The 234,812-nt window shown below is 37.2% G+C and overlaps 2 protein-coding genes, 1 long non-coding RNA gene and 1 pseudogene across 9 annotated transcripts; 1 reads left to right on the top strand and 3 right to left on the bottom strand.

Annotated features, from left to right (window-relative positions):
* Nucleotides 1-8,668: 8,668 nt before the first annotated feature.
* MLNR (motilin receptor) lies at nt 8,669-11,942 on the bottom strand. 2 transcript variants are annotated; one of them, XR_004279292.1, is made up of 4 exons: nt 10,883-11,942; nt 9,718-10,107; nt 9,386-9,585; nt 8,669-8,939 (listed from the first exon to the last, which is right to left on the bottom strand). XR_004279292.1 is itself a non-coding variant. In XM_032315184.1 (3 exons), exons 1-3 carry the CDS (start codon nt 11,742-11,744, stop codon nt 9,542-9,544), a joined length of 1,296 nt encoding a protein of 431 aa, XP_032171075.1. In that variant the 5' UTR covers nt 11,745-11,942; the 3' UTR covers nt 8,669-9,541. The 2 variants fall into 2 exon arrangements, 1 of the variants encoding a protein (XP_032171075.1); XM_032315184.1 differs by having other exon boundaries at nt 8,669-9,585.
* Nucleotides 11,943-25,243: 13,301 nt separating this feature from the next.
* FNDC3A (fibronectin type III domain containing 3A) lies at nt 25,244-205,902 on the bottom strand. 6 transcript variants are annotated; one of them, XM_032314193.1, is made up of 26 exons: nt 205,842-205,902; nt 173,095-173,232; nt 147,962-148,037; nt 107,216-107,292; nt 95,109-95,346; nt 90,735-91,004; nt 89,114-89,172; nt 80,169-80,326; nt 71,686-71,745; nt 70,212-70,350; nt 60,073-60,126; nt 56,777-56,901; nt 56,230-56,404; nt 54,430-54,516; nt 47,563-47,701; nt 46,792-46,860; nt 45,655-45,773; nt 44,011-44,116; nt 43,748-43,923; nt 41,759-41,872; nt 40,863-41,012; nt 40,477-40,760; nt 40,165-40,377; nt 37,298-37,464; nt 35,989-36,116; nt 25,244-27,771 (listed from the first exon to the last, which is right to left on the bottom strand). In XM_032314193.1, the coding sequence occupies exons 2-26, from the start codon at nt 173,191-173,193 to the stop codon at nt 27,457-27,459; spliced, it is 3,597 nt and encodes a 1,198-aa protein (XP_032170084.1). In that variant the 5' UTR covers nt 173,194-173,232; nt 205,842-205,902; the 3' UTR covers nt 25,244-27,456. The 6 variants fall into 6 exon arrangements, with proteins under 6 accessions (XP_032170084.1, XP_032170081.1, XP_032170083.1 ...); XM_032314190.1 differs by lacking the exon at nt 205,842-205,902 and adding an exon at nt 205,248-205,560; XM_032314192.1 differs by lacking the exon at nt 205,842-205,902 and adding an exon at nt 204,562-205,229.
* Nucleotides 46,946-47,053, bottom strand: LOC116574678 (annotated as a pseudogene).
* Nucleotides 102,235-111,707, top strand: LOC116573867. The gene is made up of 3 exons (XR_004279043.1): nt 102,235-102,295; nt 105,673-105,916; nt 111,620-111,707. It is a non-coding gene; the product is annotated as an uncharacterized LOC116573867 (long non-coding RNA).
* Nucleotides 205,903-234,812: the final 28,910 nt, after the last annotated feature.

Here is a 234,812-nt window from a genome sequence, read left to right as displayed (position 1 = left end):
TTTTTGTTTTTCAAACAAAATTCACATTTTATTAGATTGAAATAAACTGTGGAAAATGTCTGTATTATTCCTAGATAAACCACAAAACTTATTTTTGCAATAAGACCTGTTTTCCTGGCTATGCATATAAATCAAGATGACACGATAGATGTTGGTCATGAGAAAAAAAAAAGAAAATGGGGAAAACCAGACAAATCAATTATCAGTGTCTGTGGACTTGGGTTCTGTTGTGCCTGGAAATTAGTGTTTACTGTACATCTGCTAAAAAGCTGATGGCCCAGTTAGAGTGTGGGCTCGAGAAAGGGACACACGCAGCAGCAACACATGGGGGGCTGCAATGGCCCGTTCTTCCATTTGCAGTAAAAGTAACTTACTTATTTACATCCCGTTGATGAAGACAAAATCTACACCAAAATCCTTTTTAGGTGAGGGCACGGTTTCCTACATTATATAAACCACCATTACGGATTTTTAACAATATATTTAAAACACACGGTGCTTCCATTGAATCAGACACTTCATTGCATTTTATAAATTATTTTCCTCCCCTCTTGCCCTCTACGTCCTCAACATTTTTTTCTTCCAAGAACTGATAACTCAAAACCTGGTCATTAGATCAACGGTAGCAAATCTCATGCCCCAAATGACTCTAACCCCCCTATAATCCCTCCTGTAAGAGTCATGTAGAAAGGAAATTGTGTTTTTAATACTGTCTTCCTGGAGAACACAAGACCCGTGTGAGTTCTGATCGTGGCCACTTACAGGTGAGTGCTCAGTGACTAACAGGTTAGTGGGAGGCCCATAGGCAAATTTACCTTCAACGACTAAGTGACCTGGATGTATCTTAAAGCTTTACCTACTAAGAATGGACAAAAGGCATCCCCAAACATTCTATTAGATATTTTCAGTGATTTCTGAATGAGGTTTAGGAAGCTCTGACACATTTATATATGTGTCTCTCATGAACTCCAGGTCATGTTCTCTGTTGGGTTAGAGCCACAAGGCCACAAGACTTGACCTCTGTTGAGTCCGTGTTTGGGCCATGTCTTGTGATGCTCCCACCCATGCTCCTCAGTCTTCATCCTGGAAGAATCCACAGGACCTTAAGCAGAACAGAAACACTGGGGAAAAATACATAAGAGGTAGATCTAGAACATTGTAAATTGTGGACAGAAGCTCTTTATCTTTACCTCTGTTTGCACTTGAACCTCTGACAGTGAAGCGCCACAGAAAGTAACTTTCCATATGCTGGCATGGTGTTTCTCTGACACGTTGTGGTGGAGATCCCATGTCTTCATGTGAAAGCTTTGAGATGCTGACCTGGGAACTCTCTTGAAGTTTTAGAATAATGTCTTCCACCATGAGAACACTGAGCGTTTAGAATAAACTCAAAGGTTAGTTAAGATTCTAGGTTAACTTAGCAAGTCCTGTAGAGTTTCCCAGAAAGCTTCCCTTGAATTTCTTGTTTCATGGCCAAATTTGTGGCACCCTCAAACCATAAATCATAATAAAATTCACTATTTTCCATCAGTTCACTGGTGAATGTCACACCATAGTCAGGCTGTTGGCTGCTGTGAAGATGTCAGACGTTTGCTGCTGGGGTTTCCCCCCTCCAAGAGCTCTTGTTAAAGTGGGACATTTAAAAAATGACAAATGAAGGGCGCCTGGGTGGCGCAGTGGGTTAAGCCTCTGCCTTCAGCTCAGGTCATGATCTCAAGATTCTGGGATCGAGCCCCACATTGGGCTCTCTGCTCAGCAGGGATCCTGGTTTTCCCTCTCTCTCTGCCTGCCATCTGCCTACTTGTGAACTCTTTCTCTCTGTCAAATAAATAAATAAAATCTTTGAAAAAAAAATGGGACATCTGGGCGGCTTAGTTGGTTAAGCTGCTGTCTTCGGCTCAGGTCATGATCCCAGGGTCCTGGGATCTAGTCCCACATTGGGCTCCTTGCTCAACGCGGAGCCTGCTTCTCTCTCTCTGCCTCTGTCTGCCACTCTGTCTGCTTGTGCTCTCTCTCTTTCTCTCTGACAAATAAATAAATAAAATCTTTTAAAAAAATGACAAATGAAACCAATGCAATAGAAATGTGTTAATGTTTCAGAGAGCCAACTGCTTGACCTGCCGTAAAGCTGCTCCATCCAGCAGGTGTGTCATTCTTCATACTGTCTCTACATAAAACAAACGCTTGCAAGAGCTCTATTTAAATTTCAAAAGCATCTTATCTGCCTGCGTATTGAGGAAGGCCCATTTCCTTCTGTTACTCTACCTTTCTTCACTTCTTTGAGAATAGGCAGACACTACCTTGTCAAATCCAAAAAGCAGTTGCAGTGACTGTTGGAGAAAAAAAGAACAATCTTCCCCAGTTGTTCTCAATGCAACAAACAATAAGCCCTGACTTCCCAAGAAAATCCCAGTGTGTTGATACCTTGGGAATATTCTCTAATAAACCCTGCACATGGCTTTGATTTTGGAAGGAAACTCACCATACCTGACCACATCACTTCTCCTGCCGTGTGTGTGTGCATGGAGGACACCACACAATTTGGACAGAAAGACTGATTCCAACAAGTGAAAGTCAGATATGAACTGAGGACAATAATGCTAGTTTACACTGACCAAGGATTACCCCATGCCTGACAGTGTGAACCAAGTATGTTGTATTATATATTACATATATGTTACAGTAAGTATATAGTGTATTAATATTATTGTAATTATTACTATCGTAACACTGCAATGCACTAAGTTTTTAAGAAATCAGCCTCTAGGAATGCCTGGGTGGCTCAGTTGGTTAAGCAGCTGCCTTTGGCTCAGGTCCTGATCCCAGCATCCTGGGATCGAGTCCCACATTGGGCTCCTTGCTCAGCGGGAAGCCTGCTTCTCCCTCTGCCACTCTGTCTGCCTGTGGTCACTCACTCTCTCTCTCTCCCTCTCTCTGACAAATAAATAAAATCTTTAAAAAAAAAAAAAGAAAGAAATCAGCCTCTCTCCTAGCCCAAAATGTATAGTATCCTCTATACACACATAGAAACTTTGATCAATTCCCAGGACACGGCAGGCACTGTGTAGGCGCTTTGCATACATTAAAATCCTGCTTCATTATCCTCCATGGTCTCAGATGTCATAAAGAGTTAGAGTTTTTCAAGAGAATCCCCCTCATTGTGACTTAATTGGTCACTTGACTATTTTATTTCATTCAATCCCTTTTAGAAAAGAAAAATCGATAAAACCTTACAAAATTGTCTATGTCCATATAAACACCCAGGAGCAGGTTATATATAAATCAGCTTATTTGGTTCAACACATTTTTATTACACACCATGTTCCAGGCAGTTTGGAATCAGATGCTTATTTCTTCCCTTGTGATTTAAAAAACATTGGTGTTGGTTACAATACCCAACAGTTAGGTGGCAGCTGCTTTCCCACCACAGGGAAGTTGTAGACAAGACACAGCAGGACAAAGCTGGCTTCTAGACACCCTGCACGCAGTGGCCCCAAGACTGGACCCGCCTAAACCCTGTTGCTCAGCAACTGTTTCCTACGTAACTTACATGGTCCGGATCCTGCCCCAACGCTCTGTTGAAAGGCTCTCCAGGTTCTCTCCTTTTGCTATATCCAGTGGCCTTTCCAGTGCCCTCGTTCTAGGGTTACCAGATTTAACAAACCCAAAATACAGTGCCCAGTTAAATTTGAATTTCAGATAAATAATGAATGACATTTTTAGTATAAGTGCATCATACTTATACTTATTAAACTTATACTAAAGAAAATCATTGTTTTTTATCTGAAATTCCAGTTGAGCTGGGAGTCCTATATCTCAACGGACAACCCTACTTTATTCTCTTTGTGTCCTCTGTGGTGTGTGACCTCATGGCCTCCGACCCACCTCGAAACTCTCTTCTTTTGGGTTGTCTCACATTTGTCGCTTTTCTTTTTTCTGCCCCTTCTGCCTGGTTAGGTGACTTCTGGAGCCTGTGCTGGGGCCATAGTAGTATCCCTAGGCCTCTCCTGTGATATCTGTAAGCTTTCTCTTTGGTGAGGGCATCTAGTCCTATCACTTAGAACAGTGGTTCCCAAAGTGTGGTGCCAGACATGAGGCACCAGCTCCTGGAAACTGGACAGAAATGCACATTCTCAGGCTCCAACCCAGATCCGCAGAAGCAGGTCTTCTGGAGCTGGGCCCAGTAGTTCATACTGTAAGAAGCCCTTCAGTTGTTTCTGATGCAAGCTAAGGTTTGAGAACCATTGGTGTAAGTGAGGGCTTCTATGCTCTGGACTCCTGAGTCTTTATGATTGGCCTCGATTTTGCATCCAAACTTCCCTCTAGCATTTCACATTGGAGTGTTCTGTGGAATGTTAATATATGAAAGAAAAGGGAAAAATAAGCTGTCTGGTCACATGGGGTTTACCTGGTATTTCAGCATTATCTTAAGAGTATTTGACTATTGGGACTATTTCCAGGAGGTTATGGAAAACACGACAGAGGGATAGCTTCAGGGGAAACAGAGCAATCAAAATGGTTTCATTATCATCCCCCACTAAATCCCCTCTACCTCTGACAGCCTGTTTCTTTCACACAGCCCAAGTGTTCTCCTAGTTAAGAAGGCTTAAATTATTAGAGTTATGGCTCCTCTTGTACCCAATCAGCCTCTGAGTTTTAGGGACTCAGTCATGATAGTATTGGAAGATAGGAGACCGGGGTGATCTCTGAGAGTCAAATAAGCTGTTGGGGCTTCTCAGAGTCAAGGCTTAGGAGGTACCGCTTCACTGGGACTTGGAGAACAGCCCATTCACCCCAAAAGGCAATTCTGGCTGATCTCAGCACCAGGCACCAAGCAGAGGTCCAAGGTGACAGGTAGACAGCTCCAGGCCTATCTAGAAAGCCACAGTGACATGAGGTCAAGGAATTAGGGAGAGAACCCAAAACCCCAGGGGCACCTGGGTGGCTCTGTCAGTTAAGTGTCTGCCTTTGGCTCGGATCATGATCCTAGCGTGCTGAGATCAAACCCTATGTTGGACTCCCTGCTCAGCGAGGAGTCTGCTTCTCCCTCTTCCTCTGAGGCTCACCGCCCCCCCAAAATCTTAAAAGAAAAAAGGAAGAAGAATCCAAGACCCCAAGATGCCCATGAAGAGCTGGGTAGGCCTGTCCAGGAGGAACCGAGGAAGAGGGCAAGGAACCAAAACAGGCATTGAGGGCAAAGAAAAACAGAAGATGCTTTGAAGAGCTGAAGACCTGGTGGAGGCTGGGTTACTGACAGGAGTAGTCATGGAGAGACTGGGGCCAGCCCTGCCTTCAGGGAGAGGGATCTCAGCATTGGGGGTGGCTGGACCACACCCACAGGGAGATGTTCCGGGGACTGAAGGGCTCAGGTACCAGGGAGTCGCTACAGGATACCATCATGAGTTTCTGCCAGGACATAAATCACTTCCATTAAAGCCGCTTGAATTTTAATATGTGTTGGAATCACCTGCGGATCTTATTAGAATGGAGATTCTGATTCAGAAGGTTTGGCGGGGGTGGGAGTGGGGCTGAAAAATCTGCATTTTAACAAGATCCCAAGTGATGCTAATACCACCGGTCTGTGGATCGCATTTTCTGTAGCACAGTCTGTAGCAGAGGTGCTCAGAGGATGGTCCCTAGACCCCCAGAGTCAGTATCACTTGTGAACTTGAGAGAAATTCAGATTCTCAAGCCCCAACCCAGATCCCCTGGATCCGAAACTCTGGGGGTGGAGCCTGAACCCACCCTCTCGTGATGCCGACTCAGACTGAAGTTTGAGAACCACTCTAGTAGAGAATCTGAGTGGGGGTGGGTGAAAAGCCAGAGGGATGGGAGCTGATATTCGCTCTGAGGACCAAGTAATGAATTCCTGCGCAAGTAAGACAGAAACAAAGATCAGGTTTTAGTCTATTTACCTTACAGTTATGAACAAGTATAACCATTATAATAAAATTAAGACATAATTCTGAAAACTGCCCATATTCACTTTTTAAAATAATCCTTTTTTTTTTTTTTTTTTAATCCCCATGTCATCACAAGTAGTAGAAATTCTTAGGAACATTTTCGAGATGCACACCCTCCCTGCAAAGACGGGAGAGAGAGGACATGTCAAATCGTGGCCCCCTCTGCCGCTGGGGGCATGTAACCGGTACAGGCTCGGGGAGGGAAGGGGCAGTGCACTGTGCTGGGGATTGAGAATGGCTCCCCGAAGCCCCTTCACTGCTGTTTTGTGTCTTCCCTTGTCTTGTCTGGTAGCTCAGATCACACATCCCAGCCATCTGTTCCCTCGGCCTCCATCCCTGCCCCTTACTGTGGTGCGGATCCCTGTGCCCCGCCTTGTGAGTGGAGTTCCACACACACTGTCTACCTGGGTAAGAGACGTCAAGGGGACTAAAACACGGCTTGTCCTCCAACCCTGGGAACCAGTCACCGGTGAGGGAACATGCTAAATGCTGCGAAATAGATTCACACAAAACATCACCCGACTGCCGTGCACACTCGGATCTCTGGGTCTGGCTGGCTCTTTTTAACCCTTATTTTCACAGGTGTCTGTTATTCTTTAAAATGTGTGGGCTGTTTTCCTAAGAAGGGGACAAGTAGGGTCTGTCTCTGTCACTTCCTTATAGCTTATGCAAAGCAGGGGACACGCTGAGTGCCAGGCCACAAAGCACGCCCTTGCTCAAGAACAGATGCCTGTGGGCTCCCAGGACAGGGTGCTGCCTTCTGAAGGCTGCTCAGAGCAGATCCCTTTCTATGTAATAGGTAAGAATTCAGAGCCTTTAGAAAGTTGGCTCACAATGAAAAGCTGCGTCATGTCTATGTTTAAGAAAAGTCTTTTCAAATCTCCATTTAAAACACTCGATCTGTACAACCATGAACACTTATATCCCAGAAGTTTCCACGAGCTGGTGAGGATTACTATTAGAGGAGTAGAAATGGTCAGGAGGGGCAGTGTTCAAACATTGAACATGTTACCCTACCATGTCCCCTTGAGGGCTTGTGCAGGAGACTCTAGGTTCCCAGGAGGTGTTGTGCCATAGCTTGTTTGAACATTTCCTCAGTGGAAAAAGTGGAAATGTCTCATATAGAAAAGGGAGAGATGTCTCTGTGAGTACCACCACCATGATACTCTGCAGGCCCATCTGATGTAAATGATTTTATTACCCTGTGAGCTAAATCTGGGTTAGTCTGGATGACACAACTACACATTTTAAACAAGAAAATGCCATTAAAAAGGAGATTGATTTGGACGCTCTTTGCTAGGAGGACAATTTTAGATCTTAGACCAATTTTACAAATATTCTTGACCATGACCCACAGTAAGAACACATTTTATTTTGTGAACCAGGAAAGACACAGATTAATATATAATTGAAACAAGTTTTACAACATAACAGTTCCCCTTACCACACGTGGTAGGCTGGTTTCTCTATTTTTGCCCCACCCCTTCCTGTTAAAAGAAAAAAAAAAGTGACACAGTCCACTGACTTCATAGTCCATGAATAGGTGAGACTAGCATTTCAAAAACAAGCACACCGTGATCCGCAGGAAAGATGGGCTTCAGACCCTCCATCTCAGGTACCCTGTGGTGAAGGAAGGAGGATCATCCCCACTCCCACACCTGGGAACACACTTAGGTCACAAGAAAGTGTGATATAAATCCCTCTCTTCTAGAGTCTGACTGAAAAAGCTCAAAGGAGCAGTCTTTGCTTCCCTATCTATATTACACTTAAGATATCAGTAAGGTTCTTAACCATGACCTTCCATAGGGAAGAGGCCTCATCGGACTGGCCCACAGACGAACTCCCATGAGCAGAGACTGTGTGCGGCAGTAGGTCTGGCACAGCCCTACCAAGGGCCATCAAGCAAAGGAGTGGCCAGGGCACGAGGCTGGCACGTCCACTGTGAGAATCCTGCTGGCTGCAACAGTGTTCCTCAGCCCATGAGGTTTCAAAGAATTCTTGAGGCGGGAGGATGGGGAGATGGTTCTGGGACAAGAGAAGTCAAGGAAATGCTGGGTGAAACAACCTGGGGCCTCGGATGTGGTAAGTGCTGTGGTGACTCTCAAGGAGGTGGGGTGCAGTGTGCAGTGCCTTCCTGCCACAGTTAACCACAGAGTCCTTTTTTGCAAAGACTCACCAAATACATGCTGTGTACAGTTTAGGGACTGCCGCCCCAAGGCGCCCCTACCTGCTTCTCTCTCCCCCTGGAAGAGACACAATGCAGACAAGACTTCTCTGCTGTTCCAGGAGGACCAGGTTTTAGGACCCTCCACGGGGACCTGAAGGCATCACTGTATTTGGTTAGTCAGTATAAAATGACAGACCTTTGTCAGCACTTTGAGTGGACTTGTTTATAGCTTCACTATTTGTGGTTTGCAATGGAGAACTCTATGTCCTGCCCACATCCAGGGGGCGCCATTCACACAGACTGTGGAGCGAACAAGGCCCCTTGGAATCAGGGAGGCAGCAGCAGCCCTGTGAAAACAGGTCTGTGTTTTAAACTGTAAAACACAGTTTACAGTGTGTTACAGGTGGCTCAGTGGGTTAAAGCCTCTGCCTTTGGCTCACGTCATGATCCCAGGGTCCTGGGATGGAGCCCTGCATCAGGTTCTCTGCTCGGCAGGGAGCCTGCTTCCCTTCCTCTCTATCTGCCTGTCTCTCTGCCTGCTTGTGATCTCTGTCAAATAAATAAATAAAATCTTAAAAAAAAATAATAAACTGTAAAACACAAAACAGTAACAGAGCTGTTGGTTGGAATGTCCGACACATTCTCTTTCACCCTGACTCCTTTCATCCACTGACTCTTGCATCTTTGCACAGATGCTGTGAGTACCACGTCTCTGGATGGGAGGAGGTTGAAAATCTTAAAGACTGGCGGGTGTTCAGCTTCAGGCCCACCAGTCGCTGTCTAGGACATCTAAGACTCGATTCCATCACCTGTAAACCAGGAATGATAACAACAGGTATCCCACTGAGTTGAGGAAAATAAGGGATAATAGCCATCTTTATAAATGTCATGAGTAGTCACTTTGTACGGAAGCCGAGTCCTGCTGCTGCTCCCTGCCCTCAGGCTTCCATGCTGGTGTCCGCCACCAGGCAGCCGTGGCACTGGGAGATCCCGGGGGGCAGACTCAGGGACAACTGGGCTGCAACACGCTTATGCACTGAAGTTCTGAAAGATGGTACTGTCCCTCATTCTATGATTTGTTCTCAGCCAGGAGTGAGGTGGGACCCCTGGAAGCTGGCCTTTACCCAGAATTCCTTTCACTGGCTTCTAAAAAATTTTGCCTTAAATAATTTCTGGAATAAAAGCTCTAATTATCCTGGGTTCCTTGTATATGCACCCATACATGTATATCCAGAACATGAAAATACAAACACACCCCTGATCTCAGAAGTGAAAATTTTCACAGCAGCATCTCTCTGTACGACTTATTAACCAGAAAAAGAGGAATCATGTTTCCCAAGTCTTAGGAGAACGAAGGCTTAGAAAACCTCCCCAGAGACAGTTTGTGATGTGGCATTTCCCAAGGCTGAAATCAACATCCTCGAGGGGTACATCCACAGAAGGTGGTTAAATTACCTGCATTGGTTTAATAAAAAAAAAAAAATATCATGCTGATGAAGTTGCTGATCAAGTTGCAAAATCCTTACCACTCTTCCCAGTTCTTCCTAATGGCATCAGTTCCCCACTTCCAGTCCTTTCCCTACAGACCTGTTTTCCCTGAAGTCCCAGCCTTGTGAGAGGAAGCGACTTGTTTGGCCATGCCAGTGGACGATGTCTGCACATTGGCGCTTGTCTCTGTGTAGCCAGTGGTGTCTCCTCCTGTGTCCCCCTCCGTGTCCCCGCTTCTGCACACACTTCTCTGTCTGGACTGTCTAGACTGTCTGGCCAGCAGCAGGTTCCGGGCTGCTGCTCTGTACTTCTTTGAAATGAGGTTGTAGAGGATCGGGTTGATGGAGGCACTCAGATAGAAAAGTTGCAAAGCAACAATGTTAAAGTACTGAGAGAAGTTCATCATCCAAGAATCTTCTGTATTTATGTAAATGATTCTGCCGACGTGGAAAGGCAACCAGCAAACTATAAATGCCAGAACCACCACCACTGCAAAACAACACACAGGCACCACAATGAGCTAAAGCATCTGAAAACAAATAAGGGCCCCCGAGAACCATCCGAAATAATAAACAAATTAAATAAAACAAATTAAATAAAACTTTTACCTAGCTAAATCCCGCCCCAGAACAACTTCCAGGGTGCAAACAGCACCCATATTTGCTTTAAGACTGCATATATGCGTTATCAAGGCTGGACATAAACCCAAAGGAGGTATTTCTACTAACAAGCTGTTCTGGCAGGCTTCCTTCCACAAACCTACTTCAGAGACCTGTTCTCTGTATACCGCTGAAAAGAATTATGCAACAAGTCTGCACAATCTTTTGGTTTGCTTTGTCTGTGGGATAACTTAACGTTAAGGTTTTTGTTTTGTTTTGTTTTGTTTTTTGGGTTTTTGTTTGTTTGTTTGTTTGTTTTTAAATTTAGCTTAATGTGCTTTACCCCATCTCCTCACGGGTACTATGAGTAATTCTCATCTAACAGAGATGGGCGGTTGGTTTACCCATCCCGGATCAGCCCAGCTCACGGATCCAGAGGCTTAGCGGACCCAGGCATCCCACCCTCCGGGGCGCCCTGGGGTTACCCAGAGCTAGCAGAGGACTGGAGACGCTTTTCTCTGGAGACAGGCAGGACCGACAGTTGGAGGCTGGAGCAAAATGGCACAAGGAATGTAGCTAGAAGTGGCGCTGGGAGACGGGGGGGAAGGGGACGCTGCCTGCACCGCGCGGGTAGGTGTGTTTGGAACACAGGTGGTGCCACTTACGCAGGACGCGGACGGTCTGCCGGTGGCCCCTCTCGCGCCCGGAGGCGGCCCGGCCTCGCAGCGGCCCCCGACTCCTCCACAGCTCCCGCCCGATGAGCCCGTAGAGGACGCTGAGGCACAGAAAGGGCAGGAAGAAGTAGGCGGTGGTGACCCACAGCATGACGCGCAGTGCGCCCAGCTGAGATGGGCTGGGCCGGCACTCGCGGCTGAACAGCGCCGCGGCCGCCGCCGCCTCATGCCCCGACGGCGGGGACGGCGGTGGGGCCCGTGAGGCCCCGAGGGGCGACGGCGTGAGCGGCGCGCTTCCGTTAGGGTCCCGGACCACGCGGACGCCAGGGTCCTGCTCGACGCCCACCAGAAAGAAGAAGGGCCCCGCGGAGAGCAGCGCCACGGCCCAGAGCGCCGCGATGAGCGCGCGGACGCGGCGCCGGGTGACGAGGACGCGGGCGCGGAGCGGGCGGCAGATGGCGAGGTAGCGCTCGACGCTGAGCGCCGTCATGTGCAGCAGCGTGGCGTAGGTGCAGCCCTCGCCCACGTAGAGCGAGAGGCGGCAGAGCAGCTGCCCGAACACCCAGGGCCGCGAGCGCCAGAGGCGGTATAGGTCGAACGGGAGCCCGAGCAGGATGAGCAGATCAGACACAGCCATGCTGCCCAGGTACAGGTTGGTGGTGGTCCGCATGTCCGGGTTGCGCCCGATCAGCAGCACCGTCACCACATTGCCGCTCACCCCGACGGCGAAGAGGCCCAGGCACACGGCGGTCACCGGCACCAGGGCCCCCAGGGGGAAGGGCGAGCAGAGGTGCTCGTCGCAGGGCAGCAGCACTCCGTCCGCGCCGTCGCTGCTGTTCCAGGGGCCACCCATGGACGCGCCGCGCCGGGCGGACGCGAGGACTCGCTCGGCGCCCCTCCGCTCCGCCGCACCCCCGGCTGGCACTGGGGGCCGAGTGCGGACCCTGCCGGCAAGGGCTTCCTCCGGCGTCCAGGGCGCGCAGCGGCTCACGCGCCCCTGTCCGCACTGCGGGAGCTCTGCAGCGCGGCGCGCGGGGATGTGACTCTGCAGGGTCCGCTTTGAGGCCCTCCAGAGCGGGCTGCGCGCAGTCTCCGCCCCCGGCCACCGCCCGCCCCATTCCCGCCCCGCTCCCGCCTCACTCTCGTCTCACTCCCTTGCCCTCTCGTCTGCGGGTCGCGTGCCAGGGAGCTTCCCTCCCCGCTAACTGGAACGCGGGAGGCGGCCGTGGCGCACGGGTCCTGCCCCGTCCAGGGAAGCGGCTGCTCATCCCCGGTGAGGTGGGTTACTGACCCCAGCGGAGCGCGGGCGCTTTGGCCCCTGGAGTACAGAGGGGGACCTTCTAGCGGACCTCGGCTGGTGGCTCTGTCCAGGCGCTTCGGAAAGGCTGCCTCCGTACTAACCGTAGAGGAGTCTAAACTCCGGAATCTGGGATAAACTCCCGGGTTCTAGTTCTGTCTCTACAACCGAGTGATCTTAGACCGGTCCCAGCCTCGCCCAGCCCAGGTCTCCTCTTCTGTTAAGTCTGCGAGTAGGAGTGGAGGGAGTTGAGCGGATAATTTCAACCATCCCTTAAAACCCTGGAATGGGTGGTCAGGACCACGACTACTTGTTTTAAAGAACAAGAGTTAAGTATTAACGTGTATGTATTTGAGGGCTTACATGTGTTGTATTGTTCCTATGCACAAAATATATTTTACAAACTAAAAAGCTGAGTATTTGCCAACACTAGGAAGAACTAAAATTCTGGGGAAAAGATGAAAACTGATTTGAGTCAGTTCATTGCCGTCTTTGACAATAGTTGACCCTTATTGAGTGCTTAGGGTGTGTTTGGCCCTTTGTTTTCCATTCAATCCTCATGTCTTTGGGAGCTTGCTCATTTTACCCCTGAACACAGTGGGACTTGCTTGTGATTTTATCTCCTGATAAAGTACACCCTTCGCTCCCCCCACCCTACCCAGGAGTCTTGAAATGCTCCAGTTTCCCTGTGGATGAGCTGATCCTCCCGTGCTTCCCAGGCAGGGGGGCTCCTGTGGACATCCCTCACACCCTCTCATTACCAGGACGTGGGAGCCCTCTTGCATCTCAGCCTCCATCACCCCCTTTTGACCTCCATCCCTGGCTTTCTAGCTTACTTTCTCTAATACCTCAACTCCTGCAATCCTCCACCTACCCCGGAACCCCAGATAAATTGCTGGTCCTACCTTATCATTGTTCCTCACCTGCCTCAAGTCCTTGCTTCCCTACCTGATGTAGTTTAAACTCCTGATTAGCAATCCCGATCACTCCCAGGCAAACACCTTCAACTCCTGTGCTCTTTTCTCTACTGTCATACGGACAGGGCCACGTTGACGAGAACACAACCACGCCCCTGGTTAAGTCCAATCTTCTGCCTACTTCAGGCACCCTCCCAAATAGCTTGATTGTGCTTCAAATTCACCACCTCTGGCGCGGCTCTCCATTTTCCCTTGGCTATCCTCAGACTTACCTGTTCCATCCACTTTTCCACCCTCTAGACCACTCTTCGGTACATCCTCCTCTGTCCTTAATTCCCAGAACCTCTTCCTTCACCCTCGTTCTCACCTGCTGACCTTAATTCTAGGAAAGAATAGAAGCAACGGAAGAGAAATTCTCCATGTTCCCACCCCACCCCCACACGCCTCCGCTCATTTCCCGCCATGTGCAGATGAATGAGTAGGTGGGACTTGACCTTGAAGTCTGCTCTGCCCCTTTCTTCTTCGCCTCCTCAAGGACCTCACTCTAGCAATTCCCTCTCTTGCATCTTCAGAATTTCTCCCTCTTCTGGATCATTTTTATGTGTCCAGCACAAGTATCGATATTCAGTGTCTCCATTTTTTCTCTCTCCCTCCGTCCACCCCCAGACAAAGAGAAAATGCAATTTTTTCGTCTACTGTTGATCTGATTTTCCTTTCGAGCATTCACTGACTGGGGAGCAAGAGAGTTCATTGTCTAGCCTGAGTAAAAGCCTGGTGCCGTTGGAAGAATGGGACGGTCCCTCTGTGTGGTGTTCGGTTCTGGATAGCATGCTTCTCTCCGAGCCTCCTCTTCCTCCCCTGCCTTTCTCAGGGGAGCCCAGGTGTTTGGGGGTGGACAAGGGGCTTGAAGTTCCTTATGAAATAAAAGGGACAGGGACACCCTACTTTGTGTGGGTTTTTGGGGTGCCCAGGGCTGGCATTTGCCACATTCCAGTTCAGTGCCCCCTTCTTGCCGGCCATCAGGTTCTCTGCTAATGCCAGAAGAGAGGGCTGTGGTAGTGAATTTGTGGTCCATTTAAAAAAATATATTTTGTTTATTTATTTGACAGAGATGATAAGTAAGGAGGCAGAGAGAGAGAAGGGGAAGCAGGCTCCCCACTGAGCAGAGAGCCCCATGTGGGGCTTGATCCCAGGACCCTGAGATCATGACCTGAGCCTAAGGCAGAGGCTTAACCCACTGAGCCACCCAGGCGCCCCATGTGGTCCATTTTTTTTACTCAAGGGATGCTCCCTGGTGTGCCTGACATCTTCACTTAGCTCTCCCGTGTGCAGTCCCTGAGGTTCTTCCCTTTTCTCCATTCTGCCCCAGAGCCTGATCAACCCAACCTCTGCTGAAAGCTCCTTGCTCCTTTCCCCACCCTCCACGGCGGCCGGCGCCCGGCAGTCTCACGAGTGTGACCTGTGCGGTCTCCCACTATTCTGTATACTCACCCTCCCTTCAGACACTCCTCTTCTTTGTCGTAGTCTCTCTAATTATCACCACCTGCCCTACTATTTAATGTACTTAACTCTTTGTTTGTTATCTGCCGTGCCCCTTCCCCTCCCAACATCCTATGGTCCAGAAGGCAGGGCTGTGCTCTGTTGTGTTCTGTACTCTTCCCCTAGTGTCTGGATCGGTACCTGGTACAAAGTGAGAATTTAATAAATATTTGTTAACTCAGGGCATGAATAAGCTTCTGCAGAACCAGGTACCATTATCTTCTTTACAATTCCCAGTGATTGAGAATAGTACTTTGATTAGAGTGGGCGTTCAGTGTTTGTTGATGTTCTAGTCCCAGATAGGACACCGAGATGCAGAGGTGGGTTTGCAGCAGGTTTTTTCTACGCTCCAAGGCTGCAACTCAAGCAGGACTTGGTCGGTGGGGCAGAGCCAAATCCTTATCATTAAATGGTTTGGTGTTCTGTGTTTTGGGAAGAAACGAGAGGAGCCATCTGGAGAACGACTAAATCTGCTTTCTACTTTGTATCTCTAAGGTTATCTACCAGCATACTGACTTCATACATCTGACGGGAAGACGAGGACGTCCTCAGGCGTGTGGGCACCTTTCCCCTCTCCCTTGTGAGTGTGTCTGCCCCTGGTACTTTTGTGGGGTGAGAGTGAGGCCAGGTCTGCCCCGCTATGGCTCTGTGTCCCTGGAAGCAAGAAATTGGTATCATTGATCGGACCTTGGCCCCTGGCTGGAGGTCTCACAGTTTGGCTTTTTGGCAGGCTGGGATGTCCTGACTAAAAATAAAGCTAACGCTGGCAGTGGGCAAGGTGTTGTTCCAAGTATTTGCATATTTTAACTCATTTAATCCTCAATAACAGCATTATGAGGTGGGTCATTTTAGGACACCCACTTTATTTTTCCAAGATTCTATTTTTAAGTAATCTCTACACCCAACATAGTGTACTTACAACCCCAAGATCGAGAGTCTCCTGCTCCACCAACTGAGCCAGCCAGCCAGGCACCCCGCAGGATGTCCATTTTACAGACGGGGAAAACCAAGCACAGAGACTTGATCTCACGAAGTGGAATTCCTGGCTGCTTCTCAGGTGGCCATAACCACTGTGCCATGTGGTCTCCGGCTGTATATGGCACCAGCAACCTTAGGGGTGGGTGGCATGTTCTGGATTTGGCTAAGAACACGTCTTTTAGCTCATATTCCAGATGCAAGCTGGACAAATGGAAGGACACAGAAAGTTTTGAGGAGCAGTAGGTTACACCCATAACTTGCAATTTACCCGTTGACATCTGTAAAAACTTCACGGGTTTAATTCTCGGTTCCGCACAGAAGAGCAGGATGGGAGGCAGAAAGTGGAAGGCACACAGCAGCGGACCCACATTTTGTAGCATTTTGAGCCAACATCATATAGCTGGGAAGTTGCATGAGATGTTCCAGCTTTTCAGCTTGCCTTGCAACATGGTAAGATCTGGCAGCTCTGGGCCCACATTCCCCGAAGGTGGTGGCCCTCCAGGCTGAGCAGGGGCATCTGTGTTTGGACAAACCCCCACTCAGCGGGCACGCCACAGCCTTCATCCTTCACACGGTGGCTGCGTGGGCTGCACACCCAGCCTCTTCTTCACTTAAAGACCTGCTGGCTTCTGTTGGCCCCTTTATTTAACAAAGTACGGAGATGGCAGATCTTCTGCCATCTTTGCCCTGGAAGGGGTAGGAACCCCTGGCAGAAAAGGCCGAGGGCCGGGTCTGGCTGAACCTCTTCTCCAGAACCTGACCGCCACCTTGACCGCGGGCCTCAGGCTCTCCCAGGTTTCTCTGTGCACGGCAGGGACCTGGCAGGGCACATTCAGGCGAGACTCCTTATAGGCTGTGATTGTTGCTGTAGCAATTTTCTCGTGGTCCTAGTTTCCCCTGAGAGAGACAGGCTCCCCACGTGCGATGATTATCAAGGGTGCTGGTGGAGAGGGAGCAAGTCCCTGTGAAGCGTGATCAGAAAGAGGGTGTAGGACTTGGGAAAAACCCTCCCAGAGATTCCAGGACCCCTTTCCCAGCCCCAGCTGATAGTCCCTGGTCAAGAATGACCGTCCAGCTCCCGTGCTGTGGCCGCTCATCCTGGGCCCAGTTGGGCCCCCCTTGCTGTGCTCTCTCTGCCATGCTGCGGTCGGTGGCATCTTTTGCACCATCACCTTGAAGCTGCACCACCCTCGAAGCTCAGGAGATCCTGAGATATAAGTCACGCTTCTCCAGGCTCCTGTGATAGCAAAAATCTCAGCATGTTCATGAAGATGAAAACAAAGAGGAAAAACTATGAACATTGTTTATGATGCAGCCGATCTGAATTGCAACATCTGGGAAGACCTGCGAGTGCTTCCTGAGATGACTCTGTTCCTCCTGCCTTCTCTTCTTCCAAGTTTTTCAGCACACCGTCTGTCCAGTCAGAATGCTGCACGATGGCCATGTCCACACAGTGAGGAAGACGTGTCTAAAGTAACAAGGAAAAACTTCTGGGCACCCTCATCCTTATAGTCATTTTCTGGGGGACAGAGTTATTATTGTTGGCTGTTTCCACTTCTAAAGAGGGATAGGTATAACTTTGTCTTAGGAATTAGGAATATGAAGGTTCTTATTCTGTTTCTGGGGAGCGGGATGGAGGTAGAAGGATGTCTGTCTTTGGGGAATGCCTCTGTCTTTCGTGAGGGGGTCAGAGTGGGCGCTTTCCTGGGGAACCCTGCACAGAGTGACGAAGAGTATGGGGGCAGAGTCACCACTTAGTATATGGACTTGGGCAGGTGTCTTGATGTCTCAGAGCCCCAGGCTCCTCACCTGCATATAGGGCCCACCTCACCGGGTTCTTGCGAAGAGTAAACATGAAGTCCTCAGCTCGGTGCCTGGCACGCAGTCAGCCCTCTGTAACTGTAACTTCTTAATCACGATAATAACATAAAAAAGATGTTGTCCTTGGGGCCAAAGAGCCCCCATCTACTTCTTCCCTTGGTCAATTCTAATTATGCCCTCTGTCCCCCATACCTGTGCCCCTGCCCTTAGCACTCCTTCCAGTGCTTTCTGTTGAAAGCCCAAGCCACGTGCCTTTCAGGAGTGCTCAACGTGTTACCATTTCTAGGCCAAGTTTCCCAAGCCCCTTGGTGTGATGCCAGTGTAGTCTCGATGCCCTCAGAGCTTTCGTTACCTTCCTGATACCCCTGATGTAACGGGGCATCGGTGAGCAGAATCCTGCCCATCACCTCCATCTCCCTGGAGAGCCGCCCCCGTTATAGCCTCTTGGCGCCTGTGCGGGCAGCTGGTGGTGGGCCATGGCGAGCTGGCCGGGTGTGCAGGTGGAGTGGGCGGTCAGCTCAGGGCAGGGTCTGCTGCCCGAATCAACAGCTCTGAGGACCAGTGCCCTAACACCTCACCCATTTGTTTCTTGTTCCCTAGAGCCTGCCTCGAGTGTGGGGGACAGTCTAGGGGTGTTATCTCCATTTGGTGGCTCACCGTTCTAGGTTGCTTTGGTCATAGGACATAGCCATTAAAGCAGATGCCCCCTTCATCTCTAAGGCGGGGGGGAGAGAAAATCAAACGCTTCTGCCTGAAAGTGACTGTGCCAGCTTCAAGCGGCAAGTCCATGGGCTCCAAAGCCACCCCACAGGGATTCCGCAAATATTCATCTTCTTGGCCCACCCACTCCCTGTTGGGCTTGTCAGCAGGGGTGCTGGAGGGCAGGGGAGTGAAGGAAGCCCTTGCTCCTTCCTGCTGGTGCTCCTTTCAGTGTCATCCTTGTCTCCTCCCAGCAGCACTGGCTTCGGTCTCCAGCTCCTTTAGACACAAAAGGAAGCCCCGCCAGCCTCAGGCAGGCAGCCGCTCCTCCTCAGAGGTCTGGTTCCCAGTTCCCGGGGCTCCTCTAACCTCCTGGGTTCTGATACCTTCAGCATCTTCCTTTTGCTTCCAGCCCAAAGAGTGGCAGCTTTTCCCCAGATATTTATTACCTGTGTATCACCTGTTTGTTTTTACAGGTAACACTTGTTGCACCTCTAACTCTTGTCACACCAAAGTCCAGTGTGAAAATGATTCTTATTAAGTATCTGGTGTGGAATCTGTTTTCCTGGCTGAATCCTAAGGAATGTTTTTTCTACTTACATTTCATTGGCCAGAAGTCACCCGGGCTCTTCCAACCTCAGGTAGGTGGGAGGTGCCCTGGAGGAGGAGAACCAGTATTTGGCCAAGGACCTTGTATTTTGGAATTCAAACCATGTGTTCTAGTAACTAGTGCCGGAGAGCAAAATTTCTGACCACTTGGCAGCTTAAGACAACCATTTTATTGTGCTAATTCTGTGGGCTAGGAATTCAGGGATGGCTTGTCTTTGCTTCCTGTTATCTGAGACCTGAGCTGTGAAGATCCAAAAGCTGGGAGTGACTTGACGGCTAGGGGCTGGCATCACATGATGTCTCATTCACTCACCTGTCTGGTGCCTGGACCCTGAAGACTAGAAGAGTGGGATACCTGACTGGAGTACTGGCATTATTCTGCACTTTGCTTTTTTTTTTTTTCCTTTTTAAAGATTTATTTGACAGATGGAGATCACAAGCAGGCAGAGAAACAGGCAGAGAGAGAGGAGGAAGCAGGCTCTCCGCTGAGCAGAAAGCCTGATGCTGGGGTAGATCCCAGGACCCTGAGATCATGACCTGAGCCGAAGGCAGAGGCTTTAACCCACTGAGCCACCCAGGCGCCCCTGCACTTTGCTTTTTAACTTTCATAATATGTCTTGGTGTTCTTTCCAGGTCAGTAAATAGAAGGCTACTGTATTCTTTTGGCTATAGGTGCACAGCATTCCGTTACATTGGAATTTCTATTTGTATTTTTTTTTAAGATTTTATTTATTTATTTGACAGACAGAGATCACAAGTAGGCAGAGAGGCAGGCAGAGAGAGGGAGAGAGGGAAGCAGGCTCCCTGCTGAACAGAGAGCCCAATGCGGGACTCGAAGAGTATACAGTTTCTTTAATCATTTTCTCATTGTTGCTTATTTCGGTATTACCCCAGTCTTTTGCTGTTACAAACGGGTCTGCAATGAATAGTGTCCAGTGTGTCACAAGTGGGTGATTAAATGTGTAGGTTAAATATTTATCAGTGGACCTGCCTTATTGGAGAGTATGTGCAATGTGTTATATCCCTTCATTGGAATTGTACAACTTAAATTCCACTAGCAATGTCTTGTTTTTCTGCCGTGTTCCTGACATAATGTGTAACCAAAATTTTGCCGTTTTGCCATTGATAGTGACAAATGGTTTTTGTTTTATCTTGAGTTTCTCTTGTTATGAATAAGAATGAGCATTTTGTCGTATGTTTTAGTTCTTTGTATTTCCTTTCTGTGAAATGCTTGAATCCTTTGCCTGTTTTTACATTGGGTTATTGTTTATTTCATCTTCATGTATTTAAGAATTTATGTTTTCCTATATTAGAGACATTAAATAGATGAGCCCTTTTCTAGAATATGAATTGCAACTATTTTTTCCCAGGTTTGCTATTTCCTTGGACTTAAGAAAAAAAAAACTGCTATGCATAAGCTTTTATTTATATGGCATTGAAATGATCAATCTTTCCTCTTGTGGTTTCTGTATTTTGAGGGTTCTGATAGGCCACTCCCATGCCAGGATTATAAAGGAGTTCTTTCACATCTTTTATTTAGTTTGTTTGTATTTAAATGTTTGATTCATTTGGAATTCATTCTGGTGTAAAGTGTGGGTGATATGGCTCCAACTTTTCATTTTTGGGTGGCTATCCAGTTGTCCCAATATCATCTATTGGACTGCTCATTTTTACTCCACTGACTTGAGCTGCCTGCTTTATCAAATACTAACTTCCTGCATGTTCTTGAGGCTGTGGACTTCCTGTTTTGTTCCTTTGGTTTTTTTCAGTGCTAATATCATTTTCGAGGCATTATAATTTAGTGGAGCTAGTCTCCTCTCATTGCTCTTTTTCAGTTTTTCTATTTTTATTTTTCTAAATGAATGGCGGTGCCATACTTTTATTTACAGTGGGTTTATAGTAAAACTTGGTGTCTCTTTAAAAAAATTCTTAATTATATTGTCATAAACTGTGTACACTCTGGCTGGAAATGTGTGTACTCCCAGGGCTCTTTGCACTTTTACCCTCTTCACCCTTTGGGGGTCATTCTGAACCAGAGTCACAGGGACTGGATACCAAGTGTCCCTCAGCATGACTGGACACTAGATTTCCTGCTGGTTTAGGTGGATCTGAATCAAAGTTAGAGACATAAATTAATTGTAAGTATTACTGGAGCACCGAATACATGAGTTCTTCTCAAATGTGATTTTCTAAGTTACTTTTCAGAACACAGGCTGTGAGAAACAAGGTCTTATACTACTATATATGGACATTCTTACAGCACAGCCGTTATCATTGGTGAACTGTTTAACTGCAAAATGTATTCTTTTCTCTAAGACCACTGAATCATCCTAGAACTATGACCAGTGTCAGAGCTGATAACTTCGGCCTGGGCAGGCCAAATCATTTGATAACTATCATGGACATTCATAAAAAATTCAGCCCACTCACTGAAGGGAATAGGGACATCCAAGGAAGTCTGGGAAGTTTGAAAATCAGAAAGTGAGAAGTTGGCCTGTGTCCTTAGCAAAAGGAACTTTATGATTAGGTTGGTTTATTTTAATGATTTGATGATGTCCAGGTTTCTCTAGTCCTGTGCTGTCTGTATACTAGTCTTTAGGTTCATCTTATAGTCCCTTTTCAAAAAATTGAGGTGAAATTTACATAACATATAATTAACCATTTTAAAGAGAACAGTGCAGTGGCATTTAGTATGTTCACAATGTGGTGCAACCACAACCTCCGTAGAGTTCCAAAACATCTCCAAGATAAAACTCCATACCCATTAAGCAATTATCTCCATTTCCTCCTCTCTCCAGCCCCTGGCAGCCACTAATACTTAGTCTTTGCGGATTTGCCTATTCCAGGTAATTTATATGAATAGAATCATACAACATGTGATGTTTTGTGTCTGGTTTCTTTCATTTAGCATGTTTCCCAGTTTCATCCACACATATTCCCTTTTTGAACATGTTAACTTGTCTCGTGGGTGGAAGGGGCAGTAAAGGTACTTTCATCCTTAGATGGATGAGTATTTAAAAGATGGTTACTTCTGGGGCTGATTGTAAGCTCCAAATGGGAGTCAAAGTATCAAAGGATGAAACTGTAAAGAAATTAGAGCTGCTCATTTTTTTGATCCTTGTATCAGATCATCCTTGTCTGATTTCTGTTCAATCCTTAGAGGGCTGTGGATTGTTTTGGATAGGGGGAAGTATTTAATACAATGCTCGGCATGCAGAAAGTACTCAATAAATACCATTATAAATGCAATATTATTGATTTCCTTATTGAATTTAGGGTTTGTGGGAGAGACAGCAGAGGACAGTGGTCAAGTGTGGGGGCACTACACCAGTCACCTGGATTCAAATCTCAGCTCCATCATTTGTTAGCCATGTGACTTTTGGCAGGTGCTTAACTCCTCTATGCTTCAGCTGATGTCCAATGCAGCAATTAAGAGGATTATATAACTAAGGTAAAGCACTGAACACTATGCCTAGCACACATTGTTTGAATAGATGCAAACCATTATGATTTGAGTAAGTCACGTGGCTTCAAAATCTTTTGGTTCCAAAGATCTTTTCCTTGGCAAATTTCCCATAGCAGGTATCCTTTTTATTATAGAAGATGAAAGACAGTCCTTATAGCATCTAAACATTTGAATGTGCCAGTCTGTTCATGGAAGATTTCATGACCATAACTATTAAAATCTTAGTTCTGTCAACTTTCTTTTTTATTTTCTCCCTTTTAAGGGTGTCAGGGAGAGAATAATGAATAATTAAAGGGATACTCTTGAGGGTATATATACTATCTTCAAAAGCATATATGAAAATAGAATATTTAAAAAGTTCTTTAAAAATTTGAGGCATTATCATCACCTATATTGATGGTATATGGCTAGGTTGCAGTGTCATGACTGGCTTTAGGTTTTGGAGAATCATTTTCTTTTGTCATCTATCTGCCTGATTAAGCCAGCACCCACATGGGATCCTTTCAGAGAGAATGTTCATGATGGTGAGGACCATCACGCAATCCACGGAGTTCAAACAGGACATACAAAATTTGTTTTCCAAACTACAGAAAAAGACAGTGACATGCAACACTGTGAGTCAGTATTCTGTTCTTCTCGAGGCTGGATTCATACTTCATTGCTTCCGTGAAGTAATGCCCCTATATTCAAAGTATCTCCTTTTCCCCAGCCAAACATTTTAAGCTTTATTGTGGTACTGGCAGTTGTGACACTTAGGGATGTACCCGGATTTTTAAAAAGCAAGGTATCCATGGTACTGGGGAAATGGGAGAGCAACATGCAAAAGAATGAAACTAGACCACTTTCTAACACACACAAAAATAAATTCAAAATGGATTAAAGACTTAAATGTGAGACCCCAAACCATAAAAATCCTAAGGAAGAACACAGGCAATAACTTCTCTGACACTGGCCATAGCAACTTCTTTCTAGAAATGTCTCCTGAGGCAAGGGAAACAAAAGCAAAAATAAACATTGAGACTACATAAAAATAAAAAGTTTCTGCACAGCAAAGGAAACAACAAAACTAAAGGCAGCTTACTGAGTGGGATAAGCTACTGGCAAATGACCTATCTGATAGTTAGCACTTAATATACACAAAGAACTTATAAAACACAACAGCCCAAAAGTTAATAATCCAAATAAAAAATGGGCAGAAGACATGAATAGACATTTTTCCAAAGGCAGCATATAGCATAGAGATGGCTAACAGAAACACGAGAAGATGCTCAGTATCACTGATCACCAAGGAAATGCAAACCAAAGCTACACTGAGATACCACTCCACACCTGTCAGAATGGCTACAATCAACAACACAAGCAACAAAATGTGTTGGTGAGTAAGTGGAGAAAAAGGAACCCTTTTGCACTGTTGGTGGGAATGCAAACTGGTGCAACCACTCCGAAAAATAGTATGGTGTTTCCTCACAATGTTAAAAATAGAACTGCCCTACACTTCAGCAATCAAACTGCCAGGTATTAACCTAAAGAATACAAAAGAAAAATATAAATATATATGATGGACTATTACTCTGCCATAAAAAAGAATGAAATCTTGCCATTAGAAACAACATGGATAGAACCAGAGATTATTATGCTGAGTAGAATCAGTCAGAAAAAGACAGATACCATATGATTTCAATCCTATGTTGAATTTAAGAAAAATAAGCAAAGGGTGGAAGGGGTGAACAGAGAAGCAAACCAAGAAAGAGACTCTCAACTATAGAGAACTGATGGTTACCAGAGGGGTGGTGGGTGGGAGGATGGGTTAAATAGGTGATAGGGATGAAAGAGTGCACTTGTGATGAGCAGCAGGTGATGCACTGAAGTGTTGAGTCACTATGTTGTACACCCAAAACTAGTATTATACTGTACATTAACTGGAATTTAAATAAAAACTTAAAAAAAGGGCGCCTGGGTGGTTCAGTTGGTTAAGCGACTGCCTTCAGCTCAGGTCAAGATCCTGGAGTCCCAGGATCCAGCCCCACATCCGGCTCTCTGCTCATTAGGGAGTCTGCTTCTCCCTCTGACCCTCCCCACTCTCATAGTCTTTCTCTCAAATAAATAAAATCTTTTTTTTTTTTTAAAGATTTATTTGACAGAGATCACAAGTAGGCAGAGAGGCAGGCAGAGAGAAGGGAGGGGAAGCAGGCTCCCTGCTGAGCAGAGAGCCTGATGTGGGGCTCGAACCCAGGACCCTGGGATCATGACCTGAGCCGAAGGCAGAGGCTTTAACCCACTGAACCACCCAGGCGCCCCTCAAATAAATAAATCTTAAAAAGGGCGCCTGGGTGGCTCAGTGGGTTAAAGCCTCTGCCTTCTGCTGTCATGACACCAGGATCCTGGGATCAAGCTCCACATCAGGCTCTCTGGCTGGCAGGGAGCCTGCTTCCTCCTCTCTCTCTGCCTACTTGTGATCTGTCAAATAAATAAATAAATCTTAAAAAGAAAAAGAAAAAAGGCAATGTATCCCCATTTGAGATCTATGGATGGAAATTTTAGCAAGGGGTGAGAGGGAACATTGAATTTTCTGGCACATGTGAGAATTTTCAGGCATAGGCTGAACTTTCTGGCATGATACTTTAGGTGGACAAGTTAAACCTCCTGGTGGAGGGCTGACCTGGGGTTAGATAGCAGGAAGTTTCTAGGTCCCTGAAGGAGAAGGAAGGTACTGGGAAACAGATGAATACAGGTATGGAGGTCAGATTTCCTTTCCAATGAAAACTTCACCTCAGAGCTATCCTTATTCTTCATATATGTGAAAGCAGCAAGATATCTAGAGAACTGCATAAAATCAAGTCACTAGGATAAAACTTATTTCATTCTTTAATCTACTGGATATTATCTTCTTGAAAATGGGTCCTCTCACACTGAAGATCTGAATACTGCTAAAAAGACCTGTTGTAAGCCCACTGCAAGAAGGGAGACCTTAACATTTCATTCTCTAAGAGGCAGCAAATAATGAGTGTATAGGAATACAATAAACATATCTCAAAAAAGAATGATACAACTTTTATTTTCCATGGATTTTAAAGATACTTTTGCTACATAGTTATGTATTTTTATGAGATTATATTTTTTTCATTTGTATGAAGTTCAGCCTTATACAATTTTAAGGTGATATGTTTGGTAGTGTATCTATAATCTTTAAAAAGTTTAGAGTTTTTGGAATGTACAGTATATGAGGTAAAATCAAGATTACATTAAAAATTTTCTCCTCTGCATTGATTTTGCAGTGAGGCTCAAATGGCAAGTACACTATTAAATGACATTTACTATCAAAAATAGGAGTTCATTTGAGTTACTATGAAAAACATAAGCCACTGTAACTCCCACAGCGGCAATATTTTACCATTTTAGACATTCAACTATATAGAAATCTCTGGGCTATTACACTCAAACTCATTTGTACTGCCAAATGTGGCACTTTTAAGTTTCTAGAAAATAATCGCAATCACTGTTGTTTTGGGGGAAAGTTAGCCTATACATAAGAGATTAAATTTAAATAAAATGTAAACATACAGTATATTATAGTGACAGATCATTCTTACCACTTGGAAAGGCCAAGTTTATCCGTTTCTTTTTTGAACAAAGGTTAATGTTTTTTCTACAGCACAGATCATTTGACATAAAACAATTACAATACATGCCCATTCTAATATAAGAGAAATTCTTCAGAGATCTTCAAAGCACAAAACATATGTCCTTTTTTCAAAGACTGACAGAAGTGCTTAGTAATCACTAAAATGCTAACTTCAGCAACTAAAAATTAGTGATTCACTATCCTAAAATTCAAATAATAAATTAAAAAGGCTAGTTACAAGTGTTTTACAGATAACAGATGTGATAAAACAAGAATTTTAGATAGTTTCATTACAAACTGTATTATTACTGGCAGTCATCGACATCTATGCAAGATGTACAATGTGATACTTGACAAAATTCAATCTGATCATCCAATAACTCACAAATGCAAGCTCACAAAACATTAATGAATTATGCAATTGCAAAGTGCTCTAATGCAACATTAACCACATGCAATCAACAATTTGGAACAGTATCCAGACAGACATTACATTAAACATTAGTTTTTCAAGAAAGAAAGCAGCTTGAAGTTTACTGGTGCAAATTAATTTTGTCTTCAGATTTGGTGTCCCAAACAAAAAGGTTAGGTTTGATTATGAATTCTGATGGTGATGGCAGTAGTTATGGGAGAAGCAGCAAAACTTATGGGAGTTCTTCAAAATCAGTCTATTCCAGATAGATGGAGTGAGTGTGTGTGTGTGTGTGTGTATATATTTCTACACTTGGTAGGTATAGTTTATATAGATGCCATATACGTATATGCATGTCCTTATACACATACATATAGTTCAGAGGCTCACAAAAACCAAATTAAATAGATTAGAAATTCAGAGTTTAATATGACTACTTTTAAAAAGTATAATCCCTCTGTTCTTTTCTTTTCTCAAGACCTGAAGAAGTGCTTTTTGAATAAACATTAAAATATTTTTAGGCCAAGTAAACTGTCTGTGCTTTCTTTAAGTGATTTATCTGTGAATTCATGAATATATACTTGTAATGAAGAACTCCACATTTATCAAACAAGAAGTTTCTTTTTTCATGCATATTCTTTCATCCAGTTTTTGACTGCTAAGCCCCTCCAGTTATTCATCATAATCCCACTTACCAAATAATTAAGACAAATGAGGAGGTAGAAATATAGCACTAGATTGCTTTCACAGCATCAGACTTTAACATTTTTTTAATAGCATGTTAGTGTAAATTTTAATCATTCTGACTTTTTCACTAGGTAATATCTTTAGAACAGATCAGGTTGTCACTGTTACACTCATGCTGACTGGTCAAAATATCAATTATATATTGTTGCCTCTTTGAAAGTTTGTTTTACAAGAAGGCATATTAAAAAAAAAAAGAAAAAAAAAGAAAAATAAGGGAAAAAAAGGAAAGAAAAAAGTCCCAACCAAACAAAAAACCAAAAATTTCTATTTCTGTGGCTTGCATTCTAATAAGGTGCCAGCCTCTACCTAATGATATAAGCATTGAAAATGGCAAAAATGATGTATTATAGTCTCAATGCCAGTGCTAAATGCCACTGTTTTTGTAAAAGCAATACAGAAATAATTTTAGTACATGACAAAATAAAATGTAATACAGTATTAAAAATAAAGTTATATTTTCACTTGATTACAAAGTACTGAATGATAAAGGCAATCAAAATGGAAAAGAAAGCAAACAGCACAAGGATGACGGCAGCACACTGCTCGTCACTTAGTGCGCGCCGGGTCCTTGTGTTTTCCACAGTGTCTCTGTTGGTGCTGGCTGGTGGGTCAGTCCTCTGAGAGATGAAGAGCACTGTTGTGCTATAGGGACCTACTAGGTCCTGATGCCCCACAGGGTCTTGGCACTGGCGAATGGCACACACACGGAAACGATATTCACAGTTCAGCTGAAGACTTGAATACCGGAATGAAGAGTCAGGACCTTTGTAAATCTATTAATAAGAGAGTGGAAAAAGAATTACATATGAAGGACAGGCAGAAAATACTTTACAACTGGCTAGTTTTAGAATTATTTTTGACATGGAAGCTAGTGAGTGCCACTGCTTTTATTATTAATTTTTAAAAAGATTTTATTTATTTATCTGACAGAGGGCGAGAGATCACAAGTAGGCAGAGAAGGAGGCAGAGATAGAAAGGGGGAAGCAGGCTCCCTGCTGAACAGAGAGCCTGATTCGGGGCTTGATCCCAGGACCCTGAGATCGTGACCTGAGCCAAAGGCAGAGCTTAACCCAGTGAGCCACCCTGGTGCCCCTGCTTTTATCTTTTCTTTAAAAATTAATTTTTTTAAAAAAAATTATTTTCAGCATAACAGTATTCATTATTTTTGCACCATACCCAGTGCTCCATGCAATCCGTGCCCTCTATAATACCCACCACCTGGTTCCCCCAACTTTCCACCTCCTCGCCACTTCAAACCCCTCAGATTGTTTTTCAGAGTCCATAGTCTCTCATGGTTCACCTCCCCTTCCAATTTCCCCCAACTCCCTTCTCCTCGCTAACTCCTCATGTCCTCCATGCTATTTGTTATGCTCCACAAATAAGTGAAACCATATGATAACTGACTCTCTCTGCTTGACTTATTTCACTCAGCATAATCTCTTCCAGTCCCGTCCATGTTGCTACGAAAGTTGGGTATTCATCCTTTCTGATGGAGGCATAATCTCCATCGTGTATACGGACCACTTCTTCCTTATCCATTCGTCCATTGAAGGGCATCTTGGTTCTTTCCACGGTTTGGCGACTGTGGCCATTGCTGCTATAAACGTTGGGGTACAGACGGCCCTTCTTTTCACTACATCTGTATCTTTGGGGTAAATACCCAGTAGTGCAATGGCAGGGTCATAGGGAAGCTCTATTTTTAATTTCTCACACTGTTCTCCAAAGAGGCTGCACCAACTTGCATTCCCACCAACAGTGGAAGAGGGCTCCCCTTTCTCCACATCCTCTCCAACACATGTTGTTTCCTGTCTTGCTAATTTTGGCCATTCTAACTGGTGTAAGGTGATATCTCAATGTGGTTTTAATTTGAATCTCCCTGATGGCTAGTGATGATGAACATTTTTTCATGTGTCTGATAGCCATTTGTATGTCTTCACTGGAGAAGTGTCTGTTCATATCTTCTGCTTTTATCTTTTAAATTACATTTAAAAATACCCATCTTTACATTAAAGAGCCTATCTGCTGTTATAAGGACAGGAGAAATTGGAAAAGTGAGGATGTGAGATATATGGTCACAGAGCAAGCAAAATCAGCCCAAAGGCATTTCCTTGGTTTTCTCAAATGTAAGAAGTCAAACTTCTGTGAAATCATTCCATGAAAAGAGAAACTACATCTAATTATGTTTCCACATTATATATAAATCTATGTAAAACTGGCTTCTGTACAATTTCAAACATCTGCTGAAACAATGAATGAATGAATAAGGGGAGCTTTCTACAGCTGTCTATGGCAAATTATTTTATAAACTTTAAAGAAATCACTTACAATCACAGAACTGGATTTTAAACCCAAGTCCTCTGCCCATCCCTTAGAAAGGAAATAACAAGAATGGAATTCCTTGAATTTTCAAGAGAGTGCTAGCAATTAAGAGGTTATGTATTGGGACTGGTCACTCCTGGGTCCAAGCACTACTCTGCCAGTTCACACTTCATTTGTCTTAGACCAATTACCTTAGTACAATGAAAATAATAGTTATGTTGTATGGTAATTATGAGACTGAAATAAATAAATACTCGTTGAAGGACTTAACACAGTCCCCAGCACATGGCAACTGTTCGGTATATGGAAGCCATAATTTCTGTTAATGAGCACCCCACCACCCTAATTCTATAAATAAGAAAATGAAGGCTTATAGTGACTGCTCAGTTGAGTTCTTCCAGCTTGTTGGTGGACTGTAAGTGAGATAACCCAAACCTGGGCTAGTCTTTTTTCAAGCAATTTTACCTGCTTTTACCTGTACAACTGTGTTGTACATCTGAATTTTTATATACTGGTTTGCTCCTGAAGGAGCAAGGTTAAGAGCTTTGTCTCATTTTTTGTCTTCAGAATCCAGCATATAATTGGTACTTAAAGCCACTAAATTAGTGAATTATGTCAAAATGTGTGTCAGTTGGTGCTGAGAATATATAAAAAAGCTTGTACTGAAGGAAGTAAAACATATAATGAAACAGAAAATGGTAAATACGCATTAGTTCTGAGAATGCAAATGAGCAATCCTGGGAGTGGGAATGTAGTAATGTTCACATCTGGAACATGGTAAAAGCAGTGATGTCAGTAAATCAGAAGGCTGTATTAGAAAGCAGTGTGAAAGAGTATACATACAATGAACCCAAAATAGAAAAATAAAAAAATCTGTCATATGGATGTAATAGGTGATATTTGTCTTTAAAATTTTCTTCACTTTCCGTTTACCTCCAAATGGGCATGGTAACATCAACAAATGGTATGAGGATGATAGGGTGAAGAGATCTGACAGAGGGGAAGAATATGTTCATAATACTGGTTGGAAATTTAGGTCTTACTCCACAGGAGCCTAGGTGTGTGATATTTACAACAGTGTTTAAGGAATCCTGATCATAAAGCTGAATGAGCGACTGAGGAAGTTGGGTACAATAGGGGTTCCTGCTGTATGAAAGCACAGGGATATGACGCTTTGGTATAGGTTTTATGGATCATTTTTACAAATAATTTTTATTCGAATAAGTGGGCAGGCAAAAAAAAAATCTTTCAAGAGTTCAAAGCTTGGGGACCAAAACAATGTTAGTATTTATGACACTGATGAAGAGTTTGGAGAGGAGAGATTGGGAGGGAAGATAATGAAGTCAAGTTTTCAGTTTTGTGTTTCAGATGTTGGAAGGTAAATAGGGAGACACCTTAGATAACTGTAGGTACAGGACTGAAAAAAACAGATAAACTTGCTAAAGCTAATTTATAAAAATGATCATACATCTAAGTGAAGTTATTCAAAACAAGCCTCAAGCTTGAGATAAGGTGGATTTGGTCTGAGACAGAAATAACACCATTTCCACTCTTTCATTTCATACTGACAAGATAAAATTGTTGCGATCTTAGTAAACAGAAAAGGGCAAATAAAATTCTAATAAATTCATAATTTTTTTAGCTCGTAGCTATTGCTCACAGATGACTTAAAATTACAGATAATTAAAACAAAACAAAAAATAAAACTGCTCTTTATATTTGCTACCAATCAACTATCCATTTATAGGCAGGGTATGGCAAATACCAAGTAAAGCAGATTTACAGTTAAGAAAATGGCAGATAAGAGATTACAATTTTCACTTTGCATTTTAGTAGAGAAATGCAGACTAAACTTAAGCTTGTCAAGTTTGTGCATGTTTAGCTAAGAACTCTGAAATAGTATGCCAACTGCAACAGAATTTTATAGGAAAACTTTTAAAGAAAGTTTAGATTTTTATACATTGGTATTTGTCCTTATTTTAGTTCTTTTTAAAAGACTGTATTTATTTGAGAGAGAGAAAGAGAGAGAGAGAGCACGAGCAGCGGGGGAGAGGCAGACGGAGAGGAAGAAGCAGACTCCTCACTGAGCAGAGAGCCCGACATGGGGCTCAATCTCAGGACCTTGGTATCATGACCTGAGCAGAAGGCAGACGCTTAACTGAGCCATGCAAGATCCTCATCCTTATTTTAACTGTGAATATGTCACAGCATGAAAAAAATAACAAGTGTAGAAGAGGGGCCAATAAAAAGGAAACCAGTAACTTACCTATTTCTCTCTCTTCATATCCACACATTCTAGAAACCTACCTGCTTGGCTAGATTAATTTACAAAGTACTCATACAAAAAACCAAAATAGTCCTTTGTTATCCTTTAAGGATAAGTGAACATGTTTACTATCAAGCACAATCACTTTGAAGTTGTCATTACAAAGGAAAAAATTCTGTTTAAATATTTCTACTTTCAGTGTATGTTTCACATCCACATCTAATTTTACAATGAGTAATATGCACCATATATATTATTTATAGTAGTTAGTGTAAGAATGATTTTAACAATTTGTTACTTTTAGACTAAGTGCAGACTTGTTTATACCTTAAGGTTTATTTTGCATTGATTACATTTAAAAGTAATGATTCATTATGATATATAATAAGGCATATCTTGTCACATAATATATATATATAATATGACACATATGGTCACATATATGTCTATGACATGGCACATATGGTCATATATCCTCCTTCTGTAATTTATGAATATATTATTGCAAATACTTATTTCGTAATGATCTATACATAAAAAACCCCCTCAAAACAATGGAATATAGAAAAATAGCCGCATGGCTCTTGTCTATACCGTTCTTTTTGACTACTGCTAAGGGAGTTATATATGAACTTTGAATTTTAGAGCAGTTCTTAGGTTTATTGTGCATAAGCAGCACTTAGAACTTGAAAAAAAAGAAACAATCATGGGCCCTCTTCTTAGACATTCTGGTTCATTAGGTCTGTAGGCCACTCAGAGAGGCAATGTTTTTGGAAATCGAAGTTCAGAAGTTTAAGAAAAAAAAAAAAAAAAGTAGAGAGTCCAACAAAGCCACTGTCCCAGTACCCATTCTCTGACACTGTCAACAGTACTGATTTTTGATGGAGTATCAAACTCTCCCTTACCCAATTCTTATATTTGGAAAAGCTTGCCTCATTATTATACTGCAGAAGAGGCCTCTGCTCTGGTTGGCTTAAATCCTGAAATAATCATTGGTTCAGGGATGGGTTTGCAATCTAAGTGCTTTCTCTTCTCTGAAAGTGAATGAGGTAGAGTTAAGTTCCTCCTGGCTAAGGGGTGTGACTGAAAACTGTTGAGAAAAACCAGGTCCCTGAAGACTTCACGGAGCTTCTGAATCAAGCAATCTCTGAAGCATGCTTACCTTCAGGCTTCTCCCTAAGAGGATTTACACTTAATTGTGCTAGTCTGAGTTGGTTTTTCTGGTACTTGCAACATATTGAACTGTGACACAGAAGTGCCTTAGGTACAGATTCCCAGATGGGGTGATCTGCTTTGATAACGGCTTTACTGTCCACCAGTATTTTTACTTCACCTTTCTGTACTACTTGAAATGCCATTTTGGAAAAAAGGACTTGCTTTTTAAAATGTATATACTTCCCTGAGGGGATTTTAGAGCCAGTAGATGCTTACCTTTGGTATGAATGTTCCCATGCAAATAGTCTTTCTCTTAATGCCAATAAGGTCAGCTATACTTTATATACGGGAGCTATGATGTGCCAGATAGGGAGGCAAGAGTCAAAGGGAGAGTGTGACTTTAGAAAATATGGGCAGTGAGGTTCTACAGAACAGTGCATGGGGCAGCGAGAAGGCAGCAAAGAATTTTCTCAAAGTGGATCAAAAAGGGACAAAGAAAGGACAAATGTAAAAAAATCAATTTGTTTCTATTTTTTCCTTCTATGTCCCTCCAACTTTGGCCCAGGGTCATGAGTCCTTGCTGCTGCCAGGGGAATCTGTTTCCAGATCCCTAATACCAGCAACATTATAGATTAAACAGGTTTTTACAGGCTAGTTTAGAAACTCAACCACCAACTTATAAGAACTAACCCTATCTTAAAAACACCAGCCATTCCTACTGCTATGGAATACAGACCACAGGACCTGGCTTCCTTAACTACACACTCCATCCGTGAGGCTTACTCAAGTCACACTTCAAAGTTCATGGCTCCTTCTAAGCTCCCTAGTGCCACCATGTTCCCCTCTGCCTGCCCTCACTTAAATGGCACTCCTTTTAGAAAACATTCCAAGGTCCAGCTGGAATAATTACTTCCTTTTCATAAAGTAGGTTTTATCTTTATTATGACATTTTGTTTGGCAATGTAAAGTGTCACACTTATAAAATTTCTGCTTGCTTGTAAAATTCTAAACAACTTTGAAATCAGAACAGTAATTTATTAATATTGTACCCTATAATTCTTTATATACGGTATTTAATAGATGTGTGCTGAGTATTAAATAAATTTTAAGTAAAATATTAAATTCCATGAATGAAACTGAACTCTTAAAAAGCAACCTTCAAACTTTTGGAGTATAGCTTGCCAATAAATTGTAAAATCTTATAAACATTTAAGAGATTTAGATGAGCAAATATACTATGAGGGTCTAAGGAAATCAGTATTTCCATTTTTTTTTTTAAAAGATTTTATTTATTTATTTGACAGACAGAGATCACAAGTAGGCAGAGAGGCAGGCAGAGAGAGAGGGGCAAGCAGGCTCCCCGCTAAGCAAAGAGCCAGATGTGGGACTCAATCCCAGGACCCTGGGATCATGACCCGAGCCGAAGGCAGAGGCTTTAACCCACTGAGCCACCCAGGTGCCCCAGTATTTCAAGTTTTATGGCATGCTTACAATCTTAAGTAAAAGTGATGACAGGGTTAATTTAGCTTTTAAGTTAAATTAGAATTAGCATTTGCTGTTTCATGTAGTGATACGTTTATTAAAATTCATACACTACTCAAATGTGGGGTCCCTATTTCCTTTAAGCATGTAATGCAATTACACTTTTTTAATATTAATTTTGCTTCCTCCTTGGAAGGAAACGTGCTTATCTGTAAATTATATTCAAATTTGATTATGTCAATTTGCAGATGGCTTAATAAAGAAAAACAACTACATGCCAACTTTAATCTGACTCTTTGGGGCTTTTTGTAATTTCACTTAGGAAATAACACTTCCAGGGATGACTGGGTGGCTCAGTCGGTTAAACGACTCCCTTCGGCTTGGGTCATGATCCCAGGGTCCTGGGATCCAGTCCCACACTGGCCTCCTTGCTCAGCTGGCAGCCTGCTTCTCCCTCTGCCGGCTGCTCCCCCTGCTTGTGCTCTCTCTGACAAATAAATGAAATCTTAAAAAAGAAAGGAAAGAGAAAAAAAGAAAAAATACTTTCATACTTAACAAAATGAAAGAAAAAATTATATTGAAAAATATTCTATTCTTAATAGCTGTAATAGCATGAGAGTACAATAAAACAGATGAATGACTGATTTCCTGGTGGGAAAAGAAAATACAAGATGCTCAAATGAAAACTACCCAGCTTAAAAGCACTCAAGATCAAGAAGGTTGACAGAAAAAAAGGGAGAATCAGATGAAATGTTTATAGAAAGTAGGTTTTTGAGTTGGATAAAAATGACTTCTTTACAAAAGATACAGTGAATACTGGCAACTTCCTGCTTCATCTCACTGCTGTTTACCCTCTACCAGAAAGCCTTCTCTGAAACTTTTTGGCCAGGTAGGTGAACTTCTGCTAAGCTTCCATAATGACTATTATCATATTTACAACACTACCTTGTAATTATGATCATTACTAGTATTGTGAAAGCCTCCTTCATGCTCTCTGCTTCTACCCGTGTCCCATTCTAGCCAAAATGACCTTGTGTCTGATCCTGTGACTACTCTGGTAAAAATCCTCTATTGGTTTCTCATTTTACATGGAATAAAAAAGTTACAGTGTGGCCTAGAATGCTCTATGTGACCTTCACACCATTCATAGATCTTCAAAATTAACTACTTGACTTCATCTACTATTTTCCCCATTGCTCACACAACCCCATACTGGCCTCCTTGTTCATTAAATTTAACAAGCATGTTCCTACCTCTGGGCCTTTGCACTCATTACATCTTAGAACACTCTTCTCATATTCATCTCCTTTGGGTCTCTGACTGTCACCTCACTGTCCTATATGAGATAGCACTAGCTTTCTCTACTCCCAAGAGTACTTATTCCTTTTACCCAGTTTTATTTATTCTCCACTGTACTTATCACTATTGTATGATATACTAATGTATTTATTTGCAGTATCTTTTTCTACTAAATATAAAAGCCAGAGGCAAGAACTTTTCATTCAGTGTTATATATCCTGAGTGCCTGGCACACAGTTTAATAAATTCTTGTCAAATGAATGAATCATCTGTTAAATATATAAAAAAAAGATACTTAAAAAAGATTTTGAATCCTGAGATACTGTGTAGTTACTAATCTTTGGAAAACAGTAAATACTGAATAAATGTTTTTGAGTTACGAAGATAAAGAGTCAAATCTTGCACTGCAAATACATAAAAATGAGGAAGATAAAAATAAGTATCCACAGAATTACATCTTTGCACATACCTGTTTAAATTCTGAATCTTTCCCCAACATAACTTGAAGACTGTAAATAACTGGATCACCTTTCATTGGCTGTAAACATTCCCATGTAATTTCACAAATGTGGTCATTTATTTTCTCTATTTTGGGGGCTGTAGAGAACAAATACAAATACTTGATTTTTAACTTGGCACATCACATAGACTCTTTCAACAAACCTTTAAAACTCAGTTAAATACCTGGATTTTTGAGATTTGCAGAGACATGATTAATGGTTCACTCTTCCTATCTACAGACCATATAATCTACATGTGCTACAATGGTCAGATTGACTAAAAGATCTGCCAAGATAAGCACTGTTTTCATTGAGTTAGAAAGCCAAAAGGAGTTATCTCAGTTCTAAAACAACATTAATGGTGTTTCTAAGAGTATACCTAATATACGAAATTTTGTAATTTAAGAAATCTCTTAAATTGAAAAAGAAGTTGAAAAATACCCCTCATTGCTTGATATAAAACTGCTTCGCTCAATAGTGGGGTACAAAGGGTTAAAATCAGTAATAATCATAAGGCTAAGAGACATAACTGGACGATAAAACAGAAAGAGGACTCAGTAAAACTCCATCAACATTATTAGAAAAGTATTCAAGAACAGTCCTGCTAACTGTGGATCTGCTTAACAAATGACACATTTTAAGTACACGATCCAGGACACTGTACTAAATAGAAGTCTCTTTGATTTTTCTTCAGTGTGAGGAATGTCAGTGATTTTGGCTAAATATACAAATTCCAATCCTTGCCAGGGTCATTTTAAAATAAGAACCCCTCAAAAATTAATTTTAAAGATATCTGTATATACAAATGTGTGAATGTGTGTGCAAATTTGATTTAAAAAATTCAAGTTAACTAAGAAAGTATTTATGTTTTCCTTAACAGGCGACCTGGCATTCTCCCTGAAATCTGAATGAATGAAATATTAACAACTCAAAACAATTCAAGTTTATGATTTTATTCTTTAAGTAACAATAGCAGAAACTGCAAGTGACCCTATTAGAAACCAGCATCATCTATTCAAATTAGTATTTTTATGTTAGATTAAAAAGATTAGTGAAAAAATCCAGTACTTGTCTGAGTATCAATGAGCTAGATAAAATAGCTTTTATTATTGAGTGAAACTCTCAGTAGATGGGTTTGTCTATATAATTTCTTTTTTATAATTTAAATGTACACATACTGGATGATAAATTACAATAACAGCACATAAAGCTATTTATGAAGATGCACTTAAAATTAATTTATTATTAAAGAACATAATTTAAGGATGTATAACTTACCTTTCAAGGCAGCTGGGACAGATTTTGGAGTAGTAAAAATATATTCTTGGGAGAGAGGACCTTCCCCTGCTTCATTACAAGCTTGAATACAGAATTTGTAGGATGTTGACTCATTAAGTCTTTGTACTTTGTATGTATGACATGGACCTCTGTATAAGGATACAAACCTAAAATGGAAATGACTCTTGTTAAAAAAAAACCCTTAACTATCTTATGAAAAATACTCAAAACTATTTAAAAAGTACAGGTTGGACATTATTTAGCAATATAAGTTATTCATAGAATTCAATGCCAGGAATGCTTTGTCACTCCAAATAAGTCTATTTTTTATGAGATGATGAAAATCACAGGACTGGTAAATTTCCTAATTTGTCATGGTTTTCTGAAAAATTACTGCTGAATTTTGTGTCCGATCATAGTAACTTTTCATGCTTTTGGTAAAGCTTTGTCTCGAATTGCTATCTTTTAATGTTCATACATTTTTAAAGATACTCAGAATACCACAATTTTCATTAGTCTTAAGCATACAATTTGTTATATTTAAAAAAAGAGAACCCTCAATTTCTAGGCATAATTGCAGCTGATTTGTTGATGTCTTCTCGAGATTTACACAACAGTATGAAAGAATGTATAATTTGCCATATATTATCCACCTGAACTGTTCAATGGAAAGTTTGACTTCATATATGTTACCTGTAAGTTCAATTGTTCCCCAATACTTTTGGTTGGCTATTTTAAAGTTTTTGGAAATTGGGGAATGAGTAATGGAATGAATGCTCACATAGTTCTAATAGTCTGAAAACTGTAGTCAGGTTAAAAATGAAAAAAATAGTTAATGACCTGCAGTAACAATATTTTCAAGAAGCAGTAATTAGATAAGCCTTGCATTTTTAATCTCCCCATTTTTTTTTTTTTAAAGGATAGGAGTAAAAAACAACCACTACTGAAAAAGCTAAATAATGACAAAACCTGTGGTCAAGAACAGCTGAAATAGTATTAAGATATTGGGGCACCTGGGTGGCTCAGTGGGTTAAAGCCTCTGCCTTTGGCTCAGGTCATGATCCCAGGGTCCTGGGATCGAGTCCTGCTTTGGGCTCTCTGCTCAGCAGGGAGCCTGCTTCCTCTCTCTCTCTCTGCCTACCTCTCAGTCTACTTGTGATCTCTGTCAAATAAATAAATAAAATCTTATTTATTTATTTATTTATTTTTAAAAAGATTTTATTTATTTATTTGACAGAGAGAGATGCAAAGAGGCAGGCAGAGAGAGAGAAGAGGAAGCAGGCTCCCTGCTGAGCAGAGAGCCTGATGTGGGACTCGATCCCAGGACCCTGGGATCATGACCTGAGCTGAAGGCAACGGCTTAACCCACTGAGCCACCCACGCGCCCAAATAAATAAAATCTTTAACAAAAATAGAATTAAGATACTATCCCACAGCAAACGTAAGTAGTTGTGAAAAATCAAAGGGAAAGAGATTAACTACAGGTATTATTACCTTGATTTATTAACTTTCGACAGCAAACATAATATCATAGGTTTTATTTTTCACAGCCAGTAACTTACCATTCTCTAGGTGACAGCTAAACACTAATTAAGCTTAATGTTCTAGCCTATTAATATAATCTATATTTAATGGAATCTTTATTCTATTACACTTCAATCAAACATGAACTAGACCCATTTTTAGTAAACCTTCTTGCAATACCCTAAACGTAAATGCTACAAAGGGAATGAAAATAATTTAAGAATTCATCACTCAATGATATTAACATGTATTAAAGATAAATGGCTATACCAAAAATCTGTAGCAAGGCAAAGAATCTCCTTCTAGAAATAAGACTTTACAAAGTGAACATAAAATTCTGCCAACGGCAAAGGCTAATATTCATGGAGGCACAGATTTCAGAAAATGATCAATATTGTTTGCTCTGCATAATGCTCTTACTGGTGATACAGTATGCTTAATTTCATATGTTATTTTAAATATGTAAGTACCTCTGAGAGTACTTATGTACAAGTACCATGAATATTTCCATTACTGAATATTTGGCTAACATGCAAACACAGCACAAAAAACAAAGTGGGAAAACTTAGGGAAGAACTGCTAATAGCATTCTGAATCCGTAAGATACACAAATTGTTTCTCATAAGCTGAATGAAAAGTAGAAAAGTAAAATTTGAATTCTTAAACTATTAGAAGAATAACACCTGTGGAGGGTATATGACATTGTTTACATGGGATATAATGTCAGTAAACGGCCTCAGATTTGCATCTGAATAACTTATATTACACATACTTTGATTTATAATAAAAAATGATTTAGTGGGATAATATATGGCATGGATGTAATGAAAATGTAAAAGATGGCAGCAAAGACAAGAACCCAAGTAGCAAGGGGACTGGCTAATAATCAGAGAGTAAATAAACAAGATGTGACAGTGAGGAACTGAACTGTATTTACTGTGTGCAGGCCCTGTGACAGGGTGTGGTGGAAACTGAGACATAATCCCTACCCTCAAGGATCTCAGAGGCCTTAAACCAATCAATCATTTACTAACAAAACTGCCTCTGCGGGAAATAAAGGATGAAGAGGTTTGAGATTATGTTTCTTTTACCTGCATGAATAGAGTAAATGGATTAGGGAAGAAAGCCAAAGAATAGCCCACTTAATTTTTCTCTTGGCATCCCACTCACAAGTTATGAACAGGAAATTGTCACTATATCTTCTGGTGTTTTGAAAACAGCACATTTAAAATTATTTCTTATCAGAACTCTAATCTTGTTTTTGAAAACTAATTTTATTTACTTCTACTGTTAAAACTGATATGCCTAAGAAACTATATAAAGAAGCAATTAAGAACACCTACCTTCCATTCTTATCCTCCATCTGAAGGTGGTACTGAACAGAATCTGTTGACAGTGTTTTTGAGGTTCCTTCTCCCCATTTCAGCTTAAGGTTCTGGTGGCTGAAGGCAACACACTCCAGACGAGGTGGATCAGGAGGGAGGGGCTTAGTTTTTAATTTTATCATGTGGCTGAAAGGACCAGCTCCAAGGCTATTCAAGGCTTGAATTCGTATTCTAAGTGCCACATTAAGAAAAAAAAAATCAATTTATGATTATTCTATTTAAAGTTTCTCTCTGGATTAGGCAAAAATTAACATAGTTTGTAGAGTATACCTGTATGTTGTATCTGGTTGCAAATTGTCTATAATATAGCTTGTAACCTTTCCAACTGCTAAGGGCTGTTTATCTCCCAAGTCTATGCTGTAGGCAAGGATTTCTGAACCATGGTCACAAGGCTTTTCCCAGCTTATTGCAAGGCATGTAGAAGGTGAATAATGGGGATTTTCTATATCATCATCATTTATTTCTTGAAGACAAGTCACAATAGCAGGAACTGACGGTGGAGTCACACAGGCTACTACATCACTGAAAGGCCCTGCACCCACAATACTCAGAGCCTACAAATAAACAGAGCCCATAAATTAACAAAAACATGACCAACCAAATGTTCACAGAACACAAAACTCCAGCTAGAGCAGAAAGGCCCTGACCACCTTTACCTGGACTCTGCAATAATAGGTAGTTGCTGGTGAAAGTCCTTTTAATTCATAACTAAGACCGGGCCCACAGTAACACATCTGCATACTTCCTTCCACGCCTCCCCACTCCAATCGATATTCAGTGACATCAGTTCCATTACTCAAAGGGACCTTTAAATTAAGAAAGGGAAAAGGTCTTAAGTCTTGACATTGATTAAATGGGTTTTGGGCAAAAATGTTCTTTGCCTGAGCATATAAAAAACCAAATTGCTTTTGAATTTCTTTAAAATGTTTAAGTAGAATTAAAACTGTTCAATATTACATTTTTATTCATTAAGGTAACCTGAATGTAAGATTGGCCAAAAAATATTAATATATATTGGCCAACAAAATAAAACTGTTTTCAATTAGAAGTCAAAATATGGCTGAATCACTTCAGAAAGAGAATTTTAAGTAAATATTCTTCAAAATAATCCTATCAAGTAATATAAATGTTAAATCATGTAAGGACATTTTCTTTGTTAAATTTCAAAGGAAACTGAAAATGTAATTATCATTACTGATAATTACTATATACAATAAACAAGTGGAGATGATAAATATAAGAGAAATAGTATTATACTGATACCTACAAATGTTTGTTCTTAACATTAAACTCACCAGTGGCTAAATACCTCAGTAATGAGACACAGCCTTTGAAAAAAATACGAAGCACATCATGAACACGAAACTATATACTTGTAACGCATATATACCTTACTTAAATGCTTTGAAGAGAAAAAAAAATCCACTTTTACCACATGAATTTTACAGGACTTAACCGTTTGCATAATTTAGGAAATTAAATGAAGAGGATCTCTATTCTTTTATATGAACTATTCTAATCATTTAAAGTAAGTCAATGGGAATTACAATACCTCCCAATTTACTTGGGCACAAGTTGCAGATCTGCATGTAACCTGAGGAGGCTTGCATTGATCTGGTGGTCCAGGGGCTGTAGTAATATCACACTTTTCTGAAAATGGTCCAAACTAGAAAAAAAAATATAGCCAGTGTTTTCATTTTTTACACACTGATTGCATAGCTCTCCATAAATATTCATAAAAATAAGTAAGTACATTATCCATCTTCTTTAAGACTAACTGGTCATAACTCCAAAAGCATTCACAGAAAAGAAAAAGATTTAATGATCATGGAAGTCACTGTGGGGTGTTTTAAAGTTTTGATATTTTGTGTTTTCTTCTGCTCTTTTTCCTTCATGAACTGCTTCTGTAAGAAGGGCAGGGAATCAGGGAATTAGGAATGTGGAATGAGTCAGAAGAAATTATATGAGTAAAGACAAGGATGACAATTAAAGGTATGGGAGGTGGTAGGCATAAATTATATCTTAAAATTTAGAATAGTTTTTTTTTTTTTTAAGATTTTATTTATTTGAGAGAGAGAGAGAGAGAGAACACATAGGAGGACAGCAGGAGGAAAGGCAGAGGGAGAGGAGGAGGCAGGCCCTCCACTAAGCACGGAGCTGGATGTATGGCTTGGTCCCAGGACCCTGGGATCATGACCTGAGCCAAAGGCAGATGCTTAACCAACTGAGCCACCCAGGTGCCCCAAAATTTAGAACAGTTTTAAAAAGAGTCTAAAATATATATTCTCTGGAAATGCAGAAAGCAAATATTAATTTGACAAATTATCAGAATCCTGAAAATACAGATTAAGTACACTAGTATTAAAGAGGCTATCCCAGTGTATTGCAGCCTTGTTGAGGTTGACAAGATGTTGACTTCAGACAGGAAACAATGACTTATGTTAGAACTGCCAACAAAGTATTGACATAAGAAATTTTAAAGTAAGTTTACAGATACAAATACTGAAATCAGTTGGAGAATGGGACTAAAATATAGTTCACTAAAATATGAAATAATGGGAGAGACTTGTCAGTTTAATTTTGTGGAACTGTAATTACAGAATAAGAAAACAGAATGTTACTTAATTGAGATAAACTACTGCTTTGTCCTTAGAGAACCTGCTTTAATGTAGAGGTATGTCCTGGTTGAGTGGAAAAGGCTTTGGCTCTGGAGTCTGACAGCCCCGAGTCTGTGGCTTATTTCTGTCACTACTTATTTGTGTGACTGTGGGCAAGGTATTTAGCTTTTCTGAGCCCTAACCTCCTTAGCTGTAAAATGTAGATATCACCTATTTTGTCCATTTTATGGAGTTGTACAAATACATAGCTAATACTTTTTAAAAAGCCCCACAAAACAAAAAATGCTTAAGTTTTTTTTTTCCTTAGGTAAAAATCACCTGAAAGTAAATGCTGATATAATCAGTCTTAAAAAACACAATTATTATTCTAAGTATTTCATCTTATGGTCTTGTTTCTACTCTTTAACTTACTAAAAGTAAAACCTCCTACTAGTACCACTGACTGGAAAGGCAAACTTCAGCCCAGCTGAAGTCCAGAGTGTCACGAATTATAAGTGGGGTTTGAAAATATGGAGATTCTAGAACAATTAAGTTACTGTATACACTGACCTTTCTCTTCCTTATCGATATAGGCTTATTAAAAACTGTAAAATTTGGGTGGCTCAGTTGGTAGAGTGGCCAACTCTTGATTTTGGCTCAGGTCATGAACTCAGGGTCCTGAGATCCAGCTCTGTGTTCAGCAGGCTCTGTTTGTCCTCCCTCTGCCTTCCCCTGCTTTCTATCTTCCTCTACCAATTCCCCCATGCCCTCTCTCTCTCTAAAATAGCTAAGTAAATCTTAAAAAAACAAAAACAAAACAAAACAAAAAACAACTGTAAACTTTGGAATCACATATTGAAAGCAAAATGGCTAACTAATGGGTGCAATCATATATGTCATATGAAATACCACTGTGATTATAATTCAATCAACAGTCTTCCTACCCCCATTTTGTTAGCTGCGTGCAATCTGAAGCTGTAAGTCTTTCCAGGAAGAAGGTTGCTCACTGTACATTCTACTTCAGAACCTTGGTAAACTTCTCTTGGTTCATCTTTTTCTACAGGAGACATTTCTACACCATAGCAGAAAATGGGTGATCCACCATCGACCAGAGGGGGTCCTAAAGGTGCAAAGATTTATGTAGTTTAACAAAAGGAGTATATTTAGTACTAACTTAATAAAAATTTATTACCAAAATGGAAATTACCCCATCGTAACTGTATTTCTTTTGCTTTGGGTCTACCCTGTAATCTGGGAGGGAGGCATGGGCCAGGAGGCACAGCTGGAGTCTGCACAAGTAAAGATTCAGATACCTGCCAAAACAAAAGCAATAACAAAACAAAAATGCCCCAACCAAATAATCAGACTGCTTTTGTTAAAGGAAAATAACGTGAACATAAAGACTGTGCCAATAATTTGAAATTCTACTTGACTTTCAACTGAAAAGAAATAAAGTTCTAAATAAAATAAAAACCCAATTAAATCATTAAAATTCTAACTTTATAGAGATAAAGACAAGTTCTATGTGACTATTATACACAAAGAAAGTTACCAGAACACCCCCCCAAAACTCTTCCTTTTCGTCTTTTCATAATTAAACAACAACAGCAAAACAACCTTCAACAATCCTAACGGACATTATTTTTGACTCTGTCCAAATGGATTCACAAATCTCTTCTAAAGAAGGATGTTTTAACATTCTGTAAATACTGTTTGCTATGTTTTCAGGAGATTTAGACTGTTTTGCTTACTTTACAGTATACTGTATTTTTAACCTACATACTAATATGTATATATAATCTTTCCTTTCCTCCTAAAAATAATTTAAAAATTAGGTAAGATTTTCCAAGTATTTGGTATCTCCAGGTATTTAGTATTATTTTAGTTTCTATACTATCTAAAAATATATATTTTTTTATTTTAAAAGACTTCTCTTAAAAATACTGACACACAGTGCCATATTCCTTATCTGCACTGTATTAGTTTTCTTTCTAAGCATAAAAAATATCTGATCATTACCTTATTCAGAAAGGTATCTTATATAGAATGCTATAATGCTGAATCAGAAAATTAGAGGCTCTTTTGGGGTACAGTGGATTTCCTTTTTTAAATCCAAGAAGATTTTATTAGATAAAATGAAGCAATTGGATCCCAGGGCCTGTGGGCAGGACCTGCACTCAGTTTCATAATATTCACATTTTCAACGCAATACTTATAAATTTATTTTTAAAAAACGTACCTTCAAAAAAAGAGGTACCTTTATTGCATCAAATTCCATTTGAAAAATATTAATATGTGTGCTCCATGAACACATGCTTGGTTAAATTCATTAAAAAAGAAAAATCACTCCTATTAAAAAACATACCTCTCCAGAACATTACAAATATTTCATATATAATCAATGGCACACTGAGTCCATTTTGGTTAGTGGATCTCTAATAATAACTAAGAACTTTTCTGCAACAAGTAAATATCAGAATCTGTGTTTAAACAGTAAATTCTATTTTATGGTTTGTCCTGATACACATAATTTATGAAGCAATCACTCTACAATTATTTCTATCTCTGTTAGGTATGGTTATTAAGCATCATCCTAAAATTTATCTTTATCAATTTTTCTGCAACATTTTTGTGTATTTGTTTTTCCAAAACTAAACACTAACCAGTCAATACATATTCACTGAATATGGATTATCAGCCAAGTACTATTTGTAGAAATCCTGGTCACTATAAAATTAATCACCTGGGTTACAGAAATTACTTTGGATACATTTCAAATTTTGAGGCAGCATCTGGTGATCCCATCTTATATGACCCAAACTTGAAAAAAAATCTACATGTAAGTTATTACCGCACTCTGTCCTCCATCGCTGATGCAGTAAACTCGTAAACGATAGAAACAACCTGGATTCAGTCGATCACAAAGATGTTCTCTAGTAGCTCCACTGTATATCATATCCCATTTGTTTCCTGTAAGGTGAAGAATTATGTTCAATCAGCCACAAGGTAATGTTTAATGTTCTGGTATCACAGACATAGCAGTTATCCTAGCTTCACTAAGTTAAGTGTTTATGTAATTTGTCAGAAACTATTTAAACTTGTTTCGAATTTCCTGGAGATGATCTAATTTTATTTTACAGCTTCCTAGACAAATCTGTAAGCCTTTGTTGAAATGAAATATCTCTGTAACTCTGTACAAACTTTGGTTTACATTCATAATTTGCTTTTAATTAAGCATTTTAAATGTGTTTAATGGTCCAGTAATGACATAACACACAAAGAATAGAAAGAACAAATAACATAGGAAGTTTAGCCTTAATTAAAAGACATTATTTTGCAGGAAACAGTTCATTGCATAGAAATAAAGACTGTTAAATGTGTAATTCAAAAACAAAGTTCACAAGGCACAAAAAATATTACTAAAACTAGAACAACGTAAGTTAAATTTTACAAGATAATTTTTCTCTGATATGTCTGGTTATAAATCTAACTGAATACACCTTCAGAAGACTTTTTAGTTCAGATATACTGGAACTGAGCAAAGCAAACAAATGAGAGAGGAAATAAAATATAAATGTAAATTTAATAATATAGGTGTTCAGCAGTCTTAGAGATTATAACTTAAAGTGGATCATAACAGGCAAAATACTAACTGCTATAAACAAAGGAAAAATAAAAAGTGAAAGAAAAGAGATCATATAAAATGCAAAGTCATGAAGAGCAGAGGCAGACTGGTATAAATAGAATAAGTCTATTAATTTTTTTTTTTTGAAGATTTTATTCATTTGTCAGAGAGAGAGAGCACGCACGTGCTGAGAGAGCAACAGGCAGAGGGAGAGGGAGAAGCAGGTTCCCTGCTGAGCAAGGAGTTCAATGCAGGACTCGATCCCAGGACCCTGGGATCATGACCTGAGCTGAAGGCAGATGCTTAACTGACTGAGCCACCCAGGTATCTCTAAATCTATGAATTTTTAATAGTTATTCTTACCATTAGAACCTTCTGCCATCTCCACTACATATTTATTGATGGCTGCACCTCCATTGTCTTTTGGTGGGTCTATCCAAAAAAGTAAAAAGTAGTATTAGGCAAAGTACATATAATTAAACAGTGACAGAAATCCTAATAAACAGAATACCAAACCTCAGACTGTTAAAAAAAGAGAATCACCTGTAATGCTTTTTTAATTAGTACCAGCATTTTAAGTGGTGTATAAACAAACTATAGAAATGATCCCTGAAAGTATAGTCTTGTATAAACAGATGTTCAATAAATGTTTTATTTTTTTTTTCAAGTTTTATTTATTTAACAATCTCCACACCCAATTGTGGGGCTCGTTTGGGGCTTGAATCAGGACTGTGTGAGATCAAGACTTGCATGCTCTTCTGACTGAGCCAGACAGGCACTCCAACAAATGTTTGTTCTAAGTGAATAAGTGATTTTCAATTTTCATGAGCGCTAGGATGACCCAAGTAACTTTTTAACCTATAATTTCAGTAATCATTCATTTCACATAGTGCTACCTCTGCTCGTAGTCTTACTGCAGGTTCCAAGTTCTTCCTATAACAAATATGAACTCTGTATTTGTGTGCGTGCAAAGTTTTCCACAAAAAAAGATATCCAAACAATGAATGAGTCTCACATTTCCTATTGAACTTGCTTGAGCTAACACATGTACCCAACTATCCTAAGAATTATCTTAATATTCAAATCATTTTAATCAAATAGAAAAGTAATGATGTACAAATATGCATATCTTACCCCAAGTTATTTTAAAACTGTGTGAATGTATCTTTCCTTTAACTGAAGGCTTCACAGGTACTCCTGGTTTATCAGGGCATGTAGTAAATTCTACTACTTCACTTGGATTACTTTTACCTTCTGAGTTGTAAGCAATAACCTGTGACATAAAAAAACCAAAGACTTAAAACAATATTTGATACCTAATGATAATGACTTAATGAACAAAGTGTTGAGAGATAAATAAGATCAATCAAATTATAAAGGCAAGTTTTCAGACTGTGATGGCTTGGTATGTGAGAACTGCTTGTCTTCAACAGGGACTCAGCATATATGAAGAATATTTAGGTATAATCCCCTGTTAGAGTCAGTTCTGGGAATATAAAGAAGTTTACATCTAAAGTTTTGATACTAATCAAGAATCATCATAGGAATAAGCTATAATCTGATGATACTTGATAGGCTTTGGGCTTGATTTACTTATTCTTTTACTATTCTTTGAGTTTTAAAAAGATGTCCACAAATTCTCTGAATTTCCTTTATTCATGTGAAGACAATCCTCTTACCTTTGAATTGTTCTTAATAACTTGCTTCTAATATAATGTAACAGAAAGGAGTATGTGTGGCTTCCCTCTACAAAAATCCATTTGCTGATGAACTAAAGCTTCTGACCAAAAGTCAGAGAGGAACTGAGGGCTAACAAGCAACTTGAGTGAACTTGGGAGCAAATCCTCCAGCCCCAGTCAAGCCTTCAGATGACTGCAGCCTAGCTGGCATCTTGACTATAACCTCACATAAAACCTTCATGAGACCCACTCAGCTAAGCTGGTCCTGAATTCCTGACCCGCAGACCCAATACTTGTTTTTTTTTCAAGTTATTAAGTGGCACAGCAATAAACACAATTCATATCTAAGTATTTTGATATCTGACTTTAGAAATTCAATATATATTTTTACCTTATCTTGTCTACTGAACTTAAAGCTCCTGAAATAAAATATCCAACTTGATATGATTTTCTCTTTTCTAAACCTGCTCCATCTTTGCTCTTTCTCATCAGCAAAAAGTCTACCTAGTTGCTCAAGTCATCTACCTACTTCTCAAGTCAAAAATCTAAGAAACATCCTTGATTCTTCCTTTTCTAAACCTACAACTTCATTCTATTAGCAAATCCTGTCAAGTCTACCTCTACTTTTCTGTTTTCTGCTACTACTACCACCTTAGTCAAGGCTTCTTTTATTCTATCTTTTCTGAATAACTACAATATATTACTAACTAGTTTTCTAGCTTCTATTCCTTCTCTCAATTCTATTTTTCTACACAACTGCCAAAGGGACTTACTTCTTAGCTTGGAACCTTCCAATAGCTTCTCATTTTACTCAAAATAAAATCTAAATTCCCTATGGCCTACAACACCCTATGTGATTTCACCCCTGCCTACCTCCACTTTACAGTCTTTTGCATTAGCAGTTATTTTCCCTGCCCCAAATGTTTTTTGTTCTTGACATGCTAACTTCTTCTGGTTATTCAGATTCAAGTTTCATTTCCAAAAGTACTTCCTTGACTACCCAATCATTCTGTTACCTCACCCTAATTTGATTAATCCACGTAGCACTTATCACCATCTACCATTTGCTTGTTTACTGTCTATTCCCCTAACTAGAGTATCAGTTATTTTGATTATTGTTATATTCTTAGTGTTTAGAACAGTGCTTTATTATAGAATAAATGCTCAATAATTACAGGATGAATGAATGACTCAAGACAAGCTCCATTATGATATGACATGATAATATACACATGGATGTAAATAAATCTACCCCTAAATAAATCATGCGGCTCATGAGAATGCAGTAAAATTCGGTTCAATTGTTCAATTTTGCTCAGGCTTCCTCAGTCCTCCCATGCACGACAATGCATTTTATTTGCTGCTTTATAAACTGGACCACAAAGAGAGTCAAAACACTTCTCAATATGGTACACAGTGTTTACTCAAACCTAGAACTAGAAGAAACTATTAAAGTAAGAAGAGACTCCCTAAAAACGAGAAAGATCCACTAATTGTATTTTTAAGAGTATATATTTTGGCACTGCCTCCTTTTACTTCAGTTAGCCATGAGGTATTAAAGGTTATAAAGCCATATACTTATCTCCCCATCCCCACAATTTTACAAATAATCAAAAACATTCATTCAGTTCCCACCATAGAGGGAGCACTGTGCTGGGAACTCTAGGTTTGGTGCACTCTGTATCTTCAACAAGTTTAGAATCTTTATGCAGAAGACAAGCAAGATGTATATGAAAAGATTCAGGCAATAGGAGAAAGATTACTAAGGCATAAAATGGTCCACAAACGCTTCTGAAGAGGTAAACAGAAGTGATATGAGGTCTTCATGGGCAAGAGCAGTAAAAGGGCAAACCTGGGTAAGAGAGAGAACAGAAAGCCCTGGGTATAGAGCAGAAATAATAGTAAATAGTGAGCTCTGATCAAGGAAGAATAAACAATCAATCTGGTCAGATAGCCAGTTCAAGTAAGGAGTGAAAGACAGTGCATTTTAAAAACTGAATGTGTCAGAATATAAAAAAATCTTATATGAAACTAAGGGATTTTTTTTTTTAAAGGGAAAGCTGTATTTTGGAAAGATTAATCTAGGTATAAAACGGTAATTAGAAAGTAAGAATAGCTTGATAAAAGCACAGAACAGGTTTGGAGATTTAGTATTCTTCAGAACAAAAAATGACAGCTGACAGAAAGCAAAGAGATGATGTATCCAAGGGAGAAAGGGGCATAATAAGTTAGGACTAAACTTGGGCACACTTTGGTTAGTGCAAAGGAGAAAGGAAGACCTCATAAAATGACACTGGACAAGATGAGGAGGAGGAAGGCAACATGTTTATGTACTGTCACTGATGCTGACATGTAAGTGTACAAGTGAATTTTTTTTTTAAGATTTTATTTATTTATTTGAGAGAGAGAGAGTGAGAGAGAGCATGAGCGAGGAGAAGGTCAGACGGAGAAGCAGACTCCCTGTGGAGCTGGGAGCCCTATGTGGGACTGAGCCGAAGGCAGTCGTCCAACCAACTGAGCCACCCAGGTGTCCCGTATAGACAGGAGAAGCTGATGGATCCCAGATACTAACTGACTGATCTCTCTCCATCTGAAAAAAAAAACACCTCAAAAAAAAGTAATAAGCTACAGTGTAGTATTTTAAGGGTTCTCAGCTCAAGGTACTCAGAACTTGATCTTTAGAAGGCTTGCTGCTTAAAAAACTATTTTTCAGGGAACTTTAAGAAGTAAGAAATCGGCCTTCTACTGGCCCAGAGTCATAGTGAGTGGCCACTAGCTTCTGAAGCCTTTAATAAGAAATATTATAATTATTAATAATTATTATCATTTTAAATTTGGACAACAGGTCTCAGCTAGCTTCTAATGAACCATTTGATAGAGTCAGCATTGTACACTTGTTAACCATTCTGAATTTTAACTGATTTTAAGAATTTTGGCTGCTTTCTTATGCTTTAAATTTTAATTTTAATTTTTCTTTTGTCCTTTAAATTTTTACATTGTTCCAATTTTGTTTAAGTATTTTGAGTGTCCTAGGATTGTCTGTAGTGTAGAAACTAGAACTCTTGGCATTTGGCAAACTTGGTCATATTACAATTTTATGTTAATTATATCATTATTTCTTTACAATCAGTAATATACTATCTAGTCATTGTTTTCTGGATTATAGTATTTTGGACTGGACTATAGGATTATAGATTTATAGTATTTTCTAAGCTTTTGCTTAGTAGTCTAAGATTTCTTTAGTGTTAACAGTTTATTTTGATATGTTTTGCTTGAAAGAGGAGTCTGCAATGTCAAAATAGAAAACAAAGTCTGAGACAGCAATAGGATTTAATGATTCAAAAGCCTGTCAGCTGGCACCCAGCACAAGCAGATTCAAAATGTCCAAGCTTCTAGAAGACCACATAGTCATCATTTTCTATTTTTTTCCCCCTTTAGATCAGTGGTTCTCAAATTTCAGTAAGCCTCAGAATCACTTGGACAGTGCTGAAACACAGACTGCTAAGTCTTATCCCAGAATTTTTGATTCAACAGAACTGAGGGGGCCAGAAAATTTACATTTCTAACAAGTTCCCAGGTGATGCTGATACAATGGTCTGGTGATCACACTTGGGGAGCTACTATTCTCGGTTATCACTCTTACGATTTATTATTTAATAAGCTTTTATATAATCCCTTCCTATAAGCCAGTGATTTGTTAAGAGTTTGTTTAGAGACATTGTTTTCCTATCCCCTCTCTAGTTACTTGGGGGTACTTTTTGTAAAAGCCTACTGTCTCCTTGGAGATTCTGACTGTATACCCTGCAATCTGAATGTGACTGCCACAGTGAAACAATTTTAAATAAAAATCTGTAATTTTTTAAAATAGTGGATCATAAGAAATTTACTCCCTTATATGTATACATAACATTTTTGTCTCTATTGTGGAAATAATACCATGGTGTTACAGGATAGTAGAATTCTAAGAATTTTAATAAACTTACCAAATTATAAAGATCTTAACATTTCCCCTTAGAAAATGTTAATCATTTTCTAATCATTACTGAATAATCATAACAATAATCATTACTGAAGCAAAATACAATCCAACATCATCCTAAGAGGAAAACTGAATGAATGTACTTACTTCTTAAGTATTTCATAAATCTTGTAAAAATATGAAAACTCTATTTGGAAAAAATTAAAATCACTCAGTGTTATCGTAAGTTTTAAAAATGAAGCTGATATATAAGACAAAGCATAATAAATATAATTATTATGCTCTTCGTAATCAAATCTCATGCTTAAAATTTTTTAATGTTCTCAAGGGATAAAATTTATCTTTGCTTTTTAATAGTGAAAACAATTTACAGTAGCTTCTATCATTTATTTGAAATGATTTGATTAAACAAGTACTGAGAAGAAAATTCGAATGTTGAATGTATTAACTAATAAGCATCTTGTATTTTTAGAAAAACCTGGGCACAAAAATGTAGGCTGGCTTATATTAATTGGTATATTGACTAATTCAAGCACTGTCTCTAAGAAATAGCAATGTATATCCCTGATCAAGTCAGAGTTAAAAAATACCCTGAGAATGGATGCTATACTATGAAAGAAAGAATTTCTGGAATCTCCACAGTAGATGAATTTTCAAAGCTTGCTAGCGCTTCAAGTGAGCAAGAATGATACATATAGTTTTCATGCCTCAAAGCAAGCAATAAATGACATGTAGAGTCTGTCTGCTTTACACTAGAAATAATTCAGTGTAAAGGCCAATAGGTGAGCTAAACAAGGCAAGTATCTCTGCTGGGGGATAGGTGGGTTGGTTGGAGGCAGCAGCATTTGCCTAGTAGGGACTCAAGCACCCCATATAGAACTTTATGGGAGGGGGAGGAATTTGTTCCACAAACTAAATATAATTGACATAACTGGGGCAAAGTTTCTTTCTGATGATGAAGGGAGCTAGAAATAAGAAATAAGAAATTAACCTGTAGTATTGGATTAAGATCGGAGGTACGTGTGTAAACTCATGGTTTAAAAAAATAGATATATATATGTAGAAATACAGATGTAAATGTGTTTGTGCATACAAATTTTGTATGTGCACGTACACACACATAGCTCATAGCTCAGTCCATTGAGAGGGTGTCCAGGAGTAGTAAAACTGTTATAGCAATAAGTATACTTACTTCCCAGATTTTGGCTTATAAATACCATTGTCTATTGAAAGGACCCAAGTGCTTTGAGAAACAAAACAATCTCAAGGCTAAAGAAGGGAAAGTACAAGATGAGACTGGAATAGCATGTGCCAGAAAGGAAAGGTTTCAAAGAATGATGGGGGGCACATTTCAAAAGGATCTGAAAGCCAGCCCCAAGGGCTCCTAAATCTGAAACAATCTGAGTCTCACAACTGACAATCATAATAACAAAAACAGCCCACTCAGTAAACAGGAATCCAGGAGTTCATATTTACATAAATGAGAAAAGAAAGCTTTTCTTTATAGTATAATGCCAAATAATAAATGTAGAAGGCATAATAAAATTGAAAAATTTTATTTTTATTTTATTTAATTTTATCTTAGTTGCTACTTGGCAACTATTGATCAGTAATAATGGACTCAGGCAGGTATTATCAATGGATGTTAAAACTAGTACGTGAAAGTCTGACAAAACCCAAGATGTTTACATAGTATTTAGAAAATGCTATTATTAGAAAGGGAAAAGGAAAACCTTACGGTGAAGAAACATGGTAAAAATAACCTTCATCAAGTGAATATCAGTAATGAGACAAAATGAAATTATGTACCACTTGATATAATGTACTTAGAAAATAAAAGCATTACTTTTTCAGATATTGCTAACAAAAAAGCACATTCTGAATGTGTTTAACAACATCCACATTTTAGAAGATGTTTGCTCACGTTATACAAATAAAAGTTCCATAAAACATCAAAACTGATTTGAATTTAAATATATATAGTTTGACAATGTTACACAGTAATACAGCAGTAATGCTCATTAGAAAAGTCAAAACTATTTTAACTTTTTATGTTTTTTTTGAGTGCAGTGACTGACCATGAGTGGGGAGAGGCAGAGGGAGAGTGAGAACCCTAAGTAGGCTCCACATCCAGTGCGAAGAGCCTGATGTGGGGCTTGATCTCACAATCCCGTTATCATGACCTGAGCCAAAATCAAGATTTGGATGCCCAACTGACTGAGCCATCCAGGCTCCCCAAGCCTGAAACTATTTTAGATTTAAAATCAAGGAGTGAGGTGTATACTTAGCTTTAAGACAACAGGAACAAGAATGACAAATTTTATATGGGCTTTCAAAGCTTACCTTAAATTTATACTTTGTACTACGTCTGAGATTCTTTACTGTGTAAGCAAGATCTTCTCCATCATATTTAGGCTTAAAACCATATCCCTGGAAAGTGAAAATAAGTCTTTCTTAGATGTTTAGCAGCAGAAATATGGGGAATAACAAACATGTAAAAACACCCAGGTTGTCTTCATCTTCTACTGTGTACCAGGTGATTAATGCTCTCTTAAGTGTAATACTCACCTTGATACTTCTATTTTGAATGGACAGATCCATAAATGCTAATGAATGTTTGTAGGGGGATGGAGAACTCCATAAATATAGTAACCAAGAGAAGATCTTTGTGGTGAAGGTAAAGTCAGTCAATGGTAACATCACCATCAGTAAGTGTATCTCTAAAACTAATAGACTTTCCTACACAGATGTTGTAAGAACTAAACAGAGTTATAACCATTTGACATACTTAACTTGCTCTGTGTTTAAGTAAACAGACAAATGGTTGGCGGTGCTGGCAGGAAGGCATGTCACTTAGGTACTGGATTGCTATTCATAGCTCCAGGGACAATGCTTCACTACTTTCCCATTGTTATTTTTAAAAGTTGATATATAATTCACATTCTGTAAAATTCCCATTCAAAGTATGAAATTCAATCATTTATAGTGTATTCATTATACAATTATCATTGAATCCTAATTCTACAATGAAGCCTGTACTTTACTTTTTGGTTAGCAGTCACTTCCCCTCTTTTCTCATTCACTAATATACTTTCTAATAAACTAATATACTTTCTGTGTATTCATGTTCATTCATGTCATGACTAATTCCGTTCCTTTATATGGTTCAATGATACTCCACTGTATGGATATATCACACTTTGTTTATCCATTCAACAATTAATGGACATCTGGGTTGTTTCCACTTTTTGGGTATTACGAATAATTCTATGAACATTCACATACAAATTTCTGTATAAACATGTGTTTTCAAGTTCTCTTGGGTATATAGCTGCGAGTGGACCAATGTATTTTTCACTCAAATTGCTTTAAAGCTGGGGGGAAAAAAAAAAAAGCTGGGGGAAATTGGAAGGGGAGGTGAATCATGAGAGACTATGGACTCTGAAAAACAATCTTAGGGGTTTGAAGTGGTGGGGGGGTGGGAGGTTGGGGTACCAGGTGGTGGGTATTATAGAGGGCACGGATTGCATGGAGCACTGGGTGTGGTGAAAAAATAATGAATACTGTTATGCTGAAAATAAATAAATTTGATTAAAAAAAATAAAGTAGCTCTGAAAAAGCTATGAAACTATGTAGAACTAATAGAAGAAACCCTAACTCACGTTAGTTACGTTTTAGCTCATAGAAGACAACCACTGGAAACCTGATTCTGGTGGCACTATATAATGTCATGTGATGCTCTTCCTATCTTCTGTGGTGCTTGAGAAAGCAGTGTATGAACACAGCTGGAAAAGGTGGACATATTATTTCCTTATTTTTTAGAGCTGCTTAGGCTGAAAGGCTGTGGTAATCTTCCCCCCCTTTATTTTCCCTAAAACATATATATTTAAGAATGCAGTCTATACTGTTCCTAGGCGCAAATATATACAAACAAACAAAAAAACAAAACTCCCTCCCACACATCAAGAAAAGACAAGACTGAGTTCTTCCTCATTCCCAGTTCCTCCTAAATAATAACCAACACCAAGGACTCAAGGATCTGGGAAAGGATCTAACTACTGTGGCACTATTTACTTATTTATAAGGATTGATGTTACCTGAAATAGGTTTTAAACACTACTTAAAATATATATTTATACTTACTGAAGTTTCTTCCTCCATCTCTAAAATGTAAGAAATTCCTTCATCTGATGGTGTTCCTGAGGGCTTACTCCATTGTAAGGATAACCAAGTAACACCAGCCTTAGTTAATACAGGACTTGCTGGCATGGAAGGGGCACAGCCTGAAGTGTAATATAAGACTTCTTCACTAAAACCACTGTTGAAACAAATCGTTTTTAAGAATGAATGAAAAAGAGCTGTTTTTATAGCTAAAGAATTCAATCTGATAAATGACATTTTCCGAAAGTGACAATTTTTGATAACTAATTATAATCCAAATAATGTCTTGGAGTTGATAATATTTTCATGGTTATCAGATCAGAACCTAAAAGTGTATTTACTAATACACTTTTAAAACTGTAGTTTATGTAACTAACATCTTCTCTTACAGCTTTTGCTATGATAGTTAATCCATCTTTACTATACCAACATAAACTAAAGCAGAATTTTTAGTGGATAATTTGGATTCTGCATAATTTATATTAAGTGAAGTGACTAAATAATATATTTGCATTAAAATGTATCTTACCTTGTGCCATACTCATTTTTGGCTGACAGTCTAAATTTACAACCCATTGCTGGTGACAGTTTAGTAATTTTAAATTGCTTCTGTAAGCCCATATAACACTGACAAAATTCTCCATTTCCTTTTCCCTAAAAAAAATTGGCTGATTATTATATATCATGTACATTACTGTAAAAAGATAAATCCACAAAGTTCCTGCTTGATGAATAACTACATATGAGCTGGTATATACATTAAAAGTCATTTTGTTACATGAATCATGGATCTCAAAAGAAAGTAGAAATAACCTACATCTTTTAAATGGTACTTACTGTTCATTAAATGCAGAATTTACAAACTAGAAAGTAGGTATCTCTGTATCTACCTTCTTGAACTAAGTACCCTGTTTTAACTGATGCTAAATGTCTGGGTTTAATAAAAGAAGTTCTTTCCATGTATAGACCCCACAATCTCTATGGGGGGACTAGTAATAGCAGAAATAGGGTGATCTTTGATATATACAACTAGCAGTGTTCTCAATCTATGAAAAGTTCTACACAGTTTTAAGGTCCCTAAGTGATTCCCAAACCTCCACCTTAATAGCTGCTAACATTCTATAAAATAAAGATTCTGGAAACACAACTGCCTAGATTTAACAGTAACAGAATATAAGCAGAGAGAAAAACCCGATTATAGGCAAAGAGAATGGGAGAGAGAAAAGTCTGCAGCTCAGGACAACTAAAGAATGTTAGAAGTTTAGGATGCTACATAAAATAGACACGTTTCTTATTCTCCATCCACTCTTCCCTACTGTGTTGGTAGAGGTAAACGGTGGTTTTAGGGTGACTTCTTCAAAGAAAACCTTCAATCTCTATCTGGCTGCTTTACTACACTTTCCTGATTTAACGGTGTTTACAGTTGATTCTATTAAGTTGTCTAAACAGAAAATTGTATCATCTCTATATAATAATAATTTTGCCCCCCAGCCCAGCCATTATTTGGCTGTACCTGTATGTTCCAAAACATACTTCATTAACATTAAGGTGGGAATGACTGACAACTTTGACTTGCTTCAGCCTTGACTAGAAATGCTTTTATTGTTTAGTGATGGTACTTCACTTAATACAAAAATAACTATCAGATAAGGAATTATCTTCCTTTCCTAATTTGAGTTTTAATTAAGTGCTAAATTTTATCAAATATCTTTTCATAATTTATCAACATATTTTTTTTTCTTCTAAATTACTATGATAGATTTCCTAATTCTAAATTCTCTTAAAACTTCTGGCATAAAATCTAATTGTTTGTGCCTCATTACTCTTTTAATATAGGCATACCTTGTTTTATTGCACTTCATTTTACTGTGCTTTGCTGATAGCGTTTTTTACAAAGTCTGGTTTGTGGCAACCCTGCATCAAACAGTTCTACTGGTGCCATTTCTTCAACAGCATTTGCTAACTTTGCGACTCTGTGTCATGTTTTGGTAGTTCTTGTAATATTTCAAATTTTTTCATATTATTGTATTTGTTATGGTGGTTCATGGAAGAGGCCAACATATCAACATTAACAGGAGTTCAGCAGAAGTGGATTCCAACCCTCATGGATATTTTGTGGGTTACAAGACTTCAACAGAGGAAATAACAGCAGATGTGGTGGAAACAGCAAGAGAACTAGAATTAGAAGTGAAGCCTGAAGATGTGACTGAATTGCTGCAATCTCATGATAAAACTTAAGTGGATGAAGAGCTGCTTCTTAAAAATGAGCAAGGAAAGTGGTTTCTTGAGAGGGAATCTACTCTTGGTGAAGGTGCTGTGAAGACTGTTGAAATGACAACAAAGGATTTAGAATTTTACATAAATTTAGTTGACAGAGTAGCAGCGGGGTTTCGGGGGACTGACTCCGGTTGTGAAAGAAGTTTTAGTGTTGGTAAAATGTTATCAGACAACATCACATGTTACAGAGAAATGGTTCATGAAAGAAGAGTCAACTGATGCAGCAAACTTCACCGTTGTCTTATTTTTTCAAAAAGCTGCTGAAGGCACCCCAACTTTCAGCAAGCACCATACCCTCAGCAGCCTGCAGCCATCAACATTGAGGTAAGACCCTCCACTAGCAAAAAGATTATGACTCACTGAAAGCTCAGATGATGGTTAGCATTTTTAGCAACAAAGTATTTTTTTAAATTTAATTTAATTTTTTCAGTGACAACAAAGTATTTTTAAAATAAGGTATGTACATTTTAAAAAAAAAAGACAAGGCCATTGTACCTTTAACAGACTACAAATACTGTGTGGTATATAACTTTTATATGCATTGGGAAACCAAAAAAATTCATGCGACTTGCTTTGAGATATTTGCTTTATTGTGGTTGGCTGGAACCACAATATCTTCAAGGTACGCCTACATACTGCTGAATTCCCAGATTATCAATGGAATTTCTTCTATACCCTCTGGCCACACCTCTTAGCTGTGGTATAAGCAGTAGGCAAAGAGAGAATGTAATAAATGATAGTAAAATGAAGTACTGCATAACAGAGCTCTGTGTGCTTGCTGTGGTAGGCTGAATAATGGCTCACAAAGATATCCAAGTCCTAAACCGTGGACCCTGTGAATGTTACTCTATTCAGGGACTGTACAGATGTTATTAAGTTAAAGCTCTTGAGATGGAGAGATTATCCTGCATTATCTAGGTGGACCTTAAATGGAATTACAAATGTCCTTTTTAGAGTGAAAAAGATGTGAAGACAGAAGAGGAAAAAGGCCATGTGATAACGGCAGGAAGGGCAGAAAAGGCTATCTGATGAGGCCATGTGTTCATGGTAATGAGAAAGTAATGAAGAGAGCCTCCAGAAGCTAGAAAAGTTAGGAGAATGGATTCTTTTCTAGAATTCCTAGAAGAAGCATGGTTAAAGTGACATCTTGATTTTGGCCCAGTGAGAGTCATACTGGATTTCTACCTTCCGGAAATATAGGAGAATGAGTGTGTTGTTTTGAACTATCAGGTTTGTAGAAATGTGTTAAAGTAGCCATAGTAAAAAATTATACTTGCTTTTAAGGCTGAAGTGAAAAAAAATATTTCCTTCATCAAGATAATTACCCAAGTGAGAACTTTGAGGGGTTTAAGTCAAAAACAAAAAATAAAACAAAATAGGGAGGTCTAGTCAGTAATGTTTTCTAGGAACATCATTAATTCGCTCATGTACCACTCTAAAAGCATTCATAATGTTTTTAAAGAGGAAAAAACTATTAAAACAAATTATTTCTGCTTGAGGATAAATACACATAAATTCCCCCTAATTTAAAAGATCCAATTTACTTACCTCATCCCATTCTAAAATAAAGCTTTGGATTTTAGAACCATTGTCACTAGGTGCCTAAAAGAAATTAAAAAAAAAAAAAAAAAAAGAGAGAGAGAGAGCGCGCACAAATTATTAGAACTTTTGTAAAAGATACTGTGAGAATCTAATCTGAGCAATCTATTGTGTTGTAGATGTTCTCTGTGGCTTAACTCTGGAAAAACTGCACAGGGAATACAGATATATATGTATTATATAACCCCACAATCCCTTTAAATGAAAGGTAAGAAAACAAAGCAGAGTTTATTCAAGTTTTTCTGAACACTGAACAACTTCCTGTAGCAAGAACCATCTTAACTTTTTAATCCATTTAAAAAATCACTTTGTCTTTTGTCAGAAGGTTTTTATCAGCTTTAAGTTCCTAGGATTGACCCTGTTATTTTCATTAAAACTCACTTTATAATCTATAAGTAGTACTGTGAGATACACCAGAGAAGGAAAGAATCAGGGAGCTTAGAATAATTTCAAGAGGTCACACTGTCTGGATCTTTGCTTCTAGATACAATATGCCCATTACCTAATATTGCTCATTCAACAATCTGTTAATCTTCAGTGGTGAAAATTTGTCTCCCTTAACATTTTATTCTAGTATTTAATCACTCTAGAACTCAAGAATTTCAACCTTATTTCTACTTGAATTTTCTACCATTTCAACTTGCTTCCTCTTTATTCTCACTTTAGACGCAGAACAATGGATCACTACTCTCCTTATAATAGCTTCATCCATTTGAAGACAACTGACTCTAAGACTCCTTTTATAAAAATTAAATGATCTTAACTTTTAAAATCGTTCTCCAGAGAATTCCTATAATTCTCTGGACTCTATTTGGTTTTTATATAGTATTGCCAACCATATATTTTAAAAAAGATTTTATTTATTTATTTGAGAGAGGGAGTGACAGAGAGTAAGCATGAGTGGGGAAGAAGGGCAGAGGAGAGGGGGAAGCAGACTCTCCACTGAGCAGGGATCCTGATGTGGGTCTCAGTCCCTGGACTCTAGGATCATGGCCTGAGATGGCAGGTCTGCCTTAAGTGAAGGCAGATGTTTAGCTGACTGAACCACCCAGGCACCCCCATTGCGAACCATGTTAAGAGCAATCAAGAATGCTCAACTTTTTAATAAAGAACTTTTTATAACACGGAGGTCCAAATTATTTGTTGACCATTAACAAAGATCTTGTGTTTAAAAATTTTTTTAAATTATAATTTTTAAGTGGGGTATTGCAGATGTGGCAATTCAAAGTAACTACAGTATGGATGGGGCAGAAAAAGAAACCTTGGGAAATTCAACTCTTACAGAGCAAAGGAAGAGAATCCCAAGGCAGAGAAGATTAAAAATCTCAGCAAGAAGTGTGTGGTATAAAAATATATTTCCCCATGATTAGTGCCTCCAGATTGCTCTGGTCTAGCTGCTAAGGTTGCACATTTATTTTCCTTAATTTTTTATACTTTATTTTGTGAGGCTTTCCAAGTCAAGGAAATGGATTCTCTTCAACTCCCTGGGAGAAGCATGGCTATGGTGACACCTTCAACAACCTGTGACCATTTCTCCAAGTTAGAGGGGAAACTATTAGGTGTAAAGTGTTTTTACCTTATCTCATTTGATCTTCAAACCAACTCTTTGTAGTATTATTATCCAAACTATACAAAAGAGGAAATGGAAGCTTTAAAGAATCCAAATAAGTTGCCCCAGATCACTCAATCATTAAGAGAACAGAGCTGAATTTAGTCAGACACAAAACCAGTGTTCCTACCCAGCAATATTCCAGAAACTGAGCAACAGGAGGTCTGGTAGGTATTAGTAATTATAAGAGAGTAGAAGACCAAGTTCAGTTAGCTTTTTATCATCACCATGCACTGGAAACTCTAAACAATGTCAGCTGATATATTTCTCTCAAGCTGCTACCTCACATTCCACCCATGCCATGATTTTGATGCCACGTTAACCCCCAAGTAATATTTTCAGATTATATGAGGCAACAGAGTCAAAAGATCTGATATTTAAGTCATAAACTACACTAAGCCAGTTTTCCTCAATTTTAACATTACATAGCAACAATAGGTACTATGTTTATTATGGTCCAGACACTATGCTATGGGCTATATAGGTATTATCTGATAATCCTCCCAACAACTCCAGATATACAATACTATCCCCAGTACCAGTACAAATGATTCTCTCTTTCCCCAATTGTGCTATTACTATGCACATACAAGTCTATTTCTTGAAGAGTATAAGCCTGGGTAACCTGAGTAGGCAATTGAGAGACCTAGGGCATAAGGGCACTTTTTACATCTTACGCAGACTGGCTGGACTATTGTTAAAGGCAAATTTCAAAATTCAATGTTATTTTATCTTCAGAATAAATAGCAGTACCCTACTGAAGACTGAACCTACATGAAAGGCACCAGGCTACTACCCTAACTGCCCTACCAATAAAATGCTACTCTAAGTGACATGAAATAAAATTAGTCATACTTATCACAAACAAAAATGTATGTATGTACATACTTGTCTGATTTACATGTGCTAACAGTACTTTTTAACTGCATAAAGCACCTAACAAGGGACTAGTAAGACCCAAACAAGTTTTCAGAAAGAAAGCTAGCCCTGAGTTTTGCTCTTGGGGTAAGAGTAGATAATTAAATCAAGACTGGTAGTTATTTTCTTACTATAAATCAACAGTTGCTAGGAGGGGTGGTACTCCCTTCTAGGGCATGTTTAGAAATTTTGTTGGGGGTGTTTCTGACTATCACAATAATGGCAGGGAGAGTAAAGGCTGCTTTTTACAAGTGGGGATCAAGGATGCTATCAATTCTGCACAGTGTGGGAAAATCAATACAATGAAGAATTTTTCTTTCTCTAGAACTTTTGAATGTCCTCTTTGACATCCATGTAGGTTGAAATATATGTTTAAAATTATCAGAGCCTAGAATCTAATTCCATTTTACAAGGTATTTTTTCTATAGTTTTAAGTTACAGGATTTTCCCAAAATGTAACTACTCTGCAATATGAGAAAGGCTGTATTTCATTTGTTCAGAAATTTACAAAGACCATATATCATTTCAGTAATTCATGTCTCCCAATGACAATGCTGTCTGTGCTATGTGAATTATCGATTCTATCTGTGGTGCCTGTCTATTTCATCATATCTTCTTGTGCAGCTGGGCACAAAAAATTTACATGTTAGCAAATCTATTATTCTATTCTATTATTCTATTAAAATAGAGAGTATTTAATAGAGAGTATTATAAAATTATATTATTATAAAATAGAGTATTTAATGGAATATTCCTTAAAATAATATATATATATATATATAAAATTAACATATAATGTATTATTAGCCCTAGGAGTACAGGTCTGTAAATCGCCGGTTTACATACTTCACAGCATTCACCATAGCACATACCCTCTCCAATGTCCATAACCCAACCACCCTCTTCCTACCCACCTCCCCCATGCAACCCTCAGTTTGTTTTGTGAGACTAAGAGTCTCCTATGGTTTGTCCTGATCCCATCTTGTTTCCTTTTTTCCTGACCCTCCAAATCCCCCACATTGCCTCTCAAATTCTTCATATCAGGGAGATCATATGATAATTGTCTTTCTCTGACTGACTTATTTCACTTAGCATAATACCCTCTAGTTCCATCCATGTCATCACAAATGGAAAGATTTCATTTCTTTTGATGGCTGCATCGTACTCCATTGTATACATGTATACCACCTCTTCTTTATCCATTCATCTGTTGATGGACATCTAGGTTCTCTCCATAGTTTGGCTATTGTGGACATATAAATTGCTATAAACATTCGGGTGCATGTGCCCCTTTGGATCACTACATTTGTATCTTTAGGGTAAATACCCAGCAGTGCAATTGCTGGGTCATAGGGTAGCTCTATTTTCAACTTTTTGAGGAACCTCCATGCTGTTTTCCAGAGTGGTTGCACCAGCTTGCATTCCCACCACTAGTGCAAGAGGGTTCCTCTTTCTCCGCATCCTCGCCAGCATCTGTCATTCCCTGACTTGTTCATTTTAGCCATTCTGACTTGTGTGAGATATCTCATTGTGGTTTTGATTTGTATTTCCCTGATGCCAAGTGGTATGGAGCACTTTTTCATGTGTCTGTTGGCCATCTGGATGTCTTTTTTGCAGAAATGTCTGTTTATGCCCTCTGACCATTCCTTGATTGGATTATTTGTTCTTTGGATGTTGAGTTTGATAAGTTCTTTATAGATTTTGGATACTAGTCCTAATAGTTCATTTTTGCCCTTGCTTCCCTTGCCTTTGGTGATGCTTCTAGGAAGAACTTGCTGCGGCTGAGGTTGAAGAGGTTGCTGTCTGTGTTCTCCTCAAGGATTTTGATGGATTCCTTTCTCACATTGAGGTTCTTCATCCATTTAGAGTCTATTTTTGTGTGTGGTGTAAGGGAATGATCCAGTTTCATTTTTCTTCATGTGGCTCTCCAATTTTCCCAACACCACTTGCTGAAGAGACTGTCTTTTTTCCATGGACATTCTTTCCTGCTTTGTCAAAAATTAGTTGACCACAGAGTTGAGGGTTTATTTCTGGGCTCTCTATTCTGTTCCACTAATCTATGTGTCTGTTTTTGTGCCAGGACCATACTGTCTTGATGATGACAGCTTTGTAACAGAGCCTGAAGTCTGGAATTGTGATGCCACCAACTTTGGCTTTTTCAATATTCCTCTGGCTATTTGAGGTCTCTTCTGCTTCCATATAAATTTTAGAATTATTTGTTCCATTTCTTTGGAAAAAAAAAAAAAGGATGGGATTTTGTAGGGATTGCATTAAATGTGTAGATTGCTTTAGGTAGCATAGACATTTTCACAAGATTTCTTCTTCCAATCCATGAGCATGGAACATTTTTCCATTTCTTTGTGTCTTCCTCAATTTCTTTAATGAGTACTTTATAGTTTTCTGAGTACAGATTCTTTGCCTCTTTGGCTGGGTTTATTCCTAGGTATTTTATGGTTTTGGGTACAACTATAAATGGGACTGATTCTTTAATTCTCTTTCTTCTGTCTTGTTGTTGGTGTATAAAAATGCAATGGATTTCTGTGCATGGATTTTATATCCTGACACTTTACTGAATTCCTGTACAAGTTCTAGCAGATTTGGAGTGGAGTCTTTTGCATTTTCCATGTAAAGTATCATATCATCTGCAGAGTGATAGTTTGACTTCTTCTTTGCTGATTTGGATGCCTTTAATTTCTTTTTGTTGTCTGACTGCTCAAGCTAGGACTTCTAGTACTATGTTGAATAGCAGTGGTGATAATGGACATCCCTGTCGTGTTCCTGACCTTAGCGGAAAAGCTCTCAGTTTTTCTCCACTGAGAATGATATTTGCTGTGGGTTTTTCACAGATGGCTCTGATGATATTGAAGTGTGTACCCGCTAAAACTACACTTTGAAGAGTTTTGATCAAGAAAGGATGCTGTACTTTGTCAAATGCTTTTTCAGCATCTATTGAGAGTATCATATGGTTCTTACTCTTTCTTTTATTAATGTATTGTACCCCGTTGATTCATTTGCAGATGTTGAACCAACCTTGCAGTCCAAGGATAAATCCCACTTGGTCATGGTGAATAATCCTTTTAAGGTACTGTTGGATCTGACTGGCTAGTATTTTGGTGAGAATTTTTGCATCTGTGTTCATCAAGGATATTGGTCTGTTAATTCTTTTTTGATGGGGTCTTTTGTTTTGGGATCAAGGTAATGCTGGCCTCATTAAATGAGTTTGGAAGTTTTCCTTCCATTTCTATTTTTGGAACAGTTTCACGAGAATAGGAGAACATTCTGGAGAATGTTCCATGTGCACTACAGAAGAATCTGTATTCTGTTGCTTTGGGATAGAATGTTCTGAATAGGTCTGTGATGTCCATCTGGTCCAGTGTGTCATTTAAGGCCTTTATTTCCTTGCTGATCTTTTGCTTGGATGATCTGTCCATTTCAGTGAGGGGAGTGTTAAAGTCCCCTATTATTGTATTATTGTTGATGTGTTTCTTTGATTTTGTTATTAATTGGTTTATATAGTTGGCTGCTCCCACATTAGGGGCATAGATATTTAAAATTGTTAGATCTTCTTGTTGGACAGATCCTTTGAGTATGATATAGTGTCCTTCCCCATCTCTTATTATAGTCTTTGGCTTAAAATCTAATTTATCTGATATAAGGATTACCACCCCAGCTTTCTTTTGGTGTCCATTAGCATGGTAAATTGTTTTCCACCCCCTCACTTTAAATCTGGAGGTGTCTTTGGGTCTAAAATTAGTTTCTTGTAGACAGCATATTGATGGGTTTTGTTTTTTTATCCATTCTGATACCCTGTGTCTTTTGACTGGGACATTTAGCTCATTTACATTCAGGGTAACTATTGAAAGATATGAATTTAGTGCCATTGTATTGCCCGTAAGGTGACTGTTACTACATATTGTCTCTGTTCCTTTCTGGTCTACTACTTTTAGGCTCTCTTTTTGCTTAGAGGACCCTTTTCAATATTTCCTGTAGACCTGATTTGACGTTTACAAATTCTTTTAGTTTTTGTTTGTTCCGGAAGCTTTTTATCTCTCCTATTTTCAATGCTAGCCTCGCTGGATAGGGTATTCTTGACTGCATGTTTTTCTCATTTAGTGCTCTGAATATACCATGCCAGTTCTTTCTGGCCTGGTAGGTCTCTGTGGATAAGTCTGCTGCCAATCTAGTATTTTTACCATTGTATATTACAGACTTCTTGTCCCGGGCTGCTTTCAGGATTTTCTCCTTGTCACTAAGACTTGCAAGTTTTACTTCTAGATGACAGAGTGTGGACCTATTCTTATTGATTTTTGAGGGGCATTCTCTGTGCCTCCTGGATTTTGATGCTTCTTCCCTTTGCCATATTACAGAAATCCCCTATTATAATTCGCTCCAATATACCTTCTGCCTCCCTCTTTCTTCTTCTTCTGGAATCCCAATTATTCTAGTATTGTTTCGTCTTATGGTATCACTTACCTCTCAATTTTTCCCCTCGTGGTCCAGTAGCTGTTTGTCTCTCTTCTGCTCAGCTTCTTTATCTCTGTCATTTGGTCTTTTATATCATTAATTCTCTCTTCTGCCTCATTTATCCTAGCAGTAAAAGCCTCCATTTTTGATTGTACCTCATTAATGGCTTTTTTGATTTCAGCTTGGTTAGATTTTATTTTCTTTTATTTCTCCAGAAAGGGTTTTTATTTCTCCAGACAGGGTTTTTCTAATATCTTCCATGACTTTTTTGAGCCCCGCTAGCACCTTGAGAATCATCATTCTGAACTCTAGATCTGACATATTACCAGTGTCCGTATTGATTAGGTCCCTAGTCTTTGGTACTGCCTCATGTCCTTTTTTTTGTGGTGAGTTTTTCCACCTTGCCATTTTATCCAGATAAGAATGTATGAACGAGAGAATAAAATACTAAAAGGGTCGACCACAAAGACCCCAGAAAAATGTGTGTTAACCAAATCAGAAGAGATGCCAAATCATGGGGAGAAGAAAGCGGGTAATAGAAGTAAAAAAAAATATATATATATATAAAAAAAACATATATATATATTTATATATATATTTTATATTTAATATATATATTGAGAGAGAGAGAGATTTTGGGAGGTAGTTTCATCTAAGAGACCAAAATACACCCAAAATAAAGTGGGTGGCTCTGTTCTATTCACCAGTCTAATATATATATATATATATATATATATATATATATATATATATTTAATTTTTTATATTTTATATAAAATATATATTTTATATTAAATATATTATGTTTATATATAAATATACTTATATTTATAACATAAATATAAATAATATTTATCTATTATATTTATATATTATATTATTTTTATATTTTTATATAAAATATATATTTTATATATAATATATAAAATATATATATATATTAGACTGGTGAATAGAACAGAGCCACCCACTTTATTTTGGGTGTATTTTGGTCTCTTAGATGAAACTACCTCCCAAAATCTCTCTCTCTCTCTACACACACACACACACACACACACACACACACAAATACAAATAAGGGTAAACATGATGAAGGGATGGAATATGGCTATAAAGATGAAAATTTAATAAAAATTCTACAAAATGAGTTGATAAGGTAAGTCGGTTGAGGAAAGAAAGAAAAAAAAGGTAGAGAGAATCTGCTCAGGCTGGGGACTAGACCAAAGCCCTGTGCTAGATTCAGGGTATATTTTGATTTATTATAAGAAGTTGCATCACAAAATTTTTTAGAAGAAAAAACCCTGTATGTATACAAAAGATGAAGTTAGATACAATGAAGGATAAAATATGCCTATAATAATAAAGGTTCCAGAAGATTTTCTTTAATGAAAGGTATTGTTAAGATAAACTAGTTAAAAAATGTTAAAAGAAGAAAGAGTAAAAGTTAGACAAATTAGGATAAGAAAAAAAAAATTTAAAAATTTAATTAACTATGCAAGACTAAAGAATCACAGGGAGAAAGCCATGAATTCCATGCTTTGCTTTTCCCTCCTCTGGAGTTCCGCTGTTCTTGATCAGTGAGCTTGGTCTCGGAAGGATGTTCTTACAGATTTTCTGGGGGAGGGGCCTGTTGTAGTGATTCTCAAGTGTCTGCCTGAGGCGGAATTGCTGCGCCCTTGCCAGAGGCTGGACTAAGTAATCTGCTCTGGTTTGCTCTCAGGAGCTTTTGTTCCCTGAACGGTTTCCGGTTTCCATAGAGCTTTGGAGGATGGGAATGAAAATGGCGACCTCCCAATCTAGGGCATGGAGGAGCCGAGAGCTTGGGGACCCCTCCTCAATGCACGCTTGGAGAAAAGTGCTCAATCACTCCTGTCTCCCTGGTCTCTGGCCGCGCTCCGAGCTCACCTGGCCCGTGATTGAGCGCTTCTGTCTCTGGCTCAAGGCCCTGTTTGGAGTCTCCAAACCCAGCAGATTCCTGCTGCTCTGCTCTTCCAGGGGTTTCTCCCTGGATCTGCCACTTGTGGGGTCCCTACTTAAAGAGCAGTGGCCTGACTGTGCCACAGATCATAGTTTAAGGTAGAGAGCTCACTCCTCAGAGCTCCCTTCTCTGTAGCCGGCTTCCCCGCTCTAATACCTGCGAGCTCCGCTACCCTCAGACACCCTGATCCTTCTGTGACCCCATGGGACCTGAGATCACGCTGCCCCCGTGAGGGCTCCAGACCCATTTAGCCTCTGGAGTGATGTCTCTCAGTGGAGCACTTTTAAAAGTTCTGATTTTGTGCTCCACTGCTGCACTGCTTGCTGGGAGCCGATCCCTCCCCTCTTGGTCTATCTTCTAGTCGGTTCGAATTCACTTCTCCACACGTCTTTCCTTTCAGAAAGTGGTTGATTTTCTGTATCTAGAATTGCTGCTCTTCTTCTCTTCGATCTCCTGTTTGATTTGTAGGTGTTCGGAATGGTTTGATAACTATATAACTGAATTCCTGCAACCTGATGTCATCTCAGCCTGCTATTCTTCTGCCATCTTGACTCCTTTCCCCCTATATTTTTATTTTTATTTTTTTAATTTTTTAAAAGATTTTATTTATTTGACAAAGATCAGAAGTAGACAGAGACGGGCAGAGAGAGAGGGGGGAAGCAGGCCCCTGCTGAGCAGAGAGCCCAATGCGGGGCTCGATTCCAGGACACTGAGATCATGACCTTAGCTGAAGGCAGAGGCTTAACCCACTGAGCCACCCAGGCGCCCCTCCCCGTATATTTTTAAAACTATGAGTCTAGTTACTATGAACTTCATTTTATGATAAAATTTAGGATATAAAGGCATTGTAATGAACTTTAGAAGCACTGCTGAGACTCTCAATGCCATCCATGTCCAGTATTGTAAGGACTGCTAATTATATACCAGTCTTTTCTGCTGTATTTACACATAGTAAGAAAAAACCATTAAGAGTATTATTTTAAGGTTTAGTGTATGTAAAGAACAAGAACAAGTTACCTTAAAGTTCTTTTTTGTCTCTAGACAAGAACAACTGAAATTGGGGAGGGGAGAGGAAGGAGTAAATGTCCAGTTGGAAAGTACTCTAAAGAATATTCTTACCTTCCATTGCAAAGTGAGTGAATTTTTGGTCCGATTGGCTATCCTGGGTGGATTAGGTATGTCAGGTTCACAGCTTAAGGTGGTAAAGCTTTCAGCTTCTGAAGGAGTTCCCTTCATAGAATTGTATTCTGCCTGGACTCTATGGCGATAAAAATAAATAGTTTTGAACAGTAGAATAATTGTATCCTACCTTCAATAGGCATCAGCTTTAAGTACTTGCAAATCAGTAAAGTGTCTTCCAAATGTTCTATCAAGAAAACAAGGGTGGAAAAAAAAAAAAAAAAAAAAAAGAAAACAAGGGTGGGCACCTGGGTAGCTCAGCTGGTAAGATATGTGACTCTTGATCTCCAGGCTGGGGTTTCAAGCTCCAAGTTGGGTGTAGAGATTACTTAAAAATAAAGTCTTTAAAAGAAAAAAAAAGTCCGTGTCAAAGTAAAAGATGGCTCTTAAAAAAAAATACAGGATAGACCAGAGGCTTCATCCTATTTCTTGACTGTGACACAAAGTAAGAAATACATCTTAAGTTGTGACAACATATCACAACTATATGATATGTACTTGCTCATACACACACACAAGAAAGAAAAGTATTCTGCAACTATCTCTAAGGGATATATACAGATTATTTAATTAAAAAATGCTGACTATAACACCCAAATTTCATCATTTAATAATGGTTGGAGCCTACAGTTTGAAAGTGCTAAGTTGGACAATACTTTGGCTTTATCCACAGAAAATATAATTGAAGACTTAATTTAATAGTTTAATAGGAATAACCCCAACCACAAATGGGGTGACTAACCAAATATAGATTAATGAGTCCTAGCTGGGGAGGCTTTAGTATGTAAAATGTTGGTAAATTATAATAGAACTATGCAGAATAAAACAGTATTTAAGTTACCTCTCAGTTAAATGTTGTGAATTTTCTAAGAAGATTTTATTTTTAAGTAATCTCTATACCCAATGTGGGGCTTGAACTCACAACCCCAAGATCAAGAGTTGCATGCTCCACTGATTGAGCCAGCCAGCCACCCCTCAGTGCTGTGAAATTTTAATTTAATATCCCAAACTCTTTCTAAAACATGATGTAGTAAAAATACATTAATTATAAATCAACAATTATTAATGCTTCTGTTCTGCAAAAATTTCAAAAGCGGGGAGTTTCCATTTGCATATAATATGCAGACATATTAAACTTATTATCTATATATTCATTCCAACCCCAAGGTCCTATAAACAGGATAACTAACACTTCAACATAACATTTCAGTTAAATGTTTTTGGTTTTTTTGGGAAACGTGTTAATAACTGTACCAAAAGAGAAACCAAAGTCCACAAATTCATGATTTTAATCCCCCAAATTTAATCCCCCAAATTAATAATTATATTATATTCCAGGCTTTTAATGAAATTATTTAAAAAACTACCTATGCTCTATCATATCATACTAAGACAACATGTAGACATTCCTTACTTTGCATGGTAATCTGTAGCTGGTTTGAGTTCATTTAAAGTGACACTTGTTTCTTCTCCTCTGGGGGAAGAAAAGGAACATTTAACAGTCTGATAAAGAAGAATTTCCAGAGGATTTACATTATATACGCTTCAGTTTGTGGCAGTTTATGAAATTACACTGTTTCTTACTTTACCAGTTGTAATCATATTCAGATTCCATCAATACAGAATTTGTGTAATAAGACTATATACCAAACTTAAGTTATATACCTCCATACCACTTTAAAACAGAAAGGTGTCCAAACAGTGGGTGCACAGAGGAGTTAAGATGGTGGAGGAGTAGGGGCTCCTACGGTTGCCTATTCCCTCCAATATGGTTAGATAAATATCAAATCATTCTAAACACACAAAAAAATCAAACTGAGGACCGAGAGAACAAAATGGCCACCTTGTGGAAGGTAAGAGCTGTGGAGAGTTCATCTGGGGAAAGAACAGCTGTAGGTGCTGTGGAGGGGCGGGAGCCCTGATCATGGAAAGAGGAGAGAGAGAGAGAGAGAGAGAGAGAAACAAAAAAGTGAAGCAGCAGGCAGGAGACTGCACAAGAAAAAAAATCTTCCCCCACACCAGTGACTAAGAAAAGAAGGGGGCTGACTATGGCAAATTTTTATAAGCAGCAGAGCTCAAAGTCTTAAGTTTGATAAGTCTGTGCCATTGGTGGGGTTGTGCCTGGCAGACTTAGCAGTGCTCTGGTGGGGAAGAAGGGCAGAGACCTGGGAGTGGGCAGTGTGGTCTGAGGATGCCCTGGGTCACACAGGGAAGAACAGTTCCCTTTTTTGGAATGCATTTGGGAATGGTGGATGGCCTCTCTGGGGGCAAAAGAACTGACAGCACCAATGTGCATCCCTGTTCACTAACATGGGAATACAGACACTGGCTGAGGGCAGCAAACCTTGGTGATGCTTTTTGCTGCACTTTACCATAAATTCGGAGCCACTGTGCAGTTGTGGGACTGCTTTACTGGGGCAAACTGGCACTGGCCACAGCATGGCAAGACCCTCCCCCAGAGGATCAGCATGAGTCCATAAAATTGGGAGTTTTGAAACCCAGCCCCGTGCCTGAGATAAAACATAGGAGGTGCTGTGCCACCTGAGAGAGACAGGGTGAAGGCAGGGATCTGACAGAAGCTGAAACACAAGAGGGGTGACTGCTTTTCTGAGAGGGGTTCCTGAAGAGTGGCAGACACAAACTCCCCAGTATGGGTCGGAAAGCAGGGCAACACCATTTCCCCCATACCCATCAGCACTAACCAACTTCAGTGAGCAACACAGTACCACCCAACGCCCTCCTAGTAGAGGCTGGAGCTACTTACACCAAGCACCGCCCCCCCACCCCAGGCCCCAGTACCCTCCAAGTACATCTCCACTAGGGCAAGCCCGCCTGAGAATCAGTGCAGCAGGACCATCTGCCAGAAGACTAGCACAAACCCCTCACACGTACCAAGTCTACTAATCATAGAGAGTGCTGCAAAGCTTCAGTTCTAGGGGAAATAGGATCTAGAATCTCATTTCTTTCTTTCTTTTTTTTTTTTTTTGGATGGATCTAGCTTCTTTCAACAAGCAGACCAAAACACACTAGTTAAAACCTGCCATTACCAAATACCACCTACTACAGGCAAAGAGAATTCTGTAGAGGACTGACATGTAGGAAGCAGCAGCCAAAACAAAACTGCAGAGTGCACACTCTGAAACACCTCCTGAATCACCAGGCCCAAGAGAGTATAAAACCTTATTTTTTTTCTTTTTCTTTCTTTTTTAACCTCTTCTTAATATAGCCAATTAACTCTCAGGAGCAGGAGAAAAAGAGGCTTTCCTAAGAATCATCCCCAAAATTGATAAAACAGAGGAATTCACCCTAAAAGAAAGAACAGGAAGAAGTAACAGTCAGGGACTTAATCAATACAGATATAAATAAGATGCCCGAATAAGAATTTAAAACAACAATTATAAGGATACTAGCTGGGCTTGAGAAAAGCACAGAAGATACTACAGAATCTCTTACTGCAAAGATAAAAGAACTAAAAACTTGTCAGGCCAAAATAAAAAATGGTATAACCAAAAGGCAAAATCCACTGGATGCAATGATAATAAGGATGGATGAAGCAGAGAATACAGATATAGAAGATAAAATTATGGAAAATAATGAAGCTGAAAAGGAGGAGGAAATAAAGGTATAGGATCATGAATGTCGAGTTAGGGTATTCAGTGACTCCTTAAAAACATAGTGACATTTGATCATAGAGGAGTCCCAGAAGAAGAAGAAAAAGGGCGGAAGGTTTTATTTGAGCAAATTATAGCTGAAAAGTTCCTTAATCTGGAGGAAGGAAACAGACATCGAAACCCAAGAAGCAGAGAGAACTCGCATTAAATTCAACAAAAGCCAGCCATGACTAAGACACATCATAGTCAAATTCACACACACACGAAAACACAGACAAGGAAAGAACCCTGAAAGCAGCAAGGGAAAAAAAAGTCCTTAACCTACAAGGGAATACAGGGTTGCAGCAGACCTGTCCACAGAAACTTAGCAGGCAGAAGAGAATGGCAGCATATATCTGACATGCTGAATGGGAAAAAAAAATGAAGCCAAGAATACTTTATCCAGCAAGGCTGTCTATCCACAATAGAACGATTTCCCAGACAAACAAAAACAAAAGGCGTTCGTGACAACTAAACCAGCCCTGCAAGAGGTATTAAACTCTTTGAATAGGGAGAAAAAGACCAAAAACAACAAAGTCTAGAAAGCAACAGAGGCCATCATCAGAAACATACCTTTACAAGTAACGCAACAGCACCTAAACTCCTTTCTATCAATAATTACTCTGAATGTAAATGGACTAAATGCTCCCAATGAAAAGACACAGTATCAGAATGGATAAAAAAGTAAGAGTCATCTATATGCTGCCTACAAGACACTCATTTTAAACCTAAAGAGAGCTGCAGATTCAAAGTGAGGGGATGGAGAATCATCTATCATGCTAATGGACACCAAAAGAAAGCTGGAGTACCCAAATTTATATCAAACTAGATTTTGAACCAAAGACTGTAATAAGAAATGAATAAGGGGTCTATTCATAATTAAGGGGTCTATTCATCAAGAAGATCTAACATTGTAAAGACTTATGCCCCCAACCTGGGAGCACCCAAATATATAAATCAATAACAAACTTAAAGAAACTCATTGATAATATAATAATAGTAGGAGACTTTAACACCCCACTTACAAATGAACAGATCATCTAAGCAGAAGATCAACAAGGAAACAAGGGCTTTAAATAACACACTGGATGAGATGGACTTAACAGACACATTCAGAGCATTTTATCCTAACGCAGCAGAATATGCATTCAAGTACACATGGAACTTTCTTCAGAAAAGATCACATACTGGGTCATAAATCAGGCCTCAACTGGTACAAAAAGACTAGGATCATACCATACGTATTTTCAGACCACCATGCTATGAAACTTGAAGTCAACCATAAGAAAATATTTTGAAAGAATACAGATACATGGAGGTTAAAGAACATCCAATGAAAGAATGAATGGGTTAACCAGGAAATCGAAGAAGAAATAAAAAAACTTCAATGAGATGAAGTAAAAATGAAAACATGACAGTCTAAAACAAGGTGATCCTAAGAGGACCTAAGAGGTCCTTGCAATACACGCCTACCTCAAAAAGCAAGAAAAGTCTCAGATACACAACCTAACCTTATACCTAAAAGGGCTAGAAAAGGAATAGCAGATAAAGCCTAAAGCCTACAGAAGAAGGAAAATAATAAATATTAGAGCAGAAATAAGCAATACAGAAAAAAGAACAAAAATCCCCAGTAGAACAGATCAACGAAACTAAGAGCTGGTTCTCTGAAATAATTAATAAAACTGATAAACTGCTAGGCCAGACTTATCAAAAAGAGAAAGGACTCAAGTAATAAAATCATGAATGAAATAGGAGTGATCACAACCAACAGCACAGACATACAAACAATTTTAAGAGAATATTATGAAAAATTCCATGCCATCAAGCTAGGCAAGTGAAGAAAGAGACAAATTCCTAGAAACATACAAACTACCAAAACTGAAAGAGGAAGAAATACAAGTTTGAATGGACCCATAACCAATAAGGACATTGAATCTATAGTTAAAAATCTTCCAACCATCAAAAGCCCAGGGCCAGATGGCTTTCCAAGGGAAATCTACCAGACATTTAAAGGAGTTAACACCTATACTTCTGACAAACTGTTCCAAAAAACATAAGTAGAAGGAAAACTTTCAAACTCATTCTATGAGGTTAGCATTACCTTGATTCCAAAACCAGACAAGGACCCCATCAAAAAGGAGAATTACAGGCCAATATCCGTCATGAACATGGATGCAAAAAATCTCAACAAGAGAAACCCAATAGTACAGTAAAAGAATTATTTGCCACAATCAAGTGGGATTTATTCCTGGGCTGCAGGGGTGGTTCAATATTTGCAAACCAATCAGGGTGATATACCACATGAATAAAAGAAAGGTTAAGAACCACATGATGCAGAAAAAGCATTTGACAAAATTTTATAGCATCCGCTCTTGATAAAAACCCTCAAAACAAAATAGGTATAGATGGAACATACCTCAACACCATAAAGGCCATACACAAAAGACCCACAGCTAATATCCTCAGTGGGAAAAAACTGAGAGCTTTTCCTCTACAGTCAGGAACAAGACAGAGATGTCCACTTTCATCATTATTATTTAAAATAGTACTGGAAGTCTTAGCTTCAGCAATCAGACAACAAAAAGAAAAAAAAGGTGCCCAAACTGGCAAGGAGGAAGTCAAACTTTCACTATTTGCATATGATGCAATACTCTTACGTAGAAAACCCAAAAGACTCCACCAAAATATTGAAAATGACTTCAGGAAAGTTGAAGAATATACAATCAAGGTACAGAAATTTTTTGCGCTTCTATTTACCCATAATGAATCAGCAGAAAAAGAAGTTAAGGAATTGATCCCATTTACAACTGCACCAAAAACTGTACGATACCTAGGAATAAACTTAACCAAAGAGGTAAAAGATCTGTACTCTGAAAACTTTGAAAGAAATTGATGGGGATGCAAAGAAATGGAAAAACATTCCACACTCATAGACTGGAGGAACAAACACTGTTAAAATGTCTATACTGTCCAAAGCAATCTATACATTTAATGCAATTCCTACCAAAGTACCTCCAGCATTTTTCACAGAACTAGAACAAACAACCCTAAAATTTGTATGGAATCACAAAAGACATCAAATAGCTAAAGCAATCCTGAAAAACAAAAGCAAAGCTGGGGGCATCACGATTCTGGGCTTGAAGCTCTACTACAAAGCTGCTGTCATTAAGATAGTATGGTACTAGTGGAAAAACAGACACATAGATCAATGGAACAGAAGAGAAAATCCAGAAATGGACCCACAACTATATGTTCAACTCATCTTTGACAAAACAGGAAAGAATATCCAATGGAAAAAAGATAATCTCGTCAACAAATGGTGTTGGGATAACTGGATAGCCACATGCATAAGAATGAAACTGGATCACTTTCTTATGCCACACACAAAATTAGAAATGGATGAAAGACCTAAACATGAGATAGGAATAGAGGAGAAAACAGGCAGCAACCTCTGACCTTAGCCACAGCAATTTCTTACTAGACATATCACTGAAGGCAAGGGAAATAAAAGCAAGCATGAACTACTGGGATTTCATCAAGATAAAAAGCTTCTGCATAGTGAAGGAAACAATCAACAGAACGAAAAGGTAGCCTATGGAATGGGAGAAGATTTTACAAATGACATATTTGATGAAGGATTATTATCCAAAATCTATAAAGAGCTTATCAAACTCAACATCCCCAAAACAAATAATCCAGTTAAGTAATGGGCAGATGTGAATATATACTTTTCCAACGAAGACATCTAGATGGCTAATGGACACTTTTCATGAAAAGATGCTTAATATTACTCATCATCAGGGAAACAAATCATAACCCCATCTCACACCTGTCAGAATGGCTAAAATTAACAACACAGGAAACAACAGATGTCGGTGAAGATGTGGAGAAAGGGAAACCCTCTATACTGTTGGTGGGAATGCAAACTGGTACAGCTACTCTGGAGAACACTATGGAGGTTCCTCAAAAAGTTAAAATAGAACTAACCCTATAACCCAGCAATTGCACAACTAGGTATTTAACCAAAGGATACAAAAATACTGATTTGAAGGGGTACATGCATCCCAATGTTTATGGCAGCAGTATCAACTAGAGCCAAATTATGGAAAAAGCCCAGATGTCCATACACTGATGGATGGATAAAGAAGATGTTAGACAGACAGACAGACAGACACACACACACACACACATACATACACGCTCAGGCATATTACTCAGCCATGAAACCTTACCATTTGCAATGACGTGGATGGAACTAGAGTGTATTATGCTAAGTGAAATAAATTAGAGAAAGATAAATACCATATGATTTCACTCATATGTAAATTTAAGAAACAGATGAACATTTGGGAAGGCAAAAAGAGAAAGAGAGAGAAGCAGTATTCTAAGAGACTTTTAAGGGTGGAGAACAAATTGAGGGTTGACGGAGGGAAGTGCAGGGATGGGCTAAATGGATGATCAGTATTAAGTATTAAGCTTTTATGTTCAGCACTGGGTGCTGTATGTAAGTGATGAATCACTAAATTAAAAAAAAAACCAACAACCCCCCCCCCAAAAAACAAAAGGTGTCCTAAGCAAATCAATGGTATAAGCCAGAATTATTTGTGTGTGTGTGTGTGTGTGTGTGTGTGTGTGTGTGTAGTCAGGGAAGGTATTTAGCTTATTAAAGAAATGAAACCAGTTTTAGTTATTTAAAAATTCATCTTTCACAATTAAAATGCTAAATAACCTGTATATTACTGAAATCAAAAGCACCAAGTTTTTACAAGGGGTGTGTCACTTCTGCATTTTGTTAGACTATAAAATGGAATCTTATGTAAAATATTAGTTTAATGAGCATATCATTAAAAAAGTGAATATTTTGATGTAAAGTATTTCACTCATGGGTACTACTACATTTTCACATTTTTAAATATAATAGCACATATTCTTAAAATAATCACTTGTTACAACTATTACTTATATATGTGGCCAAAAACCCAGTCCACTTTCTTCTTTTTTTTAAAAACCACTGTTCTCTGTTCCTTTTCCTTTAGCCAAGTTTCTTTCCTCTCCACTTTATGGACCTTCCCCCCCCCCCACCATTTCTCAAATCAAAACCAATAAATATAAGAAAACACATCCCACTGAGGAAAGAATTGGGCAGCTGTAGTAGCCTCCTCAGAGAGAGACCTGAATTGGTGTAAAGAAGGTGACTAATAACCCTCTTGTCTCTTTGATCAGGCTGCAAATGGAGGTAAATGCTTCCTCCTAGCAAGCAGCCATCTAACTAGAAACAGCCATTACCACAAAAAAAAACCTTCTGTTGATGATCCTTTATCCCCTATTTACCCTGTAGGTAGCTTTGTCTCTTTTAAGATACACGATAGAATAAATACAAGGAAATGTCAATATAGAGGAGGAGACAGGATATTTTTCTAACCTTATGTAACTAGATAGTAAATACTGGAGCAGTTTCACTTTCCTCTTTTCCTTATATTAGCTATTTTTTGAAAAGATATCAAGAAGGTTGATGTGTCCAGTGTTCTATGTTAATTATGATCATTCAAGTGACTAATCACTTCCTTTATAATATTCCCAGTGTTTAAATTATTATTAGTAATCAACTTCACTCTTTATTTTTTCATTAGATAAGCAACTTCTATATGAATAAGGACAAAAAATTATTTTACAAGTGTCAGTCATAAATGTCAAAGTTTTAGCCACTGACTCTTTCCAAGGCTTTTGGTGTATTTTGACACTTTTCAGCCAAGGAAAGAGAACTATGACAGGTTTTCAAAATATGATTATTAACATACCAACATACAAATGAGGAACAATGGTACTAAATTCATTTTACAATAGGGTATTAGCTTGACATATTAACAGCTGAATCCAACTCTTTAGAGAAGCATTATATTTCATGAGTTCACAATCTAATGGTTCCCTATTTCCATTCTGGGCTTCTACATACAGCAATTTATATTAATGTCTCAGGAATATGCGAATAGTGAAATATCTACAAGGGAGCCTACTGAAAAATACTAATGCTGAATGTAGCCAATGAAAGCATTATTTCAAGCGGTAGGAGACAGACGTTTATCAGCTGGTATTTGGACTATATACATTGAAATCAGTATCACTTGTCAATTTATAGATTCAAAATAAAAGCACTGAGAGGGAAAAACAGAACAAAATTAGTATTAAACTCTTTATGATAAATCACTAACTTACATAATGGGAGGAGTAAAACATAACAAGTACTTACGCATAAACACTTTTGTATTTCCCGTCTTTTCCAGTACTTGAGACCAGAATTTCGTAACTATAGAGCTCTGGTACAGTAGTGTCATCTGTTTCACCATTAATGAAACTGGAAGGAGGTGACCAGGTAAGTACTACTGTCCTTGCCTGGATGTCTGAGGCCTGCAAAAACATAATATTTAAAAGCTCTTTGAAACAACTGTAATGTGAATAATGAACAGTGAAAATTTAATGAGGTTTCAAGATTAAATATTTCTGTATCTACTTTCATAAAATGGCCCACAAATAGAAACCTGTCCATTTGTAGATGAGATATAATCTGTTACCAAAGGGCAGATGGGTTCAATAAAAATTTAAAGACCATTATGGGCCATTCAAAACTATTAGTGTAAACACCATGTACAGTTAAAAAAGAATAGAAAAAAGTCCACTTGTAATGTATTGAAAAGGTTCATTTCCTCAATGTAGAAAGTGTCTTACAGTAAGATAAAGAACAGAGAAAAATGAGCAAAGGTCATGGACCGATCAAAGAAATACAAATATAAGAAATGATGTGAAAAGCATTCATAAAAATAAATGGTAATCTAAAACAAGGTATCACTTTTCATCCAACAGATTAGAAGATTAAAAAGCTAGTAACATCTCCATTGTGTTAAGGTAAGGGTTTAGAGAAATGGGTTGAAGTATAATCAACATACAGTGTTATATTCCTTTCAGATGTGCAATATAGTAACTCAACAATCTGACACATTTCTAAGTGCTCACCATGATGTGCATTATTATTATTATTATTATTATTATTATTATTATTTTTTAGAGAGGGAGAGGGAAGGAAGGAGAGAGGGAGAAAGAGAGAGAGAGCAGAGGGGGGCCAGAGGGAGAGGGAGGGAAGGAGAGAGGGAGAGAGGGAGAAAGAGAGAAAGAAAGAAAGAGAGCAGAGAGGGAGGGCCAAGGGAGAGAGAAAGAATCTTAAGCAGACTTCATGCTCAAATCAAGAGCCACCCAGGTGCTCCCTTAAGTGTATTCTTAATCCCCTTTATTTACTTTATCATCCCCAAACTCGCACCCTCCCTGGCAACCACCAGTTTGTTCTCTGTATTTCAGAGTCTGTTATTTGGTCTCTTTACTTCTTTGTTTGCTCATTGGTTTTGTTTCTTAAACTCCACATATGAGTGAAATCATACAATGTCTGTCTTTCTCTGACTTATTTCACTTAGTATTATACCACCTAGGTCCATCCATGTTGCTGAAAATGGTGACGTTTCATTTTTTATGACTGAGTAATATTCTACTGTATATATGGTAATATACATACCACATCTTTACTCATTCATCTGTGGATGGCTACTAGGACTGCTTCCATATCTTAGCTATTATAAATAATGCTGTAACATAGGAGTGCATATATATTTTTGAATTAGTGTTTTTGTTTTCTTTGGATAAATGCCTAGTAATGGAATTACTGCATCATATGGTAGTTCTCTTGATTTTTTGAGGAACCTCCATATGGTTTTCCATAATGGCCATACCAATTTGCATTCCCACCGAAAAGTATACAAGGGCTCCCTTTTCTCCACACCCCAGCCAATGCCTGTTATTTCCTGTCTTTTTTAATTTTAGTCATTCTGAGAGGTGTAAATTTTCAGCTATGTCATATTGGTCTAGTCTCAACATTTTAATTTTGTTTTGCTGCCCTTGCCTAAGGAGACAGATGCAGAAAAATGTTCTACAAATAATGTCAAAGAAATTTCTGTCCATGTTTTCTTCTAGGAGTTTTAGGTTTTTAGGTTTCAAGTTTAGGTCTTTAATGGATTTTGAGTTTATTTTTGAGTAACTATATTCATAAATAAATGTAAATTAAAATAAGGTACAACCTTTCAACTAACACATTAGGAAGATTAAAGAGCTAGTAATAGCCACTGTATTTAACTGTTTGGAGAAATGGGCACTCTCTTAAATGTAGTTAAGAGTATATACTGGTAAGATCCCTGTGTAGAGCTACTTGGGAACCAATATAAAAATTTACAATGTGCTTATAGTTCAATAATTCCATTCCTGAACTTTTTTCAGGGAAATAGCCTATGAACTTACATACATAAATACATGTACTTAAGAATATTTATTGCAGCACTGTTACTAATGGCAAGAAATTGGAAGTATGAGCACAGTTTCTTAACACATTACTATGCAGGTGTTCAAAAAGGAATGAGGAAAATATTTATGTGCTGACATTTAAACATGTCCTTAATATACTGATGCTATGTAATAAGGGAAAAGGGAAGCTACAAAGCAGTATGCATGCTATGATCTCAGTTATGTTAAAAAAAATTTAAAAATGCACACCAGTATCTGGAAATATACTGTACAAATGTACTAATTCTCACCTTCGGGGATTTTGTGGATATGTGTGGTGGGATACAGGGAGAGTTGTGAGAAAAAAACAGAAGGTCTTTGTAGTATTTTGTACATTTTGGATTACTGGAATAATTTATGCATATGTATTCTTTTACAATAAAAATGTAATAAAGAGGAAAAAAAGCCTAAGGATTAAACTAAAGATTGGTAAGAAAAGTTATCAGATCACACCTAGACTCTAATGTAAAAGCTTGCTTTAAAATTATCTCTATTTACGGGTGCCTGGGTGACTCAGTCTGCCTTCAGCTCAGGTCATGAACCCAGGGTCCTGGGATTGAGCCCCTCATCAGGCTCTGCTCAGCAGAGCAGACCCTCTCCCACTGCCCCTGCTTATGTTCCCTCTCTCGCTCTGTCTCTCTCTGTCAAATAAATAAAATCTTAAAAAAATTATATTTAATGACTATCCCAGTGTTTCTAAATATAAAACCACCGACCACTAGGATGAGGACGACCCCTATCTTAATTGGGCAGTATAATCAGTCTCTACACAAGCATGGCATTTTCCCCTTCTCAAAGTTCTTAAAGCCTGAATAAATTTAAATTTTATTCCTGTATATATTCTGCTTCTGTTAAAGCACAGAAATATATTTTACTTACTGTCATACTACCTTATAAATGTCTTAGTACTATGTTTCATTTAAAATGTGCTTAAAATGATTCTTTGTTTTAACCATGTCTATCTGGCTATTAACCTTTAACTATAGGTTACTGTAGCTTTTTTTTTTTTTTTTAAAGAAACCTACTGTTAACATACATATATGTACAACCTTTCAAGTACACTGAATTTGTATGTACTTTCAAGTATACTGTACTTGGAATCTGATTTTATGACATTATCCTAACTGTTAAACTGTGAGAATAAGTAAGTGAATAATACTCTGAAGGTAGGTCAGCCAAAAGCATGAATTGGCGTCTACTTTTTGAAGTTGACTTAAAAGTATAGGTGGTAGAGAGGAACTTAAGGAGGAAGGCAAAAGACTTGCCACTAATTTGCTTGATGATACTGAACTCTCAAACCTTTAGGGTCCCAGGTCTCACATACAAAAGTGAGTGGCTGAGTGAGATGATTTATTTACCATAACTAATCAAATATAATATTTTTAAAAAGTCTTTCATTTTGGAGTAAATCTAAATTTACAGAAAAGTTGGGACGATAGTAAGTATACAGAGGGCTTGTATACCCGTTGCCCAGCTTCCTCTATTAGTATCTTACATAATAATGTAATTTTGTGAAAACTAAGAAATTAACATTGGTAGAATACTATCAGCAAAATTTCTAACTAATCTACACTTCTAACATTTAACTAAATAGACTTCCAGGATATACTGTTGAATTTAGAAAATATACTTAAAAAAATTCAGACACACTGCTAATTTCAACTTTTCTAGGAATCTGCTTTTACAGAAAAAGTTTTGATCTCAACTCAGTCTATTAAAATGGTATTTTATTACTTGCACATAAATGTTAAGGCGCAAAAAAGGAGTAATTACATTGGGGTTGCTGTGGAAAACTTCATGAGAAATGAACTTTAAATAAAATTTTAAAGGATTTGGTTTGGGATATAATTTGGTAGAAAAGAAATGGGTAATTATTATAGGAACGAGTAATTTGTTTCCCTAAGTTTATACTTATAACCTGGTGTCCAAAGAACATGTTTGAGTGTGTATTTTGAAAAGTACTCTAGTAATTTCACTCCCATGGGAACCACAGATTTAGGGGAAAAGAGAAACACAAAGGACCATTAAGAAGATCACAAAGGAAAGAGGAAGACAGTCAAGTCTTGAAAAACAAGAGTAATGGTTTTTTTCATGTTGCAATCTGAACAATGCGTAAAAATGCTGTTATCTAGTGCCGGTTTCAAAGGATTATTAAAGGGTTGTAAAGAAAAGGGAGGCGGACTTCAATAAAGCTACAGTGGAATTCCTGTGTAAAGATGTAGTACCAATGTGTGTATGTGGGAAGCTGGGAAAGAGTGGATCCTAGAAATCTGAAGTAAAAGAACTGATAAAGCTTGGATTTCAGTTTGGCATTAAAGATAAAGACGAAATCTAAGGTGATACTGATATTGTGATCAGGAAAACTTGGGGAGAGGTATGTGATAACTGATGGATATACTAAAAGGAAACAGAGAACAAAAGGGATCTATTTAATTCAATTCCTTTTTTGTTTTGAGAAACAATGAAGAAAATAACTTAGAAAAGATTAAGAAACAGATTTTCTATATAAAGTTCTAGTTGTTAGCAAGACCTACAAATTCGGGTACTTTTTTTTCCCCAATTTTTTTTTTTAAAGTAAGCTCTATGGCCAATGAATGTGGGCTTGAGCTCACGACCCCAAGATTGAGTTGCATGCTCTACCAATTGAACCATCCAGGCGACCGTGAACTTGGAACATTTTTTAGGATGCCTTAGGAGATGTGGTTCTAAATAAAGTGGTGAATAATGAGGGTAGAAAATACAGTTTGGAAATCATCTGAAATGAGTCTTTATTTGTATGCTTACTTCAGAAATAAAATTTGCCTTTTTTTTTTTTTTTTTGGTTCCTCAAATGTGTTATGTTCAGTACTTTTCAAATGTTGGTCTCTGCAATACTGTCCCCACACTAACCCTCACAGTCCACAATGCCCAACCACTACTTTTTCTTTAAATTTCAGTTCACTGGGGCACCTGGGTGGCTTAGTGTTAAGTGTCTGCCTTTGGCTCAGGTCATGTTCCCAGGGTTCTGGGATAGAGCCCCACATCACGCTCCCTGCTCTGCAGGAAGCCTGCTTCTCCCTCTCCCACTCTCCCTGCTTGTGTTCCCTTGTTTACTTTCGCTCTCTCTCTGTCAAATAAATAAATAATCTTATAAAAAATAAATTTCAGTTCATCATCCTTCCTTAGTGAAATTTCTTTTAACATCCTGTCAAGGCCTAGTCCCCCTATTATTATATATTCTTATAGCACTCTATCTCTGTTCTGGCACTCCACAGATATAATCTTACATTTATTGCATGACCTAATCTACTAAACAAAGTTCTGAAAGCAGGGGCCATGCCTATCTATTTCCAGCTTTCAGCACAGCATATGGCATTTTAATAGTGGTCAAATATTTACAGAGTAAGTGATACATTTAGTTTGGTGCTCTAATGAACAAGAGCATGCAAAAACAACTACATACACACACACACACACACACACACACACACACACACAAACACACACACAGATATACACACACACAAGTGCGTGCTTGCGCACACACACCCCTAACCTATACTTCACAGATCACAAGTAATTTAGTAAAGATAAAAACAAAATGAACAAAAAAAAAGCAAAACAAAACCAACAACATGACTTTTTACTATGACACAGGACTTATTTTACAAAATTACGTCTTCCTTATAATACTGGCCAAGAAATTCTTTCAAAGAACTGTTTTAAGATTCATGGCCTGAAAAATAATGCTTTTGATATTATAGAGTGTAACAAGTAAATGCTGCTAGTATTAACGATTATTTCATTCAAATACCAATTCTATTAAGGCTTGAAAATTCTTTTTATTAATCTAGTGATATACATTTGGATAGACATAGATTTTGGAAAGCTATTGACTGAATTTCTTATCAAACCTGCTCTTGGGGCGCCTGGGTGGCTCAGTGGGTTGGGCCTCTGCCTTCGGATCAGGTCATGATCCCAGGGTCCTGGGATCGAGCCCCACATAGGGCTCTCTGCTCGGTGGGGAGCCTGCTTCCTCCTCTCTTTCTGCCTGCCTCTCTGCCTACTTGTGATCTGTCTGTCAAGTGAATAATAAAATCTTAAAAAAAAAAACCGAAAAAAAAAAAAAAAAAAAAAAAAACCTGCACTTGCTTCAGTTTACTCATCTGTAAGATAGGGAAAAGAGTACACAAAAGGTTGTTCTAGAAATTAAATAATGCATGTTTTCAAAGTACCCTGAACAGTCTGACACTAAGTAAACTTGTATTAGCTATTATTATGAAATAATTCTGTGTAGGTTTACATTAATTTACATGTATAAGATTAATTTTTTCAGAGACCTCAGATTAGAACGGAAGAAAACTAAAGCATCCAAATCTATTTAGTGTTGTCCGAAAAAGTAGGACCATAATACTTATTAGATAAGTACTTATTAGGTAAGTGACTGGCTTATTTCAATTTCCTAACATGGTATAAAATTAAAAGATAAGCGTTTGCGGAGAGGGTAGTAAGAGAGTAACAACAACTTTTCTGTTTCCATACAAGAATAAAGCAAAGTATTTTTTTTTGTAACTTAGCACAAGATATTTTACCATGGTTGTTTTTTTTTTTTTTTTTTGGCAGGGAAGAGATAGAAGGTTTTGTTTTGTAAATCAAGAAATATTTTTATCAATGTTTAATAAATGGGCTTATCCTGCCCGAGAAAGCCCAGTCATCTGCTTCCACTGTATCTTGTACTTCTCCTTCCTCCACTGCACTATGTTCCAATAAACATAGTCTATTGGGTCTATCTGGCAAACTTGCCAGGATTATTCATGCTTTCCCTCTTCCATTCCTTCCAACGTTTTCAACTTTTCTAACTCTTCAGAGGCTCAGAGAAGGTTCTCCTGATTGCTATATTTAATGTAATTCCCCTCTCCTCAGTAATGCATCACATTACCCTATTTCTGTAAAAGCTCTTTTTACTATCACATCTGATTTGGTTTTATATTTGCTTTTTATTTATTGATATATAATAGGATCTCAATAAGTATTTTGATTGGTTGTCATTATGGCAATACTGTGACTGACTGAATGAACAACTATGCAGCTCTTGAAAGAGTAATATGATGACACAGATTGCTAAGGCACAGCACAAAGAAAAAAGCCTGCCACAGAACAAAAGGGTACAGTATGATCCCTTTTTCATAAAAAGACAATAGAAAAAATATATTCTGATGGACGAACACATACAAATAAAGTGAAACTGGAAACCCAAACTGTTAGGACTAACTCAGAGGAGTGGGTAACCGGAATTTATTTCTACTCCCTATATTTGTGTATTACTTACATATTTCACCATAAAGGAGTTCACACATAACTAATAAAATAAAAATTTAATCTTAATTACTGGCACATCTATTAGCTTACTTTTAAAATGGAATGAAGTTATAGCTCCTAAAGCAGAGAAAGAAAGATGACCCATCTGAGTAACTGCGACATTTTGGTTTTTCCTTCTAGTTTTTTTCCTTTTTCTAAAGTCTTTCCTTTATAAGACTGTAATCATGGTTATCTAAATAATTTGATCAATAGCACTGTTTCCTACAATAGCATCTTTGAATGTTTTTGGTCTTCAAAAATCACATTTTTTTTTTAAAGATTTTTATTTATTTATTTGAGAGAGAGGGACAGTGAGAGAGAGCATGAGAGGCGAGAAGGTCAGAGGGAGAAGCAGACTCTCCATGGAGCTGGGAGACTGATGCAGGACTCGATCACAAGACTCCGGGACTGTGACCTGAGCCGAAGGTGGTTGCTTAACCAACTGAGCCACCCAGGTGCCCCCAAAATCACATTTTTAAATGATTAAAATATTCTGTCTGTAAAAATATCCCAATTTATGAATTCTTTGTTTTATTTTTATTAATATTTGTGCTGCAAAAAACATTTTTGTTCATATGGGGACAGAGTTCATATGGCAGAAGTCACAGGTTAGGGGAAAGGTCCAGGGAAATAAGAAATTTTAAGAAAAAAGAACTTCTGACAAAAGCAATGAAGACATGAGACCTCATGGTTTCAGAGAAGTTTAATTTTGATTACTAGTAAAAAAACACTTTGGGGTCTTAATGGGTTTAAAAAAGTTCAATTTGTATGAGTTCTTGAAATTAATTTTTTGTCAAATCTGATGCAAGTATTTTTCCTATTAAGGAAATTAATTTTTTGTCAAATCTGATGCAAGTATTTTTCCTATTAAGATCTTAGCCTTTACTTAGGTTATTTAAAAAATAAGCAGAAAATTTTATGTAGCCAGGTTTGCTGCCTGCCTTCTGCTGATTTTATTTCTTCTATTACATGTACACTTACAAAGGGTTGGGAAATACAAACCTCTTCTATAGTAACTTTTTTTGCATCTGGAGTTAACTGAATATATTTTTTATGGAAATCGTGTAGATGATTTTTAAAAAACTGATAATTAGTTGTACCCACACTATTTATTACATCTTTGTTCCAATGATTTTCAAGGCCATTCAGCATACATTAAATCCTAGTTTAAAAAATGAACTGACTGAATATTTTGTTTCACTAACAATTCTTTCTTATGTCAGATCTACATTGATCCGTTATCAGTATCATATTTTTACAGTTTTTCTTTTCTTTTCTTTTTTTTATTTAAGTAATCTCTACACTCAGGTGGGGCTTGAATTTACGACCACAAGATTAAAAGTCATGTGTTCTTCCGACTGAGCCAGTCTGGTGCCCCTGATATAATTAAGTTTTAAGCAAGGCCTGAACTAGAATACACCAAAACCCTACGCGAATAATACTTAATATAAATGTTAAGAAAATACATGCAATACTTACCACTGGCTTGACAATGTTGGAAAGAAGTGCTTCAAAAGCTTTAGTTTCTTCATCTTTTTCTAAAAAAGAGAAAGAATAAAAAGATTATTTAAAAAATGAACTTAAATATAATCATCCCTCTCTTTCCACAATATGTCTTCTGAAACTATGTTGGTAAACTGAGATTTTTATTTCCTAATTTTTACTTTAGTTCATATTCAGCAGTTTGTAGTTCTTTAAGATTCTTCTGCTTTAGTTTCTATTTCCACTTTAACTGTGATCCCTAATTATAATGCCACTATATAAATCTGAACCAGTCACTAAATTTTTCTTATACAAAGTATATTTTTATTCATAGCTGTAAAAAATACTCTCCAGAATTCTCATTCCCCAATCTCCTACCTCTTAACAGTTAACAAGTTAAATGAGTATTTCTTTCTTCCCTCCCCCTACCTTTTTAAAAAAAAGATTTATTTATTTATTTGAGAGAGAGGGAGTGAACACATGGGGTAGGGTTTAAGAGGCAGATAGAGCGAATCTTCAGCAGACTCCTCGCTGAGTGTGGAGCCTGACATGGGGCTTGATCCCATGACCCCAAGGTCATGACTTGAGCTAAAACCAAGAGTTGGACGCTCAGCTGACTGAGCCACCCAAACACCCAAGTATTTGTGTCTTGGCAGGTCTTAACTGTGGTTCCCAAAATAAGAATGTAATTGACTTGACTATAGCTTATATTCAAACTGATAAATCTGTAACTTTATCTTAACTCCTGTAAAATATCAGTACTGAAAAAGATTCATCAGAAGGTCTCAAAAATATGGGAGAACATTTTTGTTAATATAAAGGTTAATGGGCGCCTGGGTGGCTCAGATGGTTAAGTGTCTGCCTTTGACTCAGGTAATGATCCCAGGGTCCTGCGATTGAGTCCCGCATCTAGCTCCCTGCTCAGCGGGGTGTCTGCTTCTCACTCCTCCTCTGCTCCCATTGCTTGTGCTCTCTCAAATTCTCTGTCAATAAAAATAAAATCTTTAATATAAATGTTAATGTACTAACCATGAAGCTATTAAAGCAAAAAAATATATTGGTGGGGAATGGAAATTATAAAGAAAAGGAAGTAGTGCTCAGAGTTCATATGGCAGAAGTCACAGGTTAGGGGAAAGGTCCAGGGAAATAAGGGGATTTTAAGAAAAAAGAACTTCTGACAAAAGCAATGAAGAATACTCATTCCTATAGAGTATATAGATCAATTAATGAATGACATAATGAGTTGCTCTCAGGGACTTTATAAATAAAGAAGTTAGCAGAAATAAAGAGTTTTGAAAAAAACCAGCAGAGCCATGTCAAAGGGACCAGAAAAAGAGGAAAATGAATCTGGATGAACTTTACCAGGGTTTTTCTTTGAACGAATTTCTCTTAGGTAGTAAAATTTGCCATTTAGGTGAAATTACTAATTGAGCTTTCACAAATTGTAAAAAGAAGTGCCCCAGTAACAATTTAGGTTCTAAAACTTCTCACATTTAGGAAGGGTTGTTAAAGATAGTTTATCTGGAGCCTGATGAAATAATTGAAAGAATATACTTTTAGTTGATTAAATAATGATGAAAAGTACCAACAGGAATAGATGAGTATTTTAAATAGTTACCTTCTACTTCTGTATCAATTTGTGCACCACCTTTCCCTTTTCCTGACTTATTCTTTGCTGATCCTACGTTTATACCACTAGCATTCTGCCCTTTTGTAAGCCCGTTATGTTCATTTATGGGAGAAGGGCATTTCTGGGGCGAAGATGGTGGACTGCTCATTTTATCTTTCTGTGTTCCTTGGCGATCCTTTAATTTTTTCTGCAAACGTTCATATGTTTTACTAGATCTTTCATCTCTAAAGTTGGATCTTCCATGTGTAGAGTGAGCATCTAGGAAGAAATAAAAACATTTTAAAACATTATTTACTCCAAATACATTTATGACAAAAGAAAGGAATGGGAAATAAATCTATTATATTGCATAAAACTATTATAAAATATTTCAAAGAATAATTCTGCAAAACAAAGCTATTTCTGTTTCTCCATCTACTGAGAGAACCAAATTTTTTGATTATAATTATATATATCAAATACATTTACAGAGACATTGCTTTTCTTCATCTTTTTCCAATTAACTCTTAACCTCCACAGAAGCAACTGATTACAACATCATTAAGTTATAATAATCATAATTGTGTTAAGAACTGAAATGAACTGTGCACAGTTCTTTTTCTCTTACTCTTTTGTAATCATCACTTTTAGTATCTCTTTCAACTTCAAACATAAAAAGGAGGCAAACAGAAAACCACCTCCTGCCTAAATTCTCTTATGACTCAACAAAACAAAACAAAACAAAACAGCCCACAAAAGCCAAACTGAATCATCACTGAAAAATAGTTATAGGAGTTAATAAAAAGAAATAAGTAGGATTGTTTACTAAGAACAGAGTCTAGGTACAAAACACTGCATCTCTGGATATCAAAAACTCAAGGTTGTGATTTAGAAGAATGTATTTATTATAGAAAGAGTCACACAGCACTATAATAAAATCAATATACTTCATAAATACCGTTACCTGTCCCAGAATTTATTTTTATTTTAAATTTAAAATTTGAAATGAGAAAAATATTTTTTAAAAAGGCTCAAAAATCTCAATAAAGTTTTAACTTATTAGTGTTTTAAGAAAACGAATACAGTATTTTTGAAATAGTACTAGAAGGATATGTACAATAATACTAGAATAAAAAACACAGGAATTTGAGTATCTACATACAGAAGAATGAGTCTGGACACCTACCTCACACCATATACAAAAATTAAGATAAATCAAAGACCTAAATGTAGGAGGTTAAGACTATTAAGTTCATAGAAGAAAACATAGGTGCCAATTTATATGGCTTTGGTTGAGGTAATAGTTTCTTAGGACCAAAAGCATAAGCTATCCCAGAAAAATCAGATTTCACCAAAATTTTTCTTTTCTGCATTAAAGGATACCATTGAGAAAGTAAAAAGACAATGTAAGAGAAAATATCTGTATATCAAATATCTGCTAAGGGACTTGAATCCATATTTTATCAAAACTCTTACAACTTAACAATAAAAAGGCAAATAACCCAACTAAAAAAATGGGTGCAGGATCTGAATAGACATCTCTCCAAAGAAGATACACAAATAGCTAATAAAGCTAATGAAAAGGTGTTCAACATCAGTAATGAGAAATAAGCAAATCAAAACCACAATGAGACACAAGTTCACATTCTCCAGAATGATTAGAATCCAAAGACAGTAACAAGTTTTAGCAAGGATATGGAGAATTTAGAACCCTCACATACTGCTTGTGGGAATGTAAAATGGTGCAGTCACTAGGGAAAACGGTTTTTATGCCTTTTCAATAAGTTAAACATAGAATTACTATACAAGCCAGCAATTCTACTTTTAGGAATCTCTCAGGAGAAGTGAAAACATATCTACATAAAAACTTGTATACAACTGTCAAAGCATCATTATTCATTTTTTCATAATGGATAAAAGGTAGAAACAACTCAAATGTCCATCAATTAATACATGGATAAACAAAATTATATCCCTATAACGTAATATTTTCAGCCATACAGAGGAATGGAGTACTGATTATGCTAAACTTTTGAACAAAGCCTTAAAAAAATAGCCCAAGAGAAAAAAAGCTAGATATAAAAGCCAACATATTGTATGAACATTTATATTAAATATATAAATATATTATAAAATATATAAATATATATATTGTGCATATATTTATATGAAAGAGCCAGAATCTCCTCTTCATGAAGGCTGCTACTAGTTATAAAACTATCATTATTAGGATCTAGTTGTAGACACTTTGGCTTATAAACTCACACACAGTAGGACTCCTGTCTTTCATCACTGGATAGCTAGTTTTTAGATTTGTACCCCTGTGGATTTGTATTTTTCACTTTCCTTCACAACACTGTGAATCATATCCAAGTATTCTAATATCTCCTTCTGAATAACAAGGATTTTAACAACATGAAATAGCAACAGTTATAACATCTAGCTTTTTAAAATAATTTTCTCAAATACCTTTTTAAAAATAAGTCATAATTAACAGTAAAGAAAATAGAAGGATGAGACTGTAATATAAACTCTTGCTACTCAAGTTTTCACTGGACCACTTCAATGAGCCTCACCTGGGAATGCGTCAGAGATGCAAAACCCAGACCTACAGAATCAGTGTGTTACTTGGACAAGAGAAGTTTGAAAAATATATATGATATATGACATAATATATATTTATTACTTATAGGCTGTGCTGTAGAATTAAAATTCTGTTTTAGAGTTATTCTGTAAGTTTACTAAACATTAATGATAGGTACTGCTAAGAGAGAGTGATGGGTAAGACATTTAGTTGTCAGGAGATGCATAGTCAAATAAGGGAGAAAGACATATGAATTAAAAAAAAAATCAAATTGTGTTAAGTTCTGTGAAAGAAACAGGTTTCAGTGTGAGAGACTGATAAGGTAAGGTCACAAAGGATCTCTCTGAAAGCTGAAATCAAAAGGGAAAAAAAAAGGAGCCTTCCACAGAAGAGGAAAAGAGTATTCCTGGCAGAGAGAACATCATGTGCAGGGCACTGAGGCAAAAAGAACTTGGAGGTTTTGAAAAACTGAAGGGGGTGGGGTGGGACAAGTGGGACAAAGCAGTCAGAGGCCACAGGGGATGGCTTTGTGAAGGCCAGTACATTGTAAGCAAGGTCAATTTTGGCCCCCATGGTCATTTGGCAATATCTGGAGATATTTTTAGTTGTCACAACTGGTTGAGGATGGGGGGGTAGGAGTTGTATGCTATTGGCATCTGGTAGGGCATGGCTTCTCCTGAATATCCTACAATGCACAGTTTTATACTGTGAAACACACACTTACCCATTCTCAAATATTAAGAGTATAGACATGGAAAAATCCTGGTCTAGTAGAAGGTTCAGGATTTTATTCTAAATGTAATGAGAAGTTACTGAAATATTTTAAATATGAGAATGGTTTGACTTATATTTAAAATAATTACTCAGGCTAAGCCTGGATGGCTGGGAGCAAGAATGACAGCAGAAAACCAACTGGAAGGCAGCTGCTGCTGCAGTTATCCTGACAAGAGCTAAGAGTGGACAAGATTTGAGTAGCAGTGGAAAAAAGTAGATAAAATTTGGAAACGTCTGAAAATAAAACTGATACCAGCTGATGTGGGGGTTAAAGAAGGAAGAATAAATTTGATCATGTGGTTTTCACTTGAGCAAACTGAGTAGACAGTTCTACCATGTATCAAGATGAAGATGACAGAAAAGCAGGCTACATAATTGAGATTTATGTTTTATAAACAATGTAACTGATACGCATGAGGCATTTCAGTGGTTATTAAGAAGTCAGAAACTTAAATCTGAGGCTCAGAGGTGAGGTTGTGGCTGGAGACACAAATGTGAGACCTGTCAGTATACAGATGGTATTTAAATACATAGGCAAGAATAAGATAATGATTTGGTGTATGTGTGGTTGTCTATTCTTCCCAGCAATTTATTAACTCCCTGGGGTCCTTGGTTAGGTCTTGTTTCCTCCCCCACATCTCTCCCCAGTCCTTTATAGAACCCAGCAACTTTGGTAAGTGGCATCACAACCTTAAATATTTAACAACAGTATGACTGTTCCTGGCTGAAAAGTTTCCTGAGTCTAGTTGGCAGAAGAGAGAAGAAAAGTTCTTGTCTGAACATGTCCCCACTAAATATTGCTGCACGATATAAGTTATTTTTCCTCTTTGATTTTGTTTACTTTTTTGCTTTGAGGGGTAATCATGAGGATGAAATACTTAACATAGTGCTTGGGTCAGAGAACATGATTGTGGTATTGTTACTGTTTGGTCTTTTCTTTTATATAATAGGAGGAAAGCATTTATTGTATATCCAAGTAAAGAGGAACTAACTCCACAAGACAGGAATATTTTTAGATGTCTTACCTACATCTCCATATACTTGTGAAGATTGATACTGTGGCAAATACTGTGTTGCCATGTCTCCAGCTCCAGTCACTGGTGAGTACATATGGCGTGGTGGAGGGGGCATCATGGTTGGGACAGGAATGAAACCAGGCAGAGGAGGATGTGGGGAACGGTGTATGACTGTGTGACTACCCGGATGAAACTCTGGTGCCTGAGGAACCACAACAACTCTTCGAACACCATTGTCTTCAATAACCTACAAATAAACATTAAACATTTCTTCCATAAGATGTAAGCAATCTTTTGATATAGGTTAGAGTAAGAATTTTTATACCATTAGAAGTTAAATTAAGAAATTTTACAGAATATGATTAAATACACTAAGTACATATACATAACATACATACTGAACATGAAGTAGTTTTTCTTATACAATGCAATATAAATCTTAAATCAATGATGAGATTAGCTAAATAATAATAAAAACAATGAGCTACGATATTAGATATTTACTTTTGTGTTATGTGCATTTACTGATGCATTAAAAACGAAGGGAGATTCAAAGGAATTTTTGGTTTTGACACAATGGGGGGGCGCCTGGGTGGCTCAGTCAGTTAAGCAGCTGCCTTGGGCTCAAGTCATATTCTCAAGAGTCCTGAGATTGAGCCCTGCAATATGTCTGGCTCCCTGCTCAGTGGGGAGTCTGCTTCTCCCCTCTCTCTGCCCCTTGCCCTGCTTCTGCACTCATGCTCTCGCTGTCTCTCAAATAAATAAATAAAATCTTATACACACACACACACACACACATACAATAGGGTCAGGAATTAATTTGCTTCCCCAACTATGGATGGGGGTTGGGGGATATAAGCTATAGAAAGAACACAAACTGTGAAGTAGAAATGGGGAAAAAACTGGATCCAGATTTCTAAGATCAACCATATACTGCATTTAGGAACAAAATTCTTGCAAACATTACCAGGACAATTTTAACAGCTAAAGATCTTTTCAAGGGAGACGAACACCTAATATATTAATTCCCAGTTAAGTATCTGTGGCTTTCAATTTTAGAAATTACACATTTTTAAAAAGTTTTTATTTTAATTCCAGTTGGTTAACATACAGTGTAATATTATATTCTGGTGTAAAATAATAGTGTTTCAACACTTCCATACAACATCCAATGCTCACTACAACACATGTACTCCTAACCCCACTGCTTGTTTAACCCATCCCCCTTACCCAGCTCCCCTATGGTAACCATCAGTGTGTTCTCCATAATGATCTGAGATAATTCTTGGTTGGCCTCTCTGTTCCTTTTTTCTATTAGCTCATTTGTTTAATTCCACGTATGAGTGAAGGCATATAGCATTTGTCTTTCCCTTATTTCACTCAGTATAATACTCCAGCTCCATCCACATCATTGCAAATGGCAAGATTTCATTCATTTTTATGGTTGAGTAATATTCCATTGTATACATATATAAAATCTTTTTGTCTCTCAGATCTAGGATTAGGGTTCAGTTTGAGACAGAATAATAGTTAGGGTTAGGGACCGTGTGAGGGTATGTGCTTAACCCTAACCCCTAACCCTAACCCTAAAATTAACCCTCTGGAGAGGTCTCTGAACTGCAGGGTAATAGGCACATACCCTCACACGGTCCCTAAACCTAACCGTTATTCTAGCCCTGAACTGAATCCTAGATATTATATATTTTTAAATAGGGGTTACACTGCAGAAAAGGATTTTTTTTTTAAGATTTTATTTTTATTTGTTTGTCAAAGAGAGAGCGAGAGAGTGTGCGCATAGGCAGGCAAAGTGGCAGGCAGAGGCAGAGGGAGAAGCAGGCTCCCTGCCAAGCAAGGAGTCCAATGTGGGACTTGATCCCACGACACTGGGATCATGACCTGAGCCAAAGGCAGCCACTTAACAGACTGAGCCACCTAGGCGTACCAAGAAAAGGAATTCTCAAAATGATAGATTTATACCCTTTCAATCTCACCGGAGCTGCCAGGACATACAGGAAAGCCCAATAGGATATAGGAGTTTATCTCAAAATTAGGAATCCCTCTATTAAAATAGGGCCCTTAAACTTTAAGACTTAAAAGATTACTCTCCAGGTATAATAAATGACTAATAATACCTTTCTCTTAAGGAAAAAGGAAAACTATTAAAATATAAAGTGCTAACTTAGAGGCAAATCCTGCTATATTCAGGAAGAACAAGTTTTACTATTCTTAAAAACAGCAAAATTTGGGGGTGCCCACCTGGCTCAGCTGGAAAAACATGCAACTCTTGATCTCGCAGTTGTGCGTTCAAGCCCCATATTGGGGATAGCGATTACATAAATAAATAAACTTAAAAAAATGGAATAGCAAGTTTTGTATATAAACATATACATGCTTGGTAGTTATATTAGAAAACACACTTATTTAGGAACGAATAAGCCTAAATTACAAATCAATGATTATTGCTTTAGAAAGACTATAATTACTATTAAACACCCCATTAAACTATCCTTACCTCTTGGGAGTATGAGACGAACTGTCTATACTAGAAGACCAAATGAATTCAGTTTTTTATATACTAGCTCTAGAGCTATAATGTATAATTCTTGCTTCCAGCAAAATAAATGCCTCATGTTCTGCCTTTCTTCCCATTTAATTCAGTTCTGAATTCAAGCCTCAGACAAATACATGTAATTGGCAGAAATGAAATATATGGAGCCCTAGCTGGAGAAAGTCTGGAAACTACAGATTTTCAGCCTTTAACCCACAGAGGGGACATTAGGAGGAGTCTGGAATGGATTTTTAGCAAGCCAAACTACAGTGTCTGACACAATATACTACTTTCGTCTATATCAACTCTCCAGCTCACTAATCTTAAATGACTCCCATTTCTGATAAGATTGTAGTCCATATTCTCTGACCTGGCCTTCAGTCTTGTTCCAACCTATCTTCTTAAATGTATTTTTTTCCTTTACCAAATTCTGAGCCCTTAACTCCAGCCAGGCTGGTATACTAAAGACCTGTCTTCATACAAACCTATACATTTCCATATCTTGGACTTCTGTTTATGACATCTTTCTTTTCATTTTGCCTCCCCTTAATATACAACTATGCAAATACCATCTATCCTTCCATATCTAGTTCTAACTTTACCTTCTCCGCTCATTTAAAAAAAGACAAAAACATTGGTAATCTAGGTGAGAAAAAATGTTAGTGATGTCTTTGTGGGGCACACTTACTATAGAGGCAGTGAATACAAAAAGAAGAGTCAATTATTTAGCATGTTGCCAGCAGATAAGTATGGGGAAAAAAAACAACAACAGGTGAGAGGGATCAGAAGCATTGTGGGAGTGTGACAGGTTGCAGTGTAAAACAGAGTGACCAGGATAGGCCTTATTGGCAAAATGAAATTTGAGCAGACTTAAGTAACTGAATGAATTATTCATGTAAAAATCTGGAAGAGTGTTCTGGGCAGAGAAAACAGAACAAAGTCCCTAACAAATAAAAGTAGTTTTAGAAGGAAGCCAATGTGCCTGGTTCAGCATAAGGAAGAAGGGTAGGTAGAAGCAGGTAAGGTCAAAGAGATAAAGGGAGTGGCAGATTAGGAAGGACCATATGAGCTATCAATAAGCACCTAAACTTCAGCATTTACATCAGTGAAAGTTAATAAGCACCTAAACTTCAGCATTTACATCAGTGAAAGGAGGAACCACCAAAGAGTTTTGGGCAGAAAAGTTATGTCACTGGTGCCCAGCCAGGGGCCTATCAGACATTTGGCAGTACCTAGGGACATTTTTGGTTGTCACAACTGGGAGTGGGTATTACCAACATCTACTGGGTAGAGAGGTCAGGGAAGCTGCTAGTTACCTACAACACAGAGGACAATTTCTTACAACAAAAATTACTGGGCCTAAAATGTCTGTAGTGCTGAGGTTGAGAAATCCTGACATAACCTTATACTTAATAGGATTACTTTGGTTGCTGAGTTGAGAACAGATTGTAGGACAAGGGAACAACAACAACAGAAAAACCAGAAAGTTACTGTAGTATCTCCGCAAGAAATAGTGGTGGCTTGGACCAGGGTGATAAAAAAAGGTTCACATTCTCCATATATTTAAAGGTAGAACAAGATTAGCTGATAATGCCCCTGGAGAAGTTAGAAGAAGTAGTTATGGAAGGATGGTGTTCTATCAACTGTGAAGGGGGAAGGCTGTGAAGGCTGTGAAGGCAGAATAAAGTTATTTCAGGGGGAAAGACCTGAAGTTTTAGGTTTTAGACATGTGAATTTAGTTAAGTCTGTAAGACATTTAAGTGGAAACGTTGAGTAGGCAGTTAGATATACTAGCCTGAAGTTCTGAAAAGATTGGAAAAGGACAACCAAGTAAAGTAGGAAGACTAAGAAGAGTGTGGAGTCTGGAAGTTCAGTAAAGTGTATCAAGGAAGAAGGATCACTTTTGTCAAATACTGCTGAAAGGTCAAATAAGATGAAGATGAAGAACTGACCACTGGATTTAGCAATGTGGAAGTTACTGTGACTTTGATGAGAACAGTTTTGGTGTAATCATAGGGGCAAACCCTAACTGAAGTGGGTTTAGAGAGGAAAGTGGGGAGCAGAAATAGAGAGCTAAAAGCCCAATTTAGGCAAGTATTCCTGCAGAGGGGAATATGGAACTAAGGTGGTGGCTGGTAGCAGTGGAGTAAAGAAACTAAAAAATGTGTTGTTTTTTTGTGAGAACAATGACAATGCTGATAGAATGAGAGCAACCCATCAGACAGTAAGAAATTGATGATGTAGAAGACAGAGAGAAAAATGCAGGCGAAAGGGAATGGGATCCAAGACTCTAGTCTACTGGGGTACTGGGTCTAGAGAGAAGCAGGAAAGTCTGTCTCCATTCTAGATGAAAAGTAAGAGTGGTGAGTTGACATGAGATGGCAAAGCACATAACCCCAGATGCTGGTAGAGATTCTGGGGCTAAGGGTCTGTGGAAGGTTTCTTTTGATTGCTTTCCATGAACCCTATCCTGGGCACCACAATCTTAATGACCTCTCCTTCCTATCACTTCTATTACATTTATTCTGTATCACTTGTTAGGTATTCATAACACTGTAGTAAAAATGCATAGGTCTTACCCTACAACTTAACTCTTAAGTTCCTAAAGGGACATGTATTAACTTTTTAATCCTCATAACAATATTACAAATAGGGAGCATTATTATCTCCATTTTTCAGATGGGGAAACTGAGGCATGCAGATGTTAAGTAACTTGCTAAGGTCACATAAGCAGTAAACGGAGAGCTAATATTTGAACTCTTGCACTTTGGCCTTAATTCCATGTCTATCCAGAGGTACCTGATTCTCTAGTGTCTTTAAAAAAAAATTAATTTTATTTTTTCAGTGTTCCAAGATTCATTGTTTAATGTACCATATCCAGTGCTCCATGCAATATGTGCTCTCCTTAATACCCACCACCAAGCTCATCACCAATCCCCCCCACCCCCATCCCTTCCCAAATCCTCAGTTTGTTTTCTCAGAGTCCACAGTCTCTCAGGGTTCAACTCCCCCTCCGATTTCCCCCAATTCATTTTTCCTTTCCTTCTCCTATGTCCTCCATGTTATTCCTATGTTCCACAAGTAAACGAAACTGTGTGATAACTGACTTTCTCTGCTTGACTTATTTTGCTTAGCATAGTCCTCTCCAGATTTTAGTGTCTTTTTAAATGTCACAACATAAGCAAGATCTCACTGGTTAAAAAGAAACAGCTAAATTATTTATGAAATTAAAACCACTTTTCTACTGAAAAAGAACATTTAAAATATAAAGATAAGCCAGGAGAAGGAAGAACGGGAAGTTATTTTTTATTAGGTACACAGTTTCAGTTTTGCAAAAAATAGAGTTCTGTAGATGGATGGTAGTGAAGGTAGTACAACAGTGAATACATTTAATGACATTAAACTGTACATTTAAAGTTACAGTGGTAAATTTTTTGTTATGTATATTTTATCACAATTTAAAAAAAGAAAGCTAGGAAACATAAGAAAGAAAAAAAGGGCCAGATCAGGACCAAGAATGTGGAGAACTGAACCACTTCAAGTAACCCTCTGAGAAGCCAGGAGTGAGGTTGGGGGCCTCAAAACTATCCGCTAAGTCCAGGTGCTGACAAATGGCTAAGCATGCAGGCAATGAATTTTATACTAACAGGGTACACCAATGGTGATGATTAAAATAGAATCAGTAAGTTGTGAAAAGAAAAGATAAAATTTAATCCAAATTAGTCTATGTTAAAAAAATTAAAACAAAGGAAAGACAGTAAAATAGAATTAAACAGGGCTATCAGCATCAATCTGACTACCTACCCACACATGGCACACAATTTCTAACTCGGCAAAGCCCTATTTTTTCCTTTACGAAACACAGACATAATTAAAAGGGGCTACAGAAAGAGGAATTTGTGTTTATATTTTCTATTGTGTGTCTGTTCTCCACCAGAATATACATTCCATGACAAATCTGTTCTGCTTTCTATTTTCTTCCCAACACCTGAAACAACTCCTAGCATAGGGCAGATGCTCAAAGAAAACTGCTGAATCAATGATACAACCAGTTATAAATGTATTCCATTAGTTCTACTAGAATGCCACATAATTTCCCCCCTTTTAACACCGTATTATTTGAATTCTGTGATTTCCTCAATTCTTACAACCTTTGCTTCTGCCTAACTTTTAGCAACCTACTTCTATGGCCTTACCCTAAACCCAAAACTATTCCCACTTTAAGCTACTAAATAATAATATAGGTATTTCTGGCCATTCATTCAACAGATATTTATTTTATATTTACAACTATACATACACACACAACAATGCCCATGTCTTTTGGCAGCATTACTGCAGCCGAAATTTTGACAGAAAAGACTGAGATCAGACTGGTATGTAGAATCTCTGAAAAACGTACTGACCTCATTGCTGTGTGCTGACATAAAGGCAAAGTGAAATACCAAGTCCAGCTCAAAGAAGTAATCTCAGACTTTTCCTGAAGTTGATCTAGCTCCCTTCCCCACATTATGAGATCTACAATCCCCTTCCTGTTAGGTACCCTCTCATCACCATAACAACCCACATTCCATAAAAAAACAGGGAGCCATTAAAGAGAGGCAGAAGGACAGAACTTTTGATGCTGCTTTTTAGGTGTCCCATTCAGGTAGTCTCTAATCTTTTCTTGTTAAGTCATTAATTTCATCACTAAAATATGAAGTGTTATTCTGTGCTGCAATGCTCTTAGAGACTGTAAGTTAGTATTATTTGCCAGTAAATTAAGTTCCTTCTACTCCTATCACCATTTGCTTTCTGTGTTTTACAGTTTTTGTTTTCCCATTTGGTAACTTAGTTCATTTGGTACATATTCCTGCTTCTCTTGAAGCAGGTCAATCTCTCACAAACCTCCCTTTCTTTTTAAACTACAAAAATACAAATCATTAAGGCTACATCTAAAATTATGTTTGTAATTTTGTAGTTAAAGGCTACAGGGATATTTATTATATGTTTACAGAGAGTACCTTTACGTTACAAACATTCAATGTAATTTTTTTCCTACCCTTTCCACGTTTTCTACATACTCATGATTAGAAAAATATACAACTATATTTAAAGTACACAAGTATATTTGTTCTTTACGAAAAAAATATTTTTTTCCACTGGCTTGTTTGCAAAATTAGTATTCCTTTATGTTTAAGCATCTAATGAACAAGTTTTTCTTTCTGCATATCATTTAAACTAGCTTTAAGTCTATCATACTGGACAGTAACTTTCAGAGTTTCATGGTTAATAAAAAAATTGCTTCTTAAAAAATAATGATTTCTAAAAATGATGATTCATTTTCTAATTCAACAATAAAAGTTATGTAACCAAAAAATTAAGTCTATTTTTTAAAAAGATTATTATTTATTTATTTGACAGAGAGAGAGACAGAGAGAGAGAGAGATCCCAAGCAGGCAGAGAAGGAGGCAAAGAAAGAGAGGAGGAAGCAGGCTCCCCTGCTGAGCAGAGAGCCCAATGCGGGGCAGGATCCCAGGACCCTGGGATCATGATCCAAGCTGAGGGCAGAGGCTTTAACCCACTGAGCCACCCAGGCACCCCAAATTAAGTCTATTTTAAGAGCTATATTTGTTCACTAGTGGTAAAGGGGGGAAACTGTCCTTAGGAACTCTACCCTTTCGATGGCAAGGGCATTTTACATCTTTATAAAGTAACCTTCTCTTCAAAACTTAAGGTCAACAGAATAAAATCATCCAGGTTCCCTCCCATTACTTTTGACAAGAATGCTAAAATACAGAGCAATAAAGTATAAATATTGTAAAATAAACAATATTGCAGAACTCTGAATAAATTCACAAAGGAAGTATAATACAATACTAGCAATTTCAATATTAACAGAGGATCTGGATTTTACAAATCTTAAATAAGAAAAACAATTATTCCTTTAAAGCTACTGATACCCTGTCCTTGTCTAATATTACTCTTAAAATGAAGTTAAGTATATGTACGAGTTAATGATGAGTTAGTATCTGAAGTGGTTCTAAAGTTAATAGGACATGCCATTGGTATAAACATTACAAATTTGAAGGTTGATATATCCTAGGTAAATCATGACTTTTTTCATATTTTTCTCCTAAAAGTACTTTCATTAAATCTCGATCTGAATCTTAAATTAAGATCTATCTTTGGGATCTTTCACTTTTCTGCCCCACTATTCTCTTAGGTACATATTACTATTTCCTCAGTGATAGAGCTAAACAGTCCCAAAACTGGATTTTTATTTCTGCCATATTTGCTTGCCTGATCTAACTTTTTAGGATGCATAAATTTGCTGAATCCACGGACTTATTATGTAATAATATGGCAAAAATATTATGTGACCTCCACCTATGCCCCTTAGATCACTGCTTTTCACAGTGATCTAAGATACACATTCATATACATGGCAAGAAAGAGAGGTGAGGAGCCACAAGGGGAGATAAGTACATTAAAGTCTAAAGGAAGACCATGGATGATAGGTATTCATGAGTTTAGTACTTGTGCTATGTATGCAGCGGTTGAACTCACGACCTTGAGCCAAGTCTTCTCTCTACTGAGAGAAATACCACCTGTACTTTATTATAGTCTCCTATATGTCTTAGCATTTGGCTCAACTCCCAGCTTCTAGATTTGCTAAGATAATTATGTTTCCTTATATGTCAAGTTTTGGACAATGATTAAGTGCTTAGCTGTGCCCAGAACCTGATTCTTAAGTATTTTCTAAATTAGAAATTGTGTATGCTAGAAATGGTGGGTTATTTCCACAATGATGTCAAAATGCTAGAATACCCACTTAGATAGTGGGTATTTAAATTATTTCAATGATGATGAGACTATACATTTTTGTTTACTGATTACTCCTGTGTACCTGAAAATGATACATCTCCTCCAGACAGTCTTAATCTTAAATTAAGGTAGGTAACAGTAGCCCACTAGCCTCACATAATCCTTCCAGTGAGATTACTATTAAAATTCATTCACTTATTTGACAAATATTTATGAAATATCTACTGTATTTGGGTTACCATAGAATGAAAAAAATTAAAAGGCAGCACCTATCCTCAAGGAACTTAAAATCCTGTAAAATTCCACAATTATGATACTAGGTGGCATTTAATTTATAACCAAGAGATGGTATAAATAACTTGATCTAGATCCTCAAGAATGGGTAGACTTCTAAAAGGCAGAAATGAGCAAATGAGTAACATTCCCCAGATAAGAGCATTAACAAAACCACGGAGAAAGGAAAACATCAAGGGAGCATATGAATACAGGCATACTTTATTTTACTGTGCTTTGCCTTACTGAACTTTGCAAATACTGCATTTTTAAAAAATTCAAAGTTTGTGGCAACCTTGTGTTGAGCAAGTCTACTGGTGCCATTTTTCAACAGCATTTGCTCATTTGGTGTTTCTGTGTCAAATTTTGGTAATCCTTACAATACTTCACAATAGTCCCTCCCTCGTTCCCTCCTTCTTTTTTTTTTAAAGCAGGCTCAATGTAGGGCTTGAACTCATGACCTTGAGACTGAATCCCAAGTTCTCCCAACTGAGCCAGCCAGGTGTCCCTCAAACATTTTCATTATTATTATATTTGTTAAGGTGACCTGTGGTATTATGACTGTATTGTTTTGGGTGCTATAAACTACACCCTTGTAAGATGGTAGACTTAACTAGTAAGTGTGTGTGTTCTGACTGCTCCATCAAATGGCTATTCCCCCATCTGTTTCCCATCTCCTCAGGTCTATTTCCCAAGACACAACAATACTGCAATTAAGCCATGTAGACTCCTACTTGACCTTCAAATGTCACTTTTCCAAAGAGGCCTATTTTGACTACCCTATTTTAAAATGTAACCAAGGTCTATTTTCTTTCCTTTTCCAACCCCACTGCTTACTACCTAACGTACTACATAATTTATCCATGTGTTATATGCTTATGGTTTTCTTCTCCCCACAAGAATGTTAACTACAGAGAGACAGATGTTTTTGCCTTTAATTTACAGATACATCACAATCATCTAGAAGACTGCCTGACATACATGAGCACTCAATACATATCTTTTGAACACTGCTGAGTACAGGAACTGTAAGAGTTCAAAATCTTCTCAGAAGAAAAAAAATTATTAAACTGTGAGAAATTCATTAAAAGGATATACATAGTGTGCCATGAGAACCCACAGGAGAGACACCTGGAAACATTCAAGGAAAGCTACTTCTTGAAGGTCATAACTGAATGAAATGAGAAGGGTAGGAATCTGCCATAAAAATAAAAGTACTGGTAGGTGTGAGAAAAGCTGGATACTCTTTAGTTGCACTGAAATAAATTGTCAGTAGCACCAAATACAGAGCTTAGCGGAGAAAGGTCTGAGAAGGAGCAACCACGTAAAGTAGAAAGAATCAGAACAGTGTTATGTCAAGGAAATTTGGGGTAAACTTGTATCAGTAGTGTCAAATGTTTAGGGGGTCACAAAAAGGGTAAGGCTGGAAAAAAGGCCTTTGAGTTTGGACCATATCAGAGAGCAGATATAGTAGGATAACACAGAACCGTCAATACGTCAAACAAAAGTAGAGATAGCTTCTGAAAAGCTTACACATACTTTGAAATGTTATATGTTATCATCCTATCTTCTGGTTAGGACATAGAAGACTTAAGGAAGTTGATTTGTCTAAGGCCACACAGCCAGCAAGCGCTTGAAATAAGAAATGGATCCAGCTTTTCTGACTCTAATTCTCATATGACTTCTATTCTCCTCACCAGCATGGTCTTCTTTTGCTGTCATTCACAGTGGTGGGCTTCATAGTATGGGCAGTTAATCTATCACAATATCCCACCAATATTCTGACATAATCATGAAGGAAGTAAGGGAGGACCTGAAGAAAATTTCAAGTATAACTTCAGTGCTTAAAAAAAAGAAACTGAATTATTTCTAAAAAGGATATGAGGCAATGAGTGCAGACTACACAGAATTTTAGTACCAGATGATACTCAGAATACCTGAGGCCTTACATTTAATTCAGTTTGCCTGTGCAAATAAGTTAGCTGTATTTTACTCTTTAAGTCAGGGCTTCCCAAGTGGTGCATAGGAAAGGACTGTAAATGTGTGATGATACTGATTCCCTTAGCCTTTAGGGCTGATGGTCTATAGGTCTAAATTTTCTTCTATGTACCACAATGTTCCATATAATTATTATGGGTGTTCATGAGATATTTTATGAATCCAGATGGTACACACTGTCTAGGGTCTTCCAAGCACCTTTAAACCTTAAGATATTACTTACATTATCACATATTCAGGGAAATAAAGCTCTAGAATTAATTTTCTATAATAATTCAACACCCAAAGCCAAGGCCAAATGATAATGCTGTCAATTTCATTTCTCCTCCTTTCCAAATACACTAAATGTACTAGAATGTGAAACAGATACCAAAAGACATATTGTACCAGGTAAGCTTTGGTACTGAAATGGTATTTTTTATCTAAATTAAACAGTAATATTTGTTCCCTACTATATAGATATATAAAGAAAAAAACCACAAACACATACCTGTGGGGCGTATCCAGGAGGCACATAAATAGGAGGCACAGAACCATTTGGGGACATCATTGGAACCTGAGCAGGACCTGAATGGATCACAGAAATGATGTGTTAATCCAGGATTACTTAGCAAGCTAACATTGAAAACAATTTGAATTCCACTTTGAATACTTCGTCTAAACTACATGCTTGGGGAGCCTGGGTGGCTCAGGCATTAAGCGCCTGCCTTTGGCTCAGGCTAGGATCCAGTCCCATGTCAGGCTCCCTGTTCAGTGGGAAGCTTGCTTCTCCCTCTCCCACTCTACCTGCTTTTGTTCCCTCTCTCGCGGTCTCTCTCTGTCAAATAAATAAAATCTTCTAAAAAAATAAAAATTAAAAAAAAATAAACCGAATGCTCAAGTTAACAGTAACTATATTACTGTGAAAAGAAATTCAGATGATTCAACTGCTATAAAATATAAGAATATATCTTGAAAAGTGTACTGATTATTTTTTACCTGCAGTTGTGTTTTTTTTTAACCTGTCTGGATCATCAAAAGAGTCACCTGGGGAGTTTTTTAAAACACAGATTTCAAGGCTCCTAGAGATTATTATACTTACAGAGAGGTCTTGAGTCACTATACATAGTTACAGATACATCTGGTGAATCTTATGATTATGCAAATTAAGAAACAGTGACCTAGAGGAGAATCAACCTAAACTTTGCACATAAAAATCAATGAAAGATACAAAAAAGCAAAATTCTAAAAAGCAATAGGAAAAAAAAAGTCAAGATGGATGAGCAATAAGAGGGAGAAGAGTTAGAAATTTGGGACTTCTCTATTAGTGCTCAAACCCTCTTGTGTAATATGTAAGTAGTATTTGTGGGGACTTGAGAACAAAATTAGAAAAATACTGTACATGCATATTTAGCCAAGGAACAATTTTTGTTTCTTAAACAAAAAGTTCCCCCCAAAAAGAGAAAGTTCAGCTTACCTTGTTCTACATTTTCTTTCACTTTTACTGTTATCCTTTCCAGCTAACTTTTATAAATATTATCTCATTTATCTTCTCTCAACATTTGTGGGATAAAATAGGCATTTTGGGAAGGTGTGTTTTATTTTTTCTAGTAACAAATCTTACTTGCTTTATGCAACTTTTTTTTTTTTTTAAAGAAGAATCTCACCTTCAGATCCTTTTTACTTTGTAACTTTAGACTGCACTGTCCCCTCACCCATTAGTTTTTAGTAGCTTGAAATTAAACCTTCTCAAGGAGCCTCACTCATTTTTTAGGAATAAATGTACCCAAGAGTCTAATGAAGAATGTAATGGAGGAAGAGTTCTTTTTATATGTGGAATTTCAACCTGCAGAGTACACATAATGGATATCAGTTATAAAAGAAAAGAAAGAAGAAAAGCTAAATCATAGAGCAGAAAAGAAATAAATTTCACTGGTAATATTACACATACTTCAGGAAAACAGAATGAAGAGCATGGAGGTTAGAGCAAAACCAGAATACAACTACTCTCCTCTTTTCAGGGAAGGAAAGGAGTGACAAGCAAGCAACAAAGTAGTTGGTGGCTGGGGCAGGGGAAAGATGGTGAGACACAGGGAAAGAAAGAGAAAAGAGCATGTACGAAAAGGTGGGTGCGGGAGGGTAAATGCTGAACAGCGGTGAGGGAAGAAGAAAAGGACAGAGGAGGAGAAAATACAGGCAAAAAAGGAGGGGAGGGGACAACGGAGGAGAGGTTACTGGAGAAAGGGAAGGGTGAAGAAGCCTGAGTGAGGAGGGCTGAAGCAGAGGAAGGGGGGGGAGAGAGAAAAGTGGAGGGAAAGAGGAATGAAAGGAGAGATAGGGAGAGGAAGAGAGAGAATAGGTTCAAGACTCAAATGGGCATGAGGAAGTAAGGAGCTTATGTGTGTGTGTCTGTGTAGGGGCAACTACCAAATTATGCTACATATGACTATAAAAAAGCTTTTCTTTTTTTAAAAAGATTTTATTTATTTAGCAGAGTGTGAGCATGAACAGGAGGCAGGGAAGTGGGCAGAGGAAGACACAGACTCCTCACTAAGCAGGAAGCCTGATGTGGGATTCAATTCCAGGACTCTGGGATCATGACCTGAGCTGAAGGCACAGCTGAGCCACCCAGGTGCCCCTAAAAATAACTTTTCAACAAAATATTCTTCCCATCCCAAACAGCCCACCAAATACGTTTAGTTGTTTGTAATATTTTCTTAAAATAGCTTATTATATATAGTTAATACTAACTTACTATATATGTTAGGCCTTTTGTGTTCTTTTTTCTCCTCATAATCATTCTACCAGCAGGTAAGTATTATTGTTATTACTCCCATTTTCTACATGTGGAAATTAAGGCAGAGAGGTTAAGCTTGCCCTAGTGGCAGAAAGAGGATTTAAAACCAGACAGTTTCATTTAAGGATACTATGCATTACTGGCAACTGATGTAATTTGAGGGTCCAAAGCTTCTAAGGAAAATTAAGGTCTTTGTTATCTTTAAAAAAAAAAAAAAAAAAAAAAAGAGAAAGGCAGAAAAAATTTTTCCTGCATTTAAGCCAACATTAACCTATTACCTTACAAAATAAAACTTGTGAGGTACTTTATACCTCTAGGCAAGAAAGGGTTTATCCAAAACTTACTTTTAACTTCTCTATGCTGGACTCAAGAGAAAATGAGAACAGTTTTAAGAAAATTCTAGTTTACATCTATTAGCTATTTTACATAAACCTACAGTAAACTAGCTTTATGAATCCTGCAACTGGCTTAAATATTATTCATAATATGTGAAATTTAGCTGGGAACCAGAAAGAGAATTCATCAAAATCCTATTTGTAATCTTAGTAAAGGAAATCAGTATTTTTGAGCTTCTACTAAACGTGCCACAGACTGTGCTTCCTTTCAAATGTTGTCAAATTTAATTCTTACAGCAAGTCATCAGAATAGGTTTTTGTTGTTTTTCAGCCTCCAGAATAAAAAATAAGTTACTACTGATAATATTTAAAATTGCAAAACTACACAGCTGCCTGGATTGCCTTTTTACTAAAAATATAAATACATAAATACTATATAATTACAATTCAAACCATATACTTTGAAAGCTGCTTTATAGTTTATATTTTAGTAGAACAAAATTCTACTCTATTCTTTAAATATATTTAAGTGTGATACTGAAAACAGAACAGAACAAACCCAACCTAAAATAAACCAGCAGTAAACACATTACTAGTTGCAGTCCAGGAATAACTATTAACTCATTTCCCTAAGAAGTAATCATTTCATTCTAGCAAGTAAATTTTCTTATCCTGAGGCAGAAATTGTACATGGCTCATTTTTTTAGAGACAATTCACGGATACTGTATTTAATTCCTAAAATACTGGCGTGAAATAACATCCAACACTGAACACACAAAACTCCCATTATGAAAACACAGTAAATACAATTTAGAACTACAATATTTACAGTACCACTTCAGTTGCTATTTCTACCTACAGCAGCAACCCCTAAAACCTTGCATGCTTAATGAAGCAAATGTTCATCTACCCGCTCAGCTTCACCAATACTTGTATTGTTGGCGTAATATACTGAAAATACTAAAAGATTAACTACAAACCCTGTAAATGCAGTGAAGCGGGGGGTGGGGGGAGAGGGAGTTATTCTGTCCTAGTAAAGAAGCCAAATCTGTTACAGATTGTACCATTAAATGCACATCTGGAACAAGAGTAGCTTTATCTGAACAACTGTAGATACACCAGGAGCTCCTTAATAATCTACATGATCTAAGCAAAATCTACCCCCAAACATAAAGCTATTAAAATCATTTTAAGGGCATTATTTCCTATTCTAAAACCTTGCAGAAGAGCAAACAATGCTTATTCACCAAATGTCTTAAGAAATTTGAGAAGCTCCTCACCTCCATTCCTTAAAAAGTGCCATCAATAACTTAATAAAGATGATATTTCATCTACTGTAAGTTAAATTATTTTTCATTAGCATACATTCACATTTAGAGAGGTTTTTTTGACGAAACTACAAATCTGAGTTTAAATTCTTAAAATGCAACGGGCTGCTGACGTGCTACACATTCTCTTTATAAGCAAGCTTTCACAATGGCTTCCAAATAATCTGGTGCCAATATTCATATTTTAGTGGTAAAAAGAAAAACCTAGTAAAATAAAAGCGCTGGTAAGGAATACTCCATGGAATATAAAATCATCCCATCTCCAAATAGAGTCTAATCTTTTTATAACTACATGGCTACAATTTAAAATATTTTTACTGCCACAGATTTGGCATCTATTGAAAAAACACACACGGCACGACTTTAGATTAATACAATGCTTTCTATGTTTTAAAATAGAAGAAGAATGTTCAAAAATAGTCAGCAAATCTTACCACTCATTTTGTTTTTACAGTAGCAGCAGAGAACAAAATCCAACAAGGAAACAGCGTAGTACACGTTAACAGCTTTAATTGGAGAACAGTTCCGCTGTTTTTTTTTTTTTTTTGCAAAGCAGCGAGAGGAAAAGATCCTTTGACCGAGTCACGTGATGCTTATCACGTGACTTGCAGCGACCCGCGGAAAGGGAAAGGGGAAAAAAGCAAACATTCCCGCTGTCAGCATTTGGGATATAGTAAATGATTAAATGGTCTCTACTGCTAATGCCTTGAATTTTGCCATCATTCAGACTTCCCCGTGAACTAACCCCAAAGCTCATCAAAATACATGTACAGAAATACGTTTCTGCTGTAAAACCATCCTTTTTGTTTTCACTTCCCTCCTATATGATAGGCATTATCTTCTAATTCAGTTTTTATTATCCAGTCTGCTACTTTCATTTATAAAATTTAAGTTATTTGTAACATTTATTAATTTAGAGGATTCGCTCTGAAATGTCCTGTAACTTGATCCACTCTCCATGCTTAACCATTAAAGAATGCCCACAGCACAATTGTCTATAGAATATTGGCTTGATCAATGTGTTCCTCAAACCCGGGTTTTATGTCTCAGGCTTGGCCTTTGCCTCTCAAGTTAATAAAAGCTACCACTTTAAGGGCTGTTTTTACTTTATTTCTAATTTTGTTTTGTTGCCATATGTTTATTTTAAGATTTAACATGGACATTAATACAGATACTTGATGGATGGCATTCTTGCTCACGTCCATAAAATCTTAAAAGACAGGCTACACACTTCAGGATCAAGGCACTCTACCAAAGCTCCCCTGGATATCAGGAAAGAGACTAAAGATGTTACAAGTGAGGGGAAGAAGACTGAGGTCTTTTCATTACTTTATGGTGCTATGTAAACTAAGGAAATTTATTAGTAGCTAATACAAATGTATAGGTAATGATAATGATTGTGATTTGTTTACAAGTTGCACAGTGGAAAGAAAATAAATTTTGGTGTCAAAAGATTTAAGTTTTATAAAAGCTTCAGTATTTTTTAGCAAGGCAATTTACTGCTCTTCTTTGAGACTGTTTCCTTCTGTAGAAAGGTTAAAATAATCAACCTCACAGCATTGTTGTGAGAATCAAATTACATATATTTAAAGTACTAAGTATACTGGTTGGTACCACTCAATAAATGATAGTTATTATTATAAATAAAAGCGTGATTGCTCTGTGTTTTCAAAAATAATTATATGTTGCAAAGTATGTCCCAGGCACCATTTGGAGTGATTTTCATGTGTTAACTCAGTCTTTACAATAACTGAAGGAGGTATCAATGATAGGTAGGGAAACTGAAGCAGAATGCATGCAGTTAAGTAACTTGCCAAGGGCACACAAAGAGACAAAGCCAGGATTATCTAATGATAGGGCTATAGTTAAAAAATGTGTGTGTGTGTGTGTGTTTGTGTGTGTGTGTGTAATGTTCAAAGCCCCACTCTCCCAAGAATGTGGAAAAGAGTTAGCAAGAGATACAACCTAGAGCAACAGGTTTCAGTAAATACATGTCAGACACCTAAAGGACCATTCTCAAAAGTGGCAAAGGGTAATTGTTAATTTCAAAGTCCTTATAGAAAAGCAAGGCTCCTGAAGAACAAGGCCTGAGAGTAAAGATTGTCCTGATCTCAACAGAATCTGCTTATAAATGCTGAATTCAGCCTCTCAGCAAATCTAACCATTCCTCTGATCTTCAGCCCTTAAACAAAAAGCAATCCCTGGCAGCCCACTTCCTCATTTTCACTCATGTTCTCACACAGCTATATTTCCATTTCTTGACTTTCTTTAATTGATGATAGCTTTCTCAATTCTTTCCACTGAGCTCACTAAAACCTTTTCCCCTATTATAAAAAAATTCCTTCACATCCTCAACATTTTCACGAAGACTTGTTGATATATTTCCTTTATATGAAATCTGGCTCCCCCCAGGACAATTTTTCTAGCCGCCCCTGGGAGCAGAAGCTTCCCATTCTCTCCCGAGGCAGTTTCCAGACACCCCAAGGCTGTTTCCCATTACCACTGTTGTTCCTGTTTCATGCTCAAGTTTCTTTTTCCTTGAGATCATGTCATATGAGTAGATCACCCTCTACCTCTTTTCACTGCTGTCATATGCAGTTCTCATTTACTAAAAGCTTGGGCACCATGTTCACAGTTTTTTTCCATAGCACAATGACTTCAATGCTCAAAAAACTTAGCATCAAACTTTCTGGAACTCTTCTATTCTAGTTTTTAGTATCTCATGTTTAAAGACACATCCTGGAACTTATAATTTAGAATTCTACTATCTCATCTTTGAAATCTTAGACTTTCATTCAGTCTCTGGCCACCATATCTATCTTTCATTTCTCCATTTTCTCTTTCTTCAACATGTGTTCTTTCTCATAATGATTTCCCTTTCCTTTTGATCGAACACTGCCTTCACTGCCTGATTTCCTTTCCCATGGATGTCTTCCTTTTATGTCCCCTCCCCACACAGTCCCCAATTTTAGCCAGATAATTAACTTTTCTTAGATCTGAACTGTAGAAATCAAATAGTACTCAGACTGTCATGTTTGAAAATTTAGTTATCTCCAACCTTAATTTAGCCATCAGCATCGTTTAGGAATCCTTTCAGAAATTTATCCTTGGTTAATAGCCTATCTTGTTTTCTAGAGTGATTATCAAAGATCTCCACCATCCTTTAAGGACCTGCCCAACATGACCTCAATCACATATGTCAAAATTTTCTCACCTCTTTCTTCTATCTTCAGAAGAACCACTATCTTCAGAAGAACCACTGTCTCTCTACTAGGTCAAAGCTATCTCCTCAGTTTATTCTTGACATTATTTCCACTTGGTCCTCGACTAGCTCTTTGCTCTATTGTTATTTCTGTCCCATTCTCTATTTTCAACCCTTCTAGTAAGATTTTAAGTTCTCCGCCCTCATTATCCTTACAGTTGCCATAGAGTTCTAATGATCAGGACTGGTGACATGGTCCACACCTTCAAAAATTATTCGGTTAGAATAAGGACAATGTAAAGTAGACATATTTCGTATTTCCTAAAGGCCCTGTTGATTCAACAATGTGCATCAAATAATTTTCCCAGAAGTAAGCAAAGAGAAAGGATGCATCAATGATGTTACAATTATAGGAATGCATTCTGCAGTGATGAGCATATTCTTCATTTTCCCTTTCTTACCTGATTATATGAGAATTCTAGCAAACTTAAAATGCACCTGGTTTTTATTTTTTATTTTTATTTTCACAATATTGTCTCAAAACATTTTGCAGAGGGTTCTCTAAACCAATAGCTGACATGTCACAGCAATTGTCTTGACTTTCTGATAACATTTTAACACATTAACTATTAGTATTCTTACACTGTTGATTTTCAGGTAGATTTGTCAATACAAGCACAAAGTGGCATTTGGGTGAGAATGCACCCAAGTGTTTATATGCACTTATTGGGTACCAGGCACTGGTGTAAGTGGGTATATAGATTATTTATAATCTATATATATATTATTTATAGATTATTAACTCATTTAAGCAGCATCATATCCCTCTGAAGTGGGATAACTATTACTTCCATTTTCTGTAAGGAAACTAAGATACAAAGAGATTAACTTTCAAGGTCTCACAGTTAGGAAGAATTGGGTGTTCTAGCTTTGAAATCTGTGTTTTTTCACCACTACATTATACTGCCTCTCTTGTTTGGATATAACTTGTATTACAAATTATAAAATGAATGAGAAAACTGCAGCATAATAATACCAAAATTTACTTGAAGATAAACTACAAATAGAAAAGCACCAAACATTTGGATAAAAGACCCCACACAATACACCTCAAATATGTGCTAGTTACACATAATGATAGCAAAGCAAAATGCACCTAAATATATCTCACTGAAACTCTTGTGAAGACTCTAAAAGCTTTTAGTTAAATGAGGGATATCTTACAGAAAACAGTGAATAAAATAACAGCCAAAACTGTTTCAAAAGTAACTTAAGGAGGGGCGCCTGGGTGGCTCAGTGGGTTAAACCGCTGCCTTCGGCTCAGGTCATGATCTCAGCGTCCTGGGATCGAGTCCCGCATCGGGCTCTCTGCTCGGCAGGGAGCCTGCTTCCCTCTCTCTCTCTCTGCTTGCCTCTCCATCTACTTGTGATTTCTCTCTGTCAAATAAATAAATAAAATCTTAAAAAAAAAAAAGTAACTTAAGGAGATTTAAGAGAAACATACAGCAACAAAAACAAAAGCTAAAAAACCCCCTAAAAATAACGTAACTGAACAAAACAAAACTCAAAACAAAAGAGCTGACAAACTAAAGAAAAGGGAACACTAATACAGAAAATATAAATGAGGACTAAGGCTAGTCTTACGCCCTCTAGAGGTGGGCCATAAAACCTCTCTGGTTCGTATGAATTGAAATAAAGTTAAAATTAAGACATCAAGGACCCACAAAGATACAGATGTAGTGAAAAGAAGGGCCGTCTGTACCCCAATGTTTATAGCAGCAATGGCCACGGTCGCCAAACTGTGGAAAGAACCAAGATGCCCTTCAACGGACGAATGGATAAGGAAGATGTGGTCCATATACACGATAGAGATTATGCCTCCATCAGAAAGGATGAATACCCAACTTTTGTAGCAACATGGACGGGACTGGAAGGTATTATGCTGAGTGAAATAAGTCAAGCAGAGAGAGTCAATTATCATATGGTTTCACTTATTTGTGGAGCATAACAAATAGCATGGAGGACATGGGGAGTTAGACAGGAGAAGGGAGTTGGGGGAAATTGGAAGGGGAGGTGAATCATGAGAGACTATGGAGTCTGAAAAACAATCTAAGGGGTTTGAAGTGGCAGGGGAGGGGTGGGAGGTTGGGGTACCAAGTGGTGGGTATTATAGAGGGCATGGACTGCGTGGAGCACTGGGTGTGATGCAAAAATAATGAATACTGTTATGCTGAAAAAAAAAAAAGGCATCAAGGACCACACTGTCAAGCTAGTCCTTGCCTTCTGCTGATCAAGTGTCTCAAACTGCCATAGAGCATAGCCCCAATTATTCAGCTTGAAAAAAACTAAAGCAGGTATAGCCCAATGCTGACTTCTGCCATATATAAAATCTAGTGATGCATCAATAAATGTCTTAACTTTTAGCAATGTATCCCAAAAAGCAGTTGCAAAATAAACAGCCAAGATAGCAAGAGAGCTGAATCAGCTGAATGCAGAAAGGGATTGTTAACTATGAGGCAAATTAAAGTTGGAAGAGTTAACTTTCATTTTATAAAAATCTTTCTGGCAATAAATAAACAAGATCAGTTGTTTATTAAGGCTGTTCTTAGATGGAAATCAGTCTGGGTCATTTGCATGTTAAAAAATTAAAGGTGCAGCCTCATTCAGCTCACTGGTTTCAAATCATTAAGACATTAATTAAAAAAAAAAGACATTAAGAGTGGGGATGTGAAATACATCTCATTCCACTCCTCTACAAATAAAAATCTAATTCTCCAAAAGATTATGATTGTGATCCTGACTCTTGAGGTAGTATTAGGCATACAGGTCCTGGATTAACATCTAAATAACATGTGTTAAGCTCATGCAGCTTAGATCATAACTGATGCATGTCCATGTAGTCAAGGGACCTAGGAAAGGTCAATGACATCTGCAACTAATCAAGTCCTCTATGGGAAGACTCCCTTGCTGGGGATTACCGGACAATGATAGATGCAAATAATCTCAGGAAGATAAGGGGAGCAAAGAGTCAGAACCTATAACTTTGTTTGCGGTAACAAGTCAAACTTTGTTTCTTTTAAATCTCTCTGATTTGCTTGCCTATGTTTTTCCTCTTTTCCATGTAGGGGCCTCAGTCACCTTGCGAATCTGGCCATGTCGTAGCATTTTCTTTTTCTATAATTGCATAATTTCCCACTTTAGTATATTAAACTAAGGTATCGACTTAATAAAAGTTTTACTTTATATGGTTCATGCCAATGGAAAACAAATGTGAGGATCATCCTAAAACAAGGTATGTCTTTGGACTGACTTGGGTTGAGGGCAGCTGGATGAAGAGGCTAGATATTGGCTAGAGACTGGTCAATAGAACAGAGTTATCTGTGTTCTGATGCAGTATTTCCCAGGTGTTTTGATTTATGTGGCAGTAGAATTTTAAAACAAATTCTGGGGACTCATTAAGGTAATCAGCTTTTTATAAGGCTAAATTATGACACTAAAGGGAAAGAAGAAATAAATTAAGAACAGAAGGACGTCTATTATATATTATTCCATCAATCATAAAGTACATTTATGTTCTTTATGAATGTGGAACTCGAGCCTGATGTGGAACTCGATCCTGGGACTCTGGGATCATGACCTGAGCCAAAGCAGTTGCTCAAACAACTGAGTCACCCAGGCACCCCATCATCATTCATAAAGAACATTTAACCTCAAAACAGAAGGGACTTAATTTAGAATAAAAAAAAGTCTTTAAATAAATTTAGTCCAGTGAAAAAGCACTTTTCATTTTTTTTTCCCATTTCTTTTTCCCTTTTTTCCCATTCCTTAGATTGGTGAAATGTCCCTAAATCTATGGACAAGGATTTGGGAATAACTCTTAGGAGTAGGAGAAATAGGATTTGTTTTTGAGTCCGGTTAAGCTCTGGAGATACAAGTGGGAGAAAAGATAGCAGAAGCAGGATAACCGTATCATCGTCATCCAACCTAGGACACTCCTGAAAGTGAAAGGACAGCCTAAAAATCATTAGAATTACATAATTTGGAATACTTTATTGATTGACAAACTGCTTTTATTACACTGAAGGACATGAAAAGCTCTACTGAAAATATTAAAAAATAAAATGCTTTATTAAAATGCAAATATATTAAGGAATATTTTATGGATTTCTTTATATTGAATATCTCGACATTAGAGTAGTGTTAATCACTTCTCTAGTAATCACAATCTTAGTACATATCCATGTATTTTAGTCAATCTGTTAGCTGTATCTGTCTCTTACTGCCATATCTCTGGTATATGACTGAAAATTTTCTTTTTTCAATAGTCTCATTTTAAATTTTTTCATAAAACTGCCTGAAACTTGTATTTTATGGTTAATAACTTTGAAATTATTGATACCATCAATTGACTCTTTTCTGTAATATTTTAAGACTACAATATTTATATTCAGAGAATACTCTGATTTTTAGGTGCCATCTGGTAAGCTGGGAGCCAATTCTGCTAAGTAGAGGATATTCACAATACTATTTTTTTCTTACTGAAATGTGTAAACATTTCACTCCAAATACTTTCACTGGAACTATAATACCTTCAAAATTTTAACAAACACAACTCACTGAATTGTCTCTATGCTTCTTTTGAATGTTTCAACAAGTTTAGTTTTTTTTTTTTTTTTTTTTAGCTCACTGTTGCTGGAAGGGTTTATTGCAAAATTAAAAAAGCACTGCCAATATTAAGCAGTTATAGAGTTATACAATAAATGACAAAATCGTTCAGAACTTTTTTCCCCCATATATTCTGTGGCAGGGATATTTAGATTTTATTTCCTGCATGTATTTTATATTCATCTAACCCATTCCAATTCCCATTGGTCACCTCCAACCAGTAAGTATTGTAATGCCAAGTGGCCAGCGAGGGCAGCAGCATCACATATTTCTTCAGTAGTGACACCACCAGGAGACTGGAAGATGTTAGCAGACCCTAGCCCTCTATATCCAAGAACATTTTACTTTACTTCTAACTACCTTAACTGCTATCCTTGACTTGTTTCTGGTAAGGGTCAGAAAAAAGAAACAGTTTACTCTGGTTGCCTTTAAGATTTAATCATAGGTTAAAGTGAAAACAAGAGATGGATACACTGCTTACCAGAGGAAATCATGGCAGAAGCTGGAAATACAAAATGGCAGACTAGATGCATCACAGCTTATTTTAATGGAACCACTAATTATATTCTGTTAAACAACGAAAAGTCTGGAACAAATGTTAAACTGCCTAGTCACCAAGATAAGAGGTATAAACTGGGACTGTCCTAGACAAACTGGGACCAATAGTCATCCTATTAATAGTGGATGCCTATTTGATAAATCTACAAAACACCTGGTAACATTTATTCACTTGAGGCAGACAGTTAGTACAGGCCTTGAGTCTAGTAATTTAACAAACTGGTGATCATGATTTGGGAACAGAATAAGGCAGACAGTTACAGAAGAAAGAGAAAAGATCAAGGTCATTATTCACTGCTTAGATGTTTAAGGGCTTTTTCCATGAAAATATATTATTCTTTTTTAAGGCTGGATAAAGTACACTGCTTAAATTAGGGGCCTAAGCAGGATTCAGAATTATGGATAATTTCATTTATCTGTGTACAGCTAATTGAAAATTTCTATAATTAGATATGCTAAGCATTTAGATTTATTAGTGATAACACACCAAGTAGAAAAAGTTCGAAGAATAACATACCATGGTTAGACTTTATCTTTAGCACTAAACGGAACTGTATACAGATAAAAAAAACTTGAAGAAGGAAATGTATTTATGAAGTACCTGTTTCTAAAGAAGTTATTTTTAGTGCTCTTCTTTAGAAAACTACAAAGGCTGTGGTATTAATGTGCATATATGCACGTTGTGAATACTACTTTTAGTATCAGTCTAATATGAACAACGATGAATCATTCTTTGTTATTCTAGTAGGAAATAGTGCTTGGATTTTATTGCAGCACATTAGATTAACTATCTCTCAATAACCGCACACCCACACGCTGACATCACACTGGCAGTGATATGGATCAATGACGCAAATCCTGTCAGGATGAAACATTAAGGCCACAGAGGTTGAAAAAAAAATGTCCACATGACAGAGCAGACCAGTCACCCAACATGCACAGACTGCATTAAATCAGAATTGCTGATGTTAAAAAGGGTTGTGATAGGTTCTTTTCACATAATAGCTAAGCTTCTTAATTTTAATTATAGACTTCCCACATTACTGACTCTATATTTATCTTTAAGTTTCCTCACAGTTTCTGTGATTTAAGATCTGGACCTTTTAAAACATGTCTTAAGGTTCTACCAGCCACATGAGTTTTCTGGAAAATGGCTTCTGTAGCCACTCTTTAGACCCATCTTCTGCAGAATATGCCACCATTTATTAAGCTTTTTATATAAAATGTCATGCTTGATAAATAAATTTACATTTAAATTTGGAGCTACACAAAATTACATTCTGTGCCCTCACAATTTACTGCTACAGAGTCTCTTACATTGTCATATTCTTTGGGCTTTCACAACTTTTAGTTTTATTGAAATCAAAATAATTGATTTTTTAAAACAGTTTTTTAAAAAAAGATGGATTGGAAAAGATGTTTATTATGAGTACAATATATGAGGTTTCAAAATATCTTTCCGCTGCATTAGCCCACCGAGAAACAGAGATCTCCTATTCCCTAACAGGAACAGAACTTAGTCTGGAGGCTTGCCATAGAATGTTCACATTGTCCTGCATGGTCTTCTAAGAAGAAATTAAGCCTCTAAACTTAATAACATTCTTTTCCCTCAAAGACAGGAGAACTAGAAAGCCAAAGGGAGATCAGAGCTGGGGAGGTAAGTTTAATACCTTTTGTTCTATCATCATTAATCTGACATAATCAGACTAATTTGAAAATATGCCAAGGATCCTTTCCCATGCTCTTAGGCACTTGCTTTTATGTTGTTTCCTATGAGATTTTTTTTTTTTTTTAAAGGAAAAGCATGGGCTCTCCCTTATTCTCAGGTTGGTTTGTTTTTTAAAAACTATTAATCATCTGAAAGAAATATCTGGAAGACATAAAAATTACAGAAATAGTTGTCTTTGTGATTCTTTTTGAAGAGTAGCCTTTAAATCTACATTTTTCATAACAGAAACCAAATGCCATTTTACAACTGAAGATACTGCTGTACTTTTTCACTATACACCAACTTTCAGCAGGAGAAGACCTGGACTATAAGGTCTTATTTTTCTGTCATTTTCTGTTGGCCACTATTTTACCCTACTCATTCCCACCTTCTCAGGGCAAGTCTCCACCAGCTAACATGATTTTAAATGGAAAAAATGAGAACAAAAAACTCACTATGTTGATGGCTTGTTAAAGACTATAAAGAGAGGAAAAAACTCGCACAAGAGCAAAGACAGAAATAGAGGCCTCATAACCCTTTCATTCTCTTCAGATTCAAGCATTACCAGACTGGGAAGTAAAAGAGACTGATTTATGCAGTTCATTTATGATGAGGTTTAAGGCGAGAAAGGGGAGACAGGGCTTTTCCTAGGCTCCTTGCTTATGGCCATAAAACATTTTGGATATTTAGATTGCAGGTTTGGGACCTTCCTTTTTGACCTTATCTCCCAGCTACACAGTTTCTCCCCCAAAGCAACCATTCTTTGCCTTCTTAAGGTTCTACCAGCCACATGAGGTTTCTGGAAAATGGCTTCTGTAGCCACTCTTTAGACCGATCTTCTGCAGAAAATGCCACCATTTATTAAGCTTTTTATATAAAATGTCATGCCTGATAAATAACATTTACATTTAAATTCGGAGCTACACAAAATTACATTCTGTGCCCTCACAATTTACTGCTACACAGAGTCTCTTTTTTTTTTTTTTTAAAGATTTTATTTACTTATTTGACAGAGATCACAAGTAAGCAGAGAGGCAGGCAGAGAGAGAGGAGGAAGCAGGCTCCCTGCTGAGCAGAGACCCCCCCACGCCCCGATGCGGGGCTTGATCCCAGGACCCTGGGATCATGACCTGAACCTAAGGCAGAGGCTTTAACCCACTGAGCCATCCAGGCGCCCCTACACAGTCTCTTACATTGTCATCTTCTTTGGGCTTTCACAACTTTAAGTTTTATTGAAATAAAAATAATGATTTTTAAAATAGTTTTTTATATTCTTTTTTTTTTTAAAGATATTATTTATTTCAATCTCAAGTAGGTGGAGAGGCAGGCAGAGAGAAAGAGAGGAGGAGGAAGCAGGCTCCCCACCAAGCAGAGAGCCCGATGCGGGGCTCGATCCCAGGACCCCGAGATCATGACCTGCGCCGAAAGCAGAGGTCCAACCCACTGAGCCATCCAGAGTGCTCCAATAGTTTTTTATATTCTATGCATATAAAAGCAACTCCATGTATATTTTTGTAAAAATACAAATGATAGGGATGCCTGGTGGCTCACTTGGTTAAGCACGTGCCTTTGGCTCAGGTCATGATCTCAGGGTCTAGGGATCTAGCCTTGTTATCAGGCTTCTTGCTCAGCGGGGAGTCTGCTTCTCCCTCTCCATTTAGCCCCTCTCCCCTGCTCAACGCCCTCCCTCTCTCTCAAATAAATGAAATCTTCATGAAAAAGAAATAGAAATGATGGTGTACTACATACACTGTTCTCCACCTTAATAATATAGCTTAGAGATCTTTCCATATTGGTATATGTAGGGCTGCTTCACTTTTTAAATTACTTATTTTAAATGAATATATAATATATTATTTGCCCCAGGGGTACAGGTCTGTGAATCATCAGGCTTACACATTTCACAGCACTCACCATAGCACATACCCTCCCCAGTGTCCATATCCCAGCTACCCTATCCTTCCCTCCACCCCCCAGCAACCCTCAGTTTGTTCAGTGAGATTAAGAGTCTCTTACGGTTTTTCTCCCTCCCGAGGGCTGTGTAATATTCCACTGTAACAACATAGTATAATTTACTGAACTATTCCCTTATTGATAGACATTCAAGTTATTTTCAACCTTTTGCTATTATAAACAATGCTGAATGAGTATCTTTGTATATCATTTCATAAATATGTCAGTGTATCTATAGGATAAATTATTAGAGGTAGAACTGTCCTATCAGAGAATTTACATTTTCACATTACCAAATCTGAGAGTTTGTACTGATATATGTTCTCAACACATCCTTACAAGTAGTTATCAAACTTTTGATATTTGCCAATGTGAAAGGTGAAAACAGCATCTCAATATAGTTTAGTTTGTATTTTTTTATGAGTTAGGTTGAATACCCACATTAAACATTTAAGAAAGAACAATTGATTTTTCCTTTTCTGTCATCTGGGACTACTATCAGTCCACTGATTCTCAGACCTTTGGATTTGAACTGAGTTTTACCACCAACTTTTCTGGTTCTCCAACTTGCAGAAGGCAGATCATGAGACTTCTTGGCCTTTATAAACACGTAAGCTAATTGCTATAAGAAATGTCTCCTTAAATATCCTAAGTATATCCTATTGTTTCTGTTTCTCTGGACAGTCCTGACTGGTATGCATTCTAAGTTTTCTTATAATCAAGAGCAATAAAACCAAAAGGCATTTTGAACCTTACATGCTCATCATTTCCATCTTCCTACCCACACCAATTCTTTTCTTCTTCTGTATTATTTAGCATAGTAAAGGATGCTCTCATTTATCTTTCTGTTCAACTGACTAGGAAAATTGTAAATCATCCTAGTCTCTTCTCATCCCCCGCACTGAATCCCCACATCTCATCATTATTACTACTCTTTTTGGTTACTTCTCTGTTTAAAATCCTCAGTGGCTCCCCATTCCTTTCAGGATAAAACCTAAAAAAATTTTTTTAAGGACGTTTTGTTTATTTGTCAGAGAGAGCGCGTGCACACAAGCAAGGAGAGTGGCAGGCAGAGGGAGAAACAGGTTCCTGTTGAGCAAGGAGCCCAATATGGGACTCAATCTCAAGACCCTGGGATCATGACCTGAGCTGAAGGCAGATGCTAAGCCAACTGAGCTAACCAGGCATCCTGAAATCTAAAATTTTTGGCATGACATATGAAAGCATTTGTAACATAGCTTATATTTCCATTTTTAGTCTCATTTCCAGACACCCCTCTCTGTATAATGTTCTCTAATCTCTCTTTCTCATCATACCTTTCAGTTTCCTCTAACGTCTGTGCACTATGCCTTTGCACAGGTGATTTCTTCTGCCTCTAAGTTATTTATGTTTTTTTTTTTCCTCATGGCTAAATCTTCTATTTCTTTAAGCATCAACTTTTCCTGGAAGCACTCAATGACTATTCCAAGCTGTGTTAGGTATTCCTTCTCTGGCCTCCCATATGTATTTGGGCATACTTAATTCCATTGTAGTATATATTTTGCTCTGTTTTAACTGTGGATTACTTGTCTGTTTTCCTTAGTCAGCTGTGAGGTAGGGTCTAAGTTTCTCAAATGGCTGTCAAGAGTTGAGCTGTCTTTCAGGGCAGCAAAAGAGATTTAGGGAAAATTCTCTTTCCAGGAAAAGAATATGCATTTAGTTCTTCTCTTTTGTGTTCTGGCAAGTGTCTAAGTATGGGAGACGGAGTACAAAAGGGTAAGGAATTCCAACATATTAAGATTCTTAAAAATGTAACAATATTGAAATGATCTTTCACTGTAATAAAGGGATTTCCCCCAAAATGGTGAAAGATTTATATGATAAAATGAAACAGAAGGGGATGGTGAATACAAACTTCGTTGATCCAAACTTCGTGGATAAAAATAGGGTTTGACTAAAACTTGATCTCTAAAAGTCAATCAACATTTTCAAATGTTGATGTACAAATTCTGGGATCATAATTCTACATTTAAATTATGACTCTGGCAAACCTCTGGAGTCTTAGAGCAATTAATACATACCTGCAAGAAAACAGTCTACCACCACAATTATGTTATTGCATGACTCTCATGGTTAATGGTGACATGTCTGGATGGGCCTTCATATAATACCATCGTCACAGTCAGGGCACAAGCCATACTTTTGTAGACATAGGAAGGGCTTTCTAAGAAATGAAACTGTATTGATTGCTATAAGAGAGGAAATGAGAATTGTGAGGATGAGTCCTAGATAAGTTGAAAGAAAGAACGATTTTTCCATCTCTCTGTATCTAGGTAAGTAGTAAAAATTACATTCAACATGTTGTTGCATAAGAAAAGGAACCAGGAAAGACCTTTTCTGTTTCCTGGGATACTCCCTGCAGTTGATAGTACAAGGGTTATGTAAATTCATGGTAATCTCTATAACTTTATATATAAATGTTCTCTGAACATCCTAGCCTTGCCTTATCCCAGCTGTGCTTTGGGCAAAATAAGAATGGTTTATGCCTTTGTTAGAATGCTTAATTAACACTTCTCTGAGTTCAAAATTGTGGCTGTAACTACTACAAGGTTAAATCAAGGTAAATCTCTGCATTTGTAATTCAGTTGCCTTTCTCATCAGGATATCTTCCTACTCAAGCTAACTTAGAAAGTCTGTTTTTTTTTTTAATAAGGAAGGTAATCTTTCTAAGATACTGTTTCATAGGGTTATAACGGAAAATGTATGCAGAACACAAAGTAGGTCTGAAGTAATACTGGTCTCTTTTTCTAGCATCCCCTCACAGAATGGTTTGGCTAATAAATAGATTCCAAGCAAATACATCTTCTTCCATAAATATGGTCTGGCTTATACTGACACATTTTGGGGGGTGAAAAAATCTTCAACATCTAAAGTTTTTTTGCCCTGGGTTTCTTATATGTCCTTCTGAAAGTCAGCTCTATATTATATTAAATTTATACATTTCTTCTTACTCCCTCTTAACTTTCAAAAATTGTCAAGACTATTATTATGTACTTATAAGCTTGGCATCCCATGTTTTAGTTTTTACTAATTAAAACAACCACTTATCTGCACTAAAATACATTATATGGTCCAACATTTTCCTTAATGAGCATAAGGCCGTAACTTTAAAGATTTTTTATTTACTTTTTTGACACAGAGAGAGAGATCACAAGTAGGTAGGCAGAGAGAGAGAGGAAAGCAGGCTCCCTGCTGAGCACAGAGCCCGATGTGGGGCTCGATCCCAGAACCCTGGGATCAGGACCTGAGCCGAAGGCAGAGGATTAACCCACTGAGCCACTCAGGCACCCCAAGGCCATAACTTTAAAGAAAACAATCTATGAATTTTTAAAACTGAAAGTTGGACTAAATAACTTAAAAGAGGTTAAAACATCATTTATATGATTATTTAAGCAATTAATATTATGATCAAAATTATAATTGATAATACTGATAATCAAAATTATTAAATTATACAGAAAGCATAAAGAAGAAAAACTTCTGTAATCCAACCATATAAGGAGACAGGCACTTGAAGGAAATGTGCCAAAATTTTTTTGGATGCATATATATATTCATTAAAAGTAATGTTTTTCCTAATTAGAAAAAAAAGATAATTCTGTTCGTATCTTTTTTTTTTTTTAAGATTTTTAAAATTTATTCACTTGATAGAGATCACAAGGAGGCAGAGAGAGAGAGGAAGGGAAGCAGGCTCTCCGCCAAGCAGAGAGCTTGATGTGGGGCTCGATCCCAGGACTCTGGGATCATGACCCGAGCTGAATGAAGGCAGAGCTTTAACCCACTGAGCCACCCAGGCACCCCTCTGTTCATATCCTTAATGTATAATCAAATAAACGGCCTTCAAGATTCAAGTCTTAATTAAATAAAGCCACTAATTAACAAGAATTTTTAATGTTCCATTTGGGGAGGTAAAAAGTAACGAAATATAGCCTTTGAGTGTTGGGTGCTTTTGCTATGAGTTTATATAGAACCCCTTCCTGTTCTTTTCCATCAGAGCACTTCTGTCATTTTATTGATTTCCTTAACTGTTTGTTTTCCCTAGAAGACTGTAAACTTTGCGAGGGGCAGGGATAAGGTCTATCTTACTCATCACTAAATCTTCAGTTTTGCAACAGTGACTGTACATACTAAGTTCATAATAATTTGCTAAATAAAAGAATGAGTTTAAAAAGATACTTCCAAACTATACTCCAACCTAGGGTAAGCAATTTATCAACTCAATTTTCTAAATAATCCACACTACAATACATATAATAAGTATTAATGTTTATGATGATTCTGAATTATTTTCTGCATCTGTTTACTAAGGTTAAATGTGTTTATTTTGTAAACATTTTCAGTAAAATGACTTGGAAAAAGGCTGCTTTTCAGTTAATCAGAAAGGTTTTTTTTAAAGAACACCCTGTGCTAGGTTCAAGTTTAAAACACACTTTTATGCCTACTGTTATTCACTCTAGTAATATCTTCAGGAAAAATATCTTAAAGCCAAGTGATGAAGATTTCTTCCCCAAAAGATGAGTAGATAGATATGTATGTACATGTCCTCATCTGCAGGTTGGAGTCCTCTTCCAAACTCACGTAATTGTGGCAGAATTAGATTCTTGTGGCTGTAGAAGTAAGACACTCATTTCATTGCATTGCTAGCTGTCACCTGGCAGCCACTCCCAGGTTGAGGCCACCGACATTCCTTGGTACATGGCCCTTTCCCAAATCTCTTACTTCTAGAAGGGCTCACCTGAATAGGTGGGGTTCAGCCTAGATCATCTCTCTTTTCTTGAAGGTCAACTGCACTCTATTATATAACCTAATTATGGAAGTAAAATTAATCATATTCATGGTCTCAGGGATTACATACAGTGTGTTTAACAGGGGGAAATGACCTGAAGGGTTGTTTTAGAATTCTGCCTACCACATCATTGAAACTCTGCCTTCAGGTATCTTCTTCTTCTTTTTTTTTTAAATTTTTAAATTAAAAAAAATTTTTTTTAAAGATTTTTATTTATTTATTTTTCAACAGAGATCACAAGTAGGCAGAGAGGCAGGCAGAGAGAGAGGAGGAAGCAGGCTCCCCGTTGAGCAGAGAGCCTGATGCGGGGCTCGATCCCAGGACCCCGGGACCATGACCAGAGCCGAAGGCAGAGGCTTTAACTCACTGAGCCACCCAGGCGCCCCCCAATTTTTTTTTTAAAATAAACATATAATGTATTTTTATCCCCAGGGGTACATGTCTGTGAATCACCAGGTTTACGCATTTTACAGCACTCATCATAGCACATTTCAGGTATCTTCTACAGCAAACTTTTTTTTTTTTTTGGTAAAAATGAAAATAAATTTTTAATATTTATTTTTTGAAATTTGTGGCTAAAATATAGATAAAATAAACTACGGTAACTGTTTTCAAATGTACAGCTGAGGGGCCTTAAGGACACTGTTGTGCAATAGTTAACTACCACTGGTGAAAAAAAATAATTACCATCACCCATCTCCAGAACCTTTGTTATCTTTCAAAACTGAAACTCTGTACCTATTAAACAGTAACTCCTCATTTGCCTCCCCCTCCACCCCCATCCCCTAGCAATCATCATTCTACTTTCTGTCTCCATGAATCTAAGAGGAATTATACAGTATTTATCTTCTTGTGACTGGCTAACTTATATGTTACATACTTTTGAACTCCTATCTTGATATATATCAAAAAAGATTGAGGAACAGTTGGCAGGGGAATAGGAGAAAAATCAGGAGAATATGTAAACTATAAAAGGAAAAGTCAGGAGAAAAGTGTCCCAAGAGGAAGGGAAGGGAATAATATACTTTCCTGAGGGAAAGGTTAAGCTTGAAGAGAACCAAGCCCACTCATATTGGTCAGAGGTCACTGGTGAACTTCACAAAAGTGTGACAGTAATTCTCTAGAGGTAGTAGTATTTTATAATCACCATGGTTACTACCTGTTGTGGATTATTTTCCCATGCTGTGATAATTCTGAAATGAAGCTAAGATGTACAAAGCTAAACAAAATCAAAGCCCAAACACAATTCAACTGGCCTCAGTTTTCAAGTTACTTCATGATGAAATAGGATTTTAAAAAAGTATTTCAGGGAAAAATATGGGTAGTACAAAAAAATATTACCTATATGTTGCACATAATTATCTACTGAGGTCATTTATTCAATTAATAAATATTTACTGAGTGCCTACATAGTGCCATGAATAGACTTCATTATAACTACACATTTCCTTAATTGTTTCAGATATTAAAGGTTAAAAAATGTTAAGATATTAAAGAGATTTGAATGTTCAGTAAAGAAAGTATGACTTTCAGCTAACCTTAACCTAAGCAAACAAGTAATGATGGTAATTCTAATCAAAGGCCAATGAAAATTTTTCTTATTATGTTATGGATGTAGTATTCCATGATTCATTGTTTGCATATAACACCTAGTGCTCCATGCAATATGTGCCCTCCTTAACACCCATCACCGGGCTAACCCATACTCCAGCTCCCCCTCTCCTCTAAATGAAAATTTGATTCTAATAAAAATCCAATCATATTATGATCTAGGGAGAAGCAAGTATTTGAGAAATTAAGACAGCAAAATTTCTCTTCTATAGAAAGCAGAGTATATCTAATTTTCTATTACCTAGATGGTCATTTAATTTTAAAAACCAACAACCTCTCCCTCATGAAAGCAGGTTACCATTTTCTTTTACTTAGACAGACTGACTTTACAACCATTTATATATTAAAAGGTAGATTTAAAAATCAAACTGTTTTTAAACAGAAACTGTTCTAGATATGTTGTTCTGAAGAATTTAAAATCCACTTGATCCTTTAGCTCTTCTACTTCTGACTCAAGCATTCATTTTTTGTTCTTGCCTTTAAAATTGTCTAATCTTTCTATCTATCTATCTATATACTTTCTATCTTTTTTTTTTTTAAATCATCTTCATTTTCCACCTCATAACCTACCTTTAATAAGTGGCTTCTTTCCTAAATGGAAAACCAGGGTCACCTGAAGAAGAGAACTACACCCAAAATGAACATTTTACATCCATATTTCTGTGTATTTAAAAAATACCATTTTGTGAGACCAGTTCAGAGAAGGCATAGATCCTGACAGGTCCACTTTAGTCACTAACCAATACAAAAAATACCGGAATGCAACAGGTTTATAAACACTTACCAAAAAGTTAATACAAGCTATTTTTATTTCTAGGTCTTAACTTCCTTTTGTCATTACTCATTAAAACATTTTTAATCAAGATTTTGTCACTTATTTTAACAGAACTCACTAATCTGGTTTAGATTTTCTACTTCCAGAAGAATAACTATAACAGTGATATTTTATTCATTAGGAACATAAACAACTGAGGACAACTGAATTTGCCTATATTTTCCTTTTTGACATAAATGTTGCAATTTTCTCTTAACTAAGTCATATATAATAAGGTTTCTCTCAAAAAATAGCACTTAATAGGTTTTAGGGACAACCTGGGACTATTACACAATGTATGCAGGATGAGTCATAGTCATTCACTTAACCTAAAATGGGCTGAATTTATGAATGGATGATCTGTCATGATTCATTTTCACAAACAAGACTCATTAATGTTTCAAAACTAGTATTTTAAGCCTCTCTACTAGAACTGATTTTTTTTCATCCTGGGGGAGGAATTATAAAGGGCAAAGTCTTTAACATAATAATATGATTTTCCACCAATATGAAAAATAGTCACCTATGCTTTAAAGCATTTTCTAAAGATGGTTAAGATATTTTTAAAAAAATTTTAAAAAAGATTTTATTTATTTATCTGACAGACAAGAGACCACAAGTAGGCAGAGAGGCAGGCAGAGAGAGAGAGGGAAGCAGGCTCCCCACTAAGCAAAGAGTCTGATGCGGAGCTTGATCCCAGGACTCTGGGATCAAGACCTGGGCGAAGGCAGAGGCTTAACCCACTGAGCCACCCAAGCACCCTGGTGGTTAAGATTTTCTAAGTAATACAGAAAAGACCTAACTTTTCCATGGTTTAGTCCGGTGTACTGTAAAATAATGCCTACTCATATAGGAACAAGAATCTACTACACATGGGGGGTCGCTTGGGTGGCTAAGGTCATGGTCTCAGGGACCTGGAATCTAGCCCCACATCGGGCTCCTGCTCATCAGGGAGTCTACTTCTCCTGTTCCCCTCCCTCTGTGAGATCTCTTTCATAAATAAATAAATAAAATCTTAAAATAGAAAGAATCTACTACATACGGTTTTTACTTGAGTTATTTATAATTTACATAGAACCTAAAGAACTTGGTTAAGTTCAGTCAGATCTGTAGTGATGCAAAGTCAGTGGGCCAAAGATAATCAGTGGTCTTATTAAAAAACAAAAAACCTCTTAGGCTACTGATCTCCCTATTATCAAAATATATTTAAAATATGGCATATTAGCAGAGTTAAAAATACCTAAAAACTTGAGAGCTGATGGAAATTTATTACATCAAATTTGCACTTGCCAAAAAAAAAAAAAATTTGCACTTGCCCACCCTTATTTCCCATATGTGCAAAATAATGATCAGAATTTAAGTGATCCATGCAAATCTACAGAATCATAAAATTTCAAACCTGGGAAGAACCTTAAAAGGCATCAACTCCATCCATTCAATAGAAATTAAACCTCCTCTCTAATAGCATCATCAAGTGAAGAGCCAGCATATGCATTACCAGCTACAAAGATGGATGGGAACTCATCACTCCTGAGCCTTTTTGATAGTTCTATTTATTACAAAGTTCTTCCTCATACTGAGCTAAATCTGTTTTCCTGTAACTCCCACCCCAATGTTCCTAGAACTCAGGTTCATTTACTCCCAGACCTCTGCCTTTTACAATGCACCATTAATTGATTCACATACCTTGTTATTTCTTTGAAGTTCTGTTATTGTGACTTGAGGACGAAAAGTTATAGGAATAGTATTTCATGATGCTAATTATAGTAACTGTACCACGATATCTAAAACAATAGACATTTAACTTCTAATAAACTGCAGAGTTATTTTTAAATATCATATGCCTGACATATCTAACGAGTCATGGGGGCTGAGATACAGTGTATACACATGTCTTGAGGATTCTAGGATTCACAGCAGATCAACTAGGACTCCCTATTTGCAGGACAACTCTATCTTTCTCTTTCCTCCCCCACAAAGCCCAAAGCCCATCCTGAGAGATGGTCTTTGGGCTTTGATTAGATCTTATGGACATAAGGGATTCAGACAAGAACATAAAGAACAAGGCCAGGCACTCCAACTTTTAGAGGGCAGAGAACTGACTCTTAGGTAACAGAGTTGGGATGAACAGGATACAGGGCTTATACGTATTTAATAAAATACTATATTTATTAAAGACCTCAAAAATCATCTGAATCAGTTCAGGAGACTTGCTAAAAAATGCTTTGTAAAGGAGACACAAATATGAAAGAGAAGACTAACTGCAAGGAAGATAGACACTTGGTTATGCTTACCATGATTCCAGAACACACAGAGGAGGACAAAGTGGTACTTACTGTTTCAGACTAACCTTACCTTAACTTCAAAAACCCCCATAATGGCAGGAAGAGTCAGAATGAGGGGCATAAGGAGACAGGGTGAAAACGGAAAAGCAGTGATGAACAGCAGCAACATGACGAGAAGATAAAAGGTAACAAAAGTGTCAATAATAACTGCCCCAGGGGTAACAGTGCTAATCACTTCTTGAATGAAGTGATAGTAAAAGAAACAAGAGTCAAGAGTTTCCCATGCAGAATGGAAAGCAACACCAGCAACAACATGGTGAGAAAACATCAGTAACTGCTGAGAAGCTCACAGCCACTTGGAAGCAAAAAGGAAAACAGGTGGACTTGGAGGAGGAGCCTGGTGTGATATACTAACTCTAGTTGGTGAAGGGGCTCAAAATCAACACACTCTGAGGCTGTTATGTTATTGGCTTCCCTATGTAAGGTGAGATACGAGAAAGTAAAGGTTAATACTTTTCAACAAAATTGAATTCACCTTGACACTTTTTCTACACATAGGAATCAGATCATGATAAGCAGAAATCCAGGATGGTAAAAATGATCAGATTCCCAGCATTATCTTTGATTCACTATTTACATATTTAAGTTAACATGTCTATGTTACCCTACAATCTTAACTGGTATTCATATTGAAGACCAGTTCAATATGAACTAGTAATCATACATACCTAAGTATTAAAGTATATTTTTAGTATATAGTAGGTTGGAAGGCAAACAAGTATACCAATATACTTAAAAATATTTTAACAGTTAATTTCAATAAATACTGACAGCATGCCTAATAACTTAAAGGCATTATTTTAGTACAGAGCATCAGAAATGAAAAAGAGACAATTTCTCTTATTAAGGAAACCAAATAGAAGAAAACTAGTAATTCCTGAACACTTGAGTTAAGTAAGGTTTTATGTACCGAGTCAAAGACAGCATCATTCTTCCTGTCCCTATAAAATTAAGGTTAGTTAAAGTATCTTTTTCAAGTGTTTATTTCATTAGGAATGAGGATTAATAAATTAACTAGTTGCGATCTTGTTCATAGGTCTGTTCTGAGCAATGACCATTCATCAGCTCAACCACTTTATGAAATATGCTCATGCACAGATATAATTGTTAAATTGAAGACTCTCCGCCAAGTGTACTCATTCCCAGAATTAACAAAAGCGATCTCAGTTTGATTAACAAGTAATTTTGGAATCAACGAATCTTTAGTTAGAATACATATTGGAGTTTACCTAATCAATCTTCTTTTCTGTGCAACACTTTCATAATGCCACTCAACCAGTGCATGAGCACATACAGTGATGGGACTCAGGTATAATAAAGTAATGATTCCATTTTTATAGAGCCATATTGTTCAACAGTTCCCTGTCAAAATTTGCTTCCCTGCAACTCTTACATGTTAGTCTAAATTTTGCCCTCTAAAGGTTCAGAGAACAATGTCTTCAAGTCGCAGCTCTCTTCTATGTTAAACGTTCTTCAAGTATTAATAGTCTTTTACAAGAATAATTTCTTGACTCTATGCTATCCTATTACCCTCCCAGGTTCAATCTCTGTCAATACTTCTTTCAAATATGTTAAAAGGATACCATATAACCAGAGTAATATGCCATCCAAAGATAATGCCGGGAATCTGATCATTTTACCATTTAGCATTTCTGCTTCTTATGATCTGATTCCTATGTGTAGAAAAAATGTCAAGGTGAATTCAATGCTATTTTGAACTTACATTTTTGTTTTTGCAGTCTAAGTCTTCTTGTACTTTCTCTGCCCCAGAACCAGAGTCAGGAATATCTGGTTTTTATGACTCCGTTGCCACGAGGAACTCTGACTAATACACATCTGCACGTTGCTGGTGCAGCCAAATTTCAAAAGAGTCCAAATGTAAAACTTTGTATTTATTCCTATTACATTTTATCCTATTGGTTTTGACCTATCATTTCAATATATTCTGATCTCTTGACCTTGATATTTATTGTTATTAGTTGTTCTTGGTAACTTTCTGACACCTGAAAATCTTATAAACATGCCATTTACTCTGTCAAAGCTATTGATTAAAGAAAGACAGGGTTACCTCAGTGGCTCAGTGAATTAAGCATCCATCTTTGGCCCAGGTCATGATCCCGGGGTCTCGGAGTGGAGCCCTGAGTCAGGCTCCCTGCTTGGTGGGGAGTCTGCTTCTTCCTCTCCCTCTGCCCCTCCCCCTGCTTGTTCTCTCTCTAATAAATAAAATCTTAAAAAAAGGACTTCTAAACAAAAGGAAGGAAGGTCAGTCAAAGAGAGCCCTAGACAATACAACATAAGACAAAGCTTTAGACTGGCAATGGGCCAGTAACCAAATTTCATCATAATGACAGATAAGATATAGAAGATATATAAGAAAGTCTGTCAAATAAGTTCTAGGAAATAGCCCCAGCTTACATACTTCTTTTACTGAATACTGAATGAATGAATGGATGAAGAACATAAGGTCTTCACTATTGTTGAAATGTAACTGTGAAAGCAATGTTGCAAAATATATCATTAAAATGTACATCTAGGTAATTCATGATCAGCATAATTAGGGGTTATATGTCTGATGCAGGTCTTGGGTTCTATCACTACACAGATATAAACTATGTCCAAAAAGGCATAACTTAATAATAATCTCTATGATTAATTATGTTCCAAATTCTACATGATGGATATACACACACACAAACACGCACCCACCCCATATTTACAACAAACAAGTGTAAGACAGGATGTAAAAATAATCACTAATTGCTTACTATAACCTGACTGATAGAAGAATACATGATAGAGCTAGAACTCAAATCCAAGTACCATGTGCTTAACTACTCTTCTATTAGGTTAATGAAATTAAAGAATCATCAATATCACTGCTTATCTTCCTAAAATATATAATTTGAAGAGGGTAAGGCATATAAAAACTATTTAGGCATAGCTGGCCGGTATACTCTTTTTGCTTTTTTTGTAACTTCTTTAGCATACAGTAGCATGGAATAACACCAAAGTAGAAGTTCCGTAACAGTGCAAAACCACTAGACATTTAATTAAAAAGTTCTTAATCTCTAGTCCTATTTAATCTCTAGTCTTATTTATTCTTTTTGAGGAATCATGAAAGAAAAAAAAAGTGAGCCATAACTGTCTTTCAGGAAGGCGTGTTTTTAGAGCAAAGTGTTTGTCAATATATATTCCATTTGCTTGACAGGTAGAAAATCGCCAAGAAACATTAGTTTTTTTCTCTTCCTCATTCCACTTAATTACTCTCTATGGGCAGAGTGCTATGCAAGGCACCAGAGCTACAAACATATGTAAAACATAATTTCTGTCCTCATTTATTTCTGTATTGGCATCCAGAAGTAGATGAGAGAAACTGGAAAAAAAAAAAAAACAAACAAAGGCCTTTTCTGCAAACAATTCATAGAATAGATGATGTCTGATGGATAGGTACCGTTTACCATCATTAAAAGCCAGCTATAAAATAGGGATCTTCAAAGAGTTTACTATATACTCTCTATGAAGTATGCTTCCCAGTAAACCAAATTCGGAAACCTTGCCTAATTCTCTATTCTTCATACTTCTCCACAAAAAAAAAAAAACTAAGAAGAGCAGTCTTTAGCACATATTACAAAGATTTATTAATACTAAACCTGAAAATTTAGTCATTCAATACATTTTTACTATCCAATATATAATTACCAGGCAAGGATGAATTAATTTTCATAATATCTATCATCATACAAAACAATCTGTTGAAATGCTATTAAAGCACTTCATGAAGAAAACATAAAAACATCAAATTGCTAAAACAGTGTCAAAATACCTTTCAAAAGAAAAAAGATTCAAGATTATACTCTGATTTCGAAAGAAATAATGTATTTGTACTGAAAGCAATAATGGCTAAGGATGGCAAAACTGACATATGGGTCAGAATCAAACAGTATAAACAAACCTAACCAATGAGGAGAATGGCAACTGGAAAGCTGTAAAAGGCAGGAAACTACACTTTTAGATATTTAAGAGTGGTGTAGGATCTAAAAGGACATGATATAACATAAAGAGTAAAAGAAAGACAAGACATTAGACCCTGGATAAGACTCAGAATAAATGTCAAGGAACAATAAAAAATGATCAAATCCAATGAACAAAGTATAATCTTTTCACTATACATATGAAACACATTTTGAAAAACAAATATTGAAGAGTCCTGTTTCTGGCTCCTGACCATTTATTTCCTTCTTTTTTCTTTTTTAGGGGTGAAAGGAAGAGAGAGAAGCTCAGTACTGCATTTAGAAGAATATTTGTTCCATTTTATTGGAAGGAAGACACTGCCAATCTTCTCATTTTTTAAATTTTTTTATTATGTTCAGTTAGTCAGCATATAGTACATCATAAAGACATCGCCAATCATTCCAAACTGTGAACTAGATGTTAACTCTCCAACATAATCTCCTTCGATGGCTCTTCCTCACCTTTGCAATAAAGTTAAAGTGCTTCATACGGCAGTCAAGCCATTTCAAGATATGTCTACATTTTCAGATTCATCTACATCTATATCCCTTTTATACAACTTTTTAAGAAATTCTGATCTCTTTGCAGTTATTCAAAAAAGTCAAGCTATTCTTTCCTTCTGTTGCTTTTGTATATGTTTCCTGTCTAAAATGCTTCCTTCAGATCCTTTTGATCATTTGCTATTGTCCTTAAAGCCAGGTCACAAATCAATTTCTCCTTGACAGATTTTCTTTCTATCACTCTGCATCACAGTAATCCTCCTATGCTTCCACAACACCCTGTGCATGCCTCTTGTTCTTTTTATACTGTAATACAATTGTTAATTTCCCTCCTTTCTTCCCTGCTACTTTGTGTTCTTGAACAGCAGGAATAGTATCTTAGTTTTCTTTGAATTTCCAACAGCTGGCAGAGTATACCTTAGGAGAAACTTAGTAAATTCAAGGAGAAAAGCATTTAACAATTTGTCTCTCCAGTACGTATGCTGTAGTAGAAAAAGTATTATATCGAGCTCTGCCCATAACTAGCTATAACTCACAAATTATGACTTCCAATAAAATAAGGGATTATCTAGATCTCTAAAGTTCCCTGTGATTTGTTAACCTAGTTGTTGTTTTATAAATTCTTTTTTTAAAGATTTTATTTATTTATCTGAGAGAGAGAGGGGAGAGAGCGAGCACAGGCAGACAGAATGGCAGGCAGAGGCAGAGGGAGAAGCAGGCTCCCCGCCGAGCAAGGATCCCGATGTGGGACTCGATCCCAGGACGCTGGGATCATGACCTGAGCCGAAGGCAGCTGCTTAACCAACTGAGCCACCCAGGCGTCCCTGTTTTATAAATTCTTGACAGATAATAAAACTACTTTAAAAAGAACAGTCTTTAATGCAAATGTTTACTAATTTACACTGGATTTATCTCAGTTTTCAGGTTTTACTACTGAGGTTTTCTTTATTGGTTTAGTGGCTGTGAAGAGAAAAGTTTTCCTAACTTGATAGCCTTAGAGCCAAGGATCCTATTTTACTCTGAGCTTCACTGGCATATGATTTTCCTCCCTTAAGACTTTCTCTTTGTTATCTGTTGTCTCTGCTTCTATTTCTCCTTAACTTTTACCTAGCTCTAGAACTAGTTCAGGAAGATGTCTGCCACATAACAGAAACTAGTGATAGCAAAGGGGAAGAAAAGAAGATGAACTCGAGAAGTCATTAGTCTTTTCTCATCCTGTCTTCTCTTGCTTGGAGTAAGGGCACACTGGTCTTAATAAAAACTTTACCCCAGTCCCTTGTTTACTACTACTCCTTCTTACCTTCATCCTGTCTTTTAATTAAAAACAAAAACAAAAACAAAAAACAAAAAGGAGAGGGCTTTTTACTTTTCTTCAGGTTCTCCTTATCCTATCCTGTGTTTTTAAAAACTCTGCCTAGTAATTTTAAAACGTCTCCACTCTTCTACTCTGTCATTCAGAAAGGAGTCTCCCTTTTCCTATAGAAGCAGAGAAATGTGTCCCTGCCTAAAAATATCTTCACATGGTAGTCAGTTCCTACTATTAAGAAATTGTTAGTACTACTGGCACATTATAAATTAAATAGTCTTTTTAAAAAATCCTGACTGAAGGGGTTATTACCACATAAAAATCAGATTACTCTATTTTATAAGGGAGGAGATTCACAAATTACAGTTACAAATTAACTTTTATTTATTTTTTCAGTGTTCTAAGATTCATTGTTTATGCACCATACCCATGCTCCATGCAATACGTGCCCTCCTTAATACCCACTACCAGGCTCACCTAACCCCCAGCCCTCCTTCCAAAACCCTGTTTGTTTCTCAAGAGTCCATAGTCTCTCACAAATTAACTTTTTAAAATAGAAATTATTTAAAATTCAAAGTCTGGTTATCCAACTGCAATTAATGTTTTTTATATTTTAAGTAACACTATAACAGTAATGAGGATCTTCATTTGCACATGTATTTGAGAAGACCAATTTTATACTAGTTAAAAGGCTTCTATCATAAACATTTTTTTAAAAACAATTTTAAGTAATATATAAATAAACCGAAGATGTGTGCTCTATTAGAAACGTACATTCTAAGCGTTATCCAATATGAAAATGGAATTAATTTATAAAAGCCTAATTGACAAGTAAAGACAGGCAAAGTTCACTACACTGATATAAATTCTACTACCTGGTTTCTTTTAAGCTCATAATATTTGTGTGTGAAGTTACCCTAACTGATACACAGATTTAAGTTGACTTAGAGAATAGAAGGCATGTAAGATTTGGGTAGCAGGCTAAAAATCTTAATTTTAATTACTGAGCCTATTACTTCTCTGGAAAGAGTAAAGTCTGTTTCTTCTTTGATAAAATAGATTAGATTGTGCCAGTAAGATGGAGGGGTACCATAAATTTTGGTTTACCTGGGACAATCTTGGCTGATAAGTTGTTTTGTAATAGTTGCCAGGGTCCTCCTACACTCTCAGAAGTATCAGTTTGGATGAGAAAGCACCTGGTCAACCTACTTATCATGCTCCTTTCAAATTAAAACAACAACTAGTTAGGCACCCAATATGTAGAAGGCCAAATACTGAAGGGAATACAAAGAAATGTAAGAAATGGTATTTGCCCTCAAAGTGCTTAGGACTTAGTTGGAGAAACTGAATAAATATTTCAAGTTAAACACACAAAATTTAAATGGCTTAAAAGATATAACTGGAACAGGTCAAGATGGCGGAGAAGCAGCAGGCTGAAACTGCTTCAGCTAGCCGGAGATCAGCTAGATAGCTTATCTAAAGATTGCAAACACCTGAAAATCCATCGGCAGATCGAAGAGAAGAAGAACAGCAATTCTGGAAACAGAAAAACAACCACTTTCTGAAAGGTAGGACCGGCGGAGAAGTGAATCCAAAGCGACGGGAAGATAGACCCCGGGGGGAGGGGCCGGCTCCCGGCAAGCGGCGGAGCAACGGTGCACAAAATCAGGACTTTTAAAAGTCTGTTCCGCTGAGGGACATCGCTCCAGAGGCTAAACCGGGGCGAAGCCCACGCGGGTTCAGCGTGGCCTCAGGTCCCGCAGGGTCACAGAAGGATCGGGGGTGTCTGAGTGTCGCAGACCTTGCGGGTATTGGAACGGGAAAGCCGGCTACAGGGACAGAGCCGACAGTAAGCTCACAGCTCGGTGTTACCTTGAACTGGTCGCAGGCTCGGTGAGCTCGGAGCGCGGCCGGAGGTCAGGCAGACGGGAGTAACTGGGCGCTGTTCTCTGAGGGCGCACTGAGGAGTGCGGCCCTGGGCTCTCGGCTCCTCCGGGCCGGAGACCAGGAGGCTGCCATTTGTATTCCCGTCCTCCGGAACTCTACGGAAAGCGCTCAGGGAACAAAAGCTCCTGAAAGCAAACCCGAGCGGATTACTCACCCCGGCCCCGGGTAAGGGCGGTGTCATTCCGCCTGGGGCAAAGACACTTGAGAATCACTACAACAGGCCCCTCCCCCAGAAGATCAACAAGAAATCCAGCGAGACCAAGTTCACCTACCAAGGATTGCGGTTTCAATACTAAGGAGAGCAGCAGAATTCCAGAGGAGGAGAAAGCCAAGCACGGAACTCATGACTTTTTCCCTGTGATTTTTTTTTTAGTCTTGCAGTTAATTTAATTTTTTTCTTTTTCATTTTTTGTTTTTTTTTTTTTCTCGCCTTCGGGAAAATTTTTTTTTTTTTAACTGTTACCTTTTTCTTTTTTAACGATTTTTTACTAGTTTATCTAATATATATATTTTTTCTTTTTTACATTTTTCTTAGGTGTTTTCCTTTTTTTTTTTTTTGTAATTCTTTTCTTTTCTTTTTTTTTTTTTTCTTTTTTCTTTTTTTTTCTTTCTTCCTTTTTGAACCTCTTTTTATCCCCTTTCTCCCCCCTCACGATTTTGGATCTCTTCTAATTTGGTTAAAGCATTTTTTCCTGGGGTTGTTGCCACCCTTTTAGTATTTTACTTGCCCCTTCATATACTCTTATCTGGACAAAATGACAAGACGGAAAAATTCAACACAAAAAAAAGAACAAGAGGCAGTACCAAAGGCTAGGGACCTAATCAATACAGACATTGGTAATATGTCAGATCTAGAGTTCAGAATGACAATTCTCAAGGTTCTAGCCGGGCTCGAAAAAGGCATGGAAGATATTAGAGAAACCCTCTCGAGAGATATAAAAGCCCTTTCTGGAGAAATAAAAGAACTAAAATCTAACCAAGTTGAAATAAAAAAAGCTATTAATGAAGTGCAATCAAAAATGGAGGCTCTCACTGCTAGGATAAATGAGGCAGAAGAAAGAATTAGTGATATAGAAGACCAAATGACAGAGAATAAAGAAGCTGAGCAAAAGAGGGACAAACAGCTACTGGACCACGAGGGGAGAATTCGAGAGATAAGTGACACCATAAGACGAAACAACATTAGAATAATTGGGATTCCAGAAGAAGAAGAAAGAGAGAGGGGAGCAGAAGGTATACTGGAGAGAATTATTGGGGAGAATTTCCCCAATATGGCAAAGGGAACAAGCACCAAAATTCAGGAGGTTCAGAGAACGCCCCTCAAAATCAATAGGAATAGGCCCACACCCCGTCACCTAATAGTAAAATTTACAAGTCTCAGTGACAAAGAGAAAATCCTAGCAGCCCGGGAAAAGAAGTCTGTAACATACAATGGTAAAAATATTAGATTGGCAGCTGACTTATCCACAGAGACCTGGCAGGCCAGAAAGAGCTGGCATGATATTTTCAGAGCACTAAACGAGAAAAACATGCAGCCAAGAATACTATATCCAGCTAGGCTATCATTGAAAATAGAAGGAGAGATTAAAAGCTTCCAGGACAAACAAAAACTGAAAGAATTTGCAAATACCAAACCAGCTCTACAGGAAATCTTGAAAGGGGTCCTCTAAGCAAAGAGAGAGCCTACAAGTGGTAGATCAGAAAGGAACAGAGACCATATACAGTAACAGTCAACTTACAAACAATACAATGGCACTAAATTCATATCTCTCAATAGTTACCCTGAATGTTAATGGGCTAAATGCCCCTGTCAAAAGACACAGGGTATCAGAATGGATAAAAAAACAAAACCCATCTATATGTTGCCTCCAAGAAACTCATTTTAAGCCCGAAGACACCTCCAGATTTAAAGTGAGGGGGTGGAAAAGAATTTACCATGCTAATGGACATCAGAAGAAAGCAGGAGTGGCAATCCTTATATCAGATCAATTAGATTTTAAGCCAAAGACTATAATAAGAGATGAGGAAGGACACTATATCATACTCAAAGGGTCTGTCCAACAAGAAGATTTAACAATTTTAAATATCTATGCCCCCAACGTGGGAGCAGCCAACTATATAAACCAATTAATAACAAAATCAAAGAAACACATCAACAATAATACAATAATAGTAGGGGACTTTAACACTCCCCTCACTTAAATGGACAGATCATCCAAGCAAAAGATCAGCAAGGAAATAAAGGCCTTAAACGACACACTGGACCAGATGGACATCACAGATATATTCAGAATATTTCATCCCAAAGCAACAGAATACACATTCTTCTCTAGTGCACATGGAACATTCTCCAGAATAGATCACATCCTCGGTCCTAAATCAGGACTCAACCGGTATCAAAAGATTGGGATCATTCCCTGCATATTTTCAGACCACAATGCTCTAAAGCTAGAACTCAACCACAAAAGGAAGTTTGGAAAGAACCCAAATACATGGAGACTAAACAGCATCCTTCTAAAGAATGAATGGGTCAACCGGGAAATTAAAGAAGAATTGAAAAAAATCATGGAAACAAATGATAATGAAAATACAACGGTTCAAAATCTGTGGGACACAACAAAGGCAGTCCTGAGAGGAAAATATATAGCGGTACAAGCCTTTCTCAAGAAACAAGAAAGGTCTCAGGTACACAACCTAACCCTACACCTAAAGGAGCTGGAGAAAGAACAAGAAAGAAACCCTAAGCCCAGCAGGAGAAGAGAAATCATAAAGATCAGAGCAGAAATCAATGAAATAGAAACCAAAAAAACAATAGAACAAATCAACGAAACTAGGAGCTGGTTCTTTGAAAGAATTAATAAAATTGATAAACCCCTGGCCCGACTTATCAAAAAGAAAAGAGAAAGGACCCAAATAAATAAAATCATGAATGAAAGAGGAGAGATCACAACTAACACCAAAGAAATACAAACTATTATAAGAACATACTATGAGCAACTCTACGCCAATAAATTTGACAATCTGGAAGAAATGGATGCATTCCTAGAAACATATAAACTACCACAACTGAACCAGGAAGAAATAGAAAGCCTGAACAGACCCATAACCAGTAAGGAGATTGAAACAGTCATTAAAAATCTCCAAACAAACAAAAGCCCAGGGCCAGACGGCTTCCCGGGGGAATTCTACCAAACATTTAAAGAAGAACTAATTCCTATTCTCCTGAAACTGTTCCAAAAAATAGAAATGGAAGGAAAACTTCCAAACTCATTTTATGAGGCCAGCATCACCTTGATCCCAAAACCAGACAAGGATCCCACCAAAAAAGAGAGCTATAGACCGATATCCTTGATGAACACAGATGCGAAAATACTCAACAAAATACTAGCCAATAGGATTCAACAGTACATTAAAAAGATTATTCACCACGACCAAGTGGGATTTATTCCAGGGCTGCAAGGTTGGTTCAACATCCGCAAATCAGTCAATGTGATACAACACATCAATAAAAGAAAGAACAAGAACCATATGATACTCTCAATAGATGCTGAAAAAGCATTTGACAAAGTACAGCATCCCTTCCTGATCAAAACTCTTCAAAGTGTAGGGATAGAGGGCACATACCTCAATATCATCAAAGCCATCTATGAAAAACCCACCGCAAATATCATTCTCAATGGAGAAAAACTGAAAGCTTTTCCGCTAAGATCAGGAACACGGCAGGGATGTCCATTATCACCACTGCTATTCAACATAGTACTAGAGGTCCTAGCCTCAGCAATCAGACAACAAAAGGAAATTAAAGGCATCCAAATCGGCAAAGAAGAAGTCAAATTATCACTCTTCGCAGATGATATGATACTATATTTGGAAAACCCAAAAGACTCCACTCCAAAACTGCTAGAACTTATACAGGAATTCAGTAAAGTGTCAGGATATAAAATCAATGCACAGAAATCAGTTGCATTTCTCTACACCAACAGCAAGACAGAAGAAAGAGAAATTAAGGAGTCCATCCCATTTACAATTGCACCCAAAACCATAAGATACCTAGGAATAAACCTAACCAAAGAGACACAGAATCTATACTCAGAAAACTATAAAGTACTCATGAAAGAAATTGAGGAAGACACAACGAAATGGAAAAATGTTCCATGCTCCTGGATTGGAAGAATAAATATTGTGAAAATGTCTATGCTACCTAAAGCAATCTACACATTTAATGCAATTCCTATCAAAGTACCATCCATCTTTTTCAAAGAAATGGAACAAATAATGCTAAAATTTATATGGAACCAGAAAAGACCTCGAATAGCCAAAGGGATATTGAAAAAGAAAGCCAACGTTGGTGGCATCACAATTCCGGACTTCAAGCTCTATTACAAAGCTGTCGTCATCAAGACAGCATGGTACTGGCACAAAAACAGACACATAGATCAATGGAACAGAATAGAGAGCCCAGAAATAGACCCTCAACTCTATGGTCAACTAATCTTCGACAAAGCAGGAAAGAATGTCCAATGGCAAAAAGACAGCCTCTTCAATAAATGGTGCTGGGAAAATTGGACAGCCACATGCAGAAAAATGAAATTGGACCATTTCCTTACACCACACACAAAAATAGACTCAAAATGGATGAAGGACCTCAATGTGCGAAAGGAATCCATCAAAATCCTTGAGGAGAACACAGGCAGCAACCTCTTTGACCTCAACCGCAGCAACATCTTCCTAGGAACAACGCAAAAGGCAAGGGAAGCAAGGGCAAAAATGAACTATTGGGATTTCATCAAGATCAAAAGCTTTTGCATAGCAAAGGAAACGGTTAACAAAATCAAAAGACAACTGACAGAATGGGAGAAGATATTTGCAAATGACATATCAGATAAAGGACTAGTGTCCAGAATCTATAAAGAACTTAGCAAACTCAACACCCAAAGAACAAATAATCCAATCAAGAAATGGGCAGAGGACATGAACAGACATTTCTGCAAAGAAGACATCCAGATGGCCAACAGACACATGAAAAAGTGCTCCATATCACTCGGCATCAGGGAAATACAAATCAAAACCACAATGAGATACAACCTCACACCAGTCAGAATGGCTAAAATAAACAAGTCAGGAAATGACAGATGCTGGCGAGGATGCGGAGAAAGGGGAACCCTCCTACACTGTTGGTGGGAATGCAAGCTGGTGCAGCCACTCTGGAAAACAGCATGGAGGTTCCTCAAAATGTTGAAAATAGAACTGCCCTATGACCCAGCAATTGCACTATTGGGTATTTACCCTAAGGATACAAACGTAGTGATCCAAAGGGGCACGTGCACCCGAATGTTTATAGCAGCAATGTCCACAATAGCCAAACTATGGAAAGAACCTAGATGTCCATCAACAGATGAATGGATCAAGAAGATGTGGTATATATACACAATGGAATACTATGCAGCCATCAAAAGAAATGAAATCTTGCCATTTGCGACAACATGGATTGAACTAGAGCGTATCATGCTTAGCGAAATAAGTCAAGCAGAGAAAGACAACTATCATATGATCTCCTTGATATGAGGAAGTGGTGATGCAACATGGGGGCTTAAGTGGGTAGGAGAAGAATAAAGGAAACAAGATGGGATTGGGAGGGAGACAAACCATAAGTGACTTTTAATCTCACAAAACAAACTGAGGGTTGCTGGGGGGAGGGGGTTTGGGAGAAGGGGGTGGGATTATGGACATTGGGGAGGGTATGTGCTTTGGTGAGTGCTGTGAAGTGTGTAAACCTGGTGATTCACAGACCTGTACCCCTGGGGATAGAGTATTATGCCTCCATCAGAAAGGATGAATACCCAACTTTTGTAGCAACATGGACGGGACTGGAAGAGATTATGCTGAGTGAAATAAGTCAAGCAGAGAGAGTCAATTATCATATGGTTTCACTTATTTGTGGAGCATAACAAATAGCATGGAGGACATGGGGACTTAGAGTGGAGAAGGGAGTTGGGGGAAATTGGAAGGGGAGGTGAACCATGAGAGACTATGGACTCTGAAAAACAATCTGAGGGTTTTGAAGGGACGGGGGGTGGGAGGTTGGGGTACCAGGTGGTGGGTATTATAGAGGGCACGGATTGCATGGAGCACGGGGTGTGGTGCAAAAATAATGAATACTGTTATGCTGGAAATAAAAAAATAAAAAAATAAATAAATAAAATATTAAAAAAAAAAAAAGATATAACTGGAACAAATATTATAAGGAAGTATGTAGTTACTTGTTAAATGAACGACACAATAATTAGTTAAGGGTTTCACAAGAGATCAGTCACTTTCTATTAAACAACACCGCAACATCCCTTATACCATTTACTGAATGCCTTGTATGTACTAGATGTGGTTTAGAGTGCCTTACATGCATGTTAGTTAACCCTTACAATCCTAAGAGGTGTGATATTATTCACAAGAAAGGGAATTTTACTGATGAGAAATGTACCTCTTAGAGGTTAAATGGAAGAGTTGGGATTTGAATCCGGGTTCTCTAATAGCAAAGTCAGTGATTATCTTTTTACTGCTCTTCTCTTTACATAGGGTGGTGGTTCTCAACTGTGGGAGCTTTTGCCCCCAGGGATATACGGTAATACCTGGAAACATTTTTGTTCATCATAACTGCCGGGTGGGGGGGATGGCTAGTGACTTTACAAAAACTTTTTTACAGATAAGATCTGAACTCAGTCTTGAAGCATTGGTAGGATTTGGATAGGCTAGGGATGGCAGAGGTAAGGACAGATTACAGATAAGAATAGTACAGAAAGTACAAAAAAGATTCTAGAAGATAATGAATAAGGCAACTTAGCAAGATAAAGGGACACGATATTAAAGGGAAAGTGAAAGCAAGACAAGGAAGATGCAATAATTTTCTTTTTTTTAAAAAAAGATTTTATTCATTTATTTCACAGAGATCACACACAGGTAGGCAGAGAGAAAGAGGGGGAAGCAGGCTCCTTACTGAGCAGAGAGCCCAATGCGGGGCTGGATCCCTGGACCCTGAGATCATGTCCTGAGCCGAAGGCAGAAGTTTTAACCCACTGAGCCACCAGGTGCCCCAAGAAGCAATAATATTCTTAAAAGACAGAGGAGCCTGAACTGAATTCACTGAAGATTTTTGAGATGGGGAATGTATGATTAATCAAGAAACCAGGGAAAAGAGACTAACAAGGATGCTACTAGACTAAGTCATAAGGAATTCAGAGTCTCTGCGTTGGTGTGGCAGAAGTCATGAGAAAGAAAGGAAGAAACCATAAGTGTGTAAACTTTTATGTACCATAAATTTTTGTCATCTCAAAGGATAACAAATTACCATTCTTACCTGTAATGCACTGAAACTGTCCATCTTCTCTTCTTATTGTAAATGCTTCCCCTGGGTTAACTTGTACCAGAATGACCTTAAAATTAGAGAAAGAAGTATTAAAACAAACAAACAAACAAAAGAAAAATAAGAGAACAAACAACAATCAAAATAGGGAACATCAGTATAACAAAATACTAAATATTTCTAGAATATGTGAGCTAGTTAACCTTAATGAGAATGGGAAGGAAAATGGGATTACACAGTTTACACATTTGTTAAAAAAGTATTACTTCACTTTCCTGGAGGTCAGACTTAAGGAAAAAAAGGAAGGGAATAAAAAATACAGCAGCACACTTTTATTGGAAAGTTAATAAACTTCACTCTGAAACAAAGAGGGAGTCAAACAATATTTGGCAGATTTATGCTTAGTTCATTTGTTGCTAAGTATTTCATTTTTTTAAGCTTAAGTATAAATTGATAAGAAGAGCTTGAGATGAGCATACCTGAATTAGTAGGACATTTCAAATTATATCTGGGAATATGTTAAATTAATCCCACCCTTTTTTTTTTTTTTTAAAGATTTTATTTATTTATTTGAGGAAGAGACAGTGAGAGAGAGCATGAGTGAGGAGAAGGTCAGAGGGAGAAGCAGACTTCCCGTGGAGCTGGGAGCCCGACACAGGACCCGATCCCGGGACTCCGGGATCATGACCTGAGCCAAAGGCAGTCGTCCAAAAAACTGAGCCACCCAGGCGTCTCTAATCCCACCCTTTTAAGTAGTTTTCATTATATAGAGTATACATTCTAATTTTGACATCTAAAAATCAGAAGACTGGAAAAAAATCCGAAGTCCTTCTATGCTATAATAAATTCTGTTAATTTTTAATAAATTTCTTAGTCTTATTCCCTATGTATAGGCTTAATTTTGCCCCTTAAAAAATATAAATAATATTACTTATATATATTTACATATATATTATTTTTTATATATTATATTTATATATTATACTTATTTATAATATATGTAATATATAAATGAAGTATATTATATATACTTATATATATAGTGAAGTATATATAATATATAAATATATATTTATATAATATAATATATTTATATGTATTTTAAGGGGCATATATATATTATAATAATATATATTGGAGATTTTACATTATATATAAAATCTCCAATTCGATATCTTTCGAAGTTTAATATTTTTAAAAAGACTTTTCTATGCTACTAATCACTCAAAGTACTTCAACAAATGACCATACCATAAACGACTTAACCATTCTCTTAATATAAGGAATTTAGGTAGCTTTCATTTTTTCCATTACTATAAATATCAACACAGAAGGGAACAATTTCTATGTAGTTTCTCTTCTTTAATCCATTACCAGTTAATTTTTTTGAGTGGTGTTTAAGGTCAGGGGGTCTAATTTCATTCTTTTACATGTGAATATCCAATTTTCCCAGCACCATTTATTGAAGAGACTGTCTTTTGCATTGAGTGTTCTTGTCTCCCTTGTCAAATGTTAGCTGACCATACATGCATTGGTTTGTTTCTGGGCTCTCCATTATCTTCCATTGGTCTAAGTCTCTGTCTTTGTGCAGAACCATACTGTTTTGATTATTACAGCTTTATAATACAGCTTGAAATCAGGATGTGGTGATGCCTCCCACTTTTATTCTTTTTCAGGATTGTTTTAGATATTCTGGGTTCTTCTGTGGTTCCATATACACTTCTGGAGTTTTTCTACTTCTGTAAAAAATGCCATAGGAATTTTGATAGAGACTGCACTGAATCTTAGGATGGCTTTAGGTAGTATGGATATGTTAATAACATTACTTCTTCCCAGCCATGAACATGGGATACCGTTCCATTTATTTGTGTCATCTTAAATTTCTTTCACCAATGTTTTATAGTTTTTAGGGTAGAAATCTTTCACCTCTTCGGCTAATATTTCAGGCAAAGATTGAAAGACCCTCACTTCAAGGGAAGTAGGTAAGAAGTAGGGGTAATGGAAAACACAAAATAAATTGTTAGAAATAATCCAAATATTTTTTTTCATTTTTATTTTATTAAAATGGTATATTCAAATTATGGATGTGGAAACAAAATCTTCCAGAAATAAAAATTTGAAATTTAATTAATTGTGACTGAAATAAGTTTCCCTTAAAGAACTTTAAGACATTTTAATGCTATATACACTGTATTCTGAAGGAAGTAATGCATGCAAAGTAGTATCATACATGAACAGAAACAGGAAAAAAAAAAAGACATTCCCTAAGTTGTGCAATAATCCAAATATATTAATAAAATAAATATAAATAGACTAAGCTTGCATATTAAAAAGAGAGAAAATAAAATTGATTTTAAAATGTTACAGAGAGGGGCACCTGGGAGGCTCAGTTGTTAAGCATCTGCCTTCGGCTAAGGTCATGATCCCAGGGCCCTGGGCCATGACCCCAGCCCGCCTCGGGCTCTCTGCTCAGTGGGAAGCCTGCTTCCCTCTCCCACTCCCCCTGCCTGTGTTCCCTCTCTCACTGTGTCTCTCTCTGTCAAATAAATAAATAAAATCTAAAAAAAAAAGTTACAGAGAGGGGTGCCTGGGTGGCTAAGGTTGTGATTGTGGGGTTCTGGGTTCAAGCCCCATGTCCAGCTACCCACTTAGTGGGGAGTATGCTTCTTCCTCTTCCTCTGTCCCTCCCCCACTCCTGTTCATGGTCTCTCTGTCTCTCTCTCAAATGAACAAATAAAATCTTAAAAAAAAAAAGTTACAGAGAGAAAATGCCAAACCTATTATTTTGATGGTCTATTTCTCAGAACAAGTAGACAATAATCATCAAGGATATGGAAGATCTTAACACCACCACCAATAATCTTGGTTTAATAGCCATGTAAAGAATACTGCACCTAATAATTAGAAAATATACATACTGTTTTGAAGCATATATGCAATTGACATGAAAATGGAAAGAATGGCCTATTACTGAGAACATCATAAATCAAGTCTTATAAATCTCAGTTAAATCAGAATCAGTAATATAAAAATATATTTGCAAATTTTAAAGAGCTTCAGTAATTTGTGGGTTAGGGAATCATAACAAAAAACAGAAAACAGCAGTGAAGTATAACCAAAACATTGTACGTTAAAACTCTGGAATATAGGCAAAATTGTATTGACCAAAAAACGCAGACCTTTAAATACTTACAACAGAAAAGACTGAAAATTAGTATGTGTCCAAGTAAATGTGAAAAGGCAGGGTTAACTCAAAGAAAATTAAAAAAACAAAAAAGGAAACAAAAGTAAGAACAGAAATAATGAATCATAATACAAGAAATGCTGGAGGATGAACAAATAGTTTTAAAAGAAATCATAGTAAAGGATAATCATGAGAAAAAAATTTAAGAAAAAAAAGTAGTCAGTAACCTTTTCCAGCTAGGTAATTTTTTTCCCCCCAAGAAGATTCTTGAACCTTGGGAGATTTTATGCAGGTAGATGGCTTTAAAATGCATTTTATAAAATCTAGGAAACTTATCTCTCTACATGGGTTTTATTTAGGGGACTAGCTCCTTATTATTCCATTATCTCAAATGTCATCTCTTCAGAGAAACCCTCCCTGACCAGCAAATTCTAGGGCATGTTCACATACTTTCTACCATATCAATCTATTTTACTTTTTACCTAGCACTTGTCACTATTTGAAATTATTTTGTGCAGTTATTTGGTTAGTGGTTTACTGAGCAGTTTCTATTCCACTAGAACAAAAGCCCCCTAAAAGCCAACATCTTGTCTTACAAAATGCTATACCCTAGAGCTTGGCTCATAATAGGTTTTCAATAAACTTCCATTAAATGAATTAAATAGATAAAGAGTGAGCACTGGGAGTTTATTCATTCATTTCACAAGTATTTGTTGAGGTCTTATTATAGGTGAGGCTCTGTTCTAGGTAATGGGTATAGAGTAGTAAACAAAATGGATAAAAATACCTGCCTTCATGTGCAGAGCAAGAAAGTTATAGGATTCAAGTTATGCCACTGAGTAACAGCAATTAATAAAATTATTTTTCTTAATTTTAATTAATTAATTAATTATTTAATTCATTTGACGGACAGAGATCACAAGCAGGCAGAGAGAGCGAGAGGAGGAAGCAGGCTCCCCACTGAGCAGAGAGCCCGATGTGGGGCTCGATCCCAGGATCCTAGGATCATGACCTGAGCTAAAGGCAGAGGCTTTAACCCACTAAGCCACCCAGGTGCCCCAAGAAAATTATTTTTAAGTCTTAAAAAAATGTGGGGTGATTAGGAGAAATTCACACACACACACACACCTTAGAAAATCACTTCATTGTTGCCAACATCACACATCAAACCAGAGCTACTCTGTAACAAAGGTGCATGCCTGAATTCTAAGCACACTCATAGGTTTCTGGCACCTAATCAAGATTTGCCCAGCTTCAAAATGTAGAATTTACATATCTTCAAACTATGTGGATTCCCACATCATTTTATATTCATCTGCAAAAACACAGTGTAAATTTTCCATAATCTTATTACAGACAATAGTACAATAATAAGGAGAAGAACTATGAATGACAGCTATTCCAACTGAGATAAAATATAGCCACACACAAAATAGCATAATCTTAACAAACAGCTTCTTAACACAGATCATGTAACTAGTGACCATAGAAATCTTACAAAGTAACTCTCAGAAGTGTGACAGGTGAGGAAACCTGGTAAATTATCCATCATTTTGTGATTAATATCATTGATGGCTCGATTTGCAAAGGGATATATTCGAGGCCAAACGTTATAAATGCAGTACCATAAAATGATTACCTAGTACTTTATTGGACTTTAACAACGAAATTCTTCAAGATCTTTAAATTTCACAGAAAATAGTGATTTATACTCTTAGGTTTATACTTATCTCAAATGCACTGCCCGTCCTTCAATCCCTAATCCTTTTAAGAAATCAGAGTTTAGTCCTGACAGGTTCATTATACTTGTTGCAAAATACACTCAAACATGTTTCTCTTCTCTAATCAGTTTCTCTCACCTTGTATTATATCCCTAATAATAGATCTGATGCCATGTTCAAGACTCTACTGATATAATATATCAGCCAGCCAGTTTTCCTTTAACATCCTTTAGTGCAAATGCTGGGAACTTCTAATGCCTGGTTTAACAGTGTCAACAGTGGCTGAATGGATAGTTGATAAAAGCAATTATTTGAATATCCACCAAAGGTCAATTTCCAGTATTGTGAACAGAGACATATATAGTAGTGACCATTTTAAGAATATTCTCAACTTAAATAATCAGCACTACTACTATTTACATGGCTTCTTAAATAAGAAACATAGCTTAAAACATGTTTTGGCTGAGATACCTAACCCACAGGGCAGATTTATTGACAAAGACTGGAGATAATGTCGTACACCATGTGTATTTTATTTTTATTTTCTTAAGACTTTTTAAATTTATTTATTTGACAGACAGAGATCACAAGTAGGCAAAGAGGCAGGTAGAGAGAGAGAGGAGGAAGCAGGCTCCCTTTTGAACAGAGAGCCCGATGCGGGGCTTGATCCCAGGACCCTGGGATCATGACCTGAGCCGAAGGCAGAGGCTTTAACCCACTGAGCCACCCAGGCGCCCCACACCATGTATATTTTAAAAAATTATTCTCAAATAAGTAAGCTATGATGATACATGGGACTATTTCTACAAAAATATTACATTAAAACATAACACAAGAGATATGAAAATGTCATTGATTAAAGGTCTAAATGTGCCTAGTATATTAATTAATGAAGACCATAAAAATCTATAAGAACATAATAAAAATTTCATGTTCCCTAAATTCCTCGATAATAAAAAAAGATAGAATATTTTGGGAAAGAAGTTATAGAAGAGCAGTAAAATTATAAAGGATCCAATATAAAATTATTTACTTAGGGAGGGAAATACATTAAAAAAAAACCAGAATAGCAGAAAAGACATCTCTGGTATGAAAAAAGAAAGAGGATGAAGGGCCACAGACACTAGAGAGTTGCAAGTCTGATATGAACACCTCTAAGAAAACAGCACACAGCTCAGGAAAAGTTGGAACTGGAGACCCGAGATATCATTTAGTCCAATCCAGGTTTATTTTTAAAAAGTAAGAAGTGATTATTAATATTACTGAAAAAGTTACTTCATTTTACAAAAACATTCGACCAACTGTACAGTAAACTCTCAGTGTATTTATTCAACTTCTATCAATTAAACAGTGAGGCAAATTCAAATGAGCAGTTATAATAAAAAATGTAGCACTTGGGTACCAGCTTGGGATCTGAAGTAATGAATAAAAGTGCAAAAATTCATTTATTTATGCTTTGTCTATACAAATAAACTTAATTTAAATATCAGGAATAAACACTAATAACATCTGCATATATTCTAAAAGAAACAATAATAAATGAGTGATGTTTTTATTTATTTATTTTTAAAGACTTATTTTTTGAGAGAGAGCAAGTGAGTGCAGGGTAGGAGCAGAGGGAGAGGGAGAGAATCAAGCAAACTCCCCACTAAGCCTGGAGCCTGATGCAGGGGTTTGATCTTGCCACCCTGAGATCATGACTTAAGCCAAAATCAAAAGTCAGCCACTTAACACACTGAGCCACCAGGTACCCTTAGTGCTATTTTAAAAGTTAAAACAACTAGGTATAAATTATATTTTACTATATGTTTTTTAAAAGATTTTATTTATTTATTTGACAGAGAGAGACACAGTGAGAGAGGGAACACAAGCAGAGAGAGAGCGAGAAGCAGGCTTTCCACCGAGCAGAGAGCCGGATGTGGGGCTCGATCACAGGACCCTGGAACTATGACCTGAGCTGAAGGCAAATGTCTAACAACTAAGCCATCCAGGTGCCCCTATATTTTACTATCTTAATTTTCAACTGTTACTAATCATTTCATTGCTTAATTGAATTGAAAACATTCTTTTGCATTTCAAAGATATGTATACCTAACTCCATCATCCCTTGTTTCAATTTTACCTAACTGCTATCAGTTTAAGTTCTTTACATGTAAATTGAAAATAGGAAAAATAGCAATCTTACACCTGCTCCACAGCACAAAGTGTGTTAGATGAAATCATGTGCACTAGATGGAAGGAAAGACAACTCAACATCATCCTGGGAACTTTTCAAAATACTGTATAGATAGTTAGGTCTGTCTGGAGAGAGTGAGGAATCTGGGATTTCCATCAGGAAAACCATGCTATTATTTATTTTCCAGAAAGTATCACTACTTTAAAACCTAAAGAATTCAGTAAAAAATAGAAGGTTGGTGGGATGCCTGGTTGGCTCTGGCAGTAGAGCATGCAACTCATGATCTCAGGGTCATGAGTTCAAAACACATGTTAGCTGTAGAGCTAACATAAAAAAAAATAAATAAATAAGGTTGGTGATAATATTCTGTAATTGCTAAAGGAAAAAAAGGGAAACTTATAACACCCAAGGTGTTATAAGTGATTTGTTCTGTGAAGTTAACAAACATTTAACTTTCTGAATTTAAGAAGTACTTTTAAGGTTTGTTTCTCTAAAACTCTAGCAGTTTAAATTGTTTATTTTGAAAAATATATATATACTCAGGGCACCTGAGTGGCTGAGATGGTTAAGCATATGCCTTGGCTCAGGTCATAACCCTGGGGTCCTGGGATCAGGTCCTGCGTCTGGCTCCCTGTTCTGGAGAGCCTGCTTCTGCCTCTGCCTCTGACTTCCTCTCTCTCTGTCTCTCATGAATAAATAAATAAAACCTTAAAAAAATATATATCTCCAATATAAAATGTTTAAGGATGTATTTAATTTCTAAAAATGTTCACCTATATTTTCATAAGAAATAATCAACAAAACCAAATATAATCACTGAAAAAAAAAATAAAAAGAAAAATGTTTATGTATGGAATCAATCTTGCAGATGTAGTTTAATCTTCAACTCTCCACCCCAAAGGACACCCAACTTGCAGTCTTCATTGTACAAGTCAGGTCTGAGAATGACATACCTCACATTTCTATTTCTGAAACCCAGTAGAGGGTTTAGAAGGCAGAGCAAAAAAATCAACCCAAAGGTCAAAAACATGTACTCACACTTTCCAATATTTATGAATGTATAATCTTGGCTATCATCTTAGTTTGCCATAACAAAGGGGGGTGATGGGCAGGGGGGTGATGATTAAACCAAGAATTGTTCTTTCATAGTTCTAGAGGCTAGAAGTTCAAGATCAACAGAGTTGATTTCTTCTGAAGGCTCTCTCCTTGGCTTGCGGATGACTACATTCTTCCTGTGTTTTCACACTGTCTCCCCTCTAGGTGTTATTTGTCTTAATATCCTCTTATTAGAAGAATACTGGCAAAAGGGAGAATTCTACGGGATGAAGGCCTGTTCTAATAGTCTCATTCTAGCTTAATTACCTCTTTAAAGCTGCTATTTCCAAATACAGTAATATCCTGAAGTACTGGGGGTTAGAACATATAAATTTCGGGGTGGATTGAGGAAAACACAATTCAGCACGAAACGGCAACCCTCTGATTACAGAGAGTACAAGAGCAAAATTCTCTGTAATGCCTAATCCTTTCCCTGTTTTTTGTTTTTTGTTTTTTAAACCAACTGCTGCTTCATGCTTACTCGAGGGTGCCAATTTAATGAGGTTGAGAGTAATAATAAAAGGGAAAATCTTTGGGGCTTTGTACCCTTGAATAATAGTTAAGATACCTTAGCAATGTAATTTCTCAATCCATGACTGAAGGCTTTCAAGTAACTCAATACTAATGGGGTTGTTTTGATGACTAAGTGAACGAACATATGTCAAGTGTTTAATACAGTTAATGGCATACAGTAAGCACTATCTGAACATGTTAGTTACTGTTATTGTAGGCACCATGTATGTAGCTCTTAGTATTATTATTAATAGTATAGATATGTCACTTTAAAGATTTGCCCCCAGCCTAGAAGTTGATCAATTTACACATTAGTGAGGTAATATATCCAGAACACAATGTTTAAGAGATCTCTCCTGAACTGGTCTGGGACCTGCCTACCTCTCCATATTTTCTCATACTGACCCTTTAGCCTACTCTACTCCTCTCAATACAGTGTTCGATGGTCAAGAGTTTCCTTCTCATTTCCTGGTTCGTGACTTAATATTCTCTAGCATGGTATTTGATTCAAACTTGACTTCTGCTAACTAATATTTTCCTTTGCTGAACCTCTGTGCTTGAGGACTTCAGTCTATAAACAAAAAACTTCTACTTAATTCCTTCAAGATACTGAACTCTAAAGCAGAGTTAAATTATCCCTGTAATAAAGCCCACAGCAACTGGGACATCCTCCCAGTATAATGCTTAGCACATAACTGTATTGGTCATTTACATATTGTCACTTCTACTACATGAGCCCTTCATAAGACTTTCAACATTTATATAGTTACAGAGTCTACAAAGTTTAACAAGTATTTGCTGAATTAACTATTGTCCATCTCTAAATAACTCCTAAATCTTTTCCTCTGGCTTTGAGACCAGGACTAGCTGATAACACTTTCTATAATGACAGAAATGTTTTATACGTGATATGGTAGGATAGCCTCTGGCTACATATGGCCTCTGTGTGTACATAAGTGGTACTGAGCATTTAAATTGTGCCCAGAGAAAATGACAGACTGAATTTGTAATCTTATTTACTTTTAATTAGTGTAATTAATTTAAATTAGTGGTTAATGGCTATCATGTCAGACAGTACCATGCTAGATTTGCCAAGCTCCAAAATTACTTTTCAGACTACTTTCTGGATTTATTTGCCTTGATAAATAGCAGGTACCTCAATCTTATTAGAATGCATTATCTGATCAGCTAAATATACTATCAATTCACAAAAATGTCTGAATTACTTACACATCAAAGTGTTATTAAAATGACTTGATTATAAGAACTTCAAATCAACCTTTATCTACATTTCACTAGAACCTGTCAATCTGTAGATACATTGGCTGATGTAACATATTTCAGCAAGGGTCCAAATAGAGCTTAATGTTTGGAAACAAAAGCACAATTATCAAATTACTGAATGTGAGTTTAGTTTTTAGTCTTCTGAAGAATAATAACTTACAAACTTAATTAAGAATATATGCTAGACACCACCATATAGACAACTGAGATCTGTCAACCATCTACCCACTTAATTAATTTAATTCAAATAATTAGGGAGCAACGAGTATATGTTAGTTTGTGGAGTTGGGGAGACAAGGATGAATCCGTAAGCAAGACAGTACAGCAATTATGGTGCTAAGGTAGAACAGTACAGGGAATAATATGTGATAATTAGAAAACACTTAAAATTTGTTGTTGTTGTTGTTTAGGCTCATTTGTCTTCATAATTGCTTTTTAGAAATAAAAGTACTATGACAGAAAACAAATATGGATTTACCATCAAGCAATACATTCAAATCCTACTTTATGACTTAATAAATGTGTGGGTTTTTAGGCAAATTATTTAAACTCTGAACCTTAGTGCCTTCTTTTCTAAAATGCAGTGCTTTTGAAAGATTAAGAGAAACACTTAATGTAAAACTCTCAGCATAGTGCCTGACACACAGCAGACCCTCAAAAATAACAAGTTATTTCTTTCAAATCCAGTACAAAGAGAATTCTAACTAATCATCTAGACTATGTGGAATACTTCATTTCCTGACAATGGTAAAAAAAAAAAAAATCAGGTTATGTTCCATATATAAAAATATACAGGGGCACCTGGGTGCCTCAGTTATGAAGCATCTGGCTTCAGCTTAGGTCATGATCCCAGAGTCCTGGGATTGAGTCCCCTATCAGGTTCCCTGCTCGTGGGAAGTCTGCTTCTTCCTCTCCCTCTCCCCAACTTGTGTTCCCTCTGTTACTATCTCTCGCTCTGTCAAATAAATAAATAAATAAAATCTTAAAAATATATATATGAATGCACATATGTGTATTTATAGGTGTGTGCGCATACACACGCATACACAGCTCCATGCATACACATGCAACTAATGATTTGTATCTTCCCCTACTTCAGAATGACTTGTAAGAAGATATGTCTTTTATTTTCTTATTAATCCTAGTACAAAGGATCATACTTGCACAAAGATGCCGTGTATCCCATTGAACGTGTATGTGAAAGTTGGCAACAGTTAAATCTTTAGTTTCTAAAGCCAGTTTTATTAAAAGGTCATATTATAAATTTTTCCCATATTAAATAAAATAAAATTATTCTGAAGAAAGAGTATATGAACTTACTAGTATTAGACTATCACTGCCAATTCAAATATTCAGACGTCATTTGGGTTTGCATGTCCATTATTTTTAATCATTCTCCTATTCTTTAAAAACTGGCATTCAAAATAAGTGCAAGGTAGTATAACAAGAGTTATTGAATCACTATGTTGGTACACCTGAAACTAAAGCAACACTGTGTGCCAATTACACTATTAAAAAAAAGAAAATACAAAGTAAATCCAAGGTATCAAGATTGCCCAAAGGGGGGACGCCTGGGTGGCTCAGTTGGTTAAGCAGCTGCCTTCGGCTCAGGTCATGATCCCAGCGTCCTGGGATCGAGTCCCACATTGGGCTCCTTGCTCAGCAGGAAGTCTACTTCTCCCTCTGCCTCTGTCTGCCATTCTGTCTGCCTATGCTCACTCTCTCCCTCTCTCTCTGATAAATAAATTAAAAAAAAAATCTTAAAAAAAAATAAAAAGATTGCCCAAAGGGATAATTACACATCATTAGCTAAAGGTTGTGTTGTATTTTGTTAACAAAAGCATTTTCACACTTAATTCTTTATTTTATTCATCTTAGGACTAAGTTTAAAATATGAATAATTATTCAAATTGATAATACTTGAACAATAACATATATTCCTTTAACATAAATACTCTCAGTGTGAACTGCCTACATCTGAAAATGAACTAATTACTTTTCAAAATAAAGTCTAAAAAGTAAAAGTTTACCTTGAATGCTTTTTTTTAAAAAAAATAGATGCCCTTTATGAGACTAAGGAAATTCCTTTCTGTTTCTATTTTACTGATAATTTTTATCTTTATAAAAGGGCTTGAATTTAATCAAATTCTCTTCTGAGTCTATCAAATAGATGACCATGTAGTTTTTGCCCCTTTTCTATTACTGATGTATTAGACTGACCACTTTATATATGTTGCGCCCATTTTGCATTCCTAGAATAAAACTCACTTCATTGTGGTATCTAATCTACTCTATACCTTGCTGGGTTTGGGTTGCTAGTACCTTGAAGATCTTGTGTCTATACTCATAAGGAATACTGATCTGTAGTTTTCTTAGGTCTCCGTCTGGTTTAGTTTGGTACTAATTCTCCTTTAAATCTTTAGTGGTATTCATCAGTGAGGCATCTGGATCTGGGCTTTCCTTTGCAGAAATTCTTCTGGTTATAAATTCAATCTCTTTACTTGCTATAGTTCTATTCAGATTTTTAGTATTTTTCTTAAGTCAATCTGGTAGTTGTGTCGTTCTAGGCATTTGTCTAGTTCAGATAGGTAACCTATTTGTTTGCATATAATTGTTCACAGTATTCCCTAATAATCCTTTTTGTATTTATAAGATTTATAGTTATATCTCTTTTCATTTTTTTTAATTTTATGGAAATTTAAAAATTTCATTAACATACAATGTATTATTTGTTTCAGGGCTACAGGTCTGTGATTCATCAGTCTTAGACAATACACAGCTCTCACCACAAAACATATGCTTCCAATGTCCATCACCCAGCCACTTGCCTCCCTTCCCTCTCTACTCCAGCAACCCTCAGTTTGTTTCCTGAGATTAATAGTCTTTTACGGCTTGTCTTCCTGTCTGATTTCTTCTTGTTTCATTTTTTTCCTCTTTCCCCCTATGATCCTCGATCTGCAGAATTCCACTTATCAGTGAGATCATATGATAATTATCTTTCTATAACTGACTATTTCACTTAGCATAATATCCTCTAGTTCCATCTGCATTATTGCAAATGGTAAGATTCCATTTTCTTGATGGCTGTATAATATTCCACTGTCTGTGCACACACACACACACACACACACACACACACCCCACATCTTCTTTATCCATTCTTCTGTCAATGGACATCTAGGTTCTTGCCATAGTTTCGCTATTGTGGACATTGCTGCTATAAACATTGGGGTGCAAGTGTCCCTTTGGATGATTACATTTGTATCCTTGGGGTAAATACCCAGTAGTGCAATTAAGGAACTTACAACTGCACCAAAAACCATAAGATTCATACGAATAAACCTAACCAAAGAGGCAAAGGAACTATACTATAGAATAATCATGAAAGAAATTGAGGAATACACAACGAAATGGCAAAACATTCCAAGCTCATGGATTGAAAGAAAAATATTGTTAAAATGTCTATGCTACCTAGAGCAATCTACACAATCCATAACAAGATAGCATCAACTTTTTTTCACAGAGCTGGAACAAATAATCCCAAAATTTGTATGGAACCAGAAAAGACCCTGAATAGCCAGAGGAATGTTAAAAACAAAAACCAAAGCTGGTGGCATCACAATTCTGGACTTCAAGCTCTCATACAAAGCCATAATCATCAAGACAGTATGGTATTGGCACAAAAACAGACACACAGATTAATGGAATGGAATACAGAACTCAGAAATGGACCCTCATCTCTATGGTCAACTAATCTTTGACAAAGCAGGAAAGAATATACAATGGAAAAAAGTCTCTTCAACAAATGGTGTCGAGAAAACTGGGCAGCCACATGAATAAAAATGAAACTGGACCATTTCCTTATACCACACACAAAAACAGACTCCAAATGGATGAAAGACCTCAATGTGAGACAGGAATCCATCAAAGCACCTCTTTAACCTCAGCCTCAACTTCTTCCTGGACACATCACCAAAGGCAAGGGAAGCAAGGGCAAAAATGAACTATTGGGATTTCATCAAGATCAAAAGCTTTTGCACTGCAAAATAAACAATCAACAAAACCAAAAGACAACAGACAGAATGGGAGAAGATATTTGCAAATGACACATTAAGTAAAGAGCTAGTATCCAAAATCTATAAGGAACTTAACAAACTCAACAGCCAAGGAACAAATAATCTAATCAAGAAATGGGCAGAGGGCATGAACAAACATTTCTGCAAAGAAGATATCCAAATGGCCAACAGACACATGAAAAAGTGCTCAGCATCACTTGGCATCAGGGAAATATAAATCAAAACCACAATGAGATACCACCTTCACACCAGTCAGAATGGCTAAAAATAACAGATGCTGGCAAGGATGTGGAGAAAGGGGAGCCCTCCTACACTGTTGGTGGGAATGCAAGCTAGTGCAGCCACTCTGGAAACAGTATGGAGGTTCCTCAAAAAGTTGAAAATAGAGCTACCCTACAACCCAGCAATTGCGCTACTGGGTATTTACTCCAAAGCCACAAATGTAGTACACTCAGCTTTCATTCTTGATTTTAGTAAAGTGAGTCTTTTCTTCTTTCCAGTCTGTCTAAAGGGCTGGCAATTTTGTGATCTTCTCAAGAATTAACTTTTGGTTTTGTTGATTTTTCTCTATTTTTCTAGTCTCTATCTCATTTATTCCTACTCCAATCTTTACTTCCTTTTGCTTGCTTTGGGTTTAGTTTGCTTTTTTTCCTAGTTTCTTAAGGTTGGGTTATTGATTCAAAATCTTTCTTTTTTGTTAAAATGGGCTTTCAAACCCATAAATTCCCATCTTAATACTGCTTTAGCTATAGCCATAAATTTTGGTAGGTTGCTCTTTTGTTTTCATTCATCCCAAAGTATTTTCTAATTTTCCTTGAGATTTCTTTTGAAAGTTATTTAGGAATGTACTGTTTAATTTCCATTTATTTGTTAATTTCCCCAATTCTATTCTGTTATTGATTTCTAATTTTATTCCATTTTTCTTAGAGAATATACTTTGTATTATTTTTTTTCAAGTTTTTTATTTATATGACAGAGAGAAATCACAACTAGGCAGAGAGGCAGGAGGAAGTAGGCTCCCTGCGGAGCAGAGAGCCCGATGTGGGGCTTGATCCCAGGACCCTGGGATCATGACCTGAGCCGAAGGCAGAGGCCCTAACCCACTGAGCCACCCAGGAGCCCCTTTTGTATTATTTCTTTTAAGATTTACTGATTCTTGTTTTATAGCCTAGCATATAACCTATTGTGAACAGCAATCCACGTGCACTTAAGATTATAGATTCTGCTGTTGGATGGAGTGTTATACAGATATCTGTTAGAGCTGGAAGGTTTACAGTGTTGTTCTGTTATTTATCTTCTGCCTCATTGCTCTATTCATCATTGAAAGTCTGAAGTCTCCAATTACTATTGTTCAATTGTCTATTTCTCTCTTCAATTCTGTCAATTTTTAATTCAGGTATTTTAGGGCTCAGCTGTTAGGTACAGAGTGACCCTTGTACCATTATAAAATGTCCTTGTCTCTAGTAACACTTTTTGTCTTAAAAAGTCTGTATGGGGTGCATTGGTGGCTCAATGGGTTAAGTGTCTGCCTTCAGCTCAGGTCATGATCCAAGGGTCCTGGGATCAAGTCCTGCATTGGGCTCCCTGCTCATTGGGGAGCCTGCTTCTACCTCTCTCCTGGCTCCTACCCACTGCTCATGCTCTCTCTCTCTGTCAAATAAATATATAAAATCCTATAAAAAAAAAAGTCTATTTGTCTGATATAAGTACAACCATTCAACTTGCTGTAGTTTATAGCTACATACTATATATCTGTGTGTATATTATATATATACTATATATTGTAACTCTTCTTCCATCTTTTAAATTTCAACCTATTTGTGTCTTTCATCTAGAGTGTCCCTTAGAGATCCAGCACACAGATCATGGGTTTTTATCCATTATGTCAGTCTCTTGTCTTTTCATTGTGTTTAATTCAATTAGATTTAATGGAATTTCTGATAAGGAATTTCTGATAAGGTAGAGTTTTCATCTGTCATTTTGCTCTTTGTCCTCTATGTAATTATGTCTTTTTTGTTGTCCAATTCTATATTGCCTTTTTTTTTTTTTTTTTTTTTTTTGGTGTTAAACATTTCTAGTGCTCCATTTTAATTCTTTTACTAGATTTCTTTCTTTTTTATTTTCTTAGTTGATGCCCTGGGGATCACAATTAACTTCTGTTTGTTTGTTTGTTTTAAGATTTTACCCATTTATTTGACAGATAGGGATCACAAGTAAGCAGAGAGAGAGAGAGAGGAGGAAGCAGGCTCCCCGCTGAGCAGAGAGCCTGACAGGGGGCTTGACCCCAGGACTCTGGGATCATGACCTGAGCTGAAGGTAGAGGCCTTAACCCATTGAGCCACCCAGGCACCCCACAATTAACTTCTTAATTCAATTTCAATTATATACAAAAACTTTGCTCCTCTATAGTTCAGTTTTTGCCCCCTCCTTTGTGCTATTATTTTAATACTATTTATATCCCTATACACTTATAAGCCAATCAATGTAGTATATAATTATTTACTGCAAATGTCTTTTGAATCAGAAAAGAATTAAAAATAAAATATATTTATACTATCTTTGAGCACACCTATGTAGTTACTTTTACTGATGTTCTTTACTTCATATGGATTCATTTACTGTCTTGTGAGTAGACTTACTGAATGCAAGCAAAGAATATTGAAAAAGCACTCACTAACCATTTCTATACGCCATTCCTAACCATTTCTGAATTGCTTTATTAGGGTTAACTGAATCACTACTTACCTAGAACCATGTGTTTTCAATTTTTGGATTAAAAATCAACTTCCTTTCTTAACCCAAAGTGACTTAGACTAGGGATCAGAAGACAGATTGTAGGGTCAACTCTGACACTAAGTGTGTAACCCTGGATAAGTATTCTTAAAACTTTAAACACTTCAGATAAAGCAAAATTTTGTTCTTTCCACCTCTTTCAATTAATCCCTTTCTCCTGAAAAGAACCACTTAACAGATGGATATGTATCTGTTCAGAGCTTTTTTCCTGTGAGATACATATATATATATATATATATATATATGTGTACATTTTAAATCACATGTTTTTTTCTTTTTCAATTGTTAGAGTTTTTTATTGAAAAAATAATAAACTCATAACATTAAAAATTATTCAAACAATACAAAAGGGTATATGGTAAAATGTAAGCTCTTCTTTCTGGGGTTAGTCCCTGTTTGTAATATTCTGTTTATTTTCTCTGTTGTATGCTCATATGTGTGTGTATATTTCTCCCATTTTCAAATATTATTTTTTGAAAAACCACACAAATGCAGCACTTCAGGAATATGAATCTTGAGCATTCTATCTGGTGATTAAGATAATATCACAGTACTCTGAATATATAATCACTATAGTTTATCAATGAAAGAAAAATATTATGAGTTGAAAATGCAGACTACAACTTTTATTTGTACGTATTTATAATTTTGGACCAAAAAAACCCCTCCTTTTAAAGAAATCTTGCTTAATATTAAGCTAATATAAGATCATGAGAAAAACTGTCTTTGTAAGAAGATTTCCATTTAATTTCTCTTATTATAGAAGTTTATAGTCAGATGCATTTTAAAGAATTTTCAAAATTCTGTAGATGTTTCATTTGAATGTCCCTATTTACTCAGTGCTGCTTATAAACTATTCTTTATTTCCTCCTCACTTCAGCCCAAATTATATTTCTTAAGTCAATGTTTTCTAAGCATCTGCCTTAGGCTCAGGCCATGATCTCAGGGTCCTGGGAGCCTCACACTGGGATCCCTGTTCAGTAGGGAGTCTGCCCCTCCCCTCTGCCAGGAGCATGCGCGCTCTCTCTTCCTCTTATTCTCTCCAAAAAAAAAAAAAAAAAAAAAAAGCCAACATATTCTACAGGATTCTAAGGCACACGGGATGACTAACTATTGTCACTTAAGTAGAGCGTTAGGAATTATTTTAACTGTGGAATATTTAGTAGTTGATCTAAGAGAACATTATTTTTAGAACAGAATCCACCAAAAGTTCATGACCATTATATTTCATTTCTTTAAGAAATTCTTCCCTTTAGAATTTGAGGACCTATCTTTCACAATAGAATTAAATATATACAATATGTTTCATTAAAATACAAAATATTTAATATTTTGAGTAGTAATTTTGTCATATTAGCTTTAATTATATGAAAACATTTACTTTTCAGATGAAATAATTTGCCAATTTTTCTTTTCTTTTTTTTTAAAGATGTATTTATTTATTGAGAGATTTATTTATTTATTGAAAGAGGGAGAGAGACAGCATGATTGGGGCAGAGGGAGAGGACTCCCCTGCTGAGCAGGGAGCCCGATGCAGGACCTCCATCACAAGCCTGCGATTATGAAATGTGTCATGCCGAAGGCAGACGCTTAACCAACTGAGCTACCCAGGCACAACACCAATTTTATTTTCTTGAAAACAGGAAGAGATATGTACTTTAAAAATGAACAAATGAAATGACATTGGTACAAGTAAGAATATTATTTTATTGTTTTCTGCCAAATATAAAAATAAATTCTACTTCATTTAAATACTCTGGAACTCTTTAATTTTAATTGATCTTTTATGAGGCTTTTTTTTTTTTCTTTAAACAGACTACCTTAAAATTTACATCCAATTTATAAGTCTGATTTTATTATGTCTTACAACAAGAACCAGCACAATATTTTGCATATAGATACTATAGGAATAAGTTGATTTTTTTAGTGCAACATAGCTTAATATAGTTTTTAAAAATATGTGCTTATAAAAAAATGTGATAAGGGGCGCCTGGGTGGCTCAGTGGGTTAAGCCGCTGCCTTCGGCTTAGGTCATGATCTTGGGGTCCTGGGATCGAGTCCCGCATCGGGCTCTCTGCTCAGCAGGGAGCCTGCTTCCTCCTCTCTCTCTCTCTCTCTCTCTCTGCCTGCCTCTCTGCCTACTTGTGATCTCTCTCTGTCAAATAAATAAATGAAATCTTAAAAAAAAAAAAAAAAACAAGACACAGTTTCTTTAAAAAAAAAAAAGTGATAATATAAGCAGATTTTCAGATTTGTACCTAGTGTGTAAGGTTTTTTATATCTCTATGGAAAAGTTAATAGTTAATGCTGAAATTTAAAAAAAGTATCTGACTTTCTATTGTAACATCACAGAAAGTGGCATGGTATAGACATTCAGGAAAAACAAACTCTAATGGGAAAGAAGAGATTGGTTTAGTGTTTATATTCTAATCTTTCCAAAAACCTCTAAGAATGAGGATTTAACAACTAGCTATTTTCTTTGCCAGGCAAAGCTATAGAGCACTTAGGATAATTTGGGCCACAAAATTTTTGGATTAAAGGTCTAGATTAGAATTCTGAGGCCCCAAATTACCGTCACAAAGGTGTAAACTATTATTTTTGAGTCTCAATAATCTCACCCCAAAGATTTACTAAATGTTTTTAGTTTGGTCAAGAAAGGACTTGATTCAGTATCTGATACAATGTAAGGGCTCAAATGATAGCTGTTATTATTTTTATTATTTCTACTTATATATCCCCCAACCTTCAAATTCAATTAAAGATCTTTCATATACTCTCAAATCTCAAACCTGCTACTTCTGTTTTCCTTATTCTAGAAGATTTTATTATTTTTCCAAATATTTACGGCTTCTCCCAAGAGCAAGATTATGCTTCCCCACCTTTCTGATGGCATGTATGGCCATGTGACTTGCCCTGAATAATGAAACATGGGTAGAGGTCAGCATGATGGGTAGTTGACCATCATCTCTGCAACAATACCAGCAACATTCTATGTAGAAGCTAGGTCTTAAATGAAAAGTATCTGGGTATAGCCACGGATAATTTGTTAAGGACGGGTAGTAAACTACTGAGGTTTATAGGCATTTGTCACCATGAAATAACTTTGCCTATCCCAACCAGTAAGATTTATCTCAGTGACATGGCCTTGTAATCCACCTAAATATTCAATGAAGGGAAAATTCTTATACTCTCTCAGTTTTGTTCTATGGCTAGCTGTTCATCAATTCCAGGCAATTCCACCTTCCTAATATTTCTCAAACTGTACATCAGTAATAGGACCTTAACCCAAATTTTCTATTTTATCTACTACTATAATATTTTCTTTTTCCAGGTTTGCTCCCCTTAAACATTTTAATCTGCATTAGTAAGATTAATGTATTTATTTTCTTTTAAATACTTCAAATGTGTATCACAATTTTAAGTGTTTAAATTGTTCTAATTTATAAATATAATAAAACTCAAATTTTCTTAAATACCTTAATGCTGCTTAAATAACAAATATATACAGACTATCTCAGTAATATCAATACTCATTTCCAAACTTAACACAAAAGTATTGATAGCATGAGTTTGATTTACTTCACCATTTCTATACTTAGAGAAACTCTGGGCCCAAAAGGCTTCACTGAATAAGTTCTACCATAAATTCAAGGAAGGTATCTGAGATTTTGTTTTGTTTTTAAAGATTCTACATATAAGTGAGATTATACAATATTTGTCTTTCTCTATTTGACTTACTTCACTTAGCATAACGCCTTCAAGGTCCATCCATATTGTGGCAAATGGCAAGATTTCTTTCTTTTTATGACTGCATATTATTCTACTGTACGTGTCTGTGTGTGTGTGTGTGTGTGTGTGTGTATGTACACACATACCGCAACTTCTTTTTATCCATTCAGCCAATGATGGGATACTTAAGATTGTTTTCATGTCTTGGCTTCTGTAAATGATGCTGCAATGAACATGAGGGTGCAGATAACTTTTTGAGTTATTTCATTTCCTTCAGATGAGTATCTAGAAGTAGAACTGCTGATCATATGGTAGTTCTAGTTTTAATTTTTTGAGGAACCTCCAGACTATTTTCCAAAGCAGCTGGACCAATTTACATTCCCACCAACAGTGCATAAGGGTTCCCTTTACTCTGTGTCCTCACTAATACTTGTTATTTTTTGTCTGCCACAGTTACTAAAACTAGCCAGTCCTAAGCTGTTACTCTACCCTGCTTTGCCTTTCCTGCAGAAACACAATAATGGCTTTTGGACTCCACTTTTCTCCTGTTCTGCTTCCTGATCAAAACCTGAAGCTTTCCCCGTGGTACGGTATAGCATTTTGCGCCCCCTTCTTTAGGAAACAGAAGTAAAAAAAATTCCTTCAATATTAGCCTCTCCATGTTATTACCCTGCCACCTTCATAAATTAAAAGCCTGCAGGTAAAGTGAGACAATTACAAAATAAAGTAAAAAAGATTAATGAAATGGAGAAGATTCTGGGGGAAAAAAAAAGCTAAGAGGCTGAGTTTTGACAGATCTTAATTCAAAGTTTAAATGCATTCATTCCTTTTGGATAATAAGTAAACAGAAATTAGAGAAGGTATACCTTAACTTAGGAAATGCTGAACCACACAAGAAACCAAAATATGTGAACTTTTCTTTTGATGGCAACAATAATGAACAGAGCTGGGAAAATTTCATGGTTCTTGAAGCTCAAATTCCCTAACACAGATGTGGAGGCTTTAACAGGGCAGCACAAGCAATTATGCATGCTTTACCTTCTCTATCAGGAAAGGATATAATCTCAAATTAAGCACATGCTTGAGAATGTGAAATGGTACAGCCCTTTTGGAAAACAGGCTGGCAATTTCTACCAAAGTTAAACATAGCCTTACCATACAATCCAGCAATCATGCTCTTAGGTATTTATCCAATTGAATTGAAAACTTATGTCCATCTAAAAATCTGCATATGAATGTTTAAAGCGGCTTTATTTTATAATTGTTAAAAACTGGAATTAAGCTGTCCTTCAACAGGTGAAAGGATCAACAAACTGGTATATTCATCAATGAAGTATTATCCAATAATAAAAAAGAGATATTAAGCCACAAAAAGAAACTGTCTAGACCATATTGCTAAGTGAAAAGAAGTTGGTCTGAAAAGGCTACATACTGTATGCAACAAAATGACATTCTGGAAAAGAGAAATGTACAGGAACAGTAAAAGTATTGGTGGCTGCCAGGAGGGGGGCACAGTTGGGGAAAGCGGGATGGAGAAAGGAATGGGTAGAGTACAGGGGAATATTTAGAGTAGGGAAGCTATTCATTATAATAATATACTGGTGATAAAAGACATTATACATTTGTCAAAACCCACAGAAGTATAAAATACCAAGAATGAACCTTAATGTAAACTGTGGAACTTTTATAAATGTTGGCTCATTAACTGTAACAAATGTACCACACCAATATAAAATGTTAATAGAGAAAACTGTGTGGAAGATGTGGTATGAAAGAAATTCTTTGTTCAATTTTTCTACAAACCTAAAACTGCTATAAAAATAAATTCTAATAATTAAAAGGGGGGAGGAAGGACGATTCTACAAACACAAAAAAACAGCTCAGATGTTGCACTCAGAATGAATGATAAATGTCTATTACAACTTCCCTAAAGGCAGTACGAGTAGCAATGTCAGGTGGGATTCTTCTTGTATGATTCATTAGCCAAAAGACCCATGTATATAATATGACATATTACCTAATATAGAATCAGAAAATATTGATGAAGTGATAATCTAAAGGGATAATCTCAAGAGGTGGAACAAAAACCATCCCATGATATTTTCCAAGAAACAGTATAATAATCCCCCAAAAAAAGTCAAGACGTGGGACATTCTGTTATCCTGAATTTTTAACATCATGCATGTACATGAAACTTCCCCTGTCAATATCTGTCTTTTAGTTTGTTTCTCTACTACAGGCACCAAACAGGTGGTATCACACATCCACAGACAAGCTCTAACTTGGCCATGCTTGGCACACCAGTAACTTCCCAAGTTAAGACAAAGAACTGCCTGTTGTCAAGTTTATTAACCTCCTACCTCTGTTACCTACTTTTGTTTGGTTTCTTACATTCAACCTGAGCTATCAGTCCACTCTTTAGTATGTATCCTTCATAACTATCTCTTAGGACGTATCCACTATAACTCTCTGTTGATTTAAGACCTGACTCCTGACTGGCATATCTATAGAGTTTCCTCAGTCTTTTAAACATTTATTGAGTACTTCAATTCAGATTCAACAAACATTTACTGAGTTCCTTCAGGTTCATTTCACCCTTACAGATGGAGCCACTCTACGAAGCTATTTTTTTTTTTTTTCTACGAAGCTATTATTACCTCTATTTTATAGAGAAGCAAACATATTCAGACAAGTTAGGTCACCCAAATCCAAATCTAAATCTATCCATAAAGTCCACTGCTCCTTTTACTTATCTTTCTCTATCAAATTACAACACACTCTGGTGGTTAGAATCTAAGGCTTCACTCCACCTCCAACCTGTTTTTCAAATCCTACCTAAAAACATATCCCCTAGATCCACTGACACCCCCTCCCTACCCTCACCCCCTGATCTTCAAAATCCTATTCAAGTGGATTCTTCTATTCCCAGTTATTTTCTCTATATCCATCTACACCACTACATTGTAACATGATAGCTCTGGTGCCCTCAGTATTTCAAGAAAAATTCTACCAAATTCTTCTTTTGGGGGAAAGGAGAGAATTAAGTCAGGAGCATCATGGTCTTGTTACAGCCTGTTGTCTTCCCCTTTATAGACTATCAACTATAGTAACTATGTGAATGAACTGTAATTAATTGCTTAAAAGATTCTTTTATATATTAGGTTATAAAAAACTTGAAACCAGTGACTGCCCTGAGGAAATACTGATAACTGAAGACACTCTCAGAGCTTCAAAGTAAATAGATATCTGCCACATCCATTATTTTTGCAGGTAAAAAAAGTATCTTAACAAACATAGCTCAGACTACAAAAACCAAGTTTAGTGAAATGAGCTTGCTGCTAAGAGCTATTTCAGCATATGTGAAAATTAGAACCAAGATATACTGTTCATGCCATGCTTAAACAAACCAGCAAAATTCAGAACCCAAGCAACTGCTCTTGATTTTTCAACAGAAAAGTTAACAAAGTAGCCTTTAATCTTGTAGGCAAACCATTTAATTGTCCACTATAGATACTAAGTTTGTAAATTAACAAGATTTATTTTTCTTAATTTCCCAAGGAGGTAGGAATAATGTTTAGGATCAAAACCTTTGAGTGTGATCTTGAGACTGTCTAAAACTCAGTTTTGTTTCATCTGCAAAATAGAGACAGGTATATCTACCTCATAGGATTATTAAAAGAATAAGATCATTAAGTTCCTAGTACAATTTTTTTACACACAGAGTACTCAAAATGTGCCTTCTTCTCATTATTATTTATTATGTCCTTAGTCTTTGTTTCTTCTCCTGTAAGATTAAACACACTGCTTGGTGCATCACAGATATTTATGAAAGCCCATCATTCCCATCCTGTCAGCATTACTGGGGGAATGAGGAGTCAAAAAACTATAAAACTACTTTTATAAAGCCCTGGGTTGGAGAAAAAATATACAAGCTCTCAGGAATTACACATTTGCTTTTGGGAGGGGGAGTCTGGTGAGAAGAGAAAAGTAGGAAGAAAAAGAAGACACAGTTTTATTATTGTATAATGTAGACAGTCATTTAATGACACAATTCAGTCATAATTTTATAATGATTTGAAGTAATGATTTATAATAGTCATTAAAATGCAGAGTTAAACTTAAAAACCAATCAGGGACTAATACATTGTCTAAAGTAAAACAAAAACAACTTTAGAGGCAACTAAAGATACACACAAGAAATGTAAACATTAATTAGCAAGACATTTTAGAAGCAACTTCAAAAACAGTCTCATTATTTCATTGTTTATGAAACCAAAACAACATTTTGAACTGGAGTTTAAAAGATGAATTAACAGGAACCCACTATTGTGAAGATTCATTCTTTTTTTTTTTTAAATTAATTTTTTATTTTTTATAAACATATATTTAAGTGGGTAGGAGAAGAATAAATGAAACAAGATGGGATTGGGAGGGAGACAAACCATAAGTGACTCTTAATCTCACAAAGATTCATTCTTTTTTTAAAAAATTTGCACTCTTCTGAAAGAAATACATACGTACAAGACATAAAGAAATAAAAGTTTCAGTTTCCTTACCTGTTGTGTTCCATCTGCACTTACAATAGGGGCAGACAGAAGAGAAATATCACTACTTAAAATCTGAGCTGTATCCAGTAGTGGTGGATGTTCTGCCATTATCAATAAGACATTAATATACTGGATAATCTTCCAATTCTGAAAAACAAAAATATATACCCATCTGTGTGTACATCCTCAAAAATATATTAAAGTATAATACATTCAAGATTTGTCTCATATCTAAAATTATATTCTTGTGAAAGGAAATTTTACAATACTCTGTTGACTATGTTTTGTCTGTCAAAAGAATGTTTAAGGAAAATACATTTCTTACAACTTAGCCAACTGTATGATAATGTATACAGGAAACATTAAAGCCAGTATATGGGGAGCCTGGGTGGCTCAGTGGGTTAAGTGTCTGACTTGGTTTCAGCTCAGGTCAGGATCTCAGGGTCATGAGGTCATGCCCTGTGTTAGGCTCTGTGCTCAGCAAGGAGTCTGCTTGAGAGTCTGTCCCCCTCTTTCGCCTTCCCTCTCTGCCTCTCCCCAACTGCTCCCCTCCCCGCTCATACTCCCTCTAAAGTAAATAAATAAAATCTTAAAAAAAAACACAACAATATATGAGCATCTTCCATTTAAATTCTATGTCTGTCTCTTTATCCCTTCCATCTCTATGCAATATTTATTTAACCACCACTACTGTAGCTAAATACTAGATAATTCTTAGTATGGGACAGGCAGTAAAATGCAAAGACTAAATGAGCAATTCTACCAATAATTTTTTTCTATGAGCAGAAAAGATGATTATGAAGACCTAATTTCCTCCTCCATCACCTTAATCAGTCTCTAGAAACTACACAAGAATTATGATTTGTCACTGATTTCTCAGACAGAGCAGTATGGTAGAAAAATCTGCTCAGGGCTAGAATAAATACCTTCAAGTTTTAAGTTTTAAGCTCTGATTCTGGTCTTCTGTAGTTCTGGTTTTACTATTCTTTTCTAAGTGACACCTACTTTAAAATAAACCAGATCATTACAGTGATTAAAAACACATACATTTAGAAATTTTTAACTGCAGACACAGGGCCACTTACATAAAAAGTGAAAGACTTGGGGCACCTGGGTGGCCTCTGCCTTCAGCTCAGGTTACGGTCTCAGGGTTCTGGGATCAAGCCCCACATCAGGCTCTCTGCTCGGAGGGGAGCATGCTTCCTCCTCCCTCTCTGCCTGTCTATCTGCCTACTTGTGATCTATTAAATAAATAAATAAAATCTTAAAAAAGAAAAGTAAAAGACTTGATGTAAGCAAATTATGGTATATCTACCATATACAATATCAACCAATAAAATATCAGCTAATTATAAGAAAAGCTGAAGATAACTAAACTCGATCATAAATTTTACCAAATTCATACAAAAAAGCAAAATTACAAACATTTTTGATGCTTGTAGGATTCTGAAATTCAGCAGTGTCAAGATGTTTAACTTTTGTAAGATACTAAATTCATGTTATTTATTTTAAAGTCTTGAATCTTTGCAGAAACTCTCATACAAGTTGATTTAACCAAGAAAACAAATTTCTGGGGTGCCTGGGTGGCTCAGTGGGTTAAAGCCTCTGCCTTCAGCTCAGGTCATGATCCCAGGGTCCTGGGATCAAGCCCCGCACTGGGCTCTCTGCTCCGCAGGGAGCCTGCTTCCTCTCCTCTCTCTCTCTCTGCCTGCCTCTCTGCCTACTTGTGGTTTCTCTCTGTCAAGTAAATAAAATTAAAAAACAAATTTCTATTTAGATATATAAAAATTGTTATAAGATTTCAAAAAATTTGATACTTATCTACCTCAAGATTTTATATTGAAGACCACAATATTTTATATTACTTCATAATAATGCATGCCATTAAACATATTACATACTGTATGTACATAGAATATACATGTATTTATAATGGTTTTTAACATACATATATTATACATATGAACACATGATATATACATACATATATAAAGGGGCAAAATCTAACTTCTGGCTTAATCTATATTGCTGTATTTCTTAAAGTCTGATAAAATCAGTGAGAAAAAAAAGTAAAGAAAAAAAAACAGTGAATAAATCATGTCAAATAATTTCACTCTGAATATGCAGAAGTTGTAAGACAGGAAAGAGTCAATGCATTATTTTCTCTTTTGCTTGTCAAACAGACATTTAGGGAAGCTAACAGAAGTAACCAGAGAAAGTTTACAGATAAATCACTTTGTAAAATTAGTAAATTAAAAAAAACCATTGAGTGCTTTTTATTTTGTCTTTATGTTATTTGTAATATTTTATGTAATGTCTTTAGCTGAAACTGCAAACCACCATTATTCCTTGAATTTTAGAGAGTAATGCTGAAGATACAATCATAGTTTGGTTTCAGGAGGTGAACTGAAAGCTTACAAATACACAAATTTCTTCTGAACCTCTAGTTAATACCAAGAACAGTATTATTATAGATTGGATCTGAAGCCACATGCTATGTTTTAACATTATCATTCCACTTAAAGCATTATCTCTAAGTTTATTCTTTTCAAAGCTCTAACGCATCAGAAGTTTCACTTATGAACTGCTTCCTTACATCGATATATCCACCACACTATGTGCAAAGGTTTTATTTAAGCCTACAAATTAGAAACTACAGTCATGCTACTGAAATGATGCATTTAGAAACCTAAAAATTCCTTTAATCCTGTGTAGAGAACACTGTCAGCTTTTCCTTCAAATCAATTTCTTCTAATTGTTATTTCTAATTCCTACATTCTCATCTTGTGACTACAACCACTTATTTTAAGTTATATATCTATTTTGTTTTTAATAATGTAATATTTGATATATATGCAAAAAAGGGGAGGAAAGACTTGATGCATCTGTAAATTTTCATGGACTGATACACCTCTATGGCTCATTTCAAGCTACTGTGGTTTAAAAACTGTCCTGAAAATTCCTGATTTTTAACAATCAACTTTTGTATACAAGATGGTTCCACCACATCACTATTTTTATCTAAACTCTATGTATCAATATTTAGTATCTATAGAGCAATAATATAACAAAATATTAACATTTGGGAAATCTGGATAAAGAAAAGCTAAATATCTCTATACTACTCTCACAACTTTTAAGTCTGAAATTTTAATTAGTGTTAAATTAGACAATATAAAAAAAACAAATACCAGATAGAATGCAGATCTGAATGTAAAACAAAAATCTTCTAAAAGATAATATACAAGAATATCTTCATAACCACAGAAAAAGTGTTTTTAGACAGGGTATAAATTATCTTTCTTAAATCATAAAGAAAAATGAATACTGAGCTTTATTAAAATCAAGAACTACTATTCATTTAGAAATATCTTTAAGAAAATGAAAAGGCACACCACACAATGAAAGAAGCTATTTTCAACATATATAACTGAAAAAACAGCACATATTCTACATTTATACAGGCCTCCTACAAACTGATTTAAAAAAAAATTGAAAAATGCCAAAAGACTTCAATATGTTCTTCACAAAAGTGGAAATTCAAGAGACCAATAAACATACAAAGAGATTCGCAAATTCATTAACTACTAGGAGAAAGTCAATTAAAAATCATAATGAGATGTCTTCATACACTCCTTAGGACCATAAAAATGAAAAAGATTGACTGTGTCAAGCGTCAAGGAGGCTATGGGCAACTGGCACACTCAAATGGAATGAGAGTGGAAATTCATAAAATCATTTTGGAAACTACTTTGATATTCTTTTTTTTTTTTTTTTTTAAAGAATTTTTATTTCTTTCTTTGACAGACAGGGATCATAAGTAGGCAGAGAGATAGGCAGACAGGGGTAAGCAGAATCCCTGCCGAGCAGAGAGCCCTATGCGGGGCTTGACCCCAGGACCCCGAGATCACGACCCAAGGCGAAGGCAGAGGCTCAACCCACTGAGCCACCCAGGTGTCCCTGATATTCTTTACCAAAGGTGAACATATAAATATTCTATGACCCAGTTATGATCTAGTTACTAGACTCCTAGTCTACCAAAAAGAAATGCATGCACACATGCACCAAAAAAGGTACATGAAGGTGTATAAAGCAGCACTACTCTTCACTAGTTTTAAACTGTAAATAACTTAAATGTTCCTGGATAGTAAATGGTAAATTTTATCTAATTCATCCAATGGGCTACTATACAGCAATGAAAATTAATGAACTAGTGAACAGGAAACAACACAGATAAATTTCAAAAATACAGTTTAAGTGAAAAACAGACAAAATACATATAGCACTTTATTTATTTGAACTTTATAGAAGTTCAAAATAGAATAAAAACCACTCTGTGGTGTTTAAAGTCAGAATAGGTGACTGTCTTTGAAGAAGGATGGGAACTTGGAGGGGCAGGAAGGTAGTTTCTGGGGTGCTGGTACAGTTCTATGTCTTGGGAGGCCGTTATGTGATAATTAACCACTCTTACCACATAATTATGTGAAAATGCCATTGTGAATTGAGTTGTATTTTGATATGTACATACTTCTCTGTGTCTACTTCAAGGAAATTATTTTTAGAAGTTAACATAACCACATGGTCACCTCCGTTGATGCAGAAAAAAGCATTTTACAAGATCCACCATCCTTTGATGATTAAAAAAAACCCTCAACAAACGAGGAATAAGAGGAAAATACTTCAACATAATAAAGGCCATAGATGAAAAGCCCACAGCTAACATCATGCTCAGTGGTAAAAGACATCAGCTTTTCCTTTAAGACTGGGAACAAAGCAAGGATGCTGACTCTAACCGCATCCACTCACAGTATTGGACATAATACTGAAAATCCTAGCCAGAGCCATTAAGGCATGAAAAACAAAAGACATCCAAATCAGAAAGGAAGAAGTAAAATCATCTCTGTTCACATATGACATGATCTTGTGTGTAAAAGAAAAACTAGAGTCCATTAAAAAGCTGTTAGTACTAGTAAATTCAGTAAAAGTACATGATAAGAAACAAACACAGAAAAATCAGTTGCATTTCTATGTATTAACAATGAACAATCTAAAAAAAGAAATTAAGAAAATAATTCCACTTAACGTAGCACCAAGAAGAATAAAATACTAAGGAATAAATTTAACCCCCAAAGTAGGAGATGTGCATACTGAAAACTGTAAAATACTGCTAACAGAAATTTTAAAAGACACAAATAAATGAAAAGATACTGTGTTCACAGATTAGAAGATTTAATATTGTTAAGAAGTCAAGACTTCGGGGCACCTGGGTGGCTCAGTGGGTTAAGCCGCTGCCTTCGGTTCAGGTCATAATCCCAGGTCCTGGGTTCGAGCCCCACATCGGGCTTTCTGCTCATCAGGGAGCCTGCTTCCTCCTCTTTCTCTGCCTGCCTCTCTGCCTACTTGTGATCTCTCTCTGTCAAATAATAAATAAAATCTTAAAAAAAAAAAAAAGTCAACACTTCCCAATGCAATCCACAGGTTTAATGCAATCCCTATCAAAATCTCAATGGCATTTTTTTTTGGAAGAAATAGAAAAATTCATTCTAAATTTCCTACAGAATCTCAAGGGATCCCAAATAGCTAAAACAATTTTTAAAAAGAACAAAGTTAGAAGACTCAAACTTCCTGATTTTAAAAAACATTACAAAGCAACAGTAATCGAAACTGTAGTACTGGCATAACAACCGACAAATACACCAATGGAAAAGAACAGAAAGCCCAGAAATAAACTTTCACATGTCTAGTCAAATGATCTTCAGCAAGGGTACCAATTTAATGAAGAAAGAACAGTTTGTTTAACAAATGGTAAATAGGAAAACTGCATATGCACATACAAAATAATGAACTTAGATTCTTTTATGATATATAAAAATTAACTCAAAATGGATTAAACACCTAAGTATAAGATCTAAAACTATACATCTCCAAGAAAACAGGGGAAAAGACTGGACAGGACAATGATTTCTTAGATATGACACCTCGAGCAAAGACCACAAAAGCAAAAATAGACATATGGGACTACAACAAACTTGAAAATTTCAGTGCATCAGAGTACACATTCAGTGGAGTGAAACTGCAACCTACGGAGTCGGAAAAAATATTTGCCAACTTAGCTCTGGCTGCTACAAAACACCACACACCGGGTGCCTTAACCAACAGACATTTATTTTTCACAGTTCTCTAGGCTGGGAAGCCCAAAATCTGGGTGCAAAGGGCTGCCTTTTTTGCCTTATCTCTTCTCATAGCCAAAAAGAGAAGGAGTTTGGGTCTCTCTTACTCTTCTTAAATTATAAGAGCACTAATTTCATCATGGGGTAGATTCTACTCTCTTGGTCTCAACTAAGCCTAATTACCACCCCCCCCCAAGGCCCCACCTCTTAATGCTATCCCATTTTGGGAGTAGGGCTTCATCATGAATTTTGGAAGGATACAAACACTGAGTTCATACATTCTGCCTCTGGCCTACCAAAATTCCTGTCTTTTTTGCATGCAAAATACATTCATTCCAACCCAAAAGTCACAAAAGTCTTAACTCGTTTCAACATAAACTTTAAAATCTCATCCAAATAAGATTTGTTTGAAACTCAAAGTACAATTCATCCTGAAGCAAATTCCTTTACAGCTGTAACCTGTAGAACCAGGTAAGTTGCATGCTTCCGAAATACATGTGTTTCCAAAATACAATGGTGAGATAGGCACAGGATATTTATTCTATTCCAAAGGAAGAAAGAAGGAAGAAAGGGATAACATAGCCCAAGCAAGTCCAACATCTAGCAAGGCGAATTTCTTAAGGCTCAAGAACAATCTCTGGCTTCATGCTCTGTCCTCCAGACCCAACGTGGTGGTGGCATCACACCCACAGACATTCATAAAGCTTGGTGGAGTCCTGCCATGCGGCTCTACTGAACAGAGGTCCCATCCTTTGAGGAGAACAGCCCTGATCCTCAGGCCTCTATACTCTGGACCTGTGCTGGGAGTAGCAGCCCTGATGACAGGGCTTTTCCTGAAGGACAACACATGTTCACAGCCTGCCTTCATTCCCTTCCATTTTCTGTTTACTTTAGTCCCAGCCAGCACTGTTTCGCAGGTATAATTCCAACTAACTTCAAGCTGGCTTCTGTTGAGATGCTGATTAGGTACATGGTGCACACCCACACTAAAACCCGTATCATCAACTGGCTAGTCAAACATACTCTTGGTATTCTCTTCAGAGCGTGCTTTCTCATTTTTTGCAGTCTGGATAGACTGACATTTTCCAAATCTTTAAATTCGGGTCCCTTTTTGCTTAACAAATCCTTCTTCATTTCTCTCCTCTCACATTTTATTATAAGCACATTTCTCTCCTTTCACATTTTTTATGAGAAGGAACCAAGCTACTCCTTCAACACTTTGCTTTAGAAACATCCTCAGCTAAATATCCACTTTTATCACTTTCAAGTTTTACCTTCCATAAAACATTAAAACATGAACACAACTCAACCAAATTCTTTCCTCTTTTATAAAAAGGATCACCTTTTTTCTACTGTCCAATAACAATGGTCCTCATTCCCATCTGAGACCTCATCAGAATGGCCTTTATCATCCGATTTCTACCAATATTCTGTTTATGATTATTTATGTACTATCTAAGAAGATGGAGGTTTTATCTCCAGTTCTCTTCTTACCTTTCTGAGCTCTCACAAGGTGCCATTAGTAATCCCTTAAAAGTAATCTTGGCTTTTTTCCAGCATGCACTTCAAAACTTTTCCAGCCTCTACCCATTACCCAGTTCAAAAGCTACTTCCACATTTTTAGATATTATAGTGTACCTCACTTATTAATATGGTCTCCGTCAGTTTGGACTGCTAGAACAAACAACATACATTTATTTCTCAAAGTACTGGAGGCTGGTAAATCCAAGACCAGGGTACCAGCATGGCCAGGTTCTTGATAAGGGCTCTCTTCCTGGCCAGCAGACAGCTACCTTCTTGCTTATCCCCACATGGCAAAGACAGAGAAAGCTCTGGTCTCCTCTTCTTTTGAGTACACTAATCCATAATGGGGGTTCCACCCTCATGACCCCATAAACCTCAACAACTTCCAAAGGTCCACCTCCAAACATGATCACATTGGGGGTTAGGGTTTCAGTCTTTTGTCTATAACACTGTTAGATTTAGATACAGTACTGTACTTTCTTACTCAGTCACTACCATAATTCTGAATTTATATTAGTTTCTTTACTCAAATATTCTGCCAGGTTTTCTTACTCAAACTCCTCATTCATATTCATCTGTTCTACTTAAATTTGTTTTATTCTAAGGATGTTGCTATTAGGACAATACCCTAGACATAGTAATGAGTTACACCTAGGGTTTAAAACTTCAGCTCTAGTTGTTTAAAATGTGTATGGGAAAATGCATAGCAGGATCATACGTGGATTACAACTATAGTGTAAGTGAGGGATCCATAGGAGAAATATGTACATTTAGATTTTTTAGAAGTCCAATGTCTTTTTCTGGACTTTTGATTTGTCTAAATCAAAGAAACTTAATTATAGGATTCTAAAAGCGTATGTAAAATCTACTACATACTCCAAAGAGTTCTAGTATCATATTTAAAATCCAAAATTTAGGAGTACTTGAAAGTACACATATGAAAAAACATTAAGTAAAAATGTTATAGTAGCAACTGTATTAAGATGATGTAATTATGTTTTTTTTTCTCTATTTCCCCAATAGAGTGGAAAAGAAGTGGTTACACCACTTTCATCAAAATTTCAATTTAAAAATAAATAGCTTGAAGTGCCCTAGGCAACTATAGTCATATTTGGCTTACTGACCATCTAAATGACATTTTAGGAAATTTCAATAAATTCTGCTTGAATTTTGACTTTATCCCAATTAATATTCATCTTACAAACTGATATCCTAACATGTTATTTTTCCAAATTAGACCTCATTTAAAAAAATTTTTTGGATTTTTAAAAATTTTTCTAAATTTGACTATAATAAAAAAAGCACTTTAAGTCACCTGCGGTGGAATTTCCTGAAAGTCATGAGAATCACTCTGTGAAATCATCTTATCATTTATGAGAAATTTAAATCAAATATTTCACAGATTTTATTTAAAAATAAGATGTTATTTTGTATTTTTCCCAAGACTAATTGTTTCAACCACACCCATGTTAACTGTACTCCAGAAAAATGGCCCTTAAAAATAGGTTATTAGTTAAATTTAACTTTCTACGTCTTAATGTGAACTTTCACTAAGACATAAAGGACAGGTGTATTTTTTTTTTATTTATAAAAGAAATATACATTCATACAGAAAGTAAGAGGGAGAAAGAATACTAAGGAAAGAGAGAATTACCAATGATTTTAAATGACTGATATCAAATAGGAAAAACAATTCTTGATTATTCAAAAGACCTACGATTAATTCAGGCTTCTTGCTCACTCTTTCATTTCTTTGGTTATTGAAAGTATGAAAGGAACACTGGTGTAATATATGGCACAAAAAAAAAAGATTGCAACTAAGAATATTATGTTTAAAAAGAAAAAGGAGGTAGTCCTCAACTTAGAAAGAAGCTGCCTTCCAACATTACATTTAGAAATCAGAAATATTTGGGGAAGTATTTTAATATGTAGTGGTTAAATTCTAAGATCATGCTACAAATGTTCAATTTAAGCTCTAAATATATCTTTCACAAATATTTTTGTTTGTGGAAAATTTCAAACATACACCAAAGCAAACATAATAGTAGGATGAGCTCCCATGTCCTCATCACCTAGCTTCAACCACTTCAACTCATGGCCAGCCTGGTTTCATCTATACCATCATCCACTTCTTCCTGTCTTATATTATTTGGAAGTACATTATATAATTTCATCTGCAAATATTTCAGGATGTATCTCTGAAAGACAAGGACTCCCTCCTCCCTTTTTAACATAATTACAAAACCAGTATCCTACATAAAAATCAGTAATTTCTTAAATTAAATATGCAGTGTTCAAATTCCAAATCAACGCATTTTGCTTGAAATTCGTTTGAAGCAGGAATCCTATTAAATGTAGATATTACTAATGGCTTGTTTTCATGTCTTTTACAAGCTCTTGTAATCTAAATTCTTTCCATTTGATTATGACTTCTTTAATGCAATGTTTTAAAAATCAATAAATGGTATCTGTCCTTAAAGGTGACAATAACTAGATTATATAGGTATAAATGATGAAGCTTTTTATCCTGGTATTTCAAGAGGCATATCACTGTATATCATTCTAAAAGGCTGTAACTACACTCCAATTTTAAAAGGAGTCTGTATGTTAACATTTTCTTTCCTGGTATCTGAGCCTCTTATCTCTTAATAGTTTCTATATATCTTTAGTAAAGGGATAACTTCTCTTTCTTTAGAAGACCTACAATGTTACTCACAGTGAGTGAAAAAATACTGTAATACTTGGCTAAATAGAGAAATGAAAATACTGAGACAGTTTTACTGAGTAAGCATTTTGACTATACAGCTCTGTCCTCAATAAGGAAAATTTAGGACATGTATTCAGTTCTGTCCATTACACAGATGGCATATCTTACAAAGCATGTCTCTCCATCTCCGGCATCATTACCTCAGTTCCATCCTTCAACTCTTTTTACTCAGAGGACTCCAAAGCCTTTATGACAGACTGTATTTTCCAAAGATGGCTGTAAGATCTCCTGTCTCACATGCTCTTCTCGAATCTGGCTGCTTATTCATCAAGAGAGGCAAACTATTTCCCCTTCCCTTGAATCTGTGTGGTTTTGTGACTTGCTTTTAAGTAACAGAATGCAGTGGAAGTAACTCTATGTGACTTCCAAAGTTGAATCAAAAAGTGTGATTCAGCTACCACCTGTTTGCTAAAACCCATCAGATACTTTTGGAGCCCTGAGCCACCATGTTAGGAGTCAAACTACCCTCACACAGCCACGCTGCAAGAAAGTAGAGCCATATGGAGCAGCCACACATAGGTACTCGACTGGGCAGTGCTAGTCTTCTATTCCAGGGATTAGCCATTTGAGTGAATAAGCTTTCAGATGAGCCCTGTCCCACGTCATCAATACACTGACAACACCTGCAGCTGTTCAATCTTGAGGCCCCAAGCATCATGATACATAAATAGGCTATCTTTGCTGTACCCTTTCTGTATTCCTGATCCACAGAATCCATGAATATATTAACATGGTTGTTTTAAGCAACTGTGTTTGAAGCAATTTGGTTATGCAGCAATAGTAACTCAAACAGCCTCATAACAGGATGCAATGGATTGTGTATTTATGTCCCCTCAAATTTTGAAAAAAAGAAAAAGTGTCAACCAATGAAGGTAATCTAGAGAACATTAGTGAGATGACAATTTTAAGATGACTAGAAAAATCTCAAATGCCCCATTTCTAAGATGAATATAGCAACAATATATTGAAACAAAGTCTTTTATATCTACCTACAATTATTGTTAAGATATTAAAATTTCATTACCACCCACCATTACTTTGTCTAAGCGCATATGTGGGCATCTTTCATTCTCTTGCACAAAAATTTTAAAAGGAGTAATGTGAGCATTTTACATTTTATTATGAAAATTTCCAAATCCATAGGAAAGCTGAAATAATTAAATCATGATCATGTATGTACTTGCTATGTAGATTCCAAGATGAACATTTTTCTTTACTGCATGCATTTCTCTATTCATCTTTAACTAAAAAATGCACTTCAAAGTGTAGATACTATTATATTCATCACCAAACACATCAGCCATGTTTTAGTAACTACTATTCATGATACTTAGTTATTTGAAAGCTAAATGTGCATATGATGAAATATACAAATCTTAGGAATGCCACTGTGTGAGACATCTTGAAACAAATTCTACCACTACTGGTATCTAAGCATCTAAAATTCCACTCCTAATCCCATTCCTCTAAGACCCTGGTTTTCAAACTTCGGCATGTATCAGAATCATCATCAGGGCTTATTAAACAGGATGTTGAGCTCTACACCTAGTTTCTGATTCAACAGGTATGGAGTAAGACCCCCAAATTCACATTCTAGTATGTCCCCAGGTTAACCTAATGCTGCTAGTCCCAAGACCATAGTGATCAAAACTAGTTTCTACTTACGTATTTTTTTAAGTTTTTATTTAAGTAATCTCAAACAAATGACCCCAAGATCTAGAGTGGCATGCTCCTCTAACTGAACCAGCCAGATGCCCCACTAATTTTTACATATGTATTAACTGATAATGAACATATCAAACTGTTCACATTAAGGTTTACTTCATTTTTGAAGGCCCCATCTCAGATGTGAATACATTCATATTCTTAAACAAGAAATACATTAAAATAATTTCCTTGAGGAGGAGAAAATATTTGTAAAGTAACAAGTTTGAAACTGCCTTTGGATAGTTCAGCCAAATCAATATACTAGGAGCCAAATCAGTTTTCCTCTCAGATTGAAACTGGTATTTCCTATAGGTTAAAAAAAAAAAAAAGAAATCTTCAAATATTCTTGGGAAATGGGAGATGAACAGTGAAATGTACTAAACAAACATACATCAAGTACATACCATGCCAACTAGATTTTTAAAATAACTTAAGGTATAATAGACATTTACCAAATGGCATGTTTATAAGTACACAATTTGATAAATACTGACACATGAATACACCCATGAAACCATTATTACATCAGATAATGAATCTATCCATCACCCTCCAAAGCTTCCTATTTGTAATCCTGCCTTTGAATTTCCATATGAATAATGATGTTCAACAACTGCTTATTTGCCTTCTGTATAGCTTTCTCGTTAAGAAGGTGTTCAATATTTTTGGCCATTTTGTAACTCAGTTTGTTAGTTATTGTTTTAATAATGCTTTATATATTTTGGATATCAGTCCTTTGTCAAGTGATTTGAAGATTTTTCTCCCAGTCTGAGGCTTGTCTTTGCATTCTTTCACCAATGTCTTTAAATTTTTTATTTCTTATTAACATATAATGTATTATTAGTCCAGGGGTACAGGTCTGTGAAGCACCAGGTTTACACACGTCACAGCACTCACCATAGCACCTACCCTCCCCAATGTCCATAACGTAACCACTCTCTCCCTACCCCCCTACCCCCAGCAACCCTCAATTTGTTTTGTGAGATTAAGAGTCTCTTATGGTTTGTCTCCCTCCCAATCCCATCTTGTTTCATTTTTTCCTTCCCTACCCCCCAATACCCCCCACATTTCCTCTCAAATTCTTCATATCAGGGAGATCATATGATGATTGTCTTTCTCTGACTTTTTTTGCTCAGCATAATACCCTCTAGTTCCATCCACATCAGTGCAAAAGGTAAGATTTCATTTCTTTTGATTGCTGCATACTATTCCATTGTATATATATATACCACATCTTTATCTACTCATCTGTTGATGGGCATCTAGGCTCTTTCCATAGTTTGGCTATTGTGAACATTGCTGCTATAAACGTGCCCCTTTGTATTACTACATTTGTATCTTTAGGGTAAATACCTAGTAGTGCGATTGCTGGGTCATAGGGTAGCTCTATTTTCAACTTTTTGAGGAACCTCCATGCTGTTTTCCAGAGTGGTTGTACCAGCTTGCATTCCCACCAACAGTGTAGGAGGCTTCCCCTAGGAGGCTTCCCCTTTCTCCATATCCTTGCCAGCATCTGTCATTTCCTGACTTGTTAATTTTAGCCATTCTGACTGGTGTGAGGTGGTATCTCATTGTGGTTTTGATTTGTATTTCCCTGATGCCAAGTGGTGTGGAGCACTTTTTCATGTGTCTGTTGGCAATCTGGATGTCTTCTTTGCACTAATGTCTGTTCATGCCCTCTGCCCATTTCTTGATTGGATTATTTGTTCTTTGGGTGTTGAGTTTGATAAGTTCTTTATAGATTTTGGATACTAGCCCTTTATCTGATATGTTGTTTGCAAATATCTCCTCTCATTCTGTCACTTGTCTTTTGGTTTGGTTGACTGTTTCCTTTGCTATGCAAAAAGCTTTTGATCTTGATGAAGTCCCAACAGTTCATTTTTGCCCTTGCTTCCCTGGCCTTTGGCGATGCTTCTTGGAAGAAGTTGCTGTGGCTGAGGTTGAAGAAATTGCTGCCTGTGTTCTCTTCAAGGATTTTGATGGATTCCTTTCGCACATTGTGTTCCTTCATCCATATAAAGTCTGTTCTTGTGTGTGGTATAAGGAAATGGTCCAGTTTCATTTTTCTGCATGTGGCTGTCCAATTTTCCCAACACCACTTGTTGAAGAGACTCTCTTTTTTCCATTGGACATTCATTCCTGCTTTGTCAAATATTAGTTGACCATAGAGTTGAGGGTCTATTTCTGGGCTGTCTATTCTGTTCCAGCGATCTATGTGTCTGTTTTTGTGCTGTTTTGATGGTGACAGCTTTGTAATAGAGCTTGAAGTCTGGAACTGTGATGCCACCAACTTTGGCTTTTTCAACATTCTTCTGGTTATTTGAGGTCTTTTCTGGTTCCATATTAATTTTAGGATTATTTTTTCCATTTCTTTAAAAAAAAATGGATGGTATTTTGATAGGGATTGCTTTAAAAGTGTAGCACAAACATTTTCACAAGATTTTTTCTTCCAATCCATGAGCATGGAACCTTTTTCCATTTCCTTCTGTCTTCCTCAATTTCTTTCATGAGTACTTTATAGTTTTCTGAGTACAGATTCTTTGCCTCTTTGGTTAGGTTTATTCCTAGGTAGGTTATGGTTTTGGGTGCAACTGTAAATGGAACTGACTCCTTAATTTCTCTTTCTTCTGTCTTGTTGTTGTATAGAAATGCAACTGATTTCTGTGCACGGATTTTATATTCTGACACTTTACAAAATTCCTGTACAAGTTCTGGCAGATTTGCAGTGGAGTCTTTTTGGGTCTTCCACATAAGATCTCACCAATGTCTTTTGAAGAACAGGAGTTCCAACTCTGAAGTCCAACTTAATGTTTTGGCTTATGGATGGTGATTCTGGTGTTGTACCTCAGAGTTCTTTGCCTAATCCAAGATTACAAGGATTTTATATTTTTAAGTTTTATATTCTGCTTGTTCTATTCAATATCGAGGGGTACTGGAATCTCCAGTAAAATATCCATTTGTATATTTTTCTTTGCAGTTCCATCATAATTCAAAGCTCTTTTGTTACATGCATAAAAATTCAGGATTATATCCTCCTGATGATTTAATCCCTTTATTATTATGAAATGACCCTCTTTATCTCTGGTAATAATAGTCTTTGCTCTGAAATCTTTTTTTTTTTTTTTTTGAGAGAAAGACAGTAAGAGAGGGAACACAAGCAGGTGCAGTGGGAGAGGGAGAAGTAGGCTTCCCTCTGAGTAGGGAGCCTGATGTGGGGCTTGATCCCAGGTTCCTGGGATCATGACCCAAGCTGAAGGCAGACACTTAATGACGACTGAGCCACCCAGGCACCCCTGAAATCTAAATTCTGATCTAATATAGTAACCCCAGCTTTCTTTTGTAAAGGCTCAACATGCCATATCTTTTGCATCCTTTTACTTTTAACATATGTATTTTATATTTAAAGTAGATTTCCTATAGATATGATATACCTGGGTCTTGATTAAAAAAAAAAAATCTAACCCACTGATCTCTGCCTTTTAATTACAGTGCTTAGGCTGGGTTTAAATGTACTATCTTGTTTTTTTATTTGCTTCTTGTGTTTTTTCCTTTTTCTTCTTTATCTGCTTTATTTCAATTATTGTTACCTCATTTATCTCCCTTGTTGGCCTACAGTCCATTATTCTTTGCCACTTTAGTGGTTGCTTCAAGGCTTATAACATGCATCTTTAACTTATCATACACTAACTTCAAGTAACATACTAATTCAGGTATAATTATCAGACCCTTGCAACAACATACCTGTAATTTCTCCCCTTCTTAGCTTTGTCCTATTGTTATCATATATTTCGCTTTTACATGTTTTAAACCTTATAATCATTATTATTTTTACAGTACACAGTCAACTGTCCTTTAAAGATACTTAAATTTTTAATAAATCATATATATTTACCCAATAGCTACTATTTCCAGTGCTCTTCATTCCTTTCTGTAGGTCCAGGTATCTTTTATGGTTTAATTTTCCTTCTGATTAAAGGACTCCATTTAACGTCTTTTAGTATAGGACTTAAAATAACATTTTTTCATCTTTTTTATGTTTGAGAAGTCTTTATTTTGCCTGTTTTTGAAGATACTTTTGCTTGGTAAAGAGTTCTAGGTGATGATTTTTTTTTCTTTTAGTGTTTCAAAGATCTCGCTCCACTATCTTCTACCTTAAATAGCTTCTGATGAGAAATCTGCTGTTACCCCTACCTTTGATGTGCTTTTCTTCAGTGGCTTTTAAGATTTCTTTTCTCTTTGTCACTTGTTTTTTGTTTGTTTTTTAATTTTTTCAATTTATTTATTTTCAGATAAACAGTATTCATTATTTTTTCACCACACCCAGTGCTCCATGCAATCTGCTCCCTCTATAATACCCACCACCTGGTACCCCAACCTCCCACCCCCCCATCACTTCAAACCCCTCAGATTGTTTTTCAGAGTCCATAGTCTCTCATGATTCACCTCCCCTTCCAATTTACCCCAACTCCCTTCTCCTAACACCCCTTGTCCTCCATGATATTTATTATGCTCCACAAATAAGTGAAACCATATGATAATTGACTCTCTCTGCTTGACTTATTTCACTCAGCATAATCTCTTCCAGTCCCGTCCATGTTGCTACAAAAGTTGGGTATTCATCCTTTCTGATGGACACATAATACTCCATAGTGTGTGTGGACCACATCTTCCTTATCCATTCATCCGTTGAAGGGCATCTTGGTTCTTTCCATAGTTTGGCGACCGTGGCCATTGCTGCTATAAACATTGGGGTACAGATGGCCCTGATTTGATTACTATGTTCCTTGATGCCATTTTGTTCATTGTCCTTACATGGTGTTTCTTGGTTTACAGATTTTATTAAATTTGGAAAAATTTTGGTGCTTATTATTTTTTTTTTCAGTTCATCTTCTAAACTATTCTCATTTCTGTGTATCATTTTGGATCCTTCCTTCTTTTTTTTTTTTAAATGGAGTCTCCACACCCAGCATGGAGCCAACAGGGCTTGAACTCACAACCCTGAGATTAAGACACGAGCTGAGATCATAAGTCAGACACTTAACCAACTGAGCCACCCAGGCGCCTCTCATTTTGGATAAATTCTATTGCTATGTCTTCATCTTTTCTTTGGAAATGTACAGCATGCCATTAATCTCATGCCACGTGTCTTATCTCTGACACTGAAATTTTAGTCTAGAAGATCCCTCCATTTAACAAGCTCAATTTTACCTTTACCTTCTCTAACATATCAAATACAGTCATAACTGTTTTAATGTTCTTGTTCACTAATTCACCATCAATATCACTTTGGAGTCAGTTTTAAGTCAATTATTTTTCTCCTGTTATTACCTGCTTCTTCACAGGCTTAGTAGTTTTGACTGAATGCCAGATAAAAATTTTACCTTTTGGCTACTGGATATTTTTGCATTCCTCTAAGTATTTTTGAGTTTTGTTCTGAGAACTCAATGTGGGTAAGTGACTTGGGTTGTGGTTTAAGCAACAACAGAACTGCGTTTTTACATTAGACAGGAACAGAGCTGCGTTTTTTAGTCTAGGGTTAATTTTTTTCCACTACTGAGCCAAGATCCTTCAGAGTACTCTACCAAATACCCTGTGAATTATGAGACATTCTACTCTAGCTGGTAGAAAGCAGCACTATTTCTGGCCCTCTGTGAGCCTGGATACTGTTCTACAGAATTGTTTTAGGTGGTTCTTTTTCTAATCCTGAGTAGTTTCCTTACATGTATGCATTTACCAATACTCTGCTAAATGATCAAGGGGGACCCTCTCCCGATCTTTGAGGTCCTTTTTCTGTGTAGATTTCTGCTCTCTGGTACTCTGTTCTGCATAGTCTAGTCTCCTGGGACTGCAAGCTCCATCAACTCAGAGAGGCAGCTGTTATCCATTTGGGATTCCCCTGTGCCAGGCTCTGGAAACTTTCTCCTGGCAATAATCAGGTCCAAAGATACGGTTTGCCTTCTTTACCCCCTTTATACTGCCTGATTTCTAACATCCTAAGTGCCACTCTTTCATTTTTTTCTAGTTTTTTAAGTTCTTTCAGGCAGAAGAGTAAATTCAGTCCCTTTCACTTTTGACAGGAAATCAAATTCACTACTCTTTCTTTTTTTGATTTTAAAGATTTTATTTATTTATTTGACAGAGATCACAAGTAGGCAGAGAGGCAGGCAAAGAGAGGAAGGGAAGCAGGCTCCCCGCCGAGCAGAGAGCCGGATGCAGAGCTGGATCCCAGGACCCTGGGTTCATGACCTGAGCCACTGAGCCACCCAGGCGCCAATTAGCCAACATATTATCATATCATTATAAATTCACTACTCTTATTTTCCCTTTTTTATTTTTAGAGAATTAGCATATGTACTTGAGGGAGGGAAAGGGGCAGAGGGAGGGAAAGGGGCAAAGGGAGAGAGAGAGAGAAGATTCCAAAGATTCCAAGCAGGCTCTATGCCCAGGTCAGAGCCTGATGTGGGGTTCCATCTCTAAACCCTGAGATCATGACCTGAGCCGAAATCAAGAGTTGGACGCTTAAATAACTGAGCCACCCAGGTGTCTCACACTACTCCTAATTTTTAATGTACCCAGTGGACATTAGAAAGGTGAGTGAATTTATTATAAGTAGAAACCAAATGACCACGCTTTAAAAGCATGATTTTTTAAAAATATGGTCCAGGGTTCCCCAATTGGCAGTGTGCTCTTGACATGTACTGAACTAAAAGAAAAATCAATGTTCTTTTTACAGATGCTTTGGACAAATGACACAGAATTTTTTAAGACTTTAATTCTGTGTAAGACCAAGTGTTACTTACTAGCAACCTGCAGAATGAGCTCTTATTAATAAAATTTGTTAACAGAATGTATAAAGTAAAATTAACACATTTCAAAAGATTACTTGGGCCTCTACTTCACTGTTAAGACATTCAGCTGCAATACAGTCAGAGGATTCCCACAATTTGCAGAAGGATACTTTACTATCTGTTTATCTATCTATCATCAGTGCCCTCTTTGATTGCCCTGGTTTCTGCAGTGCCTTTAGTAGGTCATGGTTCTCAAGTCCAGGAGCTTTTATTTATAAATTAATATACGGTTAGCTTTATTATTCCCATTCAATTTGGTTTCTGGAGAAGGTTGATTAACCCAATAGTGTACAATGATGCATATATACGTTAGTGATGTTTTTGGCTTATAAGTTTACCTTGTTGTTTAAGTAGATGTATTTATAAACCTTCTAATTTGGCATATATGGTTCACTGATCTGCTATTCATAAATTTATGTTATTTAAATAACTTACAACATATTTTTCATGCAAGTGCAATAACCTGTTTTTATACATAGGGCAGGGTTTATAGGGCATTTTTCTGTAATGAACCATATGAAATTGTCATTTCTAAGGTAAAAAATATTAAAATAACATGATTTCACATGGTTTAACCTAATAAAGGCAAATACATATCTTGTATATAAAATACATTTCCTTATAAGGTAGGTGGTAATTTATACAGATCATTAGCAACAAATTTACTATAACTTATTTTCTAATTCCTTGTCCACTGGAAAGGTGGAAGAAGTAAAATGTGTAGGATGGGTGGGTCTCAGACTTTTATCCCACATAAATGAACAGAGGTTTAAAAAAAGAAGGAGAAGTTGATGGCCGCTACCATTATTCTCCAATGCCAGACACATTATATATAACTTAATTTAATTAGGCCGTCAGGAGATAAAGCTCCCATGCCCCACTAAAAAATCACACCTTAATACTAACATGAAAATCTGGTTAAAATAGACTTCAAAGGCACTTCTGATGAAAAAGACATAAAAAAGATACATCCAGTCAGGAAACCATGGGAACTGAGAGCAGGAGTTGCTTCTAAGAAATCAACCCCCATCTGTTAAAGGACAGAGTGTACACATAATTAAGACCAACAATTGTTTTTTCTAAGTGCCCTTGTCTTAAATCCCATTTTACAGTTCTAGCTCATGTTTTCTGGGCACTTGGGTTACCTTTAGAGCCCAAGGTAATTATATCTGAGGCAATTCTATTTTCATCTACAAATACTTTATTGTCCTTTTAAAATGTGCTGGCTTATATATTATATTCACTTTGCTTTTTTAGGATTTCAAATTCTTGCTTATAGGTATTGGGATGACTTTGAATTAAAGACTAAAATCTCTTGTTTCTGAATATTTTCTGACCAGAATTAACGCCTTGGCATCTAGGTTCGCAACAGAAGGGTTTGTATTCCCCTGTAAAAGCTATTGAAGTAGCTTCACTGTAATTTCACCATCTTTAACATTTCCTTCTAAATAGAGAATTTTATAAGACATCATGAGAAAATCAAGAAACATTTCTGTATTTCTTATAAGAAAGATTTGTCTGTAGAACCCAATGTTTTAACATTGCCCTTTCGGAGGTAACAGATTCATTGTTTATAAATTTATGATTATGCCTGAGTTAAATATTATTGCCACTGAACATGCTCATCTTCCCCCATCTTTTTAAAATTTTTTTATTTTTAAAACTTTTATTGCTATGTTAGTCACCATACAATACATCATTAGTTTTTGATGCAGTGTTCCATGATTCATTGTTTACCTGTAACACCCAGTTCCGTGCAATACGTGCCTTCCTTAAACCCACCACCAGGCTCAAAGGGAAAAGTGAAGGGGGGGAATCATTTTTTATTTTTTTTTTAAATCTTCCTTCTTTTTAGTCTACCTTTAGCTCAAGCTGATGACATCAATCCTAGAATTTACCACCAACTTTCTTAAAATATTAGGTTCTAATACTGAAAGGGGGTGAGGAATAAAAATATCTAGAAAATTAGACTTGAAAACTATATTCAATATTGTAATTTTACATTTGAAAAAATTGCTTTTATAATAGATATTCAGAAAATAAAGTACACTAAAATTGTCTTGTTTTGCAGGTAAGGTTATAAAGGTTGAGAATCACTTATCTATAATTCTTGCTTCTTTAATCTATGGTAACAGTTTCTGACCCACTGCTATACTCAAAGTGCTAGTTTTAAATGCACCAATGATTTTAGACACCAAATGGAAAGCTTGTGAATGAAGGGAGGTGTTATTAAAAATTACACAGAAAAAAGAGACATAAATCAAGACTGTCCAACAAGAAGGTCTGGCTCTAACACAGACTAATCATAACTGCCAAATCCAAACTTTCTTATGTTTTATTATTTTTGCTACCTCACAAAAGTTGTAAATTTTATACTTAAGAACATATGTATAGTCATCATTTTAAATTCTTCCTCCTGCCCCTAATTTCAACTTCCATTTCTACAGCTACCCACAGTGAAAGGTACACTTTTAGGCTTGTTCTCTGCACTTTCCTATGTATATATAAGGTTTTCTAGATTTTTTTGGTTGTTGTATAAACCAAATGACATGTATTAGTCAGTGTCTTTCTTTTTCATGTGAAATACTGTAATATTTTCTTAAAGAAGTACATTTGTTACCTATTCCCATTCTTTTCTAGGCTGCCTAATATTCTACCGTATAAGGGCATATCATAACTTAACGATTCTAATGTCGAACAATGAAACTGCTTCCATTTTTCTCCTTACATTTCCCCCTCTGCAAGAAATATCCATATAATATTCTATATGAACCTGACAGTATCTTTATACAGAAAAAAAAATCTGTTCAGAAGTAAAGCACTTTTAAAGTTCATAGGTACTGTTGAACTTTTCTCCTCAAAAAGATGAGACTATTTATACTTTGTTTTCCAATTTTACTTAGTAATATTAAGGTTGTCCAGTTTTTGTTCATTTTATTACAAAGGTTTTAAAAAAAAATCCTATCTCCCTGATGTTTTCATTTGAATTTCTCAGAATAATAGCATGGTTGAATAACTCTTCAAAACTTTATAGGCTATCTCTATTTCTACTTCTATGAATTTCCTACTTACATTCTCTATTTTCTACCAGTTTTTTTTTTTTCATACTGATTTCAGAGCATACCTTGTATACTCTGAATATTAGCTTTGTCTATTACATGTCAAATCTGTTATTTGGCAATTCAGTTGCTTGCCTTTTTTAATGGCATCTAAGTTTGATGTCTCACTTGAAAGGCCTTCTCTACTCCAAAATGTTTTTAAAAATTCACTTCTAAACTTTGCCACTTTATTTACTTACATTTAGCCCATCTAGATTTTAGTTTTGATAGTACCACAAAGAGGGTCCCTAATTATCTTTACCTCAACTGGACAGTCAATTGTTCCACACCATTTATAGACTAGCTCTTCCACCACTAGTTTATCACACAAGACATTCTCCTGTATCCATGGAGTTCCTCCTGAATTCGATATTCTGTTCGTATGATCAATATGCTCATTCCTCCTCCAAATTTTTATTTTTTAAAAAACTGTAATTTTATAGTATGTTTTGACTTTTGATAGGTATGTTCACTGTTGTTATATTTGTTTTTGAAATTTACTTGGCCATTCTTATGCATTTCACCTTCTCAAAACTTGAAACATCAGTTTGTCAAATTCCATTCTAAAATCCTACCATAATCTAATTAGGATTATAATGACTATTTTCTCATTTGATGAGAACTGCCATTTTTATGGTATTAAGTTGTTACATTCAGGAATACAGTATGCTCTCCATCCATTCAGATCTTCCTATAGTTTTCTTTATGTAGCTGTTGTATATTTTAGAAGGTTCTTAAGTATTTTATAATTTTAGCTTCTACTTTTTTGTTTTCATAGTTGGCTACTGCTGGTGTATAAGAAAGTTAAAGAATAGGGGCGCCTAGGTGGCTCAGTGGGTTAAGCCTCTGCCTTCGGCTCAGGTCATCATCTCAGGGTCCTGGTATCGAGCCCTACATCGGGCTCTCTGCTCAGCGGGGAGCCTGCTTCCCCCTCTTCTCTGCCTGCCTCTCTGCCTATTTGTGATCTTTCTCTCTGTCAAATAAATAAATAAAATCTTAAAAAAAAAAAAGAAAGTTAAAGAATAATCCAAGTTATAGCCAGCTAGTTTACTGAAATCTCTTTGTGACTCAAATCATTTTCTGTTGACTATCTTGTATTTTCTAAGTAGATAATCATACCAACCACAAATACCAACAGTGATAATATCTCACCTTATCCCACACACACCCCCTATTTAGAGGCTAATTATTTTTCTTGCTTCTTAATGAACTGGCTGAGACTTTAGGACAAATGGTACGTTTCTATCTTTTTACGGAAGTCCTTCTAATATTTCACTGTGACATTTAATACAAGTTTCTGATAGAGACCCATTACAAGGTTATTTCCTATTAAGTTATTAGGGACAATTGATTTTAGAAAATGATAGTTTTAGCACTAATAAGATAATCATATAGTTTTATTCTTTCATCTATGAATATAGTGAATTATGTCAATGTGTTTCCTAGTACTGAATCAATATTATACTCCTGGGATTTAATACATTGGAATTGGCCAAGGCTCTGGAGTCGGGTGCCTGGGTTCAAACCCCTAATCTTTCACTAACTAGTTGTCTGATATTGGTCATGTTATTTTACTTTCTACTTCAGTTTCCTCATTTTTAAAAAGATGACAATATTATCTACCTCAGAGGGTTGTTTTAAGGATTAAGTAAACTGATATACATAAAGTTGTATGGAACAACAGTCAGAACACAGAAGGATTTAATATATGTTAATTTATTGTTTACTGAGTGCCTTCTATTTGCCAGGCATAGAGTATGCAGCATGGCAGGCAGGGGTCACCAAACTAAGGCCTGTGAGCCAAATATGGTCCCGTTTCTGTAAAGTTTTATTGGAACACAGTCATACCCAATGTTTATAACTTATCTATGGCTGTTTTAATGCTCCTACAACACATTAAGTAGTTTTAACAGTCCATACAGCCAAATACCTTATCTGCCCCTTTATACAAAAAAAAAAAATTGCCAATGACAGCAGTTCTGTTCCAACTCAAGAAGTTCATAAACTAATAGCTGAGACAGATAGGAAATATATATGCTATAGTATGATATGTACACAATCATGATATTGAGAAACATGGCAGTTCAGTATTAAATGGCAAAAAGGATTCATACAAGTGAAAAAAAAAGCAAGAGAAGAGGTATTTTACTTACCCTTAATTATTTTTAAATATGCATTTGTTTATATGTCTTTACCTTTCATCCCAGTTTGTGAATTACTAGAGGGAAGGAGTACAGTATTCATCTTTGTGACATTCATAGTATCTAGGACATTTCAAGAATTAACAAATGATAGATGAATAAATGGTGAAAAGAACAACAGGTTATCTAGGTGTTAGAGCCTCTTATTACCCCTCTTTAAAGTGAAGAAACTAAGGCCCATAGAGGTAAGTAACATGTTCATGTTTATATACAGCCAATAAGGAAGGAAGCCAACAAATAAACCTCTACTTGCCTACTGTAAAATGTATGTTCTTTCTACTACAAAGTTGGGAATAAATATAGTCACATGATATCAATGGACTATATACTTTGAAATAGAGACCAAAGACATTATAATTGATGCAGCAGAATTGTGGTATGATTTTAATATCTAAAATTGAGCAATGATTTGAATAAAACTCATGTTTTTGAAAATACTAGCCTGGAAGCAGCCTGAAAGATGGATTAGAAGGAAACTGCACCTACATTTTCTCCAAAGGCTACTCTACCACACACATTAGGCCAATTTTAACAAGGTTCAAGGAACAGATTAAAAAAATATAACTGCAGGGACTCCTGGGTGGCACAGTCAGTTAAGCGTCCAACTCTTGGCTTCATCTCAGGTCCTGGTTTCAGGATCCTGAGATGGAGCTCCATGTCAGGCTCAGCACTCAGCATGGAGTCTGTTTGAATTCCCTCTCCCTCTAGATCAGTCCCTCCCTGCTAAAAGAAATACATAAATATTTATAAAAAATATAACTGCAAGCATACAGTGGCATTTGAAGAATAATAATGCACCTACTGATCTGAAGTATCAGAAATTGCTGGTCCCAACACTGATAGAAGAAATAAAAAACTATTAACTAAAAGGGTAAGAAAAAAGCATATACTGCAAATGAAAATATTATATGGAAAAAATCAAGTCTTAAGAACAAAACTGCAAATTGAGAATGCCTGTCTTAAGCAAACAAAAAAACCTAGAAAATGAAATCACATACTATAAATATTTTCACTTTAAGAATGTAAGCAAATCCTAAGAAAAACTGATTCTGATGTAAATGACTACTCCTTCAAGCTTGATCTCAAAAGCAGTTCTTGTACAGAATATCTATTTCTGCAAAAGAAAGCACATCATTAGTTTTTAAAGAGAAGTATTAACTGTGCTTTAAAATGCACATGAACCCCTGTATAGGATCCCCAAAGTAGGAAGATTTTTTTTTCTCTCCCTGAGGAATTAAATAATAAAGAAATCACCTACATTTTCTAACTTATTCTGTTCAAATGTATATTGAAATGTGGATTCTAAAGGAGGAAAACAGAAAATACCTATTAGATATTTGTGATAGAGGCTGATTAATACAATCTAATTTATTAAACTTAGGTAACTTTTATATCAAGGTTTATTTCAAAGTACACATCAAATTTACTTTTATTTCTGACTAAGAATAGAAGAGATCTCAAAAAGCTAGAAAGGAAGAGAGATATGAAAGTGAATCAGAAGTAACAGTTCCATCCGTAAAATAAAAGTACTACCATATATCCAGCATGTCTGTATAGGATTTGAAAAATTACCAAGTATAGGGCCTAAACACCAATGAGAGTTTAACAAGTGGATATTATTACTCCACACACAGGAACAGTCTTTCTTCCACTTGGAGAAAAAAAAAAATCTTAAGGAATTCCCTTTTGCATATTTTTATCCCACTCTAGAAAAGACTAGCTGAAGTTGCTTGGAATATAAGATAAGTACTCCCTTGCAAAAAGAACAGAGGCATTGGATATGGACCACAATGAAAGATTATTAAGAACAGAGAGAAAGCTTTTACATGCAATCTGTTTGCCAAAAAAGCAGTTAAAACTTTTGAGTGAACTAAATGTTTAGTGGAAGCACATCTGCAGAACTTTGGAGGATAAAACTTGAACTCATTCTGGTGTTACTTAAAAAACAAACAAACAAACAAACAAAAAACCACCAAAAAACAAAACTGCATTGCTTCCAATATGGCAGGATTAATATAAGCGTTTACTTCGTACTTTGTTTACATGGTTTCCAATATCTTTTTGGGTGCTCACAATATTTTTGTGGGGAAAACAGGATAGGTATTTTTTCTCAATTTTAATGACTGGGAACTTAAGATGGAAAAAAGCTAATCTGAGATCATATGGCTAGTAAGGGTAAAGCTGGAACTAAGATCATGGTAAACTCCTAAAAAACATAATAGCTGGAATGATCCAGCTGTTTTAGGCTCTGGCAAAAGGGAGGTTGGAACCGAACTGTTAATTTCTCTCTAAAGCAAACATTTTTTTTTTAAGATTTTATTTATTTATTTGACAGAGAGAGAGACCACAAGTAGGCAGAGAGGCAAGCTGGGGGCTGGGGGAGAAGGCTCCCTGCTGAGCAGAGAGCCCCATGCAGGACTCGATCCCAGGACCATGAGATCATGACCTGAGCCAAAGGCAGAGGCTTAACCATTGGGCCACCCAGGTGCCCCTAAAGCAAAATTTAAAAAGTCAAATTTTTTTATGTAGCAATTCATGATGGAAATTTAGTTTTAAATTTCGTTCAAAAGGTTTGTACTACCCTACAATATAAGACAGTATACACATTTACAAAGTATGAGAAATGTTAATATAAATAAATTACAAAAATTAACTTAAGTTTTGAAGTTTTGTTTGGTTGGTTTTAATGTTTTTAAGAGGGGAAAAAAGAAAACACACTGATTTTATCTAGGCCACTCTCCATCTTACTCGTTTTTGTTTTTTTCTAGCACCTAATACTATCCTTCATGTATAGAACATATTTACTAAAGCCTTCAGATCAAAAAATGTTCTATGCCATATTCTGGCTCTCCTGATGACACAAAATGATGTCATTACTCTTGATGACTAGCCAATTCATTCATGCAACCATAACCCCGAGGCACCACTATTCACCTAGTAATGGCATATGAAACACAATGTGAAGGAAATAATTGCTTCAGATATACACATCTATAAATTTAGAAACTTCACAGAACTATTCCATGTAAATGAATTTTCCAAAATAACTGATACTTATCCTTTAAATTACCATAACTTATATTTAAATCATCTTAATGGAAAAAATTTAAAAAAAAATTTTTTTAAAGATTCTATTTGTCAGATAGAGAGAGAGAGACAGCACAAGCACGGGGAGCAGCAGGCAGAGGGAGAAGCAGACTCCCCGCTGAGTTGGAGCCCAATGTGGGACTCAATCCCAGGACTCTGGGACCATGACCTGAGCCAAAGGCAGACACTTAACTGACTGAGCCACCTGGGCATCCCTTAATGGAAATATTTTAAAAGTGATTTCTAGGTCTTCTTTACCTTAATCTGCACATGACATAACCTTTTCTTGATGACTCAACCTCATCAATGTAAATATCAATTATTAGCCTATTCTGTAACACAGTGACTCTTGGAGTTACTGAAAGGTATCTAACTTAACTGTTTATCTCCTCACTAACTCATCCTAGACTACTTTTAAAGATAAGGTTTCCTACCAGCAGATCCCTATTATCACTTAAAAGCCACCAGTACCCTGGCCAAAGTTTGTAAAATGCCAGTTTCAGTTTAAACTATGTAAAATCAGAAAAGGCAGTTGATATACTTAGCCTTACAAAATTTTAAATCAAGCCATGATGTAACTATTTTCACTGCTCTAAGGCCTGGCTCAAAGGTTTTTCTTCTTTCACTTCCTAGTTCTGAGACCTAGTGGCTGTTTGTTGCTAGAAGTTTGGCCACAAAATAACAATTACAGTAATAGTTATTTCTGCATATTTTCTTTATTTTTACTATAACAGAGGGAACAAATATAAATGACATTCATAACAAATAGCACCAAACAACCATGTAGACAAATGATATAAGGCATCTCACTTCATGTGCTGTAAGGACAATTACCTAGGCCAATTATTAGCCAGAAGTCTGCAAACTAGGTCCACTGGCCAAATACAGCCCACAGAGAGCTTGTTTTTGCTTGGCCCTTGAGTTAAAAATGATTCTTATATTTATAAAAACTCATTTAAAAAATAAACAAAAAAGAATACTCAGAAGAGACTACAAGTAAACTGCAAAGTGTAAAATACTATCTGGCAGTCTGCAGAAAAAGTTTGCTATTCTTGATCTAAGCTGTAATAAACACACATATATAAAACATATATAGCTATCCCTTACACATAAAGCTTAAGGTATTAATATGTCAAAGTAGACACATAGTTCTTTCAGTGATGAGTTTTTTTTTTTTTTTTTTTAAAGATTTTATTTATTTTGACAGACAGAAATCACAGGGAGGCAGAGAGGCAGAGAGAGAGGAAAGGAAGCAGGCTCCCTGCTGAGCAGAGAGCCCGATGCGGGGCTCGATCCCCGGACCCCGGGATCATGACCTGAGCCGAAGGCAGAGGCCCTAACCCCCTGAGCCACCCAGGTGCCCCCAGTGATGAGTTCTTAAGGATACAACCAAATTATCTTCTCCAGCCCTGCCTATTCCTTTTGATCATGCCCTGGTGCTTAGCCAAAATCTGTAGGCAACCTTCTCTCTTTCTTCCTCTTAATACTTACCCTTGGATGCTCTCAGACTGGTCTCCCTGCTCCTACTTCCAGCCCTGGATGTCAGTCTTTTCTGGAATGTCTTTCCCTTTGCTAAGTTTTCCCCAAGTTTCAAGTCTGACTTCTTCCAAATGCCTTCTATGATCTTCCAGCCTTCAGTGGCCTCACCTTCTCTCGAATTACAGTCTTTTCCACACAATTTAATAATAACAGCTTATATTTTTGCTAATGATTTTCTGTGTGTTAGTCTAGTATCCATAACTATTTTCTAAACAACTTGAAGGAAAGATATCATACTGCTTTAGTATCCCCACTTTAATAATAGCTCATCATCCTCTAAGCCCATGTCATCTCCCAATTGTACCTATCTTGGAGAAAAAATAACCTGAGGACTGGTAATGGGTGATAAGTGATTGGAAATACCGAAGAGATAACACCCACAAAATAACTTGATGGAAGAAGATAAGTTACACTGCAAACTTAGTATGTGAAAGACAAACAAAACTGTAATAGTGGAAGGACAGAGAGATAAGGATCAAGAGATTAAAAGATCACTGAACAATACTTTGAAATGAGATCAAAATATTAAAATTATAAAAGCTTACAATATAAGTTAAAAGAACAAAATTTGCCTTTCAACACTATTGGCCATTAATTTCCTTTTAACAAGCAGCTCTTGACATTGATATCCATAAGGACCTTTTTTTTTTTTTTTTTTTTTGCAATGTGATAACTGAAGCACTGAACAATTCAATGGGATAGACATACACTGTATTCTAACTCTTTAGATTTTTCAATATTCTAAATTTATTTGAAGTGTGCTAGAGATGAGAAAAAAAATCCCCTATCAATTGATTACTTGGCTAATAAAATTGGAAAACATGGGCCTATCCCTACATCACTCTTAATGATAACACCTAGATTCATTTTCATAAAAAAATGCACCCAGAATATAAAAAAAAGTTTTTAGTACTTCATCAAACTACTAAATATAAGGTACACAAGACTTGCATGCATGAACATAAAAACAAAAGTTTTAAAACAATCATATACATTACCCATGAGTTTAAACTAAAAATATTGCATATTATAAATTAAGTGCTCTTTACCTAAGTAAAGCTACAAGACAAGGAGAATACTAATCATATATTCCTTCTTTTTGTCCTGGGTTTTACAGTCTCTCAGTCCTGACCTATGCCTGGCTGGTCAGAGAAGAGGGAAACAGTTTTCTTAATTAGTAATAAAATATGCCTAATATTATACTGTAGAAATTTTACAACAAAAAATTAATTATTAAATGCATGGTAAAATGAATCAGCTCTCAATTACTCACATGATGAGGGGAAGTGATGACACAGATGACACCAAATGATAATCCTAGCATCAGTTTTTTCAAATGCTTATCATTAATTTGGAAGAAGGAAACTGCCTTTATGATTACATCTGACTGAGGCCAGGGTTAACCAGAATGTTTATATTCACTAAACATTCAATGATTTTGAGGTTTTGAAAGGAGAGACAAAAGGGAAAAAGAGGGAGTTAATTCAAAAGCATACAGGTGGCTAATGGCAACCAGCCTGGGATAAAAGAATTTCTGTCAACCTACCTAAGAAAATTGAGAAATGATCTGTGAAGAAAATGAAAACAAACAAACAAGCCAGTAAAACTTACAAGGACAGTGCTAAAATTTTAAAATAGAATGTTATTTGTAAAAATTTTAATGATTTTTTTTCCTCTTAAATTATCTTTTCTTCCCACTAACTAGTATTATTAGATGGCAAGAACTACCAGTGGGCCAAAAAGCTGAAAGGAAATTTTAGGTCCTATGTTACAAAAGATGTGTTAAAAATCCTTTTATCACTCTTTTCTGTTAAGCCCACCATCTGTCTTAATAGGCACTTTATCTCATTACTCGAGAGAAATCAATTCAACCAAGAAAATACCAAAAAGGCAGAGGAATCATTCCTCTGGAATATTTTTAGGTGATTCAAACAAAGCTTACACGATGGCAAGAATTACAGATTTAGCAAATACACAAAAACTAAATATTTATCCAAATACAAGATCACAGTCACAAATCTCAGTTAGTTGCTGCCTAACATATGGCTCCAACTTCTTAAGTGGCATATGTTTAGCTTGGGTACTGGTAATAGCATGGTGGTAAAATAGTATAGTAACAGTTCAACTTTAGTTATTTCATTCTTATAATACAGAAAAACACTCCAACTTTGGTTACAAGAACTAAAAAGAGAGACCACAATAAGAAACAATTATGTTGTTCGGTTTTAGAAGTCCATACCGAACACAAATGAGGATTAACAAGGCAAAAAGAAAAAAAAAAATCTTACCAGCTTATTATTCTTAGTTAGAAGATGCTCAGACACAAAGGTGGCCAAAGAAACTTACACAAATTTCACAAAAGAAAATCTCTAATTCACGATCCCTAGCACCTCAGCAACCATTACACCCCTCCCCCCCATATCCCAAGGTTTTCAACGCTGTTTGATAAAGGAACGATCAACGACTACTTCAATTACAACAGCCCCCGCTGTGCTCCCGACTGTATGACAAAATTATGTGTTCATTTTCCTTTACCTAACGCATGGCGTCCCTCCACAGCCGTGTCAAAAGTTCAAAGATCCAGGTTGTGAAACAGGGCGAGGACCGCAGCCTCCAGTCAACCTCCTGACTGAACAGGTGGTTAACTCAGCCGCGTAGAGGAACGGCCAGGTACTGGCACCAGCCAAACAGGATCAAACACACCAGGGCGGGTTTTCGAGGTTTTAACCCCAAGATGAACGGGGGAAAGTCTCTTCAGAAAAAAACGTTCAAGTCCGGCGACTGCCTGGCGGCCGAAGCCTAAGGCACGGCGGCCGCTCGGCGATCTTCTCCGGCGGGCTGCGCACTCGACCCCCTGAGCCTCCGCGAGTGGCGCTGCTCACCGCCGGCCGGGGCGGGGGTGAGCGGAGGGAAGGCCGCCCGCGCCGCCTCCTCCGGCTGGTGGCGGGGCCGCAGTCGCGCCCCCCACAAGCGCCTGCGGGCGAGACTCGGGCCCGGCAGGTGGCCGACAAGTTGACGGGTCCTGTCCCCGGCCCCACTTCCCCCTGCCCCCAGGGCGCCCACAGGACGGGGTGGGCCGGGCCCCTCGACGGGCCCGATCCCCGCTCGGCGCCGCGGCCCCTCAGACCCAGCCTAACGGTTTCCGTGGCGCCTGCTCCGCGACGGGAATGGGACAGCTCGGTCTCCCCCGCCTTTCCCGATGGGAGCGCCCGCGCTCTCACCTCCGAGTCACGCCGCTCTGAGGCGGAGGAAGGCGGCTACCCTGGCGCCTCTTCTTCGGGTTCCTGATCGTTCTCGCTCTACCTCAGCGGCAGAGCCAGCTCTCGGGGCCGCTGCGGCCGCCGGCGCTCTGACTGTTGGGGTGGTTTTCCGGCAGTGACGGCGCCGCCTCAGCCCCGCTCTTCGCTCCCTCTCCGCGTAGCTCCCGCTTTCTGTTTCACCCGAGGGACCACGAACGCCGCCGCCGCCATGCTTACTACGGAGCCGGGAGGAGGAGCCCCGAATCGGCGCGCCCAGTGCGGCTGCGCGAGCCTCGCCGACGGCGCCCCCGGCCGGCCCGGACCCCGTGTTCCCGCCCCGCGCCCGAGCCTGCTAGCCCTGCGGGTCTTTCCCGGGAGCGCGAGTCGCCCGCCGAGTCCCTAACGCTGGGCGTTCCAGCGCCCCCGTACCGCTCCCAGGGCGCCCACCGCCCTCCCGGGGCTGCACGCTCCGTCCTGAGGCCTGGTTGCGCTGGGTTCGACTTAGCATCTGCCGCGGCCAGCCGGAGAGCAACACTAGGGAAATGTGGAGTTAATTGACTTCCTAGGGCCACTCACGCAATTCTCAGTCCAGATTGTAAAAGGCTCCCTCCGAGACGCGCCGGGTCAGCCTCTTTCGGAAAGCACAAGAACTTAACGCTGGCAGGTGCTTTTAAAGACACTCCCCCAAGGAATAGGAAGCCAAGCGAAGTGGGTTGGATATTTTCCATCCTAAACACTTAGAGCCCCGGATCTCTACGGCAAGCAAAAATATTTAGATAATTACTTCAGTTGAAAACGTGGGGCTTAGTTTCCTGGTCTGTTCCCCAGCCAAATCGCATGAAAACCCATTACCTTAATTTCTACAACAGCGCGAAGCTTACAAGTGAACGGAGCAGAGATTCCTTTAAACCTCCAGCAACTGGGGGCGCTGCAATAATTCCCGAGGGCCGGCCAGGGCTGCTTACTTTTGCAGATTCCACTAAAAGTCTTGGGAAGGGGGTCGTCTTTGGGACCAAGAGTCCGACTCCAGTAACTGTCCCTTCAAATCAGTGATGAATGTAACCAGGCTCCACTGTTCTAGCTTTATTTCACTTTATTAATTGTGCTGCATTTTAATATAGCAGTATTTTTATTTTAACCCTGTTACAGAAATCCTCTCAAAATCTACTTACTCCCTACATTCTTAAAGAGTACAATGGTTAATGAAACCCTTTGTCCACGGTTGACCATCAAATATGATACCTTGGCCATATGCTGAAGTCCCAGGGGATTGCTGAGGTATATAGGATCCCTATTTTGGTGATGTCTTTTTTTTTTTTTTTTTTCTCTGTGGAATGTTCTCATCACCTTTTCTAATAATCTGTCACTGCTTCTCATCTCCTCATCTGTCTCTTTATCCACTCTGAGCCTTCCCCTCATCCTTTCTACTCTACTGTTTATTTTTTACTCTTTTTTCTTGATGGCATTTCTCTGGCTCCAGGTGATGATTGATCAGATATTTCTATCCACAGCCAGCTAAAGAGAGAATCTTTTTCTTCCCATCAGTAAATAGGACAGTGAGTCTATATCGAGTGATATTTTGAGATATTTTTATTGCTGTTCACTATCAAAAGTTCTTTCCCTGTGAGAGGTGTTTTCTTTCTTTAACTTCCAGTTTTGGCCCTCTTCCAGACAAAATTGCTGGAAAGCTGATCTCTGAGTAACTGAAGCATAACTGTATATTGTTTTAAAATATGAGTATTTATCAGAGTGTGGGCAAGTTGGGTGGCTACTCCGTATTGCTCCCCAGCTCTGTTTGGTTGGAGACTAAGCTAGTGGTTTCCAAACCTAATTCTAAGCTAGTAATTTCCCAAGCTTCCTTCTTGGGAGTTTTTTAAAAGGCCAGAATCTTATAATCTACCCCTTAAGATTTTGTCTGAGGAGGGGACAGGGAACAGGAAATGACTTTTTTAAAACACTGTATTTTTAAAAAGTATCCTGGGCATTCCTACATGTATAGGCACAACAAAGAAGAACAGCTATTTTGAAGGAGACTAAGACATAATTCCAGAATATCACTGAAGTAGATATAAAGATTATAGTCAACAATATGCAACACTGGAAGGTTGAGTCAAGTGAGGACTGGGGAATTTATGTCCTGTGGAGAGAATGAATCATACACATAAATAACCCTAACACAGGCACCAGTATGAATTCTCTGGGAATCTAGAAAGGCACAAGAATTTACGTCAGCTTTGAACAAGTCACTTCTCAGTACTTCATTTTTCTTCTCAATAAAATAAGGGTCATTTTCAATCATCTATCTTAAACTCTCATCAATACTCAACACGATGACCAATTATTTCTTTGAATATTACTTCTTCCTTTGGCCCTATACTCTTGGCATTTTTTCCTGCACTTCTGAGTACTATGTCTCTAATTCCTGTGCAGTTTCCTTCTCCTCTCCTTTTGTTTCCGTTATAACCTCTTGACCTAAACATCATTATCTTCACCAATGGCTTTAGTTATCTATATGCTGATAATATATGCTGGGCTAGAGACAGAGGTGTCTCTAGCCCAGACCCTTCCCCTAAATCTCAAATCTGATACCTACTCTTTTATTGACATGTTTGCTTAATGTCTTACAGCTATAAAGTGTGGTTCAACTGAGTTTATAAACTCTTCCTGTATTCCTTTCTCCTCATCTGTCCAGTTGTTCAGATCAAACATGTAATAGTCATCCCTGGTATCTCCCTCACTCTCATTTTCCATATTCATTGTAGCTTCAAGTCCTGGCAATTTTATCTTTCGAAACTCCCAAATTGGTCCACTTTTTACCAATTGCCACTAATTCAATCTGGCCTCACATATACAGTCTAAGCCCTTTCAATTCATTTTCCACTTTGCAGCCAAAATGATCTCTTTTGGTTATTTTATTATTACTTTTTAAGAGACGGGATGAGAGAGAGAATAAGGGGAGGGTCAGAGGGAAGAGAGAGTCCTAAGTGGGCTTCATGCCCAGCACAGAGCCCAATGTGGGGCTCAATTCCACAACCCTGAGATCATGATCTGTGCGAAAATCCAGAGTTGGGCCCTTAACTGATGAGCTACCCAGGTGCCCCTGCAGCCAAAATGATCGATCTTTCTTTCTTTCTTTCTTTCTTTCTTTCTTTCTTTATATGTGTGTATATAAAGATTTTTATTTATTTATTTGATAGACAGAGATCACAAGTAGGCAGAAGGCAAGCAGAGAGAGAGGGGGAAGCAGGCTCCCCGCTGAGCAGAGAGCCCGACGCGGGGCTTGATCCCAGGACCCTGAGATCATGACCTGAGCCGAAGGCAGAGGCTTAAACCACTGAGCCACCCAGGCGCCCCCAAAATGATCTTTCTAAAAGCAAGTATGACTATGTCACTTCCATCGAAAACCTTTAAACAGTTTTTATTCTAAGATATGACTAGAATTCTTAAGATGGCCTACCAGACTGCATGAGGTCTTGCTTTTTCCAGTTTCATCTCCTACCACTCTCCCCTTACTTCCTGTACAGAAAACTTCCTGACCTCCTTTTAGTTTCTCAAATGTGCTGTGATTCCAGCAGCCACAGGCTCTCTGCACATTCCAGTTTTCTCCCTTGTAACCATCTTATCTCTTACTCACAGGAGTAAGGAAAAACATTTCTGACTTCCCAGAGGAGTTCAAGACCCCTTGTTCATGTCCGCTCCCCTACACGGGGTATACTTCTCCTCTATGACCCTATAGCTTGCAACATTTTGGTATGTGTGAATACTGGGCATATTTCCATTACTCTCTTCAGGAAGAGAAGGACTGTGCCTATTTTTGCTTACCCAGTGCCTGGCATGTGGTAGGCCCCTTAAATACTTCCTGAATGGTTGACTTTGTTCTTGGAGGTCCCTTCAAGGATTCTAGAAGGTTATTGAATCATATAATTAGGAAGGAGATTACTGAGCACTTTTAAGACAGCCATCTTCTGTATGATTAATAGGAAGAGATTCAAGAATATGTTAGGAGACAATTCTCCATAGAACTGTCATGTTTCTGTATGTTTCACGAGCAGAGGCAGAAGCAGCTTTGGTTCCAGATTATCTGTCTTTTCCAGGATGTTTGTATAAACAGACAGCCTTGGAAGGCAGAAATAGTGTCTCCCACTGCTGCAATAGGAGGATTTTTTTTTTTTAACCATTTAGCATGAAAATGTCATCTTTTGTGATGAAGGTTAAACAGCTTTGTTTGCAGCCCATTGTAAAAGTTTGGGGAGTTCTAGGCTTGCGTTCCTCAGCTGTGATGCAGACCTACTGCATATGTGACATCCCCTGGTCCACTCCATGTTGTCCCTAGGTGAAAGCTGGGAGACAAGGGAATTGCCGTGAACATGAAGCTGGTGCTGCTTGCTGTGTCATATGTAATTCAGTCCTCTGACCCAGAAGACTCAGGTCTTCTGCTAGCACCCAAGAAACTGTGGCAGGCTAAATTATTAGCTTGCAAGGGACATAAAATCTCAGACACGTCACAACACTTGACAAGATACAGTGGGTTGAGGAGAAAGAAAGAGATAAAGAAGTCAAAGAGCAAGTGGAAACTTGTCTTTAAAGAAGATGGGAGGAAAAGTTTGGTGAGGAAGAGAGATGGGAAAGCAGATCGAGGTGGAGGTGTTGTGCCAACTGAGTTCTCTGAGCAACATTTGGGGCTCTAACTCTGGGCAGAGTCAGAGAAAAGACTACTGCCATTGCTCTTCTTTTCAGATGGAGAAGTGCTATACCTCTGGTAGAAGAGAGGGAGGTGAAAGCAATTGATCAGGAGGAGGTAGACCAGTTAAAATAGTCAGAAGCTTTTTCACCCTTTGTCTCTGAAAAGGAGTATGGTATAAAGTGTGTGTGTTGTGGGGAGAGTTAGGTATATCTGGGCTTGAATCTCAGCTCTACTACTGACTGGTTGGTTATCCTTGGGCACGTTATTCTCTGAGTCATGTCCTCACTTGAAAAATGAAGATAAAATTCCTATTTTGCAGGATTAAATGACATAATTCATGAAAATGCCTGGTATGTGCCTGATGCCCGGTAAATAAATGATAGGTATATAATTAGTTGTCCCGGCTAATTGTGACTTGGTGAGGTAAGGGAAGTCCAGAACCTTCCTCAATATTTCCTAAGATACACAGGAAGGAACTTGACTATAGTCAGTCTTACTCCAAATTCTTGATCCTGTTGTAATCTCCATTCCTCACTGTGCTTTCCCAGCCATGCTTTACTCCATGGGTGGAACAGTTCTCTCCCTAAGAGCAAAGGAAACAAGGCACAAAATAGGAAGCAACTTGACACTGATCATTGGCCATTACCACTAAGGGAAATTTCTCCCACTGGCCATCATTCTCCTCAAAAACCACCCTGTCACTATTTTGCTATGGATCTATTCTAACAAGGATCTCCTCCCCATTTTTCTAAATTTCTGGGACCCCTTAAAGCCACCTCCCTTTAAAGTTCCCTTTAAAGCTACCTGAGGAAAATTCCCCAAATCTTGTGAATTTATTATTATTCAGAGCAATTTGGCTCTTTCCTTGGAAGCTTTAGTTTTCTTTTCAAAATAAAAAAAGATCCACTTGAGTGACTTTCCATACTAAAGAAGAACTCTGTTATAGAGAAGTAAATCTTAAACTTTGCTTGAATAAAAATCAACCAGGGTCCTTAATTAAGATATAATGGTTCTACTAGGTATACCCCACACCAAGATTTGGATTCAGGAATCTGTAGTTATAAACACTCCAAGAGATTCTGATGAGGGTAGTCCATGGGCCATACTTTGAGCATCTCAGAGCAGCTCAAACAACATCAACTTTCAAAAATAGATGGTTTCTTTCCTTGTGACATGAAGTTAAATTAGGATTGACTCAGTTTTTCAAAAAACTGCTCATCTTTGGTTCACATCTTTTATATTATTTGTTCTTTATAGAGTAACCAATTAGGAAAGACCAAGGAATTCTTTAATCACAAAATGATAATCCTAATAGTTCAAATTTGTCCGTGTTAATGATAGGGTTTCAAAGTAATGCTCATAGAGACAGTCTTACTTCCACAGAGGGGAAAGTCTTCTCTGGTTACTGGTCAGGACTCACTGAATAGGTTCCTGACCTGGAGGGGCTCTACAAGAATAGACAGATTATAAGGATTTTCTCTAGGTTGAAAAAATAAGGTTTCTATATCTGACTTTTAGACTGTCAACAGCTCTTTGATGTTTTGTACAGCTTTAGGAGGCTCTGAGAGCAGCCCTGGGGTTGAACACACCAGGATCATTATCCAGCATAACCAGTTGACATATGAATCAATTTTAAAGACAGAAGAAGGAGATATGCATCTATAAGGATAATGAGGCCGAAGATGACTTGGGATTTGAAAAAGCTATTCCCAAACTACATGTCTTTTTCTCTTTTCCTTCAAAAAAGCAAATTTCAAAACCAGAGCAATACATTATCAACAAAATAATGAGATTTCAATCTGGAAAAAATAAAAAGAAAATTCAAATGACATGGAAAATGAGAAATCAGATAATCTAACATGTCACCAAACTTAAAGCTATTCCTCAAATTTCAGAAGCAAATATTTAAACCAAATTGCATTTTAGAATTAGTAGACAATTTATCTATGCTATGTGAATATCTTTATATAAGTTGCCTTTAACTTTCACACATAGTATACAAATAAAGCCAGGCATATTTTAGATAAAGAAAATGACTTAGAGTAATAAGAAACACTAGAGAAACTGTTTATAAATTGAATACTTTTAGTGAAGTAAAGAAAATACTAATTTTATTTATTTCAAATCTTTGTGTATAAAATTCTTGAAAACCAAGGCACTTTTGAACTTTAATCTTATTTTTAATTTATACTATACATCTAAGATATAAACCCAGCACTATTACATTGAAAATACAAAAACTAAAATTAATTACTAATAGTGGTTACCATTGTTAGAACAAAGTAAAATAAAGAAGCTTTATTTAAATATATAACAGAAGATGACCTTTGTCAAATAAATACTCAGCTTTAGATTGTAGAAACTCAAGTCTTAAAACATGGGAAATTGAAATGTATTCATTTTCCCAAGCTACAGCAGACTGAGAATAAAAATAGGGTTGTGGTAGAGCTCTCAAAGAGTAGCCTCACACTCTTCTCACATCCATAATCAAATTTCTTTCAGATGATTCTAAGAACGCCCAGGGATCTATATAGGTGTACTCCAAGAATTAGTCCTCTGAGCAATTCCATGACATTCACTGTCTTCTGTCCTCCTCTGGCTTATTGAGGTGTATTCTTCTGTTGTTTCCAAAACCAACAAATTTCCCTGACTGCAGTGCTATCTGTGCTAAGACTACCACTGCCTGACTTGAAGGGTATCCATTCCTGTACCAAGATACAGTTTTCCATGGACATTCTCCTGTTGCTCTTGCCTTCAGCTCCCAAATTCCCATGTATATCATAGTGAACCAGATAAATATATAATTTGTTTGTAGCTCTAGGACTCAGACATGAATTCATGGACTAGGTAGTATGTTCCACTAAGCCTTTTCCTCTAATAGTGGGTAATTGAACTTGAAGCACACTTTTCATATATCTCTTCACTTAGGATGAGATTTTTTTTTTCTTCCTTTCTAAATAGGCCTGCTCTACCAGCTCTGTAGACATGCCCAAACATGCTCAAATCCTAGGGCAATAAAATGGTTTGAGCTCAAGCTGTGACCCCAGCTACAAAAACAATCAAGTATTTCAGAGGAGGGACTTGGATGTTCATGAAATGATTTACTATATTAATTTTCTTAATACTACTGAACATTAATACTAGGCTAGATGTCTTACTCAACATAGAATAAGAGCAAACTCCTTTCCTGTAAGAATCTAATTTAAAGTGACAATCCAAATATGTTTCCGAGAGGGGTACATAGCAAAGGAGAGAATAAATCAAGAAACATTTATAGACTTACCTTTTATATCAAAGGCTCTGTACAAAGAACAAGTGACCTGACCCTAACAAATTTACTCTTTGTGCTGATTATTTCTCTTTTGCTCTCAGCCCCAAGTCCATCCTTTTATACTGTGTTCTGGGATCCTAGGGCTAGGTCTGGAGACTACATTCCCCAGATTCCCTCATCAGCTGCCTTCCTGTCAGGATCAGCCTATGGAGGCTGTGGTAACTAGAGAGACTGGAAGGCAGGTAAAGGAGAGTCAGGACTTGCTTCCTATTTGTAATTCTTGTCAAAAGCTAAGAATATATGTTCAGCTACAAAATAGCCTCATTCTTTTGGCATAATTAGCAGTGGTTGGGCCACATCCCTTCAAGGCTACCTGTGCTTCCCAGCTGTGTCCCCTCATTAGCATAACCACTAGCCATGCAACACCTCCTTCAGAGACATGAGCACTAACTGTATGAGGACCCCCTTCCTCCAAACAACTAGGTTTCTCTCATTTAGTTCTTGCCCCCTGAAACCCAGCAGATGTTAGCTACTTCCTCCAGAATCCCCCATTTGCTCCTTTAATTTTTCAGTGTCCATGTGACTAATTCCTTGAATTAAATCCCTCTGTTTAAAATAACTACATGGTTTCTGATTTCCTGCCTGGCTTTTGATTGACGGATTTTAACCAGATTTAAAATACCTGGTGAGGGAGACACAATATACTCACGCAAAAAGACATCCAGAGATACAACATTTGAAATGAATAGCTCAGATAAAATTTGCTAGAGGGGTTCAAAAAGGCAAGTAATCAGTTGTTATGGGATGATCAAACATAGGCATTATGATTTAAAAAAAATTTTTTTTTTAAGATTTTATTTATTTATTTGACAGAGACACAGCAAGAGAGGGAACACAAGCAGGGGGAGCAGGAGAGGGAGAAGCAGGCTTCCTGCTCTGCAGGAAGTGGGTCTCGATCCCAGGACAAGGGGATCAGGGATCAGGCTTAATGACTCAGCCACCCAGGTGCCCCAGGCATTATGATTTTTAAATTCCACTTCTTTTATTGAATCTTCAACACTGTGATCAAATTACTACTACTTTCATTTTATAGATGAGAAACTTTGGTTCTGAGAGGCTGAACATATATTCTCATACATACAGCTAAGAAAGCAGCAGAGCTGAGATTCATAGCTTGACTCTAACACAGTCTTTCTATTAGTCCATGTTACTTCAGGAGGGTTGAAATAGGAGGTGAACCTTGAAGAATAGGCTTCAAATAAAATGGTCAGAGGAGAACACTTTAATGGGAACGATAGCTAACAAAGGCTGAGATTGGGAAAATGCCAAGTGTGCCTGGGGGTAACAAATAAGCCTGTGCAGAAGTTTGAGTTGGAAGGTACGGAGATACAAGGCAGAAAATATGGGCTGGAGCCAGATTAATAGGGACCTTGGTTGACATGTGAGGAAGTTAGTGAGTTGGACTTGGAATTCAACATGGGGCTTGAACTCACAACCCTGAGATCAAGACCTGAGCTGAAATCAAGAGTCAGATGCTTAACTGACTGAGCCACCCAGGCACCCCAGGCACCACTTATCTTTAATCAGGGGTCAGAGATGTGACTCAGCAAAAGTGAAATGCTGTTTGGTATTGTTGATTAATGGAATCCATCACCGATATTTGTCAAGCCGTTGCTGTTTGATAAGTGTTGTTATCAAAGGCTTTTTAAAATAACCAGCGGGGTGCCTGGGTGGCTCAGTGGGTTAAAGCCTCTGTCTTCCGCTCAGGTAATGATCCCAGGGTTCTGGGATCGAGCCCTCCATCCGGCTGTCTGCTCAGCAGAGAGTCTGCTTCTCCTCCTCTCTCTGCCTGCCTCTCTGCCTACTTGTGATCTCGGTCTGTCGAATAAATAAATAAAATCTTTAAATTAACCAGAAAATTAAAACAAAAGAAGAGAAAAACCTTTATGGATTATTGCCATCAAACCAAGTGATTAGAAAGGAATTTTGACTTTGCATAAATTTCAGAATAAGCAAAAAACCAAAACCAAAACCAAAAAACCTTTTAAAGAAAGAAACTAGGATTTCTATCACAGAGAAAAAAAGAATACTTATTTGTTCCTTGCTTTAAGATAAATCAAAGTCCTAAAATAATCAACATAGCCATGAGAAATGAATTAAGCACTATTTATAGAAAGGTATTAATAATTGACTAATACATCTTTAGGGGATAAAATGAAGAAATATTAAAATGACAAGCCAACAACACTAAATCGAGAGATATGGACAAGTGGACCACCAATCAGCCTGTCAGTGGACTATTATGTTCTGTTACAAACCTCTCCTTGAAGCAATTGGATTCAAACACATTAAGGGCTGGATAGGCTTCTGTGGGCTAGCCTGGAAATTCAACTGTCATTTATAACTTTGTTTCCATGGCAAAATGCCTTTGCAGGTTCTAAACAGCAGACTTTGAAATTAACTTTTGGAATATAACCCATTTGCAACTGGGGGACTGCCTGTGCTTTGCATGTAGATTGTCTATTATAACCAGGGCTTTAATTCCACTGAATCGCAAAGGATTCCAAATTAGTTAGAGGAGTTCAAATTAGTTATCTTTCTTTCAAATCCAATACCTTATTTGGGAAAGGGAATTAAAAAAAAAAGTAACACACTTGATGTGAAGAAAAGGCAAGTCCTGTAACTTTTTCCAGAGAGGCCTGATTATGAGGAGGCAAAATTTTGTCTACAAGAGGAAAGAGTAAAATGATGAACTAGAAAATATGTATTTATATAATGGAAGATGGCATTTGTTGTTCCCTTTGCATACAGTTTGTCTCTATAATGTAAAGGTAACACAAAGTAAAGAACTGAGTCGACATCCTTAAGATGTCTGCTTAAACTTTCCTTAATGATGACATTTGTATACCATAGGTGAAATTTTTTCTAGACTAGAATTATAAAGATTATTGCAGTAATTTCCCATTGACAGTATACAAAAAGATGCTGGCAAAGACCTTTAAGCGATACCTAGTGTTAAAATTTGTCTCTTTTCACAAGGTCAAAATGCTTGCTGCTCAGGAAAAGGATATCAGACATTTGATCGGATTTTCAGTTAATTTTACTCTTTCAAGTAATTTCTTCTTTCCTCTTTAACAAGAAATAGATACAACAAAATAAGAAATATTTCTATCTTCCATCACCTCATATTTTATTGAAGACTTTAGCTAAGCTCATTAAATTCATAGCTGATAGGTTCAGGAGACACTCTGTATTATGTAAAATTCTGGTTTTCTGTCAACTAGGTAAGCTAATATGTGCTGATTTTCTTAATGAAGTGTCCTTTATTATTTTACTCCTGGAATTTGTGTGTGTTTGCTTATTTTATAAACAAGATTTCTTCTTAGACCATTTATCATATAGCTAGTAGGAATAATATCATTTACAGTGAGGCCATAAAAACATTTCTTCTCTTAGATATCTGAAGTATCTTTTGAAGTTTTATCCTGACAGGTTGAAAATTATTATTTTTATTTAGAGTTTATCTAGTTTTTTATTTTTATAGTTTTTCATGTACTTCAATTTGATGTTCTTCATAATGACAGTTGAAAGCCATCAGCCTGGGAGTCAAATGCTCTGGATGCTAGTTTACTCATTCAATAAGTACTCATTCAGTGCCTTATGTGTAATGCATTTATTGCCATTCGATTCGCTACAAGCGTTTCAATTTCTATCATGCTTTCTCTATTACCCACAGAGTTAATTAGGTACATTTTTTTTCTTTCCAAACATTCTAAAGTTACATTTTACTCTTGAATTTCAATTTTTTAAAAAAATCATGGTCAGAGAACATATTTTATGAAATAGCTGTTCTTTTAAGTTGTTCAGCTCTCTTTGGTGATATGAAACGTGGTCAGTTTTTAAAAGAACGTATAATGAATGTATACTGAAAAGAATGTGTATTTCCTATTTGGTGCACAAGTCTATTCATATTTATTAGATCAAGCTGGTTAATTTTGTTGTTCCAGTCTTCAATAGTAATCATTCTTATTAATCATTAATCATCTTATTAATCATTAATCAATTTGAGCTTTCAGTTCATTTTATTTTATGTTGATTTTTTGAGCTCTCAGTCTAAGATCTCTCACTGAGATAGTTAGTTTGTCCATTTCTTCTAGTAATTCAGTAAGGTAAATGCTTTCTATGTCTTGGGGAGCTATGTTTTTAAGTATATACTTCAAAGATGGGCAGATTTTCTTGCTGAATCATTCTTAGTATTATTCAGTGTTTCTCTTTATCTTGTTAAAGCTTTTTGCCTTAAATTCTATTTTGGTTCATTTTATTTTTGCAATTACAATTTTTTTCTATCCATCTGATTTAGCATTTATCATGTTTTATCTTTTTATTTTTAGTCTTCCTGTGCAGTTATATTTTAGATGGGTCATATATAAGTAACATAGAGTTAGACTTTGTTTTTTATGCATTCTGATAATCTCTATTGTTTTATAGCTATAATCTGCTTATATTTATTGTGATTCCCCACCTATTTAGACATACTTCTACACTTTTAGTTGTATTTTCTTTCCCCTTCTGCTTCCTAAGGGTTAAATAAAGAGTTCCACGTGCACTATAATTTTCTCTGCTGGCCTAGAAATTATATATTATTTTTCTGTTCTTTTAATGGATTTATTTTTTTAAAGATTTTATTTATTCATGACAGAGAGTTCACAAGTAGGCAGAGAGGCAGGCACAGAGAGAGAGAAGGGAGCAGAGAGCCCAATGTGGGGCTCGATCCCAGGACCCTGGGATCATGACCAGAGCTGAAGGCAGAGGCTTAACCCACTGAGCCACCCAGGTGCCCCTAATGGATTTATTTATTTATTTGTTTCTATTGCTAGTCTCCTGCTGAACACAATATCAGTTTGGCATACTCTGTTCTGTTGTATACACAACTCCACTGTTTCTTCAAAGGCACTGAAGTGTTACATCTGAAGTGTTAATGTATTTTTAAATAAAATGTTTAAGCAGACATAAAAATATACTTGTATATTAATAATTTATACTCATTTATGTTTACTAACATAGTTTTTAACTATTTCTGTGTTCCTTGTTACTTCTCCTTTCCTAGACTTTCCTTCCAGGTTCACTTTTCCTTTTGTGAAATGAAGCATATACTCCAGTAGCTTTTAAAGGGAAGGTTTGTAAAGATTTTAAACTGGATTAAATGGTTCCTAACCATATTGGACCCAGATACATGTTTCTATAGTAAATATATTGTAATGCCTTCCTTTTATCATGAAGTATATATATGTTTTATATATATAATAACAATATATAAAATTTCTAAGCAATCAATACAATGCTATAGCTGCTATACAATGTATTGGTAAAAGGAAATTAATTTATCAAAAATAATGTACATTTTGATGTGTAAATAAATGTTTGAACATGACCACACTAGAAGACACAGTGAAGCAGTGTCACGTGTATATCTACTTACAATGTTGAAGTTTGGATTTAGGAGAAGTAAAACAATATTCAATATTATCAGTATTTTTACTTTACATTTTATTGTTTATCTAACTTACCACTTATTTTATCTTTTACTTTATATTTGACATTTTATAAAGGGGTTAAATATGTATATACACACCCATATACACACATCTGTACATAGAATCACCATGAATACAATAGATGCAAGGTACAGGCGTGTTGTTATTTGAGACTCAAATTCCTTGCATGGCCTTGCTGTTGGTGACATAATTTTCTAAAATGGTGAACTGGGGTGTCTGGGTGGCACAATCGGTTAAACATCTGACTCTTGGCTCTCAGTTCCTGATCTCAGGGTCCTGAGATTGAGTCTGTCTTGGGCAGTCTCCCTTCAGACTCCCTCTCGCCCACCCTCTCCTTCTACCCCTTCTTCCCACACATATTCTCTCTCTCTAAAATAAATAATAAAACAAAACCTTAAAAAGTAAAATGGCAAACAATGCTTCGTAAAGTTTTAAACAAAGCAAATTATAATTGTCTCTCAATTTGCATCCGAGTTGCATTCCTGGATAATTTGACTTGTATTATTTTGTGCTCCTATGTAAAACGGAGACAGATTTTAGGTTAAGATGATTGATTATGGAGAGGATTTTCACCTACCTGTATATATGGTAAGACACTGGAGAGTCATGTAGATCAGAACACTGTTTGTTTTATGGGCATTCCCCAGCATATTGTGGGCCATTAGCTTTCCTGGCCTTCCTCCTCTCTGTTGGCCAGTAGCATCCCCCCCAGTTACGGTGATAACTCAAATTGCCTCCAGATGCACAGTCCTGCTCCATTTAAGGACAACTGTCCCATTTGAAGGTAATCTCCCTGATGGTGTTCTTAATGTGGGGTCCACAGAAACCCGTATGTCTTCAGGAGGGGAGGTCCATGAATGTGGGTGGAAAAAAAAATACGCTTCCATGTTTGATATGACGAACATGTTGCTTTGTTAAAGACCACCATTAATGCTCATAGTCAAGCTAAGCAACAGAAACCTCATATTAATATATCTCTGCCTATAATATATATATTTGCTTGTTATTTAGTGCATTAAGAAAGAAGCACATAATTGTAGTGAAAATTTATTTCATTTTTTTCAATATGTTGATAAATGTGTTTCAATATAGTTGGTTTGCTTTGTTTTATGTATATTATTTTATGCATTTAAAAACATTATTTTTAGAAGTGAGGTCCATAGCTTCACTAGATTACTGAAGGGGTCTTGTACACAAATCACAGATAAAATCTCAGACCCAGGACTTCAACATCTTTGTGTTGTTCTAACGTGGCCTCATGGGATAGGTAAAAAGCCAGAACTTTAGTGAGGGTGTGGCCAAGAGAAGTGTCAGAGAAAGAGTCGTAAATCAACGTAACCCAGAAATACTGTTAAACTATATTTCTGAAGAAATACAGTTGAACTGGTACAGTTGAACTGCCAGAAGCTCATGATAGAGTCCTGGACAGTCTCTTTGACCCAGTTTCTCTTGCCTCAAGTTAGACATGGGGTTCTCAAACTTTGGTGTGCCTAAGAATTTTGAAGAGCATATTCAGAAACACGGATTTAACTGAATCAGAATTAGTAGGGGTGGAGTATCTTATTTGGGATGCATATGGATTCGTAGACCAAACTCTGAGCAACCTGAGTTGTGCATGCCCCTCTTGCCAGTCACCTCCTGATACACGTTGAAATTTACTGCTCCATTGCTCTAAAAGGTCCTTTCCTTGTTTCATCCCCCTAGTGTACTTTTACTTAACTGTTAAGCCTAGAGCACATGTAGACTCCTCTACTTTTACTCCTTCCCAAAGCTCTCCCATCCCTCCCATACTCCTTTATGCTTTCTCAGCACAACTGGGATTTTATGTTATTTTAAAATTACTTATTTAAACATCTGCATCACCAGGCTGAATTCCTTGGGGGCAGGAACCATTTCATCTATCATGAATCCCACCCACAATCTTGTTAACTTGGAATGAAAATGAATAAGTTCTCCTTTCACTGAGAATTCTCATAGCCTTAATTCTAAAATCAATCACTTGTAGATGAAAACCTCATTATCTGTATAAAAGTTTTACTTGGGACACCTGGGTGGCTCAGTGTGTTAAGCGTCTGGCTTTGGCTCAGGTCATGATCCCAGGGTCCTGGGATCGAGGCCCACGTCAGGTTCCCTGCTCAGCGGGGAGTCTGCTTCTCCCTCTGCCTGTTGCTCCCCGGCTTCTCTCTCTCTGTCTTACAAATAAAAAAAAATCTTTTCAAAAATTTTTGCTCATTTTATCTTTTCCTCTCTTAGATCAAGCTTCTTGGGAATGTGTACATACATACACTTGCATGTATCAAAAATACCCCGTATTAGTTATTCTGGCAGAGATAGTTACCTACCTAATGCATATTCTCCTCTTCTTACATACATGGTACAAAACAAAACAAAAAAAATTTATGTTTTCCAGTTGTCCTTGCAGACAAGGTCAATCCTGTCCTAATTCTGAGATGTGAACCGAAATTATTGGGTAAGATCTCCAGGAAAACCCTTAAAAGGAGGACAGACTTAGCTGGTTGGAACATGTTTACCCTTTTCCCCTCATTCTTCACCTTTCTATCTAGAATATGCACAACTTTTTTCCCTGTACCCCAAATTTATATAGTGTTTCTCTTCAGGGTAAAATTTATATTATATGAGGTGTTAAATATGAGGTATTGTAATTAGCTTTTCAAGGGAAAAAGCAGGTCTATGTAGTTCAGATAAGGCTCAAGTGGTATGAAAATAGACCCTTAAATTAGCTTGATCTAGAATCTGTTGTGAAATATTACATTTAAAAATGAAATAAGAGAAATCTGAAATCCTTAAAGGGTTTTATTTTCTAAGTACATGTTTAAATCTGTCTTTCAAATATTGGCATTAGTTACATACACCATTAGAAATCAGATGAATCCAACTCAGAAACCAAGAAGTGTGGTTCTTGGGCTTTTCTCTGATTAAATACCTTTTTTTTTTAGCTCCTAGTGCAAAACTGTTCAAATATTATATTCTCAATACTTAATTGCTGAATGAATAAATATATGAATAAAGAATAAGAATGATTTAGAAGAAAAAATAAGCAAAATCTGACTAACATTTTGGTAAATATTTTGGTTGTTAAAATTGAAACAAAACTGTCTTAAGAATAGATGACTTAAAATTACAAAAAAAAAAATCCAGTTGCTTGATTTAAATGTACTTTGCTATTTTTCATTTCTTTGCAGATTCATCGTATTCTCTACTTATGCTAGCACTGCTTTCAAGTTTAAACTTCTAATATTTCACTGTGACCCATTGCACTCTGTAAAAACAAAGAACTGATAAAGGTTAGAGGGCCACCATCACAACCTATGAAATGAATTAGCAATGAACTAAACTGCTTTTCTCCCCTCGCTCATATTTTCCAGGCCTTTTGCGATGAATATATATTCCTTTTGTAATAAGGAAAGAAAGAATATTAAATTTTATTGAAAAATGTGGGCAGTCTTAAAAGATATAAAGAGCTCAGAGTTTTAACCTGTCACTCTTTGATCTTATGGTATGGGTGATTGTGGATCAATTTTTTTCTTCCTATTTTCTCCACTAGTTCTGTGCTTTAACACAGGCCATTCAGCAGTTTAGCTGGGTTTGAGGTAAGATACTCTTCTGGCCTGCTGGGAACAGAATCTAGCAGGTAGTTACTGTATTTAAAACTCTTTGAAGAAGAAAGGTGTTATTTAAGTATTAAGCATTATTATGAACATCCTGCCTTTTAAAAGCTCAAAGGGAAAGACAAAGGGACCTGTCCTTATTAGTATTTCCAATTAAACTGGAAAGGATAAATTATTTCCAAACCATCTAATCTTTCCTACATGTCCCCATTGCCCTCACCACTACATTTCAGTCAAATCTACACGCAGAGAGAGACAGGAATCCAACCTTTAATTTTCCTTTTAGCTCTGATAAACACGTTTATTACAGGGCTTCCCTTCATGTTTGTTTGTACACATAATCTTAGGGAAACCAGTTTGCTTCTGCTAATGGGGTTTCACAGTATTCCCATAAGCAGCACTACCTGCCCCGCAAATTGAGTGGATAATATAAGAACATGGGGCTGTTTAGTTTGGGGCCTCATAAGGCATTGTGCCACATCCTTTAACTCTGATACGGTGGTGTAAATTTCTCTGAGCATAATAACCATTCCAGGAAGAGTCATCAAATATACCATTAGAGTTTAGTTACTGGGAAGTTTTAATTCTTTTTCAGGGAATTAGTAACAGTCTTAATACAATTGTCAGTTGAATTAATTGAATTATCAGACACTGTGCATGAAGTCAATTTTTATGACTTGTGTGCTTGATGCTTTTCCAGCCATCTTCCATACTTTTCAACTTCCTGAGTAAGAATTCCAAACTCATTTAGCTTTAAATTGGCCAAAGAGCTTGCGAGTTGATATGACTGATATTTTGAGGGTTACAAATTGAATTTCAAAATGATGTTAAGGAGTCCCAAACAACAATTTTGAATATCTGTCACAAGTACAATGATTTGAAAAAGAATATTTCTAAATAGATTAGAGACTCAACTAAGACCATCATAAATTTAGAATGTATAATTAGAGGATATAATTTATTTTTGGCCCAGTGGGATGTGTTTTGAATTCAACACTGGTTATTTTTGGTAGACGGTTGAGTCTGAATATTTCAAATGAAATGGCATCATGTTAAATTACCTGTTCTAAAATGCAGGCCTTTGTGCTCTTTCTGAGATTTACTTCTGGGGTATATTGTGATAAATTAAAATTGAGACCATGTACTAAGTTGAAAGCATGAAATTCCATCCTTAATTACTTGAGGAAGCAAGGGTTTACAAAATCATGGTTATTCAGAAGGCTGTTTTGCTTCCATGTGTGTAAGTGTATAGATTCCATAAAGACTGGGCTTCTTGTCTCATTACAAGGGTAATAAAAATACAATTTCCTTCTGAATGTATAGTTTAAAAACCTGAATTCATTGTATGCTAGTATTTTTGCAGCTGTAACAGCAGTCTCAAATTAAGAGTTTACTGGATCCCTCAAGAAGGTCATCAAGAACTTGATGGCATCCTTTAGGCTAGGAGGAAGTCCCTTACACTATGTTCTTATCACTTGGGGCTCTGTTAAGGTGATCAAGACAACTATCTTGAGTTACCAAACTTAGTTTACTGATCATAGAATGAATGTATCTATTTTTATATCTGTATAGATACATATATACAGAATATACATAATAGATATGTGCATATACATATTGGTTTAACTGCTAATCACTTGAGGAACAGATGGTAGGTATAGGGAATAATATAAATGTCCTTTCTGTTAGTGTAGAAATCTGGTCTTAAAAATAACTTGGGAATTAAGGGAAACCTAATATTAACAGATACTCCCCCAATCTTGCCTTCATACTTTGGTCCCCTTTGAGATTCTTCAGGAATAACACTTCCATCCCCCAGCAGCTAGGCATATTGGCTGCTGTCAGCTCACCCTGTGTTTCTTCCAGAAAATTGCCCTCCATTGTAGGAGACTTGACCGAGGAACCTCTACCTCTAAGGAGCAGCTTGTGGCCAATGACTGGATGATATGGGGATAAAAGGTCCACCCTCCATGCCTCAATTTGGGACAATGCTGAGGGGTCAGCCCCAGGGCTCCTCAACGGATTGGCCGAAGCCCAAACTGCAACAGTGAAAGTCAGCTCCTTTGTCCTCCATCAGTTCTTCACTGCCCTGCATGTGTATCTCCTGAGAGCACACTCCAAGTGAGGTCTTTGCAATCAATACCTCATCTAGTGCAATCAACATCTCATCTATCCCTACTTTCAGGAAAGCCAGTTTGACACGGAAATCGTCATAGTGGGCTATGCCTTGTTAGAACACTTGGCTATCCGGATTTTCCTTCTGGTCAAAGATATTACTACCACCACCCCGCCTAAGCTGGTGTTCAAACTATTTCCTTATCGAACCATTTCCTTGAATTATTCCCCAAAGCATATGATACGAGGTAAATGTATACCTTTCATTAATATATGAGTCTGGTAGCGGAAAACAGGACCCCAAGGAGAAGACAGTCTACTGCATAGGTAAGATCGGATGAGCAATGGGAAAAGGAGAAAGGTGAAAAGATCTTATGTATCCTGCTTGGTAGGAGAAGTTCAAACTAGTCTTGGTTTTCTGGACTAACTGGTGTTGTATTTTTATGTGCCTAAGGGAGGAATGAGGAAGGTCAAGGGAAGACAGTGAGGACCTAGAGACAGAGATGCTGAAAGGAAGGAAGTGGGAGGGAGCTACTTGACAATTTTTGCTTTAAGATGACTCAAAAATGAAGCTACTCTAGACGATTACTGCCCACGCAGACAGTTTTCTCTCTTGAACTTTTTTTCTTACTGATTTTGGTGCTAAATCTTATTTTGTATTATTCCATTTAAATATTTAAGAGAGTATGCCTTTTCTCATACCTCTTTTGAACACTGCACAGTACTAACATGGAACTGAGCACATAATAGAGGTTCCATAAGTACCTGCCGAAAGAATGAATAAATGACCTGATAGACATAAACTGGAAAGATTACTGAGTTAGAAAAGAAAAAAGAAAATTAGTGACCCAAAGGTCCTAAATCTTTGGGTTTCAAAAGCCTTTAAAATGTGGGATTTAACACAATGTTTTCTGAGAGGAAGCAATGGATAGATACGGTTTTATGTTGACTGAATCCAAGTGATATTTTTGAGATAGTACTTTTTATCTCAGATGGTTAATGATATAAGCATCTTGTCTTACAAGAGAATAGACTTCATGTAATTTCAGTACATGTCATAGATCAGTGAGAGCAAAGAGACCTACTGGTAGGTTACATGCATTATGTAAACTCTGAGCCATAAATGACTTCTTTTTGTTCAAGGGGATCCAGACACCCCCTCCTCTGGTTGAGCACAAGGTCCTGCCCTGTAGCAGAGAACAAAGATGTGGACCGTAGAGCACTTCTGTGTCTAGGGACCTAAATGACTGTAAAACAACTCCATTTCCAGACAAAATGACCAGGCTCCTATTTCTCCTGGACAAAGTTTGAAACAATCTTTTTTTTCCCCTTAAATCCACTAACCGGAATACTCAGGTAAAACATTTCTAGGAATAGTTTGAAGTGAGGATGATAGCCATTTCCTTTTACCACATTCTACTTTTCCAAGAACGGTAACTTGCTCTTTAACTGATCCTTATGAAAACCTCCCCATAGTTACTTCTTTGTCCAAATCAAATATCTCACTAAAAATATAAAACTATTTTGCGTGTATTCATAAAGTCAAACTGGTAGGCTAGATCCTTGCCTACAGCAGATACAAACGTGAGTGAATTTAACAGTGAACCAAATAACGATCTCTTTTTAAAAGGCTGAAGCATTTATGTTTGTGGCTTCTCTCTTGAGTTCGTTGCCACAGCTCTGGAGGTGGTCTGCAATGACATTATTCATTTGAAAGGGGACAAGCTATTTTTAAAAGGGCATATTTAAAGTCACAGTTGATAAATGGAATCTATGTCAAAAAATTATTAGTCATTGATGTGAATAAGAGCTTATCTAGAAACATTTGTTAACCTCAAGTGCATGTGTTGAATTTTAGTTAGGAGAGACCAACAAGTGACCGAAAAAGTTGGTGATGCTGATGACTCAGTATCGAAAGCAACTTCCAGGGAAAATGTTTTCTTCAAGAAGGAGTGTATCCTCTTTGGCTCATGAACACATATAGGATTGAATTCCGAAGTTTTACCCCACTGAGTACGACTGGAGTAATTTTGGCTAAGAAAAATCTCAATAACACTCCCATGGAATAGTTCTTTCTTTCTTTCTTTCTTTCTTTTTTTTAAACAAAATACTTTCTGGTGAACTCACCATGTAATTCAGGTTACTAAATGGATTAATGTTTCATTTGAAATTGGGGCATATAAGTCAATTACCTCTTAGAGGATATATTAAGGATGCTTTTTAGTTTCAAAGACTTCTAGGAAATCTGCTTTTCTGAAGGTAATCAGACACGAGGAACATTTAAGTAGAATAAGTAAGTAAACAAGTGGAATAAAGCAAAACAAAATAAAAATATCAGAGACATTATTGGAGGACAGTGGGGGCCACCCATTCAAATAATTGAAATATAAGTTAAATTCTCTTGTGCAAACTCTAAGGGGATTTTCCATTTCACTAGTAATATTAAAATGCAGACTGTATATAAGGATCAATAACCAGAATTGTGTTCATGTTCCATGGTCCTTAATCAGCTGTTTGTTTTCTTAAACCAAGGCAAGATGAAGACAAGAAAAAGTTTATAGATTTATATTATTCTTGACAGATTTCTCCACAAGGTAAATAATATGACAATAATCAATAAATGTCTAATTGTACATGAATCCTTTTACCCCCCAAACAAGAATAACATAATGAACTGAGAAACAGTTCTGTAGCTTGAGAAGGGGTGCTGGTCTAGGTTTTTGACAAAATGTCCAACAAACTGAGAAATTGGAATTTTGATGGGAATAGAGAATTTCGCCTTTGAAGAACAAAGTGACCACATTTGCATCCTTATATATGAAATTATACTTGTAAAAATAAGCGAGGGAAATAGGTAGGTAAGTACCACAGTGCATTAATTAGGGCAGGCTTTGAATAATTCTGAGAGAAGTCTTCAGCTACATGTGCTGTTTAATTTCAAAACTTTAATCAAATGAGCAATTAAAATAGCTCTATGTAAAAACTGAACTTATTATTTGCCAGAAATCTTCAATTCTTGCTTATATGATTCTTCTGAGTTTCAGTATGTTATGTTGATGATAAGCAAATGAAATTACTTCCCTTCACTATGATCTATAAAATGCCTTCCGCTACTTATTAGTCATTACCTGAGAATAGTTATCATTTCTGTGTGGCTCTCTACCTCTTCTGTCTTAAATTGTTCTGGCCAGCTGTTGTGATCTGCTGCATTGTGGGAATGGGTAGAATAATTTCTTAATTGGGGTCTGACTGAAAACAGCTCTTCCATTAGGCAGGAACAAGGATGACACAGTAACTTCTGGGTCAGATTATTAAACGCAGCTGTGATTAGCCAGGGATATTTATGCTTAAACTTGTCCATGGCCAGTGTCAGTCACAAAGTCAGTATGTTAGAACCTTTCCTTTTGAAGCCATATCCCGAAAAACAGTATCTTGAAATCTGGTTCATTAACTCCTTTCAGTGGTCAAAACAAGAACCTCCCGTACTGACTTGCTATAGATCTTGGCAGAAGATAATGAGATTTAAATTTTATTCATTTATTAAATACGAAGCATGGCCCATGTACTGTTCATCAACAAGAAGCTGGGCACCCAGAGATGGAAAGGCACGCCTTGAGTTGTTTCTTTCAATTTCCATTTTGCCAGCCCTTTGCTATCCTGACTTCCCAACAGGCTTTATACAATGAAGAGGTAGGTCTGCAAGACTTATGTTTGGGCCTAAGGAGGGAAGCCTCTTTCTCAAGGCAAGCAAAAGGAGACTTCAAAACAAGTGCCTCTGAATTCATATTCTTATAATATTCTGATGGGAATGGAGAGCTCTTCATTTCAAGTCAATGAGTGTAAAGTATTGCGAGATAATCAATGAAGGATTCAGTTATATTTCCTGTTTACTCAGAAAGAAAATCATATACACATAAAATCCTGAGTTGCTATGTTCTCTCAAACCTGTTCTTCTCCCTCATAATTCTTAGGTAATGACACCAGGACCATGTGGTACCCAAGTCACCACACTAGTACTGACCCCCAAATCACATTGATCCCACCACCCAAACATCTTTGCAACCTGTGTGCTGCTCATAGACATTGAAGAGGCTCCCAGTCTTAATTACCTCTGGCCTGGACCACCGCACAGACTCCAATTTCCTAACTAGCTCCATTTACCTCCAGGGTCTCCCTCTTCAGTCTGTTCTCTGCACAGATGAATCCTTTCAAAACACAAGGTGATCATGTCCCTTCCCTGTTTTAGAGCCTTCATCACTGATGATGTAGCCCTCCATTTTATCTTCCATCTTCACTTCCCATCTGTACTTTGTATGCCCCGGTCACATAATATGTCCTTTGTCTTTCTTTGCCCTTCCATGTATGACTCTATCTGCATAGAAAGATTTTCACCTTGTTTGCCTTGCTTTAAGACACTATTCCAGTATCATATCCTCTAATTCTTTTGCTGTTTTTTTTTTTTCCCCAGGCAGAGCAGGTTGTACTTTTCTCTGTCTTTCCAGGGTACTTTGTATGTATTTTCTTTTTATCTTCTTATTTGGTTACATTTGTTTTTTTTTTTTTTTCCTTCTACATATTAAGCTACTGGAAGTAGGGGCTGTCTTACTTATCATTATATCTACAGGCTTAGCACATCAACTGATCCAGAATTACTACTCAATAAATGTTTGGTGAATGAAAAAATGAGAATTGATATGTACCTTCAATTTATTTATTAGGTTTATGTGAGATTGGCACCATCAGCAATGTGCTGGCTGTGCACGATATTTATAGCAATAACATAGCCAGAATTTTCTTACTACTTTGTACTTCACACAGGAAAGCCATGGATATACATCTACTTTACTAGAATTCTGGACTTGAGGTAGCATAACTCCCCAAAATACTGCATGAGAAAATTGTACGTGGCTCAGGAGAACAATGTATTTTTTGACATTAGCCATGAAAGCTTTCAAAACAGAAATATAAATTTTCCTTCCTCTGACCTGTTTTCTCTGGTCCCTTTCCTACAAGAGATCACATTTTTCTTCCTTGTACACAGAATATTTTTAGAGCACTCTGCTGTTACGAAGCATTCTGCAACCCCTAGTTAACCTATTTAGATCTCAGTGTTCTTATCTGTATAATGAGGCTAATGGTACTAAGCTGTTCTCCCAGGGATGTTTGATTAAGTATGTTTCTTGACATTGCACAGACCCTGCATACATCAGCAAGGATTTTCAAAATAAAATGTCCTATATGCACAGAAAATTGTTTTATTTGGCATTGTTTTAAAAGCAAGCACATTTTTTAGAGGAACGTTTGCACCATCAGCAAACATTTCAAAATGGATCTAAGGTAAAAACTGTTATGACTGCCGTGAATGTTTTATTTGTGGTTGATAAGATAGGCAAATATTTCAAAACATCTCCACCCATAATTTTTACGGGGAAAAGCAAGGCTTGGCGGAATATGAGATAATTTTATCTTTGCTCAGGATACTGACTGTTATAGGGGATTTTTCTAATGCATATTTTTCCCTCCAAGACAGCACTATGTTGTGCTGTATCTTCTTACAGTGCCTTCTTTACCATTTCAAGTAGAAGTAGAGCTCAGAATTCCTAATGTAAGGCCTTGCCCTGGCAATTTTCCTGTTACTTCATGTGGCAAGAAGAGCTGTGTTAATCTCTCACCCAGGCAGAGCTAGACTGCTTTAGTTGGATGGGGTCTTTTTTCCACAGCTCTAATTTTCCTGTCCATTTGACCTTTCCCTTACTTGTACCACTTTTTGTGATGGCGGCTGGTTTCTCTCCCTGCGATAAGTGGACCCAGAAACAGAGAAGAGAAGCCAGTAGGGAAACAAGGAAATGATTGGAAACCAAGAGGAAAATATAAACAAAACATATCCTGGAATGCTTCTGAGATGCTGAAATGTAGTGGGATAAATTTAGATTTTACAAAAAAAAAAAATGATAGGATATTTCATCTTATATCCTCTTCTCATCTGTCCCAAACCTAGATTCAGTTGTTAACAGGTGAACAAATAAATGCTTCCTTTGGTGAAGTTGGTGTAAAAAATTATGGCAATCTAGCCAGGGGAAATAATATATGGAAAGTTTCTGACTCCAGGAACTGGGTAGAATCAAGCTCTGTTCAAATTTCTTTCCTCTGCTCCCAGAGCTTGATATGCAAGAGAGTCATCTGGAAATATTTTTTAACATGAAAATCCCACTTTTTAAAATTGAAGCATAGCACACATAATGAAAAATTCATATATTGTAGGTATAAACTCGATTAATTTGTACAAACCGAACTCACACACACTAACCAGCATCATTTGGGGAGTTTTTGGATATTGATTTTAAGACACAGCTTTCAGGATGCTTTTTTAGATGCACTGAATCAGAATCTCAAATTTTGAGGCCCCAGGATCTGTATTTTAAATAGCTTCCTCAAGAGATTGTTTTGAAGCCAAGTGGGGACTGAGTTCCAGTCACTGGTTTGTAAAGGGCTCTGTGGATCCCAGGACACAGGAATTGGATAGGAAAGAGATCTTAGAGTAAGATGTGGAATCCTGGAGGAAGGAAGAGTAAGGAATCCTGCTGTTTGAAGAGGAGTTCTAATAGTTTTTTGAGGAAGGAACTAAGGCAAAAAAAAAGAAAAAGAAAAAAAGCGAAACCAAAAACCAAAAAACCCTTCCATTCACCTCCAGTATCCATATACCTTTTCTGTTTAGTAACAGAATCCTAATTTTCAGCGAGACACATAGGGACCTACAATAAAGACTAAATCTTGGCCTCCCTTGCAGCTAGATGTGGCCATGTAACTACCTTTTAGCCAGTGGAATGTAAGTGGAAGTGTCATATGTGACTTCTCGAAGTCTCTGAAGTTGAAGTAGACACTTCTTGATATTTTCCTTCTAGTTAGTGGCTGGAATATGGAACTGTTGGCTGGAGCTCAAGCAGCCATTGTGATCCAGGTGGACAAAGACCATACATTAGGGATGGCAGAAGAGAAAGCTGGAGGAACTTAGGTTCCTTAGAACTTTATGGATTCCATACCAAATCTATAGTGCCAATTATGAACTTTTAATACAAAAAAATGTTTTGTGTTTTGGCTACTACTAATTTTTCTAATATTACAGCAGAACCTAATCTGAACAGATACAGAGGGTTTTCCTGCTCTATATGTGTATGTCTGAAGGATCTCAGTAAGAGATGGTAATCTCTCAAGAACATGGTGTTCTATTATTTGCCAAGAAACAACTGAGAGCAGGTTTCAGTTTTCATGATCAACTCTTAAACAAGAGGAATATGTTCAATATTGTGTGGTAACAACTTGTTTTCTAGGCGCTATTAATATAGTTAGTCTTTTTCCCCAGGCTTCTCCTGGACCAGGTCTCAACTGGTATCTGGAATACTCTAGCAGGATTCTCCAGAGAGTGTTTTGTTCAGTACATGTGAGCATTAGCCTTATTGTGTCATAGTTTTAGAGGAATACTATGGATTAGGGTGTTTCCAGCCAACAGTTAAGGGAGTGCTTCGGGTCCAGTTCCTAAAGATGTGAAGCTGGAACAGGCTAGGCGTGTTTTTAGGTCTTAAGCCAAGATAAGAAGAAATGGGCTTTCCTATAGCTCCAGTGCCTGTGAGAGAACTGAGACATAAACTACTTTTGGGGTTGGGGCTAAGGCAGAGGTTAGGGATGAGCAGTAGGTCCAAGGGCATTGGCGTGCTCAGATCTAGCTGATTCAGATCTGCAGTAAGACCATACAAGGCCCTACTAGCTAGTGCCTAGGGTTCCTAATGCATGGGGGCTTATGTTCTCTGCCTTGTTCAGAAACTGGACAGGGCTGAGTACTGGTAAAAGATAGCACTGCCCAAGGCTGAAATAGGAAGGAGCATGGTCATTGTCTAACTTCTTGCAAATTACTTGACTCTTCTTAGCCTCAATTCCCTCATCTGTAAAAGTGGGGCTAATAATAGGTATTCCATCACAGAGTAAAAGAAAACATTTTGTGAGCCAGGAATTTGCAAATTGTGAGGAGTTAAGCAAATGCAAATTACTATTACTATCTGGGGAGAAGGATGGCAGCAATTTAACTGTGCAGAGCAGATCTTCGTCGCATTGAAGATGAGATGAGTATAATTCACTGCTTCGAAATGAGAGGGGGTAGATTTATAGAGTCAGGATATAATTACTAGGTTTGTAATCTGGTCAGGAAACTTATATCAGAGAGATGCTGTATTTTTATTTGAGAAAAACGCAAGGCTTTTTAAGAGATCATGTGACAGACTTGTTTACTTTTTAATAATTTCATAGGTGATACAGTTTATCTTAGGGAAGCCACAATTCATAAAAATACACTTTACGATCTACCAGAATTATTGAATTCTCAGTGTTATCGAACATTGTGTGTTGTTCTAGAGTTATTGAGAGTTTTCAAATGTTGTGTGCTGTTCTAGACAACCATTAAGAATCAGATACAAGAGGCAAGAGTGCTTGCTTTTTGTTATGAAAGCAGCATTGGGCTATATAGGTTTACAATTATATTTGTTGTAATAAACCACATTTTATAGGCAACAGGTGTAGCTGACTTATATCCCAAATTGTGTGAGGCTGTGCTGTCAGGCTGGCTCTAAAGGGATTTAGAAAGATTTATGAGATTGAATGACAGCCAAGGTGTTTCTTGAAATTGACTTTTTAAGGTGTCATTTTGGTGAATGACAGGTTATAGTTAATAAAAAAAAATCCTCAAAATAATAAGGAGTCTGTCTTTAAGTGGTGGTTAGGCTATTTAGTTTAAAAAATAAAGCTTATTATTTAACTATAGGTTGCTAACTTTTGGACATTCAGCAAATCTAATTGTCTGTGAGCCTGTGGCCTCATACCCTCAGCCATTCAGAATCACCTCTTCCCCAAACCAAAGGCCACAGGTTCCTTCAAACAGGGTTGTAATGTACTCACACTGCTTGAAACAGAATTTGTTCTTAATTAGTGTCTTTTCTAACTATTGAAATTAATTTTAAGACAAAGACATCAGCTATGCTTCAAGGAAAGAGAGAGAGGAGGAAAACTTGATTCTCTACTCTCATCAGATGAGCTTCTCTTTCTTCTGCTGTTTCTTTACCAGCCCTCCTGCCCAGGGGCTCCCATGCTCGCCCCTCTCCCCAACATAAATCATTTAATCTCTACCCTCCTCTCAAGTTTCAAACCAGTCAGCCAGTCTCAGAAAGGCTGTCAGCATCTGCACTTTATAACAATAAAAGACAGTAAGCATTCTTTTCTTTCATTTTTATTTGCTGTTAAGTTCCATATTATAATCATGTTAAAGAAAATCTTAGAGGAAAAAGAGTTTATCATTCTACTTGACACAACTGTTTCTTTTGTGTTTACTTTGGCTATGTTGTTAATTTCTTAATCTGACAAATCCTTATTGAGAGGTTCCAATGGCCCAAGCTCCATTCTAGATACTCGCGCCATAGCAGGGAGCAAACAACCCTGTCCTCATAGAGTTTTCCTTTAAAGGTGGAGGTAAAAAAAAAAAAAAAAACAAATATTATGTCAGATGGTGTTAAGTTCTAAGGAGACAAACAGAACAGGGTAGGGTTGGAAATGTGGGATTGAGTGGGAGAGCTATTATTTTCCGTCTTTTCCCAGCTGCACACATTTTTTTTTTTTAAGATTTTATTTATTTATTTATTTATTTATTTATTTATTTGACAGAGATCACAAGTAGGCAGAGAGACAGGCAGAGAGAGAATGGGAAGCAGACTCCCTGCTGAGCAGAGAGCCCGATGCGGGACTCGATCCCAGGATCCTGGGATCATGACCTGAGCTGAAGGCAGAGGCTTAACCCACTTGAGCCACCCAGGCGCCCCTGCACACATGTTCTGATTCTGTACTCTGTAAGACCATGTATTCTTCCCCTTGAAAAATGCCAATTCCCCACCCCCTGCCAAAAAACAAAAACATAAACAAAAAAAACAACAACCCATAAATAAACATTTAATGATGCGGTCTAAACTTTTTCATAGCATTCACACAACCAATACTAACAGAAATCTTGAGGCTAACTCTTAAATGGAGAAAATTGGAGGAAATACAGAGATAAGAAATATAAAATATGAGAGGAAACTAACTGGCTAGAGACAGAGGAAAAAAAATTCTTGTCATTAAAATCTTGTACTCATACACCAAACTGGGAAATTTTGGTAACACCAGATTTGGGTAGAGAAATCCTGAGATGAAATTAGAAAGAAATTGGGTAAAATTAAAACCAGTTTGTTGTTTCAGGTTGGACTGTCTTAGCCAGTT

This window comes from Mustela erminea, chromosome 15 (assembly GCF_009829155.1).
Source record: "Mustela erminea isolate mMusErm1 chromosome 15, mMusErm1.Pri, whole genome shotgun sequence".
NCBI lineage: Eukaryota > Metazoa > Chordata > Mammalia > Carnivora > Mustelidae > Mustela > Mustela erminea.
Note: the sequence above shows the minus strand (reverse complement) of the source record. Positions and strands in the feature narration are given on the sequence as shown.

What these genes read in the sequence shown, in the direction of transcription:
- MLNR (XM_032315184.1), bottom strand. Translation starts at nt 11,744, where the DNA reads ATGGGTGGCCCCTGGAACAGCAGCGACGGCGCGGACGGAGTGCTGCTG. An exon ending in GCAGACCGTCCGCGTCCTGC is followed by an intron (nt 10,108 to 10,882) that starts GTAAGTGGCACC and finishes GTTGTTTTGCAG; the next exon opens with TGGTGGTGGTTCTGGCATTT. An exon ending in TGGGACTTCAGGGAAAACAG is followed by an intron (nt 9,586 to 9,717) that starts GTCTGTAGGGAA and finishes AAACCAATGCAG; the next exon opens with GTAATTTAACCACCTTCTGT.
- FNDC3A (XM_032314193.1), bottom strand. Translation starts at nt 173,193, where the DNA reads ATGGCAGAACATCCACCACTACTGGATACAGCTCAGATTTTAAGTAGT. An exon ending in CTCCTGGATACGCCCCACAG is followed by an intron (nt 95,347 to 107,215) that starts GTATGTGTTTGT and finishes GTTTATTTGTAG; the next exon opens with GTTATTGAAGACAATGGTGT. An exon ending in GCGATGGAGGACAGAGTGCG is followed by an intron (nt 44,117 to 45,654) that starts GTAATAACTTAC and finishes TTGTTTTGGCAG; the next exon opens with GTATCTGAATCTTTACTTGT.